The sequence below is a fragment of the Rhinopithecus roxellana genome, chromosome 21, assembly GCF_007565055.1.
Source record: "Rhinopithecus roxellana isolate Shanxi Qingling chromosome 21, ASM756505v1, whole genome shotgun sequence".
NCBI classification, from domain to species: domain Eukaryota; kingdom Metazoa; phylum Chordata; class Mammalia; order Primates; family Cercopithecidae; genus Rhinopithecus; species Rhinopithecus roxellana.
Genome location: NC_044569.1, coordinates 73006273 through 73294630, shown reverse-complemented (window position 1 = coordinate 73294630; position 288358 = coordinate 73006273). Strand labels below are relative to the sequence as shown.

General features: G+C 42.0%; 1 protein-coding gene, 2 long non-coding RNA genes and 1 other non-coding gene across 7 annotated transcripts in view; 2 read left to right on the top strand and 2 right to left on the bottom strand.

Moving 5' to 3' along the window:
- The first annotated feature begins 35902 nt into the window (after window positions 1–35902).
- LOC115895596 lies at window positions 35903–36115 on the top strand. Its single transcript, XR_004055777.1, has one exon. It is a non-coding gene; the product is annotated as a small nucleolar RNA U3 (small nucleolar RNA).
- A 32079-nt stretch (window positions 36116–68194) lies between these two features.
- On the top strand, window positions 68195–268100 carry KCTD1 (potassium channel tetramerization domain containing 1). Of its 4 annotated transcripts, none has more exons than XM_030926134.1 (5): window positions 68195–68302; window positions 222280–222458; window positions 247057–247201; window positions 263156–263461; window positions 267170–268100. In XM_030926134.1, exons 1-5 carry the CDS (start codon window positions 68294–68296, stop codon window positions 267326–267328), a joined length of 798 nt encoding a protein of 265 aa, XP_030781994.1. In that variant the 5' UTR covers window positions 68195–68293; the 3' UTR covers window positions 267329–268100. The 4 variants fall into 4 exon arrangements, with proteins under 4 accessions (XP_030781994.1, XP_030781993.1, XP_030781995.1 ...); XM_030926133.1 differs by lacking the exon at window positions 68195–68302 and adding an exon at window positions 172827–172942; XM_030926135.1 differs by lacking the exon at window positions 68195–68302 and adding an exon at window positions 174418–174975.
- On the bottom strand, window positions 267968–274125 carry LOC115895516. Its single transcript, XR_004055717.1, has 2 exons — window positions 273971–274125; window positions 267968–268737 (listed from the first exon to the last, which is right to left on the bottom strand). It is a non-coding gene; the product is annotated as an uncharacterized LOC115895516 (long non-coding RNA).
- Window positions 274126–284877: 10752 nt separating this feature from the next.
- LOC104676058 overlaps window positions 284878–288358 on the bottom strand; it is a 16932-nt gene continuing 13451 nt past the window's right edge. Inside the window, exon 4 of the long non-coding RNA XR_749866.2 lies at window positions 284878–285028. This is a non-coding gene — a long non-coding RNA (uncharacterized LOC104676058). The remainder of the gene's footprint in view (window positions 285029–288358) is intronic.

Here is a 288358-nt window from a genome sequence, read left to right as displayed (position 1 = left end):
CAAATGTTTATAGCATTCATCCCAGGAATGCAAGATTTAACATTCAAAACCTTCATGTGAACCAAAAACTAGAAACAATCTAAATGCTCATCAACTGTTGACTGGATAAACAAACCTCTGTATGTTCAAATAATGGACCACTACCTAGAAATACAAAGGAACACACCAATGATACACACAACGATATGGATGAATCTAAAAAATGTAAGCCAGACAAAAGAAACCAGTTACAAAGGACCACACGCTGTGTGATTCTGTGTAAATAAAACTCTAGAAAAGTCAAAACTCTACTGACAAAAGGCAAATCAGTGATGGTCATGCGTAAGAGGTAGGAGGAGAGGAATGCCTATGAAGCAGCACAAGAGAACTTTTTGGGGCGATAAAGTTTGCTGCTGTAGACATTTGTGTAGACATTTTTGCGTGAACATGTTTTTGTATTGGGTACACCCCCAGGGAAAGGAAATTACCAGGTTGCAGGATAACTCTGTTTAACTTTCTGAGGAACTATGTCTCTACCATGATTGCGGCAGTGGTTACACACTGTATACATTTGTCAGAATTGTACACTTACATTACAACTAAGTCACTTACTGAATTATCTGCTTAAAATTGGTCAATTTTCTCGCACATAAATTATACCTCACAAAAGCCAATTTCTTAAAGCAAAAAATATGAAATCCAAGAAAAAGAAACAATTGTAGTTAATCCTGAATTACACACTTTACTAAAGTACAGTGCTCAAATTAATAAGATGCAGCCAAATTTCTACTCACTTTGTGCTGTGTAGACCCTGCTAGTCTCCTGTGCTTATTCTACAAACTGTGGCGGAAATACGGCCATTAGAGAGGAAAGGCCTGGGTTTCCTTTCTGGAACCATCACCTACCACCAGATGGGCATGTGGCATGTTAGTTGCCTCCAAATCTCCCCTGCTTCGAGGGTCCTCCACCTCCACCTCCAACAAAGAGTACCTTCTCTGAGCATCTCTGATTGGAGCTTCTTCTTCAATCTGATTCTGTCTGTTTTTCCTTGCCAGGATTCCTCACAGTTTATGGTCCATGGGAAGATTCCTACTCTAGTCTCTGAATACACATGTGTGTATATGTATGTATGAACATGTTTGTGTGCATATACATGCACATGTATGTGTGTATTTCTATCATTTCTAATGACCTGGAACAGGGGGACACTGTGTGTGCTTAGTCCACCTTCTTGTACCTCTCAGAGCCTAGTTTCAAATAATGACATAAAGGAGCTGCACAAATGGAAAGCAAATGAAAGGCTTATAATTAAAGCCAGTGTGTTATTTCGACTGACTTGGAAGTCAAACATGAAATTTCTCATTAAGAATTTAACTATTTCACTAATAAATTTATCTAGTGTGCATATGTCCTATTTGAGGTCTCTCACTCTTCCCAGAAAAGTCCTGAAGTGTATTTACCCAGAACAACAAAGTACATTAGTGCTGGATTTTTAGAATGATGTATAGATGATAGAGGTAGCTAAATAGATGATTGATTGATAGAGAATAAATAGATATAAATAAAAGGTTTTCTTTATTTTCTGTTTTTTAAAGGAACATTAAATATACCCAGATGTGTTTTTATTTAAAAGCAATGAAACTGCCATCCTGTTCATAAGAAAACCCCTCCCCTGCAGTGACCTTCTAAAATTCTGCCTTAAAACACAAGTGGAAGTACATTCAATATCTCATTCTCTCAGTCACAAAACACAAATTCAAAATCTCAAAAGATTTTCTTAGCTCCTCTCAGCAAATAGAAATGGGTTTTCTGCTTCTAGTTGTACAAAATTGCACCACAAGCACTCACCGGATGGTGTCTGCCCAGTCAGGCCTGCAGCTGCCCTGCCAGAGGTTTTCTCAGGACTGGAGAAAGTGCCAGAGAAAGAATTGTCAGGGAGCCAAAGTCAAAACACCTGAGACAAGAGTGAGTTGCATGGGCAAAGCTGAGTTATACTTGCTCTGTGCTGGTGTCCAGGTACCAAAGTGACATGAACTATTTTGAAAGTTAACAAATGAAACTTGCCATGCACAAAGGCATGCAAATATCCAATCTAAATGCCAACTCTATTTCACTAACAAAGGAAAAACTGGACTTGGCCAGAATTATGAAACTCTAAAAACAATTTGCAATCATTTCACCATTCTAGCAAATGTTGGACAGCACCCACAATCAGGAGACACAGCCAGAAGGTGGATAACACACACCACTGCCCCACTGCGGTGGCTTACCCCATCCAGCTGAAAGAAGAGGACAGTTGTGATCAAGACATTTGCTCAGAGGATTTCCAATGCAATGGAGGCGAATGTGAATATGGAGTAATAGAGAGTGACATTCCTTATGTTGTGTCAGTTTCAAAATCCAGATCGACGGAGATATAGATGTCAGCTCGGAGGACAGGCAGGCTTCATTGCCCATGGACATCACACTGCCAGCACCTGTCCACTCAGCAGGTTGCGTGCCTTGAAGTGGAGGAGTACACATGATCTCCTCCTCAGCCTCCCCTCCCCGGGCTGCAGCGGCCATAAAGGGGACACCTCCTCTCAGTCTGTGTCAGCACATGGAGATCAGTCAGGGGAGACCACTAATAATTATTTGATGCAGATGGTCACTTCATTAGCATACACACCAAGCAGCCAATTACAGGGTGTTACCCTGTCTCCCCAGCCCTCTTCCTGAACCAGCCTTCAGGCTATCAGGCAATATATTTTAAGCAAAAAAATAGCCCGCTCATACCACTCTGGAGTCCTCTTTTGTGAGACATGCAGCCACTTCTTTTAGGAAATCCTAAAAGAATGACAAGTTTCTGGGTTCCTGGGACTTAACAGCCAGATGCAGAGACTCACCTATTCCTAAATGAGGTCATCAGAATGCCTGAAACTTGTAATGAGAGCTGGCAGGCTCCTCAGCTCCCCTTCCGTGGGTCGAGCCTCTGTGCACTTGTGGCAGGTCCTGAATCAGAGAAATGGGCTCTCACAGTGACACTGAGCTAAGGCTTGGTAGGTCCACAGCCTCATTTTGACAACTCATCTCCCCCAGCACAAAGAAAGGACCTGGGGAGCAGGGAACGGCTAGAGATGCAGGGCTCCAAATTTTAAAGTGAAAAAGAAATGTAAGAGACACACAAGTCCAGTGGGTTTTCAATATTTTTTAGTCGGATATCTCATTTTGCAAATAACACCATTGAATGAATGCTAAAGTATAGAACAGGAAAAGCAAAACTGCTTTAAAGGAGAGTTTGGGGCTCCAGAGCCCCATCTGCCCGCCTCTACCCCCATTCCCAGCTGCCACAGAATTATCTGACAAAACCTAGGTCTTCTCACAGGGCAATTTGGAAAGCAGTGATTAGTCAGATGCTCTTACTGGGGAGAAGAAACAGAGCCCCAGAAAAATGAAGTGACTTGTCCAAGGTCAAACAATGTGAGCTCTTCTAAAGTGGCAAAAAATAAAAATAAAAAAATAAAAACCCTCGTGAACCTATAATCTCATCTCCCTATTCCCCATGCCAGGCAGGTGTTCCATACTGACCCACTCAATTGGAAGTGTTATTTACAAAAGTGCAGTAACCTTCTTGGACAAAGAGTAATTTGTTTTACCTTCAGCCCCACATTTTCTCCCCATAAGAAATGATCACCATAGAGGGGTTACGCATATAAGATCATCCAACACAGCCCGCAAAACTCCCCAAAAAGACACCTCATTCTCACCATCAGCCCAGCATAGAGCTCCTTGTCACCAGAAGGGCACGCCCAACCCATGCTATGCTACGTATTTTGTGGTGAATTGATAAGTGAGTCCCTTCTTCCCAGAGAAAATGAAACAGGGACTCAAGCATTTGAACGTGATCAATAAGGACAGACCATCTGTAAGAAACCAGGATCCCCCATTCCTTCTCATCCTCCCCTCAACAGGATGCTTCTGCCTGAGTTACATAAATAAATGTACTTTGCCTGACCTCTGTATACACAGTAGACAAAATTATTCCTGTTCATAAATGGAAATTTGCCCTGGCGCTTATTGATACATCTTTTGTTCATTTTAAGGTCTTTTAACAAAAACTTGTGCATTCTTAAAAGTGCCAGCTATCTGGAGAGCATATCTGAATCTCAGAGTACGAGGTTGATTTATATTTCTGAGGGATCACTAAGATATGCTGTAGCCACATTGATTTAATGGTTCCTATAAGGCTGCTTGCTTGGTGCAGTCTCCATGCATCTTTTCACTAGTCAAGTCAACATTCGTGTCTTTTTAAAACCACAGTAAATCTCTTTGATTGGGACTTGAGGCTGGAATCATTCAATTTGTGTTAAACTAAACTGTCTTATCTCCTTGTGTGCCAGGCTGTCCCTGGCATGTCCAGAATGGCATCCCAGCATGGCCCGGGATGCCAGGGCATAAAAACCAGCAAACAGGATTATTCAGACAGGTCAGACAGGCTTTCTCTGGCCCTCCCACTACTCAGCTCCCAATGATGAGAGACAGGAAAATGTCACGTGATGACTACTCCATGAAATAGAAGAAGGCACTTCCTCCTCTATGGAGACAGACAGAAGCTTGAGCAAAGACCAATTAATTTCAAAGGGGAAGAGACAGCTGCACATATGTTCCCTATGAGTGATCTTAGGCAGAGTCTCCCAAATGCCAAGAAAAATATTTCTGTTGCGAGCTTCTTTAAGAATAGCATTTTTCCTGCAGTTTTAATGCTCTTTTTGATATATTCATCCCATTGCCTAACATTTATTGAACACCTACTACATGCAGGCATTTTCTTGCTCATGGATGCTTTCACGCATCTCCTCATCATGGATTCATCCATTGAACGACTATTGAACAAGCTCTTTAATGTCAGGACCCTTGCCAGGTGCTGAGCACACAGAGAGCAAGAACACCATCCCTTGCTTGGAGAAGGTCAAGGAGCATAGCACTGAGTCAATTCCCACTTAGCACTGGACCCCTGCTAAGAGCTCTATGACTGTTGTCTTGTTCACAGCTCACAGCGATCCTGGGCACATTTTACAGATGAGAAAACAAAGGACTCAGAAATTTTAAGGCACTGTTCCAGGCCTTTCCAATTTCATTGTGGAAATTCCTTCCAGCTCACTATTGACTATAACCTCAGAGAGCAAAGAATGTGCTATAAGAGAGATACATAAAAAATAACATGATAGCACCATCCTTTCCAGCCAAAGATGACAGCAATTTCCATTTTCCTTTGTGCCCCTGCAGTTAAAAAGAGATAAATGATGTAAAAAAGAGTTTGGCAGTTCTTTAAAAAGTTAAACGGGGCTGGGCGCGGTGGCTCACACCTGTAATCCCAGCACTTTGGAGGCTGAGGCGGGCAAATCACCTGAGGTCAGAAGTTCAAGACCAACGTGGCCAACATAGTGAAACCCCATCTCTACTAAACATACAAAAATTAGCCAGGCATGGTGGTGGGCGCCTGTAATCCCAGCTACTCGGGAAGCTGAAGCAGGAGAATCGCTTGAACCTGGAAGGCAGAAGTTGCAGTGAGCAGAGATCACGCCGCTGTACTCCAGCCTGGGCAACAGAGTGAGACTCTGTCTCAAAAAAAAAAAAAGAAAAAAAAAGTTAAATGTAATTACCACATGGCCCAGCAATCCCAATCCTAGGACTGTAGCCAGAGAAATAAAAACCTTTATTGAACAAGAATGTGCACACAAATGTCCACAGCAGCATTATTCATAATACTCCAAAGCAGAATCAACCCAGACGTCCATCAAATGATGAATAGACAAATCAAATGCGATATATCCATACAAAGGAATAGTAGTCAGCCATAAGAAGAAATAGAGTGCTGATACATCCTACAACATGGATGAACATGAGGGAAGCCAGACACAAAAAAGCACAGATTGTATGATTCCATTTATGTGAAAGTCCAGAACAGGCAAATCTGCGGACATAAAGTAAATTAGCAGATGCCGGGGCAGGAAGGAGGAATGACGGCTAGTGGGTACAAGATTTCTTTTTGGGATGATGAAAATGTTCTGGAATTAGATAGTGCTGATGATCGGACAGTCTCGGGAATAAACCAAAACTGCTGGATTGTATGTACACTTTAACGTGGTGACTTTCGCAATATGGAAATTATATCTCAATTTAAAAAGTGAGATGAATGGGCTGTGGCGAATCAAGATGCTGGTAAGGATCCTGCATCCTGCCACCTGAGAGTCACAGCCCAGGAAGAGCCTCAGAATGGAATATACGCAGCCATAAAAAAAGAATAATGTGTACACATGGACGTAGAGTATGGAATAATAGATATTGGAGACACAGAAGGGTGGGAGTGGGGTAAACCGTGAGAAATTACTTAATGGGTCCAAGGTACACTATTGGGGTGATGGTTAAGCTCAAAGCTCAGTCTTCACCACTACCCAATATATCCATGTAACAAAAGTACACTTGTGCCCGTTAATTGTTTTCTTTCTTTTTTTTTTTTTTTTTTTTTTTTTGAGACTAGGTCTCGCTCTGTCGCCCAGGCTAGAGTGCAGTGGTGCAATCTTGGCTCACTGCAACCTCCACCTCCTGGGTTCAAGCAATTCTCCTGCCTCAGGCTCCCTAGTAGCTGGGACTACAAGCATGCACCACCACCAAGCCTGGCTAAGTTTTTTATTATTAGTAGAGACAGGGTTTCACCATACTGGCCAGGCTGGTAACTCCTGGCTTCAAGCGATTCACCTGCCTCGGCCTCCCAAAGTGCTGGGATTATAGGTGTGAGCCACCACGCCTGGCCTACCCTTTAAATTTATACAAAAAAAAAAAAGAAGAAGAAGAAGAAACACAATCCTTAAAAAGAAAAAACAAAAGAGCCGGGCATGGTGGCTCATACCTACAATCCCAGAGCTTTGTGAGGCAGAGGCAGGAGGCTCACTCAAGGCCAGCAGTTTGAGACCAGCCTGGGCAACATAGTACAACCCCGTCTCTGTAAAAAAAAAAACTTTAAAAACTAGACAGGTATGATGGCACGTGCCTGTAGTCCCAGCTATTCAGGATGCTTAGGCAGAAGGATCACTTGAGCCCAGTCGTTTGAGTCTGCAGTGAGCTGAGCTATGATCATGCAATCTCACCACAGCACCCCAACCTAGAAGATACAGCGAGACCCTGTCCCTGTCTCAAAAAAAAAAAAAAAAAAAAAATGCCTCCTTGAAGAGCACCTTTGACAGCTCCTGCTGCTTCTGCTGCTCACAGCAAGGATGTCACTCTGGGGGGACCCAGCATTCCTAATGCACAGGTGCAGGGAGGGCAGCCCTCAGCAGAGCCCGGAAGCAGGTGACAGCCTCTCCAGCCCCAAGCTATCTGTCCTCATCCTGAGCTGGCCCTGGGCAAAGTGTCAGGGGCCCTTGGCACTCACTTGCTTTTTGACTTCAGACAAGTCTTAGTGCTCTTTCCAATGGGCTAACCCTTCAGATTCTTTGCCTCAAATTAATGAATGAGGAAAGTGTGTTCACCCACAGTAATTTTTTCTCCTCTCATAAAATAGCAGCTGCCTATTTAATCTTGGGCTTCAGCCCAGGAATTGGAGGCTGCAGTGAGCTATAATCGCACCACTACACTTCAGCCTGGGTAACAGAGTGAGACCCTTTTGCAAAATAATGAAAAATAAAATAATTTAAATTAAAGTAAATTAAAAATCGAGCAGCCACTGAATGCAGATGTAAAGCCCATTACTTTTATATAAAAGAACGTACTCTTACTTTTATATTCAGTCTACCTATTCTGAAGTGAGTCACTGCAAACTGGAAACCTCCTTCCAACGGGGCGCCCCACATTAGGGGCATCCTAGGAGGCTAAGAAACTTCCTACTCCCCTGGAAGGGCTGACTGGGTGCTTCAGTTCATTAAGTCATACATCTTCCAAGCTGGAAGGATCTTCCAAACCATTTCACTCAGGCCCTTCATTTTATAAATGAGAAAGCTGAGCCCTGGCCACTTAACTTCCTTATCCCCAAGTCACAAGCTAATAGAGGCACAACCCCATTCTCTCCCGCCTCCCGCCCAGGGCTCTTTTTAACCCAGCACACTGCTTCTGTAGAGTCAGCTCTTATTTGTAGAAATTCTACACTCAAGATGACCAATATACATTTCTCCTAACGCCTGCTTTGAGCCCAGTCCTCTCTGAACACACTGCAACGTAGATATGAAATTTCACTAATTAAGGTCTTTTTTTTGCAGGTTCACACAGAATGGGACCCTAGTGATACGACAGTCAAGAAAAAGCGAGGAGTATCATTAGAGGAAAATAAATGCTGGACCTCAAATGCTTATCTTAGCAGTCTTAACTCATGAAACCATTCCTCACCATTATAGCATCTGTTTGATGGGTGAAGGCTATTGTTATATGTTGTGACTATCAGAATTCTTGATTGGGAGTAAGAGAAAAACCAGCTCAAACTAGCTTATGAAAAAGGAACATAATTAGCACAAAGAAGTAGACTTTAGGGAAGCTTGATCAGGGCTTCAAAAATGTCACCAAAGATTCAGTGTCCCTTTCTCTATCTCTTGACTCTGCTCTCCTCCAGATTGGCTCCACACTCATAGGGACTCACCCCATTCCAGAACGTACTCTTACTTTTAACTGGTGGGGAAGAGTAAGTGTCCACTTTCCTGAGAGCTCCAACAAAAGAGAAGTGAGGCCACAGGTGCAGTGGCTCACACCTGTAATCCCAGCACTTTGAGAAGCTGAGGCGGGCGGATCACCTGAGATCAGGAGTTCGAGACCAGCCTGGTTAAAATGGTGAATATGAAATACAAAATTAGCCAGGTGTGGTGGTGCGTGCCTGTAATCCCAGCTACTTGGGAGGCTGAGGCAGGAGAATTGCTTGAACCTGGGAGGCAGAGGTTGCAGTGAGCCGATATCGCGCTACTGCACTCCAGCCTGGGCGACAGAACAAGATTCCATCTCAAAAAAAAAAAAAAAAAAAAAAAAGGCCAGGTGCAGTGGCTCAAGCCTGTAATCCCAGTACTTTGGGAGGCTGAGGTGGGCGGATCACAAGGTCAGGAGTTCGAAACCATCATGGACAACATGGTGAAAACCCCTCTCTACTAAGAATACAAAAAATTAGCTGGGCGTGGTGGTGGGCGCCTGTAATCCCAGCTACTCAGGAGGCTGAGGCAGGAGAATTGCTTGAACCCGGGAGGCAGAGGCTGCAGTGAGCCGAGATCACGCCACTACACTCCAGCCTGGGCGACAGAGCAAGACTCCGTCTCAAAAAAAAAAAAAAAAAAAATGAGTCTCAGTACTTCAGATTGTCCCAACAGATATTTTTTTGCTTCCTCCCATAGAACCATAGTCTACTTTTTATTCTCTCTATGATACTGAGGACTAATTAATAAAGGGCCATTAAACATAGAAGAGAATTCTGCAACCATTGGGCCTACACTTATTAATAAAGAGATCTCAACATCAGATTCTACTTTCTAAAGAGTGGCTTTCTCAGTCAGCTTGGACATCTACAGAACTCAGTAAAGGGATGAGGAAAAATAAAGCTTATGAGAATACTCTACTAGATCGACACAATATTTTCTTTAGAGTAAGAGATGATTCTCTGGAGGTTTGCATTGCTAATTATAATACACAGTTTGAGACCTCAAATTGATCTAGTATATAAGCAAACGAAAGCCTCCTGCTATCTGGGGTAATTTATCAAAACCAGAAAGTGTGCCATGTCACCCCATCCCCCCAAAAAGGAAATTGCTGGAAAGCATGTTATCTTTATAGAGTCATTTGGCTCAACAAATACTTTCCTGTCAGTCAGCATCAGCCACAGGCAAAAGTGTGAAATTAAAAAGGTTGGATCTTCACTATGAGCAACATCCCTCACCCAAGCCTCTTTTTGGTTGTTTTGGTTTGGGTTGGGTTGGTTTTTTGTAGAAACAGGTCTCACTAGGTTGCCCAGGCTGGTATCAAATTCCCGCCTCAGACTCCCAAAGTGATGGGATTACAGGTGCCTAGCTCCCAGCCTCCTTTTGGAGCAAAATTTTTCTCATTTTCGGTGCCCTTGACCTTTCCCACACCCCCAGCAGCACCCTCATGTGCCCCCAGATGCCCAGAATCCCCCTCTTTGGATCCCTAGTCTTGCTTTTCCTGCAAACACTTCATCATCATTATCAACACACATTAGTTAAGTACCTTTAAGGTGAAGGCATTTGTGGGGTGATTTCGACATTGTTACTTCGTTGGTTCCCTATATCAGTTTCTTTGTAAGATACAGCGAGACCCTGTCCCTGTCTCAAAAAAAAAAAAAAAAAAATGCCTCCTTGAAGAGCACCTTTGACAGCTCCTGCTGCTTCTGCTGCTCACAGCAAGGATGTCACTCTGGGGGGACCCAGCATTCCTAATGCACAGGTGCAGGGAGGGCAGCCCTCAGCAGAGCCCGGAAGCAGGTGACAGCCTCTCCAGCCCCAAGCTATCTGTCCTCATCCTGAGCTGGCCCTGGGCAAAGTGTCAGGGGCCCTTGGCACTCACTTGCTTTTTGACTTCAGACAAGTCTTAGTGCTCTTTCCAATGGGCTAACCCTTCAGATTCTTTGCCTCAAATTAATGAATGAGGGAAGTGTGTTCACCCACAGTAATTTTTTCTCCTCTCATAAAATAGCAGCTGCCTATTTAATCTTGCCTCTTCCCTCTTCCCTGCAGTTCTGGCAGGGTTGTCAATAAAAAGAAAACACTGTCCTCAGCAAATGGTAGACCTGCAAGTCAGGCTGGCCTATCTGCATAGACAACTATGTGACCCAAGTAAGACCAATGAGAGCCCTTTCTAGGGATTGCTATGAAGAGTGAGAGAGTGACAAAGAGTATTTTCCTTCTGCTACACAACCATGTGCTGTAAGAACCACATAAGCCAGACACTGATGGTGTTTATCTTTGGGCCTGAGAATAACATCAACCCAGAAGAGAGGAGAAGTGAAAATGGGAGAGACATGGTTCTAATGGCATTTGGAGTCTTGGATTAAGCTGCATCTAAAATTTTATCCTAGCTTTTTATTTACAAAGCCCTTAAATGTTCTCTTTAGTTAGGTTACCCAAGTCATTGTCTTGCATGCAACCAAACAATCTTGAGTGATCTAACAGAATATCAAGAAGTATAAGGTATCAACAGATTACTATATAATCAGCTGAAGAGGGCCATGGCCACATGACCCAGGTAAGAAATTTTAAAAACAATGCATCGACAACACAGGCTTCCTATCAAAGCTTATTGCACCCCAGAATTTTGTAACCAGCTGACTGATCTTCCTGTCTCCTGGTCCCTATTCTTCACTTTTTTTTTTTTTTTTTAACCAGGCCTTGGGTTGGTTGAGTCACTATACCTGCTAACCAGAAGTTGGATTATTTTCCAATGACATGATTCTGTCACAGCATTGACCTGCAAGCCAGAACCTGATACCTAGTGTCCTGCTAGAGCCAGAATACCCCTTTACATGACCAAGGAGCAAGAGGTATAGTGATTCCCAGAGTGGTACTCGTACCTGCATCCATTCATTGCACAGACCTGCCTACCAGAATGAAGGAACAGCCACCCTACTGGCAAAATGGCTCTGCAGTGATTCAGGCCTTGACAAGTAACAGTGTGTGTGGCCTCTGGATCAAGGGGTTAAGGACTACCTGAACATTAAAAACAAAACCAAAGCCAGAAAGTCACTAATCCAAAGAAAAGAGGTAAAGGGAAGAATCCAGGTAAAAGCATTATGACAGAACCCAGGATACTTCAGGAACAGGCAGCAGTCACTGCTCTCCACTCTCACCCAAGTTAGCCTCTCTCTTCCCTCAGATCACTAACTTGGTTCCTGAGCACTCTGGGAGCTGACTATAAAGTTGGTGAATAAGACGCATACAAATGAAAAAATGTCTACAACAAAGACAAGGTTTTTTTTTTTTTTTTTTTTTTCTTTTTTACTTTTTTCGTTTTTTAAATTTTTAAAAAAAATAGGGCCAAGAGTCTCACTATGTTGCCCTGGCTGGTCTCAAACTCCTGGGCTCAAGTGCTCCTCCAGCACCAGCCTCCAAAAGCACTGTGATTACAGGCATGAGCCACTGTACCTGTCTCTCTCTCTTTTTTTTTTTTTTTTTTTTTTTTTTTTTTTAGAGGCAGGGTCTCGCTATGTCAACCATGCTGGAGTGACACAATCAGCTCACAGCAACCCTGAACTCCTGTCTTCAAGAGATCCTCCCAGCTCTGCTTCCCAAAGTGCTGGGATTACAGGCATGAGCCATCACACCAGCCCAAAGACAAGATTTGACTAATGAATGATACAGGTAATGAACATGAGGAAATCAGATGGAGGAGAGCTTACTTCTTTCTAGGTAGCTCAAAAATACTGCAGAGAAAAGATAAGAATTGAAGTGGACAGTTGAGGCAGAGTTGAATGCCATTGAATTTCAATGGCAGCAAAGGTGTATTTAAAGCAATAGAAGATAAATTCACAAAGGCCCCATAGTCAAGACAGCAAAGGGCCTATTGAAAATACTTTACCCAGGCTCTTTTCCAATCAGACTAGGCCTTCTATCTCCTGTTCCTTGGGGTCTTATTTTCTTTCCTCTGATCTAATAAACTAATCCTTCCTGAAGTGCAAATGGATTGATGAGTAGCCCTTTCTGAGTAACATATTTGCATTTTAATAGATACCTTCTGGACAGAGAGCCTTAAACCAAAGAAATGGCTGTGAATACTGGTCATTTCTGCTACTATGATAAATTGGTAGGAGAGAAATTTAGGACAGGAAAGTTTTCCCTCAAATAACTATTTTTTTGCATGTAGAGTTGGTAGTCATCTCAGAGTTCAGAGTTTAATAAAACTCAATTTGCCTAGTAACCCGTATTTCTCATGGGAATGCTAGCATTCACATGCCAGCCATCCAAATCATAGCTACCTAAGAAAAGCTTACTTACCAATCACTGGTATGTTTCTAAATGTTCTGTAAGTCAATTGACAACTTCAAATGGACCACAGCTGTCATATAAGTGCCATGGACCTGTCATGCCTGCTAAACTGGATGGGAAAGTCCTTTAAATACAATAAATATTACAGGTTACTTTGGGTTTCTTGAGTCTAATGCTCTCAAGTTTGGGAAATCTTGTGAAGCAATGATTATGTAATAAAGATAAATCACAAAGGAAATTGTGTCAATTTTTTTTTTACAATAGCAACAAGTCTTTTTTTTACTTTAAGGTTGTTTTTATTAGTATTAGTAGTAGCATTGTTCTGGAAAGAATGTTCCATTCGGAAGCATAAAATGGGAAGTAACTGTGAATTTACAATTTTCTTACTCTAGCTCATATTTATTTCTTTTAAACACAAGTACTTGTCATCAAACCACAGTTACATATTATGATGTCACAGATGCTGAACGAATAAGTACCTTAAGATACACAAAATACATGGGTACTATCAGAGTCCATGACAGAAAAAAACTCATTAATTAATCTTTGAGACAAGAGAAAAACGTTGGTTGGAACCCTACCTCAGCTTCTTTTATGACATGAATATGTTCATTAATCTTTCTACACTTTAATATTCCCATTAGCAAAATGTAGGCCTTGTCAACCCCAAAGTATTGTCATCATAGCTTGTCAAATGGTTTCTTTTGAAGACTCAACTGAATGCAAAGTTTAAAATATTAATTATTTTGTATTATTTCACTCATTACAACTCAGCTTTAAAATATAAGGGAATATATTACACAAGGTTATTTTGGAAGTAATTCCATAAAAACTTCAAAACCAAAGGATACAATTAAGTATATAATTAACTTCTACCATATCCATATGATAGAAAAATTGGCCTTCTCTTGTGCTTTTACTGGAACATTGATTAAAGTCAAGTCCAAACTGACTGTTGTTGGCCACAATGGAGTACCTGATATTATATATCAAATACCCCTGGTTCTCAATACAGTCATACCTTCAAAGAATTTTTTTTTTTTTAATTCCCAGAAGAACCACTGTAGGAGGCGTCTTACTTTCTCCAGAGTTTAACATATGTACAATTTCAGACCAAACACATTTCTTTTAAAAGCCCACATATCAAAATTGTGCACTGCATCTTAATGCTGTCTGTGCCCCAGTATGTAATTTGTTTGGGGTTTTTCTGTTGCTTTTTTGTTGTTGTTGCCTTACTTTGAATAAGTAAATTAACCAATGAATGCCTGAGGACACGCAGCACATGTTCAGGGCTTGTGACACAGGAGGGCATAAAAGCAAGGATGGTAATATCTGCTAATAGAACTTCCCATCCCAGGAGGGGGTTTTCATTTCTTTTGTTTGCACAATTTAAATAGGCAAAGCTACCCCTTTAAATGACACGAACCTTTTGTCCCTATGAGATTTTGGTTATCAGGCCACAGTCTGTCAGTTTGAAACCATTTCCTTCCCAATTAGCTTGCAGTTGGGTGGTGTGTCGTGCTGTTTTGCGGTTTCTCCACCTTCATTTGACCTTCAGCATCATCTGCAGTGCTCTCTGTTTAGCACCAAAAATCACAATCAATGCAGAGAGGCACCTGGTGTGTTTGCTCAATAATTTTGTGCTTGAAACCTTATAGCTTGAGAGGATTTGGGGACTGTGGTTTGTCTGTAGTCGAAGGTTTCCTCTGTGACCGGGATACTTTCTCTTCCTGAGACTGTAGGGAATAACAACCCCAGAAAATCCCCTGCACATTTAATGCTCCTGCGCATTAGCGGCAGTGCAAGGGAACACACCTTTATCAGGAGATTCTATCTCTTCCACCCTTATCTTGTTTTAACTGAGATTTGGGCTATTTCCCCTTAAGCCAATTCTCTCTAGCTATTCCCATCCCCTTCCTTCCTGCTTCACAATGATTGCCTACAGACAGAGTACTGCAGCCCACCTGAACATCATTTCTCATACTTTTCTTTCTCATTACTGCAACTACCCAATTATAAAATACAACTGAATAGCATAGAATGACAATGTAACTGGTGGGGAAAAAGTCAATGAGTCTAGTGCAAATATCCAGTCTGTCTGAAAGAATCCCAGAACAAATGTAAAATAAATACCAGCTTACCCAGTACCTCTGCAGTTTGAGACTGAATCCTACCGGAGTGAAACTGCAGCATCTGAAAATAGTAAATGGCATAATTAAGGAAACCCTTAAATCAAAAAATAAAAGTGAGACCTGTTTCCATGAATATATCAGGTTATTATTAAGCCATTGGAGAAGGTGTAGGAAATATTAAAGAATTACTTACAATTTTTTAAAGCAATATCTTCACCTCCAAGCTTTAAGAAATTTCTTAACTTCTAACAACATAGAAAGTTAGTTTTGAAATTTCAGAAAGACAGAAAGTCCTAAATGTCATTTCTTCCAGCCTCCCTGTTCTACAAGTGAGGAAACTGAGGCCCCAGAAATTCAAGGCACTCAATCAACACGAATGAAGAGACCCAGAGGCATAGCTGCACACATAAGAGCAGAGGCCCGTCCTTCCAACCCCTACCTCATTTTTTCCATCCCATTCTCTGGGAATCAGAAGAAGCTTGAGAAGTAGTAATGGCAGAAAAGAAAGGTCTAAGTCCTCAAAATTGTTTGTTCAGCATTTTATTTGGAGTCTGCCTCTTTTGACGTTTAAATCATCAACGTTTTGCCAGGTGAAAACTCTGAAAAAGAAGAGAAATTGCAATCTGGCTTAAGAAGTTTGTCTGACAAAGAAGTAAAGCGAAGAACTGTCAAAGGGTTAAAGCTGAGCATCCAGACTGACAAAGAAGCCCTAAGTGAGCTGATTGTAGTAGGAGCATTAGCCTGAAAATCAGTACTGCCCGGGAGCACTTCCATCTGTCAATCAGAAAACATTAGAGTGGGTACTTAGAGAGTTAAGAGCAGACCCAATAGCCAAAATGATGAGCTTCCAAGTGAAATCTAAGGAATATCAACAGCAATTTGCTACAGAGAGGTATCTATCACTCTATCATAACTATTGCCATTGTCATCAACATCAATTTTCTACCTAGACACCTACCAGAATGGCTAAATTAAAAAGGACAGACAACTCTAAACACCGACAGGGGCATGGAGCAATACCATACATTGTTGGTGGGAATGGAAAGGCGGAGCCACTGTGACAAGTTTTGATAGTTACTTATACAAATAAACATATATCTACCCTTTGTCCCAACAATTCTACTTCTTGGCATTTACCCAGAGCAACAAAAACATATATTTACAAAAAGATTTATGCAATAATATTCAGAACAGCTTTATCTATGAAATCCAAAAACTAGAAAAAGTCCATCAACCAAAAAATGAATAAACAAACTATAGAATATTCATACAATGAAATATCAATCAGCAAGTAACAGGAACAAACAACATTACCCACAGCAATATGGATAAATGTCAAAACGTTATGCTAAGTGGAAGAAGCCTCACACAAAAGAGTCATTGGTAGAAAAGTCAGAACAGTGGTTGTCTCTGGAGGGGTGGGGCTGGAGAGAGGCAGAAATTGACTGGGAAAGGGTGTGAGGGAACCTTCTGGGGTGATAGTTACATTTTATATCTTGAGAGAAATTTGAGTTACACAGTACTTATCAAAACTCTGTAAATATGTACTCAAGACCGGTGCATTTCATTGCATGTACATCCCACATCAAAAGAAAAAAAAAAACTGTAAACATATATTAAACTTTAGTTATATACGTGCATTCTGAAGTACTTAGGGTTAAGTGTATTGATGTCTGCAGTTTACTTTGAAATGCATCAAAAACATAGACTCATAGATGGATAGATGAATAGACAAATTGGAGAGATAAACAGATGATTGATAATAGCTAGATAAAAATTGCTTTAGTATAATATTAATAGCAGACACTCCATTGTATATGTGTTCACTATATAATTCATTCAACTTTGTTGTCCATATGAAAAATGTTATAATAAACTGTGGAGGCCCAGGTGAGATGGTTCATGCCTGTAATTCTAACGCTTTGGGAGGCCAAGGCGGGAGAGTTGCTTGAGCCTAGGAGTTGAAGACCAGCCTAGGCAGTATGGTAAAACTTTGTCTCTACAATAAAAAATAAAAAAATTAGCTGGGCTTAATGGTGCCCATCTGTAGTCCTTGCTACTAAGGAGGATCTCCTGAGCCTGGGGTGGTCGAGGTTGCAATGAGCCATGATCACACCACTTCACTCCAGCCTGGGCGACAGAGTTAGACCTTGCCTCAAAAATAAAATAAAAAAAATAAAGTGTGGAGAATAAATCTATTAAGATTTATGACTATGTTTAATCTGTATTAGCAAATGTATGTCTCTCTTTCACACACACACACACACACACACACACACACTTTACCTGATTCTCTAGGAATTTCCAATCCCAGGTGTAAAGTTCATTAATTTGAATGTGAACCTATCTGTGGGAACTTCATCTAAAGGTCCCTTCAGCATGTGCAGGAGAAAACATGGTAGTCCCATGTCTAGTTTTTGCTGCCTGACCAGCTTGGGCTTGGATCCTGGTTCTACTACTTTAGAAAAAGTTGTCTACTCTCTCTGAGTCTCACTCTCCCCATCTGTAAAATGGCTAATGATCACCCACCTCCGTGAGTCAGTATAAGGTGGTGTGATCCATTTAATCACTAGCCAATCCCCAACCCCTACCGAGTGCTCAATACACGGACCCTCATCAGATGGGCACTCAATGAACAATGATCAATTTGGTTTGATAACAAGTTAGCTTCAACACACTGCATACTCCTTCATTTAGGGAAAGCCATGCTTGAGAAATGCCCTATTTGGAAACACACTGTTTTAACATCCTAACTTCCTTCAAAGTTTTTCAAATAAAACAATCTCGGATGAGACAGGGTATGTTCGTGCGCTTTGTACATAGTGCAGCACAATGTGAACCGAAGCAGGCAAACAATACCATGAACTAGGGACAGTCAGGGCACGAGGGCTTCTTGTACATTTCTGTAATTTTTCTAATCTTAAACACACAGCCATGCACACATACACCATCGCCTTTACACGGTTGGAAGGCTGTCTCGAAGGGCAGGCTAAATAAACCCATCTCATGAGGACCTCCCACTCCTCACCCCTCCACTGAGCATAAGTACTTCATCAGCATTTCCTTGACCTGCACAGAGCCCTGATATGTTGAACAATAAGTGCTCTGTTTCTCACACACGTGGTCACGCCAAAAAAAAAAAAAAAAAAAAAAAAAAAACAGCTCTTGTACCTCGCCAAGATGAAAACCTTCCCCTTGTTTTATTCAAACGCCTGTGTTTCAACATCATGAATTCTTAGAAGAAACCATACTAAGGTAGTCAGAATTGCACATCACCATCCTATACATCATACTTCTTAAGGAAATAAATTGTAAAACTCTTGTCCCTGGAGAGTCTGCTCCCCTCTTCTTTCTGCAAAGTCCCCAAAACAAGATGTTTGGTGTACCTCTAAAACAAGATGGGGGTAACAGCATGGGGTTGCCAAGAGGCAGTCACAAATGAAGCCACCAGTGTGCTCTCATTAACCTTCCTTGTCTACTGAGAACATTCCCTTGGTAGTTTCATAAATAGTACACATTGCTTTGGGAGCAATTCCTCTGATTGAAAGATTTTAATTATGGGTTCAAAGGACAACCCATAACGCAGAAGTCTGAGAACTGAGAACTAAGGTGATTCAGCAGTAGCCATCCAAATACGATAACCTGTGAACTGAATATAAATCTGCATGTTGCATGATGGTATAGCTGGCCCTGCCCACAGGACACCCTAGAGATTATTTTCCCAGTACAAGGGCAGGCCTCATTCATCTTCCCTGATAGGGAACTGAACCATAGAAGGCATCATGTCCATTAGACTTGGCACCACTAGTACCCAGCACACATCCAGGCACGTAGCAGGTCCTCGATAAATGTTCGTTGGAACTAAATTATAAGGCTGCAGGGTAGAGGCAGCACAGTGCAGTGTTCATATGCACAGGCTCTGGAGCCTCTTAGGTTCAAATCCTGGCTCTGCTGCTTAGACGAGCTGTTTAACCTCTGTGTTCCTATTTTTCCATCTGTAAAATGGAAACAAAAATAGAATACCAATCTCATGGGATTGGGACGATTGAATAAGTTAACAAATGCAAAACACACAGAACGGTGTTTAACATATGGTAAGTGCTATATAAATGTTAGCTACTATTTTTATTTTATCTGAGCAGTTCAGCAGGCATGGGATTCACATGAGAACTTCCTAGGTTTTCGGGGAGAAAATAAGAAAACTGTCAGGCTGAGTGCTGTGGCTCACACCTATAATCCTAGCACTTTGAAAGGCCATGGTGGGAGGATTGCTTGAGCTCAGTCCTCAAGTGTTCAAGACCACCCTGGGCAACATAGCAGGATCCCATCTCTACAAAAAATTGTTAAAAGTTAGCTGAGTGTGGTGGTGGCTTGCCTGTAGTCCCAAGTACTCAGGAGGCTGAGATGGGAGGATTGCTTGAGCTCAGGAATTCAAGACTGCAGTGAGCTATAATTGTGTCGCTGCAATCCAGGCTAGGTGACAGAGTGAGACTCTGTCTTTAAACCAAAAAAAGAAAAAGGAAGAAGAAACTGTCAGACTAATCACTGAACACTACCCCTAAAAAGATCAGGCACGCGTGAGGAAGAACAGAACGGCAATCTCAGGGACCCCTATTGCACTGGTGTCATTATTCATAGCACTTCCATTCATTCTCAGAATTATCTCAGCTCGGACCACAAATTATGTGATCACTGTACACATGATCCACCTTCAGACCCTGGTTCAGAGTGAGTGAAGAATTCAAGAATTCTTGCTCTTCCCTCAGCAAGTCGCTGTGCCATCAAAAATTGCCCTTTACAAACCCAGCTGCTCTGATTCTGGAGAACCCATTCTCCAAGTGTCTCGGCAGAAACCACTACCAAACACAATAAGCAAGACTCTTTGATCGCCCAAGAGTTGCAATTAGTTGGAATGAGGAGGGACACCCTCCAGCTTTGAGAATGCTGGACCATGACCTGACATTGTGGCTCACTCCTGTAATCCCAGCACTTTGGGAGGCTGAGGCAGGTGGATCACCTGAGATCAGGAGTTTAAGACCAGCCTGGCCAACATGGTGAAATCCCGTCTCTACTAAAAATACAAAAATTAGCTTGGCATGGTGGTGGACACCTGTAATTCCAGCTACTCAGGAGGCTGAGGCAGGAGAATTGCTTGAACCCAGGAGATGGAGGTTGCAGTGAGTCAAGATCATACCACTGCACTCCAGCCTGGGTGATAGAGCCAGACACCATCTCAATAAAAAATAAAAAAGAATGCTGGACCTAAAGTAGTGGTGCGTAAAAGAGGACTGGCCATGAGGAAAGGCAGCCACACAAGAAACAGAAGTACAGGAAGAACAGAGCAGAACATCCACATCAAAGAAGCTTAGGGTCAGCCACAGCTGCAACCAAAGCAATGGCAGCAGCCAAGTTACCATGGATGCTGAGGAAGATTACGAAGTGCCCTAACTCTGTCCCCCAGAAAGGGAGGGGTCTTGGGAAGTTGCAGTCTTAGCAACCCAGGTACAATATTGGATTAGTACCTGCATCTAGCATGTAGTAGGCACCTAACAAATTATCTTTGTGAAACACAACTCTGATCACTCTATCCTTGGCCCTGTTAGCAAATCTTACTCATCTGTGTACAAAACACCCCGCTGGCTCCCAGAGGTAGGCTGCGAGTGTGGAAGCCAGGGAGCAAGACAACTGTCTGGAACACCACCCCTTTCTAGTTCCTCACGTATGTAAGGAGCTCATGGCTCCAGGGCTGACCTTGATGCCCATCTCTCAGCCCTCTTGCCTGGTGTTTATCATGTGATCTCTGATATCAGCCTTGGACTTCTCTAGCCAGTGAACAGGCTGGTCCTTTGCCTCCTAGCTCCTCCAGTGCCCAGTTCAAGCTCCCTGCTCAAGACAGGTTCTTTCAGAAGCCGTAACTAGTTCAGTGCCACATATAGGCACTCAGTGGCCCTTGGACAAATGAAGGCATGTGCTTGGCAATACTTGTACCTAATTCCTGAGCCTCCTTCCAAGCAGAGGGGGCTGCATCAGCATTAACACGCTTTGCCTGTCTGCACATTCTCACTCCTTGCCAGCAAAGAAAGACTAAAGTATCTAATTGGGAAATTCAGGAAAAATAATTTGGTGATGTTGACTCAGCGCCTCCCTTTCTGCTAACTGGTGAAAGGGTCTACCCAGGGGTGGTGGCCAGCTTTTTCCAGAGACACCTGTGCTAGGTGGTTAAGTCAGCCAGATCCTGAGTTTGTGGATTTGCAAGCTCACCTGGCCCCAGAACAAACAAAGTCATGCTCTTTTCAGACCAGCTTTATCTGTGTGGCCGCACCTCCTCCTTCGCAGGCAAGGAGGGCAGGGAGTCCTCTAACTCCACCCTAAGAAGCACAGTGGCCAGGAACATGTATACCTCTGAAGAGCTCTTTTTCTTTGTAACTTCATGGCAACACGACCGACAGTTATTCATTTTTCAGGCCTGAGTTGATCGTTGATCCTCTTAATTATGTTCATTCTGAAGCCAACAGGAGAACCAAGACCAAAACTTTATTGTCTCTGCTTTCATTTCTTGATTAAACCTTTGGACTAAGCACACATCTTCCTTGTTAAACTCGCTCAAAGGAGTGTGGAGTGCTTCATCTGGACATCCACAGGAAGAAGGAAGACATGAGGTAGGTGGTGTCCTTGTGTTCGAGTCAATAAGGAAGAAAATGTTGTGATCAAGAAGTGCTGTGAAGTAAAGGAAGGAAACTCTCTGGCAGGCATGCAGCCGTACCTCTCTCAGGACACTTCCACTTGGGAGTAGACACAGACTGTTGGTTCAGAGAGGAAGAGTCGATCTTTTTACAGTTAACATGTCCCTAGAATGAATCCATCTTCTCTAAGGATCACCATTCCTGCCATGGTTTTGAATTTGTAAGCTCTTCCTTAGGTAGAGGTTTCAAACTCGAGTCTCAGGGCCCCTTTACACTCAGCGATTATTGGGAACCCCAAAGAGCTTTTATTTATGTAGATTATTAGTGACAATATTCAAAATTAAAATGGCTCACGCCTGTTAATTCCAGCACTTTGAGAAGCCAAGGCGGGCGGATCACTTGAGGTCAGGAGTTTGAGATCAGCCTGGCCAACATGGTGAAACCCTGTCTCTACAAAAAATACAAAAATTAGCCAAGCATGGTGACTGGGGTCTGTAATCCCAGTTTCTCAGGAGGCTGAGGCAGGAGAATTGCTTAAACCTGGAAGGAAGAAGCTGCAGTGAGCCGAGATTGTACCACTACACTCCAGTCTGGGCAACAGAGCAAGACTCTGTCAAGAAAGAAAAGAAAAGAAGGGAAAAGAAAGGAAAGAAAGAAAAGAGAGAGAGAGAGAGAGAGAGAAGAAGAAAGAAAGAAAGAAAGAAAGAAAGAAAGAAAGAAAAAGAGAGATAGAGAGAGAGAGAGATCGAGAGAGAAGAGAGAGAGAAGAGAAGAAAAGAAAGAAGAAAGAAAGAAGAACTAAAGAAAGAAAGAAAGAGAAGAAAGAAAGAAAGAAGAAAGAAAGGACGTAGGAGGAAGGAAGGAAGAAGGAAGGAAGGAAGGAATGAAGGAATGGAAGGAAGGACGAAAAGAGCGAGAGAACATAAAAGAAAATCAAAACGACAAAAGGCAGACATAGAGCAAGAAACAGGAAGTGAAGGCAACGAGGATTCAACTCTTATCACTTTCATTCTGTCATTTTTTTAACATAACCCATTCCTTCTGTACTAACACATAATAACATAATAGTCATTTTATTCTACTTTAAAAACTGTATTTTCCAAAGCAAAAAAATTATGAGAAGAGTAACATTATTTTGCATTTTTGCAAGTCTCTTTAACACCTATGTTAAGAAAAGGCAGCTAGATTCTCATATCCACTTCTGCATTCACTTTGTCGCAATATGTTGTCTTAGTGGTATATCTAAAGAAAATTCAGCTTCACATGACTACGCAGTTGGAAAAGGGATGGCCTCACACATTCCCTGAGAGGGTCCCTAACTGAACTGTGGCACTAGTGAACTCCGGAAGTCATAAGGGACCTCCAGAGGACCCCCCTCCGCCCCCTAGAGCACACTTGAGAACTGTGGCACTAGCGGACCCTGGAAGTCATAAAGGATAGTGACTGGGGCTGGGTTCTCTCTCCCACCATCTCTCCTCTGAGCACTGTGCTCTTAGATTTCCAACCTACTCTACTCTGCCCTCTTCTTTCTCAATGTAAGTAGTGAGGAAAAGTCACATCTGAAAGTGGCTTCTGCTGGAGAGGCCTCCCCTACACATGCACTGCTGGACTGCCAAGCAGAGCAAGGGTGAAACCAAACTAGTACTTTGCCTGGAATATTCTGTGCTATGAATATCCCCTGGGAACCCAGGGTAATAGCAGGCAGCTTATGGCACATTCAACCATCTAGACATTGGTTATGGCTTTTTTCCCATCAAGAATGTCCTAACCTCTTCTCCTCGCCTGCTTTTCCTTTCTTAGAATCACCCAACAGTCTTCCCAGCTGTGCCTATGGGACATGGGTGGTTTTACAATATTTAAGAACCTGTGGTTAAGCCTCATGTGCAGAGGGAAAAACGCTCCTTAAAAAGAGATCCAGAAACCATCCTGAGAGATTTTAAGCAGAAGCAAATGTCAAAGATCCAAGAGGAGAGATGAAGAGTGTGTGTGTGTGTGTGTGTGTGTGTGTGTGTGTGTGTGTGTGTGTGTTTCATATGTTCCATTATCACTTCAAAGGAATTATTTTACAAAAGGAAATATTTTGGACCCAGAGTGGAAATTAAAATTCCACTTAAGGATGGCGACACCCACATTAGGGACCACCCCACCTGATAGATAAGCAATTGACATTCTTTATAAGCAACCTTGCTAAAAGTTAGCCAATGGACCACCAAATCATTTGACTTTTTCATCAGCATCTCTAAGACTAGAGTCGATATCTATTTCTGTTGGAGAATATCACTGATTTCCATAACCTGAGAATCCTTGACTTTCCACTTTTACTGAATATTTAGATGAATAAATGATGTTGGTTCGAATATCTCAAGCAAGACAGTGAGCTCATGCCTCCAATTCCAGAACAATAAATGGCCTCTACTGTTTCCTATTTATAGTAAGATTGCTGAGCTATCATAAATGCATCTGTATCAACTCATGGCAGTGGTTTTCATGTTTGTATGTGTGGCCTCAGCCACTACCCGTCATCAGGTTCTGAAGTGTGTGTGCTCACACAGCCCTCCATCCACTCATCCTCAATCTCTGCAGAGAAGAGGAAGAAGCAGCTTTTCTCTTCCTGCACCCATTTATCCCAACCCTGTTAGTGTGCCTCTCATTCATTCCTTTCCCTTTCCTTACAGCCCCAAAGCTTTCGTCTTGTAAAGAATTGTACCCTGCCCAGTCTCTGCCCTGCATAGTGCTATGAAACTTTCAGTACATTATAAAGAGGCTAGGCACAGAGGCTTAGGCTAATTCTCAGTCACCTTTCGTGCTGCTAAGTGCAAACAAGCACTTTTTATCAGCTCTCCCCTCCCCAGCGTTAGAGAATATTATTAACCCCAAAGAGCCTCAGGGCGCACTCTCTCTCTCTCTTTCTCTCTCTCTCTCTCTCTCTCTCTCTCTCTCTCTCTCTCTCTCTCTCTCTCTCTCTCTCTCTCTCTTATTTTCTAGCTGCAGGATCAAACCTCTCTTCATTCCGGTTTGTGGGTAAAAGACGTGCATTACACATTCTTGTGTGTAGACATGAGTGTACAAGCATTTCACTTCCTTTCTTGTTTTATATCCTACCCTCATGCCTCTGTACCCCAGAGTCCCTGTTCCCTGGAATGTCCTTGGTAGCTGACCCCAAACTCTACAGGAAAGGGGAACAGTGCTCCTGCAGCCCTGCGCCACCCCCACCTGATATCTCATTAGAATTAAGGGCATTCAAAGAAGAACATTAGCTGACAAGGCTCTTTGAAGAATTTTTTCCATTCCTGTAAGAGGATCTTCCCAAAGGGAGATTCAGATCACTGCTTTGGTTTGTTTAGTGCTTTAACTTTAGTTTGCAGCTACCCCTTTGCAGGGAATCAATCAACAAATATTTAATCAGCACCTACTATGTATCTATCACTCCCAGCCTCTCCAAGTGAGAAACAAGGGAAACTAAAGCATAATCTTTGCCCTCAAGGAGAACGTGACCTACTTAGGAAGAGAAAGCTAACACAGAACAATTAAATGCTACACTGTGGATCTAAATAAGGGAGAGAGTTGTAGAAAACTATATCCTAGAAGAGATAGAATTTGTCTTACAACTTGAAAGATGGATAGGATTTAAACAGGGAAAGGAGAGAGGTCCCTAAATGCAAGAGTAGCTTGTTTAAGGAGGGGCGCTAAGGAGAATGCACCAATTCCGAAGAAGGTAACACCCAGGGAAGTCTTGGGAAAGGGGCTGATTAGACCGGGCGACAGAGCGAGACTCCGTCTCCAAAAAAAATAATAATAAAATAAAAAAATAAAAAGAGGCTGATTAGAGACCAGAGTGTGAAAAGTCAGAGACTTCAGTAGATTTGAACACAATCTTGATGCTTTCTGTACTTCATAATTTTAGAGTTTTCCTCAGTGTTTTTTTTTGGGGGGGGGGCACTTTGTTGTTTTTGTTGTTTTGAGACAGGATCTTGCTCTGTCACCCAGGCTGGAGTTCAGTAGTGTGATCATAGCTCACTGCAGCTATGATCACTGCAGCCTTGACCTCTCTGGCTCAAGCTATCCTCCCCCGCTCAGCCTCCCAAGTAGCTGAGACTACAGGCATGTGACACCATCCCCAGATACTTTAAATTTTTGTTTGTTTGTTTGTTTAGAGATGAGGTCTCACTATATTGCCCAGGCTGATCTCGAACTTGGGTTCAAGCAATCCTCCCACCTCGGCCTCCCAAAGTGCTGGGATTACAGGCATGGGCCACCATGCTCAGCCTTCCTCAGATTCTTTCCCTGAAAAACAGGGAGGTTGTGATGTCCAAGATGTCTGGAATTATGTGATGTATATGTTGCCTGAAATTCAGTCTCTAGCTATGAACATTGCCCTTTTGTCAAACAAGTTTTAAAGCATTATTAAAACAGTCAAGCTATAAAGACATTAATTGCAATATTTCTTTAGGGCATTTGTTTTCACCCAGACTCCTCTGAGCCCTAGAATTCCAGAGGGGGAGCCTCAGGGGCAGCCTTGGGAGATGACACAGAGATAACTCAAGTAAGGGCCTGGGTGCCTCGAGGCTATGCTGCTTTTATATACTTGTTATTGGTTTTCCATTTAGGATTTTCAAACACATCAATAAATTCCTGGTGAAAGTTTTTTGTTACTAGTCATTCCACCATTTATAGGTCATCAAAACCACTTATCCACTTATTTGGGTTGAATCCTCCTTTTATTTTATTTTATTTATTTATTCTTTTTGAGGCAGGATCTTGCTCTGTCACCCAGGCTGTAGTGCAGTGGCTTGAACTCCTGGGTGCGAGCAATCCTCTCACATCAGCCTCCTGAGTAGCTGGGACTACAGGTGCTCACCATCACGCTCAGCTAATGAATCCTCCTTTTAAAGACACACACACACACACACACACAGAGACACACCACTGCACCACTGTAATTACAATATGATTGATAGATTCATTCACTCATTCCCTTATTTCTCATAAACTTGTTGATGGCTATGTACCTAGCACCTACTAGTCAACATCATATGATTGATGGAGTTTGGCCTTGAACACCAGCATAAGAAAATAGATGTGAGGAGGCTGGTTAATGACAATGATGACAACAACGGTGACAATGATGTTGCCAATGCTGAGTGCTTACTGTATGCCAAGCACTGTGCACCAAATACACTTTTTAATTTAACTTTTGACACATTCTTATGAGTTATTATTAAACTGAGACTGACAGGTTTAACATATTTGCCCACAGTCACGCAGCTAGGAAGAGGTGGAAACTAGCATCAAAGGTCATGCTCTCAGCCAGAAGGATTAACTGACGTGGCTTTATAATGAAGACATGCTACCAGAAACATTCATTTGTTCTTTAAATATGATTTTACACAAGCGGATATTTTCTGAATATTTTCTTTATAAAATCTCTCACACTTACGGGTTAAATAACTAGCCCCTAGACCCCTAACCAGGGATGGACCCTCCCACCATACTTTTCCTTGCTTTGACAGCTGATCCCTCCCTCCTGCTCAGAATCCACAGTCAGCCAAATGCAAGGCAACAAATTAAAATGAGAAAATGGACACAAGACCTGAAGATCACTTTTAGAGAAAATAGGAGCTACCAAGCTCTAATGCGGTATATTTTTCAAAACATGCAACTGAGGTAGGACACCAGCGGGACTCACTTCCAGGTCCCAAGGGGATAAAGTGAAGAAAGCTGCAGGACCCAGCAGATGGTGAAGAAAGCTAGCTGCCCTCATCGCCTGTCAGAATGAGACTCTCCCACCAGTGCTATGATGGTTTACAAATGCCATGGCAACGACCTGAAAGTTACCACCCCTTTCCATGGCAATGACCTGGAAGTTACTGCCCCTTTCCTAGAAAGTTCTGAATAACCCATCCCCTCAAATTGCACTGACCGACCCCCTAATTTGCATATAATTGAAAGTGGGTAGAAATACAGTTGCCAACAGCCCAAACATTGCAGGTTGTAGGCCTGCTGCCTAGGAGTTAGCCCTGTTCCGCGAGGAGCACTACTGTTCAATAAATATTCCTGTTTAACATCGCCAGCTTGCGTTGAAATCTTTCCTGGACAAAGCCAAGAATTCTCCAGGATAAGCCTTAAAATTTTGGGGCTTGCCTGCCCTGCATCACAACCATTAAGCGGAGATACACACTATTAAATTGTTAGTCCGGAACTTAGAAATGTAAGAACATTATGTGCTAACAGGATTTTGGTACTTGCTGGTATCACACTGCAATTTTAAAAAGGGGAGGGGGTCAATTGCTCTGGGAAAAGGGAGTCTCCCCCAACATTATCCAGTTGCACAGTAAGTTACTATTACTCTTATGGTCAGTAGAAACAAACACAGGCATACTTTGCAGAAATCAGCAAAATTAACCAGGCCCTGAGCAACTTCTTATTTGTTGGGTTCAGCAATGCATCGTCAACAAAGGCAGGAAGAAAAGTGAAACTGGAGGGTGCCACCAAGATGTTTCCTGGCTAGAGTTATTTCAGAACACTATCATTTCCACCAGAGAGCTTTAAACGTTTGCGTTTCTCCTATGAATCAGGCTGTATGGCATCAAAACAGACAAACAGAAAAAGTATATTATTAGCATAAAACAATATTAGCATAAATAGAAAGGGAATCAGGATATTCGGAGGGGTGGAAGAAAACAGCGTGTATAATATGTGGCCTACTCATTTCAGTCGACTTCAGTGTAGCTGATAAACTGTGAAATTTCCATAATAATATAGAGTACAGAAAGCAAACAACAATTTTATTTGATAGGGAAATTGCATCCTGATACTGGATATAAAATTCTACAGCATGTTCAATGATATTTTCAAAGCATTGAAAATATAGACGTATGTTTTCATTTTACAATGCAGTTGTAATGTAAATAATAAATCCACCACGATTTGGCTGGTCCAGAGACTGCTGGCATCATTAACTCAGAAACTCAGAGATGCAAACGCTCTACTTACCTTGCCGGGCCCTCAGCCAGAAGTCTCCTATAACTCTGCGGATGTTTATACATGCCCTCTGCTTCATCTACATTTCTGTCTTGCTTAAGGGTCTTCTGGGGTTCCCTATTGCTATTTGTATCACATTTGAACCAGCCATTGCTCTTTGATGGCCTTCTTTCTCCCTGCCTGTATCCTCTTTTTATTTCTTCCTACTTCTCCACATGTTTTTTCAACAACAAATCAAGACCATCTTCCCTCAGCTTCCCAATAGTGTTCATGACAGTAGATTGATCGAAAAATGGCCACGCTGCTCCCTTTTTTGTATCTCTGCCCTTTGAAATGTAACTGCAGCTCCTCTCATCAAAAAAGCTGGTCTTAACGTTTTTTGGAAACTCTAGTAGCATGCAGTGGAAGGAACAGAAGATGAGATCAAAACCAATCCTTAGAATACCTTCCTTGTATGTGTCCTCTTTTTCTTTCTTTCTCTCTTTTCTTTTTCTTTCTTTCTCTCTTTTCTTTTTCTTTCTCTCTTTCTTTCTTTCTTTCTTCTTTTCTTTCCTTTCTTCCTTCCTTCCTCTCTTTCTTTTCCTTCCTTCCTTGCTTCCTCCCTCCCTCCCTCCCTCCCTCTCTCTCTCTCTCTCTATCTCTCTTTCTTTCTTCTTTCTTCTTTCTTTCTTTCTTTCTTTCTTTCTTTCTTTCTTTCTTTCTTTCTTTCTTTCTTTCCTCTCCTTTCTTTCCTTCTTTCCTTTTTTGAGACAGGGTCTTGCTGTATTGCCCAGGCTGGAGTGCAGTCACATGATCTTGGCTTACTGCAAACTCTGCCTCCCAGGCTCAAGCCTCCTGCCTCAGCCTCCGACTAACTGGGACTATAGGCCCGTGACACCATGACCAGTTAATTTTTGTAATTTTTGTAGAGACGAGATTTTGCCATGTTTCCCAGGCTGGTTTCAAACTCCTGGGCTCAAGCAATCTGTCTGCCTCAGCTTCCCAAAGTGCTGGGATTACAGGTGTGAGCCACCACATGCAGCCCCACTTTCTCTTAAAATTCTGCTACTACTATTTGAATAAGTGCATGTTAGCCTTCTAGAGGATGAGGGACCATGTGGAGGAAAGTCCAGGTATTTCAACCAACAGCTGTCAACTCCCAGAAGACCCACATACTCACCCAAGCGTTGCAAAAGACACATGAAAAAGAGGAGATCAAAACTGCCCAGCTGAACTCAGCCCAAATTGTCAACCTCCAGAATCACATGCTATTGTTTTAAACCACTAAGCTTTAAGATAATTTATTACACAGCAAGAGAAAACTGATACATCTATGTTGTCTTGTTTTCCTCTTCCTTCCCTGCATTCATCACACCTGACAAAACATTTATTTCTTCTAGGAATTTCAACATATCTTGGAAAATGACATCCACCAACCAAACAAATCAGACCTATCAACAACTCCCATATATGAACGTGTGGGTAGATGGATAGTCTCCATGCTAAAGGATATGAATGTTATTACCAGTTTCTACCAACACCACTCCTATGATCATTTTTAGTTTTTATTTTTTGCCTCCATATCTTTTAACATGGGAATGAACATTTGAATTTACCTACTATTGAGAAATTACTAATAATTACTTCAAAATTTTTCATAGATTGCCTAACATCCACTAATTTTTCTAATTTTAAAACTGAAAAATACTTGCTTTCCTTCAAAGTCACCTAGTAATGTGAAGTACCTCTGTGAAACAAATAGAATTGAATCCAGTGATTCCTATGTAGTTTATTAATTTCAGCCCTGACTAATTATTTTCAGCCCTATAGCATCTGAACCATAGCTATTGTGAAGCAAAGGCTTTCAGTGTCTATACCTCTATGAACAACATTTATCCAAACTACAATATGCATAGCACCTTGCTTCTCATTTCTCTCCTAAAACGCCTCAAAGTCTTATCTTTGAATGTGTCATTTAATTGATTTTTAACAAAAAATTAAATTTGTGTATAAAACTCATACTTTCATCAAGAACATAACAGGAAGGAGGCATCAAACTTCCTGATTTCAAAATATATAACAAGCCAGGTGTGGTGGCTGACACTTGTAATCCCAGCACACTGGGAGACTGAGGCAGGAGGATTGCTTGAGACCAGGAGTTTGAGACCATCCTGGCCAATATTGAGACTTTGTCTCTACAAAAATCAAAATAAAATAAAAATATGTTATTAAGTTATAGTAATCAAAACAGTATGGTACTGGATTAAAAACAGACATATAGACTAACAGATGGTCAAATAATCTTTGACAAGGGTGCCAAGAATACACAATGGGGAAAAGATAGTCTCTTCAATAAACAGTACTGGAAAAACTGGATATCTCCATGCAAATTGGACAATTGCACCTTTATCTTAAACTATACCAAAAACTCAACTCAAAATGGATTGAAGATTTAGATATAAGACCTGAAACTGTAAAACTCCTAGAAGACTACATAGGAAAATAATTTCTTGACATTGGCCTTGGTCGTAATTTTTTTTAATATAAAACCAAAATGCAGGCAACAAAAGCAAAAGTAGGCAGATAAGATTACATCAAAATAAAAAGATTATGCACAGCAAAGAGAACAATCAACAAAATGCAAAGGCAGCATAAGGAAAGAGAGAAAGTATTTGCAAATGATATATCTGATCAAGGGTTGATATATCCAATATATATAAATAATTTCTACAACTCAATAGCAAAAAGCAAGTAACTCGATTAAAAAATGGGCAAAGGACCTGAACAGTTTTCAAAGAAGACATACACATGACCAACAGGTATACGAAAAGGTGCTCAACATCGCTAATCACCAGGGAAATGGAAATCAAGACCACAGTGAGATATCACCTCACATCTGTTAGTATGACTATTATAAAACAAACAAATAAATAAACAAATCAAAACCACAATGAGATATCACCACACGTCTGTTAGTATGACTATTATAAAACAAACAAACAAACAAACAAGTAAAAGATAACAAGTTGTTATTGAGCATGTGGGGGACAGGGAACCATTGTACATTGTTGGTGAGAATATAAATTCGTAAGTCACTATGGAAAACAGCATAGAGGTTCCTCAAAACATTAAAAATGATGGCCAGGAGCAGTGGCTCACACCTGGAACCCCAGCACTTTGGGAGGCCAAAGTGGGCGGATCACCTGAGATCATGAGCTCGAGACCAGCCTGGCCAACATAGTGAAACCCTGTCCCTACTAAAAATACAAAAATTAGCCAGGCGTGGTAATGCATGCCTGGATTCCCAGCTACTTAGGAGGCTGATGCAGGAAAATCACTTGAACCCGGGAGGCCGAGGTTGCAGTGAGCCGAGATTGTGCCACTGCACTCCAGCCTGGGTGACAGAGCGAAACTCCACCTCAAAAATAAACAAATAAATAAATAAATAAAACAACCATATGACCCACCAATCCCGCTTCTAGGTAGATATCAAAAAAAAAAAAAAAAGGAAATCAGGATCTGAAAGAGATACCTTCACTCCCCTGTTCATTGCAGCATTATTCACAACAGCCAAGATATGGAAATAAGCTATATATCCATCATCAGATGAATGAATAAAGAAAATGTGGTACATACCTACACTGGAATACTATTCAGACTCACAGAAAAAAAAGAAAACCTTGCCAGTTGCAACAACACGGATGAACCTGGAGGATATTATGCTAAATGAAATAAACCAGACACAGAAGGACAAATACTACATGATACCACTTACATGAGGAATGTAAAATAATCAAATTCATAAAAGCAGAGAGTAGAATAGTGGTTGCCAGGCACCAGGGGAAGAAAGAAATGGAGTTATTAGTAGAAGGGTACAAAATTTTATAAAAGAAATATTTTGTTAAGGAAAGAAAAAATAAATTTGTACCTTTGTCATTGACAAATCCCATTGGCCTAGCACAGCACCCAGCAGATAGGAAGAACTGGGTCACTTTGGTTTGCACTGAATCTAACTTGGACATTGCTGCAATTGCTTATATAATATATATTGAAATAATATATCAACATCATATGGACTTTACATACATTAGCTGTACTCATTTTCAGTTTCATGGATAGTTAAAGAAAGATTGAGAAAATAATTTCTTGTAAAACATATTCTTGGAACTGCCATCAGGAAGTCTTAATTAGGATGAAGCTTGATGCTAACAAAAACTCAAAATAACAGTGACTTAAATAAGACAGAGGTTTATTTCTTTCTCAAGTAAGAATTCAAATGTTGGCAAACCAGGGCTGTAAGATGGCTTGCTCCCTGAAGTTCCTATGGATCCAGAATCCTTTTAGCTCATGGCTCTGCCATTTCTGAAGTAGAAATCTGGCCTCATGATACTAGACGATAGTTAGAATTCCAGCCATCATACCCACATTTTGGGCACCACGATGAAGGAAAGGACAAAGAAAAAAGGACAAAGGGCACATGCTTGCTGTCATTTAAGGAAATTACTTGGAGAAGCTGCTTAAATCCCATTGGCCAGAGATTAGTCAGATGGCCATGCTGAGTCACAAAAGAGTCTGATGAAGTCTTTTTAAAAAATCTACTATATGCTTAACTATAATCAGGATATTAAGAAAGAAAGAACAACTATCACAGTATGTAACCAGCAATCCCTGCAGAAATGTGCTCTACATTGGGGAGATTGTCTTTACATTATCTCAGCACATAAAATTGCCCATGACTTGCCAGTTTTCCATTTTGTCCTTGGTTTGCAAAACAGCCACCTAACAGACAAGCTCTATCTATACTTCACTATGGCATTGAGTGGGGAGAAAGAGATCTTTTTCCAGTTAGGACTCTTGTATTAGTCTGTTCTCACACTGCTATGAAGAAATAACCAAAACTGGGTAATTTATAAAGGAAAGAGGTTTCATTGACTCACAGCTCCACAGGGCTGGGGAGGTCTCAGGAAACTTACAATCTTGGTGGACAGCACCTCTTCACACAGTGGCAGGAGAGAGAAGGAGTGCAAGCAGGGGAAATGCCAGACGCTTATAAAACCACAAGATCTCATGAGAACTCACTATCACAAGAACAGAATGGGGGAAACCGCCCTCATGATTCAATTACCTCCCACCAGGGCCCTCCCATGACATGTGGGGATTATGGGAACTAGAATTCAAGATGAGACTTGGGTGGGAACACAACCAAACCAAATCAACTCTCTTCTGTTGAAAATGAAAAACAGACAAACAAACAAACAAACAAACACTCCGCCAAAACTAGCGCAAGGCAGAAGAAAATGTATTGGCTCACATAGGTAAAAAGTCCAGGATGGGATTTTCTCCAGGAACAGGTTCATTTAGGCTCCAAAAATGTCATCAAGACTCATTTTCTGTCCACCTCTCTGTGGGCTCTGTGTTCGTCCACTCATTGGCCTTATTCTTGACTTACCTGTGGTGGCAAGGTGGCAACAGGAGCACCAGCTCACCTGCTTCCAGGTTCGAGTCCCTTGGGAAAGAACAACAGTCTCCTTGTGCCTCATTCTGACCGGGTCACATGGCAGATGAATGAACCAAATCCTCTAACAGAAGAGAATGTTAAGAATGGATGTGATGCTTTTTAAACTATGTGGCTTGCGAGTGGGAGAGAGTGGTTCCCCAGATGGAATTTGAAGTGTCATTTTACCTTAAAAACAGTGAATGGATACTGGGAAGACAAATAGTAAATCTCTCCAATGGAGACATACTTCACACGATGTGGGATTCGATTGGTATTCTCCATTACTCAAGATGTAACCACTTCTCAAAATATTCCCAGGACCATGAGGCTAAAAATAAAACCAATTTCATAGGCTTGATGTGAGAGCTGAAAGACAAAACATACTTGCAAGTGGATAGTGTAACATCTCCAAGCAGGAAGAAAACTTGTTAAGACCCTATTCTGGGAGGGTTACTATTACCCTCTGCCAGATTAGGTCACTAGAAAATTGTCATCTTCAGTATTGTTTCCGGCATTCAGTGGTGCCCAATTGTGGAACCGGATAATCCCTAAGCCAGGTCTTTCCTGCCTTTCCCTGTACACTATTCTCATTTCACCATCCAAAGTATGTGTGTCTTTTCTGTATCCTACTCTGTGACATACCTTTTATGAAAACTTTTATTAATACTACAGAATCATGGTCAGGCGCAGTGGCTTATGCCTGTAATCCCAGCACTTCGGGAGGCCGAGGTGGATCATTTGAGGCCAGGAGTTCGAAACCAGCCTGGCCATCATGGTGAAACCCCATCTCTACTAAAAATACAAAAGACTAGCCAGGCGTGGTGGCAGGCACCTGTAATCCCAGCTACTCAGGAGGCTGAAACAGGAGAATCACTTGAACTCAGGAGGCAGAGGTTGCAGTGAGGCAAAAATCATGCCACTGCCCTCCAGCCTGGGTGATAGAGCCAGACTTTGTCTAAAACAAAACAAAACTTCCAAAAAACCACTACAGAGTCATTAGTCCATCTGTTGTCAGTATCGCAAAGTTCCCATTTCATGTATAAAGCCTTCATCACATTAATTTCTAGGTAAATTTACCATCTCCCAACACATAGTCTCTGTAAAAATACCAGCTGTAGAAGTTATCTGAAAGCAGCTTCCCTCTATGATTTCTGCCTTTACTTTCTTTCTCTGTCTCCTCCCTCAGGGAACGCTGGAAGAGGAGACAGGCCCCAGGTTTGGGCAGGAAGTTCGAGACCAGCCTGGCCAACATGGTGAAAACCCGTCTCTATTAAAAGTACAAAAAAATTAGCTGGGTGTGGTGGCAGGCAGTTTTCAGGCTGAGGCCGATCTAACTATGCACACCAGGAACATTCCAATATTTCTTCAGCAACGTTGTCCCAGCACTTCACTGGTTAACTTTTTATGTCCACCATTTGTGGATTCCACAGCTACTTGTCAATGGTAAATATTGATCATCATGATTATCTACTGAGCAGCTACCATATCCCAACTACTCCTTGCATGTTGTTCATTATTTTCTTAACACTCAACATATTTACAATGTGTTATTTCATATCACAGACAAGGAAACTGAACGCAGAGATGTTTTATTTCTTGCCAAACATCACATGAGGATGAACAATGAAACTGATCTGAAACCAGAATTGTCCAATTCCAACATCTGTTTTTTTTTTTTTCACTCTGATATACTGCAATTAAAATGTTATTTCTAAGACTGTACTTTCCGACATCGTTTCTATAGTTGGTTGTGAGAGAAGTTTCTCTGAACTTGTGGAGCACGGGAAACCAGGAGGAGGAGGCACAGGGTGCTCTCCACATGTGTGAAACCGGCTGTGGGTGTTGCTTTCCTGCAACTGCCATATGCCACTGATGATCTTCTCTTCCTCTGGAAGAGTAAGAGGGGAAGGACACAGTTTCAGTGCTTCCCATTTATAATTAATTAATTAAGGGCAGGTGCAGGGGCTCACACTTGTAACCCTAGCACTTTAGGAGATTGAGCAAGGAGGATTCCCTGAGTCTGGGAGTTTGAGATCAGCCTGGGCAGCAGAGTGAGACCCTGCCTTAAAAAAATTTTTTTTTCTTTCGTTTTAATTTTCATTTTTTTGAGACAGGGTCTCACTCTGTTGCCCAGGCTGGAGTGCAGTAGTGTGATCTCGGCTCACTGCAACCTCTGCCTCCGGGTTCAAATGATTCTCATGGCTCAGCCTCCCAAGTAGCTGGGGTTACAGGTGCCTGCCACCACACCCAGCTAATTTTTCTGTACTTTTAGTAGAGATGGGTTTTCACCATGTTGGCCAGGCTGGTCTCAAACTCCTGACCTCAAGTAATCTGCCCACCTCAGCCTCCCAAAGTGCTGGGATTACAGGCATGAGCCACCGCACCCAGCCAAAAAAAGAAAAAAAAATTTTTTTAATTAGCCAGACATTGTGGCATGTGCCTGTGGTTGCAGTAACCATGGGGGCTGAGGTGGGAGGATAGGTTGAGCCCAGGAGTTTGAAACCAGCCTGGGCAGCAAAGTGAGACCCTGCCTCAAAAAAAGAAAAAAAAAAAAAAAACTAAAAAGTTATTTCTTACAGATATTCATTGGGTGGAAAGCAATTTAATTTTACATATAATAAGTTATTTCAAAAAGAACTGTAGTTATGTGTGGCAATTTTTCATAAAAGCCTGATACAAATCAAGATCTACCACGGAGTCAGTAGGTGTGCTCCAGAGATACCCTTCTTGACCAAAACAAAGCAGGGCAGAGGTTGGGAGGCCTTTTGGGCTGGGCTCCAGGACACAATGACTAGGAGATGATGCAAAGCGCGTGACAGAGTAGAGAGAACTACACAGTTTGCTTCCATATTAGACTCTGCAAAAGTAGTTCTTAAATGTTAGCTCACATGCAATCCAGTCACGTTACTGAGCAGATTCCTGGACTCCAGTCCTGGGTGATTCTTGCAGGTGGTGCATTGACCAGGTTAGGAGAATCATTGTCCAAGGTCTCAAAGCCAAATTTAGGACGCTGAGAGAAAGAATCCTAAGTGGTCGAATGGGAAACTGATTCTCCTTTTGAGCACACCTTAGATTCAGATAATTGATTGGAGAAGACCATTCTATACAAAAATCTTCTGACCTGCAGAGTTTCTACAAAAAGTCTTGAGAAAGAAAAAAAACCATATATTTTTGGAAAAGATTGAATTTAATTATAATTTTGCAAATTATACTGTGGGAAAGGTCAACAGAAAGAAGTGTATTGCGGATGATCTTATAAAAAGAACCTTTTGTAAAGCAAACAATTACCTTCTGATTTGTCTACTCTGAACGCTTGATGTTTATTTAAATTGGATGTTCTCATAGCCCGACACACCTGATACCTGGCTTGTCTAAACACTTAGAAAGTCAAATTGTCTAGTTATCAAAGCCCATCTTTTTTCCTGAACACGTATGGATGGTCTTTCAGGAGTCATTTCACAGTGATGTGCAGAGAGAAAAACAAAACAAACAAACAAACAAAAACCAAATCATTGTTCCTAAGTTCATTTTCCAGCCTATGTCTAACTTTCTAGCGGATAAAGGCAATAAAAATGTTTGGGTCCAACACTGCAATATAATTTGAAATTCCTTGCTTACTGAAATCCTAGCCAAAAGGCTTTCTTTAGTTTTGTATTAAATTATCCCATTTGGTTGGCTGCCTTAATCAACTTAACCGATTATTTGCCAGATCACCATTTGCCTCTGTGCAGACACCCCGTCAGAGCTCAGGTGAACAATTTCTTGGGCCAGAGCACCTTTCTTTTTCCTCAATACCAAGACTGCCTCCTGCCACACCTTTAACAGTGCTCTCCATCTGTAACCTCAGGTTCATAATGCAGCTTTGTTACTTGGTTTGTCTAAAAGCAATTAGTAGTTTCAGATTTTTATTTCCTATTGGGGGAGAGATGATTTGGGGGAGAGTTGGGGAGGTGACTGAACAAAGCCAGTTGAACAGTTAATACTTTAACCTTGCGTATAATTTATACAATAAACAAAGTCACATGCTTCCCTAATAATTTAGATGTAAGCAAATGTTGATTTATTCAGGAAGGCTACTGCCAGAAGCAAAGCCTGCAGCACTAAAATTTGAATTAAACTAGGACAGAAGCAGGCTAGTCTATAATAACATTTGTATAATTTTATTTTTGCCCTTGGCTCAGTTCATTTCCTCATACAGTAGATGCATGAAATTGGTTCTTCAGCCACCTTTAGCTGATGCTCATTGATATCCGGGCAGGCAGAGAAGCAAGAGAATGTACCTTTCTAAGCTTTGTGTTTTCAATCATAAGGCCTTGACTTCCTAGGTCATTTCTGACAATGATTATCTTTCTCTGAATTGTGTTTTTGGCAAATATCTCAGAAAAGCTTCATTTAACCTAGAGATACAGTTTCCCCCCTCTTACTGTGAGGGGACTCTTAGAACTGAGACAGTTAAATAGATGCAAATGTTGTGCTGTTTTTATTCCTTTATTCAAGCCCTGGGGCATGAAATCTGAGTTCTCTTACTCTGCTTTCAGCAGTGAAATAAGGGCCTGAAAAATTCTTTAAATGACGGTGAAAAATAAACATTAACTTGAAACAGTGAGGAATCAACCCCCCCTTTTCCTATTAACCTTTGACTTAAGTAAAAACTAGGACCTACATTTTACAACTTACCACTTATGTTAGGATCTGAGGCTCCTTTTGAGGGGGCAGGCTCAAGCTGGTAAATAATTTTGGAGAGCTTCTGAAAAGTAGATGAAGTTTTACATCCAAACATAGGGAAACCTGGTTTTTTCATAGCAGTTCCTGAAATAATGACATTGCCAACACACACAGCACACACATGGAAGCGTTCTCAACCCCCATAATCACCTGGAAATGTCTTACAATTTTTATTCTTCCTCCTCCATATTTCCATTTTAGGCAAAGTAACAGCATTTTAGAGCGTCAAAACTTCTGAAATGAAGAATTTATTCCCTTAGTTCAGGAAATCAATTATGCTAAAAATTCTCCCTGACCTTTTATTTAAGGGGAGTTAAGAAAAAATAAAATCCTAAAAATTTAGAAATTAAAGAATTGGTATTGACACTTTATGTGCAATAATGCATTTATGCCTCACTTCTTCCAGCTGAGAAGGTAAATAGCAGCCCTAGTGTTTTGGAGGCAAACATTGTTCTGTCCTATTCTTGGTAACAAAATCTGCTCCCAGGCCTTCTCCATCCCTGTCTGATTGTGCCCTGGGGCTGTTGCAGGCGGCCAGAGGAGCCTTTCAGAAAATCCAGGCCATGTTTTGACTTCATTAGAGATTCCAAATAGAACAAGTTTTAGCCTGGCTCAGGCTTTGGTTATGAAAGTTTCCCACAGCTCTCAAAAATATACAGAATAATAAATGGCTGGGCAGAGAAATAGAAGGCAATAGTCATTCCATCAAAGGTTTCTAGTCACATCATAAACTACAATCGCAGAGCCTGAGGAGCTTATGTCACTAGGACCCAGAGATAAAATGTTTTGCCTTTGGCCCCCGAGGTCACGCGCTGAGGCAAGAGCTTTGAGGTTGGGTCCTTTGTTTGCAGACTGGCAGGGGAAGGGCACTTGATCCCTGCCTAGGAACAGAAATAATGCCTCTCTCCCCCACCCTGTGGCCCCTTGGCCTTCCCTGGGGACAGGCTGTGTGGCTCAGCGGGCATTGTGAAACCTTCCACCCCAAGGGGTGGCTGTAAAGCTTCAAATGTTTTCTGGCATTTCCAGCATAAAGGCAAAAATTGATGAGTTTCAGTGGGATAAGCTCTGAGGCTCCGAGGAAAAACCCCTAAGGCGGTGGGTGTGAGGAGGAAACTTTTTATTGTCTCACTGCAGATTTTTTTCTTTCATTTTTCTTTTCTTTTGCTTTTATTAAGTCAAGATGTTATATGAATGCACCAGTTAAATATTACATGCAAACTTCTTAAGGGAACCATTTCCTCCCCAGTCTACAGATCAGTCTCCAGTTTGTCCATATTCCTGTTTCCCATCCTTCTTCCTCCTCTCTCCCCTGTTCCAGGTTCTCCCTTTTCTTTACCCCCACCCTTTTTGGGAGGAATCATAAAACCACACTTTAATGACAAACTCCAGAAGGCTAGGACCTTATGAGGATCCTAGATACTCATGCTACCAACTTCCATGGAATGGCCTTCATTTTCCACACACTTTTATTTCAGAAAACATATGAACTACTAGAAGTCACTCAAACAAGGAAGGATTTACATTCATTTCTTCCCCCAAATAGTCTTAATATACATGTTTCTTGCCAGAAGCAGATTTTGTTGATGCTTTATTTTTATTTTTTAAAGCCAATAACTAACTATAGCCTGACAATTCCTATCCCATCACATTGATATTAGATTGGTGGGCTGTGACTTTAGGACATCAAAGAAATTGATTACAACTTTTTTATATGTGGCTCACATGCAGCCATTACCACGATCCAAACATTATATGCTAACCTCGGAATCACGGAAGTGACGGGAGAAACACACTGTGGTTAGTGATTAAAGACTGGGCTCAAAATTGTCTCCAAACCCATTTTTTAAAAGTCTTTAAACATGACCAAAATTGTATTAATGAGCTTTGGCTGGAAAGAACACTACAGTGTGTCTCTATCTCCATTTCTCACATTTTAGTTAAACTTATAAACCCTTCCCCCAGATGGGCTTCCCCTGGTAACCATATTAAACAGAAACATTTGGTAGAATCCATAAGAAAATATTCATGCTTGTAATCCCAGCACTTTGGGAGGCCAAGGGGGGCGCATCACCTGAGGTTGGGAGTTCTCGACCAGCCTGACCAACATGGAGAAACCCCGTCTCTACTAAAAAAAAAATAATAATAATAATACAAAATTAGCCAGTCATGGTGGTACATGCCTGTAATCGCAGAGGTTATGGTGAGCCGAGATTGCACCATTGCACTCCAGCCTGGGCAACAAGAGCAAAACTCCATCTCAAAAAAAAAAGAAAAGAAAAAAGAAAATATTCATTCCTTTTTTTAAATGCATAAACCATCCAGAAAATATACACCTTAAAAATAAAAAGGGGTTTAGTAAATATTTTATATTTCATTCATCTGGAATTATAACAGAAACGAAAACTGTTTTATTAGAAAATTTACCATTTGCAGGGAGGTGTATGTGCCTATGCCCCTGAGTCTTTATTAAAGCAATGGAGGAAAAACAGCCAGGAACAAGGTGAAAAGAAGTTCATTCACTGTCTCAGAAAATAAAGACCTCAGACTTTCTAAATGAAAATATACCATTAGCATCAGATACTAATCACAAGGTAATTATTTTTAAAGAGGTTTCTAAGTAAGACACACACACCCATGACACCCTGAGGCTAATCTACGCACCGAGAGACTTATTCTGCCCTTCGTTGTATGTGAGTTAGTTGTCCTTGGAGTGAATAAAAGCTGCTTTCCATGTTATTCTACCCTCCTGTAAAAAGAAGAAAAAAATGTCACTTCAGAAGATACGGATAAAAACGCATCTGATTAAAAAACATTCCTCAAGGGCAATTTGGATAAAAGTTAAACTGGGCAACATCAAACTAGGCCCGTTCCTATAAAATATATCAAATTCAAAGAAGTTTCTTGTTTTTGTTTTCTTTCAAGTTACTAATCTTTTTAATGAATCTCAGACTCCATCAGCCAAACTGCTTTTTTGGTAAGAACAGTTTTTACCTATGTAAAGGCAAGGATTGGTTTGACAGAAAGCACCCAAAATATTAATGACACGGCAAAATATCTTTCTATTCTTTGGTTAAGAAAAAAACTCTGTTCAAGGAATTTCAAGTGAACAGAATTGTCCACACTGGAAAGGACAGTCCTCGTCAATCCAGGTGACTTACTATGGGCTTCCGATCCCTAAAAGTGGCCCCCGGTACCCCCCCATATCCCTGCTGGCATGAATTACAACACCAGGTCACCTCTTCAAGAAATCCCCATTAATAAGCCTCCAACAGTGTAAAATATCAGCTGCTGTGGAAATTTTTTTCAAGTATAGAGTTTCTGCCCTCATTAGGCTACATTTTATTAGACTGCATGTATATCCATATCTTATACCAAGCCTATGAGCTATCCAATGTCCTATAACTCCCTTTGGAGCTATATGCTAGTCAGCACTCTTCATTCATTCATTCATTCATTTATGTAACCTCCCTTATTGAAAACCCCACAATGTGCCAGCACTGCTTCTAAGAGCTGGGACATCAGACATGAAGGAGACAGGTAACATCCTGCTCTAGAGGAGTTTATTTTCCCCCAGGCAGAGGCATTCAATAAACCAGCAAACAAATGAAGAAAACCATTTTGGACAGTGATCAGTGAAATAAAAATAAAGGAACGTGGTCAGATAGGGTGGGCTAACATGGACGGAAAGTCTTTGTTGGGTAGGTGGAGATGTTGAGCTAGAATCTGAATGTCAAGGAAGAGCCAGTTGTTGAGAAGCTAGGAAAATGAATTCTGCTTGTTTTTTAGTAAAGATTGATTTACTCACATTATTGTATGGATTGTACAACCTCACAAGCAGTATCACAGACAACTCACAGGATTCCAAGCAGAAATTCAAAACCCAGGCATAGCAAGAACGCTTAGCTTTTATTTGCCAGCAGGACAACCCCGGGCATTATTGCTCAGCTGAGGGCATATTTAATTACCAAATGCTCTGCAAATGTCTTCCAAATTGTATAGATAAAGCCATCTAAATTGCTGACTTTCAAGAGGATATATTCCTTCCTTTATCATAGAAATGCCCCATTCCCTGATGAATTTGCATTTCCAATGATTCACCATTCATTTTAAATTCATTTTAATTTACAATTATTTTCTTAAATTCTTCTACACAGCTGGGAATCTGTAAAGTGCATTTGCTTTATTTCATTAGATAACTAACTTCATTGCTACCTGAGCAGTTCTTTGCTTCAGAAAAACATGCAGCACCTCTGCTATTTCACTGTACAGGCAGCATACTCACTATGCCAGCCAGATTTAGAAATGATTGCTTTTGCTTGTGGCTTACAAGAAAAGACTTCATATCATATATTAATTTTTAAAATGTTTTCTTAAGCCTCATTTTAGCCTCTATGGCAAACCCAGAGGCCAGGTAAAAATGAATGGTTATAATATGGTTTTGTTTAAAGGCACGAAAGTTAGCCATAGCCTCTTCCCATGACACATCTGGACACTTCCATTATGGTCACTTAGGTGTCTGATGGTTTGTCAGAAAGCTAGCCATAACTTAGGCGGAAAACTGGACTCCATTAAAAAAACATTAAAAGCTGAGAGGGAGGCAAGTTGATGTGGCACGGCTCCCAGCACTAAGAAAGCAAGAGTGCATGGTGAAGCTTAGAAATAGAAAGTGATGTCCTCATAAAAACATGGCTCCAGGCTGGTGTGCCACTAGAAATTCTTCTGTCAGTTTAGAATATTTAGCTCTAAGGGATTTCGACTTTCAAATGTATCTTTGAATGCAAAATAGACTGCACAGGAGGAGATAGCATAGAAGGGAAAGAAGCGTTTGCTCCCAATTATGATCAGCTTACGTTAAACTGAAAATTTCTTTTCTTCCAGATAGAATATTTGATTAGAAAGGGGGCAAGTAGATTAGATGAGCTACCTTGCTGACATCAAGTGATCCTCTGGCCTCCGTAACTAGAAAACGTTGCTGATAACTGATAGAGCTAAACAATATTAAAAGCTTCAGCACTACTGGTTATCAGGGGAACCTTTCAGCCTAATTGGAAAGCTCAAAGCTTCAGGCGTCTGAAATTTTTTGGTTTAGGGCTCTTCTACAGCATTCCAATGCAGTATATCCAATCAATAATGTGATGCTATGCACAATACCATCACGAGGCTTATTAACTCCCCTGAGTTTTGTATTTGACTTGTTAAACTGTAAAAAGAGTTGGAGAAAACAAACAGAAAAGAAATATCTTGGTCCCTAGCTGCCAAAATATAAAATAAATAAACAAACTCCAGTGCTCAAAGAAAACTGAAAAGGGCAAAGTGGAAAAGATATACAGATGTACTTTCATGCACAAAACATGAGCATCTTGGATGATTTCTCTTGGTGTGATCCGTCCTGTGTTTTAGGCAAAGGGGGCATCCATCCAAGCAGATTGAATTATGTGCTAAAATTCAGTTATGATGATGCAGATTCCACTCTAAAACCTATGGACATGAGGCTTTTTTCCACAGCAGACTGTGGTGCTTTTCAGCCCACCCTGGCTACTAGCAGTGGTTACAGCTGCAGCAATTAGAGGTGAGCATCCCAAGGAAGTTCAATATAGTCGGTTCCTCAGAGCGACAGCTGTCTGCATCTGGGATACTTCACAATTTTCTTACCAATCTCCTTGCACAGAACTAAACAGCAGAATCTTCACACTCTGGTGACTCTGACAAAGCACGCTTGATTCAGATGTTTGTGAAATTGTCTGCTCCAGAGAACTTCCGCTGAAATCATCAGGGAGGTTTCGACAGCAACAACCAGAAAAAGTTCTTCATTTGGTTCTGAATTTTCCTTTTCCCCCGAAGGTTCACCAAGTTGCGGCTATAAGAGGTTTGAAAAGGAACACAGGTGGTATTAACAACTGCGTGAAAGGTAAGGAGCAGAAGTTGGAGTTCAGATCAAATCCAGCACCTGCTCCTGCCCTGTGATGAGAAACAACAACCTCTAGAAACACACGACACAAGCCTCTTTTCTATGCCTGAGTTAAGAGATACACGGACCTAAATCTGAACGTAAAGACATATATTTACTCACATTTTAATATATCTGAAGCGATACTACAGCCCACAATCACGGTCAGCCAGCAGCAGTCAGCCGTAGCTGTCATTGCCTTATACACGGGCATGAAACTGTGCAATGGCTGGGAAGAGAATCCTGAAGATGAGTGGGGACATCTCTTAGGAAATGCTACATCACCAACACTCTCGATAGCAAAGCAGATGATCCTGTGCAGCCAAACATGAACTTGATGACTCCAAGTTGGAAAATAATTCAGAAGAGTCAGACTCAGAATGGGGAGTTTCTTAAATACCTTAACTAATTTATTTCATGTATACTTTCCTTATTACATACGCACAAGAGATATATATGAGAGAAATCCATTCCAAAACAAGTTTAAAACCTTTTTCAGGGTCTCACTCTGTTACCCAGGCTGGAGTGCAGTGGCTCAGTCTTGGCTCACTGCAACCTCCACCTCCTGGGCTCAAGCAATCCTCCCACCTCAGCCTCCTGAGTACTGGGACTACAGGTGCGCACCGCCATGCCTGGCTAAATTATTTTGTATTTTTGTAGAGACGGGATTTCACCACGTTGCCCTGGCTGGTCTCAAACTCCTGGGCTCAAGTGATCCACCCACCTCTGCCTCCCAAAGTGCTAGGATTACAGGCGTGAGCCACTGAGCCTAGCCAAGAAACTCTTCCAATAGGTATACAATGAAAATTCTAAGGAATAAAACAATTACTGTGGTACAGTTGTGGTGGTATATCTTTCTTTCTTCATGGTACATAAAATCAATACAACCTAGACATCTAAAATTCAATGAAATATACAATTTTTGTAACCTAGAAGAGTTTACCTAGCTTCTCTGAGCTTCAGATTTCTCTCCTAGAAAAGGAGAATAATAACCCTGACTCCCAGAGAGATGGGGGCTGACAGAGCCAGCTCAGATAGAGTTCACAGAAGTCTATGTCCAACATTGTCTATTCCCAGTCAACAGTAGTAGCTACTCACCTCTTGTCATTTATCTCTTTCAGCCTGGATACAATGCAAGTAACACAAACATACTCATTTACTTATCCGGGTGTACTTTGTTTGTTAAACTCACCAGCCATGCACCAAGTGGACAAAAAAACAAGCACCAAGAAGGCCTTGATGCAGCATATTTTTTTGGTGATCATCTATGAAGCAGATAAAGTGAAATGAAATGATTGTTTGAATCCAGTGTTCTAATGGTAGGATAATTGTGACATCAAAACAGATTTTTTTAAATGCTACTCCAGTGGAATAGAAATGAATACATCAGTCTCAAAGTGGGTAGAGAAAATTGTTTTTTTTTTTTAAGGAAAACTTTTGACAATGAAAGAATGAGCCAACTAAAATGCCAAATTGTGCTTAAGTCGAAAGGTTAGATGACAGTTATTTTTCTCTGATTCCAACAAACAGGAAAAGGGGAATATGCAAATGAGCAAACACAACCTGAAGTTAGCTTTTATTTTTACTTATTTTTTTTCCTTTTAGAAAATCCAGCTTTAAGTGGTTGTTTCCTTTTAAAATAGTAGAGAAACAGAGCCAATGGGCTTCCAGTTTCCATTTTCATTCTTTCTTAGTATTTTTGCTATAATACTGTAGATATCTCCTTTCTGCTTTGTAAGGTCACAGTTGGTAGAGTCATATACAGAAAAGAACAAGTTAGCCCCCTTATGCCTTAACAAATGTGCAACTGTGCTCTTTTAAAAGACTAGATGGCTGTCTAGAGAGATAGAAGGACATCAAAGTAGAGAATATGAAGACAAGCTAACAATCACTAATGTATTCTTAGAGGCAAGGCCTCTATTAAAATGATGGAATTACAATTTACGACCAAATTGTAATCCCATAATTTTAGGTCAATGTACACCACAAACAAACAAAAACACAACCTGTTTTTAATGCATAGGGTAGGAAAGATAAAATAGAATATAATACCAAAAGAAAATAATTCTGCCTGACAGAGTCCCTGGAAGAGTGAACTGAGTAAGTAAGCAAGTGGACATCAGCCTTCACCTGAAGTACCCTTCTTCCTTCAGTCCACTAAGCTAGGCATTTGGAGTTGCTGTTGCAGCTGTACGATATTTACGAGGCCCATTATTTCATGCTGTCTGCTGTTGTGCACTTTTGCAAATAAATATTTTGCATGTCCCAAAATAAGCTCACAGGTGGAGATGGCATCACACCCAGAGCCAAGAACAGGACCGTAAACTGACATGACATGGCTTTGAGGGCCTGTGACAGCACAGCTGCTGCTGGAGTTAAGACAGAGTGTTCCCTGCGCCTCTGCCCCTCTCTGCTAACCCAGCCCCACATTTTTAGATAAATATAGCTGAATAGAATCTATTCAGAGAACATAGGGCAAAATGGTACAGACTTTGGGCTCCCATAACCCCACCAAACCTGCTCTCTTCAAGGACACCAGTGACTTAGTAGCCAAATCTTTTAGACAGCTTTTAGCATCTTTCTTTTCCTGTCTTGACCACATTCTCCTTAAAATCCTCTCCTTTCCTGGGGGCTTCAGGACACCATCCTCTCTTGGGATTCTTCATGGAAGCTATGGTCTCTGCCTCTTGTGTTTCTTTTCTTCTTTTTCTTTCTCCTCCTCCTCCTCCTCCTCTTCCTCCTCCTCCTCCTTCTTCTTCTTCCTCCTCCTCCTCCTTCCTCCTCCTCCTCCTCTCCTCCTCCTCCTCCTCTTCTCCTCCTTCTTCTTCTTCCTCCTCCTCCTCCTTCCTCCTCCTCCTCCTCGTCTCCTCCTCCTCCTCTTCCTCCTCCTCCTCCTCCTTCTTCTTCTTCCTCCTCCTCCTCCTCTTCTTCCTCTTCCTTCTCCTCCTCCTCTTCTTTTTCTTCATCTTCTTCTTCTTGTTGTTTTTAGAGACAGGATCTCACTCTGTTGCCCAGGGTGGAGCACAGTGGTACAATCACGGCTCATTCCAGCCTAGAACTCTTGGGCGCAAGCGATTCTCCTGCCTCGGCCTCATGAGGCGCTGGGACTACAGGTATGCACCACTATGCCCAGATAACTTTTTTTTCTATTTTTTGTAGAGATGGGTTCTCATTATGTTGCCCAGGCGTGTCTTGAACTCTGGGCCACAACTGATCCTCCCACCTCAGTCTCCCAACATGCTAGGATTACAGGTGTGAGCCACTGCACCTGGCCTTGGGTTCCTTTTGACACCCCTTGAATGCTGGTGTTCCCCAGGACCTTCCCACTCAAGCTGTTGTTCAAGAGCCAGCAGCATGTACCACCTGAAGGCTTGTCAGAAATCCTAGTGCTCAGGATAATGCTTTGAGAACAATCTACCTCCCAACATCTGCAATCTGACTCTACCTGTCTCTCCCCACTGCGACTATCTTGGTCTATGACCTGATCATCCCTCATCTGGAGTATTAATCAGTCATTTAACTGGTCTTCCTTACTCCATTCTCTCGTCTTCCATCAATTTCTTAATGCAAATTTTATTATGTCTGGGGCAAGTTGAATAACGACCCCTCAAAAATATTCACATTCTATCCCTGGAACTTCTGAATGTTACCTTATATGGAAAAAAGCGACTTTGCAGGTGTGATTAAGTCAAGAATCTCGAGATGAGATTATCCTGGATTATCCAGGTGGACTTGGTGGACTCTGAAGGGGTCCTATAAAAGAAAGGCAGGAGGATCCAAGTGAACAGTTGGAGATGTGACAATAAAAGCAAGAAGCTGGAGTGATTTAGAAGCAAGAAGCTGGAGTGATTTGAGGAAGGGGTCATAAACCAAGGAACGCAGGTGGCCTGCAGAAACTGTAAAGGGAAGCAAGGAAATGGATTCTTCTCTAGAGCCTCTAGAAGGAACATAGCCCTTCTGACATTCTGATTTTTAGACTTCTGACTTCCAGAGTGGTAAACTAAAAAATGTTCACCAGGATCACCTGAGGCCAAGAATTTGAGACCAGCCTGAGTAACATAGTGAGACACCGTCTCTACCAAAAAAAAAAAAAAAAAAAAAAAAAAAAAATTAGCTGGGCCTAGTTGTGTACACCTGTAGTACCAGTTACCCAAGAGGGCTGAGGCAGGAAGATTGCTTGAGCCCAGGAGTTTGAGGCTGCAGTGGGCTATGATCATGCCACTGGATTCTACCCTGAGTGACAGAGTGAGGGCCTGTCTCAAAAAAAAAAAAAAAAAAAAAAAAAAAAAAGGAAGAGCTCCTTAAAAAGGAGTTTAAGGCTGGATGCGGTGGCTCATGACTGTAATTCCAGCACTTTGGGACGCCAAGGCAGGCAAATCATTTGGGGTCAGGAGTTTGAGACCAGTCTGGCTAAAGTGGCGAAACCCTGTCTCTACTAAAAATACAAAAATTAGCTGGGTATGGTGGAATGTGCATGTAATCCCAGCTACTCAGGAGGCTGAGACATGAGAATCACTTGAACCCAGGAGGCAGAGGTTGCAGTGAGCCAAGATCATGCCACAGCATTCCAACCTGGGTGACAGAGAGACTGTCTCCAAAAAAAAAAAAAAAAGAAAAAGAGAAAGAAAAAAAGGAGTTTAAGATGGAATAATCATAGCATCTTCCTCCTTGAGTTACTTGATAATCCATCCTAAGTGGTTGGCACCACACCAGAAACTTAGTAATTGCTCAATACTTTTAGCTGTTAACTATACTTTATTAGCATTCAACTAAAAATTGCTACCATTTATTAAGCCTTTATTATATTCTAAATACTGCTAAGTGTTTTACATGTAGGCATTTATTTAATACTCACAACTACCCTCTCAAGTAGATACGATTATTATCATCCCAACGATGAAGAAACTGAGGCACAGGGGTTACATGGCTTGCCCAAGTTCAAACATTAAATAACAGAGCTGAGATTCAAACCCAAGCAGCCTGACTCCAAGTCCTGTACATGTAATCACTGTGCTACATATTTCATTGATTCTAGGATACGTATTTTTTCAATCAGTGATTATGGTAGTTTAATTGGCTGGTTGCTTTTTCCTTGTGGAACATTGTATGAGTCCGTTCACATGATGCTAATAAAAGACATACCTGGGACTGGATAATGTATAAAGGAAAAGAAGTTTAATGGATTCATAGTTCCACATGGCTGCAGAGGCCTCACAATCATGATGGAAGGCAAAGGAGGAGCAAAGGCACATCTTATATGGCAGCAGGCAAGAGAACGTGTGCAGGGGAACTCCCCTTTATAAAACCATCAGATCTCATGAGACTTACTCACTATCATGAGACCAGCAGAGGAAAACCCACCCCCATGATTCAATTACCTCCCTCGGTCCCGCCCACAACATCTGGGGATTATAGGAACTACAATTCAAAATGAGATTTGGGGGGAGACATAGCCAAACCATATCAGACATAAAATAATGTTATGTCTTACAGTTGATGGCATCTTAAATTCCATGGTGTAGAATGTGTTGCTTAATGACACAGTCAAGGTGGAAAAGCTCTGACTCCTATGACGTTTTCACTCTCTTTTCCCTTCCAATCTCAATCCAGAAGAGTGATTCTGATGATAGGGAGCACAAGACTTTTCAGGAAACTGAAACTTCCTTTTGTTGTTAGGAGGAGGCCAAGGCTAGGAGTCTTACTCTTATGTTCACTTGGACAGGGATAGGTCAGATGCAGCCTAAACAGGAGCCACATGTCTCTCTTCTCACCCAGAAAGTGTGGATATGTGGGATTCTCAGAGTGTGTTCACAGATGGGGGTGAAAGGCTGGCCAAAGTTCATAGCAACAAGGCCCAGGAACAAATTAATAGAGTAAGATTCTGTGTATAACCCTTAAGGGAAAACTCTTCCTTAATTAGAGACCAATTCGTACAATAGGACCAGAGCTCACAGAAGTTTCCTTCTACTAGTATCTCTGACCAAGCTTGCACTTAAGCCAATACAGAATTAAGTTTAGCAAGAGATATGTAAACAGAACCATTCCTGTTTTATGATAGGAAAATTATATTCATTCAAAATCTCTGTTTGTTCCTTTCCCAGGGGTCCTCGGGTCCCTACCCTAAGAGACTTGGAATGGGCAACATCCTAAGACTGTAATTCAGGTCTTATATTTATACACTTCAAAGCCCCTTGTGGGCCTTTCTCCAGGTATCTGTGGACCAACTGTAAGAATGAATGAATGGACGTAATGAACAACAATATTCTCAGAGCCCCAGAAGTCTAGGATAGGAGATGATTTAGAGGAGGCTGTTTGGGGTCAGGAGGTCTGGAAACAAGATTAGGGACATCTGGTTGGTTTTTAGGGAATTAGGAGCAAGGTCATGTTCACAACTACATTACATATTGTACTGGACTCAAGTGTTAAGTGCAAAATCTCCAGAATGTTCTTAAGCCCTAAGAACTCCAAAGAAGTCCTACATATTTTAAATATATTTTGGGCTTTTTTTTTTTTTTTTTTTTTTTTTTGAGATAGAGTCTTGCTCTGTCATCCAGGCTAGAGTGCAGTGGCATGATTTCAGCTCACTGCAACCTCCACCTCCCAGGTTCAAGCAATTCTCCTGCCTCAGCCTCCTGAGTAGCTGAAATTACAGGTACGCACCACCACGTCTGGCTATTTTTTGTATTTTTGGTAAAGACAGGGTTTCACCATGTTGGCCAGGCTGGTCTCAAATTCCAGACCTCAAATGATCTGCCTGCCTTGGCCTCCCAAACTGCTGGGGTTACAGGTGTGAGCCACTGCGCCTGGCCTTTAAAATATTTTGAATAGACAGAAAGATGGAAAGAAACTTGCTGGTTGATACAGGGCTGAGCTATTCTGCTAGACTGAATGACATCTGTAAACACTCAGAGTCACAAGCAGAGGTTGGTTCTGAAGCTTACCTTGAGGACTTAAAGAGGAAGTGAAGCCCGGGTGCAGTGGATGGGGAGAGATGATTAGGAAAGTAAGGGGGAAGAGGGTCTGGCATGGTAGCTCATGCCTATAATCCCAGCACTTTGGGAGGCTGAGGCAGGTGGGTCGCTTGAGCCCAGGAGTTTGAGGCCAGCCTGGGCAAAATAGTGAAATCCCGTCTCTACAAAAAAAATTACAAAAATCAGCCAGGTGTTGGTGGTGCACACCCTGTAGTCTCAGCTACCCGCGATGCTGAGGTAGGAGGATGTCTCGAGCCCGGAAGGTTGAGGCTGCAGTGAGCTATGATGGCGTCACTGCATTCCAGCTCTGGGCAACCAACCAAGACCCGTCTCAAAAAAACAAATAAAATAAAAATAAAATAAATTTTTAAAAAATCAAAGAAAGGTAAGGGGAAAGAGAGCCTAAGAGTGATGAAGACACCTTCACTTGTAGTTGAAAGGAAAGCAGGAGCAACTGTCATGAAGAGGAAGAGGAATGAAAGGATATAAAGGAAGGGAGGGAGGGAAGGAGGAAGGGAGGACCCCCACATCACAGAATAAGACTCTCCAAGAAGCCCAAAAGTAGTAACCTACTGTGACTTTTTCTACCTGAGAAGAAGCACCCTGAAGCCCCTCTACTCCTTTCCCCAAACCTCAACAACCCAAGTTGTATGTGTCTCATTGGGGAAATAACTTACAGAAATGAAAAAGCCATTAGGTGTCAAATCCCAAGCATCCAAAAGATTTTAAAAAGAAGTACGCGTACCTCTAGTCACTGAGTAATAACTCGAGTTGCTAACACAATAACTGTAATTAGAACAACAGAGAGTCTCTCAGGTTTTGCCTATGAAACATACTAGGTGCAACTGGGGGAGGTGATATGTTGATGCTTTATAAGCAACCCAGACTTAAATGCAACTTTGGTGAGTGCCTACTAGTGAGGAGAAGAGAATTCATTTTGTCTTATGTAACAGGGAGAGATCTGAGTATGAGAGCTGCACTGGGCAGCTAGATCACCCCACAAACTGGGTTTGATATTATAATTGGGGGTGACTCCCAAGAGAAAGTCCGCAGCAGTGAACTTGAGGGAAACGAGCATACTCCAGGAATAAGAAGAAAATGGTTAATAGCAAGCTGAAGGGCAAAGAAAAGCTCAACCCTCAGAATCAGCTGGAGGCAGTTCAGACACCATGTGGAGGTGCACAAGGTCTGAATGCCTCTGAGCACAAAACCAAAGTCTGAAAAGAGGAGGTAAATTAAAGACTGTTCAACAGAAAGTGTGTGGATTTTTGAAAGCAGCCTTTAAAAACTGCACTTTATCAGAAACTAATGAAACAGAAGAGTCCTCTCCCTCTTCTCTCCTACTCCCTTTACCATCATTAATCAAAAGAACGGAAAAATAAAAGATCATGAAAATTTGAAGGGGGAAAAAAAAGAGACAGGCAGGGAGGGGTTGGTGAGGAAAAGAGAATTCTACATTTGAAGATAGAATCCTACAGGTGAGACTGGGGGCAAGAGTTTCCAATTACAGGGAAGGGTGAAAATGGCAGAGAAGATATGAAATATCTTATTTGTGTTTGTTCTGTACCGAAAATGAGGATCTTCCTACCCCAAGGACAATTTTTACAGAAAGCAAAATGTACTGTGAGAGATGATGGAATCTCTCTACATGTTCACAGAGCAGCCCAAACAGGACTGTTTCAACCACCACTGACAGCTGATCGCATGCTCTGACCCCTCACTGCAGCTATGAGGAGCCCAGCAATGACTCATGGGTCCTCCACCCACCCCCAACTAAAGCAACCACCATGACCCCAACCAAAGCATGAACACAAACACCCAGAGAGGCATCTCCCCTTTTTTTTTTTTTTTTTTTTAATGTAGAGACCAGGTCTTGCTAGGTTGCCTAAGCTAGCCTCGAACTTCTGGACCCAAGCAATCCTCCTGTTGGCCTCCCATAGTGCTAGCATTACAGGTGCGAGCCACTGCACCTGACTGCATCTCCATTTTTAATCAGAAACTACTATAGTTCTCCCGCCTCCAATTTTTCTTCCCCTTGCTGGGTCCATCCATGTTCTGCTCTCTGATAAGTCTGGAAAAACTTGACTTTCTCTGCCCTTTCTACCACCCCAGGGAGGCCTTGGACTGTCTCTGAGGTTATTGTTCAACCTTCAGTGACCCACCTCCGCACCTTGTCCCCATCTCATACTCTTCAGGGTGAATATTCTCTTCCATTCCCACAAATCCATGGTCACAGACTTGGGTTACATGGTCCATTTTCCCTCTGCTCTGCTCTGCTCTTCTCTTCTGTGAGCTAGAAAGGTTTGCATACCACCTGGTATTGCTCTCTGATTATTTCCTATGTAAAACATTATTTTCCTAACTAGGCAGTAAACATCTCATTGGCTAAAACTATTCTATTTCTGATTTGTACTTGGGAAGTAAAATGCTAATAAACACTTAATGGGTTGACAAAATTTTTGGAGAGTTTGAAATGTTTTGCTTTCTTTATTCTGAGAGGTGGAGGATAAGTTAAAGACACAGAATTTCCCTTTCAGCTTCTTGTCTGAGTGAAGTAAGAAGGTATAGATGTGACAATGCTTCCATTCAAATTCACATAACCCCTAAAAACAAAAACAGAGACCAGGCATGGTGGCTTACTCCTATAATCCCAGCACTTTAGGAGGCCGAGGCAGTCGGATCATGAGGTCAGGAGTTCAAGACCAGCCTGGCCAATATGGTGAAACCCCCTCTCTATTAAAAGTACAAAAATTAGCCAGGTGTGGTGGCACACGCCTGTGGTCCCAGCTACTCAGGAGGCCGAGGCAGAAGAATTGCTTGAACCCAGGAGGCAGTGGTTGCAGTGAACTGAGATCGCGCCATTGCACTCCAGCCTGGGCGACAGAGTGAGACTCTGTCTCAAAAAAACAAACAAAAAACAAAAACAAAAACAAAAACAGAAATCTGTGTTTCAGAGATTATTACCTGTTTTTTAAGCAAGGCTTTATAATATAAAAAATAGCAAATAATTTGGCTTTTTCCTTGAAACCCAAGATACACATAATCTACCACACACACACACACACACACACACACGTATGTATGTACACATGTGCTTTTTTTGCATTTGTATTACATGCCAAGGGCTTTACTTATGTTATGTCTGATCCTTCTGACACCACCACAAAGTAGTATTAATTGCCCCCATTTTATAAATAAGCAAACTGATGCCCAAAAGGTTCATTCAAGCAAGGCTGTGCAGCTAGTAAATGGCAGGAGCAACTCTGGCCTGATACTCTTTTCACTGTACCACACTACCTCTTTCAGATGTCCAAGATGGAGCCACGTAGCTTGGTTATGGGGTTCCATTAGTTTGCCCTCTTATCTTCTTTCAGCACCTACCCTGTGGCCATGAACCATTGATTCATAATCTTCCTGTACTCTCAATTGAATCAGGAACCACCAACCCTGACAAGGCTACCATCTATTGGCTCTAGGTTAGAACTAAAAGGTGGTTGTGGAGAATTGTGTCCCACAGAGGACTGAATTCATCCTGAGGGAAATCTCAAGGCCCTCTCCTTACCTGTTATAGATAGAACAATACAAAATATTCAGACAAAGAACATGGACTTAGCTGTGTTCTCTAAAGGTTCCTCCTCTAAGTAATGTGGACGAGTGTCTCTTTCTTTTTTAAAAAATAAACATGGGGTCTTGCTGTTTGTCCAGGCTGTTCTCAAACTTCTGGCCTCAAGTGATCCTCCTGCCTTGGCCTCCCAAAATGCTGGGATTACAGGTATGAGCCACCATGCCCAACCTAGACCAGCATTTCTAGTGTGTGATGAGGCTTACTTGCATCAGAATGTCCTTAGGTGATGGTTTTGAACACAGATTTTCACACTAAATTTACTGAGTGACCCTCTCTAGAGCTGAGGTCCTGGAAATCTACATGGGATTGTTACCTTCATTCCAGAAAATACAGTAAAAGTACAGTATTATAATTTTATGGGACCACCACCCGATATGTGGTCCCTCATTGATGGGAATGCACTATGTGGTTCATGACTACAGTTCCTCCTTATGGAAGCTAATGGTAACTAAATAATCCCATAAAGGAATACTTACAAATTGATTAATACAAAAAAAAGTCCAGTGAACTATGAGTGCTTATTACAGACAGCACTGATCTGGTCCCAAAGGGAAGAAAACCTTCCCTAATGAAGTGATATCTGAGCTGAAGGATGAACAGTCATTACTAGGCTAGAGGAAGGAAACCGCATTCTACTTACAGGAGATGCTTCCTGTGCAAAGGCTCTGGGGCAGTGAGCTGAGCCGGAAGAGCTAAAGGAGGCCAGACCAGCAAAGGGTACTCAGAGTGGGAAGAGAGGAGCTTCATGAGAGTGCAGAGGAAGACGGGCCAGATCAAGCAGGCCCTTGAGAGATTTTGGTCTTTACTCCAAGAGCAGAGAGAAACCATTGAATAGATGATTTTATTTTTAATCTTTTAATGTTATTTTCAATTTTTTTTTTTTTTTTTTTTTTTTTTTTTTTTTTTTGAGACGGAGTCTCGCTCTGTCACCCAGGCTGGAGTGCAGTGGCCGGATCTCAGCTCACTGCAAGCTCCGCCTCCTGGGTTTACGCCATTCTCCTGCCTCAGCCTCCGAAGTAGCTGGGACTACAGGCGCCCGCCACCTCGCCCGGCTAGTTTTTTGTATTTTTAGTAGAGACGGGGTTTCACCATGTTAGCCAGGATGGTCTCGATCTCCTGACCTCGTGATCCACCCATCTCGGCCTCCCAAAGTGCTGGGATTACAGGCTTGAGCCACCGCGCCCGGCCTATTTTCAATGTTTTTAATCTTATTTTTTGTTAGGCGCCTACTGAGGCCCAGGGCCCTTGTATCAGCAAGGTATGTCTATGCCCTAGGAAGTAGAGTCTCTGGCTGTCTTCACTGCAGTTCACATTTTTCCTGCTTGTGAAAGGGAGAAACAACTCCTCTGCATAACACAAATGTTGTGGGTGTAATGGGTGACTGACTTGATTTCGATATCACAAGTCAGTGGCTTAGGTTCATACTCTTTTCAAACATCTCTTCTTATTGTCCAGACAGCTACTACTACAGTGCTTAAGCATGGACAGGGAGTTTCGAATTCTGCATCAACCAAGTCTTTTGTTGACTATTAAGGACATTTGGAATTAAGCAAGCCAAGGGTAATCAATTCTGATGCTTTAGGCTATTAGACCACCCGTGGGGCTTGGGAGATATTTCCTGTTGTATATAAAATGGTACAATGGCTTCGTGTGTGACAAGCTCTCCTCCCTCGGGCCCTAATGTATTACATAGTGGCCTCTGCCAGAGGCAAGTACCTGACTACCCTTTGCAGGGTTCAATTCAGTTTGGGCAAACTTAGAGTCATTAAGAAATAATGGAATTTGTTTTCATTTGCAGGAGCAAAACTCCTTTTTCTTCGTCAAAAGGAAATATGCGTATCTACATCTATAATCAATATGAAACTACATATAGAGTCATAGAACAGGCAGAGAAAACTGGGAGAACCTTCTTACTTTAAAGTGTTCAACTTAGACCTCCTCAAGATATTTTTCTGTGATTTGGCACATGTGATGTACAACTGGGCAGAGGGTGCAAAGCCTTTCTCTTCTAAAAGGTTTAAGTTTCACCGATGTGAAGTTTGGGAAAGTAATTACTTAGAGAAAGAGTGGACAGTTTCCTTTGGATAGAAGCTGTCTTATACACTTAATTTCCTCGAGGAGGTAATATCAGCACCCCATCAGGTTCTCCTAGTCTAATTAGGAAACAGACATAGTCAGGATTCTTCAAAATTAAGAGCCAGCTAATTAGGCTGTGAAGACATTCTTCTAGAACTTTCTTTTGTTGGGAAACACCTTTCCCTTTATTTATCATCAAGAGAGGATGTGGAAAGGAAAAGAGGAGAAGAAAGATGTCATGCAAGTTTTAAAAATTGGGAATAGAATACGAATAGGGTGTCCAAAGAATGGAGACCCTGTATTCTGTTCTCTCCAGTCCTATCTGTGCCCATTCAGCTTCCAGGCATCCTGCATTGGACCCCGTGAACGAAGCCAAGTAACAGGGATTATGACCCAGCTTGGTGGTACGGGCATATTAATCAACATGGGAGCATTGGAAAGGTATTTTCTGCCACTTGTGTACTCATCTGCCTCCCTGTTTCCCTCCTTCCTTGTATTAAAAAAAATAGGTGTGGGCATGGGCAATAGAAACCTCAACCTCATCGTGAATAGTTACCCTTCCCTTGGGGCAAAGCCACCCCTTTCCTGCTAACTCACAGGACAAAGGTCTTACTGAGGTTCTAAAGAGCCGCACTGTAAATCACTATGGCACACATTTACCTATGTAACAAACCTGCATGTCCGGCACATGTATCCTGGAACTTTAAATTCAATTAAATTATAAGAAAGAGCTGCACCTTGTTTGATGTATCTGAGTTATGCATTTGACGAGCATACCAATGAATGAGCATGCTGACTCCTCCCGGGAACCAAGCTCTGTCTACAGAGAGATCATCACAGAATCTCAGGAGCCCTTCCCACGGGTACGACATCAGAACAACTACAAGAGTCAGAGCCTTCATAGAAAAGGGAAACAGAACGAAGGAGGAGGAGAGGAAGGAGGAAGTCATTAGTTTCTTCCTTCATACGAGGAGCTTGATATCCCATACATAAAGAAATTGGCTGATTTGATGTCTCCTGTTTTATTTACTGACTTTTGCGATATAGAACAAATTATTTGAAAAGTTTATTCACTGTTTTAGCTTATATATGCTTCCTACAAGAGCCTGTTTTTTGTCTAGGAAGCCTAGGAAGCCAGAGATGGATATAGAGAAGAGGGACTTGAAAGCAAGACAACTGGTTAGGAATAACACAAATGCAAGGTTTCATCTGGTACAAAAAGTGCTGGTCCTAGAGTCAGACGAAGGCTCTTTCTCCTCTGCTCCATGACTTTCAGGAAGTCATTCTTTCTCTTTCCTCATCTTCAATACAATTAGATTAACAACCTGGGTTAAAAGAACAAAATGAAGCAGTTGAGGTGAGTGTTTGGTAAATTGTGCAAATACAACTTCTCATTGTCTCTGTCTGAATAAGGAGTGTTAGAAAACAGGAATGTTATCACAGGAAAATAGCAGGACTAGGTAAAATAATGTCAGTGCTAGCTAAGGCTAAATATATCAGAGATTAAAATATAGACTCAAAACTGTGTCATGATGCTTTGAAACTTAACATGTTGTCTAAAAGTGGAGATTAACATTATCATCTTAATTTACTTTCTGGTTCTTCCAGGAATGACAATGAGAACCTGTGACATCCATGAACTCAAAGAAGAAAAGAGAGAAGTGGTTTTACACCTTCTCCACCACCTAACCCCAATCCTACTATCTATAAACCTGCGAAGAAGCAGACTGCTTGGGCTTGTGTTTGTCCCTTAATTTATTCATTATCATTTTTACCTTTTTTCTTAAGTTTCTACCATAGGCTTAGTTCTTTCTAGATCAAGCACAAGGGAAAACCTTCTCAGTCCTTTTGCCCTGATGCATTTCTAAGAGAACCAAGACACAGTTTGGGGAGGATGAGTTGAATATACCAGTATTTAGAAAAGGCATGCCTCTAAATATGATTATGACAGGCCACTTTGCCATCAGCACCAATATTCCTTACAAATAATCCACAAAATATAGTAAAACGTGAACTGCAGATGGAGGTCAGTTTTCAGGTTGAATAGATTTTAAAATCAGAGAGTGGCACCCTTATAGGAAATGAAGGAAGCAGAGAAAAGATGTGTTTTTACTCTTCAAAATCTAAAATGTTCTCTTGCCATTATTTCCAGAACAATAAAAAACAACAACAACAAAAAACAAACAAACAAACAAACCAAAAAAACCCTCTATTTTCAGAAAATAAAAGAGCACCAATAAAACTGTAGCAAGTACAATGAGACCAGAGGTAGCTACTTAGGTTGAATGGACAGATCAGGCATCTCTAGATGATCACAGAAATTATGAAAGAAAATCAAGCCTGTTGCTATCTCTAACCCAATCCAAACCTCAAAAAAAAAAAAGTAAAGTAAAAATAGGTTTTTGTTTTATGATTCTAAATAACCAGTTTAGTTCATTATTTTATGAATCTGCAAGCTGTTGTAGATTTTGTATTTTCAGGTACAAGTTCACATCCACACAATGATAAACACATTAGGGCATGTCTAAAATATTGTCAAACACCAGGCTGTTTTGCCTACATAATTTCAAGTATCCAGACACACCATTCGGTAATTTCCAGTGATTTGATCTGGCTCAGAATATCCAAGTTTTTGTAACACCCTGAAGGAATTTGCAACGAATGGGGCATTTTAGCTGTGCCAGACAAAGAATGGAGATCAGTCCCAGCTTCCACTCACGCCGGGTCTTCAATGTGATGACATGGTCAACACAAGGTCCTGGGGTTTCTGCCCCACTTCTTTATGGGCTACTGTGACCAGGTGTAACTCAGATGTAACACTAATTAAGGAGAGAATCAGAGAACTAGATGCCTTGCTTTGTTTTTTACCATATTGTACTTTTCTCCTTTCACCTATTTCTTAGAGTTTAATATTTGTATAATTTATTGATTTTTAATTGTGGCAAACTATATATAAAAATGTCCATTTTAATAATTTTTAAGTGTACAGTTCACAGGCATTAAGTACAACATTCATATTGTTGTCCAGTCATCACCACCATCCACGTCTAGATCTTTCTCATCCTCCCAAATTGAAACTCTATACCCCTTAAACAACAACTCCCCATTCCTTCCTCTCCCCATCCCCCGGTAACTACTATTCTACCTTCTATCTTTATGAATTTGACTATTCTAAGTACCCTACATAAATGGAATCATACAATATTTGTCCTTCTAGCTCCACTGTATTTTGATATTACCAGAAAATCCAAAAGTTAGAAAGAGTTAAGCCCTGGCTATGATCAATTAAACTAAAATAACAAATATATATGAATACTGGCCATTTTCTGGGTTCTGAGTTAGATACTTTCTCTTTGATACCTGTCTTTACTACATAAAGATAAGTTTTAAACTTTGTATTTGTTGTAGAAGACCAAAGGTTTAGCTTCTTCTCCCCCCAAAAGACATCTTTAAGTAGGCTTTACTATAGGAAGAAAACCTGCAGGAATGCTTGCCCTTGCCTTGGGGAAATAAGGAATAATAGGAGTATAATAATGCTTTATCTATCAAAATCTTCAGATGCCAAGAAACAAAATAGAAGGCTGATGAGTTACTACCATTATCTGCAAGCTCTTTCACAAAGGGTTTGTTTTGTTTAGGGACATCTACAATTAGAAAAGAAATAGACACACCAACTTTGTTTTCTCAGCAGGAGCTGCTGTGCGTTTGGTACAATCGATTTCTTTTTCTCTTTTAAAAAATTAAGATATTCATTATCTACAAAGCAACCTTAGAGGGACAGATTGAGGATTTAATTTCAGATTTTCATGTCTGACTCTCATAACCAGATGGTCTTTACACAATGGAAGTTTTGTACCATCAGTCATAATTGTTTCTTATCACTACTATTGTTAATGCCATTAGTAAAAATAATGTTGAAATCATTTAAATGTCCGTATTGAATAGTTCTGTTGATTTGCTCTCCATCTCCCAGTGCACATTTTAACTGATCAGGCTAATACTCATTAAGACCCTAGAAACTGCTTTCTCTCCTGATAACTTTGAAGAAAGTGCACAGATTCTTGCTATCAGTAGCAATTTGTTTATAGCAGCTCTTGCCACAGTTGGAAGAGTGAATACTTTATTTCTCTTTCTTTTTCTTTGTGTTTGTTTTTTGTTTGTTTGTTTTTTGAGCAAGACTCTTGCTCTATCCTGGCTGGAATGCAGTGGGGTGATCTTGGCTCACTGCAATCTCTACCTCCCAGGTTCAAGTGATTTTCCTGCCTCAGTCTCCCAAGTAGCTAGGATTACAGGTGTCTGCCACCATGCCCAGCTATTTTTCATACTTTTAGTAGAGATGGGTTCATCACGTTGGACAGGCTGGTCTTGAACTCCTGACTTCAGGTGATCCACCTGCCTTGGCTCCCAAATTGCTAGGATTACAGGTGTGGACCACTGTACCTGGCCTTGTTTCTTATTTAATTATTACTTATTGACAAGATTTTTTTTTTGTTGTTCTTGGCCTTTGGGTTGTGTGTGTGTGTGTGTGTGTGTGTGTGTGTGTGTGTGTGTGTGTGTTGTTTTTTGTGATTTTTTTGGGAGAGGGGAGGGTTGGCTATAGCATATTCACAATTCTTTTTCTTTTAAATACATTTTATGTGTTAAACCATAGCATGATTCCACTGGATAAGTTTTATTGGATTTTTTCAGGGGTACAGCAGGGAAAGGTTTTTTAAAAATTGAAATATGACATCCATATCATTAGAGTTTTAAAGTTAGTAATATGCTTAAGGCGGATTTTTTATGGTTAGCAAAGCTGAGAGGTTCTGACACCCAAAGGATGCAAGAAGAGATAACTTACATAAATGTATATGGTGCCCCGGAGGTGCCACAATTGTATTATGGGGTTTCTCATGAATGGCCTTGGTTCAGACAGTAGAACAGTGAAGCAAAGCTAAGTGGTTCTGTACGGGATGGGCTGTGCATGTGACACATTACACTGCAAACAGAAGTACCTTTCAGTGCCAGATAGTTTACTAGGAGGCACTGGAATATGAACTAGTACAAAATATCTAAGGAAACGTATATCTTATTAAAAATGTTTCTTTAAAACAGCCACGGCATTTCTTTAAAAAGCCACCAGCTTTAAAATGGATAGCCTAACAGATTGCATGGAAAATGATAAGGTCTGAAGCTTAGCAAAGAATATATTTAATACATAAACTGGAGAACGTAGAAAATAGGATGGTATGATATGATTGATTGATTGAACTATTTCTTAGAGATTTCAATCAGCCCTGAAGTTTATTTCTTCCTATTTTGAAAACTGCATTTTCTTTTTTTAAAATTTTGTTTGTGAAGTGCTTGCTTATACTGATTTTGTAACTCCTGAAAGGCAAAAAGCAAATAATTATGAAGAAAGAAGTTCGTGGCAGAATTCTAGTCAAGTACCACTTCTTACACGAGCAATTATACATAATGCTTAATTAATTGTTTTATATGTGTGAGGCAGTCTTGTCAAAATCAAGGATCCTCAATGGAACTAAAAGAAAGTGTGCTCGCTAGTAAGCAGCATCACAAACATACAATTTTTCATAGCTAGGATTTACCTTGGAGAAAATCTCATTTCACCCCATTATTTTACATGTGACAAAGTGAGATGTCCATGTAATTTCTAGGTGAAATAATAAAACAAGATTTACTTATTAGCTTTTAAAAAGATTAGCCACAGAGATGTTGATAAATTAGTACTCCCATTGCAAAGATATCCTTCTTCTATGCTGTTAACTTAAACACTAGAGACCATGTGACTTATTCAACTACTATAAACCAAAATGATAACGGTTGCTATCATTTATTGAGAACTGACGTGTGCTAGACTCAGTTCTAGACACTTTCCATATATTATCCCATTTAACCTCAAAATAACCCTTCAAAATAGACATTTTCATTCATATTTTATGGCTAAAGAAACTAAGAATCAGGTAATACCACAAGTTAAGGTGGCAGAATTACTATTGTAACTCAACTAGAGTCATAAAACCTACTTACAATTATTTATTTAAAACATAGAAGGTAAGTATCCAGCAAAGAATTTCAAATGCCAGTAATGAATACAGATGCTTCACAACTTTCTCCACACATCTACCTTCTTGTGGACAAACAGATTTCTCAATTGAATAAGACCATCAAAAATGGCGGTCAGGATATCCAATCACAGTCGGGTTTTATTTCTTCATACATCTGTATTGTTTTATGATGTGCGATTATAACTGGCGTTCACATTAGACGACCAGAGACGAAACTTTGATAAAACACTACATTGGGTCAGGCGCAGTGGCTCACGCCTGTATTCCCAGCACTTTGGGAGACCGAGGCGGGTGGATCGTCTGAGGCCAGGAGTTCAAGACCAGCCTGGCCAACATGGTGAAACCCCATCTCTACTTAAAAAAATACAAAAATTAGCTGGGCATGGTGGCATATGCCTGTAATCCCAGCTACTGGGGAGGCTGAGGCAGGAGAATCGCTTGAACCTGGGAGGCGGAGGTTGCAGTGAGCCAAGATCATGCCACTGCACTCCAGCCTGGGCAACAGAGCGAGACTCCATCTCAAAAACAAAACAAAACAAAACAAAAACATTGATTTAAGGGTCTCAATACAAGGACTTGGTACGTATTTGTGTTTCAGAAATATGCCCATTGGCATATCTGCAACCGTTGGAAGATTTACCTTCTCAGAAGATGAGATATTACAAACTCAATATTGACAGTGATACAGGAAACTAATAGGTTTTCCAGAGGCTAATTATAAACAGGTGGTGGCTGAGGCCAAACTCCAGGAATCACAAACCCATTTTGTTAGAGCTCATTAATGCTTCTATTCAACTCCAGGAAAATGTGCACATTCCGCAGCATTATAGGGGGTTTCAGGTTGGCTGATAAAAAACAGGTGATTTTTCTCACAAACAAACTGACCCAGGGATAAAATAAAACAATATAATTAGCCTTCCCACGTGGCAGGGCCTCTCGTGGTAGTTACAGGTGGATTCTGCTGGAGCGATAATGGAAATGCTGTTGTTTAGTGACCAGGTAGGGCACACTGTGGCAGCCTCACCACAGCTGGTGGTATCTATGCACACCCAGGTTGAGCCCAAGCACTGAGGCTTCTCTCTTCTCCCTAATGGAAAGTGCAATGGGATTTTAAAATTTGATCTGAGAGTCTGACTGCTTCAGTGGAGGGCTCTGCAATTTCACATTTCATCTCAGCAGCTAAGGTCCAGATCTTGTCAAATCACCACCAAGAATGTAGCGCAGGGCTACCCTGGACAAAACTGTGCTATTCTGTGGCACCTTCTGAGGGTTCAGTGACTGTGATGCAATCAAATGTGCTGTCTCATGCTAACATTAGAAGGGGGGCTGCTGCTCCCCTGAAAGAACATCTTGTTTTCTCTTCCACAACGGTCGTAGTGCTAACCTTTTTCAGCTGAGCTGCTAGTTTCAATTCAAAATATCCTATCTTGTTTTTTTCTGCCTTTTAAAAGTGGTAAAACTTATTTTGACAGTGAGCCCCTGGAAGATGAAAACAGAAAGAAAACAGTTTTCTTCCTGATTGTTTTCTTGCTGACAATTTTATTGCCATTGTCTTCCGTGTGGCTAATGGTTGTTAGGCTGCTGGTCTCATACCAATTATTTACAAAAAAAAGTGGGGGGTTAGATGGATTTTTAATATACTCCTTTTCCCAGTTTCTTAAAGATGGGCAAAAAACATTGCTACAGACACCACAAAATGCAGATTATTAATTAGATAAAAAGTACAAAAGTACTTTCAGGTCATTTTATGATTACAGAGGCTGATTGAAGTCTGTTAAGATTGTATGTCATTCTTGGCAAGATATGAACGTGACTTTTCACATGCTATTTCACTGACAGCCTATTTTAAAATTTAAAATAAATTGTTATTACTCTGATTTAAAGGTCACGAAGTTTACTGATTTCTTTGTATTGCATGGAACAAAGTAAATTTTCAAAATATTTTATACAGCCTCAACTTTGAGATCCTTTTGAAATGCAAGAAAATAAAGATCCCCACCACAACAGAATGAAAATTTACCTTCAGTCTATTTGCCACTGGAATTACTACAAGTTCAAGATCAACCAAACAGGTTGAATCACTTTAAAATGTCAATGGCTTAATGGTTAAAAAGATCATCTTTTTGTAAGTGACGTCATTCTGGAATATTAAAATGTCTTATAAATGTACATTTCAGAACTTAATTCACTCAAATGAATATTACCCCCTTCAGACCAGTTATCTGAAAAAGGAAAGCCCTCTTTCCAGTAATAATTTCATCGCTTAAAATATTTTGAGAACTGTCTTTATTCCTCTTAGGAACTAATAAGAAAACGGTCCTGTCTTTAGTCCTATTTTCTTTTTTTGACTCTAAGTAGCATAAACTATCCTTCTCATCTACTTAATGTCTAGACCTGGCAATAATTTTTTTGTGTTGTTCTTGTTTCCAAACTTAAATGATCAAAGATCACAAATTTTTTGCCATCAAAGATATTTAGAAGATTGTGCTACAGGATTTGAGGACAATCTCAAAAAGGGAATTTCAAAAGCACGGTTCAAGCCATGTCAACAAAATTTAGAATGCTATGCTTAACTTCACAAGGTCAGGACTCACAGAGGAAAGTCACTCACCTTTCTTCTTGTCTTGCCTCTTGTGGCAGATCCCCTTTCAATGGCTGGCTCCTGACACTGGACAAGCTGCCTGTTTTCCTCGTCTATAAAATGATGCCAAAGGACTGGATGTCTGCAAAGGATCTTTCCAGTTCTAAAATTCTAGGACAATGATGTGTGGTTCTCTATGTGACACTTGGTTGTTTTTGTTTGTTTGTTTTTAATTAAAAGTCACTTTAGGCCACACCTTTAATATATTCAGTCATCATATCAGTGATTGGGGATATTTCTTCCATAGTCTCTTTTCTTCTCACATTCTCCTGTATTAACATTTAGTGCCACTTAGGGGCAAGAACAAAGTTTTTATTCCATTGAATTTAGGGCTTGTGGACATTTAAAATTTTTTATTGCAGATCAGAGAATGTATCAACCTTGTGCGTGGGGAGAGAGAGAAAAAGAATGTGCAAAGATACTCATTTAATATAAACTTGTTACATTAAAAAAAATCTGCCAACACCCCTGGTTCTCACTCTGATGTTAATCTTTCATGTATTATAGCACTAATCTGATTGACTCTATTTACTTGTTAAAAGCTTGGTCCTTCCCTTTTCTGTTGGCATTGCAGCAGTTGCTTACCTTACAGGAAAAATGATGGTTAAAAAATACTTCCTGTGAACTGCTGCCAGTTGCAGGTATTTGCAGGACATGTCTAGTTCTATTTAGGGTTTTTTCTTTCTTTCTTTAGTATCCTTGGCCACATAACCTGATCTTTTTCATAAGAAATGTCAGCAAAGTCTTTGAATTAATGAGCTGTGAAGTGCTCAAAAACATACCATTTCAAGAAGTATCTTGCAAGGATATAACACTAATGGGAGGTGATCCTTGAGTTTATAACCAAATATCCCACCCTAACTAAAAAGAACCAAGATAACGACTGGCCCAGGCACAATCTCCTTGAACAAAGACATACAGTAGAAGTGATGAGGAGTGGGGGAGGTCAGAACCAGAGTAGCAATCTGGGGAAATGTGTTTTTTTGTTAGCCTTTCTAGCTCTGTTGAGCACTTCCATCAAATAATGGAATTATACAAACCCCCCCTTAAAAGATAACCAGGTGGAGTATAGTAAAGGCAAGGGAGGAGGTGAGGTGTGTTCAGGTTGATCAAATAAAACTGAATGGTAGGTCCTCGGCTACACCTAATGTGGGTTTTGTTTTCTTTTAATTTTGCCATTAAAAAAAATGCGGTGTCACTCCTTCAATCTTTTTACAATTCTGCATGGTTGAACATTTGAAATGAGTTTGTGTATCACCCTCAGGCGCTGATTCAGACTTGATTGGGGCAATGCAGACTGCATGTGCTTATTTTTATCCACGTCATTTGGGACGTTATGTCGCCAAAGGAACCAAAAATGTGCTGTTCTATTGCCAAATTATCACCTATCCTTTGATGAGACAGGGCGATGATCCTCAACAAGTTGTGCGACCTTAGTGTAATAGCAATGTCAGGTCAACTTGAGAAAGTGAAGAGAGAGCCCTAGACACAAATAAAAAGAAACAACCAACAATCCTTATAATTATCATCATCTGCTGCTTTTCCCTCTTTTGGCAAAGAAACACTCCATCCATTTGCAGAAATCGCCCGCGGAAACGTTACATCAAAACTAATCACAACGATTAAAATCAGCTTTTCTGTGCAAGAGGAGGGTAAAAAGCAAGTTGGAGGCTGGAATGAGACTGTTTTTCCACCAAAAAAAAAATCTGGAAAAAAATTTCTTATGTGTATATTTCTCTATACATATATGTAGAGCTTTATTTTTGAAGGAGATCAATTGTCTGCCCCGTGACCAGTTAATTTGATTTAAGTTTTATTTTGGAGATTGATTTAGACTAGAGGTAGAGGCATGAGCTAATTGTATCCTGATCCTTGCCTTGAGGGGTTTCAAAGCCCTGGAGCAACTCTTCTCTGTATTTTGTTCTGTCTACCTTAGCCAAGCTATTGCATTTCTCTCTGGTGTGGCGAGCCGAGCAGATCGCTGGGAGAGAAATCGGAAAAGGGGGGAGAGGAAAAGGAAAAGGGGACTTGGAGAGAGACTTTGTGCTTCAATGTTTCAGGTAAGATCTGACGGTTTGGGTTTGTTATTATTTGCTAAGGAGGGTATGGCTGGGACTTTGGGCGCAACTCGCTTTTACGCATGTGCCAGGCATGGGGCGAGAGCGCGGCACACTCGCACACACGCCGCCCGCCACGGCGGGCGACTCGGGCTCCGCTCGGACCCGCGGCGGGGCAGGGGCCGCCGCCTCCTCCGGGGCTGCCGCTCCCGGTTCTCGGCTTTCTTCCTCCGGTGGGAGCGGGCGGGAGCAGGAGCGAGCAGGGCGGAGCAGAGCGGGCAGGAGGAGCGGGTGCGGCCGGCCGGGGCCGCGGCTGGGGGCCGGGAGCCGGCGCGCCGGGGCCGGGTTTCCGGATCTCGGGGCCGGGTTCCGGATCTCGGAGAGGAGCCGCCTCGGCTCTGGGAGCCAGTGCCAGAGCCGACCGACCGCCCGCCGCTCCGCGCGCCAGCCTCCCCGGCGGCCGCTCCGCGGCGGCTCTCCCCCGCCCTCCCCGAGCCCCTCCCTCCTCCCCCAAGCCCCGCGCGTCCCTTTCTTCCCCGGCGCAGAGCTCTGCGCCCGCGAACCGGCCCCGCCGAGAGCGCCCAGCGCCGCAGGTTCCCGGCCGCCGCCGCGGGGGCGCCCCAAGCCAAGCGCACATCCCTGCGGGGCGCCCAGAGGGTGGCGGCGCCCGGGGCCGCGCTTCTGCCGGGGGTAGGGGGCCCTCCGCCCCCTTCTCGCAGGCAGCCTCGGCGGCGCCCCTGGACGCCCCGTGAAAGACGCCATTGTGGCGGCGGAGCGGACTGGGGCCCGGGGCGGTTTTTTCTGCCCCCTTTTGCCCGGGCCGGACCGCGCCGCTCCTCTTTGTGAGCCGCGGCCCGTGCCCGGCGCTCTTCGTCTCCGGCCGGGCTGATCCAGATTCGCCGCCTCCGCCCACCCGGGCGCCTTTAAAGCCCCCTCCCACTCCCTCCCATCTCCAGCCCCCCTCCCACTTTTGGATGCAAACGTTTCATTTATTTTTAAAAATCTCTCATTCCTCTTCCTCCCCACCGCCTCCCCGGATAAAGGGCACGGCACATGCTCCGGATTAGAAGTCTCCCTGGGAGGCGGGGAGGGGGTGGGGGCGGCGCTGGGGCGGGTGGAGGATGCGAGCGCTGCAGGTAATGGCTGTGGCTTTGCTGCGCTCGCCTCTTGTCCGCGCTGCCGGCAGCTCCAAGTCCGGAGCCCGCATCCTTCCCTCCCCTCCTGGCGGCCTAGGTTCCCTTAAAGGGACAGAGTTTCCCGGCCGCCTGTGGCCTCCGCCGTCTGAACCAGCGCTCTGGACGCAGTGGTGGGCGGGAGGGATGCAGTTTGCCTCCTTTCTGACCTCTTTCCTCCTCCGCTCCCCTCAACTCCCGCCGCCCCCCCCCCCACTCCCGCCGCCCCCCCCACCCACTCCCGCCGCCCCCCCCCACTACCGCCGCCCCCCCACCCACTCCCGCCGCCCCCCCCACCCACTCCCGCCACCCCTCTTTACTGAAATGTGAAGTGTGCTTCCTCTCCTGCCCCCAAGAGGGACCTGGCTGGAAAACAGAGTCCGCGTCTCCTGGAGAAAGAACGGGGTGGGGGGCGCGTAATGGTGAATTCGCGTTAAAAGTGAGGTCGAGCCCCAAAACATCCAGGAAGAGGAAAGCAGACCTGTGGTGCAGGAATCCCTTACCTGCACGCGCGCTCCGCACAGCCGCCCCGCCACCGCAACTTGCGAACTGTCGCGGGTAGACAGTGTCTGCCTTTGTGCTTTCGAACACTTGCACTGTCGTGGAAATGATTTTCTGGTATCAGAACGTTTTCAGTGACTGCTTCGGGGTTCGGCTGGGCGGAAGCCAACTAAGTTAGCGAAGTTGCAAATGGGGCCCTTGGCTTTGTACGTGGAGAATGGCACGCGAGAACTGTCCAGGATCCCAGTGGCAGTGACTTCGTCGCTTAAAGGTGCACCGCAGTAGGCAGGAGTAATTTGGTACAAATGTATTACCTTTTAGATAATAGAACTGGCTGCTTTCAAGCAAATCCTTGACTACGCGTTGTGTGTGCGTGTGTCTGTGTGTGTATCCTGGGTGGTACTGGGAGACATAACAGTTTAACATATTCTTTAAGAAACGTTTGCCTTCTGTTTTCAATCAACTAAGCTGGCAGCTAGAGATACAAGTTTATTTGAGAATACCCTCTGGGTACCGAGCATGCTTGGATTGTTTTAGCAAATTAAAAATGAGCAAAATGCTTTTACCTTCTCAGCAGTAGACTCCTTAAGAGACCTCCTGTTTTGTGTGTATGTGTGCGTTTTTTAGAGAAACATTTTCTGTGTATATCTCAAATGTGTTTTTAATGTGGAAAAGGAGAAAATAAAGGATTTTAAAAGGCTGAGGCTGATTCTGTAGAATGATTCATTAAACCTGATTCTACATCAAGGAATTCACCTACATATATGGGAATCTGTGGCAACTAATAGCCTACTTGGTGATTTTAAAATAGCAGTGGATCCATTTGTCTCCTGGATAATGGGCAGTGTGCCGATTTATTCCTCGTGTTTGTATTTGTGTGGCATTTGGCTTACTACGAGGGGCTGATTTTCAGAAAACTAACACACTGCAACAGTTTGACTCAGGAGTTCTGCTGCTGCCTGAATGGAAAGAATTGTAAGCAGTTGTTATGATGACAGTAGGTTAAATGTTTACTAATTAGGTTGCAAAGGTGACCATGAAACTTTAAAACTTTGCATCACAGAGAAAACTTCATTGGGTTAGGCTTATGTTTGTAAGAGGGTAACTAATTAGGCAAAAATGCCACATATTAGCTGGGAAGAAATTTTGAAATGAATTGAGTGTGAAAGATATTTGGCAAAAATCTCCCACCACAGTATGCAAAACGACTGCAGTGATTTTGCTGTATTAATTATGCCTGAAGCACAATGTATAAAGTTCTCCAACACACACTAGAGGTCTCTCTTCTAGCTGTAAGATTTTTGTGTTTGTAATTCTTTGCCAGTGCTTGCATAGTAGGGGTGTACAGTAACAGCTTGGTTCATATTTACTTAAGTAATAGTGATTTACTGACCATTCAGCTCACTCTGATGTGAGATATTTATTTTGGGGGGAGCCTTCAGTAATCATTGTACAAATTATACCACTTAAGGACTAGGAAAGTAACTTCACTAAGACTTCAACTAGACGATGATGAAAGCATATTATTCGATTTGCGTTGAATAATGCGTTATGGACCTTTTGGCATCAAATTATTTATCCAAAGCAATTTGTTTTTAAATGTAAGAGTAATTAGTGACAGATGTATTTTATCAGAGAACTTTCTTAAATTAAACCTCCATTTAGCTCTACGTTTAGCAATAACAATTGCTTGCACAAATGCTTTCTTGTCTTAATGTTTCTGAATCAGAATGATAGTTTTCTACTTCTGATGTGATGTTTTTAGCTAAGATCTTTTCCCATTTGCATTGCATTTGAGTCATTCAAATGATGTTTGTGAACCATCAGTTCACCAACGTTTTTATTTAGTTGTTTATTAAACTGCATTTCTGAACCTTCTTTTGGACTGCAGTTTATGATTTCCCAAGCAAACAGAGCATTTATTTGCTCCATCTTTAGGATGAACTATCTTGAGAATAAAAATGAAATTTTTGGATGCAAGTGTGTATGCTTATTTTAATAGCTTACTCATGCAGAAGTGAGACACAACTCGCTCTGGCTTTTCATTCATAAAAACGTGCTAGATATAAATAATGTTTTGCTTGTTAATGAGTTTGGTTTGAGATAACTGAAGAAACAAAACAGAGAGATTATCCTTTAAGAATAATAAGCCTGTGTTCATTAGGTCCATTCATTCATTCATTGAACAAATATTTGTGCCTGCTGTATAAGAACTACTGTGTTAAATGCTGGAGACACAATAGTGAGAAAAAGCGTTCAGAGCCTCCAATCTCCTGGAGCTTATAGTCCAGACAGAGAGGCAGACATTCATCGAATAATTGAACAACTGACAGAGATGAGTGCTTTGAAGGAAAAGGAATATGGATTCTGGTAGCATTAACTTAAAGAGGGCCAAAACGGCCTGGACCAGGGTCAGAAGTGCCACACGCTGAGATCTAAAGGATGAAGGGGCCTAGGCAAGAGAGAAAGAACAGAGACTAAGTTCAAGGGAGAGAGAAGAAGGAACAGCATTTTACCAAGCCAGGAGAGGCTTAGCAAAGGGGGAGGAACTCAAGGTTTAACTGGCTGGAGTAAGAGACGGAGGAAGCACTGATGCAGACTGCAGGGACGGGCACCTGGTCTTCACCCTACAAGTAAGCAATGGGGAGGATTGGGAGAGGGGCAGCAGTGACATAATCAGATTGGTGTTTGGAAAGAATAACTCTGCTGGCACTCTGGGAAGTGGTTAGAGGGACCCAGGTGGATGAAGCATAGCTCTTGGAAGGTTATTACAGTCATCCAGGCAAGAGAAGACATACCTGGGTTTAGGGTAGAGGAACCACTGATGGAAGAGTTTGAGATCTATGTAGAGGGGAAAGTTTACAGAACCTAATAAAGGTTTGGCCATAGGTGAACAAGAAGAGAGAAGTGTCAAGTGGACACCTAGGTTTCGGGCATGTTAATTGAATAGACAGGGGAATTCTGAAGCCTGGGTGGATTTTGTATCTTTCACTTCATTTCTAATAGCCAGATTAAGTAGCAGTGAGAAGCCTCATTCATATCCAGTGTAACGGCATTCACAAAGGAAACCAAAGCATCTAGTCATTTTTTAATCCCTCCATTTGTTCAGCAATTGGGTCTGGAGTGCCTACAGTGTATCAGGCACGCAATGGCCTGCTCTTTTTATCCTGTTAACCAAAATCCTTTTTCCTTTATGAAGTGTACCATGTGGTTCCATTTATCCAAGTCTGACTAAGTTGGAATTCATCATTAAAGTAGGCCTATGTTGAGTCTTCTGAAACAAACCTGTGCCTTATAGTGCAAATTAATTGTGTTAAAATATTATAAACATGTCAAATGATGATAAAATGAATGGTTGGATGCTTTTTAAAAGTCCGTTTACATACAAATAACTGATACAATTATGCAAATCACTCAACTGAAAACACTTTGAATATCACTCTCTCCATAGGGGTTTGATGTACAAATGCAATTCCATAAGCTACTTTTCTTGGTGGTTCTCATGTGGATGGCCCTGAGGGCAAACTCCAGTTGGAAAAACAACCGTATTTTGACCTATTCCTTATTTCTCTATAAAAATTGGAACGATGCCATCTCTCTAACCTGCCTTTTGGGATTGTTAAGAGGAAAAATAAGAGTATGTCCAACTGAAGTGTGTATACGTAGTATCAATCCACCCCAAAGGGCACTTTCTGTGGAGGAGCCACCGCAAATCTGGCCCCTGCTGTCTCAGTCCCTCGGTCCACAATCAGTCCCACCTTATCCCGGCTGCCTCTGAAACCCCAGGCACTGGTAACATCCGTGGCTAAGATTTAGGGAAGAAGTAGCAGAGGCCATCTGGAATACCTACCTCCCTGAGCCCTCCAAACAAGACTGTGAGGCAAGTAGTATTCTGCACCCATCTTATTCTGCACCCACCCTAGGTAATATGCTGGAATCCTCAGTGTCCACTTGACACTTCTCTCTTCTTGTTCGCCTACGGCCAACCCTTTACTAGGTTCTGTATACTTTACCTTCTTCTTCTTCTTTTTTTTCTATCTTTCTTTTTCTTTTCTTTCTTTCTTTCTTTCTTTTTTTTTTTTTTTTTTTTTGAGACTGAGTTTTGCTCTGTCACCCAGGCTGGAGTGCAGTGGCTCGATCTCGGCTCACTGCAACCTCTGCGGTGATTCTTCTGTCTCAGACTCCCAAGTAACTGGGACTACAGGTGTCTGCCACCATGCCTGGCTAATTTTTATATTCTTAGTAGAGGTGGGGTTTCACCATGTTGGCCAAGGCGGTCTCAAACTCCTGACCTCAAGTGATCCACCCACCTTGGCCTCCCAAAATGCTGGGATTACAGGTGTGAGCCACCGCACCCAGCCAACTTTCCCTTCTAAATGGATCTGACTCTTCCATCAGTGTTCCCCCTACCCTAACCCCAGTTGTATCTCCTCTTGCCTGGAGGATTAGAAAGGTTATGTGCCTTGCCTGAAGTCAAAGACTAGGCTAGTGGCAGAGCAGGGATTCTAACTCAGCTGGCTGACTACAAAACCCCGTCATTAGCCCCCGTTAGCCATTCTGCTTTCTCATCTACACCCTTAGTCCTTTCTGTCCGGGACATACTATTTAAGCCTTTTTCAAGGGCACTTGGCAGAGGGCTTGCTTGTTCTGCCACCAGCTTCCATTCCTCCTGTTCTCTCTTCGTCCTCACCTCTGTATCTCTCTACCACACCAGGCACCCTACTGTTATGCCAAGAGAGAAAGAAAAAAACAAAACAAAACAAAACAGCGTGAGATTGTTGCGAGAGATTGTTGTGATCAGAATGTGTGAATTGGTCTCTATCTCTTGCTGAGCAATGTACTCTGTCATGCTGACCAAAATAGGGATTTGTTTACTATCCAACGGGAACTGACAATTCAGCCCTTGCTGCCGACACCAATGCTGCTATTAAGAAGAAGAGTTATGAACTGAAGAGAATGTTAACGAGATAGATTTCAAAGGCTGGCTAGAGGAAGGGATATTCCTCCTGATAAATCTTTCCAAAGCATCTACTGCTATCATCACTTACTTGTTTTTGTAGCACTTTCACTTTGCTGGAAATTTGTAGCTAATGGAACAGAAAATGTGTATAAAACAAAAGACTCAGACTTTCTATGTGAGGGGGAGAAAAAGCTACCACACTGGTCCAGTGGTACTGATCCTTCTCTATCCTACCCATCCACTCCCACCACCCCATATGCAAATCCCACTCCATCTCTGGAGTCTGTGCTGTATTTTCTTGGTAATTACTGAATCTCTCTAAGCTTCAGTTTTCTGAACTACAAATGAGACAATAATATGAGATCATTGCAAAGGAGATAATAATAGTCCTAGAGTTGTTCAGAGAATAAAATGAGATGTAACGGGATGGATATGCCTACCACAAAATAAGCACTCAGAAAATATCCATATATTATTAAGAGTAGGGACTGTGTTTATTCACCTTTGCTTTCTCAGTTCCTTAATACAGTGCCTGGCACACGGGATAAGTTCTCAATAAATAACTGTTGAATACATAAACACATAATTTCAGAGAACACAAGAATAAAGCCAAACGTTGATTTCACTTCCCTGTAAGTACTTTTTGCCATTGACAAGAGGACCCAAGTTCTGCCAGATGCCCTCACCTGCTGGTTATGGGCTTTTTCTTTTTTCTTTTTTCTTTCTTTCTTTCTTTCTTTTTTTTTTTTTTTTTTTTTTTTTTTTTTTTTTTTTTTTTTTTTGAGACGGAGTCTCGCTCTGTCGCCCAGGTTGGAGTGCAGTGGCGCAATCTCAGCTCACTGCAAACTCCACTTCGGTTATGGGCTTTTCCTAACCAATTAGATCAATCATTTGGGAACAGATCAAATTTGATCTGGGGAAGCATTGATGCTAAGTAGGATGTTGCCTCAAAGATGGTCCTGTTTTGCCTTTTGATTACTCACGTGGAGGTCCTCCTGTGCACATTTGTCATGGGATTTCCGAAATCCGCAGACACTTATGCTATGAAATGATGCAAATACACCGCTAGGTTCTGAACCCCCACAATTGGAATCACTGAATTTGCGTTTTAACACTGCAAAGAAACACGGGACCCGGTCTGATACCCATTCCATCCAGCAGATGGCAGTGACACACATTGGCAAATAAACTTGGAATCGCCTCTGGTCTTGCTGTTAGTTTCTCACCATTGCCTGTCTCTCCTGGAAAAGCGAAGCCCAGCCAGCTTTAAAAAGCTGCCTTTTCCCAGCACTTTGGGAGGTCGAGGTGGGCGGATCATGAGGTCTGGAGATCGACACCATCCTGGCCAACATGGTGAAACCCTGTCCCTACTAAAATACAAAAAAATTAGCCGGGCGTGGTGGCGTGTGCCTGTAGTCCCAGCTACCCGGGAGGCTGGGGCAGGAGAATCGCTTGAACCCGGGAGGCGGAGGTTGCAGTGAGCTGAGCGCGTGCCACTGCACTTCAGCCTGGGCGACAGAACAAGCCTCTGTCTCAGAAACAAAACAAAACAAAACACAAAACCAAAAAAAAAAAAAAAAAAAAAAAAACGGCCTTTGTTCCTTCACCGAAACAACCGAGGCTCAACGGGGACAGCTGGAAGGATCAACACCTCCGAGCCGCCTGTTTCTTCCTGGGCTGTGGGCAGGAGGAGAAAGAAAACAGACCTTGTTATCTGGTGCAATCCACTTACTGCCAGTTTCCCAGAGATATGAACCATAAAAGGCCTGCTTTCCTGTTTACTTAATCAAATCAACAGAAGAAAGTGCTGTCCACCTCCAGCGTCTACCAGGCTCTGGATTGAGAGCACTTGATGCCAGAAGTGATCAGGAATACTAGTAAAGATAATAACTCAGTCTTAGGCAGTCACGTGCTGCCAGGGAATGGAACAGTGTCCTGTGCTGCTGAAGACTCATGTGAAACCCTCTCATGTGTGGTCGTGAAATGACTTGGTCTTCTGGTTGCTTAGAAATAGAGACCCACTGTTAATTGTGTGACCCCAAAGCTTTGGTTTCATTATTTATACAATGTAGGTGAGGAAAACCACCTTAGAGGGTTGTCGTAAGAACTGAATATGTAATACCAATACAATGCTTTAAGTGCCGGACTGTTTTTCAAGGGCTTTGCAAGATAATACTTGTGGAATCCTCATCCATCACCTAAGAGGGTGATATTATTGGCACCCCCATGTTTTAGATGAGGAGATGGAAGTGCAGAGAGATAAAGTAACTTCCCCAGGGTCACATATGATGAGTGGTCGAGCCAGGAGTGGAACTGTGCATTCGAGCTTCCAGTCTTTGCTCTTAGTTTCTAGGTGCGGCTGCCTCTTACTAATACTGATTAGTAATTACTAAGACTAATAATTATTAAGCACGTTCCGTATGCTAGGAATGTTACATATTTTAACTCCTCTTGCATTTTCACGTTCACTATAAAGGTAGGAATGATTACCTTCCTCATCTTAACAAATGAGGAAAAAATATTTACTCTGTGCCCACTCAGTAGGAAACACAATAAAGTAATTCCAAAGAGGTGTAAATACTTCTGCTCCAATTTACACTTGGATACAGGTAAACTAATGACAAGACTGTCATTTATTTAAGTGCTATAGGATGGGTCCCTCTGTAACTCCCCCTGTAACTGACTTAGCAGTAAGAGAAATCCTCAGTGAGAATATATGGGGCTTATGCTCCCATTGCACATGACAAGGTATGTAAACATTTTTAAAATTGTCTTGCTCTTTAAAATTTTCATCAGGGGCCCTTGGGTATTTACAGCCTCACAGCCATTTCCGGAAATGGTAAATGGCCTGCTGAGATTCGGTTTGGCCCCACTCCCCTTTATAGCACTGCTTTCTCCTGCTAAGAGTCACCATCATTATTTGATGAAGAGGTAAGATCTAGGTGACTTAGAGCCTGGCCCAGTGGCTCATGCCTGGAATCTCATCACTTTGGGAGGCCGAGGTGGGTGAATCACTTGAGGTTAGGAGTTTGAGACCAGCCTGGCCAACATGGTGAAACCCTGTCTCTACTAAAAATACAAAAAAATTATTCAGGTATGGTGGTGCACGACTTGAACCTGGGAGGCAGAGGTTGCAGTGAGCCGAGATTATGCCACTGCACTCCAGCCTGTGCGACAGAGCAATAAGACTCTGTCTCAAAAAAAAAAAAAAAAAAAAAAAAAAAGATCTAGGTGATTTGTTAAATGGCCATCACCTATGAGGGCCAGCTCCTTTGCCCGTGAGTTCCAGGAACTCACAATGGTCAAAGAAATTCACCTGCAGTATGAACTACCTTGGTTTCTCCCTTATCAGAAATGCCATTCCAAGTCTGGGATGGAAGGCAGGTTTTAGGATCTGGAGTCTAATGACTTTGGACCCTACTTTGTGCAGTCTGCACAAATGAGGTTTGGGTAGAAGAGACAACTCTCAAAGTGAGGCCAAAATTTCAGAATTCAGCCTTTTTTTTTTTGAGGTGGGTCTCACTCTGTCTCCCAGGCTGGTGTGTAGCGGCATGATCTCGGCTCACTGCAACCTCCACTGCCCAGGTTCAAGTGATTCTCCTGCCTCAGCCTCCTGAGTAGCTGGGATTACAGGCACCTGCTAATTTTTGTATTTTTAGTAGACAGTGGGGGAGGGTTTCACTATCTTGGCCAGGCTGGTCTTGAACTCCTGACCTCATGATCCACCCGCTGCGGCCTCCCAAAGCGCTGGGATTACAGGCATGAGCCACCACACCTAGCTGAATTCAACCTTTCTTAGTGGCTGAGAATATTGTATTTCAAAGATCCAAAATATCTGAAAAGTGAGTCATTCAAAGGTTGCGTCACACTAGTCCTATAAGAAGTGCAGGTGGTTTTCTATAGGAAAGACAGATCTTGATCTAGACCTGCTCCAGTCTAGCTCATCCCCACTTAGTAGAAATAGCCACAGGAGTTCAAGACCAGTGGAGTCACAGACACCTGACCGATCATGTATATTGCTGCAAGGTGAGCCAGGGTTGAGTGAGTGAAAGACAATGGAAATTCTGCACACTTCCACCTTAAGAAATCAGGGGCATTTCTTATATTTTTTTCTTCCCATTAAACCTTTGTGTTCATGCAAATCTTTGCATATGCTATTCTTTCACTTCTGATGTCTTTATGTCTAAATGCATTAGAAACAGAATGTTTCTAGCTGAAGTTCAAATCATTTAAAAAGCTCAAAATTTTAGCTATGCATAATTGTTCAAGGGGTCTTCTTTCTTTTTCCCTCTTAAAAAAATTCTGAGTCAAAATGCATTTTAGATTTTAGGCTGAGATTCAAATTTTACTTTTGAAAACATGCACCCAGATTCCTTTTAGAGTCACACTTTTTTTTTTTTTCATTGTACAGTTGAAGTGTTCATATAGCTGAGTTATTTTTGACAGCTATTCTGCAAACTATAAATGTCTGGTAAGAACGTCTCCAAATTATTCTGCTAAGGAGCATGACAGATACATTTTTAACACCTGAAAATTATATCTTCTGATACGTTTGGTTATTCAAGAACTGATGATATAGCTTACATATGATCTGTCTTCTCTCTTTGCTTTTTACTGTTGTCTATTTTTGGCCTCATAATTACTTTTTTGGTGCCTCTGTCAAAGGATGGAGAAAAAGAAAAGAAGGGAAATACATTTCAAATCCGTTTCTCTTTCTTTCTCCCTCCTGCTCCTCCTAACAACTTGACAAAGTATATTGGAAAGGAGTCAGCTCTTGATCCATGCTAACAGAGGGATGTAACAGCATGAAAAATCCAAAGGAATAGTCAATCCAATATCATTTTGTTAATATATTGATGTGATGTATTAATTAGGCTAGTATTAAATATTGCAATCTTAATTTGCATATTACTATTGGACTCACATTTTTCTTCTTCATTTCAACTTCTGAAGTCTTACTATATGACTTCAGCATTAATATGAAAGATTTATCCAACCCCTTACCAAATAGTCATTTCCAAATATGAATATGAACCAGCCTTCCCAAAGTATTTTCTAGCTCAGTCATTCTTAAAGTTTAGTATACAACAGAATTGTCTGCAGAGCTTGTTAAAACAGATTCCTGGCTCCACTCCCAGAGTTTTCAATTAGATAGGTCTAGGGTGAGGCCTGAGAACTTGCATTTCTAGCAGGTTCCCAATGGATGCTGATGCCACTGTCCAAGGGACCGCACTTTGAGAACCTCTGTTTTAGGGGTATAGTAGACCCTAGAGATGCTCCTGGAGGGAAATAAAAAAGGATTCACACAGCTGGGCATGGCAGCTCATTCCTGTAAACCCAGCACTTTGGGAGGCCAAGGTGGGAGGATTGCTTACAGTCAGGAGTTTGAGACCAGCCTGGGCACCATATGAAGACCTCATGTCTACAGTAATAATAATGACAAGGCATGGTGGTGCATGCTTGTAAGCTGCTCTGGAGGCTGAGGGAGGAGGATTGCTTGAGCCCAAGAGGTTGAGGCTGTAGTGAGTTATGATTGTAGCTCTGCACTCCAGCCTAGGTGACAGAGCGAGACCCTGCCTCAAAGAGAAACAAAAAAGGATTTATGTGCCTGTAATCCTAGCTACTCAGGAGGCTGAGCCAGGATGATCACTTGAGACTGGAAATTTGAGGCTGCTGTGAGCTATGATCACACCACTGCACTTTATATTTTTTAAGATGGGGTCTCACTCCAGGCATCAGTGAGACCCTATCTCTAAAAAATAAAAAAAGGATTCATCAGTTAAATAAGTCTGGGAAACATAATACACTCTTTTGAAGCCTTTTTAAGTATTTTGAAGATTTATGGAAGTTGGCAATATGGGGAATCCATTTTCTAACTTGCATTTTCTAAAGTTATTTGACCACAGAGCCCTTTATTCTGTCAGTACAATTTAAGTCTCAGAATTACTATTCTTGGAACACACACGTTAGGGAAGGCTGTCCTATTTTGCAGTGCCTTGATGGGCTAAACTTCAGTACCTCTCACTTCTGCTTCATGTGGGCAACCCACTGTCATGGACACAGGTTGGCCGTTTGTATCACTTGGCATCTCTGCAGCTCAGCAATCTCCCACTCTCTGCATTCTGTTGACCAGGGTGTATTATTCTCCAAGTGTTCCCACTAAGCCTGCTTTTCGACCTCAGAGCAGTCTGCAGTCCCTTCCCTGCTTCCTCTCTCTCTCTCTCTTTTTTTTTAGACAGAGTCTCACTTTGTTGCCAGGCTGGAGTACAATGGTGTAATGTCAGCTCACTGCAACCTCCACCTCCCAGGTTCAAGCGATTCTCCTGCCTCAGCCTCCGCAGTAGCTGGGATTACAAATGTCCACCACCACACCCAGCTAGTTTTTGTATTTTTAGTAGAGACAGGGTTTCACCATTTGACCAGGCTGGTCTCAAACTTCAGACCTCAGGTGATCTGCCTGGCTTGGCCTCCTGAAATGCCACGATTAAGGTGTGAGCCACTACGCCTGTGACCCCTGTTTCCTCTTTACTCACCCCCACTGCCTGTCTTCCTTGTCACCTCTCCCTCCTTACTCAGCCTGGGTTCAGTGGACACTTCTTTCCACAGTGTCCTCACTGCCACCCTTAATTCTTTTAATTCTTTCATCACCTTGACCTCTCTGTCTTTTCTGTCTTGCCAACAGTCGGTCTTGGATAACCTTCCTTTTTCCTCACTTTTGATCCTGGGGCCCTGAGTGGCACTGGTGGATTGTCACATAATTCTTCCTGCTGCCATTACAACATCCATCAATCCATCCAGTATTTACGTGACTTTTTCTATGTTAGGCACTACTTTAAGCCTTAGAAATACAAGGCAAAAAATCCAAGGTCTCACAGAGTGTAAGTTCTCGGGAGAATGGCGATGAGAACCAAATCAGATAGGATTAAGTGCTATGCAAAAAAATTAAAGCAGGTGAGACCTCCATAAAGAGGTTATGTGTAAGCTGATCTCTGGGTGGCAGTCGTGTGAGCTTACCTTAGCAGGCCCCTTGATATCGCCTGGCAGTACCCAGCTAACTTCTTATTTCATTCCCCACGAAGGCTGTTCTTGATCTCTTTACTCTTCCCCAATTCCAAGCTCATTCCCACTTATCAGATAATTTTGCCTCCTGATTTATTGAGATGTCCACTCCTCTCTCCTGACACCAGGTCTCCACTATGGCTCTACTAATCCTCTTTCTTTGTTGTCCCTCCTAACATCTTGTCTTTCCGCTCTCCATTGGCCCCTTCCTGTAGCCTACAACCATCTGTTGAACAACCCATCTGTTTGTGTACCCCAGAATTTCATATGTTGAAACCCCACCCCCATGGTGGCTGTATTTAGAGATAGGGTCTTTGGGGACATAACTAAGAGTAATTACCAGTTCGTAAGGGTAGGGCCCTGATCCAATAATAGTAGTGTTCCTATAGAAGAGACACCAGACAGCTCAGTCTCTCTCTGCTTTCACACAAAGAAGAAGCTGTGTGAGTGCACAGCAAGAAGGTGACTGTCTGCAAGCCAGAAAGAGAGCCCTGCCAGAATCTGCATCTCCGGCTCCTTGATCTTGGACATCCCAGCCTCTAGAACCATGGGAAATAAATTTCTGTTGTTTAAGCCACCCAGTTTGTGCTATTTTGTTATGGCAGCCTGAACTCACTAACACATCATCCTTCAACACAAAACAGAACCTCCCTGCCTCCTGCTTCCACTTCTCTTGCCTCCCCTCACGCCAGCGCACGCCCCCCCACCCACCGCCATCTGGCTTCTCACACCTTCCGCCCTCCTCCCCTCCCCGCAGGTTGTACTTTTGAAATTACATTTCCTTCTAGTGTGTTCATTTAATGCATTCTTACGCCTTTTCAAAATGGGACAGCATTACAAAACATAGGATAGAACATGCTCTAAAAGGTTTTATTTTTAACTTCTCTTGGGATCGCAACTTCTGCAGTCTTTCAGTGTTTCACGCTACTTAACTGACCTCAAACGCCAAATGTAATCTCTGCCTCTCACTGAATCCAACATATTTCTCAGTGAAGTTCCCTTTTTTACCTCCTTAACAGTTTTTTTGAATGACTTAGGGAAATAGAGATTAGTTAGTGCTCTAGTTTGTATTTTTCAACATCAACACTGTTGGTTTCCTACCACTTTCCAACTGAATGGTAATAGCCCTAAGCAGGACTAAAAATCAAAATTGGGAAGCTGGTTTATTCTTTCTCAGGAAATTTTCTCTGCTAAACTTTTGTATTCTCTTTTTAATTAGAACCCCATCAATCATTGCTTATTTAGTGGAATATTTTCACAGGACATGCCCGAGAGACACCGATTTCTGGGAGAGGACAAATGTCATTGCTTCCGCAAGTTGATATATTGCATCCAAGGCCGTGGTCACTCTCTCTGAGGAGAGACGATAAGACATAGAGACGAAGCAGGATTAGGACATTCACTTCCACTGCTGTGGATTTCCTCCAAAGCTCCTGCACTGATTACAAAGAGTTCCTGGGTCTACTCTGTCACATCCCCACAAAGAAAGCCAAAAAAAACCCAACCTGCATTGCAGTGATTTAAGATCAAGCCCGATTCCATAGGGCATGGAAAAGTGTCAGGCAGGGAAGAGGGGATTAAATAGAGCGGACATCTAGGGAGCACTTTGCATAGTGCCCGGCATATAGTAAGTACTCAGAACATGGTAGTAATTGTCATCAATGCCATTGTCAGTATTTATTACTGGTCCTCATCATATAAATATACTTATGCATATGTATGTACACATATGCATGCGTATATGAGTGAGGATTCCTTCTGGCGCTAAATGGAACCTGAGTCTTGAAGGAACTCAAGGTGAAATGGTGAAGCTCATCTCGAGATCTGATACCTGCCATTAGAGTTGTCTAGAAGGCTGGTTGAAATGTTACTTTAGGCACTGATTTTGTGCCTAGAGAAGGGGCATGGAACAGGCTCTGCCCACCCAACCCCATCAGATCAATGAATACCTACAAAGAGTTAAACAGCTTGGCAAATACGGCACGCCAGAAGGACTGTGCCAGGGGTTCTAGGATGGGGGGTTGTCACAACTTGGGGATAAGAGGGGTGGGAGGCTTACTGCGATGGAGACCAGTGGGGAAATGAAAAAAGGAAACTGAACAGAAGGTGAAACTTCACTCTTGGGCTGCCTGTGAAGAGTAGCAAAATGCTAGCCCAACAGGAAAGAATATGCCATGGGAAGCAGTCACAAAGCTGTGTCTGAGCTAAAAAGGGCAGAGGAGCTTCTGGTGTCTCGAGAAAGAATATTTTTAAAAATCCAAACTATACAAGTAAAATATTACACTCTATGCTGTGGGTTACAAGCAACCAATTAATCAGCACCTGGTTCTCAGGCACCGTGGGGTTACAAGGAAGGCAAAGGCTCTGCCCCCAGATACTTGGAATCTTGGGGGAAATGTGGTAAATGACAGTGGGGTAGGGAACTTGAACAAAGTACAAGGCCCAGCGGCCAGTGGGTTGGGAAGGCTTCCTGGAGGAGGTGAGGGTATAAACAGGCCTTACATACATACACAGCAAGCCAGGCTGAGACAGTGAGATGAACTGCAGGTAAAAACGATTTTAAAAGGCAAGTAAGAAATCAGTCTGGCAGAAACAGGAGTCTGGGGAGGAGAACCGCAAATTCAGCCCCCTTTCCTGTTCCTATCCACCCTGCTTCTGGGATCTTGGCTGCTCTTTCAGATCTAGATTCCACAATACCATCCAACTCTGCCATCCTTTTCCTCTCTGTGTCCCCAAGCTTCCTCCGCAGATGCCTCCTCTTTCTATTTTGACCACTCTTCCCAGGGAACCTCATGTTCCTTGACTTTAGAACAAACCAGTGCAGCTGCCTCCATTCTGTTTTTCTACCTGCGTGTGTCTACCTGCCCAGTGCACACCCCCTCCTGACAGACAGCACACACACTCATAAGGTAAGGTCCCAAAGTAAACTCATCACCTTCCTCCTGTCCTGAACATTTCTGCCTCCTATAAGTGCTCTGGTGCTCAGTACAGAATCCCCATGATTTTCCTGATTCCTTCCTTTCCCTCAATCCTTCCTGTACTCACATAGACACGTGTGTGTGCAGATGCATCATGGTGCATATGCATTTGCTCACACACAGACTCATCAAGGTCATTCCTACTTCCACGCCCCATCCCCTCTCACTCTCATTCCTTTTTGTATGTTTGTTTTTCAGAGACAGGGTCTCACTCTGTCACCCAGGCTGGAATGCAGTGGCACCATCACAGCTCACTGCAGCCTGAATCTCCTAGGTTCAGCTCCCGGGAACCTCAGGTCCCCCACCACCTGCCCCACCAGTACCTGGGACTACAGGTGGGCAGCATCATGCATAGATCATTTTTAAATATTTTGTAAGGATGAGGTCTCACTATGTTTTCCAGACTGGTCTCGAACTCCTGGGCTCAAGCAATCCTCACACCTCAGCCTCCCTAAGTGCGGATTATAGGCATGTGCCACTGCACTCAGTCACACTCTCATTCTCTACACTTACTCATCTACCCTCTCTCCTCTGGACCACTGGAATTTCTCCTTTAGACCTCTCTTCTCTGCACCATTGCTGTGGCTACCACGCTTGTCCCTCCTACCTCCTCCCTGTAAACCACTCCCCACCAACACAAGCTCCTTCCTGCTCTTACCAAAATTCTCTTTTGACAACCCAGTTCAGAATATTAGGATGCCAAACTCTATCTTAAACAAAACTGGCCATTTACTGATGCACGTGTATATTGATTCTATGCTGTGTGACCCCAAGCAGCAGTGTGGCCCAGGGATTCAGAATACAGGTGTTGGAGCCTGATTGTCTGGGCCTAGATCCCTACGCTGCTGCTTCCAAATATGTGACCCAGGCTTTGAACATTTCCTCATCTGAAAATGGGAATCAGCATTTGACTTACAGCACAGTGGTGTTGTGAGGATTAAACAAAGCAAGCCCTTGTAACAGACCCTGGCACATAATCAGCGCCCATCACACGGTAGCTACGATGTGGGGGGGAGAGAGATAATAAGAATACAACAATGTTATCGATCATGTTTATCATTATCGTATTGTTGTACAATAACGTTTAACTGTGGGCCCTAGGATTTTTATTTTCTCATTGTTTTCTATATTTTTTCCAATTCTCTGTGATAACCATGAAATCCTTTTACAACCATTAAACTGATCATTTCTTTGGAAATTACATGATATTACATTCTTGCTTAAAAAGGTTCAATAACCTCCCACTGCCTACAAGATAGTAACCAAAGCCCTGGGCCTGGCCTGGGGAGCCCTGCATCTGTTGGCCTCAGCTGGATGGACTGGCAACTCCTCCCACTGCCTCACTTGCATTCCAGGCTCCAGCTTCTCCAGACTTCTTTGCTCCCAGATGCTGTGTCCTGCATTGTCTTCTCTGTTTATTCTGTCCTTCCTTCCCAGGGATTCTCAGCGATTCTGACTTCACTACTGCCCAACGAGACCCCCGTTCGCACTAGGAACTCCTGGGCGCAGGCAATCTCCATGGTTCAGATCCCAGCTTTTCTGGGGGGAAATGTTTCTCCCCCGGGGGATTCTGGGGCCACATGCGTTGCTCACCAAGACTGAGAGCTCCCTAGGTCTCCAGGCTGGGTCACAGTCCCGTGGCCATCTCCAGACATTTGCAGAAGGTTTGAAGAGAGGTAGAGGGATGGAGAGGCAAAGAAGGAAGGGAGGCTGTCGCATGCAGGACTCTAAAAACAAGACACAGCAAGAGGGAATTTTGCATGCTTTTTTTGAGGACAACATGATAAAAGCAACATTTTTAGGAACAGATATGGGCAATAATATTATGCAAAATGAATAACGTGCAGAGGTCAGAAAGTCAGGAAAGAGGCAGTTGGCTGTAGTTGAATCAAAAGGGGCGAGGTCTTGTTCTCAGGTGGACTGGCTGCTGAAGACAGCACCGAGAGCTCCCACAGCTCCTGTTCCTGGCCACTTGCCCTTTGTTGCCCTGCCGAGCACTTGCCCAAACACATCCAATGACTACCACCAGCCTCTGTGCCCAATACTAATGTCATTGCCACCTAACGTGAGACATAGTCACACAGCTAACTGTTAAGCAGTAGAGACGTGATTCAAACCTGATAAAACTGACCCCAAAATGGGGGCTGCTATCTAAGCCTTCTCCACTGTGGCTGCTGCTACAGCAGATCTCTTGGCCTTCAGAAATGCTGAGGTTAAAAAATGAATTGTATGCTGTGCTCAGGCCTGGAATAGTCTTGAAGCTCTATTTTAAGACTTTTGTTTTTAACTACTGGAAAAACTTTGGTGAGAGATAAATAACATATTAAAGGAGAAAAAGAAGATATTCAAGTGTCTTCTAGGAAGTTATGAAGGTTATGAATAGAATGAACTTGGACTGATTTGACATTGAACTGTGGAGCGTGGGAGTTTCTGGATAAATGAAAGATGCTCTATTACATAACAAGCTGCAGTGCTTTTGAACTTTATTACCTGCAGGTATGATACAGGCTGAAAATGTAGTGAGTGCAAAAGACCTGGATATACTGATAGATAATAAATTTGCAACTGATTTTTAAAAAACTATGTATATATGAGAGAGATTTCCTTAGGTCTTTGATGTGACACCCAGAGACCCGGCCTACAAATTCAGACTGTCCTTGCTAAGACGGTCTAACATTACAAAAATGATAACAATAGCCACAAAGTGCCAGTCACTGACACCCTCTTACTCAATTCTCACAACCACCCTTTGAGAAAAACATTATCATCTCCACTCTTCAGATGAGGAAACTGAGGCACGGAGGGCTTACGTAGCTTTCTCAAGGCTGCACAGCTAATAAACTGACACAGCTGAGATTCCAGCCCAGGTCAGTGGACCCCAAAGCCCAGGCTCCTCCCATTATAGACACTGCCTCTAGGGTGAGCTGACCGCTGGACTCACAGAGACATGCCTTCTTTCGTGTTCTGGAACCTTCTCCAGCAGCAAGAAACAGGCCTCATCTCACTGAAGCGACAGGGCTACCTTTCTCCATTGAAAGGACGCCAGGCTTCTTAGTCATGGCTTAACTTCCCTCTGTTTCCAGCTCTTGAAATCGGCAGAGGGGAGGGTGACCACACTAGGTGGGCTGACCCCATAATAGAAGCCTTAACACATTTCACATTTCTGCCCACACACCCAGCGCCTCCTCCTCGCAGCTCACATCAGCACCACCCCCAGCAATCTGGATAGTCCTCCTGCCATTTGAGAGAACATTCTTCGTTGTTCACAGTCTCTGGGGTTCACATAAAGCCAAAGTTTACACTTTGAAGTGTTCCTTTGTCCTGTGACAGATCTGGCTCTGGGTTCAGAAGGAGCATGGGAGGCACCTAATCAGAAGCAATCCAGAGAAGACAGAGTCAGGAAGAGGAAGGAGGGGAAGAGCAAAACATGGGAGACGCATGGAGAGTTCCAAGTACTACACAGGAACAACAACAAAAAAATTTAAACAGTTTGAAAACTAGGCACAGTGTTGGAAGCGTCAGCAGTAGATGGAGCACAAACGCGAGGGGTCTGAAGCCCTCCGAGGTGCTCTGGAGTGAGCGAGGCGTGGCAGGGACCGCAGCGGGTAAGAGCAGTGGGAATCCCTGCTTCACCACTTCTCTGCTGTTGAATGCCAGGGGAGTTGCTTCACCTCTGGGGACCTCAGTTTCCTCTTCTATATAATGAGGATGATAATATTCAAGAAAATTGTTCCAGCAACTGCCAGCTAGGTTGGAATGGGGTCCAGCTGTTGGATGTCCAGGCCCCAGGCAAATAACTTTCGTGTGGGCCCATCTGTATGAACAGTTCGGGTTTCTCTGAAGCATGGCAGGACCATTCTGGCAGCTCAAGCCACTCACCAGGCTGCCCTCCTGGATGAGGTGTCCAGACACAGGGCCATGGGGGATCACATGGGTGTGAAGTCCTCAGGGCATCCGGTGACCCCAATGCTCAGGTATTCGTTGGTACAAAAGGAATTGTGGCTTTTGCCATTGAAAGTAATAACAAGAACCGTGATTACTTTTTCAACAACCTAATAGAAATTCAGAGAGCACTCTGAATGGGAGAAATGGGAGTTTCAGTCGGGACTCAGGGCACCCCGGAGTGATGGCACTCTCAGCTCTGGCCAGTCTCAGGCAGCGAGGAGGGATCTAGAAAATTCCAGGAAGTTGCTCCAATGTGAGGAGCCCTGAGAGGCACAGGGTCCCAGCTTGCTCAGGTCAAAAGACAGTACTAGCTGTGATGTTCCTAGGGGAACATAACCATCACTCACATAATAAAAACAATAATCTCCACGACCTTGTGAGAACAAACCAGCAACCCAGAGCGCCATGAAACAGAGAGATGGGCACTCTGCAATCACAAACATAAACTCCCCCCTCTTCTGACTAGCTTGACTATTGCTTCTCTCTTCACGGCAATCTTAGCTCACTTTAATCTTCCACCCTCCTGGACAAATGACCAAGATAACCCCGGTCGTCAAATCGCCCTTGCTCTTGAATTGCACTCAGTCTAAAACTGTCCACTCATTCCTTGATCCCTCCTTAGACTCTCCCAGCACGAGCCCCAACCCCGTAACAACCCCTCCCATGCCCTCCTGCAGTTCCCTGGCGTGTGTCCTCACTTGCTGCAGCAAGATGAATTAATCTACCCTGGCGTGACTAGAAGTGTGTTCTTGGTGGTCTTTGGTTGGGGGGCTTCATCATAAAAGAACCCATCTCCCAGGACTCTTTTAAGGATTGTGCGCAACTGTGCCTGGCGAGTAGAGGGCTGTCATTATTTGGGGACATTTCACAGTCCTTCTGAGCTCACCAAATGTCTAGCCTGGCTCCTCAGTCCTCAAAGCACTGTGGTTTGTGGACCAGTAACCTCAACGTCACCTGGGGCTTGTTAGAAATGCAGACCCTTGCACCCCACACTGGACTGACTGATGTGGTTTTTAACAAGATCCCTGGAGGAATCTGTGTCGCAATTAAGTTAGAGAAGCACTGCTCTAGCTTAAGAGATCCATTCTCTCACCACATGCTCAGAACGGCTGAGAGGGGTGCATGATGGGTGAAGGCTCCTGTGGCTGCCATTCAAACAAACGTTAGGTTCCAGGCGATTTTCCAGCTATGGGTGTGGGCACGCCAAGCGCGCAGGAGCACGACCAGGTCTGGGGATTCAACTTGCTTATCCATTCATGAGCAACTCCAGTAGCAAGAATATGCCTGTTGCACTCGAATTTTGTATTCATATCTTCTTAGTTTCTCACCCTAGTCCTGTGGGCACGGTGGGCAGGGAAACTCTTATCATTCCCACTTTAGAAGAAACAGCCTTTGAGATGCACAGGTTTTGTTTAGTGTCACTTGGTGGCCAAATGGTAGAGACAGGCAGGTCCGGCACATTTAAGGGACACTAAAAAATTCAGAAATGGAGATAAATAATATTTTAATGCAGTATTTTTTGAAATAAAAATTAATGCCAAAAAAAAAAGCCATAATGAGAAACAGATCAAAAGTTAGTAAAGACAAGGTTCCAAGGCAGCTGGAATTACATTAACGATTTTGATGATTTTGTTCAATGTGGATGTTTTTAACATTAATTTTATTACTTTTAAAATGCTGTTTCTTTTGCTTTCTGAGTCTCTTGGCACCCCCTTACATTTTGCCTCACTCATTTCTGCTAGAGCCTCAGAGGGCATTGTAGCAAATGGCCAGGGTTGTGTGTGGTTTGTGGAGTTAGACTACCCGGATTCAGATCCATGGTGGGCCAATTCCTAGCTGTGTTCATTTGGGGAAGTCAATTAAGCTTTACTGCTTTAGTTTCTTCTCCGTAAAATAGAGAGGGCTGAAGTTCAATTCAGTAAAAATAAAGAAGGACCAAGATGATGTAGTCCAATTACAGAGCTCTGAAGTTCTAGTTTAATCCAAATTTAAAATATCTACAAGATTGACAGCATTTACTTGAGTAATCCTCTATAAATATAAATTTTAATTATATAAATGTGCACATGTAATCATATCAGACATACTGTTGTTTTTAGCTCGGTCTTTTAGCTCAATGCCCCTTTCCTCCTCTTTTCCTTCCCTCCCCTGCCTGTGTAACTCATGCTAACATGCCTGATGTGTATTTTCCGTATTTTCAGACCACAAAACACACATGCATATACATTTGTACACATTTTGATATGGAGGTTGGGATCGTTGTTTCACAAAATGGATTATATCATAAATGTTTTTCTGTACTCACTTATAAATCATACCGTATAGAAATCCCTCCAAGCCAACCAGTGTAGCTCTATTCTTTGCTTTTTCCTTGGCAGTATGCTAGTCTAGAGGTGCACTACCATGATGCATTTTCCCATTTTGTACTAATGAGGATTCACTTTTCCCCACTTTTTTGCCACCCTGAATAATGCTATATTTAAACATACTGATACATATATTGTAATACTGTAGATAGTATTCCTTCCAGAATTTGATATAAATGGAATCATACAGTCTGGAATCTTTTGTATCTGGATTATTTTGTCAGTATGTTTTTGAGAGTGAACCATGCTGTTGAGTGTAGCACAGTTCTTTCCTTTTGATTGCTGAGTGGTCTGTTGTGTGCGTATACCACAGTTTGCTTATTCTTCGGAGTATGTATATTTCAAATTTTAATAGATACTGCCATGTTACTTCCCCAAAACGCTGTACAATTTACATTTCAACTTTGTAATATATGTTGTAGTTGTCTTTAATTTTGGCAGGCCTGATAGGCATGATCTGATGTCTCATTAGTACTTTAATTTGCATTTCCCTAACGATGGTAAATTCAAGCATCTTTTTGTACATTTGTTGACTCTGCTTTTGTGCTTCTATAAATTGCTTTTCTTATTCCTTCATCATTTTTCTATTGAGTTGACAAATTATAAGGTCTCTTTCTATATGATATAAGTACATTCTTTGCAGTTTCGGTTACAAGTAGTTTTTCCAAATCTATCATTACGTTTTGAATTTGCTTAGAATATTTAATACTCTACATGTTTGGGGGGTAGTTATTTTATTTTAATTGACAGATAATAACTGTGTATATTATGGGATCATGCCACATTTACCATATGGTCAACTGTATCTTTCTTTTATGGCCTCTTGTGTTTTCCAGTCTTGTTAAGGCTTCCTTGTCCTTGGATTATACATGAAGCCTCCACAATAATTTGTCTTGTTTTGTTGTCTATAGTTAAGACTTTACTCTCTGGGGAATGTATTTTTGTTTATGGTGTAAAACAGGGATTTAATTTTACTTTATTTCAGGTGAATAGCCAGTATTGCTTTTGAAATAATTTACTATTTTCCCACTACCTTGAACTCCCACATTTGATATATGATGTATATTACATTCTCATATCCAAGACTTCCAGATCCTCTTTTCTCTTTCAGTGATCTATTTCTCATTCTCATACCAATATAATATTTACTTCATAACAGCTTTATAATATCCTCTGATGTCTGGTAAGGCAATTCCTCTTGCACTGTTCTTTTTTATTATGTTCCTGCTATTCCTGAGCATTTATTCTCAAGTGAATAAATGTATTCCTTATGAAATTTTAAATCATTTTATCCAGTCTCTTCCCCTCCTCGCCCCCTCTCAAGACTGTTGCAATTCTAATTGTAATTACATAAAATTTCTATATTTCTTTGGAATAATTGATAATTTTATGCCATATTCCGTTTGCATATCCAAGAACTTGGTATATCTTTTCATTTGTTCAGACGTTGTTTTGAGACCTTTACTAAGATTGAATTTTATTCATGTAGATGTAGCTATATTATTAATTATATCCCTAGCTATTTTTGTTCAGTATTTTTTGAAGAGGATACTTTTCTCTTCTGCATTTCTATATGCTTATTAGAATAGATAAAAGCTAATATATGTGTCATTATCCTGTATCCTCATACTCTTGTATTCTCTTACTAATTCTAATTTTTTTAGAAACTCAGTATCTCTTACATTTTCATATCAGCAAAAATATTTATTTCTTCTTTCCAATTGTTTCAGTTATTTACTGCCCTTTTATTGCATTCACTAAGTCTTCCATGACAAAGTCAAATTGTAATGGTTAGAGCAAACTTTCCTGTCTATATGTTGATTTATTTTATTTTTTAATTTTAATTTTTTTTTTTTTTAAGATGGAGTCTCACTCTGTCACCCAGGCTGGAGTGCAGTGGTGTAACCTTGGCTCGCTGCAACCTCTGCCTCCTAGGTTCAAGCAATTCTCCTGCCTCATCCTCCCGAGTAGCTGGGATTACAGGCACCTGCCACCATGCCCAGCTAATTTTTTGTATTTTTAGTAGAGAGGGGGTTTCACCATGTTGGCCAGGCTGGTCTCGAACTCCTGACCTCATGTGATCTGCCCACCTCGGCCTCCCAAAGTGCAGGGATTACAGGTGTGAGCCATTGCTCCCAGCCTATATGTTGATTTTAAATGAAATGGTTTTAAAGTTGTAGTGCATTTAATGGAGGGTTTTTTGGAAATATTTTTATTCTATTTAAGTGATTTCCTTATAGTCATATTTTCATTAGAATTTTATTAGGAATAGCTGCTATGTTGACTTCTAATTCCTCATAAGCTTTTATTGATAAGCTTATATTAATTTTCTTTCATTGTTGAAGTACAGTCAATCATGCATTGTATAATGATGCTTCAGTCAATGACAGACCACGTATACAGTAGTGGTCCCATTAGATTATAATACCTTATTTTTACTGTACCTTTTCTGTGTTTAGATACATACTTACTATTGTGTTACTACTGCCTATAGTATTCAGTGCAGTAATATGCTGTACAGCTTTGTGGCCTAGGGGCAATAGGCTATACCATATAGCCTAGGTGTGTAGCTGGCTATAAAAGCGAGGTCTGTCTAAATATATCCAGTGATGTTTGAACAAGGACAAAATTGCCTAATAACGCACTTCTCAGAACATATCTCCATGGTTAAGTGATACATGAATGTAATGATATGTTCATTTCCTGCTATGAAAATACTTTTGCATTCCTGGAATAAGTCCTACCTGGTTTATTGATAAGGTGCTTGATTTGGTTCTATTTAGAATTCCAGTAACTTTATTTATAAATGAAATACAGTTTTTCACAAAGGAGATTTTGGTAAGTTTCAGTGGCAAAATTAGAGATTATATTGTCTGACAGGTAACTAGAATAGTATCACCACCAATCTTATCGAAAAGCATAAGTGTTGGGAGGATATCAAGGTCGCAGTTGCAGAAAGAAGTTTTCCAAAATTCTAAAACTTTCACTTAAGAGCTTCAAGTGAAGGTCTCAAAGCAGTAAAGACTACCAGTTGTTTTCCTTGAGGTGATAAGTATCCTTCATTCGAGGAAACATCTGCCAATTACCCAAGTCTCAATAATTATAGTTCGTCTGCCACTTGCTCTTTCAGATAAAAATGGCATTCCATGACAAAGTGGCTAGTGCAGCTCACAACTCAACCACACGAGTACTTTTCCTTGAGATCATCTTCATAGCACAGTATGCAGCAAAAATGCTTTATGCATACTTTCCAGTCAGCAACACCGAACACTAAGCAGACATGTGGGCTGGGCACAGTGGCTCATGTCTATAATCCCAACATTTTGGGAGACGATGGTGGGAGGATCGCCTTGGCCTCTCAAATTCCTAAGAGTCCAGGAATTTGAGACCAGCCTGGGCAACATAGCAAGACCTTGTTTCTACAAAATATTTTAAAAAATTATCTGGGCATAGTGGCATGCCCATAGGTCCTATCTATTCAGAAGCCTGTGGTAGGAGGATCTTTTGAGCCCAGGAGTTTGAGGCTGCAGTAAGCCATGATTGTGCCAATGTACTCCAGCCTGGATGACAGTGAGACCTTATCTCTTAAAAAACAAAAAACAACATATACTCAAGGGACAAGACTTAATAAAATTAACAATTTTTACTGCTTTATCAAGAGCACTTTTAAGTGAAACTGGATTTTTTAAAAAAAACTGGGGGTGTGCAACAGTGAAAAATACAGTGATCACTCATGTAGTGTGGTTGCTGTTGCCTGTATTATCAGGAAGGCACCGCAGTTTTACCCGTCATTGCTTTTGCTCCATTCAGATAAATGTCATCACAGTGAAAAAGCAAATAACACATTAGTGTTATTATGAACACAGTTTTGACCTTGCTGATCTCTCATGTGGGTCTCAAGGGACCCCAGGGTTCTGTGGGCTACACCTTAGGAACCACTGCTCTGGACAGATGAGCCTCCTTTTTTGTTCCTTGAAAGGGCCAAGCTCCAGGAGTTAGTAACCATCCTGGCCAACATGGTGAAACCCCATCTCTACTAAAAATACAAAAAGTAGCTGGGCATGGTGGCAGATGCCTGTAATCCCAGCTACTCGGGAGACTGAGGTGGGAGAATCGCTTGAACCCAGGAGGTGGAGGTTGCAGTGAGCTGAGAGCACACCACTGCACTCCAGCCTGGGCAACAGAACAAGATTCTGTCTCAAAAAACAAAAAAAACAAAAAAAGGGTCAATCTAGGCTCAGCTGCTGTGCTCTGTGCTCTCGGTAAACTTTGACATTTCTATCACAGCTCTTATTACAATTATAATTAACATTTACCTGCATGTTTATCCATGAATGTCTGCTCCCTCAAGGGTGTAAACTTTTGGCTCTGCCTCCCTCTTCTGCCTTGGTATCTCCTGCACCTGGCACCTTACTTACTTATTGCATTCAATCAATATTATTGAACAAATTAAGGAGTGAATGATCTGTTTCGCTTATGGCTGGTTAGCTCAGTTGGTTAACTTGCAGGGCAGAGGCCAAGGTCATGGGCTGGCCCAATTTTACCCTTTTCTCCTTTTACAGCTCCCATCACCAGCTTTTCCTCCTCAAGCCTGCACTGCACACCAACTGGGATGGAGGGTACAGATGAATAAAGGCAAATCCATCGCCATAAGTAAGAAAACCCTTCCACACTTCCTCCCTCATAATTTGTTGTAGATTTGTTGCCATCTGCAAAGCCAGAAAGACAACTCCAGCACTTCCTGACCATCTTGAGACCCACTTAAACTTCCTGAGACTGTGAAAATCTCTCCTATTTATTCATTTACTAAAAGTCCCCTGGTCCCCCAGCAAATACACATGCCTTGCAGAACCTAGAAGAGTAATCGGAAACTCTCCAGCAGTTATGAACCATAGTTTAAAAACCTCTGAACTAACAAAATTATCATTCTGTCCCAGATTTAAACCGAATTGTGGTGATTATAGCGTAGACTCTGCAGTTCTGGTTGAGAGGTCAATTTAATTAGAAGCCTCTATCTTCAGGCTCTTATAACTCCACCCCATACCCCTTTCCCAAAAATAATTCTTTAGGATGAAATTTCTAATGCTGTCTCTCAGCCTAAAGGTATATTTTCTTGTAGAAGGTTGAGTAAGGTTTCATTTAGGCTATTTTTAAAACATAAGAAAAAGGGCAAAAAAGGGGGATTTCACCACTTAAGAAATCACTCAGACACTTTTTTTTACTGTTTTTTTTTTTTTTTTTTTTCCCCAAATGCAAACGGCTTCCTTTAGAACTTTCAAGTTGTCCTTCCTAGTGCCTTTGGCATGTTTGAAGAAATTTGGTTAAGCTGTAATGAAGTTGTTCACGAAATGTGAATTGCCCATAAGTAGATTTATTTCCACTCTTTAAAAGAAACTTGCATGGAAATGTTACATGGAAATTATGATAAAAATCAGTTCTGTGAAAAAAGGCCTCTCTCTCTCTCTCTCTCTCTCTCTCTCTCTTTCTGTGTGTGTGTGTGTGTGTGTGTGTTATAGATGCATTAATATCTTACCAATGAAAATGTCATTGGTCAACCACATGGCCTGTTACCAAAAATGACCTTAGAAGTATTTAGTCCAGGTCCTGTTTACAAGTGAGAAGACTGAGGTCCAAAGGCTTATATAAATGTTTTAGTCTGGATGAAAAATAAATGATTGACTCTGAAACATGTATCTTACATAGAGAACACTCTCATAAAACAAATGTAAATTATATGACCATGTTACCATTTTGGAGGGAAAGGAGGGCCTCTAGCCCAGGGAAGGTTATAATTTTCACCACTCCTGGCAGATCAAGTGATGGGAAGTGGGGTGGGGACCAAGGCAACCTCCCGGCAGCCTGCAGATCCCTGGAGGCACTGGCTTGTCTTCTTCCAGTCAGGCATGGAAAAGCAATTCCAACACCAAGTTCCTACAGCAAGAACCAGGTGGATTCTTCCTTTATGGATAACCAGGTACAGTCATGGCTTCTATTAAGAGTGGCCAGGAATTTCTTGACTGAGGTCACACATGTACTAACATCCCATTGCTTTCCTCAAATTATATCACTAAAAACTAATCACATCATAAAATTCAAATGCAGCATCTAAGCCTAAATGAAAACAAATGCTAAATTGCATAGTCTTGTTTATTCTTGCTGTTTTGATTATTTGCTGCCCACAACTAATTTAAGGGACAGTCTGGTGGCCAAAGATACATAGCTTCATTACAACCGAGCATTTCCTTAGAGGACCCAGGTTCCAAAAAGAGAATTTTTCTGGAACCATGACCAATGCATTGGGACAATTAACTGCACAGTTGAACTATAGTGTCATATAAAATGATGTTTTAGTGTGTGTTGAGCCACATGACAATGCTGATGTTTGATATTTTTGACCCCACAATGCATGACAATATTCAAATGCACGCTGGTAGTGAGACAGTAAATCGAGAAGCTTGGTGTGTTTTCACAACAGTTAGGCTTACTGGCATTAAGCTTTTGTGATAGGTGCACCAAAAACAAAACAAAACAAAACAAAAACCCAGAAAATTGTCTCAAATACTAGAATCAAATTGAGGAGAGTCAATAAAATCATAAGAAAAAAATCAAAAGCTGTAGAAGACAGTACATGGGAGCTACTTTCCAATTTCCAGTTTCCAGGTGCAAAGGACGGGAGAGCCCAGAAACTCTTTAGCACAAAAGAGAAATGATCCTTAGCTCAGTCAGGGAGAGTTCAAGAAGGAGGTGGGGCATAAGTTAGGCCTTGAAGTCTTCAAAAGATGTTTAGAAAGAGGGGAATGTAATTAAGAAAGAGGAACAAGCATCATTATTCCATACCTTTTATTTCATACTATTATTTGCTATTTCATACCCTTTGTTCAGCCATAGTGGCTCCTTTCTGTTCTTGTAATCCACCAGGCAATTTCCCACTGCATGGCCTTTGCACTGGCTATTCCCTTTGCCTGAAATCTTCTTCCCTCTCATCTGCCCGTGGATAGGTCTTGTTTCTTATTAAATATTACTTCCTGCTGGGCACAGTGGCTCATGTCTATATTCCCAGCACTTTGGAAGTCCAAAGAGGGAGGATCATTTGAGGCCAGGAATTCAAAACCAGCCTAGGCAACATACAGAATCCCTATCTTAAAAAAAAAAAAAAAAGTTAGCCAGGCATGGTGGCCATGCCTGTGGTCCCAGCCCCTCAGAAGCTGAGGTAGGAGGATTAATTGAGCCAGGAAGTGGAGGCTATGGTGAGCCTTAATTGCACCACTGCACTCCACCCTGGGTGATGGAGCAAGGCCTTGCCTCAAAAACAAAAAAAGAAAACAAAGAAAAAAAAAAAAGAAAAAATCACCTCCTCAGGGAAGCCTTCTCTCAATCCCAAATCTAAAGTAGCCATCACTCTGCCCAAGCTGTCTCTATCATTTTGTTTTGTTTACTTCATTGAGCTTACCAATAGATAAAGTTATCTTATTTATTTATTTCTTGATTTTTGGTCTGCTTCCTTCAAGCCCTGTGTTAGGAGGTTAGCTTCATGAGAATAAGGACTTTTCTGGAACAGTGCCTGGCATAGGCTTAAGCTGTTTGGATGCTCTTGATTGCAAGCAACAGAAAGTCCTAATCGAGTTGACTCCAACAATAAAAGGGTTTTTTTGGCTCGTGAAACTGTAAAGTTCAGTGTCCCATTAAGGAAGGATCCAGTTTCTTTCCATGTCTTCACTCTGCTTTCACAGCGTTAGCTACAGCCTAAACCTCATGGTGGCAAAATGACCAGAGCAGTTCCAGGCTTCACATCCATATGTACATCATCCAGGACACAGCATCTTTGTTCCAGGATTCAGAAGTCCCAAATGCACTCTGATTGATCTGATTTGGGCCACTCTGCATGCTCTCTCCAAGGCAACAATTGTAGCCAAGGAAGGGGAATATATGGTCTGGCCAGGGTGGACTATGTGGAAGAGATATGAAAACCAGAAGGAAATGCTGGATTCTGTTAGGAAGGGGGACTAGAGAGGCAAAAGGCACTACATCGCTAAAACTTGAGTGCATGAAGATGCCTGGGATCTTATTTATGAATGGGGCTTCTTATTGTAGTATAAAGGAACAATGTTATAGGACATTACAACAGATTAGCCAATGTATTAGTCAATTCTTACACTGCTATAAAGAACTGCCAAAGACTGAGTAATTTATAAAGGAAAGAAGTTTAATTGACTCACAGTTCTGCAGGGCTAGGGAAGACTCAGAAAACTTACAATCATGGTGGAAGGGGAAGCAAACACATCCTTCTCCACATGGTGGCAGGAAGGAGAAGTGCTGAGTAAAAGGGGAAAAGCACCTTATAAAACCATCAGATCTCATGAGAACAAACTACCATGAGAACAGCATGGAGGTAACCACTCCCATGATTCATTTATCTCCCACTGGGTCCCTCCCATGACACATGGGTATTATGGAAACTACAATTCGAGATGAGATTTGCATGAGGACACAGCCAAACCATAACATTCCTCCCCTGCCCCTGCCAAATCTCATGTCCTTACATTTCAAAACACAATCATGCCTTTCCAACAGTCCTCCAAAGTCTTAATTCATTCCAGCATTAACCCAAAGTCTAAGTCCAAGGTCTCATCTGAGACAAGGCAAGTCCCTTCCACCTATGAACCTGCAAAATCAAAAGTAAGTTAGTTTCTTCCCAGATACAATGGGGATACAGGCATTGGGTAAAACCTGTTCCAAATGGGAGAAATTGGCCAAAACAAAGAACTACAGGTCCCACACAAGTCCAAAATCCAACAGGGCAGTCACCAAACCTTAAATTTCCAAAATGATCTGCTTTGATTCCATGTCCCATATCTAGGTCATGCTGATGCAAGAGGTGGACTCCCATTGCCTTGGGCAGCTCTCTCCCTGTGACTTTGCAAGATACATCCCCTCTTCCAGCTGCTTTCACAGTCTAGCACTGAATGTCTGTGGCTTTTCCAGGTGCACGGTGCAAGCTGTCAGTAGATCTACCATTCTGGGGTCTGAAGGATGGTGGCCCTCTTCTCACTGTTCCACTAGCCAGTGCCCTAGTGGGCACTCCTTGTGAGGGCTCATCCCCACATCTCCCTTCCACACTGCCCTAGCGGAAATTCTCCGTGAGGGCTCCGCCCTGGCAGCAAACTTCTGCCTGGACATCCAGGCATTTCCATATGTCCTCTGAAATCTAGGTGGAGGTTCCCAGACCTCAGTTCTTGACTTCTGTGTACCCACAGGCTCAATGCCACATGGAAGCTGCCAAGGCTTGGGACTTGCACCCTCTGAAGCCTGAGCTGTGCCTTGGCCCCTTTTAGCCATGGCTGGAGCTGAAGCAACTGGGATGCAGGTCACCATGTCCTAAGGCTGCACAGAGCAGGGGGTCCCTGGATCTTGCCCACAAAACCACTTTTCCCTCTTAGACCTCTGGGCCTGTGATGGGAATGGCTGCTGTGAAGGTCTCTGACATGCCCTGGGGACATTTTCTCCATTGTCTTGGTGATTAACATATGGCTCCTCATTACTTATGCAAATTTCTGCAGCTGGCTTGAATTTCTCCCCAGAAAATGGGGTTTTCTTTTCTATTGCATCATTAGGCTGCAAATTTTCCAAACTTTTATGCTCTGCTTCCTCTCGAATGCTTTGACTCTTAGAAATTTCTTCCACCAGATACCCTAAATCATCTCTCTCAAGTTCAAAGTTCCACAAATCTCTAGGGCAGAGGCAAAATACTGCCAGTCTCTTTGCTAAAGCATAGCAAGCATCATCTTTATTTCAGTTCCCAACAAATTCCTCATCTCCATTTGAGAATACCTCACCTTGGACTTCATCGTCCATATCACTATCAGCATTTTGATCAAAGCCATTCAGCAAGTCTCTAGGAAGTTCCAAACTTTCCCCACATCCTCCTGTCTTTGGAGCCCACCAAGTCTCTAAGAAGCTCCAAAATTTCCCACATTTTCCTGTCGTCTTCTTCTGAGCCCTCCAAACTGTCCCAATCTCTGCCTGTTACCCAGTTCCAAAGTCACTTCCATATTTTCAGGTATCCTTATAGCAGCACCCAACTCTACTGGTACCAATTTACTCATCTGTTATGCTGCTATAAAGAATTGTCTAGGACTGGGTAATTTATAAATGAAAGAGGTTTAATTGACTCACAGTTCTGCAGGGCTGGGGAGGCCTCAGGAAACTTACAACTATGGTAGAAAGGGGAACAAACATGTCCTTCTTCACATGATGGCAGAAAGGAGAAGTGTCAAGCAAGGGGTGAAAACTCCCTTATATAACCATCAGATGTCATGAGAAGTCACTCTCATGAGAACAGCCTGGGGGTAACTGCCCCCATGATTCAATTACCTCCTACTGAGTTCCTCCCATGACACATGTGGATCGTGGGTACTACAATTCAAGATGAGATTAGCGTGGGGACACGGCCAAACCATATCAGCCAAAATGGGGCTACCTTTTAAGGAAAGAGGAATTTAATCATTATCTGATAGACAATAGGAAGCCATGGAAGATTCTGAGTGATGGCATAATAGAATGAAAGAAGCGTTGAGGAACATCAGTTGACAACAGTTTGCAGACTTAGTAAGAAGAAATGTTAAGGGTGGGGAGCGGGGAGGAGGGATAGTCAGGGAGAGGGAAGAGATCTGGAGCCAGGAGAGGCAATGAAGAAATTCTCTACGCATGAGGTGAAGGCCCAGACCAGACATTAAAAATGAAAAAATGTAAGAGACAGAAAAGATGTTCAACACATAATAACCAGATTTGATGGCTGATTGCATATTATAGATGATGAATAGGAGGACTAAATAAAAGATGACTGGCCATTTTCCTAGAATAAAACCATTCCCTGGTTGGCCTGAAGAATGCTGTATGCCTCTTCACCTGTGTCTTGCCCCTTTATGGCTTGTTCACTACCCCCACGTCACGCTGGTCTTCTCAATACTTGGTCTCCTCTGACGCACCCTCTGCAGCCCCAGAGCCTCTGTAGGCACTTCCGCCACCCCCTCTCCACCCCTACCCATCTGGTAGGCTCCTGCTTCAGATCTCAACTTAAATGTCATCTTCCCAGAGACCTCTGCCACCCAAACTAGGCTCTTTTTTTTATCTCACATGTGTATGCACATTATTTTTTATTAAGAATCCTTCCTGTCTTTATGGAATTCATCAGTGTTTATGTTGGCATATGTATTTGTTAACCCTTTCACTGTCTCCCTCACCAGAGTTTAGCTCTATGGTAGGAAACAGAGACAATGGCTGGCAAGGACTCCAGGGTTGGGTGTAGGTGATATTCTATGTGCTACCCACCAGCAGGCATGGACGCTGGGAAAGAGATGGTTTATGGGGAGAAGAAATGACTTTGATGTGGAGCAAGTTGAGTCTATGGGAGATATCCAAATGGAGATACAAAGTAAGAAGTAGCAGAACCTCAGATTGTAGAGCTTGAAGAAAACTTAGTCCAGTGTTTTCTCAAAATAAGGTAACTCTTTACCAACCCAAGCCTTCGCACCTCCTCTTCTGCTCCTCTCCTGAGTTCTTACAACTTGGTTCTTCTTAGCCCTCCTCACCCTCTTTTTTTTTTTTTTTTTTTTTTTTCTCTTACTTCTGTGATCTTTGGTAGAGAACTTAGACAGCTTGCAAGCCATAGTTGTATTGGATTGAGAAATGCCCTTAATAAGTCCCTCTGTTTTGCAAATAAGAAAAATATGTCCCAGAGATGTTAAATCACTTAAAGCCACACAGCTAGTTAGAGAGAAAACCTGGACTAGAATCCATCGTTTTAAAATTCCATTTCAGTGCCCTTTCATTAGCCCATACTCAGTGCAGAAGTGGAGGTCAAGCCTTGGGGGTGAATTGTCAGAAATCCATGAACTTCTTGGCTCTTTTCTGGAACCAATTTAACTCTCCTGCAAAGAGGCCACAGAAAGCACGTGAGGACCATCAAATGCATATTTTGTTCCTATTTAACAAAACAAAAAATGTGTTTTCTGGAATGCATGATGACACTGTGAAAGAAGGGTTTGGGTCTTCCAGTGCCTTTTAATAAGAGAAATTGTATTTTCAAACCAACTCCGTATTAACCCATATTATTTAAAAAATACCATTAGCAAAGACCAAGAGAGCCAACAGGTTGGCGTTCACCGCGGCTCTGCTCTGCCCCCTTGTGCAAGTTTCCTATTAGTGCATTTCCTTAGGACGGCTCCGAGTGGGGCGAAGATGGGCTGCTTCTTTCCTCTGCCTTCCCCTCCCTCCTCTAACCCGATGTCGCCCCTGCTTGTCTCTTTTTTCCACGTATAGTTCAGATTGCAGACTCAACTCTTGGACAACTAAGATTTTTGTGCAAACATGAATTCCGCCGCCCCAATTTTTAATCATTCATTCAACAGGTATTTATGGCACAACTAGGAAGTGCTGAGCTCAGGGATAATGGCTTCCCGTCTAGCAGGAAACACGCACGATCAGGTAGTCTATGGACAGCGTATGTGGACGCTGGAGTGAGTATTTTGTGACAGGGAAGCCCAGGAGGTTAGGGGAGCAATAATCAGGGTACCCAACAACATTCATCCAAATGAGTAAGTAGCACCCCTATATTTAAAAAGGAAAAAAGATAAAGAAACATATACCCCAAATCCCCCCAAAGAAATAAATTCTTCAGCATAGCTTTGTAAATAATTCTTTTCAAGTGTTTGAGGATGACTGCTATGCATGAATAAAGCTACACCACCACCTTATCTTTTATTTTAAAATTGCTATCAAATTTGCAATTTTAGGCCAGGCTCAGTGCCTCACACCTGTAATCCCAGCACTTTGGGAGGCCGGGGAGGGCAGATCGCTTGAGCCCAGGAGTTTGAGACCAGCCTGGACAACATGGTGAAACCCTGTCTCTACAAAAAATACAAAAATTAGGTGGGCGTGGTGCTGCATGCCTTAGTCCCAGCTACTCAGGAAGCTGAGGTGGGAGGATAGCTTGAGCCTGGGAGGTGGAGGATGCAGTGAGCCGTGATCGCACCACTACACTCCAGCCTGGGCAACAGGACAAGACCCTGTCTCAAAAAAAAAAAAAAAAAAAAAGTTGCAATTTTGATCACTGTCATAAAAGTGTCAGACTAACTTGTTATAGCTTTTTTTTTTTTTTTTTTTTTTTTTTTTTTTTTTAAGATTTACCTTCAGCAAATGCAAACTCACACGTGAATTTCATAAGGACAGCTCCCTGGAGAACAGTGAGGACAATCAGTCATGCTCAATAAATACTTGTCACCTTCTACCAGGGCCTTTTAGCCACAATAAGCAATTCAGTCATCAGTCCCCACATTCCACAGAATCTTAGTGTCTACATTGTGCCAGACATTGTGTTAAGGTCTGATTATGAGACAGAAGAAATACCACAGAACAAACAAAAATCCTTCATCTCTGCCCTTGAGGAGTTCAGAGACCCATGAGGAGAGACACAAGCAAGTAACAACTACCATTGTGCAGGGTTTCCTTGTGAAGAATATTGTATGACTAGGTAAGTGCATACAATATACTATTGAGGAAAGAATGCAAGATAAGTTAGGATGATTTTGGCTGAAAGTCACAGGAAACACAGTTGAAAGTGATTTAAATGAGAAGGCCAAAGTTTGTAAGCAACAAAGGCATCTATACACAACATATATCTAAGTTAAACTTTTTTTTCTAGTACTCAAAATTAGACACTTAGGATAGTACCAATCATTGCTAATTCTGCCAAACAGACAATAGTTATCCAAGACTCCAGAGAAGGCAGAAGACTCCAGGGAAGGCAGAGCCTCCCTCTATAGACAGAGAAATGGACACTGGCTTTCCCTGGAGGACTGTAAAATGCCAACTACTTATTCTTAGAGAAACACTGGGACAGACGATTTCTGCAATTTGTGAAAGGAAACATCCAACCATAAATGCAGTTCATCTATGCATAGTTTTCCAAGTGTCGGTAGAAACGCAGCTACTTTGATTCTAGGTAATAACAACCCTGATTTGGAAAATAGTTGAAAATAGTTGGAAAATAGTTGAATTTTCCAAGTATCTGTAGAAATGCAGCTACTTTAATTCTAAATAATAACAACCCTGATTTGGAAAATGGTTGAAACTAATTGGATTTGCAGCACATCAAGTCGTGTACAGAACTGTAAATTAAATTGGCCCACAGAGTCAATCTTGAAACAGTCTTGCCTTAAGGTCCTTCCTCGTTCACCTTTATCCTTATCACAGGATCTGGGTGTCTGAGAAAGATGAAGAGAGAGGCATCGTTTATTCTGAGAATGTGTTTTCTTGAGTCTTTGATTTGTGGTTCTCTGAAGACGGAGTAGGTAGGTGGTAGGTGGAATGCACCTAGTTCCTGAAGCAAAGGCTCTAGTTCACTTGGCAGGGTTCTCTGAAACCATAATTTATCCTACAGGAGTACCGACAAAACTAAATATGCTGATTCATCTCCTAATCCATTCAATTAACTTCTTGGAGGTAAATTGTCTTTTGAACCCTCACACGTGAACAACACTTGACAATTTCTAGGGACATTCCCACTGAGTCTGCATAACCACTTGTAAGATAATTGTCTTGCCTATTTTGCAGATGAGAAAAATAAGATTTAGAAAGATAAAAAGACTTGCTTAAGGTCACATGGCTTTGAGTGCCACAGTCTTTCTTTTCTTTTTTTTTTTTAATCTAGGTCTTCTTATTTACCCAAGTTCAGCATTTTTTCCTCATTAACACTGCCTTCATAACTGGGCATAGGCAGAACCAGTCAACAAAGAAAAACTGATTATTTGTACTGTGATGAGAAGGTTATAGCTTCAAAGTTCACATGGACTTTCTGTCTTCCTTTTTTTTTTTTCCTTCTTTTTGTTTCCCTCTCCCTCCCTTACCTTGCCTGCCCTTCCTTCCTTCCTTCCTTCCTTCCTTCCTTCCTTCCTTCCTTCCTTCCTTCCTTCCTTCCTTCCTTCCTTCCTTCCTTCCTCCTCTTATTGCTTAATGCCAAGCTCACAGCTGTGGTTTTGAGGATAAAAACAAATACATTTAACTAAGTTCTCTCTTCTACCCACACTCTTTTATTTCTCTATCCAACTTTTGGTTCAATTATAACCAACATATGGGAGATCTGGACACCGCATTGTACATGCCCAAACCATTCTCTACCACATAGGAGGCTGTGGCATAATTTGAAAAATTACTTGCATTAAAACAATATTGTTGGCTACTTAAAATACCTCTCATCATTTATGAAACATTATTCCCTCTAGCTTCTCACATTTTCAGCTCAATAATAGTACCCAACAGACTGAAAGACTCTTGTTTATCCTGCTTTTCCCGTATCGTATTTCAAAAACTAAATTGTTAGGTATCCTGTCTATTAAGAGCCTTTCCTCCTGAAACACAGCATGAAAGAGAGAGATATGTTGAGAAGCGTCAGCTGTGATACACATCTTTGTACAGCAGTTGACGGCATACATTCCTCTTGGCTGACATAACTAGCTCTGTGGATTACTGTAATGCCTGTTCCTTGACCCTGAATGTAACAGTACTCAAGACATACTCTGTTTTTTGAGCAGTGTTTTTGAATGGACTTAGCCTGGAGAAATGACCTGGAAAGGTTATCTTGGAATGGCCAACTTGTTTAAAATGCATGAGTCCACTACTCATAGGTTCATAGGTGTTAAGTGAGCAGAGCAAGACATACCGAGCAATTCCTACCCCTTTCTTTTCCTTACTCCACCAAATCAAGGTCAGGCAGTGTACACTTAACAGTCTGGGCAAAGTTCTGTGTTTATTTGGTCAATAATAACAATAATGGCAAGGTTTGCTTGTTTTCCACATTACTGAAATACAAAAAAATTGAATTTATATGTAAAACTATTGATCTAGATTCAGCATCCTGTTCTCTTTGAAATAGCCTCCCAAAAAGCAAGGTCTCTGTCCATCACTGGGAGAGTGGATTAGCAAAACAAGTGTAGATTGCATTACAAGTAATGGATTAGGCTGGATGCCATGGCTCATGCTTGTAATCCCAGCACTCTGGAGGCCAAGGCAGGAGGATCGCTTGAGCCCAGGAGTTTGAGACCAGCCTGGGTAACCAGACCTGGTCTCTACAAAATTTTTTTTTTTAATTAGCCAACCATAGTGGCACATGTCTGTAGTCCCAGCCACTCAAGAGGCTGAAGGGCAAGGATCACTTGAGCCCAGGAGTTGGAGGTTACAGTAACCTATGATTGTGCCACTGCACTCCAGTCTGGGTGACAGAGTGAGATTCGGTCTCTCTCTCTCTCTCTCTCTCTCTCTATATATATATATATATATATGTGTGTGTGTGTGTGTGTGTGTGTGTGTGTGTGTATGTATGTATACATATTTGTGTTTATATATAAAAGTAACGAATTAGCTGTAAACGTATATCATAGATGGGCCCTGAGGGAGTTGTACAGAGTAAAAAAGAAATAGGCATATAAAACAACAATCCGCATCTGGTAAGAACATATAAAACAAGGGAATAAACCTTAAAAACCATGAGGAAGGCCACCTGTGGTTGGGAAATTTAGGGGAGAGGATGGAGATTAAAGCACTTGATCAATCTATCAATCAGTCAATCACAGATCCATGATGATGAGCCACGTACTGTGGAGGATGGTTAATTCCAACTCAGCACCTGAGTTCCAACAATAAAAAGAGAAGAAAAAAAGAGAAACACTTTAAAAAATTATTGTCTCCCATGACAATTAAAAGCACTAGTGGGCTGGGCACAGTGGCTCATGCCTGTAATCCCAGCACTTTGGGAGGGTGAGCAGGCGGATCACCTGAGATGAGGAGTTCAAGACCAGCCTGACCAACATGGTGAAACCCTGTCTCTACTAAAAATACAAAAATAGCTGGGTGTGGTGGCGGATGCCTGTAATCCCAGCTACTCAGGAGGCTGAGACAAGAGAATCGCTTGAACCCAGGAGGCAGAGGTTGCAGTGAGCTGAGATCGCGCCACTGCACTCCAGCCTGGGCAACAAGAGCAAAACTCTGTCTCAAAAAAAAAACCCAAAAAAACAAAAACAACAACAACAAAAAACACTAGTGATCCCAATTCCTATAGCTAGTGCTGTAATGTTTCTTTACAGTCCACGTCCTTTCCTTGGAATTCCCTTTTGTCTCCAACCAACAAAAACATGCCCATTTGAAAATAGGTAGATAAGTGCTCACGTTCTAATCAGAACGGGGTAGAATGTTGTATCTCAAATTTCTCAGGGGACCAGTACTGTAAGGGGACAGGATACTGTGGCTGGAGGGGACCACCCAAAACAGATATTTCTTTGATATCTCCTGTTCCAGCTTTAAGACCCAAGTTGATTTTGCACTATTCCCATAAGAGATCTTCATTTGAACATCACAATTCTCAGTACTACTTGTTTCTTACATTATTTAAGTCTCCCATCCCCTTCTCTATCCACGGACTCCTCCCCTAAAACCCTGAGTAAATCCGACAGATTTATCCGCATTGATGCTGTTTTTTTTTTCCAGTAGCCTTGACATAACCCACCCTTGCCCCATAAATGAGAGGAGTAGAAAAAGTTCTCACCTGACTCACAGGTTTGGTTCAGCCACTGGGTTCAGCAGCTGGGAGCCACAGAACCAGTCATTCAGTCTGCTGAGCCTCAGGACTGGGATGAGCTGGATGGGGTGGGAAGGGTTGGGGGGCAGTTATTTACAAAGCTTTGTAGTCTGTCAGGTTTCCATAAGCCCATAACGTTTCCCTGCCCAGCTGGGGAGGATGTTATGATTTGTTTGACTTCACGTTCTGTCCTTCTACTGATTGCATGGAATTCATTTGGTCCATGTAATCAGATCAAGAGCCTTCCTCAAGAAAGTGCTGGGTTCATTTTTATATAGAAACAAAAATGAAGGCAAGTTTTTATTTGAAAAATTTAAAAAGCAAATGAATCAATGAGCAAATTGTTAGTGAAAGCTACTAAGTATTCTTACAGTTGTGCCACAGTTTCATGGTACATAATTGCTTAGAGAAAAGGTATCTCTGCACATATGTTTAAGGGAACAAGATGAGTGTAGGTCACCACATTAACCTATGTGTTCACATTCATTGAGATGCTGATAAACAACTATGTTTCCTGGATAGAAGATTGATTAGCTAGAGGTGGTTTAAAACTACTACCCACTTAACTCCTTTAAGATAGATTCCAAATTCCAAGCATTCCAAAGCCTTCCAAGATCAGGCCCCATGTCTCCTTTCTTGCATGCTACATCTTCACAAACCCACATAGGTTTCCATCTGGGTCCAAAGCATTCTGTCAACTCCTGGGGTTCCAAATATCTGCTCACTCTGTGTTGTGAGGCTGAGTGGTTCATCCCTCTCCTCTGCCCATCCCACATCTGCACGAGGCTCATCTCAAAAACTCCCCTGCCTCCCCCCACCCCTTTTTTAGTTGTGCTTTCAAAATACATTATTCAACCCATTCTTCTGCTTTGGAGCAGAGTCATGGATTTTTTCTATTTGTCTTTCTATTAGAAGGTGAACTTCTTGGAATTCAGGGTTGAGGTGATTCACATCATAGCTCCTCCCTCCAGTGCCTTTGCACAGAGAGGAAATCAGCAAACATGTGTTCATTTATTCAACAAATGTTAACTGAAGGCATACTGTGTGCCGGGCACTGATCTAGGTGCTAGAATATAGCAAGAACAGTTTCTGTTTCCATGGAGTAGACACTAGAGTAGGAGAAGAGGATAGATGATAAATAAACACATGTGTGTTAGATCAATGTATATGTGTAGATATACATAGATATTTTTCTAACTGACTGTCAAGTAGGTAAGTGATAAGTGATATGAAGAAAATAAAGGAGGGCAAGTGAAAAGAATGTCACATAAGGAAGGGGTGTTGGGGCTGCAATGCTCTGTTAAATAGGATGGGCGGGGAAGGCCTTGCTCAGAAAATGACCCTTGAGTGTAGGCCTGAATGAGATGAGGGTGTGAGCCATGTAAATATCTGGGAGAAGAGCAATCCAAGTAGAGGGAACAACATGTGCAAAGACCCCGAGGTAGGGGCATGCTTGATGATTGATGAATAAATGTATGAAATTATGTTTTCAGCACATTCTGTTGGCAGTTTGGTCAAATGAAAGAGCCTCTTCCCTCTGTTCAGAGTAGGACAAAAATGCTTGCTTTGTCAATGATATACTAAAGCCATGAGTCTACAGCTTTACAATTTAAAAAGCTTATACTTGGGAAATTTTGGACCAGAGTTTCTTCTGTATGTTTTAGCTCTCTGTGGACACTTTAGCAGTACAATAAAAAAATGGGGTTAATTTGAATCTCCAGAATGAAACCAAAAAATGTGATTCTCTCCTTTTGCTTTCACACCCATGTCAAGGAAAGCCTGGGTACCAAATTGTGTTACCTCCTTCCTTGAAAAGAACTGAGAAATAGACAAAAATGACAGATAGAAAATCCAGATGAGCAGTGACAAACTGTTCATTTTACTTCACAGGCTGGGTGGTTTGGGTCCAAGAATTTTTCCCACAGCTCTGTGCTACAGGTACATGACTGTTCATTTAAAAAGGAAATCGTCAGAGTGTCACTTCTTTGAAAACAAGGTAGGAACTAAAATATTTTAGTTTCAGGCTATTTTTCACACACTAAAAATATCAAGTGGAATAAGAAATTTCACAACCATTGATTTTTCATCACAAGTCAATCCTCAGTGTGCTGAGTCCGAAAAACCAAAAATACACTGTTTAGCTCAGATACACTCCAGTCGTGCACAGGAGACTAGTTCAGGCATTGTGGTTGGTGCAAAGGTCTCTGGTCTCAAAGTTTATAATCCCATTGGCAAACCGAAGCATAGTCCCCAGAATATGAAACAGTGACACTGGACACTGTACAATTAAAAATCAAATGCGCAAGGACTTCTGCTTCCAGCCAAGCAGCAATAATAACAGGGACCACATTTACCCTTCCACCTGAAACAACAGAAACCAAACCGACACTGGTTTTTAAGATGGTGGATATCAAGAAATGAAAAAATGAGAAGTGGACAACACATGTGCTGAGCCCTATGCTTGCTCCTGCTCACTGCCCGAAGAGTTTCCAGGCCACAGCGCAAGGAAGATGTGTTAAGTTTGCCAGAGCTGCTGTAAGAAAGTACCACACATTGAAATGACAGAAATTTATCGACCACAGTTCTGCAGGCCAGAAGTCTGAAATCAAAATGTCAGCAGCATTGGTTCCTTCCAAAGGCTGTGAGGGAGAGTCTGTTTCAGGCCTCTTTCCTAGCTTCTGGGTGCCTTGGCATTCCATGGCTTGTAGATGACCATCTTCTCCCTGTGTTCTCCCATGGTCTTCCAGCTGTACATGTCTCTGTCCAAGTTTCCTCTTCTTACAAAGACACCGGTCCTACTGGATTAGGACGCATTCTAAAAAGTTCATTGTAGCTCGATTACCTCAGTAAAGACCCTATTTCCAAATCAGTTACATTCTGAGGCACTGGGGGTTAGGATTTCAACATATTTTTGGGAACGGGATCAATTCAAACTAAAATAGATAGGGACCCCAGAGAGAATCTGGTGGACTCTCTGAGTTGAAGAGATAAAGCAAGATTCCAGGGACACCAAGGCTGCCAGAGTTTGCGAGTCAGAGTATCAGAGAGGAAACAGCTGCACAGAGAGAAGCCCTGGGGTCTGCATTGGGTCCCCTGCATTATTTAACAGAATTTGATCAGCACATGCATGTGAGGAAACTATCCAAGACTGGGGAAAGATTATTCAACAGAATTAGAGGAAACCGTGCCCAGTACCACACAGGGCCGGGATAGTGCCTGTTCCTACCAGCCAGATTGGAAAAACTCATAATTGACAGGGCATTGGGTAGATGACTAAGGAAAGTCTTGCTTCAGTAGTGGTGGGTAATTAGCTAAGCTCTACTCCAGAGCCACCTAACAAATCTTAAAAGCAAAACCGCAAGAGATCGAACTGTTTCCAAGTAACTTAACTCATCTCAGAACAAAGCTCAAAAATATTTATAGCAACACGTAAGTCTTCATCACCCAGCAAAGTAAAATTCACAATGTCTGGCATCCAATTAAAGATTACCAGGCATGCAAAAGAGCAGAAAAATATGACTTATAATGAGAATAGTCAATCAATGAAAACCAATCCAGAACTAACACAGATGTTAAATTAGCACATAGGGCACTAAAACAGTTATTATGGCTGGGGGTGGTGGCTCACCCTTGTAATCCCAACACTTTGGGAGGCCAAGGCAGGCAGATCACCTTAGGTCAGCAGTTTGAGACCAGCCTGGCCAACATGGTGAAACCCTGTCTCTACTAAAAATATAAAAATTAGCTGAGTGTGGTTGTGGACACCTGTAATTCCAGCTACTCAGGAGGTTGAGACAGGAGAATTGCTTGAACCCAGGAGGTGGAGGTTGTGGTGAGCCAAGATCATGCCAGTGCACTCCAGCCTGGGAGACAGAGACTCCATCTCAAACAAACAAAATCCAGTTATTATAACTGTATTCCATAGGTCCGAAAATTTAAGTCAGGCAGATCAAGCTCCTAGAGATGAAAATTCAGTGTTTGAGGTGAAAAAAATAGATAAAGATTAGACATTACAGGTGAAAAGATTAATGATGTTGAAGACATAGCAACAGACACTATCCAAAATGAAAGAGAAAAATTAGTTTTTTAAAAATGAAAAAAGCACCAGTGAGATGTGGGACAACTTCAAGCAGCTGAATATACCTGTAATTAGAGCTCCCAAAGAAGGAGAGAGAGAGAGATCCGGAGAGAAATACAATATTTGAAGAAATAGTGACCAAAACCTTTCCAAACTTGACAAAAACCATAAACCCACAGATCCAAGATTAACAAACCCCAAAGACAAGAAGCATGAACAAGGAACACCAAGACATGTCCTAATCAAATTGCTCATACTCAGTTATACAAAGAAAATCTTAGAAGAGCCAGAGAAAAAAGACATATTAAGTACAGAAGAATAAAAATAAGGATAACAGTGATATCTTGTCAGAATCCAGAAGCAGACCCACAGGTGCATGCAGCTGCTTGTTGACAAAGGCCATTGAGTAGTGAAAAGACAGGACTTAATTTCTTTCTTTCTTTCTTCTTTCTTTCTTTCTTTCTTTCTTTCTTTCTTTCTTTCTTTCTTTCTTTCTTTCTTTTCTTTCTTTCTTTCTCTTCCTTCCTTCCTTCCTTCCTTCTTCTTCCTTCCTTCCTTCCGTCTCCTCCTCCTCCTCCTCCTCCTCCTCCTCCTCCTCCTTCTTCTTCTTCTTCTTCTTCTTCTTCTTCTTCTTTCTTTCTTTCTTTCTTCCTTTCCTTTCTTCCTTCCCTCCCTCTCTCCCTCCCTCCCTCCCTCCCTCCCTCCCTCCCTCCTTCCTTCCTTCCTTCCTTCCTTCCTTCCTTCCTTCTCTCTCTCTCTCTCTCTCTCTCTCTCTCTCTCTCTCTCTCTCAGAGCCTCACTCTGTTTCCCAGGCTAGAGTGCATTGGCGCTGTCATAGCTCACTGTAACCTTAAATTTCTGGGCTCAAGCAATCCTCCTGCATCACCCTCCCAAGTAGCTAGGACTACAGGCATGTGCCATCCCACCCAGCTAATTTTTTTATTTTTATTCCTGTAGAGATGGGGTCTCACATGGTTACCCAGGCTGGTCTTGAACTCCTGGGCTCAAGCAATCTACCTGCCTTGGCCTCCCAAAGTGTTGGGATTACAGGCATGAGCCACCATGCCTGGCCAAAGATAGTCTTTTCAACAAATGGGACTTAAAATTGTTTCATAAGGAAAAATTTAAACTTTGAGCTATACCTCACACTGTATACAGAAAGTAACTCAACTGGAATCTGCTGATGAGGAAAAAAAGAAAAAAAAAATAACTCAAAGTGGACTTATAAGATATATAGGGACAGACACCACAGATGTACCCACATCTTAGATTTATTCTCATAACATCATGAGATAATGCCTTATTCTCTTGGCTTCTCTAAATAAATTTTTGAACGAAGCATTTTTTAATGACTTGCTAAATGTTCAGTATTTCAGTTAAGATATTCATGAAATGGGTATGTATAGTGCAAATACCCCCATTTTGCAGATCACAAACCAAAATCAGTAAGTTGACACACTTTATGTGTTTTACGGCAGAAATTTAGATCACTTTTGGCACAAGCATTCTAGAATTTTGTCACTGGAGCCTGTGGAATTTAAATCAACTATCCCAGATGAAATACAATTGACTTTATCCTTGTAAAAGTTATATTTTAGGCTCTTTCTGGAATTTGAAAGCTGTAGTTTCAGTCACTGAGAAAACAGAAAATCCTGTTGGTGGTTACATGGGCAGACATGTTAACAATCTTAGCATTGGAGTCAATCCGAACTACCCCTTTTAGAGTTCAGAGGCAGGGTTTCCACACCATTCTGAGAAACAGTCTTAATGAGGGGAAAATCGGTTATTTAAAAAGTAAATTGTATCCAGGATTTTAAAGAGCAAAGAACTTTACAGCAAGTCTTCTCTGTCCTTTGAGCTGTTATTGAGACACCACTTTTAAATGTGGTGGTCCATCACCCGGTAATATGGCCCCATTAACCTCCTGAGGGCTGAACTTGGTGCTTAAGCAAGAAATCTTTTGCTTCATCCGAGTTGGCCTAATTTGCCCAGCATGGCAGTGAGGCAGGAGCTGAATTCATTTTAAAATCACAGCCCATTAGGGAGAATTACGCCATGATGCGTTAATGCCAGGGACTTGAGATGTTTACTCTTTTCATTAAAAATTTTTCTTCTTAAATATTTAATGCTAAGGGATTTTCATTTAAATGTATCATATAAAGTGCAATGGCTGACATGGCAGGACTTGTTCATTGCATTATATTAGGTGTTGGTACTACTTTAACATTTTATCCTGTAAATCCAGAGAGGTCTAGTGGACAGGACACAAGAGTTATAACCCCAATTTTGACATCGTCCTCTGCAGCCTTGGGCAAGTGCCACTAATCTCGTCTTTGTTTCAATATCTATAAAACAAGCATCACAATTTACTGAGCCCCACCAGAATACAGTGAACTATAACTAATTAGTGTTTACACTCTGGTCTGATGAAAGGCATTAAATGTTATTGTTGTTCTATTATTTTGCAAATGATTGCTAAGTTTGACATCAGAAGCAATTGGCTTGTTCTAGAAGAGCTTTCTGGTGAAATCAGAACTTGCAAAAAAGACACAGCTCACTTCTTGTCAATGGATTTCCTTCTTCAAAATAATCAAATATAGTGTGTTCAATATAAAGTGGATGAAGCATCACTGTGCACAATAAGACTTAGGAAGTGATTAATTATACATGCAGACATTTGGAGAATGACACATAAAATACAACAAAGAATAATGAGGGGTCAGCGGGCTGGGGGGGTGACAGTGCAGAGGGTGGGAGCAGCCCACCGACCCTGCCCCATATGAACTGCTGTGCTCTCCCAGGCTCTTTCTGGGAATGCTAAAGTGAGCAGAAGGATAGCTTTGGTGCCTTTCTTCAGCTCCTTTCTGTCACAAACTTTTCATTTTGCACTAAGAACTGATGCTTGAGCCATGTCCAACTGGCACATAACAAATGAAGCTCTAGGTGAATCGGGTGAACTAAAGAACTGAAAAACGACAGGTCACAAGATCCTACCTCGTTGCCAATTAGCCTGTGGTTAGAACAATTTTCTCAGCCATCTCCAATCTCACTTGGAAATAGAAAATTGGTGAAGCAGGCAAGACAAGAGATCAAACAGAGCGTCTTTTAATCACTTTTAAGGAAGCGGGCAATAGTAACATTAAAAGTAAGCAATGCATTCAAAGGATTATTTTTAAAATTTAAAATTTAAAAAGCAAATAGGTAAACTTTTAAAATTTATTTACAAGAGTAGTGGTGAATGTAACTGAAAACTAAATCAAACAATTGAGAAATTAAGAATTTGAGACCAGGTGCAGTGGCTCACATCTGTAATCCCAGCACTTTGGGAGGCTGAGGTGGAAATATTGCTTGAGGTCAGGAGTTTGAAATCAGCCTGGGGAACATAGTGAGACCCCAACTCTACAAACAAATTTTTAAAAATTAGTCAGGTATGGTGGTGCACACCTGCAGTCCCAGCTTCTTGGGAGGCTAAGGCGGGAGGATCACTTGAGTCTGGGAGTTCGAGGCTGTGGTGAACCAAGATCACACCACTGCACTCCAGCCTGGATGACAGAGTAAGACCCTGTCTCAAAAAGTAAATGAATTAACCCCATCAAAAAGTGGGCAAAGGATATGAACAGACACTTCTCAAAAGAAGACATTCATACAGCCAACAGACACATGAAAAAATGCTCATCATCACTCACCATCAGAGAAATGCAAATCAAAACCACAATGAGATACCATTTCTCACACCAGTTAGAATGGCAATCATTAAAAAATCAGGAAACAACAGGTGCTGGAGAGGATGTGGAGAAATAGGAATACTTTTACACAGTTGGTGGGACTGTGAACTAGTTCAGCCATTGTGGAAAACAGTGTGGTGATTCCTCAAGATCTAGAACTAGAAATACCATTTGACCCAGCCATCCCATTACTGGGGATATACCCAAAGGATTATAAGTCATGCTGCTATAAGGACACATGCACACGTATGTTTATCGCGGCACTATTCACAATAGCAATGACTTGGAACCAACCCAAATGTCCATCAGTGACAGACTGGATTAAGAAAATGTGGCACATATATACCATGGAATACTATGCAGCCATAAAAAAGGATGAATTCGTGTCCTTTGTAGGGACATGGATGCAGCTGGAAACCATCATTCTCAGCAAACTATCACAAGAACAGAAAACCAAATACCGCATGTTCTCACTCATAGGTGGGAACTGAACAATGAGATCACTTGGACACAGGAAAGGGAACATCACACACCGGGTCCTATTTTAAGGAGGGAGGGATAGCATTAGGAGATATACCTAATGTGAATGACAAGTTAATGGGTGCAGCACACCAACATGGCACATGTATATATATGTAACAAACCTGCACGTCTTGCACATGTACCCTAGAACTTAAACTATAATAAAAAAAAAAGTAAATGAATTTTTAAAAATAAAAGAATTTGAAAACTTCAAGGAGTAACATGACTGTTCAATATGGGAAATTACCAATCAATGAAAATATGACACTGCATAGGCTTAAAAGCCACACATGAGAAGGAAAAAGAGGTGTAAACACATCCTCCAATATGTGATCAGTGACTGAAATTCGGGTGAATGGGGACATATTATAGAAGGAAGGACCTAAGCATTATAAGACACTATATTTATTGTTTGGAAGAAAGAGAATAAAAGAGAAAGAATTACATATGCTTAACATCCTAGAATTTATTTTTTCATTTGTGCAACAGATATTTTTGTTGCACATCATAGGATAGGTTGTCCTTGCCTTCAGCTAGCTCAGCCAAAAGGAGAAATGGCTGTGTGAACAAGTATCTATACGTTACATGCTATAATAGAGGTGTGAGGTTTGTCAAAGAAAGTGTCTAGCTAGGCACTTGGCTCATGCCTGTAATCCCAATTACTCAGGAGGCTGAGGCAGGAGTATCACTTGAGACCAAAGTCACCAGCCTTGGCAACATAGCAAGATCCCATCTCTAAAAAAATTATTTTAAATTAGCCTGACTTGGTGGCTTGCACCTATGGTATCAGCTGCTGAGGAGGCTGAAGCCAGAGGATTGCTTGAGCCCTGGAGTCAGAGGTGAGAGTGAGCTATGATTGTGCCACTGCACTCCAGCCTAGGCAACAGAGCAAGACCCTATCTCTTAAAAAAATAAAAAAGAAAGAAAGGGGCTAGATCTGCCCAGATAGGGACAAGAAACTTCTCCAGTTAAGATTATATTTGATCTGGGTCTTGAGAAATAGATGAGTTTAGGAGTTTACTAAGCTGACAAAAAAAAAAATAGGCATTTTAAGGTGAAGGAATAGCACATGCAAAAGCACTGTGTCCTTGATCTAATTCCATAGTGAACACTGTCTCCCATAGCTTAGTGGCTTAAAGCAGCAACCACTCTTTATGTTACACGAGTCTATGTGTCAGCTAAGCCATTGTACTGATCTGAGTCTGACTCGGCTGATCTTGAATGGGGTGGCTCACAGAGCTGAGGTCGGCCAGCAGGTCAGCCAACAGCTGGATGGTTAGAACTGGACTTGACTGGGATGATGTGCAGCACTGCACTTGGCCTCTCATCATCTAGCAGGATAGCCCAGGCTTATTCTAATGACAGAGACAGGTTCAAGAGATCGCTGAAGCACGCAAGGCCTCTTTAGGCTCTCACTCAGAACTGGCATGTAGTTATTTTCACACATATTCCATTGCCCCAGCAAGTCACGAGGCCAGCCCAGATTCAAAGACTCGGGTAGTGGACCCATCTCTTGATGGAAGGAGCTACAAAGTGTAAACCAAAAATAAAATTCTAAGGCCCCCCAACTGTCTGAATGAACCCCTCCTCTTAGCCAAGGGCATTCCAAAGTTAACCTAATCATACCCTCCTCCCTTTTGAAATTCGGGAAAAGCTAACTGGCATTAACATCAACACAGACCTTAAGAAACATTTACAAACTAATCTCTCTGAAGCCTGCTACCTGAAGGCTTCATCTACATGATAAAACCTTGGTCTCCCCAACCCCTTACCTTAATCCAGATATTTCCTCTATTGATAATAACTATTTCAACCAATTGCCAATCAGAACATTTTTAAATCTACCTATGACCTGAAATCCCCTGCTTTGAGCTGTCCCACCGTTCCAGATTGAACCAAAGTAAGTCTTACATGTACTGACTGATGTCTCCCTAAAATGTACAAAGCAAGCCATGCCCCAACCACCTTGGGCACATGTTGTCAGGACCTCTTAAGGATGTGTCACAGGCATGTCCTTAACCTTGGCAAAATAAACTTTCTAAATTGATTGAGACCTGTCTCAGATACTTTTGGGTTCACAAAAGTCACATTGCAAAAAGAAGGGTAAACAATTTTTGTAATCGATCTATCACAGTTACTAAGATGTTAAAAAAAGTTTGTGTATATATATATGTGTGTGTGTATGTGTGTGTGTGTGTATAGTGTATTTAGGGGGAGTGGAGAGGACAGGATTTAGGTGTGGCTTGAGCAAAAAGTTCAAGTAGAGAGAGAGAGAGAAACAGACAGAAGCTACAGCTATAACAGTGGTCTAGGGCCAGGTCAAGAATGAAAGTTGGAAACCACATGTAGGTGTTGGAAATTTTTTCTGGAGGCAATTGGAAAGCCATTGAAGCTTTGATGGGATTACATACTTATTTCAGAAAAGATATAATGAAAATTTTTCTGAAGGGAAGTGATTGGAATTAAAAAAAACACACACACACACAGTTAAGAAGCTACAGTACCGTAGTAATTCAGGTGAGAAGCTATAAGGACTTGTATAAGGGAGGAATGGCAAAGGAAAAATGGTGATACATTTGGGGAAATGTTGGGGCAAAATTGACAGATCGAATGTGTGTTTGTAACTAATTTGTTGTCTCTCTTCTTTTTTTCATAATAAGACCCTCAATTTTAGTGAGCCCATGTTGACTCAAAATAAAGATCACATCTCCCAGCTTCCCTTGCAGCTAAGTGAGACCATATGAGTACATCCTGATCAATGGAACAGAAACAGATGTGTCATGTGGTGATTTCCTGAACCTTCACTAAAAGACAGCTGAGGCATGCCCTTTGTCTGTTTCTTTTTCCTTCTTCTACCCTATTACCTGGAACACAATAATCCGTTTTTGGGACAGGAGAATAAAGGCTGTACTCTGAGGATGGCAGAGTAGTGAGCTAGAAGGAACCTGAGTTCCTAAAGAGGTAATAAAGTCATCAAGTCAGCCCTAGACTGCAGGCCTACTTCCTGAATTTCTTTAATTATTTTTAACTTTTATCTTAGGTTCAGGGATATATGTGAAGGTTTGGTATACAGGTAAACTCATTTCACAGGGATTTATTGTACAGATTATTTCATCACCCAGGTATTAAACCCAGTATCCAAGAGTTATCTTTCCTGCTCCTCTCCCTCCTCCCACCCTTCACCCTTAAGTAGACTCCAGTGTCTGTTGTTCCTTTCTTTGTATTCACGAGTTCTCATCATTTAGCTCCCACTTGTAAGTGAGAACATGCAGTATTTGGTTTTCTGTTCCTGTGTTAGTTTGCTAAGAATAATAGACTCCAGCTCCATTCATGTTCCTGCAAGACATTACCTCATTTTTTATGGCTGCATAGTATTCCATGGTGTACATGTACCACATTTTCTTTATCCTATCTGTCACTGATAGGCTTTTAGGTTGATTCTATGTCCTTGCTATTGTGAATAGTCCTGCAGTAAACATTTGTGTGCATGTGTCTTTATGGTAAAATGATTTATATTCCTCTGGGTATATACCCAGTAATGGGATTGCTGGGTCAAATGGTAGTTCTGCTTTTAGCTCTATGAGAAGTTGCCGTACTGCTTTCCACAATGGTTGAACTAATTTAAACTCTCACCAACAGTGTATAAGTGTTTCCTTTTCTCCACAACCTTGCCAGCATGTTTTTTTTTTTTTTTTTGACTTTTTAATAATGGCCATTCTGATTGTGTGAGATGGTATTTCATTGTGGTTTTGATTTGCATTTCTCTAATGATCAGTGATATGGAGCTTTTTTTCAAATGCTTGTTGGCCACATGTATGTCTTCTTTTGAAAAGTGTCTGTTCATGTCCTTTGCCCACTTTCTAATGGGGTTGTTTGTTTGTTTCTTGTAAATTTGTTTAAGTTCCTTATAGATGCTGGATATTAGACCTTTATCAGATGCATAGTTTGCAAATATTTTCTCCCTATCTGTAGGTTGTCTGTTTACTCTATTGATAGCTTTTTTTTTTTTTTTTTTTTTTTCTTTGGTGTGTGCAGAAGCTCCTAAGTTTAATTAGATCCCATTTGTCAATTTTTGCTTTTATTGTGATTACTTTTGATATCTTTGTCATGAAATCTTTACCTGTTCCAATGTACTGGATGGTATTGCCCAGGTTTTCTCCTAGGGTTTTTATAGTTTTTATAGTTTTATATATGTATATTTATTTATTTATTTATTTTCTTTTTTTGAGACGCAGTCTCACTCTGTCATTCAGGCTGGAGTGCAGTGGCGCAATCTCGGCTCACTGCACCCTCTGCCTCCCGGGTTCAAGCGATCCTCCTGCCTCAGCCTGCCAAATAGCTGGGATTAGAGGCACATGCCACCACACCTGGCTAATTTTTGTATTTTTAGTTGAGACAGGGTTTCATCATGTTGGCCAGACTGGTCTTAAACTCCTGGCCTCCGGTGATCCACCCACCTCGGCCTCCCAAAGTGCTGGAATTACAGGCGCAAGCCACAGTGCCTGGCCTACATTTAAGTCCCTCTCTCTCTTTTTTTTTTTTTTAAAAAACAGGGTCTCACTCCAGTTGCTCAGGCTGGAGTTGCAGTGTGGCGATCTTGGTTCACTGCAGCCTTGACCTCTTGGGCTCAGGTGATTCTCCCACCTCAGCCTCCCAAGTAACTGGGACTAGAGGCATGCACCACCACGACTGGCTAGTTTTTTGTATTTCTAGTAGAGACAAGGTTTCACCATGTGGCCCAGGCTGATCTCAAACTCCTGGACTCAAGCAATCCACCTGCCTCAGCCTCCCAAAATGCTGGGATTACAGGTGTGAGCCACTGGGCTTAGCCTGCATTTAAGTCTTTAATCTATCTTGAGTTGGTTTTTGTATATGCTATACGGAAGGGGGTCAGCTTCAATCTTCTGCACATGACTAGCCAGTTATCCCAGCACCATTTATGGAATAGGAGTCTTTTCCCCATTGCATGTTTTTGTCAGCCTTGTCGAAGATCAGATGATTGTAGATGTGTGGCCTTATTTCTGGGCTCTCCATTCTGTTCCATTGGTCTATGTGCCTGTTTTTGTACCACTACCATGCTGTTTTGGTTACTGTTGCTTTGTAGTATCAAATGAAAGAGAAATAAACTATTATTCTCATATTTAGGCCCTTTGTTCTTTAGGATCTTTGTTATTCACAGGTGAGCCTATGCTGAACTGATACAGCTGTGTAAGGAGAACTTAAGTTTATGTGGATCATGATGTTATTAACCCAGGAGGAGGAACAGGTCTCTAAGGGGAATTTATGAGATCTATCATGTAGCTGATAAGTTCCTGATGCCTGTGGAAGAAACAGATAAAGACCTTTACCTCTGGAGAGAGGAATTGTGTGATGAGACTCTGGAAGAGGGACCTGGATGACTTAATCTGATACTAAAAACACTTTTGAATCTTTGGTATTTTATACCATTTGCTTGTTGTGCCTAAGCATAAATAATTAAATATTTTCAAAAAAATGAAAGAGGAGAGAACAATTCCAAGCTTATTCTATGAAGTCAGTATTACCCTGATAAAAAAATCAGATAAATCCATCACAAGACAGGAAAACTATACCCACATTTCTTATAAATATAGATGTAAAAATTTTCAACAGAATACAAATGGAACCCAGAAAAATATGAAACCATGATCAAATGAGATGTATCCCAAGAAGGCAAGGTTGGTTTAAGTTGAAAATCAATCATGTCATATATCATACTAATAGAATAAAGAGCAAAAATCACAAACATTTCAATTGACACAGAAAAATCAGTTGGCAAAATTCAACACCCTTTCATGATGAAAACACAAAATAACTTCCTCAACCCAATAAAAAGACATTTATGAAAACCCCACAACTAACATCATACTTAATTGTGAAAGACTAGACACTTTCTCCTAAAGTCAGTAACAAAAGAAGAATGTCTGTTCTCATCACTTCCATTCATCATAGAAGTGTAGTTGGAGGTTCTGGTAAAGGCAATTAGGCAAGAAATTGAAACAAAGGCATAAATATGAGAAAGGAAGAAGTAAAACTATCCTCAGGTGACATAAATTTTTATTATATAAAATACTAAGAAATCCACCAAAAATGATCTAAACAAATGAGTTCTGCAAGGTTGCATGATACAAGATCAATACTAAAATCAATTGTATACACTAATAATGAACAATACAATAATAAAATTAAGTAAACATTTCCATTTATAATTGCAGCAAAAAATCTAGGAATAAAGTTAACAAAGGAAATGCAACATTTGTAAACTGACAACTACAAATTATGTTGAAGAAAATTGAAGACCTAAAGAACTGGAAGGGCATACTATGTTCATGGATTGGAAGACATAGTATTGTTAAGATGGCAGTGCTCCCCAAGTTGATCTGCAGATTCAATACAGAATCATGGCTGTGTTTGTTGCATACAATCTTGAAAAGGAAGAACAAAGTTGGAATACTCACACTTCCCTCAATTTCAGAACTTAATAAAGGCTCCAGTAATCATAAAGATAGATATATAGATATGATGCTGACATAAGGATAGTCATATAGATTAATAGAATAGAACTGAGAGTCCAGAAGTATGCCTTTACATTTATGGTCAATTGAATTTCTAAAAGAGCACCAAACAATTTAATGGAGAAGGAATAGTCTTCAACAACTTTTGCTGGAACAACTGGATATCTACATGCAAAAGAATGTGACAAAAATGAAATAAAAGCCATCATACATTATACCATTTATAAAATTATCACATACAAAAAAACTCATAACTAATTATAAGAGCTAATATAGTAAAACTCTTAGAAGAAAATATTGAACTAAATCTTTGTGATCTTGTTTTTGTCAATAGTATCTTAGATATGATACCAAAACACAAGTAACAAAAGAAAAAATAGACAATTTGGACTTTATCAAAATTAAAAACGTTCTTCCTACAAAAGATATCATGAAGAAAGTGAAAAGACAACCCACAGAATAGGAAAAAATATTTATAAGTCATAATCTGATAAGAGATTTGCATCCAGAATATATAAAGAACCCTCACAACTCAACAATAAAAACAAATAAACCTATTTAAACTGGGCAAAGAATTTAAAGAGAGATTTCTCCAAAGAATATATATGAATGGGCAATAAGCACATAAAAAGATGCTCAATCTTATTAGTCATTTGGGAAATGCAAATCAAAACTACAATGAGATACACCCACTTAGGATAGCTATATAATTTAAAACACAGACAATAACAAGTGTTGGTGAGGATGTGGAGAAATAGGAATTCTCAAACACTGCTGATGGGAATGTAAACTTGTGAAGCTGCTTTGGAAACAATTTTGAAGTTCCTCAAAAAAGTTAAACATAGTGCTACCATAAGACCCCGCATTTGTAGTCCTAGAAAATCAAAAACAGATGCGTGCGTGTGTGTGTGTGTGTGTGTGTGTGTGTGTGTGTGTGTAAAAAGAAAGAGAGAATTGAAAAATATATATCCATACAAAAGCTTATACATGAATGTTCATTCCAGCATCATTTATAATAGTCTTAACAGTGAAAATAGTGTAAGTGTCCATCAGCTAATGACTGGATAACAGAAGGGAGTACATCCCTACATGGAATATTATTCAGCCATGAAAACAAATGAAGTTCTGATACATGCAACAATATGGATGAATCTTGTAAACATGCTAACTTCAAGAAGCCAAACACAAAGGTCATATATTCTATGATTCCATCTACATGAAATGTCCAGAATAGGGACAGGATTCATAGAGACAGCAAGCTGATTGATTAGTGGTTGCTAGGAGTTGAGGGGAAGGCAGAACGGAGAGTGACTGTCAATGAATACAGTGTCTTAGAATCAGCCTTGGAACCCATCATTTCTCCAAGAAGTCCTGGTTTCTTGCACTGAGCAATAGTATCCAGAAGCCAAGGGCCAGGTGCGGTGGCTCACGCCTGTAATCCCAGCACTTTGGGAGGCCGAGGTAGGCAGATCTCTCGAGGTCAGGAGTTCAAGACCAGCCTGGCTAATGTGATGAAACCCTGTCTCTACTAAAAATACAAAAATTAGTTGGATGTGGCAGCAGACCCCTGTAATCCCGGCTACTTGGGAGGCTGAGGCAGGAGAATTGCTTGAATCAGGGAGGTGGAGGTTGCAGTGAGCCAAGACGGTGCCATTGCACTCCAGCCTGGGTGACAGAGCAACACTCCAAAACAACAACAACAACAACAACAACAACCAAGACCTCAGTACTAGGTATGTTCATTTGCTACTGGTGTGTTGTTGCTCCCAGATTCTCTCAGTGGAAAGAGTTAGGAAGCATATATGTACATACACATAGTCATTAGCACCTTTTGTTTCCAAAAAATACCCACTTGTTTTTATATCTGCTTATCTTGCAAAACTTCAGGTCATACCAATACCTCCAATTCCAGTCCCTCATCACAGGGTAGTTGTCTCCCACCCTATATGATACAGGATATTATCTGATCAGTCCTCTGTATGTAATCAATATTGCCACTGCTGCCCCTCCCTGCCCAATGCCCTCCTCTCAGTCTCCACACCTCAAGTTGGTTCCTTCCTCCCATGTGCACATCATCATTACCTTGCTCAGGCCCCAGCAGCCCACACCAGGCCACTCCTTTATGGGGTGCCCTTGTGCTTTCACCCCAGGCTCTAACTTTCATCTCAGTATCCCCTCTCTGGGGGTACTCTCCTCAACTTGCCTGGGCTCCAGTGACCTGAGCCAGTCTTCCCCTCCCACATGGAGGTCCTCCTCACCCATGGGATTCCTGTTCCTACAAAAGGCAGCCCTCCTACAGATATATTCTCTTTACCCACTGAGACTCCAGTGCCTTCTCAGGGTCACTGCAGCTTCCCCAAAGCAGGCCCAGATGACAACTTGGCTCCGCTCTAGTGGTGTTACAACCAAATTTTTCAAGAAGGAAAGTGGATGAGAAAGAGGAAATCAAAGAGTCATTTGTGATTTTAAGAACTCTTTCATCAGCAATTCCAACTAACATCTCTTAGATTAACAGAGATGGAACTCAAGCCTTGAAGAGAGAAGAATGTTTAAAACAAACATTATAGAGAGTAGTAACATTCTTAACAACAGTAGCAATGGCTACCTGTCATTTAGTAAACTATCACTATGTGCTCGGCACATTGATTTAATCCTCACACAAACCTTTGAAATTGAATATTACCTCCATTTTTCAGAAGAAGAACCTGATACGTAAGGTGGTAAACCAGCTTAGTCAAGATTACCCAACTCTTGTTGGTAATGTAGAGTCCAAATGCAAATCTATTGGAATTCAAAGCATCAGTTGTTTAACCACTAAACTCCCTCACCAGAAATCCCTTGCCAGGTACACATGAGTCAGAATTAGTGTTTAATTAGAGTGAAGTTCCCTCGGGCTGCCATAACAAAATACCACAGACTGGGTGACTTAAACAACGGAAGTCTATTTTCTCACAGTTCTAGAGGCTGGAAAGTCCAAGAGCAAGGTCCTACAGGGTTCACTTTCTGGTGAGAGCTCTCTTTCTGTCTTGTAGATGGTCACCTTTTTTTTACTGTGTGTTCAAATGACCTCTTCTTTGTGCACACAAAAAGAAGAAAGAAGAGAGAGAGAGAGCTTTCTGGTATATCTTCCTATAAGGGCACTAATCCCATCTTGAAGGTCTCACCCTCATGACCTTACCTAACCCTAGTTACCTTCCAAAGACCCCATCTCCAAATATTATTACATGCAACTTAGGGCTTCAACACATGAATCTGTGGCAGATACAAACATTCAGTCCATTACAATTAGGATTACATTACTTTCTTTTTAGTTATTTTCAATTTTTCTTTTGAGACAAAGTCTCACACTGTCACCCAGCTGGAGTGCAGTAGTGTGATCATGGTTCACTAAAGCCTTCAACTCTTGGGCTCAAGTGATCCTCCCACCTCCTCAGCCTCCTGAGTAGTTGAGACTACAGGTGCACACTACCACACCTGGCTAACTTTTTAAAATTATTTTTTGTAGAGATAGGGTCTTGCTATGTTGCCCAGACTGGTCTTGAACTCATGGTCTCAAGCAGTCCTCCTACCTTGGACTTCCAAAGTGCTGGGATTACAGGTGTGAGCCAATGTACTCAGCCAAACATTTCTAATGTTAAAGCTTTACCTTCTTCAACACAAAACTTAGAACTTTAAGAGGGTCTACTTAAAAGTAAATGGAAGCCCAAGAAGTCCAGCAGTGATAAATCTCAGGTAGGTGGTGGTGGCACAGTGCGGGGCACCTAGGCACTTCTCTGTGATTGCTCCTCTGTGTGTGGCTTCTTATCCCAAAGTCACTTTGTGGCAGTCCAGCCCCTCCATTCTGCCAGCAAGGAGGAAGGACAACATTGCCCACGAGCTATGCAGGCCCCTCCCTCTAACATCCATTGACCAGAACATAGTCACATGCCAAAACCTAACTGCAAGGGAAACTAGAAAATGTGATCTTTATTTAGAGGGCCAAATGTTCACCTAAAAATTGGGATTCTGTTTCTACTGAAGAATGGAGACAGGTTATTAGAGATACACTTGTGGCTTCTGCCATATCAGAGAAGAATGAAGGAATCCTAAGGAAACTGCTGAGGTAAAGTTGGAAATAAGAAATGTATAGTGATGCTCAGGACCTATCACAAGAGTGGGGTAGGGGGTAATGAGGAAGCCTCTTGTGCCAGGCCTGACATCATTCATCAAGGCCCTAAATTTAGACTTTCAACTTAATGTCTAAATAGAGTTATACATTGAGGATAAGGGTGTGTATGAGTCAGGGTTCTCCAGAGATACAGAACCAATTAGATGAAGAGAGGAGAGAGATAAAGAGCAGAAGAGCGGGGAGAGGAAAAGTGGAAGAGGGAGAGAGGAGGAGATGGGGGAGAGGACAATGGAGAGAGAGAGATTTATTCTAAGGGATTGGCTCACATGATTATGAGGGCTGGTAAGTCCCAAATCTGCAGGTCTGGCGGGTGGGCTGGAAGTTCCAGCAAGAGTTGATGTTGCAACCCAGAGTCCAAAAACAGCCTGGAGATAGAACTCCTGCTTCCTGGGGGCCTCAATCTTTTCTCTAAGGGCTTCCACTGACTGGATGAGGTCCACTCACATGATGGAGGGTCATCTGCTTCACTGATGTAAATGTTAATCTCATTCCAAAATACCTTCTCAGCAGCGTCTAGACTGTTGGTTGACCAGACATTTGGGCACCGCAGCCTAGCTGAGTTGACATAAAGTTAGCCATCATGGGGGCCTGCAGATCCAGTAACAGGCTTGAAAGGAGCAGATACTCTCTGATTGCAATGCATTTGTGCTGCAGTTACCTGGATCCCCTAACCTAGGGTCTACTGTGATTTTTGTCTTAACTTCTCTGTCATAGGAACAGCACAATTCTAGGTGCACTATATTCTTAACTTTAAAAGACTTAATTTGTCTTATTTAAAGTTTAAATATAAACTTTAGGATTTTAAGGAGACCCAATAAAAATCCTTCTCTCCTCCACCTGACTTCTAGACATCAATTAAGAAATAAGTCTGTGCACAAATGCCAAAAGTTTACCTTTATTACTAAATAAGCTTATATTACAGAATGCAGCATACATTTACAGACAAGTGATCTTCCTAATACTCTACTGATTTAGGCTAACTTCCACTCCAGTCACTGGCAGCTCTTGACCTAGGCCTTCCCTAGCAGGAGGAGGAAGGAGCAACCCTTCTAGACTATGGAGCAGAAGAGCACAGAGAAATGCCTGGAGGGCAGAAGAGGAGCTGTCCAAGCCCAGCTCCTTCAAGCTCACCAAGATGGTAAATGATGCCACTTGTTATGCTAATGTGATTTCTTCTTCCACATAAGTGAAGGCATCAAGGATGGGGTTGAGGTATTTCCTCTAAACAAAATATTCCACTATTTTTTATAATCCTGTTCTGAGTGCTTCTCCCTCCCTTCTCTTCTTCCTCGTCCTCCTCCTCCTCCTCATCTTCCTCCTCCTCCTCCTTGTCTTCCTCCTCCTCCTTCCTTATGAGAAACTTCAGAAACAGAAATGTACAGGGCCTCCCTGGCCAAGCTAAATGCTCTGGGCAGTCCAAGAGCAAGAGTGAAGCATGGAAGTGGTGCATTGTTCCAGGCTTGGTGTTAACCTGAGCCATGTGGTGTAACATCAGAGAAATGAAATGACTGACCTTGAAGCCCAGAGGGGGACGAGAGACTGGAGAGACCAGCATTCTCTTTGAAATTGAACAATAAAGTTAATAGGTGTGAGGAAGCGGGAGGGAAGGGGAGAAATTAGCTTCATTGAGCATCAACTGTGTTGCCAGGTGCTTTCAGTCATATGCAGCTCACCTTACCATCCTGCAAAATCCTCTGTCACAGACAAAGAATATAAGGCTCAGAAATATAATTTACCTGAGGTCACATAGCCAGCAAGTGGCAGAGCCAATATTTAAACCCAGATCTCTGCTTCTAAAACTTGCCCCCATTTCCCCATTAGATTAGCTGCTTCCAAGGACATAAGAAAGGTAGAAAATGGGAGGTTATTGAGCAAAGGGGATTATAATGCTTAAGCTTTCAGAGCTGGAGCACTTCCCACTGAAGACAAAAAAAGGATGTGATCATGGGGTTGGGTTGCTGAACTGGAGAGAAGTCAAGATCTTTGGAGTAGAGAAGGGCAAGAACATATGGGGCTCATATTGGATGGGCCATCAGCATCGACAGTGATGGTTTACTAGGCTGGGCTGAATAGAGAGGTGAGTATGCATGCAAGACAGAAACCCCTGAGCAGATGCTGGGGGGAGAACTAGAGACTGGCGGACATGGAGTGATGGGCACAGAGCCCACAGCTTGGTGATCGGAGTCGTGGAACTGTTATAAATGAACAATCCCAAGGCGACTGCAGAATTTTGAGTTTTTCCTCTTTTTCCTGATTTTCTCAGCAAAGCATATGTTGCCATTTCACTGTCATCTTCTTATACTTCACTGCAGAAGAACTAAATAATTTGAAAGATTACTTAAACTATTTTTCTGGTAAAGAAAAAACTCTTTCTAACTTTTTGTATTATAAGGATTTTTTTCAAGGATGGGTTTTAAGAATTAGACAACTCTACTCTTAAGAGATGGGGACTGAGACCTTAATTCTCATCATCAGTAGTGATGAAGCTCTGTATGAGCCATTATTACTCATGGTAAAGACTTTCATGAATATGCCCAGGTGTCAGAAGTTGTTACAAGACTAACAAAGTAACTAGTAGTTATAGTTACTTACACAGTAGCTACAGTGCATGATTTATGCTCTAAAGTTAAAAATAGTATTGTATCATGTGTTCAATAGATTCTGGCTAGGCCCCACATTGTATCTCTTACAGGGACTAATTTTACACAAAAACTGATTTGTAAAAAATGTTTCCATGTCTAACAGTCCGGATGGTAAACTCCAAATCATGGCTGGTTTGTTTGACACACCAGGAGTGCTAATTTATTTATTATACATGCTAAGAGGAATATAAAGTTTGGTGGTTTGAATTAGATAATTTAGTGTCCCAAGATTTGTATTTGATTGCCTTAGGCAGGACTTAAGGGTAACTAGAGAATTTGCACAGCTTACTCTATGTATGTAGAGTATGGAGGTCTGTTGCTTCTACCCTCTCCTTTTGCACACCTTTTGAGCAGTTTACTACATGTTGCAATTTCTGCAGGAAGGTGGCCATGGTGAAGGCCTTGGGGAAATCCCCGCATCTTGAACAGAATTTGGGATGTGGCTCTGTAGTAAGATGGACTTGCAGTTCAATCCCAGCTCAGGGTCTTTTATTATTATTATTATTATTATTATTATTATTATTGTTGTTGTTGTTGTTGTTGTTGTTATTGTTATTATTAGTTGGGAGACCTTGAGCAGAGCAACATGCTTTATCTTGTATCTTCAGCAACCCTTCCTGAAAGAATGAAAGTATCCTTAAAAGATGGGTAAAGAAGATTGAAAATACTTTCGTTATTTAAAGTATTTTCAGGCCCTGCATGGTGGCATATGCCTATAATCCCAATACTTTGGTAGGCCAAGGCAGGAGGACTGCTTGGAGCCAGGAGTTTGAGACCAGCCTGGACAACAAGGTGAGACCCTGTCTCTAGGGAAAAAATCATAGTAATTAGCTGGTGTAGTGGTATGCACTTGTAGTTTCAGCTGCATGGGAGGCTGAGGCAGGAGAGGCTTGAGGGCAGGAGCTCAAGCTATAATTGCACCACTGCACTGCAGCCTGAGCACCAGAGCAAGACCCTGACTCAACTGAAAAAAAAAAAATCAGTAATTTTCATATACATTATCTAATCGGAACCACTGATCTTCATATTCCCCTTAGTGTATATTAGTAATAAGCATTCCTTGGGTGTCAAACAAAGCAGCCATGATTTGGGGTTTACCATCAGGACTATTAGGCATGGAAACCTTTAGAAAAAAATTTAGTTTTTACTTAAAATTAGTCCCTGTAAGAGCTACAATGTAGGACCTAGCCGGAATCTCATGAACACAAGATAAAATGTTATACTTCATGTGTATAATACATCCAGATTTCTGGGGTTAGAAAAACCAAAAATGCGTATAGGCAGTTTTCACCCATAATGGAACGTAAACAATAGCCTAAATAATTGAATATTTGCAGGTGCATCATGTAACCTTTTAACATTGTTCTGCAAATAGCTATTCATTTTTCAGCAGGTTAAACTGTACCAGACAAGGGGGAAAGGCCTGGCTAAGTTTATATTTTTTAAGAGAAGCCTTGCTAAAAGAAAACAACCATAGGTTTTAAAGTATTGCTTGATCAGCTACCTTTCTAAATAGATAGAGCAATATAAGTCACAATTAGCTTAGGATGCTTTGGGCCACTAATAATAAGAGACTCAGAAATGGTCTAATACATTTCCAATAAATAAGAAAAATGCATTCACAGCCGGGCACAGTGGCTCATGCCTGTAATCCCAGCACTTTGGGTAGCCAAGGCAGGCAGATCATTTGAGATTAGGAGTTCGAGACCAGCTTGGCCAACATGGTGAAACCCCATCTCTACTAAAAATGAAAAAAAAAAAAAAAAAAATGAGCCTGGTGTGTTGCCACATGCCTGTAACCCCAGCTACTCAGGAAGCTGAGGCAGAACTGCTTGAACCCAGGAGGCAGGGGTTGCAGTGAGCTGAGATCATGCCACTGCACTCCAGCCTGGGTGACAAGTGAGACTCTGTCTCAAAAATAAAATAAAATAAAATAAAATAAAATAAAATAATGCATTCACTTATGAAGTACAGAGATAGGGCTGTTCCAGGATTCACTAATTTGGCAACCTAACAACAGAAGCATTGCCTCCTTTCAGTTCTGCCTTCTCAGATCGACTCCCCTCGTGCTCACAAGGTGGCTGCCAATAATCCGGGTATCACATGTAGTTATGACTTCATGAAGTCAGAGAAGATGCTGTTTCTTCCCATGCATCCGTTTACCAGCAGTCACATATAATAATAGTCTCCCAGTAAACTTCCCTTTCTCTCTCACTGACCAGAATTGCCTTGTGTGCTCATTTCTGGTAGGGGATGGAATCACCATGCTGTGCTTATACCAGTCAAGGTTGACCCACTGGGGGTAGGGAGGGATCTAACCTTCCTTAGTACACACAGCCACCAGATATCTGAATATAAATGGGGTTCTGTTAGCAAGAAAGAAAGGGGAATGGCCAGCGGCTAGGCCATTGATAGTACTACCGCAGTAGCCAAGATACTTTGAAAGCATTCTTGTGATGTCTTTGATAACCCTTTTCAAGCTTATTTAAAGTCAGAAAGACTTTATATAACTAGCTTTACATTGAGAATTTCAGAAAGCCTGGCTCCACCACTGAGACCTATGCCCCTTTGCTCCAGTTACTTAATTTCTTGAAATTTGTTTCCATAAAATGTGGAAAGTCATAAAATCCTGTAGAGGTTTCATGAGGATGAAACAAGACCATTTGTGGAAAGTGCTTTACTGAATGGCTTGCATATGATAAATGCTCAGTTAATGTTGTTATTCATTGTTCATGCTTTTTAAATGTCCTCCTGTGGCCAATGGCCAATTCAAGGTCCAAGACTGAAAATCTGAGCCACAGGCCTGAGTCTTGTCTCTCTGTTGCCCTCACATTCATGTTACCATCCTGTCCTCCCCCAGGTCTTATCCCACAGCCACAGGTCTAGACAGAGTCTTTAATTATGAAGTCGCCTTATGCAGGTATCTCCCTTCATATCCTCCATTCCCCGACACATAGGCCTAGGAGAAGGATCCTTAGAGAGTATTTATCGCTGCTCTGCTGATTGTTTGCAGTTAGATTAGTGGTTTTCCTCCACTCTTCCTGGGAGCCTAGGGATCTGAGTTCATGCTTCAGTAAGCCAGGCCACATGGACCTCTTCCCTACTTCATCCAAAGCAACACACTGCTCTGTACTGTATATATTAGGGCTTTGTGTTGGATTCTTGTGAAAAAGGGGTTCTGCTCCTTGTAGAAAGTGTGAAAAGCAATGGATTGGATAATGTCTCCAGTGGGGTATCAGGAACCTTCCAGAACCTCTCTCAACTCTGCAAACTGTCTCCTATCTCATGCAAACTCCAAATGGCCTGAAGTCCCTCCCAAATCGGCACCTCCTTCTCTGTACTGTGCTTCTTTGACAGCCCAGCCTCCAAGAAAATGCTTTCTGGGCCCCTGATAACAGGTGTCACACACATCAGCTACCTTGTTTCTAATGTCAACTGCTCGCTAGGCAATTGTCACCCTTCAAAGCTGTGCCCAACTCTTTATTACTCTGCAGAATTGTCACTATTTCATACTTACTGATAAACTCCTGCATTCAAACTCTGTTTTCCACAGAGTACAAATTATTTTCAGCTGATCTGTATTCCAGAAGTTCTCACAGTGTGGTACAGGGACCCCTGGGGTTCCTAAAAAAAAACTACCCAGGGAGTCTGTGAGTCAAAACTGTTTTCACAATGATACTAAGGCATTATTTGTCTCTTTGACTCTCATTCTCCCATAGTTGTAGAGTGGAGTTTTCCAGAGGTCACATGACACGTGATGTGACAACAGGTTGAACGCAGAAGTGGATATGAGAATCTAGCTGTCGCCCCTTAAGACAGACATTAAAGAGATTTGCAGAAATGTAAAACAATGTCACACTTTTCACTAAATCTTTTGTTTTAAAAAATATAGGCATTTTCATTACAGTATATTGTGTATCATGACATGTAACTGTTTATTTTTAAATGAATTTTAAAATATTATGTTTTCTCAGTTTTAATTTCTTAGATGATAAATATTGACAGATACAACCCATGACAGCTTTTAGGGGGTCTTCAATAACTTATACCAAGGTAAAGGCATCCTGAGACCAAAAAGTTTGAGAACTGCTGCTTTCTACTGCTGTTTTAGTATTTCCCAGTACAGTGCTCTATATTCCACAGTAAAATCTAGAACGTTCCACACAAATGCTCTGTGATGACTTCTAGAAAATGCTCCAAAGCTACTGGAAAATTTATTGTGTCAGAACTGTGCTCGTTTTGTTAGCTTATTTCATATTTTTATAACACTTTTATTGCTATATAGCCCAGAGATACCCTCAAAGATATTGAGGGCTCAGTTCCAGACCATTACAATAAAGCGAGTCACATGAATGCTTTGGTTTCCCAGTGAATTAAAAGTTATGCTTACAATATACGGTAGTTTATTAAAGTGTGCAATAGCATGATGTCTAAAAAAAGTACGTTCCTTAATTAAAAATATTTCATTGCTAAAAAATGCTAATGTTCATCTGAACCTTTAGCGAGTCTTAATATTTTGCTGTGGAGGGTCTTGCCTCAATGTTGATGGTTGCTGACTGATCAGGGTGGTGGTTGCTGAAGGTTGGAGTGACTGTGGCAATTTATCTTTCTCTTTTCTTCTCTTTTCTTTTCTCCTTCCTTCCTTCCTTCCTTCCTTCCTTCCTTCCTTCCTTCCTTCCTTCCTTCCTCCCTCCCTTCTGCCCTTTCTTCCTTCTTTCTTTCTCTTTCTCTCCCTCTTTCTCTTTCTATCTCTCGTTCTCCCTCTCTCTCCCTTTCCTTCTCCCCTCCCCTCCCTTCTCCTCCCCTTCACTCCCCTCTTCTCCCCTCCCCTTCTCTCTCTCTCTCTGTCTCTGTCTCTCTCCCTCTTTCTTTCCTTTCTACAGCGTCTTACACTGTTGCCCAGGCTGGCACCATCATAGCCCACTGTAACCTAGAGCTCATGGGTTCAAGCCGGCCTTGGCTTCCCAAAGTACTGGGATTACAGGTGCACACCACCACACCCGGCCACAATTTCTTAAATTAAGACAGATATGAATTTTGCCACATTGATTGACTCTTCCTTTTGTGAAAGGTTTCTCTGTAGTATGCAAGGCTGTTTGATGGCATTTTACCCACAGCAGAACTTCTTTCAAAATTGGTGTCAGTTCTCTCATACCCTGCTGCTGCTTTATCACTAAGTTTATGTCATATTCTAAAACTTTTGTTATTGTTTCAGCAAGGATCACAGCATCTTCCCTAGGAGTAGATTTCATCTCAAGAAACCACTTTATTTGCTCATTTATAAGAAACAACCCCACATCTGTTAAAATTTTCTCATGAGCTTGCAGCAATTCAGTCACATCTTCAGGCTCCACTTCTAATTCTAGTTCTCTTGCTATTTCCACTACATCTGCAATTGCTTCCTCCACTGATGTCTTGATGTCTTGAGCCCCTGAAAGTCATTTATGAGGGTCAGAATCACCTTCCTCCAAACTCCTATTAATGTTGATAATTTTTACCTCCTCTCATGAATCATAAGTGTTCTTAATGACATCTAAATAGTGAATCTTTTCCAGAATATTTTCAGTTTGCTTTGCCCAGACCCATCAGAGGAATCACATAATCTACAGCTGCTATCGCATTATGAAATGGATTTCTTGAATCATAAGACTCCAAAGTCAAAATTACTACTTGATCCATGGGCTACAGAGTGGATGTTATGTTAGCAGACATGAAAATGACATTAATCTCTCCTTTGTATATCTCCATCAGTGCTCCTCGGTGACTAGGTGCATTGTCAACGAGCAGTAATATTTTGAAAGGAATCTTTTTTTCTGAGTAGTATATCTCAACAGGGAGCTTAAAATATTCAGTAAACCATGCTGTAAGTAGATGTGCTTTTATTCAGGCTTCGTTTTTCATTGACAAAGCACAGGCAGAGTAGATTCAACATAATTCCTAAGGGTCCTACAATTTTCAGAGTTATAAATGAGCACTGACTTCCACTTAAAATCACCAGCTGCCTTAGTCCCTAACAAGAGAGTCAGCCTGTCCCTTGAAGCCAGGAAGTGACTTCTCTCTAGCTATCAAAGTCCTGGATGGTATCTGCTTCTAATAGAAAGCTGTTTTATCTACATTGAAAATCTGTTTAGTGTAACCACTTTTATTGAAGAAATAGATCTTAGCTAGATCTTCTGGATAACTTGCTGCAGCTTCTCCATCAGCACTTGCTCCTTTACCTTGCACTTTTATGTTATGGAGATGGTTTCTTTCCTCAAACCTCATGAACCAACAACCTCTGCTAGCTTCAAACTTTTCTTCTACAGCTACCTCACCCCTCTCAGCCTTCATAGAATTGAAGAGAGTTAGGGCCCTGCTTTGGATTAGGCTTTGGCTTAAGGAAATGTTGTGGCTGGTTTGATCTTCCATCCAGACCACTCAAACTTTTTCCATATCAGCAATAAGACTGTTTTGCTTTCTTGTTATTTGTGTGTTCACTGGAGTAGCACTTTTAATTTTCTTCAAAATCTTTTCCTTTGCATTCACAACTTAGATAACTTGTGCAAAAGGCTTAGCTTTCTACCTAGTTCGGCCATCAACATGCCTTCCTCACTAAGCTTCATCATTTCTAGTTTTTTATTTAGACATGTGACTCTTCCTTTTACTTGAATACTTAGAGACCATTGTAGGGTTATTAGTTGGCCTAATTTCAATATTGTTGTGTTTCAGGGAATAGGAGGCCTGAGGAGAGGGAGGGAGACTGAGGAACAGCTGGTTGGTGGAGCAGGCAGAACATATGCAACAGTTACTGATTAAGTTCACTGTCTTATATGGGTGCAGTTCATGGCACCTCAAAACAATTGCAGTAGTAATATCAAGTCATTGATCACAGATCACCATTACAGATCTAATAATAATAAAAAGTTTGAAGAATTATGAGAATTACCAAAACACGACACGAAGATACAAATTCAGCACATGCTGTTGGGAAAATGGTGCTGATTGATTTGCTAGATGCAGTGTTGCCACAAACCTTTAATTTGTAAAAAATGCAGTATCTTTGAATTGCTATAAAGTGAAATACAATAAAACAATTGAATTGAAGAGACTGCTTGTTTTGTTTTGTTTTTTAAGGAAAAGGGTCTTCCTCTGTGGCCCAGGCTGGAGTGCAGAGGCCCAATCCTAGCTCACTGCAGCCTTGAACTCCTGGGTTCAAGCCTGCCAAGTGGCTAGAACTATAGGAATGCACCTCCATACCCAGATAATCTGCTTTGTTTTGTTTTGTTTTGTTTTAATAGAGACAAGGTCTCACTATGTTGCTCAAGCATACCTGTACTTTTTAAGTTTCGACTATAGTTAATCATATTTGGGAGATTTAAAAATTACTACCATGGAAAATCTGTCCAAAGGGTGCTTATTGTTTTCATTTTGCCAATTTTGTTTTTTTAATTAGATGCGTCATACAGCGTAATTCAATAAAATATGATACTTTGAATAATAATTGCAAAATATATAATTGGTTCTCTGACTTGGACCATTAAACTGAATGAAATCCCATTTTGCCTTCTTGGTATTGTGTCTGGCCTTTTCCTAGTTAGATAATTATTTATTAGTGTGCACACCATTTACCAGACTCTGTGAAAGTTAAAACTGAAAGAAAACTAGAGATCACTGAGTTGAAAACTCTTATTAAAAAATGAACAGAGGCTCCTGCATGTTAATTACCTTGTTTAAAGTCACTCATTAAATAGTTGAACAAAAACTTCTGACTCTAGAATTTATTGCAATGCCTTAGTCAACCACAGAATTCTTTGTACAGGTAGAAAATTCCATTTGGATGGTAACTTTAGGTCTTAAGTATATTACCAATATGGATAGATAATGATCTTACCATAATTGAAAATGTGTTTGTTAAAAGGCATTAGTTGCCAAAAGTATGCTGGTGGCCAAAATGTTCAAGAAATGTACCTTCCCAACAGATGGAGGTCCTGGCTACACAGGTGAGGCAGTTAGGGGTCCATCTAAATTCACTTTTCTCTTTGGCTCCCCAAAGCAACCTCTAGCCTGGTATCGGGGGGCAGCATCAGACCAGGGCAAGAGTGGCCTGGAATGCTCATGAGGCATCACCCAAAGTCAGAAGCAGGAAGCACCTAGAAGAGGGGCTCCTTGCAATCTAGACCTGCCTGCCACCTCCACAGTCCTTCAGTTCACCCCCACACTCCAGCAGGACTACATGCTCCTCCTACAGGGAGCTGCACTCTCTGCCTCCCAGTCTTATACATACCGTTCTCCACGCCTGCAACACCTTTCTCTCGTATCCCTTTTTCTCCTGATCTGGTTAATTCCTGCCAATTTTCAGCACTTAGTTTATACTTCACCTACTCTGGGAACCCTTTCTTGCCTCAGCCTCCATCATCACACCCTACACAGCCAGTGCAGTCGGGAGCCCTCTCCTAGGTACTCACAAAACACCCTGTGAATACCTGTCTCAGTACTTCTCATCTTCCTCTTGCACTAAAATGAAAGCTCCTTAAAGGCTGGGACTGTGTCTCATTTGTCATGATGCCTCCTGGACCCAGCTCAATGCCTGACACATAGTAATCTCCTCATAAATAGTTGTCAAGTGAATGACTGAAAGAGCTAATGAATAGGAAACCCCCTAACTTAGCACTAACAAACATGTAATGCAAATTACATATGTAGTTTTAAATTTTCTAGTGATCACATAAAAAAGGTCAAAAGAAACAGATAAAATTAATTTTATTAATATATTATGTTTAACCCAATACATCACAAAATTATTTTCAATGTGTAGTCAATATAAAACATTGTTAGTGAGATATTTTACCTTTTATTCCCCCAATCTTCAAAATCCAGTCTGTATTTTATACTTGCAGCACATCTCAATTTGTCTTGCCACATTTCATGGCCAGTGGCTACTGTATTGGATAACATAGGTGGGTTCACGCCAAGAAATATCTGTTCCGGGTATTGCCAGCACACTTGCTGAGCCCTCAAAGCCCTCACTCCAATCCCAATATTGCCTCAGAACCCTGGTCTTTCCTATGAGAAATGACTTCGAATACACAAAACCTTCTGGGCTGGCACCAAACCCAGCTGGATTCTAGAAAATACAAAGACAGGCCACTATATAGGATTTATGTCTTGATCTGTGGACTGATGTTAACATGAGGATGCAAACCAACAGACCCAACTCAAAATCAAGAAATGCCTGGCACTCATTTACAGGGAAGCTGGGTGGCTGTCCTGTGCTTAAGAAAACAGCTACCATTACTGAGAATGTCAGGGTCTTCCTCCAGCGTCCTGAGGAGCCACTTTTGTATTTTGATAGATGGAGAAGGAAGTTGGACAACTTTTCTTAAACAGAAAGGATATTTTTAAGTTTCCTAAAACACCTGTTAATATATGTAATCAAAATGATAGCTGAAATAACTCATTAGGACCTCATTGTATTTTTGTTGTGCTAAAGATTTAGATGATAGCAGCATCAGATGAAATAAACTTTTATCCTCTTTAATGGAACTTATGTATGGCTAAGTGCTTTTGAATTCCTATAAGGTGAAACACAGTACATCAGAGAGTACCATTTGCATAGAATAATGTCACACATGAAGCCAGATTACATTTGTTAGATGATTTGGTAGTTGTAGTAGCTGTCATAGTAAGTCCTATTACCCATATCTCTGACTGAAAGCTCATGCAAACTATTGCTCCTTTTTTTTTTTTTTTTTTTTTTAGACGGAGTCTTGCACTGTCACCCAGGTTGGAGTGCAATTGTGTGATCTCAGCTCATTGCAACCTTCGCCTCCTGGGTTCAAGTGATTCTCCTGCCTCAGCCTCCTGAGTAGCTGGGATTACAGGCGCCTGCCACCACATCCAGCTAATTTGTATATTTTTAATAGAGACAGGGTTTCACCATGTTGCTGGTCTTGAACTCCTGACCTCAGGTGATCCACCTGCATCGGCCTCCCAAAGTGCTGGGGTTACAGGTGTGAGCCACTGCACCCAACCTACTTTTGCTCTCTTTTATCTCCATCATGTTTTTTAAAAATTACCATCTATCTACTATTAAACATTACAGAAATATATAACTTAAAATTGAAAATTCCCTGTAATGTTGTTTGTTTATATTCATTTGGATTTTTCTATGTATACTCATTTTTTCTCTAAATTGAATTCATAAGTTCATATTTCAATATTAATTATATTTATAAAAGTTACACTTCTCAAAGGCAACTACTACTACCAATTTCTTCTGTATTTTTTCTAAAGATAGTCTATGCAAAGAACTCCATATAAATCTTTTTTTAAAAAAAAACAAATGGTATTCTATACATGCTCATTCTACTTTTTCATACTTCACATATGTTGGAGAGCCTTCCATATCTATACATGAAAAGTCGCCTCTTTCTTTTCTAGAGGTGCATGGTATCTTGCAGGCTGCACATTAATTTATTTCACCTGTTAATGGACATTTAAATTGTTTTCCATATCTTGGGATCATAAGCAATGTCTCAATAAATAACCATGCAATTGTGTCATTTCGTATGTGAATATTTTTATAGGATAACTTTCTGAAATTAGAATCATTAGAGAAAAGGGTATATGCACTTTAAATTTTGGTTACATATTGCCAAACTGTACTCCCTAGAAAGTTCTGCCAGTTTACAATTCCACTAGTACAATGTGTTCTCGTTAGCTAAGAGGTAGAAAAACAGTAACTCATGTAGTTTAATTTGCTTTTTTCTTATGAGTGAACTTGGCCATGTTTAAATAGGTTTAAGGAGCCATTTGCAGCTACTTTCTATAAATTGCCTGTTATTATTTGCTGACTTGTTTTTTTTTTTTTTTTTTTTTTTTTTAGACGGGGTCTCACTCTGTCACCCAGGTTGGAGTGCAATGGCACAGTCTTGGCTCACCTGTAACCTCCACCTCCCGGGCTCAAGTGATCCTCCCACCTCAGCCTCCCAAGAAGCTGAGACCACAGGCACGCACCAACATGCCCTGTTAATATATATATATATTTTTTTTTGGTAGAGACAGCATTTCACCATGTTAGCCAGGCTGGTCTTGAACTCTTGAGCTCACGCAATCTAACCACCTCAGCCTTCCAAAGTGCTGGGATTACAGGCATGAGGCAGCATGCTCAGCCCTATTTGCATACTTTTCTATTGGGTTGTTGATCTTAATGATTTGTAGGAGTTCATTAAGGAATAGGCCCTTGGTGATTTCTTGAAGTTTATCATTAGTTGGCTAAGTTTATTTATGATGGTTTTGGCCATGTGAAAAAAATGTATTTTTATCTTTTAAATTTTTATGAAACCAAATTTCATATATATTTTATATAGCTATATTTTATATAGCTCCCTAGGTGCTGTGTTATAGTCATTCATTCATTCAACAAATATGTATGTATTTATTTATCTAGAGATGAGGTCTTGCTGGCCTTGAACTCCTGCACCCAAGAAATCATCCTGCCTCAGCTTCCCCAGTAGCTGGGACTACAGGTATGTACCACTGTGCCCAGCTCAGCAAATATTTATTGAGAGTATACCAGGGGACATAAGGTTCTAGGTACTGGGGCTTTAACAGTGAACAAAGGCCAGGCATGGTGGCTCATGCCTATAATCCTAGCATTTTGGGAGGCTGAGGCGGGAGGATCTCTTGAGTCCAGAAGTTTGAGATCAGCCTGGGCAACATAGTGCCATCTCATCTATCCAAAATGTTTGAAAATTAGCCAGGCATAATGTTGTGTGTCTATAGTCCCAACTTCCCAGTAATACTATGGAGAGTGAGGTGGGAGGATCGCTGGAGCCTGGAAGGTTGAGGCTACAGTGAGCCATGATTAACCACTGCACTATAGCCTGGGAAACAGAGTGAGACCTCATCTCTAAAAACAAAAACATGTATGAAACAGACACAGGGCTGCACTTATGGAACTGATATACTAGTGGAATATTTAGAGAAGTCAAATGTATTACACTCAAATTGTTTTTGTTTTACTCAACATATCATAGACATCACCCATATGGAAATCTAATTCTTTTTCATATCTGTATAGTATTATTTTTCCAGCACATACCAAAATGTTATACCCAGTTCCTTGCTGAATACAAGCCATACTATTAGCCAGGGCCAACAGACTGTCTTATGGAACCAAATCATAAATAGTTTAGGCTGTGTGGACCATACAATCTTATCACCACTATTAATTCTGCTATTTCAGCGCAAACGCAGCCAAGACAACATGTTCAAAATGAGCATTGCTGTGTTCCAGTAAAACCTTATGTATGAACACTAAAATTTGAATTTTATAAAATTTTCATGTCACAAAGTATTCTATTGATTGATCTGTTTATATATGTAGTTTTGGCTGCCCATTAAAAAATGTAAAATACAATACATCCTTAGCCCATGGGCCCTATAAAAATAGATAGCGGGCTGGCTTAGTTGCAGGCCATGGTACACTGACCCAGGCTCTAAGCCATTTTGCCACATTGCCTCCCCAGTGTCCTCTGGTATGTGAGTTTCTGTGGCTTCTTTTAGAATCAGATTTAGAAACAATGCGAACTTCATGGCCAAGGCCGACAGAGGTGATAACATAGTAATAATCAATCAAATCCTTGGGCTCCACACTAAGGCAGGCTGAGAGTGTGCTCTCAGCTGCTGCTTGCCCAGCTATGTTGGTAAACAGTGTGCCCTGTCCTTATCAGAATTTAGATCTGACTGAATGATAAAGGTGCTAGGTTCACCAGGGAACCACACTGAGCTCCTGTATCACACTGGGTAGCCTAAGATCCCTTGCTAGATGCAAACCGCACCCACTGCACAGCACCTTCCGCCTATTACTCAGTATCCCCTGACCCTACTGTCCTTGTTGTCACTGCATTCAGGACACCTGACATCATATTATGCATTAGCGTGATTCTTGTTTGTCTCCCCGGCCAGAAGCAAGCAGGAACTTTGCCTTACTACTGCCTAGACCAAGAGCCTGGAATGGGGCTTGGCATAGGGTGGGTGCTCAATAGATGTCTGTTGACTCAATGAATCACCTCTCTAAGTCACCCACTTGGCTTTGGGCAGGCTGAGCCTGAACTCTCAGAAACATGGAAAGCCTTACTAAAACTGGAACTTACCTGCTTCTGAGAGAATCCACAAGGACTAGGCTACTGTTGGCCAACTTCTCCACACAGCTAAGTAGATAGAGATGAGGCAAAAATGGGGGTAGCTCATGGTTTCATCATCCTGTACTTCCTTTGTGACTCAAAGGATAAACAGAGCTCCTTCCAACGTGTGGGAGACCTAAGCACCAAGAGAGGGTGCCCAGCTGAAGAAATGGCTTCAGTTTTCCCCTTCCAGCTGGAGTCAAAAACAAGCCTTTTTAAGTTCCACTTATTGTTCTCAGGCTGTAGCTTGGCCATTTATGGGCTATTTCATCATTATTAAATATTTCTGCATGCTAACAAGAAATAAAAATATGAGAATTTGATGATGGGAAATAACTTCTGGGTTTTGCATGTAATTTATGGAAAATCTGACTATTTCCCCAAACTATTTCTATGTTACACTTTAAGAGACCACAGCTAAATTATAAGAAGGAAATTAAACCTCTTAGGGGAAGCAGTACGGAAAACCCTAACTTTATCTAAATCAGGTGGAACTCAACAGATGACAATTATTGAAAAAATCTACAACTTTTGTTTTCTCTGTAGTCATCTGCAAAACTGTTATTTAGTTTAATTAGTTTCTAAGGTCAGGCATAAAATAAAGCAATTAACCAATCACCAAATATGTTTTGATTGCCAAGCGTGTCCAACACTAATTGGACACTAACTGAACATTCAAAACTTTGGATGCTTTGTATGTGTGTGAGAGGGTGAGAAAAAGTTCACACTGTATAAAATTAGCTTATTTTCTACTGGAGGTATTAAAAAGATCCAATAAATATGTTTAGAGCACTGACTGCATGCCCAGCTAGGTGCTGGAAGTATAGTGGAGTGAGACGAATAAGGAGTTTGCAGTCTACACATTTCCTACTTATTAAGTCTTCATCTTGTATATGCATCCAGTATTTGGTGGACTGAAAAAAAAAAAAAAAAAAAAAAAAAAAACCAAAACAGGTAAAAACACATTCTGTAGGAACTATATGGGATGCATAAAATAAGCCTGGCTTTGTTGAGAAGCCTTCCTATTTCCTATGCAATTGGCATGTGGTAATTATGTTTGCTTTCTAATTCCTGATGAGCACTTCTTAAGTAATTGGTATCCTGTTCATGCTCCCCAGTACTAAGAATTACACTGGATAACCTCCACAGAAGTGTGGATGTGTAATTTGATCAACTGGAAGGGGTAAGGCATCCACTGTAGTGGAAATCAGTTTCCCTGGTGCATTTAATATTGGCATACAGGCCGGGAAGAGAAGTCATATATAATTACGATTAAAAGGGAGTTTCTCAGGCATGTCAAGGGCTTCTTCATACAGTCACCTAGGGAAGAAATGTGTAAAACCATACTATTCCCATGGCTTAGAGCCTGGAGTCTGCAATGGAGAATCCACAGGTATGGCCAAGGTTGGTTCAGCTGAGTTCAGCAAAACTAATAGAACACCAACTACATGGCATGTACTTTGCTAGAAACAATTTTATTAAAAAAAAAAAACAAATGAGTAAGATGCAACCTTGGAAGTTCTTTATAATTCTTCAAGCAGCTTACTATCCACTTAGGAATATAAATAGGAGCAAATACTAACAATAGTTTGTGATACAAGCAATTTCGAATCCTTGATAGAGTTTTAATTTTAGTATAAATGTTTTCATTAAAGGCAGTTCAGTTCTTTTATAAACAACAATATACTACCAAAGTTTGTAAAAGTGATTTATAGAAGAGCAAAAATATTTATGGAAGAATACCGATATTACTGCTTACTAAGAATAAAGGTGGAATTAGCTGGGTGTGGTGGCGCACACCTGTGGTCCCAGCTACTTAGGAGGCTGAGGCAGGAGGATCGCTTGAACCCAGGAAGCTGAAGTTGCAGTGAGCCAAGATCAGAATTGGACCACTGCACTCCATCCAGGGCAACAGAGCAAGACTCTGTCTAAAAAAAAAAAAAAAAAAAGAAAAGAAAAAGAAAAAGAAAAGAAAAGCAAGGTGGACATGGGGCAAATAGAAAAATACTACAGTGAGTTATAGTGATAGCCCAGAAATAATCATCTTCATTGACTTCTTACCAAATCCCTAAACTCTTTCCAACACAATTCAGATCACAGACACCATTGTATTTATGGGTGATCAGAATTAAGAAATGCTCAGCCAGGCATGCTGATTCACACTTGTAATTCCAGCATTTTGGGAGGCTCAGGCAGAAGAATCACTTGAGGTTTGGTGTTCAAGACCAGTTTGGACGACATAGTGAAACATCATTTCTACAAAAAAGAAAAAAAAAAAAAAAAACTAAAAAATAATTAGCCAGGCATGGTGTTGCACTCCCATAGTCCTAGTTATTCAGCAGGCTGAGGAGGGAGGATCCTTGAGCTCAGGAGCTCAAGGCTACAGTGAGCTATGATTGAGCCACTGCATTTCAGCCTGGATGACAGAACAAAACCTTGTCTCAAAAAAAAAAAAAAAAAAGAAATGCTCATGAATTTATCTAAAAGAAATAGTCACATTGAAAAGAAAAGGAGAGCCCTGTTCAAGATGTCACAATAAGCACCTGTGTTTGTCTCTACTACCTCCATAAGCCTCATCAAGGTGATAACAAAGATACCCTGAAAAGAATTGATTGATAACAACATTAACAAGGGAGGTGTCATTAGCAGATAAGAAATTTCTAGAAGCCAAAAGCAGAGACACTGGACAGAATAAATGGAAACTACTAAAGCCCAGATGTAAATATCATAAACCTTGACAGTGACGGATGGTGAAGTTGAGAGAAGTTTGAAGAAGTGGAAGGAGAGTGTAGGTATTCTAACATCTGCAAAGCGCACAGCAGGGTACCAGTATTTTCTGGGTAAGGTTGATGGGGCAAGATGGAATTTTAGCATTTTATATAAGGTTATTAATGTAACCACTAAAATAACTAAAGATAAACCGCTAAATTGTTCAACTTATCAAGGAGTTCATAGATACTTTCTAATGTTGAGAAATCAAGAAACGATTCATAGTTGCTGGGATAACCACCAAAAGTACTAAAACTCGGCACAGTTACAAAGTGTTTACCCTCTGTGATATGGAATAAGCAAAGGGTAGTAAGGGACAAAGGCAGTTTCACTCTTCATTTTATGCCCTCGGCACTGTTGAACCTGTTAAAACAAGTGCATTGAACATTTTAATAATAAATAAATATGTAGATGAATACCTGATGAATAAATATTCTGAGCCTATATATAGAAAATAATAAGATATGTTATATATTAAGTAGAAATGGCAAGACAGAACAAATCCTAAAATATAACCCTATTTTTTAAAAAAAAAATTTTGTTGGTATATTTAAATATGCATTTATAAATGTGAGGAAAGGCTTTAACAGTGCTTTCCTCTGGAGGAAGGGGGTGGGACTGATGAGGAACGATGAAAACAGATTCATTTTTTCCCCTCTGTATGTACTTCTGAATCGTTTGAAATGGCTACCAGGAGCACGTATAACTCTTGAAAGCTTAAAAGCAACTTGCAAAGATTAATAAATTAAGGGAAGTCAAGAGACTGGCAAAAATACATTAAAATGCATTTTATACATTTCATTCGATAGGAATTCAGCATATGTGTGTTAAATGGATGAATGGAAACAAGTGTGAGCACCCAAATCTCAGCAAGGGAGTAGAATATGGATGATGGATCCATTCATCCATTTAACAAATATATACTGAATTCCTACCATTTGCTATGCGTTGTACTAATCACAGGAGAAACAGCAATAAACAATACAATTTTTGTCTTCAAAGAATTCGTAGTCAAATGATACAACAAACAATAACACACAATTACGCGACACGGTGAAAAGTGCTGTGACAGATGTATGCATAAGAACCTGGAGAGGGCTATAAAGGGACATTTACCCCTACTGAAGCGGATGGAGCAGTGTTAGCAAAGCTTCCTGGAAGCGATGCTATCCATAAGGAGTATAGACACAGGAGTGCCAAGGCATGTATGAGGTGTATCCTTCTGTGAATATATGTATTTACTTACACGTCCATGTGTCTGGAATGTGTAAGCATTTGTATGAAGTAAAAAAGCAAGCAAGCAAGCCATGCTAATAGCAAAGTACCACCGGATGTCGTTGTGGCTGACACTTAAAGCCTCATCCTTGGCTCTGTTTAAGAAGCTCCAATAATCAAAAGATCAGTGCCTTCAATGAGGCTTTAGGGAGGGCAGGAGGAGGAAGGGACGATAGCATGCTAAAGTTTCTGAGTGATCCAAATTCCCTGAGAAGTTTGGGGGAGCATAATGAAGTATGAAGAGCGCAGCCTAAATGATGTACAAATATTTGAATAATAGTTCGGAGTCTTCCTTTGAAGATCCCAAAGCACTTGAGCAAATAAAGACTTTCCCTTTCTAGCTGGCAAGCTAGAGACTAAGCCATTTCCCCAGATCACAAAGACCATGACTTGCAGAAACAGATCACACCATATTAGACCTGGCTGTCTTTGTTCTGGTGTCTGGATCGTGCCCCTCCCTCCACCCCTGGAGAGACAGAGAGAGGAAAGTTAGAAATGGCCCTGTCCAGGGGGTCGCCGTCTCTGGCGTGAACTAGCTTTGTTTCCCGAGCCCTGCCCGCACGCACACCACGTTCTTGGGAGACGCTGCATGTGGTTTCCCAGGAACGCAGGCTTTGGCGCGGCGCTCTGCATTTTCAAGTCTGCACGCGTATCCGAGTTGCCACGACTCGGCGATGCTTTGCTGGCAGGTTAGTTTATGCCCTGCAGTATTTTCGGTTGGTTTTTATGGTCTTTTAAAGCCACCGTGAAAGTCAATGGGTCTGGAATTCAAACTTCTGAAATATTCTACTCCATTACTGAGATTCGGGTATTCAAACCTGTTTCTTTCTGCAACAGGAGGCTCAGCATTTAAGACAAGATGGATATGATAAGACAATGGCAGAGGAAATTGTGGGTTTATGTCTCCAGGTGGGCTAATTTCCAAATTACACTGGAGAAAATTGCTCAGGATAATTTCACAGATTTCCTCCATGGTTCGTAGGTAGCAGGATTGTTGCACCTGCAAAATTTAATTACACGTTTTATTTTTTTTTTTCCACAGCAAAGATATCACTATAATTGAGGGTTGCTTGTCCTAGCCAAACTTGTTTCTTGTAGGGCCCAGGAGAAACAGTTTTATCCTGGGAATGAATAAATGATGATGTGAAGCTATCTAACATAATTACTCTGCAGATTCCAGGTTCTTCATTTTATCTATCATAAAATCACTGGAAGAAGAACCTGTGCAAAAAGTTTTGATCTTCACCGCAACTCACATTTCTCTTTATCAATTGTGAGATGATGACATACTTGAAAGTGAAATATAGTACATTAAAATGCTGTCTATCTAGAGGGATTGAAGCTAGTGTGTTTTGATTAATTAATATTGGTAGTTACTATAAATAGCTTACGTAGACAAATTCAATTCAACAGATATGTATTGAATGCCTTCCGTGCTTACAGCTACCTGGGAGGCACTCAAAGGCTCACCCTCAAAGCCCTTGTGCTCTTGAGAGTTACTTTTTGTGTGTTTGAAAGACCACAGTAGAAGTCCGTGTTAACTGGGAACCGTTTTGAGTATAAGTTAATCCTTCTCAAATGGCTGGAAGATACTGTGCTATCTAAGGGCATCACGAGTCCCATGGCAACGAGCACGGAGGGCTAATATTTAGAACAAATATCTGACATCAGCTCATTTATTTGTCAGCTTTTATAAAAGGAGCCGTGTGTTTATAAAAGAGGAGAGTGTGTTTATTTAAGATCCTCTGTTAGTTGGTTGTCAGCCAATTAGGCAGCACTGTTAAAAAGCTGTTTTATTTTTTATTAATTATAATCAATAAGACATAATCAAACTATGAGCTCCAAGACGAAGGAAATCACAGTGGAAAGAGGGATCTCACCAGCACTAGTGAAAGGGTGCCTGACCCTGTGGCACAAAGTATGGCCAGCACGTGTCAGTGGCTCTCAAGAAGGGGTTTGATGAAAACTTGGGAGGTCTTTTGGTTGTCACAATGACTTTGGGGCAATACTGGTATTTGGTGAGCAGGTACCAGGGATAGGAGATGTCCAGCAAATGCAAGGACTAGTCTTGAAACACAAAAACTCCTGTGTCTTCAGGACTTTCACATCCAACCCATTCTGTAGGTAAAAAATTGCTTAGAATGATCTATGAATTCAATTTGTTTTTACATATTGAATTGCAAAACATGATGTCTATTTTGCAAGATTTTAAAGACACTGAATTTTCCAAAAATGCAACTACCATATACATGTAGACAAAACTGTGCCTTGCTTTGGGCAGAACTTTCTGAGAGTTGGCCACCATTTGGCAAATCCCGTGCACAGCAGCATTGCTCTGGAAAGGCACTTATAGCTGACTGCATTTGTAGCACACACATTAATGGTGATTCCAGAGATAACCAGCTTCTCACCACCTTATCATGTCTTCCGACATAGTTGTGCCCAAACATTAACATTTTATTGTTCGTATTAATTCAAAATAAACGACTTGCCCTTTTTGTCTCTTTTATAAGTAGGGAAGCATCACAATTTTTAAAATTGTGGTAAAATACATGCAAAATTTACCATCTTAACAATTTTTAAGTGTATAGTTCAGTGGCATTAAGTACATTCACATTATTGTACAGCCATCATCATCATCCATCCACAGAATTTCCATCTTGCACAACAGAAACTCTGTATCCATTAAACAATAACTCCTCATTCTCCCCTCCCCCCAGCCTCTGGCATCCACCATTCTAATTTTGTTTCTATGAATTTGCCTTCTCCAGGTACCTCACTATGTAGTGATTTTTGAGGTTATAGGTGAAATTATCTATGAATATAGGTTATATTATCTATGAATTACATTGAAGGATGGTAAGGTGTTACAAAATATTTGTTATAAAAAGGGGTTATTGCCACTGCACTCCAGCCTGGTTGACAGAGCAAGACTCCGTCTCAAAAAAAAAAAAAAAAAAAAAAAAAGACAGGGGTGGTTATTGGGTCTGGAGGGTTACAATATAAATCAGACTATAAATACATGGTCTGCATCTTAGAAACTCAACTATTAACTTAGTTGTATACTTAATATAAAGTCATTTCTTTCAAACCTAAGCCATTTTGAGGAAGGCCTTTGTTTACTTGAGTTTTTCCAGCATTATTTCAACTCCTACACTAGTTCGACCTGCAACTATCTTGAGATTTTATATCCTCCCATTGCAAACATGGGAGCTCCTCACCTAGCTCATGGTCTAATTTATTTAGTATCTCAGGGTTTACCACCATGGGGGGCAGTTCCTGAATAAATAATTGTTGGAATGTTTGGCAGCACAAGTGGCTCATTGGTGTAACCCCATAGTCTACTTCGCAGTTATTGCATCAAAAGCAACCGAGTGCCTCATCCCATTGCCGTAACCCCACACACTGATTCATTTAAATAGGATCATTATATTGTAGCCATTCTGATGTTCACATCCCTTAGCTCTTCTGATTACTCTGGCCCTAATAAAATACCATCCAAAACCAATACAAAGAACTTGGTATAATCGGACTCATGTACCATGCCTGTGACTTTTCACTTTCCTTGAATTACCTAATTTTCTTGCACAGAAAGAAATCTCATGTGTTATTCTGTAATGGTGCCAGCCAAGAACTGTAAAAACCAGCAGTGGCTCATGCCTGAATCCCAGCCCTTTAGGAGGCCAAGGTGGGCGGATCACGAGGTCAGGAGTTCAAGACCAGCCTGGCCAATATGGTGAGAGCCTGTCTCTACAAAAAATACAAAAATTAGCCAGGCGTGGTGGCACTGTAGTCCCAGCTACTCGGGAGGCTGAGGCAGGAGAATCATTTGAACCTGGGAGACGGAGGTTGCAGTGAACCAAGATTGCGCCACTGCACTCCAGCCTGGGCAACAGAGTGAGACTACGTCTTTAAAAATTAAATAAATAAATAAAAATAAAAAATAAAACCTTACCACTAGCATGAGGTTTAATTTTTTTTAATGAATACAGAATTAAGTATCATGTACTATCTCACATTCGAACAGAATAAATTCACTCAATGGGTTAATTTGTTCTTCTTGACCTCTACACCAAACACTTCATACCATTGTCTAAAGAGGCAACATGGAACATTATATACGTAGACACCTTTTAGCAAAGCTTGCATTTGCTACCCTGTGACTTTTTAAAATAAGGAATGGCTATTTGAAATGGGTTACACTATGAACGCCAGTTACTATGCACATTCATAATCTAAGAATATCTATATATAGTTGGCTCTACGTATCTGTAAGTTCCGCATTCTCAGATTCAACCAACCTCACATTGCAAATATTCTAAAAAATAAATAAAAAATAATAATACAACAATTAAAATAACACAAAAACAATACAGTGCAACAACTATTTTCATAGGCATTTATATTGTATTAGGTATTATAAGTAATCTAGAGACTATTTAAAGTAAACGGGAGGATGCATGTAGGTGATATGCAAACACAACACCATTTTATATCAGTAACTTGAGCATCCTCAGATTTTGATATCCTGTTGGGGAGGGTATCTTGAAACCAGTGCCCCTCAGATACCGAGGGACAACTGTATAACCAGATATGGGTATTTTTTAAAATTGCAATATGGAGTGTTCTTGATTATTTCTTCTCTGTTTGTTAAGGCTATGGCAGTTTTTCCAAAGCTTGGAGAATTGGAACTCAGTTGTTCATTTACTTACCCATTCATTCATTCAATAACTTATATTTACTGGCCTGCTATGTGCAAGGGACATTCTGTTAACGCAAAAATGAATGGATACTCGGTCTCCACCCTCTAATTAGTGAGAGAAAGACTTTTTTTTCATATTCAGTGGTTACTTAGAAATCTACTATTAAGCCTTTACCTTCTGTAAAAGAAAAAGCTGAGGAATTTTAGATGTAATGGCTATTTACCAATAAAAATATTTTATAATTAGCAATAAAAATATAAATGGAGTATTTGGAAATGTTATCTGGCCAAAAATATTCTTAGAACCATGGAAGTGCCTGAAACAAACTCAGAGATTAATTGTGTTATACTCGGCATATGATTTAGACAACCTCACAGAAGAATAGAGCTATACATGACTGAGGCATTCTTAGAGAATAGTGGAATTACACTCAGAGTACATATATATATATATGATTTAATTTATATAACCGCTCCCCCCATTTTTGTTGTTGTTGTTGTTGTTGTTTGAGACGGAGTCTCGCTTTGTCACCCGGGCTGAAGTGCAGTGGCAATAACCCCTTTTTGTAACAAATATTTCATAACACCTTACCATCCTGCAATGTAATTCATACATAATATAACCTAGTTTCACCTATAACCTCAAAAATCACTATATAGTGAGGTACCTGAAATGAATGAGATTTCAAACATATATATATATATATATATATATATATTTTGAGATGGAGTCTTGCTCTGTTGCCCAGGTTGCAGTGCAATGGCACGATTTCATCTCACTGCAACCCCTCCCCTTCCTGGGTTCAAGAGATTCTCTTGCCTCAGCCTCCCTAATAGCTGGGATTACAGGCATGCACCACCGCACACAGCTAATTTTGTCTTTTTAGTAGAGACAGAGTTTCACCATGTTGGTCAGGCTGGTTTCAAACTCCTGACCTCAGGTGATCCACCCACCTTGGCCTCCCAAAGTGCTTGAATTACAGGCATGAGCCACTGCACCCGGCCTATGTGACCTTTTAGTTAATTGACTGCTAATATCTAATTAATTCAGCTTCTCAGACAATATATTATTCCTAATTATTTGGGAGTGAATAGCTTTATAAGCTATGTGTCTTTCTGTCTTAAACTGAATTCCAATAGATGATTTCAGATCCGAGCTAGGAGAGGGTTAAGATCAAGTTAGAGCAGGTATTTCATAACCTGAGGTGAGCTGGGAATTATCTTTTCTTTGTGAATAATCTGTACCCCTTCTTCCCCCTCAACAATTAATGTAACAGTTTAGTTGTCATTGTCATGAGAATCAAGGCAATGTGCTCCCCGCACCCCCCCACCCCCCACCTCCCTGATTTGTGTCCCAAATGCTTTGCAAGAGGAATCTGACAGCCTGAATAGAAGAGTGTTGTCGGGGGCGGGAGAAAGGCGAGAGAGGTAGGAAGTGTTTCTTTTCCATGACATTTGAGCTGTGAGTTGTCAGGAAGGAAGGGATCTGAGTGGGTTTTATCAGTTACTGAGAGAAGCTCTGCCCAAAGCACTAAGATTATTTCTCAGAGCCCCATGTAGTACTTCTGCAGTTTTTAGGTGGCAGCTGTAGTGTAGTGAAGGAATACAGGATTTGGGATATAAACACAGGGTTCAATTCCTGGCCCTGCATCTTAATACCTGGATTATTTGGGGGCAAGTTGTTTAAATGCTCTCAGCCTGTTTTCTTATCTGTCAAGTGTAGAATAATAAGACTACTTACTCATTTTTTTGTTGTGAAGTTTAGATGAGATAATACATGTAAAAGTTCTTTGTAACCTCTAACACACCATACAAAGGTCATATGATTAAGTTACATATGATTATTACAAGCGCTTTAGCTCAGTCCTTTTGTTAAAATGCTACTTATGCAATAGAGGTGGGATCAGTTAACGGACTAATTGTCCTTTTGAAAAGATTAAACAGTAATTCCTGTCCCTTCCTCTTAAATCAAATTGTTATGCCCAAACCAAATAATAATAATAATAATAATAATAACAAAATAGTCTTTATTTTCCCAAAGAAAATATATTTGGAATCCAGCTTTGTATTTTCAACAGTATCGACAAGGGTCAATTTAGCACAAAAAATATCAGAACAATTTGTTGAGCTTCCAGTGTTTTGCTTGCGATCTACAAAGCTGTGTATCAAAAGTATACCAGTAGCAGCAAATTAGTTACAAATTAACAGGAAGGAAACAGAGTGTTGGCCTTGATTAAGCTCTCCATGGATCATGTTAATTACTTTATTTTTTATTTGGACTATTCTACAGTGTGACGGTTTTAAATGCAATTATTATATAAATGACTGTGTACACAACCTATCTCATTTTTTTTAATGTTGTAGGAAAAGAAATCATTAAAAAAAGTATGAGCTGAGGCTGCGTGTGGTGGCTCACACTCACAACCCCAGCACTTTGGGAGGCCGAGGTGGGTGGATTGCTGGAGCCCAGGAGTTCGAGACCAGCCTGGGCAACATGGCGAAACCCCGTCTCTACTAAAAATACAAACATTAGGTGGGTTTGGTGGTGCGTGCCTGTAGTCTCAGGTACTCAAGAGGCTGAGACAGGGAGATCACCTGAGCCCAGGGAGGTCGAGACTGCAGTGAGCTAGGAGTGCCACTTCACTCCAACCTGGGTGACAGAGTGAGACCCTGTCTTGGAAAAAAAACCAAACAATAATTGTATGAGCTGATCCACTTATATTTGTTAACTACTCCACTCTTTCCCTCTTGATAATTCCACTTATATTACTCTTGCTGTGCATGGAGTTTCATTTAACATCACCTTATGGAATCTGTTAATCATGCATCATTAAGTAGAAGGAAATGGGTAGGAAATGCATTTTCCAATGGCCAGAGAAGAAAAAGATATAAAATGTTGTGCTAACTTAAAATCCTACAAATGTTTACAAAAAATGAGGCCTTGATCATCTTGATTTTGATTTCATAAACAATATTTTTCTGAAAAATATAATTTCATTGTTGTTTTTCTCCTTCTGATGGAGTAAGAGAGGAGGCAGGTGGAGAGGGAGAGCTGCTTTTTCATACAGATTAAGAGAAATCTCAATCTTCTTCAAAGTGTGCATTCAGTTTCTATTTGCTATAACAGTAGGTTTTCAAAGAAGCACTTGGCCAGGCACGGTGGCTCACACCTGTAATCCCAGCATTTTGGGAGGCCGAGGCAGGTGGATCATGAAGTTAGGAGTTGGAGACCAGCCTGGCCAACATGGTGAAACCCTGGTCTCTACTAAAAATACAAAAATTAGCCAGGTGTGGTGGTGCATGCCTGTAATTCCACCTACTCGAGAGGCTGAGGCAGGAGAATTGCTTGAACCCAGGAGGCGGAGGTTGCAGTGAGCCGAGATCATGCCACTGCACTCCAGCCTGGGCAACAGAGTAAGACTGCGTCTCAAAAAAAAAAAAAAAAAAAAAAAAAAAAAAGCATCAGACCTCTGTTTCTAGAACAACAGCATTTCCCTCTCATCCCCACACCATCCCTAAGATGGAGACACAATTAACTTACTCTCAAGAAAGCATGTTGGAATTGCAAATAGATTCCAGAGTGGTTGTTACACAATTTGTATGTAAATAACCTTCCGATTTCAGCACCTTTGAATTAGTAACACATTTCTTGAAACACTGAGCAATGCCTAGGGATCTCTTATCTGAAGGTAAGGATTAGCAGAAATCCTAAAAGATAGAGACCTTGGTGGTGTTTGGCTATAGCTCTTTAAAATGTAATTGGTGGAAGAGTAGGCAACTAGTGTCAAGGGAAGACTGGGCAGTATCTGAACTCTACTGGCAAAGAGAGGCTTTGCAGGAGCCTCTCAGAGTCATTCCCTTTTCTTTCTTCCCTAGCTCCCAGAGAGCCACTTGCAGCCAAGAAAATGAACCCTCCCCTGCTCGTTTGTCTCAGGGAACAGCCTTTTGTGGCACTATCCTCAAGGCTGATGCCTCCACCACCCCGGGGATTTTGGGGCACAATCCCTGACTGGAAATGAACAGTTACATAGATCATAATCCCTTCCCTGTCTGCCCCCACCCCCACCTTTTTTTTTTTTTTTTTTTTTTTTAAGATCTTGCTTCCAAAGTAGAGCTTAGGGATTGTTGTCTAATCCAAGCCACCAGGGGAAATGCCAGTTGTGTGGGCTGTGACTTTGGGATGAGACCACAGAGCCTGTAGAATCAAGTTGAACCTCAAAGTGCCAGCCTTGTGGATTTCGGCCCACAGGCTGCTCCAGCAGAATGTTCATGCAGATGCTCCTTGAACAAACTCCCTCCTCAAACTGCAAATTCAGCCTTCCCAAATGGATTTGTCAAGTTGGAAATCTCTTATATATACCCATCCTCACCCTTCGTAGGCAGAAGCAATTCCAGAGCTGTCTTCTCAGCGAATTGTTAACCAACTCAGAGCCTGGTGGTGTACCGGGAGTGGCAAGTTCTGTCGGTTTCTTTCAGGACAGCCAGAAGGTGTTCGGTGGAACTGGTCCCGTGCCTCTGCAGTGCAGGTGTGGGCCTGGTGGGGTGGGAAGTGCAGCCAGGGAAAACACAGGGCAGAAGCCTGGGCAGAAACTGTCCTTATGGAATCTGGCTTCCTACTCCCTACCCAGTCACAGATACAGTGCTAGGATCCTCGGACAGACCATGAAACCTGGAGAATTGGAATTCAAGAAGAAAATGGTTTAAAATGCCATAATCTTGCATTGAATTCCTTGAAGAGGAAACAATATTTGATTACAGCTATTTGATACCACTTCAAAATGGCAAGCCATTAGATTCAACTCAGTTCAACACGTTGGTCCCTACTGTATGCTGGGGTCTGTGTTAGGCACTGAACATAGTGCCTGGACACAATGAATCCCATAGGGTTCAGCTTCTACCAAGACAAGAAAGTTATCTTGGGAAAAAAAAAAAAAAAAAGTAAAAAGAACTTGTCAAAGAAACACATTTTTCCTAAACAAAACTTAACATCATAAATCTAGAGAGAAAATTATCCAGTAATAATATACTCTCTGAATGGAAAATTCCCACAATAATAACAAAAATAACAATGATATGCATACTTAGTACAGCTCTATTTTTGCTTTTCATCTAATGATTTCAAAGAGTTTTAGCAACCACTGCTGAGCTAATCCTTAGTACTAAACTTGACTCTTCCATCCTTCTTTGGAAAAAAAAAAAAAAAAAATTGGCACTAACACATCAACATCCCACAGGGAAGAAGTTCTGGAAACAAAGCTTGGCTCACTCCCACACAAGCATCAAGCAGCAAATTAAAGACAGTCTAATTCATCCAGAAAAGTAAGTTGGGACCCAGAAGAATCAAATGAATGCCCGCAAAATGAAAGTCATTTAAAAAAGAAATACAAGTTTTTTTTCTCATAGGTGAAAAGGAAAACCTTTTCAATGTACCATTGGGCATTCTTGATGGGTTTATATCTCTTAGAGATGTAAGTTCCAGAGTATACTTTGGGAAGGCTTTCATTTTCAAAGACAGAATTTAAATCCTGTTTTAAAAACAGAAAGGGAGATAAAGATTTCATTTCCATAACATGGTATGTAAAGACAACCTGATTCAGCTGATGATCTCCAAGCTCTTTGATGAATCCCCTCAGAACCACATCCATATAAAGGGAAAGGTTACGAATGAAAGAATTCAATTGTTTGCAAAAATAAAGCGAGACTCTGCCAGAGATAGAGATGATCTGGAACAGAACTGGTCCCTAATTACACAGTAATCTGACACCTTAGCACTCTCACCCTGCAGTCTTCACCTTCAAAGGATCTTCCCAATATTAATGAATTCTTCACCTCCTTTTCTCTCATCTTATCCATAATAGCTACTCTTTAAAGAAAAGTTGATCTAACTTTTTAGAAGACTAAACATTATGTTAGAAGACTAACATTATCATTTTAGCCTAAGATTTAGTCACAAGTATCTCTTTCCTTTTGATGCTTTGTGGTGTTTCCTTTTGCCTGGTTTTGAATACATATTGCAGGCTGCATTTATGACCCTTTGAAACTGTTCTTTTTTTTTTTTTTTTCTTGAGATGGAGTTTCACTCTTGTTGCCCAGGCTGGAGTGCAATGGCACGATCTCAGCTCACTGCAACCTCCACCTCCCAGGTTCAAGCGATTCTCCTGCCTCAGCCTCCCGAATAGCTGGAATTATAGGCATGCACCACCATGCCTGAATAATTTTGTGAGACGGGGTTTCACTATGTTGACTGGGCTGGTCTTGAACTCCTGACCTCAGGTGATCCACTTGCCTCAGCCTCCCAAAGTGCTGGGATTACAGGCATGAGCCACTGTGCCCGGCCTGAAACTATTGTTACACACACACACACACACACACACGCAGAGAGAGAGAGAGAGAGAGAGAGAGAGAGAGAGAGAGAGAGAGAGTGAGTAGCCTTGCTGGGAAGATATTATTATAATAAAATCATACAGAAGTATTACCATAGGACAAAGATCAGAGATGGCTTTCTAAAAGCCTCAAAGACATGTGTGAGTTGGGTCCTAACAGATAACTAGGAATGTATCAAGTGTGTAAGAGGGAAAGCCATCCTAGGCAGAGGGGAGCTGTTTGGAGAAAGACCTGTGACATGGTGGGAATAGATGGTTCAGATATAAGGCACACTGCAGTGCAGCTAGAGCCCAGGCTGGGGGTGTGTATTGAGTTAATCAGAATGAGACTGGAAAAGTGACTTGCTCAAGGTTACACAGCCAGAAAGTAGCACTGCCTGATCTCAGTGAGGCTGTCTGGCTCCAAGTCCATGCTCAGTCTGAGTTAGCACCCCAGTCCTTCTCCTTGTGCAAAAAATGAATGGATACAAGGAGCTCACAGTCAAATGGGTGATACAGGCATATAAATTCACAATTACAATACATGCAAGAAACATCTGTCGAATATGTGCCAGTAACTATGTTAGGCAATGTGAATACAAAAAAAAAAAGCCCCTCTCTTTGAATGAAGCCTAAGGAGTCTGGTTAAGAAGACAAATAGCAATTACAATACATGCAACTGCTAAAACATGAGTCTGTCCAAAGTGCTGGGGAACCAAAGGAGAAATCTGCCATACAGAGTGAGAGAAGGTGCCTCAGAGGACTTGAGCTAAGACTGGAAGACTCACAGTTCAGTGGTTGGCACTACCAAGGCAAGATCATGATCATTGCTAACATGGATGAGCACTTAACAGTATGCCAGGTACTCTTCTAAGCTCTTTATCCATATTAACTCATTTAGTCGTCAAAACAATCCCCTATTCTACAAACAAAACGGTGAAGGATTTTGCCCAAGATCACGCAACACATAAGTGGCAGTGCCAGAATCTGAATCCAAGTTGTTTGGTGCCAGAGCCCATACGCTTACCACTATACTACACTCTCTTGCTATAGAGAGAGGAAAGCCAGGCCTGCTGAAGTCAGGGAATGCTTCCAAGAGGAGGTAACATGTGAAACCATTCCAAAAAGATCTCTGGGAGTTGAGTTGTTGAGCCAGGAGATGAAGAGTATGGCCAAGGGCATAAGAGCCAAGGTAGGATGAGAGACAAGTGTTTTCAAGGAAGAGCAATTAATTCCTGGTAGCTGGAGGGTGAGGCTGGTTTTGGAGAATGGTGGACCCCCGTCAGGGAGTAGGCAGGGAGTACATTATAGTTTGGTTTGTTGGTTTTCAGGGAAGACAAACTTACACCAATAGTCTAAGTTAAAGGATACAAAGGACCAGGGATCAGAGACTAAACTCAGCCTGGACACGTTTGCAGTCTGCCCACTCTCCTGTGGGAGGTGCGGCCTCCAGTTTCACCTTCTACTTTGTTTGCTGCATCACTGAAGAGCAGAAGTGGCCTGAATTAGTGTAATGCCATTGGAACTGGAGAGCACAAGCTGAATGGGATGGATTTGACATAAAGGAGAGGAAGCAGGGAAGGGGACTGCAGAGTTCCTAGCTTGGGTGTATTGCAGAGATGGGAAATAAAGCAGGAGGAGCAGATTTGGATGATGTTGCAGACTGAACTGTGTTCCTCCCAAATTCATATGCTGAAGCTCTAACCCTGCAGTGTGACTCTGTTTGGAGATAGGGTTGTTAAAGAGGTAATTAAGGTTAAACAAGGGCATAAGGGTGGGTGGGCCCTAATCTGGTAGAACTGATGTGTTCATAAGAAGAGAGAGATACCAGAGATCCCTCTCTCTCCAGGCTCTCACACAGAGAAGCGGTCATCTACAACCAGGAAAAGAGGTCTCACCAGAAACCAACCCTGCTGACAACTTAATCTTGGACTTCCAGCCTCCAGAACTGTGAGAAAACTAATTTTTGTTGTTTAAGCCACCCAGTCTATGGTATTTTGTTAATGGTACCCCAAGCCGATTAATAGAAAGGAAAAGACTATTAATCAACCTTTCGATGAAGACATAATAGATGGATTTAAAAACAGTTCTTGAGGCCAGGTGCGGTGGTGCATGCCTGTAATCCCAACACCTTGAGAGGCTGAGGTGGGAGTATCACTTAAGCCCAGGAATTCAAGACCAGCCCAGGCAACATAAGGGGACCACCCTGCCCCCCAACCCCACCAGTCTTCACACACAAAAAAACAAAAATTCACTGAGCGTGGTGTTGTGTGCCTGTAGTTCCAGCTGCTTAGGAGACTGAGGTGGGAAAGTCGCTTGAGCCTGGGAGGTCAAGGCTGCAGTGAGCTGAGATGGCACCACTGGAGTCCAGCCTGCATAGCCCTATCTCAAAAACAAACCAACAAATCTCGAGATACAATTGGCAGGGCTTGGTGCTTCAGTGGAAGTGGAGTCTGAGAAAGTGAGAAGGAGGATGGGATACTGTCCAGTTTTCAGTTATGGATACAGGGTGAATTGTGGTGACTTTCCCTGAGTCTGAGATTTGGGAGTTGCACCTGGGCAGAAGGCGAAGGCATAGTTAGGATTTCTTGGTTGTAAGCAAGAGAAATTTAAGACAGGGCTGATTAACTGTAGGGATATAGTGAGACTAAAAGGGAAGTGGAACCTCATTCAAACCCAACATCAGAGCACTCTAGGAGAGTGAGACTCCTTGGAGGCTGACTAGACTGTGGGTCTGGATACAGAGCAGCCCAGGCCCTCAGCAGGTGCTCATGCCAGCATGGGACTGGGCTGATTCCATGGCCCTGCCCCCTTTCTTCTAACTACTGACTACTCTGACCCTGATTCCTAGAGAAAGAGAGACTGCTTGGCTCAGGAGTTTCAATCCAGCCTTCTAGTTAGCCCAGGGATTGGCTGCCCAGGGACCCATCCTTGGGCACATTCATTATAATTGCTGGTCATGTGATAGACCACTTGGCTTGACAAATCTGTCCCTTGATCAGTGGTTGTGAGCAAGGCAGCGTCCTTAGAAAGGTCTGAGGTGTGGCAGGCACTATAATAGAAACATCTAGAACAGAGGGTTGGGGTGGTAAGAAGATCATTGTGTTGGTTTTAGACTTATTGGGTTTGGAGGACCTGCTTGACATGCAAGCAGAGAGACCCAGGACATATATCTACAATAGGCACCTGGAGACATGGGCCACTCAACAGAGCAACAATGGCCATGGAGACAGAGTTCAGAAATGACACCACATGGACCCAATTCCTATTAAGTAAGCAATAAAGGGACACATACTCACGTTGCAAAATTCAAACAATACCAAAGTATGGAGTATAAGAAGTTAAAGTCCCTCAATGCCACTCTCTTCTCCCAAAGTCACCACCGTAAATGATTTTATGTGTTTTCTTTTTACTCTACTGCAGTTACATTTGTAAAATATGTATGGATCATTTTAGGTCAGAGGGTTTTTTTTCAGCAAATGGGCTTACACTTTTCACTAATGTTTTTATCTTGCTTAATAAAATGTCTTGGAGATCATTGCACTCAGCACTTACAAACCAACATTATTCTTTATATCTGTAGTGTTCTGTTGAATAGATGACACATAATTTATTTATTCATCATCTGCCTCTGAAGTTAGATTGTATCCAATGATTCTTTACTACAAACAATGCTTCAAGAGCACCTTTGTACATATATCTTTGTGTGCAGCCCATTTCTAGAAATGAATTACAGCGTTGAAAGGGATGTGCATTTTTCTGCTGTCCTCTAAAAAGACTGTACCATTTACCCTTCTAGCAACGACAGAGGATGCATATGCTTATTGCTCTACACCCACGTGGATGTTTCTTGAACTATTTTGCATCACAGACTCCTTTAAGATGTGGAAAGCTATAGATTTTAATTCTAGAAAAATATACAGATGTACATATACAGAACATTTTGCATACAATTTCTGCAGGTTCACAGACCACCTAAACATACCCCAGAACACACCCTTCCCCACCCTCTGCCAGACCTGATATTGAGGACCCCTGAATAGACATGTGTGAATGGTGCTAGTCTAAGGGCAGCGGGTCCCAATCTTAGTTGCACATTAGAATCACCTGCAGGACTGTGAAAAGTCCTCATGCCCAGGCCACTTCCCAGACCTATTCTATCTGGTTCTTTGGAAAAGGATCTGGGTATCAGTATTTTTTGCAAGTTCTCCAGGTGATATTAACATGCAGCCAATCACAAGAATCACTGCAGTCTAGGAGAGGCCTGAAGAAGGATTAAAAAGAATTTAGTAACAGAAAACCAGAGTGTACAAGGGGCTCTTGGGGGGCTCACACGTAGCTGGAGGAGCTTTTATTTGAACAAATCTGGGGTGGGATCTGGCACTGATACATATTTTTTGTTGTGAGAATGTTTGTCATAGACAAAAGTAGAGAGAATGAACACCCATGTATCCTATGTTCAATACTTAAACAAAATTTGGCACGGTTTCCTTATGGTTTTTTTTTTTTTTTCTGGTTGGGGGAGGGTGGCAAGGGCTAATATTTGTCTTACATTATTCTGCAGTGTTTAAATTTGCAAAAGCTCCCCTGGTGATTCTAAAGTATAGCCAATGTTGAGAATCACATGTAATGTGAAGCCTCCTAAAGAGAAGGAACCCCAAGGAGCAAGGGTAGAAGGAAGAAAAGCCAAATGCAAATCTGAGACCTTGCAACTTACAACCAAAGGGAGAGTGCTCCACTGAAGGGCACTGGCAAAAGGGTCTGGCCATTGCGTCCTGCAGCAGAAGGTCACTGCTTTCGACCCTCCTAAAGACATGGGATTCAGAGCTGGGCCTTAAAGAATCAAGACAATTTAGATCAGTGGAAGGGAGAGGGGGAATTTCCCCATTGGAAAGGAAGTTGATATTTTAGGGTTGAGTCCATTCTGCTTCAGGCCTTTTAACAGCCCCTCCTACCATGGGAGCCATAAAAAAGATTCTGAACCCCCTAGTCCTCCTGAATTGACCCAGAGTGGCTCACCAGGCTCCACACCCTTGATCCTTAGCCCCACCATTCCTCCTTTGCTATGCTGACTCTTCCTTCTGGGGATGTGTATCTGCCTGTTCTAGGCCAGTGGTTCTCACAGTGGGGTCCAGGAACCAGCAGCAGCATCATCACCTGAGGGTGTGCACGTGCTCAGCTCCACCCCAGACTGGCTGAATCAGACACTCTGAGGGTGAACCCAGCACTCTATTTCTTCTCTTTTCTCTTCTTTTCTTATTTTCTTTTTTGTGCGTACATAGTAGGTGTGTGTATTTTGGGGGCACATGAGCTATTTTGGTAAGGCATGCAATGCATAATAATCACATCATGGAGAATGGGGTATCCATCCCCTCAAGCATTTGTCCTTTGTGTTACAAACAATCCAATTATACTCTTTTAGTTATTTTAAAATTTACAGTTAAATTATTATTGACTATAGTCCCCCTGTTGTGCTATCAAATAGCAGGTCTTATTCATTCTTTCTAATTTTGTTGTACCCATTAATCCTCCTACCACTCCCCCAACCACCCCACTACCCTTCCCAGTCTCTGGTAACCATCCTTCTCCTCTCTATCTCCAGTAAGAACATGGGATATTTATCTTTCTGTGCTTGGTTTCTTTCAGTTAACATAATGACCCCCAGTTCCATCCAGGTTGGTGCAGATGACAGGATCTTATTCTTTTCTTTTCTTTTTCTTTTTTTGCTTTTTTTTTTTTTTGAGACGGAGTCTTGCTCTGTCACCCAGGCTTGAGTGCAGTGGTGCCATCTCAGCTCACTGCAACCTCCGCCTCCCAGATTCAAGCGATCCTCCTGCCTCAGCCTCCTGAGTAGTGGGACTACAGGTGCGTGCCACCACGCCCAGCTAATTTTTTGTATTTTTAGTAGAGACGGGGTTTCACCATGTTGGCCAGGATGGTCTCAATCTCTTGACCTCGTGATCTGCCAGCTTTAGCCTCTCAAAGTGCTGGGCTTACAGGCTTGAGCCACTGTGCCTGGCCGATCTCATTCTTTTCTATGGCTGAATAGTACTCCATTGTGTATACAAGCCACATTTTCTTTATCTATTCATTTGTTGATGGACACTTAGGTTGCTTCCAAATCTTAGCTATTGTCAACAGTGCTGCAATAAACATGGGAGTGCAGATATCTCATCTATATACTGATTTCCTATCTTTTTGGTATATATCCAGCAGTGGGATTGCTGGATTGTATGGAAGCTCTATTTTTAGCTTTTTGAGGAACCTCCAAACTATTCTCCATAGTGGTTGTACTAATTTACATTCCCACCAACAGCGTACAAGCGTTCCCTCTTCTCCATATCCTCGCCAGCATTTGTTATTGCCTGTCTTTTGGATGTAAGCCATTTTAACTGGGGTGAGATGATATCTCATTGTAGTTTTGATTTGCATTTCTCTGATGATCAATGATGTTGAGCACATTTTCATGTGCCTGTTTGCCATTTGTATGTCTTCTTTTGAGAAATGTAGGCACCCTGCTTCAACAAACCTTCCGGGTGATTTGGAAACACACGCAAGTTCCATGATCACTGCCCTGGGGACTCCCAGCCAATTGTCCTCCCGGTGTCTGAGCTCTCCAGAACTCTCTGGAGTCTTCCCCAGCAGAGAGCTGGACTCATATCAGGGAGATGAAACAGAGAATGTCAGGAAATTAGACTGTGGCAAGACTGTGGGGAGTTTGGACTTGAAACTAAAGTAAGAAAGGAGCCACGATGATGTTTTGACCAGGGGAGGATATATATTAAAGTGGTATTGGAGACCAGGTAGCTGCAGAGCTTCAAGAAAGCAGGCTTGACTCCAATCCCTGCTGAAATGGTAGGCAAAATTGGTGTGTGTATGTGTGTGTGTGCATCTTCTGAAGAGGTTTCACAACTTGCATTCAATTTTCAAGTGAATTCACCGCCCCAGAATGATTGCTAGAGAGGAAACTATTTTATTGCTTAATATATGAGCTTTGAGGCAGTGTTTCTCAAAGTGTGGTCACATTAGTATTAGAATTGTTTGAGCTGTGTGTTAAAAATATACATTCCTGGGACACACTCAAGAGCTACTAAATCAGAATCTCTGAAGTTGGCACCCATGAATCTGCATATTTTAAGCAAGTTCTCCAGGTAATTCAGCTAATTCTGATGTACTCTAAAGTTAATATATCTCAGGCTGTAAATCTAAAAACTAGCAATTCTAGGAAAGCAAAGTTAAAAGTGAATTTAGAAAGCATGTTGACCACTAAAGCATGGTACTGAGGTCTAAAAAGCACTTACCATATCCAAAGTGTCACTGAACTGGGAACAGTAGCCACAGCAAACACTTTCCTGAACATTTCAGTGGCCATCCACTTAAAAGCTGTATTCTGTAAGTAACACCATATAAATAGCAAGAAAAGCTTGAGGAATTCATCCTCAAACTCTGACAGTTCAACTAACTTCTCAGAGGTGGATAGAGAATAAGTTTGTGTGTTTTCTATGGCAGACTGCACTAAGATAACCATGAGAAAGACAGGAGAAATGCTATTGACAGAAGAAACACTATTGACCATTTTGGGCTTATTGAAAATTTGCCCCTCCCTGGAGTCAGGGAGCTCCTGGAGAGAGCCTTCTTTCCTTCCTGTCTCTTAGCAGGTGCTTGGCAGAGTTTGCCAAAAATCCACTGATTACGTAATTTGAATTACAGAGTTTCAAATACTGTATGTAGTACTTAAACGGTAAATGGCATGTGATTGAAATCACGGAAATAACACCCAAATGTATTTGGGTGGTTGTCTCTGGCAGTGGAAATAGAACTCAAAGGTCATGGTCTGGTGAGTTGTTCAGAAAGTGTGTGTGCCCTACAGTCTGGCCTCACTAACTCTGTGAGGTTGGGCAAGTTATTGAAGCTCTCTGTGTTTCTACACATGTGAATCAGGAATAGAAACAACCCTCACATATACTCATAAGAAGAAATCGAGAGTGTTAATGTAAAAACCCAGGCTCACAGCAAGCATTCACTACACGTTAGCAAGAAAGAAATATGACACATATATGTTTCCAGATTTCTGTACTTCCCAAATCTTTGCCAATGAACACTTACTGCTTTTATAATCAGAAAAGAATGATAAACCACATTTTTGTTTTGTGCTTTTTAGTTTAAGGCAATGAGCTATAACGAGAAAAGACTGTAATACAACAGATGCAATCCATGTCAGGGAGTTTGTTTTTATTGGGAGTAATGACACCATGTGACCCCCAGGGTGTCCTAATCCAGGGACAGGTTGTAGGAAGACTAAACATGAAGAATGGTGAGGCTTCCCCTGGGAGGAATCATGCCCTGGCTCTGCAAACTTAGGTCACAGAAGAGAGGGACCAGGTCACAATGTTTGCTGCTTCTCTGCCCCTCTCCAAGGCAGTCTCCTTCCATCAGGTGCAAAGCCTGGATCTCTAGCATCAAATTAAAGAAATAGAACAAACCCATCCCAGGGCTTCTTTAAATATTCAGATAAACCCATGTGCCCCTATCAGTTAAATTAAGCTTTCCTAAGAAAAAGTAAGTCAATTAGTTCAAAATGTGGGTTAGTGCTTCTGGGTATTTAAAAGGGGATTTTTTTTTTCCTTTTCTTTTTTAGTTCATTTAGAAACACAGCCACGGGGCAGGTACATACCCACTCCTCCGCACATCCTGTGAATTGCCCCAATACACCCAGATACCAGTTTCTGATATCTAGAGCTCAAAAATCTGGTCCTTAAACTTTCTCAGTGTCATGAAGATATTGAAATACGAGCTTTAAAATTTATCTCATTTTGCCCTTTGAGTACAGAACGTTTAAACGTTTATTTTCACTATTATTATCGTTACTCATTAAATGGTAACTGACATTGCTATATAGAACATTGATAAGACATGATTTTACCCTAATTGAACTTCTTTCTTCTCCATTCCACAAATACTTATTCTCTAAACTTCTGTGAACAAAGATAGGTCTCTAAGACATTATAAAATGTAGTTCTACAGCATAGTTTGTGACATATGCCAAAAAATTCATTTGTCCAAGTGGCCTGGATGCAATAAACCAAACTTTACCAAAATACAAGTAAAACAGGATATTTCCTAAGAAAATGAACTTCTAGAAGCAATTTGTGGGTCAAAGAATATGAACATTTTGGCCGGGCGCGGTGGCTCAAGCCTGTAATCCCAGCACTTTGGGAGGCCGAGACGGGCGGATCACGAGGTCAGGAGATCGAGACCATCCTGGCAGACACGGTGAAACCCCGTCTCTACTAAAAAATACAAAAAACTAGCCGGGTGAGGTGGCGGGTGCCTGTAGTCCCAGCTACTCGGGAGGCTGAGGCAGGAGAATGGCTTAAACCCGGGAGGCGGAGCTTGCAGTGAGCTGAGATCCGGCCACTGCACTCCAGCCCGGGAGACAGAGCGAGACTCCTTCTCCAAAAAAAAAAAAAAAAAAAAAAAAAAAAAAAAAAAAAAAAGAATATGGACATTTTCATGGCTTTTGAAGAGGTTGCCTAATAATTGCATTCTTAAAAGGCTATTTTATTTTTATTTTTGAGACAGAGTTTCACTCTAGTTGCCCAGGCTGGAGTGCAGTGGTGCAATCGCTCACTGCAAACTTCGCCTCCCAGGTTCAAGCGATTCTCCTGTAAAAGGATATTTTAATTTATATTGACAGTTAAAAGAAGATAAGGATAACATTTTCATACCAACATTTGGGTAGAAAGTGTTTAAGTTTTTATTTGTTTTGCTTTTACTAAGTTAACAGACCACTTTATTTGAAATCACAGCAAATCGTTTCAGGAATATTTTAGATTGTGAGACCATTGTAAGTAGTTCTTCCATTATTTAAATAATACATATTTGTTACATGACATATTATCACATACCTTTATCTCCTTTTCCACCATAATTAGTATTCCAATGACATTGAAATAAAATTTTATTTAATAACAGGACTAATGTCCAATTTAATCCCACATACCTTTTACAGACATACAACTAGAAGATAAAGAAATGACAATCATTCTGAATTTTAGGTTTCTTTTAACTTTGACAACCTTTACATTTGACTTCTTTATTAACCAAGTGAAGTTTCATGATCAGAATATTATAATGATGAAAGATGGTACACTTTTATGCTCGACAAAAACCCAATTTACTTACGGAAAACTACATTTCTCTTGTACATTATTTGTTTCACAAATAGCCCAGGAAACAAGTAGGTGATTATTAGGTGGAAAGACCTAGAATTGTAGTTACCAGGTAGCAATTAGGAACTAAATATTCTATTTCTGTCAATTACTGCATTAAGTTTACTCTGACCTGTTTTTTGACAAAGCATTGAAGAAAAAAGTAGGAATACCCTCTTTGCCCCAGGAGATTCACAATAGCCCAGGATTTCAACAGAAAGCGCCTGTTTCTAGTCTGGTTGAATCTCTGGGCATTCCTTTTGTCTCTGAATTCTTCACTGCCATTTCTTCTCAGACACAGATGGATCCCTACTTCCAATAGCCAAGAAAAATTGTACCAGTGTTTAGGTGGCCAAGTGACAAAGGTGACACTGTTTCTCAGTCCATTTATACGTTGTGTCACAGTCCAAGACATTGGCAAAGTACTATTCTGCCTTTCCAAGTTTCCCAAATCCAATTATACACAGGGGTATTTTAATGGTAGGGAATTTTTCCCTTGAAGATTCTTTCTTTTTTCTCTTCTCTTCTCTTCTTTCTTCCTTTCTCTCTTTCTTCTCTTTCTTTCTTTTCTTCTTTCTTTTATTTCTTTCTGAATTGTTCCCTTGAAGATGTTTTCTTTTTCTTTCTTTTTCCTTCCTTCTTTCTTGCTTTTTCTTTCTGAATTGTTCCCTGGAATTTTCTTTATTTTCTTTCTTTCCTTCCTTCCTTCCTTCCTTCCTTATTTTCCTTTCTTTCTGAATTATTGAAGACTTTTTCTTTCCTTCCTCTTTCTTTCTTTCATTCTTTCCTTCCTTTCTTTTCTTTTTTTTTCTTTTTCCTCTGTCTCTCTGTCTCTCTTCCTCTCTTCACTCTTTGGTTCCTAGAGGCTGAGTATGGTCAAGTGGTTCAAGCACGGCCTATGGAACCAGACTTGCCTGCCCTGGTCAGGTCTGGGAGACCTTGGGAAAATGTCTTCACTTTTTTTTTTTTTTCCTCCTCTCTGGCCTTAGTTTTCTTGTTTGCTATCAAGCTTGGGAAACAATAGGGCCTTAATAAATAAGAAGTAATGGTTACATGTATATGAATGTTCCAGACAATGTGTTAAGTGTTTTGTGCATATCAACTTATTTCATTCTCAAAACAATCCTGAGGGGTAGAGACTGTTATCATTATCACCCAGGTAATATAATGAGAGAACTGAGCCACAGAAAAGGGTGGTTAATAAGGCAAACTAGGATTCACACCCAGGTAGGCTGGCTTCAGAGAGAGTTTTTCACCACTCTGCTATACAACGTTTTGTTGAAGTTAGCTTTCTCCCCACACATAAATGTGTGTATATTTATTGAGTATCTACTATGTGCCAGTCACTCTGCTAAAATATACCAAGAAACTGAATTGGAAATGAACTGGAAATACAGAAATAAATAAGACATAGTTTCTACTCCTGTGGAGTTATTTTTCTTTTCTTGCACTTTGTCAACTTAGATTACATGGGTTCAATCTTCATCTGAGTTCAAAAAACATAACTCAAGATGATCTTCAGTTGAATTCAACAGAATTAATAGCTAAACTCTGAGACAGGAGTGGTGGCTCACTTGAGCCCAGGAGCTCAGGATCAGCATGGGCAACATGGGGAAACTTATCTCTACAAAAAATACAAAAATTAGGAAGGCTTGGTAGAGCAGGCCTGTAGTCCCAGCTACTTGGGAAGATGAGATGGCAGGATCACTTGAGCCCAGGAGGTTGAGGCTGCAGTGAGCCATAATCATGCCACTGCATTCCAGCCTGGGTGAAAAGAATAAGACCCTGTCTCAAAAGAAACAAAACAAAACAAAACAAAACAAAACAAAAAACCTCCAAAACCAAGATATACCAAAATAGTTTCAATTTGAATTCATATGTAGCCTTGAAAGCCCTTTATGAATCTTTTAGTAATTACATCAAGAGAGTATGGCGTTCTCTTTTAATTTGTGTCTTTAAAATTGTGAACTGAATGCTTTTTCTGGCCTCTGCTCTCAAGAGCCCACAAAATTCCTCAAATTTAACAATTTAAATCCTCCCCAGCCCACCTCTCTTAATAGAGACACTTCCATTCCCCAGATCTGCCTTCAGAACAGGCAACATTAACTCTGCTGAGAGAAAAGGGTCCCTCACTCTACTTCTGCAATAACTTTCTAAAGCATGTTCCACTAGAGAGAGAATTAATGATAAGGGAATATTCATCCAAAGCAGCCATTAAATTCATTTTAACTTGCAAACAATAATGTTGCCTTGTAGTTACTATTTGTCCTGGTTTTTAATATAGAACTTCAGATTCGTGTTATTTTTAATTTTTCACAAAAACTTCCCTGCAAAATGTAAGATTTAACCAAACACAGATTCTCTTCATTCAATATAAATGACAAATGCTCACCATGTCCCCAGGCACCAGACTGAAACTACAAGGGTGTGTGTTGCTTTAGTAGAGAGGAAACAGGCAGATAAAAAGCAACTATATCCAGTGTATTAACAGGGATGATACTCAGAAGACTGGAAGCAAAAAGGAGGAAGAGCTGAATATGATTCTGTACAGTATAACCTTTCATAAAATGTTAGCCTGAAATGGAAGTAGTTGGGTTATGAATCAAGGGGGAAACATTTGGAGTTTTTCATCCTGAAATAACCGTTTAACTATTTTCAAGTATTCTGAGAAGTGGAGAAGCACAAATATACAAAGAGACCTCCCCACCCCACCACCAAAAGATGGAGAATCTTGTTAAAAGTTGTAAACATCATACCATAAAGAGTTCTGACAGTTAAATAATTGCAATAAATGTTCCCTATAGTGCTGGGATTATAAAGAAGTCATGTATCCTGCACAAGAAATAAAGCATCCTTTCAAAGGGGTGACTGGCAGCTTCGATTGTCAAGGTGGTAGTCAATGGACTTCATGATATGGAGAGGTCAAGTAGAGGAATCGAATGCTGGCTGATAGGCAGAACGACAACCAATATTGCCTCTACAGAAATAATAAGAAGAAAGCTTTTTTGATTCTTTCATTTTGGAATTGAGTTGTATGGAACCACAGGATGTTTTTAAGGGATCATTTATTAAACTTGGAATTGAACTACTTTATGAACTCCACTGTAATTTTGTGTTATTGGGTTTTAAAAATTAAGCAACTTTTTTTTTCTTTCTTTCTTTCTTTTTTTTTTTTTTTTTTGGTCAAGGGAAAGCAGGGTTCATATCTGTTTTTCTGGGTGTTCTTCCCATCACTCCTACAGATAGTAGCCCAAAGACGTCTTCTTTTCCAGTATTTAATGAAGTATCCTACGGGCAGATCATTTTGGTAGCCTTTCCGGAGCTGGTGCAACGAAGCAGATCCACAGTTGCCCGATAATCAGGCCAAGGCATACTTTCCAAGGTGCGTTTTTCATATCGAATTTAAGCGCGGGTCCTGCCCGTTGTTTGCAAACTGTCCAAGCAGCACCCAAAACTGCTGCTTTTCCAAGTCCGTTAAAAAGTTATTTGCGCTTAGGGTTTTCTTTCCTCTGACTTTTGCCAGTAGAGACCTGCCCTGGGGGGTATTTTGTCCTGGGAGCACAAAACTATTTTCTTTTCTGGAAATAAGTTGACGTCAACTGGGAGCTGTTTTGGGTTGCTTTGTTTCCCGGAGCGTCCAACCCAGCACACCGCCTCCGGCAAACTGCAAGCAATTCAAAGCAGCTCGCCCAGTAGGGAGGGGAGCTGGTGGGAGCGGGGGTGGACCCCGCCGCCCGCAGAGGTGGGGAGACCTGGAGGGGAGCTCCGCTCCCAGGCTGGAGCGTGGGCCTGGGTCCCCGGCCAAGCCAGGAGCACAGCCCGGAGCCAGCGCGGCCCCCGGGTCCCTGCGCTTATGGCAAGGGCCGCGGGGGATCAGCCCCTGGTAGGTAACTTGCCGGGCACCCACCTGAGTTCTCCGCACTGCGGCCCGAAAACCTGGGAGCATCCCAGGACAAAGGGCCAGCCCTCTGGAAGTAGCCGTGTGTGACTAGTGTGTACCAGCTCACTACGTGCGGGTCCGAGTGTGCAACTAACTTAGCTTCTCACCGCAGCCTCGGAGAAACGAACACGCCTTTCTGCACGTGTCCAGGGCGGGTGGGGAGGGCAGTGCATTGTGAACAAAGCCGGCCACCTCTCGGACCGCACCTCGGGGACGATTCCCGGACGGTTCTCCGCGGAGAGCAGGACGGATGAGAGCGTGGTGTGTGTGTGTGTGTGTGTGTGTGTGTGTGTGTGTGTGTTTCCCCAAGGAGCCGGAGGCGGCCCGCGAGGCAGGGACTTGCTCTAACTTGTTTCACACCTGGCGCGGTTTCCCCAAAGCTCGGGTGGCGTCCAGGGCCGGGGAGGCACGCGAAGGACCAGCAGCGTTCGCTGCAGAAAAAGACATCGTCAACTCCCACTCAGAAGCCCACGCGGCCCTGAGACCTGGTCTTTCATTCTTTCTTAAAAAAAAAAAACAAAAAACAAAAAACAAAACAAATTGATGGATGGGTTTTAATTGATGCGTAAAATGTATCCCTTGAGAGAAAGACAGGAGGGCCAGGGAAGGGGGGAACAGGCAGTTGACAAGATTCTCACAGCCTAACTGCCGAGAATGTGGACTTGGAGGCAAATTCGAGGGCACCCGAGGAGCAGGCGAGGCTGTCTCCCACGAGGACGGCCTGGCACCGGGCCGCGCTGCTGGGGACCTTACTCCCTCGAGTCCCCTCACCCCAGGGACTCGCAGCTGGCCCGCGCACCAGGGGACACACGGGCTGCGGGAGGAGGTGAAAGTTAGGATGCAGCGCGAGCTCCGAAGGTGGCCTGGACTGTGCCTCCTAAGAGAACAGCCGAGGTCCCGGGCGACTCTGGGACGCTGCCCCTGGGCCGGGAGAGCGGGAGGCGGCGACGCAAGGACGCGCCCGGAGCCTGGGCGCGCCGGGGGCGGGCGTTTGGCTGGAAGTGGGGCAGTGTCTCCTATGGGAAAGCGGGACCCGGCGAGCTCTTTGGCTGCTTTTCCAGTTTCCGAGGTGCCCGCCCCCGCGCGCCTGAGGCAACGCAGCCCGGAGGGCGAACGAATGGCGGTTGGCAAACTTTGAGTGAGAGTGCGCTCCGGCTCCGAATTGCCGAATTGTGGCGGTGGCAGGGTCGGCCGAGACCCAAGTTCGCTTTTTCCGCCTGCCCGACGGGCCTTAGGGAGACTTTAGCTCCAGCCTGGTGGAGCGCCTCGCCCGAGGGAGTTGTGTCACTTTGCCCGGCGGCAGGGAGGGCGGCGCCCTGGGCGGGTGCGGGAGGGTCCCTGGGGCCCCTGGGGTCCCGAGCGCCTCTTCCCTCGTCTCCCCACCCACCGGCCCCTCCCAGTCTTCTCTCGCTCGCTCCTTCCCGGGGCTGGCTGGACCGGCGCGGACTTGCCCCAGACCTACGGGGAGCGCCCCAGGTCTTTAATGACAGCTTAAATGTGGCTGTTGGAAAAGTCGAAAGGGATGAGGCTGACGTGGGGCGTGTTTCGCTCCTTTCCAAGAGTCGGAAAGGGAGTTGGGAGCCGCGCGGCTGGCCCCAGGCCCCCGCGCCTCGCCGCCAGCAAGTAGGTGGGGGAGCCGCCGCCGCCGCCAGCCCCATCCCGCTCCCAAGCCTCGCCCGCTGCGCCCTGGCCGCGGGCGCCGAGAGGGTGCGGGGCCTCGCCGTGCCTCCTCCACCCTGCTCATTAACCTGCCTGCTCCGCTCCGCTCCGGGCGGCCCCAGACACGGATTTCCCGCGGCAGCACCCGTGGCCCGCCCGGCGCAGCCGCCGCCCCGACCCCCCGGCTCCGGGGGGCAATGAGGGGGCAGTGGAAGGGGCACTGCTCCTCGGGCATTACTTAGAGAAACGAGACCATCCCGCCCTCCCGCCGGCCCTCCCTCTCTCCTGCCCGGGCCCGCGCAATTCTCCGCCAGAGGGTAAGTTGGGAGTGTTTCGCCCCCACCGACAGCTCTCCCTCCCTTTCCTTTTTTTTTCCTTCAAAGTTTTCTTAGAAGTGGGAGCCGGGTGGGGGAGGAAGAAGGTCTGGTCAGCCTCCGTCCTTTACCCTATCTCTCCCGTCTAACTTGTCCCCCCCTCCCTCCTCCCCTCCATCCCCTGCGCGCCGCTGCCCCTCCGGAGCTGCGCTCGGGAATGACAATTGGAGCGCGGCTCCTTTAAGAGCCCGGCTTTGCCTCCCGGTAGCTGAAGGTCATTAAACACAAAAGCTCTCAGCGCTGCGGTCCAATATAGCGCATGCGCCCTGCCCGAGGACTGGCAGAGAGACGGCAATATGGCGAGAATGCCTGGCAGCGGGGACTGTAACACCAGCGCGGGCGGCAGCGCCAGCGCCGCCGCCGCCGCCGCCGAGAACAATGGGGAGCGGGGCGAGGGCGAGCGTGGCGCTGGGGGCCGCGGCCGCCGCCACGGCCGTCCGCACTACTGCAGCGCGGGCGAGGAGGAGGAGGAAGAGGAGGAGGAGGACGAGATCCAGGAGGTGCAGATAACGGGGGACGAGGAGGAGGAGGAGGACGGAGGTGGGGGGCTGGAGGAGGACGAGGAGGAGGAGGAAGAGGAGGAGATGGGGCTGGACTGGGACGAGCCCCTGGAGCCCGAGGACTCGGCCGGGGAGGAGCTGGAGCCCGAGCCGGTCCATATGATCAATATGGACCAGAGCGCAGCGCTGGAGCCCGAGGCGCCGCCGCGACTGCTGGCGCCCCGGGCCCGCGGCGGGCCGCCCGGGGACGGCGCCGAGCTGGACCCCGACGTGCTGCAGCGCCCCGAGCGGGCCCGGCTGAGCGAGAACACCCGGCTGGCCACCCGCTACGCCGTGCGCATCTTCCGGGAGTACCTGAGCGAGAAGGCGCAGAGCCCGGACTTCGAGACTATGGACAAGGGGGCGCTGTGCCGCGTGCTGCGCTCCTTCTATGCCGAGGCCCGCTCCAAGAGCGGCCAGCTCTACAGCAAGTCGTCGCTCATCAGCATCCGCAGCTCCCTCAACCGCTACCTCAATGAGCCCCCGTACTGCCGCACGCTCGACCTCACCAAGGATCCCGAGCTGCGCAGCGCCAACCTGACGCTGGCCGCGGTCATCCGCAAGCTCGAGGAGCAGGGCGCCGGGCCGGTGGTGCAGAAGCAAGCCATCACGCGCGCCGACCTGCGCAAGCTGTACACCTCCAGCGTCTTCAGCACCAACACGCCCTTCGGGCTGCTCAACAAGGTCTGGTTCGAGACGTGCATGTACTTCTGTACCCGCGGCCGCGAGAACCAGCGTGAGTTGGAGGAGGACTCTTTTGGGCTGGCCATGGACGAGGACGGTCGCAAGTTCGTCTACTTCAAGTCCCTCGGGCCCTACCACAAGTCGCGCTCGTCGTCGTGGAGCAAGAAGCGCGCCGAGAGCAGCGACGAGGAGAACTTGCCCCGCATGTATGAGACGGGCACCGAGTTCTGCCCCTACGCCAGCTTCGTCAAGTACCTGTCGAAACGCAACCCTCTCTGTAAGGCGTTCTTCCAGCGGCCCCGGGACCACTGCAGCGAGGGCGATGTTACCTGGTATGAGAACAAAGCCATCGGCAAGAACTTGCTAGGCACTAGGATGCAGATGCTGTCCAAGGCGGCTAAGCTCTCCAAGACCTACACCAACCACTGTATCGGCGCCGTCTCCATCGCCACGCTCAACAGCATCGCGGGCATTGGCACCAAGCTGGGCTCGCCCGCCCCGCAGGGCTGCTACGCCGAGGCTCTGAACGGGGCGGCACGGCACCACTCCCACCACCCCCCCACCCATCCCTCCCACCACCACCGCCCCCAGCCGCCCTCGCTGGGGAACACTTACATCCTCCCCAAAGACAGCCAGGTCGGGCCCGACGTGAAATCCGAGGCTGCGCCCAAGCGCGCCCTGTACGAGTCCGTGTTCGGGTCGGGGGAAATCTGCGGCCCCTCTTCCCCCAAAAGACTTTGTATCCGCCCCTCGGAGCCTGTGGATGCGGTGGTGGTGGTTTCCGTGAAACACGACCCCCTGCCTCTTCTTCCAGAAGCCAATGGGCACAGAAGCACCAATTCTCCCACAGTAGTTTCACCTGCTATTGTTTCCCCCACCCAGGTAACCAAACCAAACTCTATGCATGAAATGTTTCTTTGGTACCACTTCGGGACTAACTTTTGTGCTAATGCAGCTCTGGGCAGGGGGGAAGTTTTAAAAACTAGGCAATGTACTGAATCGGATTTGGTTTCACCCTTAGAAGTTAACTCTCTTGGTGCTTTTTGGGAAACTTTACACCTAACCTTAAAAAATGTGAGAGAGGGCATGCTACCTAACAAATCACTTCTGTGCAGTAAGGCGAAAAACTTCAAAGTTCGCCGAACAAAAGGATTAGCTCACTCTTGCAGCCCCTCTTCATTGAATGTGTGAGTTTTATAAGGCAAAGAGTGCGAGAACGCTGTAAATGTAAAGGAAGCAGTTGCTTAAGACATATTTAAATCAAGTATCCCTTAAAAGACTCTATTACATTTTCGCCATGACTTTGGAAGGTAGAAAAACAGTTATAAATTATTGAAAAGAAAACGTGCCAATCCCACTTCCTGTAGCTTTTTTTCTTTCTTTCTTTCTTTCTTTTTTTTTTTTTTTAAGAAAAGGGGTGGAGAGTGGCGAGCCAGGCAGTTGAGTGCCAGTTTATACTGTAACATGTAGTCGAATGTGAAGTGGCCGTGTGGGGTGCAATTTTCATAAACTAAAGTCTCTTGTTAAAGTTATTATTCAGGTGGGAACGTGGTATCTGCAATTCCAGTCAGGCTACAAATTAGTGTATGGGCCTGTGGTGCCCAGCACTGGGCACTGAAACCCTAGCCCCATGCAGCTCACCATCTAGAGGGCAGATAATACCTATGAAGTAGGTAATGAGAGTAAGAGTGCTAACCCAGCAGCTGAGTCAGCATGAACAAATCACTTCATTTCTCTTGGCTTCACTGTCCTCATCAAAGACAAAGAAATTATTTCAACCCTAACATTATTTAAGTCTAAGCAGTGCCAAATTCTGGGTCGAGATTGGAGCCTCTAATGTTAGATGCTTCTTCCCTTATTTTCCCCAGGGTAGTATTTTCGTGAGTATTATTAAAGTTATATTCATTTTTTGGACACTCTCTAGGAGTCAGGAACCAGGGATCTTCAGACACTGTGCTCTATTCTGCAGGCAGGCATAGCCACTGAAGGTTTTACAACTTTGACCTGCCTGCCATCAAGCAGAAAGTAGGAATTTTGCAAGTCTGAAGGTATAGTGCAGGCCCTCCAGGAACATATGTCAGGTACCTCTGTGCTTTTTCCAAAGTGGAAATTCCAGTTCTGGACAAACTGACCCTTTCAAACGTTTACCAGCTAATGGGCAAGCCTCAAGGCCAACTGAGAAAGGGGCTGTGAGTGGTAATATAAACACCAAAGTTCTCTAAAATACACAAGACCTGTAGGCTATGTGCCTTCTGTACTTCGGGTGTGTAGTCCGTTTCTGACAGGTTGTGTTAGAGAGTTTTAAGAATGGGGAGGAGAATTTAGGGTTTGCTTCTTCTTTGAAAGAAAAAATAAATGTTCACATTCTTCTGATACAATAAACACCCTTGAAATGCCCTAGTTTAGAATAGCACCTGATTAATTAACACTTAAAAGCCTAAGAAAGTTTATTAAGGCATGCATGGCCTTGGGATAACAATGAAACAGTTTGTCTACTGGCATCTGTCTGCTGGTTTCTTGACACCAGTGTAATATAGAATTGTGACGTAAAGAACCACAAAAGATAAGAGGGTTTGTTTCATTGGTTTTGTTTTGTTCTAAGGAATGCAATCTTTCAGTCATTATCTTTTATTTACCTGAGTAAAATAAATCAGCTCCAAAAAGACTGTATACTGATGCTTTTATTATTCTTGCATTATTGTCAGGTAACTCCTAGGTTAAATATAGATTTGAGTGTCCATATGTGGCTTATATGATTATTATGGCTCTCAAACAAGATCTTAGCTCCAAGTCCCTGTTAGTTAAAACACTACAAAAAGTTGTTCCGTTTGCACATATTTAATAGTCAGCTTTTCACTTATGAAGTCTAAGCAATCGAAGTATCGCTCAGTAGAAAGTTGATAACAAACTTTTTCCTTCTTTATGTATTAAAATCACTGTAAGGGTTGAGGTTCAGTGCATTTCCTAGGGCTTAATGGCTGGCAGAGGTCGCCGGCCTGTGGCATTGCTTTGGGTTATCAACTGTTCTGGCTGGTCATTAACCCCCAGGAAATGCCCGGTGCAGCTCCAGCTTCAGTCGTTATTACTTAATCATAAACATAGGCTCTCTAGACTAATACTGACTAGACTTCATCGAGTAGTGTCATACGGAATTCCACTGTTGACCATCTTAGAGACTTCTTGATAACAGAGAGGTCACACACTGATGTTTTGATTTTCTACTAATGTTGCAAGTTTCTCAAAAGATGAAGAGCCCGTTTCTTTAAATGCATTTACTCTTTTTACTTTTTGAGGGTATTATTAAGTATATTATCGATGGGACTGGTTGAAAAATGAATGCATTCAAGGATTAACAAAGATTATGGAATGTGTGATTGCTCATGTGAAGTATCTGGCTTTTGGGGTGAGTGAGGAATTATGGCGATGGTTGTGATGGTCGCTTTAACTGGTCCACTCTTTAATTCTCTTGAATGGCTGTGTTAAAAGTAAAGGGTAGTTTTAGTTCCCTTGTCCCCCAAATAGCTATTGTGATCTAAAATGATACAGTTATTGGTATGGTTTGCAAGCTCCTAGGTGGAGGTCATGTAGTCCATTTTAAACTGCTTACCACTGTATCTTCCATCCTTATAACTATCCTCTTTGCATAAAAATAGAGCATTTTTCCTACCTCAGAGAACAGTACTTCAGGTTAGAGGGATGATAGAAATTAAAAATTTTGTTCTTTATCATTCTCAGAGGAAAAAATACTAATAAGGTTTAGATCCTGAATGTCACAGTTTTGTCACTACAGTTTCTGTAGACATGTCTCTCTCCTGTGCCAAACAAAAGTGTGAAGCATTTGCAAACTGTGACAAAGGTGTCTTTAGTTGCACTTGCTTGACCCTAACCTAGATTATTTCCAGAAATACTTTTAAGGAATTCTGTAGAGAGGACATCTATTAGTGGAAAGATTGTGGGGGCTGGTGCACATCCCCTGCTTGTGTTTTATTGTCTTCACTGTGGGCCGTTGGTCCTTATAGTTTGCGAGGTGGAAACGGCAGCAGGCTGACACAGTTAGTTGTTCATTAACTTACCTTTGAGGAGAAGCCAGAGGCTGACAGCTCAGGGAATCGACTCAGGTGCTATAGGGGCAAGGAAGAAGGAATATTTAATGTATCTACTTAATAGAAAAAGGCATGCGTTTTATGTATTATTGAAATAACTGCTAAAGTCCTAGTTTGAATTTGAAGACTAAGAGGGAGGGATGTTCTTTATTTCTTATAGATGGAATCAAATTTTTATAAACATGAAAGGGGTATAGCAATTGTAACAAGACTTCTTGCTATGGTTATTTGGAGCTATTAAGATTAACTGCCTTTTAAAGAGTGGGTGTTTTTCTGATTTTTAATCCTAGTTTGTGGCTACGTTCCTTTTTCTGCTGCAAGAATGTTTGCTCTCCTTTATGAAAAGTTCAAGTTGGTGGAGAAACTAAATGTCTTGTACATAAGTATGTAACTTTCTTCATTCAGGAAGTAGTTACTGAGCACCTACTATTTTGGCTTTTGTAACAGGAATCTATAAATTAATCGCTTCTACCTGGCAAGTAGTCTCATTGGCAAAATTTTGGCTTCTTTACCTGTTTAAACTAGATCAAAATAAAGACAGTTAAAAGGTGATGCACTTAGTGTTTTGCAGCAGTCATTTTGGGAAAGAAATCTGAACCTTTATATTCTCTTTCATGCACTCATATATTAATGTTGCAACCAGTATTCAGGAGTATTATTTTAAATTGATATAAACTCATATCTGATGTCAGTTCACTCTGTACTCAAGCTGACCCATGAAATAGAAAAAGAAATACTTCCTGCCAAGGGAGAAAGTAGACCCCATTCATCTAAAACTTAAATCTTTGTGTCATCCTGATTTTAAAATTTGGCTCCCTGGGCAAATGTCACCGAAAGACCACCCTCTTGTCATTACTAAGTAGTTTTCAAGCAGGAAGAAGCCATTCTTTTCCAGGAACCACTAGTTATATGTGAGATCACTTGGATGAAATTTTCACCCAAGTGGGTCCAGGCCAGTCAAAGCCCTACTTCAGTTATCCAATAAAACTTGAGTTTCAAGACACCTTTTGGTGTTTTACCTGCCATTTCGAAAGCAGAATTGATACAGGAGTTCCGGTGTAGTATGTATCTTTAAAATCTTAGGAACGTAAATGTAAACTAGTCATCTGTAGGTCTGTCATATGTTAGAACTCTCATTTGTAGAACCAATTTTACTTCTCTTAACTTGCATTGTACCAATTACTTAATTGGTACAATGTACTTAACTCTTAAATTGCATTGTACCAATAGTCAAGTTGCCTTTTTAAAGATTTCTTTGGAGAATTTATATAAGGGATAAGGTAGTATGAATTAATTTGTTCAAAAAAGGGGGATATGGATTGACCTTGATAAACTAACATGAAAGAAAACGTAGCTTTAGGATTTGAAACATTGCACAGGCACACTTCTTTAATTAACATTTTTAGTGCTCTAAGATGCTGAATTCAGTTCATCCACTGTTAACTGAGCATCTTTCTGCTTGCTAAGTGCTGCAAAGAGGAGCAGGATTCAGCCCTTGCCCTCAACAGGGATTCACAGAGGCTGGGCAATTAGTGGACTTGTACCCTTAAAGCTGAAATAATTCTCTGCTTGCTACGTGATCACCAGAGGGGAAACAGGTGAACTCTTAAAGTTTTGGGCCCTATAAAGTTCTTTTGGATTTTCAGATTTATAAAAACTTTTCCTTTGTCTACTCTTCTCTTTCAAGAGAACATGGGTGCTGAATGGTTTTGAGTCTTTATAACAGCATGAGCTTCTAGATGGCCCAGAAATAAATGATCTTTTCAGTCCTTTGAGATACACTACAGCAAAGGGTATGGGTGGAGATTGAATCTGAATATGAGGTTGTGTTATCTAATGCCCATGATCATAAACTGGACAACAGACCCTGCTGTGCCCACACTAGCACTACAGGAAGCTGAACCTAATGAGGCGTGTTCTGGGTTTTCAGTGATTCTCCAAATTCCTTTCAACACTTTCTTTTTTTGTTTGTTTGTTTTTGAGACGGAGTCTCGCTCTGTCGCCCAGGCTGGAGTGCAGTGGCTGGATCTCAGCTCACTGCAAGCTCCGTCTCCCGGGTTTACGCCATTCTCCTGCCTCAGCCTCCCGAGTAGCTGGGACTACAGGCGCCCGCCACCTCGCCCAGCTAGTTTTTTGTATTTTTTAGTAGAGACGGGGTTTCACCGTGTTAGCCAGGATGGTCTCGATCTCCTGACCTCGTGATCCGCCCGTCTCGGCCTCCCAAAGTGCTGGGATTACAGGCTTGAGCCACCGCGCCCGCCCTCAACACTTTCTTTACAGTCAGACTTCTTACCTTTTAGCTTATAGTTTATAACAACCTGACAGAGCCTTTTCTTTCTTCCTAAAAAAGATCCACTTACATATGACAGCAAACTTTCATTCATGACAGACAGGGCTTTTTTTTTTTTTTGGTCGGGGGTGGATATGATAAATTTTGCCCAAGTCTTGGGTAACAGAATTTTCAAAAATAACGGAGGTAGGAGCTATCTTACGATATCGTAAGTCAAAAGTGTCTGCGTTTTCTTTGGAGTTTTTAAGCACATGTGCTTTTAGGCAACTCCTGCATGTACATAGTTTGCTTTGGGCTAGCTTTTCACATTTTCAACCCCAATGAGAATTTCCTTTCTCTGAAGACCCTCTCGATCCTAAGGTGTGTGATTCAGCTCCTCTTTCTCCAGGCAGGGACCTTGGTTGTTTTTTAATCCTGTGGGCTGCAGGGCAGAGGGAAGATGGTGCAGGCCTCTAGTGATGAGTTCATTTATGTAACCCCGGAGAGCTGAGGGAATTGGAGAGACCTGGAGGGAGAGGGCTGAGGATGGACTCAGGCTTCTTAGTGATCCCCACTCCACCAGCCCATTGGGCACCTCCAACCCTGCAGCACCATCTCCACCGGAAAGAGGCAATGCCACTTGAAAATCCTCTTCGTAATCCAAATCTTTCCTGGGAGTATCTGGACTCATTCACACCCTGAATTACAGTTGACCATTGAACAACTCAGGGCTTAGGGACGCCAACCCCCTGCAGTCAAAACGCTGCTTATAACACATTTTTGACTTCCCCAAAACTTAAGTTGACCAGAAGCCTTGCCAATACCATAAACAGTTGATTAACATATATTTTGTATGTTTTATGTATCATCTGTATTCTTACAATAAAGCAAGCTAGAGAAAAGAAAATGTTATCAAGAAAATCATAAGATAGAGAAAATATATTTACTATTCATTGAGTGGAAGTGGATCATCATAAAGGTCTCCTTGTCTTCAGGTTGAGTAGGAAGTGGGGAAAGAGAAGGGGTTGATCTTGCTGTCTGAGGGGTGGCAGAGGCAGAGGAGGCAGAGGAGGTAGAAAGGGAAGCAGGACAGGCAGGCACACTTGGTGTGACTTTCACTGAAAAACATCCGCATATAAGTGAACCCGCACAGTTCAAACCCCTGTCATTCAAGGGTCAAGTGTACTGCTTTCCCCCAACTGGCAGTGAACCTGGAAGGTTTTGGTCCAGTCTGGGAGGAGTGCAGGTAAAACGTGCTGCCGGAAGAGGCTGGCAGATTTAAGACAGCATTAGGTGGTAGGCCTCTAGGCGAGAAGAGGAGGAGTTCAGAAAGGAATGCTAAGGAATGACAGAGACAGATGTTGCTTCCTTTGTGAGTAATTCAGTTGCAAATTAAAATGTCAGGACTAGTTTGGGAGCTCGTGATCATGAATTTCTAGTTTTACTTCATGTCCCTAGTCCAGTTTAACCCAGTTCAGCCTAGTATCTCCCCATTCAATCCCCATCCTTTCTGTCTTCACACAAGAAAAAGGAAGCAATTATTTATACACCGGTTCCCATTTGGGCCCTTTCACTGTGTGCCAGGGACCCAACTAGTTAAGTACACTATCTATAGCTTTAAAATCGAATTTCCTATTTGTATATTTCTCTGCTTCACCCTCTATTTAGACAAAATGTTCATAGATAATATCTTCACATATATATTCACGTATATGTAAATTTGATATTTGAAAAAATCCTTCATTTTCATCGTAATCTGAGAAATAAGTGTTGAGGATAAGTTTCTTGTGCTTGTGGATTAATTCTGGTATTTCAAGTTGCTATAGTTTTTGACATACAGTTTTAAGGAACTTAACTTAGAAACGTGAATTATTTCCACATTCCTGGCTGTTACAGGTCAGCGAGTGGACTCTTAGACCAGATCCAGGCAGGAGTGAATATGGGGAGCACTGTAGGGGCATAAGGCACGAGGCTCCCATCTCGTTGTACTACAGTCTGCTGAGACAAACTTGATTCATTCGTTGGAGAGTTCTAATGTAAACTGTCACAATCTCTAACTGGTTCTGTAGCTGTGGAGTAGAATATAACCATTAACATTAGTAAGAATGAAGACATACTGAAAACTTTAAAGTAGTCCACCAACCAGCAGCATCTGCGTCACTTGGGAGCTTGTGGGAAATGCAAAAATCCTGCCACTCTGTGCCCCTGAATCAGCCCCTGCACTTGAAAAGACTCCTAGGCAGTGCATGTGCTCTGAACATCTTGAGCACTGGCTGATGTGGTCTCTCATTTAATCCTCATGTAGCCCTTCCAGGAATTATGGTTATTATTTTCATTTTGTAAAGGAGGAAGCAAGCTAAGGGTCATAGATGCTGATTCAGTTGTTTAAGCCCTAACAACTGGTAAGTAACTATGCTGGGATTTGAACCCAGCCTGTCAGATTCCACAGTCTGTGCTTTCAAACCCATGGCCCTTCAATTCCAGAATTCTTATCAACTGTTCAAATAAAAGAATCCAATAAAGAGAAGATGATAGAACATGAAATCACATTATTACCTGTGATGCTTTCGGGAACAACTGAAGAAGAGAGAACGTGTTAAAAGACAGCATTACAAAGCAATGACATAAGTCGGCAGAGACACTCCCCATTCAATCCCCATCCTTTCTGTCCAGTGTGTGGCATGCTTCTGTTTTGCTGTGTGGGGCCCCCAGCCTTTGCTGAGTCTGGGATTTGGAGCAACCTTATTTGAGAAACCATATCACATAGTGGTTAAGAACAGACTCCAGAGCCACATCCCCTGGAGCAAATCTCAGCTCTGCCCAGACCTCTGGGTGCCTCAGTTTCCTCCTCAGTCAAATGGGGATGATGATAACATTGATCTCACAGGAATGTGGGTGTTAAATGAGATACTGCTTGAAAAGTGCTTCAAACATGAGCACTATATGAATATTTGCTATCAGTTTGTTATCTTAGTGCAGAATGCTTTACATTTGAACAAATGCAGATCTTTATCATAAAGTCCTGGCCCCAGCCTTCAGTTTTACTCTTGGAAGTAGCTTGTCCAGGTGCTGCACAGGGGGCCTCTCTGCCGTTTCTTCTTTTGCGGTGTCCATAGACTGTGGCCAGTAGCACTTTTGCAGGTCTTCTGGGACATACGAAATCTCAGTGCAGGCTCTGGCACTCTGGCCTACCTGGGCCCTCTTCCCTTTCACAATTAACCTAAAAAAGCCCATCCGTGTGGATGCTTTACCTGAAAGCCTGTTTTCTCTCCTCTACTTTTCCTTAAGATTTGTATGTTCTGTGGCCCACGTGGGATTTAACTCCACACCTTCTTCTAACTTAGTTCTGCAGACCCTTCCTGTTTCTCTTTACAGAGGCTTGGAAATTTTCTTTTCTTTTTTGAGACGGAGCTTTCCTCTTGTTTCCCAGGCTGGAGTGCAGTGGTGCGATCTCAGCTCACTGCAGCCTCCACCTCCTGGGTTCAAGTGATTTTCCTGCCTCAGCCACCTGAGTAGCTGGGATTACAGACGTGTGCCACCATGCCCGGCTAATTTTTGTATTTTTAGTAGAGACGGGGTTTCACCATGTTGGCCAGGCCGAGCTCAAACTCCTGATCTCAGGTGATCCATCTGCCTCAGCCTCCCACAGTGCTGGGATTACAGGCATGAGCCACCATGCCCGGCCGGAAATTTTCTAGTGCTAAAAAATTAGCACTAGGACTTGGGGAGCCCACTGATGGACATAATTGCTGCCCAGGCTACAGCACATTGACAAATGAAATGAGACAACAATGAACAGAGTGAAATCAACAGTTTTACAAAAGAGATTAAATTTTATTTGGAATGGCTTGAGATGAAGGGAATGGTCATTATACTGGGATTCCTAAAATATTATGAAGGTCATTATAGCTATAATCTACATAAATTTCTTAATTTCAGTATTCTAGAAGTAGGGTCTATATTTGGCTAGAGCTTATGCTATGATGTTTACGTTTCCCTAATGCAAAAATGCACTACAATGTTCTAATACTTGACTTCTGTCTTGGATACTATGTAAATCAATAGAAATGTCACTTAAAGTTGAGGTGTACTAATATACGGTTGAAATAGACTATAGAATTAAGATAATTGGTTGGTATTTTGGTACATTATTGCTGACCAGTTAATGATCTTTTGTAACTTGTTTTTAGTGTGACAGTGCAGGGATTTATTACCTCTGATTTAGTTTGCCCTTCAAGTACTCATAGTATTCAGCCAGCATAGTCCTTATGGAATAGGTTTTTGGGTTTTATAGAATAGCATGTTGTATTAAGCCAGTTTATATGGAATACTGGCTTCTATTTTGTGATATTCTTTCTGACAAAACTATATCTAAATAGATTTTAGATCTTTTCTTACATCTTGAACAAATATTGTTGTTGATGCTTTGTACTCCAGAAAAAAAGAGACTTGCTGAATGTTTATTTTTCAGTGGATTGAGGTAGCAATTTAGAAACATGTTGCTGTAGAAACACACAGATCTAAATAAAAGTATAACAAGAACATTAGAAAGCTGATTATGCTAGCTTCTTTTCCGCTCACCCCAGAGTTCTTTCACATGATCGTCTTTTGTAATTAATGGTAGGGTGTTCACAATGCTGGATTTTACTGTTTTTTCAGGATCACTTTATGGAGGTGGTGGGGGTGGTAATGTTCCAGGAATATGTCTCGTGGGTTTTTTTTTTAACTTATGAAAAGGATCATGGAGTCATAGAATCCCATGTCATCCTCCCTTGAGGGGTTTTTAGAACCACCTCTTGGGATGTGAGCCAAGATCTAAGGAGAGAAAGGCAAGGTGAAAGAGAATGCTATTCAGAAAAACTCTGGAAAGCAAATTCATTTATGAAAGCATTTATTGAGCACTTACTGTGTGCAAGGTAGGAATTTGGAGGTAAAATATAACTTAGAAATATTTAAGAGAAGACACTGGAGAAACTACAGTGGAATATCTAGGGCAAGTCCAAAGGACTGGCTGGAGATCCAGTCTTATCTCATTGGTGAGTGTTCCTAGGTCAGCCCTGGAGAGCAAGGGGTGTGTATTAGTATCTCAGAAATGGGACCAAAACTGGCCTAAGCGAACTGAAAGACTAAACAGTTAAACCTGAAGTGCATGTACGGGGAATGTGGAAACCCAGGAAAAAATAAAATATTACCTTGTCAAAAAATTTAAGCCTTTTCTTTGCTGTAACATTGCAGGCTTCTCTGGTAAGCCTTAGTACACTTGTATTTTAGGTGTCCCCATTCCAAGTGAGCTGCCACATTCCGCCACATATGAGCCATTCTGAATGTTCACCCTGTTGTGAAGCCACATATTTTAAGATTGAGCGTATATACAATAATCCCACAAAATCCAGAACTGGTACCCCGTCAGTTCACATGTTAATTACAACTCCCACTCACTAAATGTATGGCTTTGGAGCCCAGCGTGGTTTCCTTCACCTCTCAGGTCTGTGGGGCCACACTGTGAGTAACCACTAAGGTGCTTGTAGATAGTGCTTCACAGTTGGCAAAGGGCTTTCCTGTATGTGATTTCATTCCAGGGACTTTGTAGGGCAATTCCTAGTGTCAGGTACTGGGCTAGACAGACTGAGAGGACACAGAAAAAAATCTTTTTTTTTTTGGAGGAATCACTTAGTCTCATGGGGGAGGCAAATAAGTAACCAAATGAATAAGCCCTGACTCTGTGATAAGTCCTTTGAATCTATGCACAGAATATTAGCAAGCTGAAGAGAAAAGATAGGCACTTTCAGCATACCCATTCTACAGATGAGGAAAACTGACCTTCGCATTCACCTACCTACCAAGAAACAAAGTTCAAGTTCTGGTTCCAACTCCAGGCCACTTCTACAGTGGTACTTTTAAAGCTGTACCTTATAGATAGAGTTATAAATACGGTCCAGTTAGGTATTAAAGAGAAGAGAAAAAGGACACCAAATCACAAGTGTATTGATGGATGTGTCTTTTGAAAATGGAATGAATCCTAGTGTGATTTTGTGTTTTTGGAGCCTCAGGAAAAGAAAGGGGAACATAATGGGTTCAGGTGAAATGAACAGCCCAGTCTTCCAAATGTCAGTATACACCCGAGACATCAGTGGCGGAAAGCTACAGTCTTAGGTTGACTTGGGGACTTTTTTTAAAATACAAAGTCGAGCCCCCTGGAGCCATTTCTGCAGTGGGTCAATGTAGACTGGCTCCTTGCTGGGGGTCTGACGCTCACTGGGACCAGTCCTGTGTTTCTTTATCTGTTCACTGACTGTTTCGCAGTTGAAGACTTGCTCCCCAAGGCCCTCAGCCTTTGCCACTTCATTCAGAGCACTGAATTAAACGTGAAAAGGAATGCAGTTCTGATGCAGTTATAGCTAGTAAAAAGAACCAATAAAAATGACTATAAAGTACCTGACAAATAGAAAATGTTTGGTAATACCAAGGTACTTTATGGGGGAAGGGTTTACCTCTTGGCACAGGATGACAGCCCCCTGCAATCCCAGGCTTTTCCCTCCATGATGCCCTTGGCAGGGAGCTCTTGCCCAGCCAGAACAGGTGAGTGAAAAGATTCTGCTGTCTTGGAGTCACCTGACTTCTTACCACAAGAACATCCTTCAGAAGTGGAAATCACAGACACATAGGTCTTTTGCTGGTGACAACAGATAACACAAGAGATAAAGAACACTTTGGTGATACGAGGGTAAAAAGGAAAATGAGGAAAAGACAGTAGAAAAAAGTATAGGAGAAGTAAGTGGTTAAAGAACCTCTGGTCATAAAGGAAGAAGTACATCAGTTTGGAGCAAAACTCATATTCTCTATGGGTTCTGGTAGAATTACCAAGGGATGGACCAACTTGAACCAAGGGATTCAAGTTACATGAATCATTGACCTGAATGATCTTAGGCAGATTACTACATTTCTTAATAGGAATAATACAAATACACATGTATTAAAAGCCCATAGTAAGTCCTGAATAAATGATAGCTTTAAAATACATATGTATAAAATATATATCTATATTCTATTGGGTAGAGATTATTGACAGGTTAGAGGAAAATGAGAGAGATTATATACAATTTACAGATGATCTTCAGCAGTCTGTTTGAAAGATAAGACAAAGGGTCCAAAAAAATTACAAAATATTTATAAACACAGGCAGAAGTGTGGAGATGTACAAAGAAACCAGTTGGAGAACTCACATCTTTGGCAAGGAAAAAATAATGATAATCAAGAGACGAATAAGAAAAACTAAAGCTTAGAGAAAGATGGATATTAAATTATAGGTGTAGGTATTATGTGACTCACTAAAATATAAAAATAAAATGAAAAACAAACTTTTATTCTCTCCTTTATGCCACAGAGAGAAAAGTTTCAATATACTTTATGTAAAATATTTAAAGGATTAATTTTGAACAAACGCCAAGTAGATTTTATTTTCTATGTATATTTTTAAGTAGATTATAAATAAAAAACTAAAATGAATTACAAGTGTGGGCAATAGAAATCTTCAGGTTTCAATAAGATTATCCATCTCGTAAAAAAAAATACAATTTGATTTTTCCTAATTATAAGCAGTGTACTTACAGAGATCAGTCACTTTTTATTTATAATTTTCATTAGAATGTTATGATACCAGTAAACCATATTCCAAATGTGTTTCAGTAAAGAAATATCTTCATCATCTAGAATATGGAGCTAGGCTACTCTTACACTTTTATTATTAAAATTTAACACGTACAACCAGATGATAAATTGCCAATTCCATGGCTTGCTTTTTTTTTTTTTTTTTAATTATAGCTTTAAAATATTCTCACAGGCCAGGAGTGGTGGCTCACACCTGTAATCCCAGCACTTTGGGAGGCTGAGGCAGGCAGATCACTTGATCTCAAAGAGTTCAAAACCAGCCTGGGCAATATGGTGAAACCCCATCTCTACAAAAAATATGAACGTCAGCCCAGCATAGTGGCACATGCCTGTAGTCCCAGCTACTTGGAGGCTGCGGTGGAAGGATTGCTTGAGCCTGGGAGGTGGAGTTTGCAGAGAGTCAAGATTGTGCCACTGCACTACAGCCTGCGCTACAGAGGAAACAAAGAAAAAAAATTCTTATGGCCACTTAGCTAGAAAAGATCTCATCGAAATACAATAAAGAATATGAAACTTTCTGGCAACATATTACAGAGAACAGTAGCACTCTTTGTAATAAAGTGCTCATTTGAGACAAATTAAGTCATTCTCTTAGCCCCCTTTTCCTACTTGACTGAAATAAAATACTGGCTCAGTTGACAAAAACCATCAAATAATTCATTTTTGTCGTAATTTAGTTTATACTAGCTTGTTTAGAAATAAAGTCAGCAAACATTATCTGCACCATAAAGTGTGAATCGCGGTTAGATTATTAGCCTTCAATGCTTTGCTTGGAAAGAGGACTACCACATATCTCATTCCTGAAGAATCTGTTCCCACAATCAACCCAATAACTAACATCTGTGTATCACATGTTATGTAAATACTCAAGGTTCTCTATTCCGTATGATCCTCATAGCAACTCAGGCTACAGAGCTTAAGTGACCTGCTCCAGGAAGGAGGTGGTCAGTGGCAAACTTAGGACTGGATCCCAAGTCTTTCACTTGTTCTATTTACTCAACAAACATTTATTGAGCACCAACTTCGCTGATCACTGAGTACACAATAAAGAACAAGGCACGGAAGGTCTTGTTTCCCATGGACTTGACAGTCAAGTGGGAAAGACAGGAAAACTCATAAAACCATGATTAATATAGATGGAAGTAACTGAGCAGCTACTCTAGTCCCCAGGATTCCTCCTCTTAATATGTCATCTTTTTCCCCATTGGTTGGGTCACACCCCCATAGAAGCCGGCCTCACTGACCACTCATGCCAACATAATCACAATAAGGCACTGCATAAACCCAGAGCCAACCTTCTCTGACCACCTCAACCCGTTGTTAGGTAGGGTAGACATCACAGGTGAGGAGATGGAGGCCCAGAGAAGGGTGAGTAGCAGATTCCGGCCTAGAGGCAGGAAGTGATCAGCAGGGAGCCATGACTCAGGCCTGTAACCCCAGCACTTTGGGAAGCTGAGGCTAGAGGATTGCTTGAGGCCATGAGTTTGAGACCAGCCTGGGCAACATAATGACACCCCATCTCTACAAAAAATTTAAAAATTAGCCGGTTGTGGGAGTGCATGTCTGTAGTCCCAGCTGCTCTGGAGGCAGGAGGATCTCTTCAGCCCAGGAGTTTAAGGCTGCAGTGAGCTATGATCATGCCACTGCATTCCAGCTTGGGCAACAGAGCAAGGCCCTGTCTCAAAAAAAAAAAAAAAAAAAAAAAAAAAGAATAAAAAAGGAATTGATCCTGACTCGAAGACTCAGAATCTCTTTCCTTCTTGACAAAGCCGCCTCTCCTCACTTGTTAGGTTATGTGTAGCCTTTATGGTGTGATTATATTATTCAGCCCGTCCTCATCCCGGCATACCACTCAAAATCTGAATGAATCGCTCAAGGGCTAAGATCTTTGTTCTCTGGGATATACACTTTCCTTCTAACTGCCACTCTCCAGATAGGTCTGTCAAGAAATCAGGCCTTTCTCCCTCATTCTTATAAAACAAAGCAGCTAAGGTATTATTGATGGAATCAAAAGAAACTGTTAAGAAAGGTAAGCACTTGTTTGTGAAATGCTTCATCCATATTTGTGATACTGAAGAATCGTGGGATTAGCTTTGGAGAATGAGATCAGCTCAGGAGGCTGCTGTTCACAGCTAAACTGTATCCTGATCCTCCTACTTGCTGTCAATGAGGTGACCTCACCAAACAAATTTAGGAAGAGCCCTTCTGAATAGGGCAGCTAGGATCCAGGAATACCTGGTCAGGTGATATTTAGAATCTCTTTCCACCCTAAGAACCTATGATTCTATCCTGGCAAAAAAATGTCTGCAAATCAAATGCTTCTAACTTAGATCAAAGTTTAAGTACACTGAGGGAAATTCTGTTTTTATAGCTCCCATTTGTCCTTGATACGAATTTTGATACTGGGTCAGGCTTTTTAAAGTTGAACATACTTTGGTATACCTTACGATGCTGTCATTTTTGGTTAGGATTTATATGTTTTAAGGATATATACACATATACTTCTTTTTTACAATATTTGACTTAATGTAATGTGTATGTATTTGACTTAAAGTATTTCAACCTGTGGTTGAAATTTTCTAATTGCTTTTGGGTTATTTTATTTTAATAGAGACACGGTCTCCCTATGTTGCCCAGGCTGGTCTCAAACTACTGGGCTCAAGGGATCCTCCTGCTTCAGCCTCCTAAGTGCCAGGATTACAGGTGTGAACCACCACGCCTGGCCTCCCTACTTTATTTTTTATTTGCCATAATCAGAGTAGTCTTCCAAAAAAATAATGGTTATATGTTTTTAAGAGTGAGAAATAATATTTTCATGATTTTTATTCCTTCTACTCTTTAAATAAATAAAGTCTGTTCCTCAAGGGCAGGGACATGGTCTGTGTTGCTCACTGCCCTATTCTCTATGCCTGTCACAGTAGTTGGTACATACTCAGTACTGAAAGTACTTGTAGAAATGAATAAAAATATGTTATAGTAACATTTTAAGGTTACTTGATAATCTTTGCCCTCTTTGCCTTGAACAGAAAGAATCTAAGTATTCTACCCTTATTTGAAAAGATGAAAACAAATTCCTTAGCTGTGAAGGTTAGAAATAAAAAGCTCTTCTAATAGCACATGAAGAAAAAAACCCCACATCATCCCTTAAATAGTTTTACACACCTACTGTGTGCCTGGCACTGTGCTGTTCTCTGCAGGGTCAGACGATTAAGACAGTGCCCTGAAGGTTAAGTCAAGTGCTCTACCACGTATGTTCCCATTTTAATTTGTTCTCTGTTGATTTCTTAGCACATAGTAGGTATCACATACACCCAAAATAAATCACCAGCCAACTTAGCTGTGGTTGTGGTGGTAATACTGTTGTCCTAGTGAGGCGTGGGTCCGGTTTGGTAGGTTGTGCCCTCTGTGCATGAGGGAGGGGTAGGACCAAGATGGACTTGCCCCAAAGTCACCAAATCTGGACTTTCAGCCTCTTCTGTGTTTTGGATCTATATGGATGTCCTTTTCCTTTCTACCTCAAGCCTACTCTTCCTTTCTTTCTTTTTCTCCTTTCCCCTTAACCCTCATATCTCTTCTGTCTTCCCCTGGCTCAACCTCTAAATCCTTGGAAATACAACAAAGATAAACTGTTTTATAGAGGTTCAGAATCACCTAATATATATTTACTCAAAGTGTAGGGTTGACAGGGCAAAATTGAGAAGTTCTTAGGGAAAGAACTCGAACTTGAGGAGGTCCATGTTAAAATTTGGGTGTAGGGGAAAGAGTAAAAAGAACTCTAGACATACTGCTTTGAAATCCTAAGGGAATAAATATCAACCCAGGGCATGAATCTGTTTAGTCTTCCATTTCCATTCCCTTGGGAGACTCTGATTTGTAAGTAAGCACCCTTTCTACAGAAGAGAAGGGCCAGAGACAGGCCTGGATCCTTGTCTGTAGGTCTAGCCATCCACCTTGGGGTTTTGTTAACGTTGTTTATGTTTAGCACCTCTTCTCGCTTTCCTAGTTTAATTCTGTTACTATTAGGACATAGCACATGCTCTGTTGGGAAATATCAGTGACTATTGTCACTAATCCTGTTTTACTTTTTACTTTTATGGGATTTGGTCATGGATTCCATTTGTCTTTTTGATCATTCACAACTGCAGAAATTAAAATCAGTGTTCTCAAAGTTATTTAATATCATTTGGAAATTTGTATTCTGTTAGGAACAACCTCCTTGGATTGCATTTTATTTTTAATTTAAAGAATGTGGTCTGAGAGGACAAAGTACAGTTAATAAACGGAGATGAACTTACCTGTTTTTCTGTCTTGGTACTTTTCGTCAACTGGTTAGTTTCTCTTGGTTCTCCTTTTCCTTTGGGATTTACTCTAACTTCTAGGGGTGCAGAGAGAGCAACAAAGAGAAGGATTTTGGACTAAGAGACATGGTAGACAGAAATGTACATGAGCAAAGGCCCTGATACAGGAAAGAACATGGAACATTCCAGAATATTCTAGAAAAGAAAGTTCATGGGCTTGTAGCCGAGAGAAGATAGGGAAGTGGTGAGAGAGAAAACTGAAGAGTTCAGCAAGGGCCCTAAAGTGCAAGTGCCAAGGCCATTTAAAGGTTTCAAGCTTCATCTTATAGGTAGGGCAGTCACGGAAGGGTTTTGAGTGGAGGAGGAGATGCGGACCATGGATTGCAGAGGGATCAGAGCAAGGGGAGAGGTCATTGTGTCTGAGGACTAGGATGGCGGTAGTGGGTGAACAGAAGTAGATATTGATGTGCTGGTGCTGCGTGTGGAAACAGAGGCCACTGCAGGGGAGTACAAGGGGCTGTGATGGGTCTGCTTTAGAAGCATTGGGCTTGAGGGGCTTATGGTGTGACTAGGTAGATGTTGGATAAGCAGGTAGATACACACGTTTGGCAAAGGTGTGGGCTGGAGGACTAAATTTGGAATTTCATCTGTTTACAGATGATAATTGAAGCTATTGGGGCAGATTGTTTTGCTTAGAAAGAAATTACAGTGACAAAAAAGAAGAAGGCCTCAAGAAACTGGAATCTTTGGAGGCAAAGCAGAGAAGGTGTTGCCGGCATAGAACCACAACAAGTGGCTGGAGGGGAGGAGGGGAACTGTGGGCCTTAGTTTCAAGGGCAAAGGGAGTGGTCCATTTTGTTCAATGCAGCTAAGATTTCAAGTGAGATGAGGCCTGGGTGTGTGTCCTGCAGCTGCTCTATAGGGAGGCCATTAGTCATCTCTGCAAGAACAGTTTTGTGGGGCAAGGGGCAAAAGCCATATTGGCGAGAACTGAGGGAACCTGAGAGGTGAGGAAGGAGGAACAGAAACATGGCTCCGGTTTGACTGTCAGGGAGTCAGGCAGCAGAGCAACAGCTGGAGGAAGGCAGAGCTCCAGAGGAGATGATAGGTGGATCCCGTATGTTTTTCAGAAGAGAGAGGACCTGAACCTGTTTAGAAAGAGCAAGAGAGATGGCAGGGTGTAGGCATGGCGGGATCCTGAGGACAGGTGGAGTGATTGGCTTTAGATTATTTTATTAACTTTTTATAGACTTTAAACTCAGGAGGAAAAGATTGACCCACGTTCGGCTGTCACTGTGGTCTCACCTTCCTCCCACCATCCTGGGACCCTCCTCCTCACATGGGGCCCACTGTACTCCCTTGGGAGTCCTGGCCAGGAAAGGATCCTGGCTCCCCATTAAAGACTGTTCCTCGTTCAACCAGATGAACTCCAGCATCCTTTTTACTTTGAGTAGGAGACAAAAGCTGAGGATCAAGTTCAAGGTAGGGGCCCATAGTATTGAAAGAAAAGCTAATGAAATAGGAGCACTGTCTAGAAATATTTCTCAGACCACAGAGAGAACCAATGAGTTCCATTCTATGCAACATGCGGGGTCTGGTGTTTTTTGAATTCAAATAGGCTCTTGTTAGCATTACTTTAGCTGATTTTAAGTGCAGTGCCTGTATGCAGAGAGAGTTTCTAGATTTCAGGCTGAGTTGGACCTGAGTAGACTGGATGCTCATCAGGGAAGAGCTAGGCTGCTATTTGCTGGCTTTCTCTGGAAAAAAATTACTGGATTTGCAATTATAATTTTTTCTCTTATTTATTTTTCCTTAACATTTGTCAGAGCAGTTTTAGGTTCACAGCAAAATTGAGCAAAAATTATGTAGAGTTCCCATAAACCTCCTGCCCCCAAAAAAGCACAGCTTACCACAAGATTGACATGTAGAACCAGTGTGGTGCATTTGTTGCAATTGCTGAAACACTGACACACCATTATCACTCAAGGTCCACACTTCACAGAAGGGTTCATCTTAGTGTTGTACATTTTATGGATTTGGACAAACGTATAGTGACATGTCTGTGCCATTATGGTATCACATAGAATAGTTTTGCTGCTCTAAAAGTCCTTTATGTTCCACCTCGTCATCCCTCCCACTCCCCCCACTTTTTTTTTTTTTTTGCAGTAGGCCTCTTTCACGTAAACATAAAAATGTGTTTTTCAGCCTCACCTGTTTGAAGATCTTGACACAACCTTAATAATAGCTTTGTTTTGGTTTGAGTACATAAAAGAAAAATTCAGTCGCTGACATGGAATGACATTAAAGCAGTAAGTCACTCAGTTGTCTTCCACATCTAATGCTAGCTTTATTCTCCTCTCAGTTAGTTTCTCTTCCTCCCCTTTTAAAGCTCTCTGTAGTTCCCATTTCAGCACAAGCTTTTTTCCCTCTTCTGGGCAGGCAGACCTGTCCTTGATCCTGACCTCCCACCTTGCAGAGGGCCAGTCAGTGAGGATGTGTATGGCCCTTCCTGGCATTACAGAGTAAATTTCTGTCCCTACAGGGCCAAGGAAGAGAAACTTTGGTTTTTTAAGTTGCTTATGATAATGTCTCAGGCAGAGGGCAGGGAAGTTAAAAAACAGGTAGTTTGGGAATTAAGGGGTTAAAGCATTAATGCTCACAGCTCCACTGTTTACACATCACTACATTTTACAGAAAATAGGCTGCTTTAAATCCTAGGGAAACTGGTCATTGTATATTCTGTGGTTTGAAAGTTATCAGAGACAAAAAAAAGAAAAATGTAAGATAAATGGGACTGAAAATACCAATTCTTCAGGTGAAAGGCTCCCTCAGAGAGAAGCTGCTTTTAATCCACACATTGTTTTCCATTTCCTAGTCTTTCTTTTCTTTTCTTTATTTTTCTCAAGTGGGATTGGCTCAGCATTTTCAAGTGTTGACTGAGCCCCTCCTGGGTCTCCAGCATCCCTCTGGATGCGCTGAAGGAGGCAGAGGAACAGAGGAACCCCTTTCCGTGTGCCTTGGGCTTGACTTTTGCTCTTTCTGACTTTGTCTGTTTCCCTAGCATCTTTCTCTTGGCTATGCTAGCCTCATCTCAAGTGACAGTTGCCACGAAATCCCAGGTTTGATGTGCTAGTTACATTTTCTAATACCTGTTCAAACACATGTAGGACTATTTAGAAGCCGTAAAATGGTCATCGCGTGTCACCTCAAATAATCCTGCAGCTCTGCAGTGGTGCGAGGTCCTCTATCTGGGAACCCGGATCTAGATCACAGCCTCCAAGAGCTGGAAGGAATCCCGCAGATTTCTTGAATTTCATGAATTCCTTGAGGCCCAGGGAAGTTCACTGTGCATGGGCAGCATGGTCTCCCTCCTCCTGCTGCTCCCCAAATCTCCAGAAATGTGTAACCAACAAACGGGCTTTCCTCGGAGAGGGCTGCTTCTTCACTGGTCTCTTTCCTCACATTTAACTGTCACAATTTTGTGCCGCCTTGGATTTTGTTTTCAACCTAGAGGAAAATGCTATTAAAGACTGGCCACCTGCCTCCAGAAACATAGGATCTGTGTAAACTGTCTAAATAATTTGTATGTCTCTCTCTGAACTACTCTTCACTAAACACCTACTACAGGTGTAGGCTCTGGAAAGGACAGCAGGCCACAAAATGACAAGCGTCCTGCCCTCTCAAGAGCTTATATTGTAGGGGAATGAGATGGACAGAAAGGGGAAATAGGTAACATTTAGAGAATATGCTGAGCACAGTGGCTCATGTCTGTGATCCTATCACTTTGAGAGGCTGAAGCGGGAGGATCGTGTGAGCCCACAAATTCAAGGTTACAGTGAGCTGTGATCATGCCACTGCACCCCAGCCAGCCTGGGTGACAGAGCAACACCCTGTCTCAAGGAAGGAAGGAAGCCAGGCAGGGAGGGAGGAAATATTATATAGTAGTAAATATAAATGTATCTACAGAAAATGAAAACAAGGGGACATGACAGTTGGTTATCAGGGGAGTGAGGCTGCTTGGATGTGGGCTTTGGGAAAGAAATTGCAGAGGCAGGAAGAGGCTGACCATAGGAGAGCATCCCAGGCAGAGGGATCAGCTCGTGCAAAGGTTTTGGAAAATCTTTGGGAAATACCAAGTTAGTTCAGTTTGACTTGGCTGCAGAGAAGGGAATGAGGTGGAGCAGTTAGCTGGACCTCACTGGAGGCTGTGGGGAATGATTGAATATTGGCTCACAAAAGGTAATCACAACCCTGAATTCGGCCCTGGAAATGAAGCAGATTTGTTCCGCCAGCAGATCAGAGCACATGCATTGTTGCAGTTTGTCATGTGGTTACTTTAGTATCTCTAATCTAGATTTGATCTGTGGGGATACTAGTGGCCCTACCCCACCAGAGTGTGTCTGCACCCTGCTTAGCACAATGGAGCTTCCTCCTAACCCCTAAGGCCTTCTGGAAAGTCCATACTGATAGAAAAACAGACTTGCGTGTGCAAAAGAAACCAAGATTTTTAAAGTTGGTGTTTGGATCATTCTGCCCTGTACCACTCATCAAAGGAAGGTGTTGGGGATTGGCAGTTAGTATTGGCTGGGTTTTCTATGAGAGAGTTTTTTTTAGGGAAATGAACTTTTTTGATATTCAGCATTCTTTCCAGAGGTCCTTTCTGGGTGGAGTTCATCCAGGCAGTACATATAAACAGTGAGATCAAGGCATTTTGTTAAAGGAGAACTAAAAGTTGTGCCTCTAACAAATGACTCCAGAAGAGCATATGCGGTTTGTGCCTTTAGATTTTTTTTTAAATTAAAAAATGTCTTAAAATTTAACACATGTACATGTTAAAATTTAAAAATATACCATGAAAAATGACTCTGCCTCCTATTTCTGACTGCCAATCCCCCATTTTCCTCTTTAGAGACAACCACTGTTAACATTTTCTATGGATTCTTCCAGAGATATCATATGCACATTCAAACATACATGTACATACCACATATGGGTTTTGAAAGGTAGAACTTTCTTAAATGTTTGGGTGTATGGCAGCTGCTTAAAGGTTAAGGAAAAATTGAACAATATTGAAAAAAGAACAATACAGGATGAATAATATCACTGGGATGCTGATTGCTGAGCCTGAGTGACTTTGGGGGCTCATGTAAATAATGCAGATCATTCCTACAGGAAAAAATATAAATAATACATACAGTTAAAGTGAACTAATTCTATCTGTAAAGACAATGTTTTGAAATAAAACAGGACCTTGAATTTTCTCATTTTGTCTGTAATAGGGGAATCTTTGGGAGTCTTGTCTCTCTCTGTGTCTCACTAAAGCTGGATAGTGATGGAACCTGTGAGCACTGTCTCGCATGCTCCTTGGCGCCTTCACCTTGGCCCATAAGTAAGGGTGGATGTGGTCCTGGGAGCTGTTCCTAGCAACAGGCATCCCCCTCCCCCTGCTGGAAAGCAGGCAGCGTGTGCCTGGTGAGGACTAGATCCTAATCCAGTTGTTATGGGTAGGATGCACCTTTTCAAAGATGGGCTCAAAGTATTTGCACTAGAAGTTACCAAGATAATAATTGAGAAGTTTATGAATTCATTCCCTCTTGTCCCCTACATTGTCTCCAGTGGGACTGCTGCAGTCTCCAAATCCTGCTCAGGCTGAGCTGTTCTGAGACTGCAGATTCGAGTCTGTTCTCTGCTTGAAGCCCGTTGGCCAGCAGTGAGTGTGCTCAGACTCCAGAATCCAAGTCATCTTTCTGGCATCAGCCAGAGTTTGATCTCCTAAACATTAATTCTTGTTTCACAAATTGCATTCCCCAAGCTGCTTGAAGCTTTTCTTAATTTAGGAAAGAGGAATCAACAATAGATTATGGGAGGCTCCCCACCACTATTTTTCTAGACTCAAAAAACTCTATTGGATAGTAAGATTCTCAGAAAACCACACAAGGCTTACCTTAGGCGTATGATGGTTTGATTTTATTTTTTTGTTTTCAATTTTTTAATTTTATTATTTGTTTGAGAGAGGATCTCACTGTGTTGTCCCAGCTGGCCTTGAACACCTGGGCTCAAGTGATCCTTCTGCCTCAGCCTCCTGAGTAGCTGGGATTACAGGCTTGAGCCACCACACTGAGCTTTTTTCAGATTTTAATGTGCTTCTCACATATATCTAATTTGATCCTACAGTAACTCTTTGGGGTGGCCGGGGGAGGACTATTATCTACATTTTATAAATGCAGAAATTGAGTCTCAAAATAGCCAAATCCCGCGACAGTTTCAGACAGAAAGTAAGTCACTATCTGCAACAGAGTTTCCGCCAAAGTAGAGGGAACACTGACCCTTCAATAGGTATCTAAAGAAATAGAGTTCCAGGGTCAGGGGAGCTTGGCAAACAGTGCCATCCTCTTGGAAGTCCTATATAAAGAAGCCTGTTTAACTCCCCAAATTTACTTGATCGTTAATCCTCCCCTGCCTCCACTTGGTAATATCTTGCACCACGGTTTCTCATAACACTTTGGGAGACGCAAATCTACCACATCACCATGGAAAACAAAAGTGTAATTTTTGAGTAACTTTAAAAAAAAGTATCTCTATTTAAAATAACTTTAACTCTAATTCAGAAACTCCAAAAGTTATCCCCATGGCTGTCAGCTAAGAGTAATACTTCAAGATTCATGCAGCGGTATACAAGGCACTGTGGGAGATGTTTAAAATCTAGTCTAGGTCTCAGCTAGTTACTAGCTTTGTGACTTGACCAAATTACTGAACCCTCTGTAAGCCTCAGTTTCTATATCAGAAAATGGTATTTATTCCTGTTTCATGGTCATTGAAGAGGGTAAATAAGCCGACTCGCACACAGCACTCGACACAGAGCCTGGCACATAGTCAGTGCTCGGAAAATACTAACTTTTTATTTTTAGTTCATGAGCTCCAAGCAGATTTGCTGTTCAGAAGAGCCCAGCGGCCTCTGTCTTGGGGATGGTAATGGGCATGGTCCAGAAAGAGGTGCCATTGAGATTTGATTAAACCTGAGAAAGTTACAGTTGGTTGAAGTGTCTAATCCTATGTAGCTGGAGTAAAGCATGTGTACCAGATTGTATTATTTTCCTAGGACCACCATAACAAAGTACTACAAACTGAATGGTTTACACAACAGAAATGGATTGTCTCACAGTTCAGAAGGCCAGAAGTCTGAGATCAAGGTTGTCGGCGTGGTTGGTTCCTTCTGAGGGCTGTGCGGAGGAACCTGTTTCATGATTCTTCCTAGCTGCTCGTGGGTTGCTGGCAATCTTTGGTGTTCCTTGGCTTGTAGACACATCAACCGATCGATCTCTGCCTTGATGCTCACGTGGCGTGTTCCCCGTGTGTTTGTCTCTATCCAAGTTTCCCCTTTCTATAAGGAGGCCAATCACTGGACTGGGGCCCACCCTATTCTCAGATGACCTCCTCATAACTGATTACTTCTGCAGCAACCCTATTTCCAAGTCAGGTCACATTTTGAGGTACTGGGTTAGAACTTCAACATATGAGTGTTTGGAGGACACAGTTCAGCTCACAACATGAGTGTAGTCTGTCAGTCCCTGGAAGAACCTGCAAGAGGAATTTGGCTAAGCATCCAGTTGTTGCATCTTTTTCTTTAGAACTACTTCTTTTTTTTTTTTTTTTCCAGTCACCTTTATTAAGGTATGGTTTATATACAACAAAGTGCATCTGTTTTTAAGTGTACAGTTTAGTGAGTTTTGACAAATACACTGCCCCAATTAAGGTATAGACCGTTTTCGTCAGGTTAGAAAGTTTCCTCCTGCTCCTTCCCCGGCAGCCCCCCTCCCATGTCCTAGCCCCCAGGCAGCCACTGCTCTGCTTCCTGCCACTGGAGATTAGTTGTAGCTGTACCTTTTCTAGAGTTTCATGTAAATGAAATTATACAGCATATATTTTTTATGCTGACCTTTTGGCTTTTATGTTCTTCTAATGTGAACTGTGAGTCCACAGGAATCGAGTATTGAAGTTTTTAATAACCATAAATCCAGCCTTTAGAATTCTGTAGCTATTGGGGCACAATCTTGATAGATCTTTAAGGAAAAATTTATTATTTTCTTACTGTGCCCGTAGCCCTGTAGGAGACACCTCATGCCCTCATTAAATCCCCAGACAGCCCTGTGAAGTAAATGTTCTTTTCTCCATTTATAAAAGAGGCAGTTTCTTAGGGAATCTTTTTTTAAGTCTTTGATGACTGCTACCTGGAAAATGGGTTGAACTGAGAGATGTTTGAGCTTTTGCAAAAAAGCATTTAAGAATATTGGCATATGCCCATAGTGGTGTTTTTAGGGAAGTGTTACAAGGCCACTGTAAGGATTAAATGAGATAGTGATGTCAAGGGTTGAGAATGGTGCCTAACACACAGCGGGCACCCCCAAATGCCAGCTGGCATTACTGTGATTAGCAGACCCGCAGGCTGTCACAACCAAAGCCCCTCAGTGATGATCCAGGCCAGCGCTCCACCCTTCAGGGCCCTGAGGTTCCCCCCATCTCCAGGGAGGACTTGGCCTGTCCCTGTCCTTCACTCCCGTTCCCCTAGCAGCTTTGCCTTCTGGGTTTTTATCTGCAGCTAAAATGTAAGCTTTCCTCTGTAAAGAAGAGGTTCCACAATGAACAGGTATGGGCACCCCACCGGTGGGGTTCTGCTGCCTCCTTTTTATAGCATGAGAAGGCTTAGCGACTTTGGGCAGCAGGTGTGTGCAGGAGCCTGGAGCCCAGCTCTCTGAACTTCCAGCCTTTAGGAAATTAAAACAGGGAGATGCCAGCCCAACGCTGAGATATTTTAATGCCATGCCAGTTCAAAGTGAGGACTCTTCTTACTATCTCAGTATCTCGGTATCTCCAGGCAAGCTGGAGGAGGAGTTTGTAGGCATGAATTGAAAGCTAATAATTTTCCAGCCTCTTGTTCGGGACATAGCAAACATTTTAGAGCTAAAATATGGAATCAGCCGACACCGTCTTTTTAGCAGTTATTTTTAATTTTGGGGGTTTGGGGGAGTTCTAATTTGTCAAATTTCCTCATCCCTTATCTTTCACATCACTTCAGAAATATGTGTGAATTAAGGTCAATTAGCATGTGTCGACATCCACCTCAAACTAAATCTCTAAATTATCTTCGTATAAATCTTGAAGAGGTAGTAATTTCAGCTTAAGTGGCAATTAAAAAGCAAGGATTATACTTAATAACCTCTGTGGGGGTACCTGAGGTCTTCTGTTGTAAAGTCTTGACAAATACTGTTAGTCATCAATAATTTAGGGGGATATCATCTGACTTCCATTTAGTTTTAACATGGTTATGAGGCTCCAGTTCTCTCTGGGGAGATGGCAGAAAGAAAATCGCGGGCACATGTGTGTGTGGACGCTGGTGGCTGTGCTTACCAGGTGCTTCTCAGCTGTGGCACTGAGGAAACCACTCAGTCGCCCTGAGCCTCAGTTTCCCTTTTCTCAGAAATGATCATGAACCAGATCTTTTCCAGTCCTGAATTCATTTGCTATTCATTATAAAAATGCTAATATGCAAAATCTATTTTAGAGCTACTAACTCAAATATAGTCCTGTGTTACGGGATTAACATTAATTTAGTTAACTGTATTGTCAGATTTGACATTGAGGACATATTCATGCTAATTAGAACAGGTACAGTGAATAGGCTCTCGCTTGAGCTGTCTCATTAAGACTGAACTGAATTGATTTTGATGCTTTCTTATAGATTTTTAAATTAAGAGTAACAAATGGCAGCAACTGGCTCTGAATATATAGACTTTTACCCAGAGCAGCCACAGTCCCTCTCTACAATTATTTTTTACATTTCAAATATGCTAATTTCTTACCTCCTCCCATCTTTCTCTTTATTCTTGTCCAACTGAATTATATTAGTACAACTGAATATATCTTTAGAGAGAGACGTGGTAATCACTGCTTAATTTGTTTAACATTTTAATACCCGTAGACCGAGTACATGAAACAGGATATCGAGTATGTTATTAGCAGATAAAATAATTCCAGTGATGGAATTTATTTTGAGTCTTAGTTTATATAAATGGTTGAGTGACTGTTAATATCAGGTCATCTCCTCTAAATGTTGATAAACAGGGCCAGAACGTTAAGTGTCGTTATTATTAACTTCATTTCATTACTTCTACTTTAGGATTTTCATTAGATGACCAGAGCATTTTCAAATAACTTAGACTTAGAATATTTTTTAATTTGTCTCAACCAAACATGTTTCCATAAAATACTGGACTGACTTAGGAGCAAGAGGTTAATATTTTAGTATCGCACATATACCAGAGTCTCATCTTTTGCATATTTGCCATAGATAAGACAAACAGGAAGGAGGTATGTTCTGTACTTCTGAGGGCACTTTTTCATTTACATGAGGATTCTTTAAGCAGTGACTGACTAAGACCATCATTAAAGTTAGGCATTTCTGAATACAGGTGAAAATCATCACTTGTGAGATTTAAGCATAAATGTAAAAGTCGGGCAAATTTTCATTTACCATGTCTTAATTGAGAATGTATATTTTAAAAGCTTTGAAAATATAATAAAAGCAGGAAAAATAATGAATTTACCATGTATTATTCTTGTAATTAATAATATCAGAAGTTCATTAGTACACATTATCAGCAGAAAAGATAATACTTGTAAAGTTTACATTTATAATAAAGTTTACTTTGTATAGCACAGTGTCCTGTGCAGTATAAAGTGTGTTGGGATTTCACAGTAAGTTCAGAATCACTGGGAAACAGAGGGAATAAGGAAATAAGGATGATTGGTGCAGTGGCTCATGCCTGTAATCCTAACACTTTGGGAGGCCGAAGTGGGAGGATCACTTGAGGCCAGGAGTTTGAGACCAGCCTGGACAACATAGCAAGAACTCATCTCTAAAAAATTTTGTTTTAATTTTTAAAAAAGGAATAAGGATGGTATGTGAGCAACATGTGTAGACTGGCATTTTGTAAGTATCCCTTAAAAAAATCATTAAATCTTTAATAATCGTTTGCAAAATTTTGAAAATCTTCATGAAAAATTATAGCTTTGGCTAGGCGCGGTGGCTCACATCTGTAATCCCAGCACTTCGGGAGGCCGAGGTGGGCAGATCACAAGGTCAGGAGTTCAAGACCAGCCTGACCAATGTGGTGAAACCCCATCTCTACTAAAAATACAAAAATTAGCCGGCATGGTAGTGTGCACCTGTAGTCCAGCTACTCAAGAGGCTGAGGCAGGAGAATCACTTGAACCCAAGAGGCGGACCCCGCCTGGGAGACAGAGAGACAGAGTGAGACTCCGTCTCAAAAAAAAAAAAAAATTATAGCTTTGCATTTTACAAATTAGTTTGTTTCCCTTTCTGCTTTTATTCTCCATACTAAAGTGTTTTCTAATATTTCATATGGTTATTAGAGAGAAGAAAAAGTTTATGTGAAGGAAGGTGAAAGATGCAGCCTCCCAAAGTGCTGGGATTACAGGCGTGAGCGACCACGCCCAGCCTCGAAACTCCCCTTTTTTTAAACCGTCAGATTTCGTGAGACTTATTCAATATCACGAGAATAGCATGAGAAAGACCCGCCCCCATGATTCAGTTATCCCCCACCGGGTCCCTCCCACAACACGTGGGGCTTATGGGAGCTATAAGATGAGATTTGGGTGGGGGCACAGAGCCAAACCATATCAGCTGCCTTCTTGTCATTTTTAAAAACTGCAGTATTACCAGCACTCCTAATGTCCCGCTTCTCAGAGTGTGGGCTGATAACCCAGAGATTCCTCAGTGAGCACAGGCTGCCTAGTTCCTCCTGGTTACTGGAGTTTTTACTGTGCAGGGTGACTGCATCAGTGTTTCTGTCCTGGGAAGTATTATGTGTTTACTTTATTTCCACAAAGTCTCTATCATCTTGTGAGTGTTTGATTTTCCTTTACTTGACATGTGTGCCTATTAACAGCATGAAATTGTGGGGTTTGTTTTTTCTTTTAATTGACATTTGGGCTGGGTAGGTAACAAATCAAAAAGCATTTGATGCCTGCTGTCCCAAGGGACAAATCACTACTGAGGTCACTTACTGGAAAGAGATCAGAGCACTCCATCATAGAGCCTTATCGGCTTGCTTTGTCATCTTCAGTACTGTGTATTCATTTTCTACCAAGTCCCAAAAATAAAAAAGGATTTCATGAAGTACTGTGGGGAGTTGATAGGAAAAGTAATTGGATGGTACTCACCACCTGATTTTATTCTGATTGCATCTGCAGGCTTTCAGCTGATGCCTGTGATCTTCTGTTCTACTTGCTATAACCGTTTATCTGTGAGCTCATTTCGTGGTGAACTTTCCATCAGGGCCAAGGATCTACCTGATTCTCTAAAAATCAGGCTTCAGCCCCAGGATCTTCAGGAGGAAGCCATACAGAGAGGGATCTTTCAGATTGGTTGGCGGGAGGACTGAAGCAAAATGCAGGACCTGGAGGACCCTTTAAACTCTTCTTACAAACGTCTCTCATGCAAAAGGGCCCACTTGCAGAGGGATCAAGTAAGTTCCTCCTGTGGGATAAACAAGATCTATAGGGAAGCACACAGGCATTAGCCTGACCTCCTGAATATGTAAGTAGACAGGAGGTTGAGAAAATGAGGAGGTGAAACTAGTCTGATCCCTTCTCCCTGACACACACCCCTGTCTTCCTGTCTCTCTCATCTCCTATATTTTCCTTTCCATCAGTTTCTTTCTCACTCCCTCTCATACCACTGTCCTTTCCTCACTTCCTGCTCCCCTTCCCTTTCTTCTAACTTCTTGGCCTCTTTAGAGCTGCTGTGTGTCCCTTTTCTGCTTCTTTGACCCTGACCCCTTTTCTTCTTAGACAAAATTGCATTTATCCGCTGTGTTCTCCCAGCCCTGTCATTGTCTTGGCATTATATACTATGTCTTTTGCTTTAAAAACCATCTAATGAAATTCAGCTGGCTCTTAACAATACCAAAGAAATTCTGTCGCCCATTTCACTTCCTTGGGCAGGAATGCTCTAGTGCAGTGCCGTCTGCTGCCATGGGCAAATGAAAGGCCTGTTTTCCGCTGGCCGTTGTGGCTCACGTCTGTAATCCTAGCACTTTGGGAGGCCAAGGCGGGTGGATCACTTGAGGCCAGGAATTCAAGACCAGCCTGGCCAACACAGTGAAATCCCATCTCTACTAAAAATACAAAAATTAGCCGGACTTGATGGCGCACACCTGTAATCCTAGCTACTCACTCGGGAGGCTGAGGCAGGAAAATCGTTTGAATTCAGGAAGTGGAGGTTGCAGTGAGCTGAGCAAGATCGTACCGTTGCACTCCAGCCTGGGTGACAGAGTGAGACTCCATCTCAAAAAAAAAAAAAAAAAAGGAAAAAGAGGCCTGTTTTCAGAGTCTAAGCCCTAGTGGGTCAGACGCCACCAGATTGCCCCAGACATCTAAGATAGGAGGATGCAAGTTTAGATCCTGGAATATATTGTTTCTAACTTTTAAATCAACTACCTTGTTTGAACTTGAGCAACTAATCTAAATATTGCTGCCTCCGTGTGTTCCTTCTTTGCAAAAGATGGTATTGGCTTTCTCTGCTGCTTCCTCTGGACCTTACAAGGGTCATGGTTGTTCGTAAAGTCTTTGGAGTTCTGGGATCTCATAACTGACAGCTTCATGTGCATAAGGCACTATCTGGATACAAGGTACAATGGTTTTCTAATGCATTTCCATTTTTATAGGAAACTTTTCTTCCCAGTCAGGTTGATCTTTTAAAAGTTGGTTTGTTTTGTACTCTTGTTGGTTTTTATTTTAAGATATATCTCCAAGAACACAGATGTCTCCTTTACAGTGTGAAAATTGTAAAGAATAGCTCAATGCAATAAAATACTGAGGAGGATGATTGTTCACTGCTGTCTTTAGGGCTCATTCGAATGCCTGCTTCTTAATCTGTGCTTTCAGTGATATCTTCTCACCCATCTGCTCCTAAGCAGGAAGTTTCATCAACCACTGTCCTCTCCAAAATATTCCAAGAAACAAATCTCCTGTGCTAATACCAGGTCTGGCAGTTTAGCTGCAGGCACTATTGGTCCAAATAGGACAAATGTAACTAAGAACTGGACAGCCCAACAGCAAGAAGAGAATTGGTCTATATTTTCTGAGGACAAATGAATGCCAGTGAATGCCAGATGTCACCTAGGTCCAGGAGGAGTGTTTCTGGCAAATCGCTAGGCCTGGAGCCTATCAACAGGACACATGACCCATTAGGTCTGAGTGTAAACGTGACACTACTTCTCTCAATATCTCTCTGCCTTTTCTTTCTTTCTTTCTTTCTTTCTTTCTTTCTTTCTTTCTTTCTTTCTTTCTTTCTTTCTTTCTTTCTTTCCTTTCCTTCCTTCCTTCCTTCCTTCCTTCCTTCCTTCCTTCCTTCCTTCCTTCCTTCCTTCTTTCTTTCTTTTTCTTTCTTTCTTTCTTTCTTTCTTTCTTTCTTTCTTTCTTTCTTTCTTTCTTTTCTTTTTTTTTTTTTTTTTGACAAGGTCTCACTGTGTTGCCTGGGCTGGGATGCAGTGGCATGATCATAGCTCACTGCAGCCTCGAACTCCTGGACTCAAGTAGTCCTCCTGTTTCATCCTCCTGAGTCACAGACTGTAGGCTGAGACCACCACGCCCAGCTAGTTTTTCAATCTTTTTAGAGACACTGTCTCACTATGTTGCCCAGGCTGGTCTCGAACTCCTGGCCTCAAGCATCCCTCCTACTTCAGCCTCCAAGTCACTGGGATTGCAGGCATAAGCCACTGTGCTTGGCTCTCTCCTCCCCAATACCTTTAAAAATTTGTATTACCAAATATGTCTTTTGGAAAACTTGGCACTGATTCTGCTTACAAGAGATCGTTACTTTATTTTGAAAAAGCATCACTTTATATCATTGAGACAATTTTTTTTTCTGTTCTACAGGGGAATCTCAAGCTGCTTTCAGACTGATATTCTAGAACAATGAAAGATATAAATAAGTAAATGATACTCCAATAAAATGACACTAAGTAAAGAATCTTTCCCAAGTAGGCATTTTGCTTATTAAGCACCATATTTTATTTGCTGCTTTCTCCTGCCAGTGGAGGCAAATAGAAAGCAGTAGTGATTAAAATGTAATCTTCCTGATCAGCTAGAGAAAATGGTGTGATTGTTAAGGAATCTCCCTGAGTTGGCTTTTTTTGCACTCATGCTTTTGGAATGCCTTTCATTTCATGACCAGTTCTCCTTTCTTTCAGAGGCATTTTGAATTCCAATTCTGACCTTCTAAAATGTTAGCTTTCTTAAGATATTTGAATCTCTATGGCTTATATTTTTTAAAAATGATAGACTAGTAAAAATTCAGAACTGGAAAGAGCATTATAGAGCATCTGGTCCGACTGCATAGATTATAAATGGGAAAGCTGAAGTGAGGGAGAAAAGAATTTGCCAAGGCCACATAGCTCATTGGTGACATGGCTTAGGCTAAAACTTGGTCTCTAGGTTGTTGCATCCTCGGGAAAACGTTCTGAGTTTAGGTCCCTTACTCCTTGTCAACACTGTTAGAAGTGCCACAAATAGTTTGCTCTTTAAAAGGTAATTGGGGCAAAAGTTAGAAGTGTGATCTTTGTAATGTGGAATTACTAAATATAGGTATGTCTTATTTAAAAATAATACACCCTGGATTTATAAAACCCAGAGAAGTGCATTCTTTGGGGTATTTAAGTATTATTTAGTTCTCAAAGTATTTCAGACATAATTTGATTGAAAAAAAATTTTCGGCCCACTACAGCCCCCACCTCCCTGGTTCAAGTGATTCTCTTGACTCAGCCTCCCGAGTAGCTAGGACTACAGGCATACACCACCACACGTGGCTAATTTTTGTATTTTTAGTAGAGATGGGATTTCACCATGTTGTCAAGGCTGGTCTTGAACTCCTGGCCTTAAGTGATCCACCTGCCTTGGCCTCCCAAAGTGCTGAGATTCCAGACATGAGCCACCACATCTGGCCAAAACATTTTTATTTACGTGGGGTCTCTTGTCATCAGGGATTCCCTGTGCATATGACTAATTCTCACATTAAACTTACAGACGCCCTGAGGAGTTCATTTCCACAGTGTCCTAGCCTGGCACCAAACAGAGCAACCAGCCAACATTTTCTAAATGAATGAACACATGAGCAAATGAACTTTTTATGAACACATTTATTATATAGAGTAAGTCATGTACATATAAACCTGTGTATTTTAACTTTTCTTTTTTTAATACAAAAATGTCAAGCAAATGGGCACTTAAGAATCTCAGAGGAGGCCAGGCACGGTGGCCCATGCCTGTAATCTTAGCACTTTAAGAGGCCGAGGCAGGCGGATTGCCTGAGCTCAGGAGTTCGAAACCAGCCTGGGCAACACGGTAAAACCCTGTCTCTACTAAAATACAAAAAATTAGCTGGGCGTGGTGGCAGGCACCTGTAATCCCAGCTACTTGGGAGGCTGAGGCAAAAGAATTGCTTGAACCCAGGAGGCAGAGGTTGCAGTGAGCCGAGATCACGCCACTGCACTCCAGCCTGGGCAACAGAGTGAGACTGCATCTCCACAAAAAAGAATCTTGGAGGAGATTCCCAGAGACTCAATTCAAATTAAAAGGAGCACATTTAGCTTAGGATACTCTGCTGAATGAGGACTTTCTATGACCACATCCAAGAAGTTAGTAAGTTTATGATTTATGTAGAGGCCAATATGTCCTGCTAAATGCACATGGAACTGAGAGTTAGGGGAGTAAATAAAGTGCCAATTTTCCGTGGTAGGGGAGGTGTCCACTTCCTGGGCCAGCTGGTCCCCGCCTTCTCTGTGATCACTGACCCTCCTTCTAAGCCTCCAGCCAGTATGTTCACCCCCAAACACAGACAGGGTGAAAGGAACAAGGCAAATCTCTCCCTCCTCCAGGGAATGCCAGAGCATGTATAGCCTAGTAATAAGAGAGTGGCAACCTTATCTGGGTACACAATGGCTAGCATGTAAAATATCACAGTAAATTTATTACTAGATAATTATAGGCTAAGCCACTTGACCTCAGAGTCAACTTCCTTCTCTGAAATGGTGATAATACCTAACATTGTGCAGAGGTTTCTGATTTCAGACTTGAAGGCCCTCTCTACGTGTTAGATGTTGTTTCATTGCCAACATTTGCTGTCGTTCGCATCTTCCCCCCACAAGAGCGTGTGCAGGGCAGGGCGACTTCAGGAAACACAGGCAGTGCACTTGGATAGCTTTGATCATTTTGCTCTTGCCGTGTTTTAGAGCTGGGAATGGAGGGATCTGGGAGAGGGAGTAGACGACCAGATAGACCCTGAGAGTGTGGGAACCATAGGCGACTGACCCTGTCTTTCAGGATCAAATGAAATCGTCTTGTGTGTCAGCTGAATACAAGCTTCCTTGACCTGAAGCCTATTTAATACTCAGTTCCAGGCATTTCCTCCCTGGCAAGAAAATTAAGGAAAGGGAAGTATTATCCCAAAGTTTAGTTCCATTCCTGTATTTCTTCATTCTGGCCTCTTAAAAATGTCAAAAATCCCTATTATGAAGGTAAAATATAGCAGTGTGTCAAGAGTATGTACTAAATGATTTGATGGGGCCATTGAGCGCTATTTTTTTTCCATTTTTAAAATTCAATACTAGTAAATATTCAACTCTGTATAGCATAAATAAAAGCAACTAAAAATTTTTGCCTGTAGCATCATCACCCGGTCCTAATGCCTACTAATATTTTGGTGCATTTAATGCTAGAATTTTTTATTGTATCTACACACATTTGCAAAAATGGCCTTTCCCTATAGAACTATTATTACTGAGGCTGCTCTGTCACTTTTAATGCTATGTTTTAGCTTTTTAAAAGTGAATAGTATCTATAGTTGAGCTGTCGAATGTATTTAAATTATTCTCTAGTGTTTTAAGTGTATTTAAAAATATGTAAGAAATCTATTTTTTTTTTTTTGAGACGGAGTCTTGCTCTGTCGCCCAGGCTGGAGTGCAGTGGCTGGATCTCAGCTCACTGCAAGCTCCGCCTCCCGGGTTCACGCTATTCTCCTGCCTCAGCCTCCGGAGTAGCTGGGACTACAGGCTCCCGCCACCTCGCCCGGCTAGTTTTTTTGTATTTTTTAGTAGAGACAGGGTTTCACCGTGTTAGCCAGGATGGTCTCGATCTCCTGACCTCGTGATCCGCCTGTCTCGGCCTCCCAAAGTGCTGGGATTACAGGCTTGAGAAGAAATCTATTTTAAAAATTAATTCGGCTATAAGAAACTTGCAAAATTCTATTCAGATATTATTTTTCTCAAGTTCATTTTCTTTTTGAACTAAAAGCAGAGAAATGTTGGCCAATAGTCATTCTTTTCATGGCCTCAGCTTGGTAATCTAATAAGGGAGCTTCTCAGATACATATTTCACTATGAAAAAGAAAAAAAAAAGGCATGATGAGGACACTCACTCTGTATCTGGCAGACAGACTGTGCAGTGAAATAGATAAACAGCAGTAACGCCTTGTCCTGCCCCACAGCAAGAAGGGTAACATTTTACCACTTCAGATTAGGAAAGAACTGCAGATTAATTTAACACAGTCCCTGGTCATTTTGAAACGACTTTGAAGCACCCTAGTTTTAATTTGTTTTTAATTCTGTGAAATTACAATTTTAATCTGAAAAGAAAAAGCAGTACAGCTCAAGTAACATTTCATGAGCCTGTTGTAATGACTTCATTCTCTACTTGCTTTCATACACTGTGTCCGAGGCACATAATTAGCATCTTGTCCCATTTCCTTTTTAGTTGTGTGCACCCCACAATGCTATACTGTGTTACACCAATGCAAAGCACTGCCTTTGTGTTGGGCCTTGCAGCTCAGTGACCTTAAAGAAGTTCCCTGTACTTCTCACTAGGTCCATAGAAGGCTTGTCTGTCTGTCCATCTGGCTTGTCACATTTCACTTTATTTGTGCTCAGAGGAAAGAAATAAGCTTCATTTTTTCCTTCTAAATGCCAGACACTCTGTTAGATGTCTTCCCAAACACGGTCTCATCTGCCATCTTTGCCCCTCTGTCGGGTAGGGCGATTTATTCTCGTCTTAGAGATGAGGATACTGGAGTTAGATCAGTTTGGTAACTTCTCAGAGATTGCACAGGGCGGGCAGCTGAGTTCAAACCAGGTCTTCAGATTCCGAAGGAACAGGGCTCTTTCTCCTGTACCCTTACTTAGGGTGCCCTGTATATGTGACTTTTCCAGCTATATGGAGTTTTGAAAATTGTCTTAACTTGGAAAAATGTTTTCCTTTACTGTTTTGGGATGGAAATTTTTATTCAATATATTATATACTTTCCAATCTAATTTCATCTGAGGTTTGATCTTTGGATGACTTAATTTTAGATGATTTTAGCAAGTAGCTACTGTCCTGTGAGCTAGAAAACCAATAATCCCACTTCTTATAATGATTAAGAATAAGTAACACAAAGAAATGATAAATGGTTGAAGTGATGGATAGCCTAATTACTCTGATTTGAGCATTGTATACATATATGGGATTAACACTCTGTACCTCATAAATATGTACAATTAAGTGTCAATTAAAAATAAAATTTTAAAAAATTTTATTACATTCTTAAAAAAGAGTAAGTAGTCTCTATGAATTTGAAGGGGGCTCTTACGAATAAAGTGACTAGAAAGCTTGACATCAAATTTGGATACTCAGAAGACTCTTTTGGGCTAATTCTTTGCTGTTTCCCAAATGGTCAAGATTGACAGAAACTGTTCTCTAAATAAATTATGCATACAGTACTCATCAATTTTGAATCACTGCTGCGTTTTGTTTTGTTTTGTTTTACTTAAGTGAAATTACCAGAAAGATTATTTTCTTTCTCTTCAGGCTCATTCTGCTATTTAGTTAAAGTCAATAGAGAACATAGAGTTTGGCAGGTGATAGGTGCCCAATAAATAGCACTTGAATGAATGAAGAGACCAGTGAGGCCTCTTTCAAAATACATTGATGTTGTGGTTGAGAGTCTTGCTATACAATTAAGTAGCTATGGTCAGTAAAGTGATGTTTTCTTATAAGAACCTGTATTGAGAGTCCAATGATTATGTCATTCTTGAAACAACACTCCCAAGGCAACTACAGATTTCCGTCCCAGGAAGCAAGATCCTTGCCTAAGACACTTTTGATTACCCTTGTCAGACTATCAGAGTTAATCAGAACATTCCCATATCCAAGTATGCCATATAATACAGATGGTGTGTGTGTGTGTGTGTGTGTGTGTGTGTGTGTGTGTGTGTGTGAAAGAGAGAGAGGGAGAGAGAGAGAAATATATTTAAATCGAGGTTGAAATTTGTGGAAAAGTTATGATCTGTATTAAATTCTTTCACTGCTCTAACTGAATGTTATGAATTAAAATGTCAGAGAATATGGGTATTTTACCACTGACATGCTTTTCTGGAGCTATCACTAAGAAGCCTGTTTCTTTCTCCAGTGAAGGAGGTAATATGGTCAAACTCAATAGTGAAACGTGACATAAGACAGGGACATACATTCTTAACAAATAAAGTCATTAAAACTTTCAGTTTAAACTTCAGCTCATTTGTTCAAGGCAGTACCCCTAGGGCTCCTGTTTGAACAGCACACAGCTAGGTTGGAAGGCAGATTTGTCATTTGCTTCTTTTGAAAGATGCCTGAAGTCAAATCCCTTGAAGGATTCTACTACCAAAAGAATCATTGCTCCTCTGTTGGGTAGGTGAGATGGATGATGAAGCTATGGGAAGGAGGTAGGAAATGGAAATGTTAAAGATGCACTGATCAGCACGCCTGGAAAATCTGTACAGGACAGATATGGGAAAGGAGGAATTAGAAATAGAATTCCTAAGGGCTGGTTGATGTCAGAGTATATTTTAGTCAGATTTGGTGAATTCTGTCAAAGGAAATAATAAGCACTTTTTTTGGCTTTTAAAAAAGTGTTATTTCACAGAAATTTAAGTATTTCCACAGTAAAGTATTCTAATTGGAGGATTTTTTCCCAAGATTATTTTCAGTTTATCTTATTTTTATTTAATAGAACTTAAAGTGAACGAATCCTCCGCGTGCATATGTATACAACTGTGTCACCACTCAGATCAAGATGTGCAGCTTTGCTGGTCACTCCCTCTTCCAGCCACAAAGGTGGCCGTTGTTCTGATCTTTGTCATCGTCCTGCCTGCCTGTCACTTCATGTGAATACAATCATACAGTATGTGCCCTTGTGTTCCTGACACCTTTTCTTCAGTGCTCTACCAAATCTATAGGGCATCATTCTTTTTTTAAAAAAAGTATAATGTCAGTAAAGAAGGGAGAAATACTGTTAGAAAGGGAGAGGGAAATGAATGTGTGTGTGAGGGGTCATAAGGCATTTGATCGCTTGAGGCCAGGAGTTCAAGACCAGCCCAGATAAACATAGTGAGTTCCCATCTCTACAAAAAAAGAAAAAAAAAATTTTTTTTTAATTAGCCAAGTGTAGTGGCACATACCTGTAGTCCCACCTACTTGGGAAAATGAGGCAGGAGAATCGCTTGACCCCAGGAGCTCAAGGCTTCAGTGAGCCCTGATAGCACCACTCCATTCCAGCCTTGGCAACAGAGTGAGACCCTGTCTCTAAGAAATAAGAATAAATTGTATTCAGTTCTAAAATACCGCTGCTTCTCCATCACAGGAGTGGGAAATTCAAGTTGGTCATGATTTGGGCTTCCAAATATTAAGAAAAATTCTAGCAAAGTTTACTTCTACCCAAAGTTACTACACTGTCCAAAATGATAGCAACTAGCCACAGGTAGCTATCTAAATTAAAATTTATTTATTATTATTTTTTTTTTGAGACAGAGTTTTGCTCTGTTGCCTAGCCTGGAGTACGGTGGTGCAATCTTGGCTCAATGAAACCTCCATCTCCCACGTTCAAGCAATTCTCCTGCCTCAGCCTCCTGAGTAGCTGGGATTACAGGCACCTGCCACCACACCCGGCTAATTTTTGTATTTTTAATAGAGATGAGGTTTTGCCATGTTGGCCAGGCTGAGCTCAAACTCCTGACCTCAGGTGGTCTGCCCGCCTTGGCCTCCCAAAGTGCTGCAATTACAGGCGTGAGCCACCACGGCTGGCCTAAATTAAAATTTAAATTAACTAAAATAAAATTAAAGATTCAGTCTCACTATGACACCCACTTGTGGCTAGTGGTGACCGTATTGAACTGTGTAGGTCCAGAGCATCTCCTCCACTACGGAAAGTTCTATGGACAGCTCTGTTTAGAATGTGGGGTCTTCGCTCCCTACCTTTCTACCTCTTCTTCTCCAGACACAAGGGTGTTATTATGGTGGGCTTCATTTATTTTTTCATTGTAAATTATCATTTAATTCTGTGGTTCTCAGACCACAGATCACCATACAAACTTCTGCCTCCCGCATTATCCCTCAACCTGGGAGAAAAAAATAAGTGGTTGCGACACTATGCTGAGCTTTTAATTTCTGGAAGGTACCATGCACTCTCCCACTTTGGAGCCTTGGGAATACCACGTGGGACTCTCCTTCCAACCTTCCGGTGTTTGTTAACTTCTCAGTTCTCAGTCTCTAGGGATCCTTCCCCATCCTTCCAGCCCCCAACTCTGGGTTAAATGTCCCCTCCATCAGCTGCCATAGTAGCCCGGCCTTCCTCTGTCCTGATTGTAGTCGCATGTTTCATGGGCTCTCTTCTACTGAACAGCAGGACTGGTGAGGCCAGAGACCAGCCTGTTTTGTTTACTCTTGTTCACTTATCATTTGGAACAATGCCTGGCACTCAAGAGATGTTAATAAATGTCATGGGCTGGGCTCAGTGGCTCACACCTATAATCTCAGCACTTTGGGAGGCCAAAGCGGGCTGATCGCCTGAGCTCAAGAGTTGGAGACCAGCCTGGGCAACATGGCGAAACCCCATTTATACTAAAAACATGAAAAAAATAAATTAGCCAAGTGTGGTGGTGCACTCCTGTAGTCCCAGCTACTTAGGAAGCTGAGGCGTGAAAATTGCTTGAACCTGGGAGGCGGAAGCTGCACCAAACTGAGATCATGCCACTGCACTCCAGCCTGAGTGACAGAGGTGAGACCCTGTCTCAAAATAATAATAATAATAAAATGTCATGGTCCAGGCCTGGTGGCTCATTCCTGTAATTCCAGCACTTTGGGAGGCCTAGGTGGGAAGATCAGTTGAGGCCAGGAGTTTAAGACCAGCCTGAGCAACATAGCAAGACCCTGTGTCTACAAAAAAATGTTTTTAGTTGGCCAGGTGTGGTGGTGCACACCTGTAGACCTAGCTACTGGGCAGACTGAGACGAGAAGATCACTTGAACCCAGGAGCTCAAGGCTGTAGTGAGCTATGATTGTGTCACTGCACTCCAGCCTGGGCAAGAGAGTGAAACCCTGTCTCTAAAAAATAAAAATAAGTAAAAATGTTTTGAAGGAGAGAACAATGGGCTGCACAGGGGAGGAGCAGTAATCAAGTAGCTTCGTGTTAGGACAGGGTTCAGTCTCCCGGATTCTTCCTCTGTATTCCGGAGGGAGTTTTGGCACAGAGCGCTCTGCCTGAGCAATGCGCAGAAATCGAAATAGTCTTCAGCACTCTGAGTTGCTTCTTCAGCAGTGTGACGGCGCATCCAAGTCACTTGCACTCTTTCTGGTTAAAGGTTATGGTTTTCCTTTCTCTAGAAGAAATCCTGAAAGACATACACAAACTAAGATGATGATGGGAAGGTAGAGCTAAGTACGATGATGGAACAACAGAAGGCCCTGCTGCATCTCAGCGGGTAGCCATGCTTGGCATCCCTGGCCAAGGCCCCCCAAGCCAAACAACCTCGCAGGGAAGCAGCTGTGTAACAGGAAGCGTTCCTTATCAAGACAGGTGGCAGAAATCCCACTTCAAACTCGCTTTACAAATACAGAAATTTATTTTCCCAAGTCACAGGAAATCTAGAGGTGGGAGGCTGAGAGATGGCTGATGCAGTGTGTCAACAATGTCAGCGAGGACCTGGCTTCCTTCCAGCTCTCAGCTCTGCCATCCTGGGCATTGGCTTCATCCTTAAACTGGCAGGGAGATGGCAGCTGCAGGTAGCAGCGTCCCATCCTGGACTTCAGTGTCCATCTGGGCAAAGTTGAGAAAGTGTCAGCTCCAGCTACTGGCCAAGGAAAGAGGTTGCCACAACTGTGTTAGATGAAGCATCTGGAGTCAATGGGATAGATATTGAGCATCAACTCCAGCGTCTATTACAAGTGCCCAGACTCTCAGCCCCAAATATCCTCCCCCAATACCAGTCTGAGGATTTTAAAAGTTCTTATATATCAGGTACAGTGGCTCACACCTGTAATCCCAGTGACTTGGGAGGCTGAAGCAGAAGGATTGCTTGAGGGCAGGAGTTCGAGGCCAGCCTGGGCTACACAGTGAGACCCCTGTCTCTAAAAACGTCAAAAATAAAAAATTAGGCCTGATGTGGTGGCTCATGCCTGTAATCCTAACACTTTGGAGGCCGAGGCAGAAGGATCACTTTGAGCTCACAAGTTCAAGACCAGTCTGGGCAACATGGCAAAAACCTGTCTCTACTAAAAATATAAAAATTAGCTGGGCATTAGTGGCCTGTGCCTGTAGTGTCAGCTACTCAGGAGGCTGAGGCTGGAGAATCACTTGAGCCTGGGAAGTGGAGGTTGCAATGAACTGAAATGGCGCCAGCCTGGATGACAGAGTGAGATACTATCTCAGTAATAATAATAATAGCCAGGTGTGGTGGCACGTACCTGTAGTACCAGTTACTTAGGAAGCTGAGGTAGGGGGATCGCTTGATCCCAGAAGTTTGAGGCTGCAGTGAGCAGCTTTGATCACACCACTGCACTCCAGCGTGGGCAACAGAGAGAGACTGTCTCTTAAAAAAAAGTTCTTACAATCTGCCCCATATGGAAAATACCAAGTGAAATGAAAAGCCCTCACTGTGTTAACTAATATCAGTTAATGCCTTAGAAATGAGCATAGCCAGAGCAACCCTGCAGAAAGAGGAGAACATCCAGGATGGGGAGAGCGCCTAGGAGAACCAAGAGGGCTCACCAAAGGAGGGCAGTTCTAATCCTTGCCCTTAAGGGTCAGTCCCCACCCCACCCCACCCCCACCCTGAGCTGAAGAAACACTGGTTTAATTTTAAATTTAGCAAATATCCATTGCATTTATGACTTACAATGTAAATGGTATATATTCTGAGAAATCCGGAATGCTTCAACTGATCAGTTACGCTTTCATTTTTTTCTCTTTCTATATAGACCTGGCAGTGTTAGAGCCGTGCTGAATGAGGTCACAGTCTAACGACAATATTAACCCTGCAAATCTGTTCATTTTCGCCTGAGCACCCTCAGGCACGATAGAGAATGTGTCCAATTGAAAAACTATTACAGACTGTGCCGCACTGTGATGGGCTAAAATGTAACAGGGAGGGAGGTGTGCGTGTGCCTGTGTGTGTGCGCGCATGTGTGTGTGTGTGTCTGTCCCAGGGAATCATTTTCTAAAAGGAAGTCAGTATGTATCTGTTAAAAGTGGAGGTTGTATGATAGCATTTTTAAAGGAAAAATGTGTTTTCTGTCATCTAGATTTTAAAATGCTACTTTTAGTATTTCTGAACCTTACCTGTTTTATATTTACTACCAACTGTCTTGGTTTTTTAATTTTTTTCCAATACCCAGTACCCCTTTAACTCTCCTTCTGTGTGTGTTACAAACATCCTGTTGTGTTTTTCAATATCTATTTTGCGTTGTTAAAAATATCTAGAAACATATAAAGAATAATGTAGTAAACACCCTTGAGCCGACCAGCCGATTTAAGAACTAAAACATTAACTCTTTTTCTATAACTGCTTCTAGGCTGTGTTAATTCAGCATGTAGAAACACATAACACAGATGGTAAACATTTTGCGTAAAGGCCCAGTCACCACCCCATTCACAGTAGATGTTGAGTTTCAGAAAGCATGTGCATTCACAGTCTTGCTTGGACATGTGGTTAATGCTAAGTGGTCTAACAGTTGTGCCCTAGGTAACTCCTGAAGCTGTTCCAGATCATAAAATCTATGATGTTTTGCAAATTTATATTTTATCATGCTGCGTTTTATGCAGAAAAACTAGATGACTTCCCCTTTGTGGTCTCCATCAAAGGCATTTTTCAAAATCCCTGGCTTTGCCATACATTGTGCCTTATCCCTGGCTTTGCCATACATTGTGCCTTTATCCCTGGCTTTGCCATACATTGTTTGCATGTTTGAAAACAATCTTTGGCTAAATTATAAATCGGAGAGTATACGTGTGTCATTGGTATTACAGAATTCGTGCATAAATGCTATTTTAGCTTATTATTCAGTTAGATACTCTAAATGTTTGACCCCTTCATTGAATACCAGAGACCTATCTTTACTTGTCTGTGGTTTGGGCTCTAATTTAAAAGCAAACAACCATGTTTTGATAGCATTTGAAATATTTATATTGTATCCATGGAAAGGATGTAATAATTTATTTTCTCAAGAGTATAGTTTCTGCCCGGGTGAGGTGGTTCACGCCTGTAATCCTAGCACTTTGGGAGGCTGAGATGAGCAGGTCGCCTGAGCCCAGGAGGTCAAGATCAGCATGGGCGACATGGAGAAACCCTGTTTCTACAACAAACATAAAAATTAGCTGGGCGTAGTGGTGGGTGCCTGTAGTCCCAGCTACTAGGGAGGCTGAGGCGGGAGGATTGCTTGAGCCTAGGAGGTTGAGGCTGCAATGAACCATGATCACACCACTGCACTCCAGCCTGGGGACCCTGTCTCAAAAAAAAAAAAAAAAAAGGTACATTTTCTTAAACATGTTCTTGCTGCCAGCAGGTGATATCCTCATTCTGGTCTGTTTGCTCACATTGCACCTTCGCTTGTGCGACCGTGCATCAACATCTGCCTCAGTTACACTTTGGGAACTTGATTTCTTCAAGAAGCAGGCATACAGAAGAGCAGTTCGCTTGTGGTCCATGAGCAGGCACATATTTATCATTTGAGGGTATATTCTGTTAACTGATAAATTTGTGGTACGTCTTTGCGAGGTTGCTTTGAGTATGTGAGCTGATGGCTAGACCAGTATGCTCTCTTTTTCCTGATTTGAAAAAGAAAAGTTTAAGAAAACATTTTGTAGAACACAGGTGTCAGAGGTCTGTATTTATTCCAAGCGCATAGCAATGAGGAAGTTTTCAAAGAGAGGGCTAACCCATATGCATTTTATTTAGATATGTATTGTTTGAAGTGTTTGATTGTTGTTTTATTTGGAATGAATAGACTTTTCATATCATACTAGTTGCGATTTGTCCATTGATAAATGCAAGAATTTGTTAGTATAATAAGCCTTCATAGTCCTCAGAGTTACTTGAAGTGAACATTAGTTCAGCTCCTTATTTCTGAGCATGTGAAGATTTCCTTTTCTTTAATACAGAATTTGTTTCTCTGATACTCATTATAACAAAAGCAAGAGCTTGCCGGATTTTCAGGTTTTATTACTGAATGAGTATCGTTAATCACTTGTTCATTCCTTATGCTATATGTATTTCCTATCTTTCTGCTGTAAAGAGAAAAAGTGTCTAAACTTGCTTATCTCTCTGTAGGACAGTCGGCCCAATATGTCAAGACCTCTGATCACTAGATCCCCTGCATCTCCACTGAACAACCAAGGCATCCCTACTCCAGCACAGCTCACAAAATCCAATGCGCCTGTCCACATTGATGTGGGCGGCCACATGTACACCAGCAGCCTGGCCACCCTCACCAAATACCCTGAATCCAGGTAATCTGAAAAACTGAAAAATCAGACTCTGACGTGCATGTATTTGATAACCTAACTGTTTTTCCTTTGACCAGCATAGCAGCATAGCCTCGTGGAGGCAGGGGGCAGGACGTGAAAGTGCTGCGTGAGCCACCCTGCTGCCTAGGCTGGACGTCTTGGACAATGGCTGGACGTCTTCAAATAAGGATTGGACCCGCAGCTTAGTCGAGTCCATGTAAAAATGTCACAGGAGAATGGAATACTGTGATATTTTGCTCTACAATGATATTCATAATTCTCAATGTAGTACAAAAAAGATGGTGATTTCTCCCCAACACCTTTGTTCCTTCCTTCTTTAAAAACATGCTTTCTTATAGGTTCTGATAATTTTATAGGAGATGAGTTGGTTCATCAACTTGTGAACTAGAAAAAAAAAAAGAGATTCTCAGCAGTGAGGCATTATATTTAGATCTGTATGCAAAAATCCAAGAAGCCAAAATAGTATAGTTTTAAAAAAATGAAGGGCCATGGAACTTAGGAACTTAAGGTAGATAAATAAATATACAAATTGTTTAAAGACAGAGGTGATTTACAAATAGGCAGTATACATTTATGTTTATGACTTATCTCCTCCCATGCCCCTGCCCACCCATTTCTTTATTATTATTATTATTATTATGATTTTGGAGCCAGGGTCTTGTTCTGTCGCCCAGGCTGGAGTGCAGTGGTGCAAACATGGCTCATTGCAACCTTGACCTTCTGGGCTTAAGTGACCCTTCCACCTCAGCCTTCCCAGGAGCTGAGACCATAGGTGCATGCCCCCATGCCTACCTAAGTTTTTTTTGTTATTTTTTGTAGAGACAGGGACAGACTATGTTGCCTAGGCTGGTCTTGAACTCCTGGCCTCAGCAATTCTTCCATCTCAGCCTCCGAAAGTGCTGGGACTATAGGTGTGAGCCACTGCACCTAGCTAATTTTTTAAATTTTTTGTAGAGATGGGGTTGCACTATGTTGCCTAGACTGGTCTGGAACTCCTGGCCTCAGGCAATTCTTCTACCTTGGCCGTGGCCAAAGTGCTGGGATTATAGGTGTGAGCCACTACACCTGGCCCCAACCACCCATTTCTGAAGGAGTTTCAAAGAAATAATTTCCTTTCTACCCTGGGACAGCCTTCCTGGCTCTGCCCTAGATTTGGGGGCTATGCCCAGATCCTGTAAGGGAAGTTTTTTTGCTGGTGGATAGGGGAGGAGGCATGCACTCGTGTAGGGTAATATCAGGAAACAGGGTGGTTCTCTGTTTCTGATGACAGGAACTGGAAACATACTCCTTGAGCTTCAGAAGGGCACATTTTTAAGTATCTTATGAAGTGACAGATAACAGCTTACAGTCTAAGTAGACAGCACTGACATCAAAGTCACTGTCACCTTGCATACTACATGAGGGCCGACTTTTTTGTTTTTTGTTTTAAAATCTCACTCCATTACTTGATAATTTATGAAAGAATGTGAAGGTTGGAAAGAAGATGAAATGTTTTCTCTCTTAATTTCCAGATTTAATTTCTACAATAGAAATGCTTTAAATAAAATAGATTTCCATTGTTCAGTTATCCAAAAGACTATATACTTTAAAATGAAATGATCATATTAGTCATCTATTACTGTTGTTTAGTCCCTATCTTCCCTAAGGATATTGGAATAGGGACTACAAAAACTCATTTTATAATAATGGCTTTATTTTTCAAGTATTTTGTTATATAAGTGGTGTTCTTTTTGAAAATGCCTATTTCCGTTCCTTCCAACCCTCTGTTAACACCACCATCAACTACAGAAAATCACAGCTGCCTCTTTAAATGAACACTTAATTCTAGGGTTTAAGTCACAAAATGCATATTAAGAGACAAAAAGCAAACCTTAAACTGTAGCAAGATTTACTGGTCTGATCTGATGGCCTTTTGCTTCAGTTTTTTTAAATTAAACCTTGAGACAGGAGGGAAGTTAATAAAAACTACATTTTCTGTGACTTAATCAATTGGTTTTCTTCTATGTTCGTTGTAACTGGGTGGGTCTCCTTCCACCGACTCATTCCCCCCAGGGTTTAGCCCCTAGGAAGCTCCCTGGTATCACTTGGTCGGCTGGCCAAAGTAGAAGATAGAGGGAGAGAGGCTCTATTCATTCGGTTCCTATCTCTCAAATAATTTGTTACTTTCATCATTCTGTCGCTATATATTATGAGGTAAAGACTTCATATAGTGTCCCATTTGGAGATTCTTTCTCAGTCCATCTTTCCATGGATATTTCTAAGAGTCTACTTTTGTTCCTTCTTATCCACACCCTGAAACATGCATCAAATAGCATGGATCTCATCACTGTCTTTACCTGCGCTGTGTCATACAGTAGTCAGTAGCCACGTACAGCTATTGAGCGCTTTAAATATGGCCAATCCAAATTGAAATATCGTCTAAGTGTGAAATATACACTGATTTTTAAAGACTTAGTACCAAAAAAAGTAAACTCATAATTTTTATATTGATTTCATGTTGGAATGATAATATGTTGAGTTAAATAAAACATATTATTAAAATTAATTTCACTCATTTCTTTTGATTTTTTAATGTGGCTACTAGAAAATGTAAAATTACATGTATCTTGCTTTTTATTTCTGTTGGACAGCGCTGAACCATGAAACAGATGTTTTTATAAAAGCATCTCACTAAACCTACCCCTCCCCCAACCTGATACTGAAATACATCAAAAAGTGAATGTCTCTTTCACCAATGTAATTAGAAAAGATAGAATTGTTGATCTTCCTTTCCTAGACTTTCCCTCTGCTTTCTGTCACCAGTGAGTCCTAGTATCATGGGAGCAACAGCAAAAATAATTTGTGATTCATTAGTTCTAGGATTGGATGCTGGCAAATGGCTAACAGTTCTTTGGCTATGGAAAGGTCTAATTTCTGAACACCTGTCGTCTCTCATGTAAAATAGGCACAAATAGGTCTTCTTGCAAGGTTATTGGGAGGATTAACTGTGATTATGAAAAGCACACCATGGCCCTGTGCCCAACACATAATATTGTCTTCATACTTAATCTTCTGCCAAACCCAGGAATTGTTTCTTTTCAAACTGCCTTTCAAATTCCAAATATTTTCCATTTCTTGCTTTCCTAGCCATGGAAACAGCTTTACATCTGGATTCTTGCCTGGATGACTCCCATCTTGGGGGACTCCTGGCCTGCACCTTCTCCTTCTTTATCTTAAATACCCAAGCCGGTCACAAGTTCCGAGACATCCTTATCATTAGGAGATATCTTTAAGAATTTGTCAAGACTCTTTGAAACAAGCCTTACAAAGTAACCTCTGTTTCAGCTGCTAATACCTAAAGCAAATGACACTGCTCAGGTAACACTGGTTTTGCTGTTGAATTGACCCCCGGGTATTGCTTTGTTTCCTCTTGGGTTTTGGGGGGCATATTTCTGTAGGCAATTAAATGTTCATTTCAAAGCAACATCCAATTTAATGGGACCCATACGCAAATTTTAGTAATCAAAGATACAGAGAACTAGTTCTTCATGCTTTTCCCATAGGCATCAGGTGCTCCTTCCAATTACTGGGAAAATCTCTTGCATATTATTAACCTCTCTTGGATAAATCCAAGGACATTAGGTTGCCCATGGCCATGGAATCACAAATAACTCGAACTAGTTTTGTAGATTCTGGGGTGCTTCAAACCCTTCCTACCCTATGGGACCATTCTCTGCTCCACCCTCTTGGATTCCCTGGTTCCACTCTCACCTACCTCTTCCTTAGTGTCACCCAGAGGATAGGAGGGCTTTTTCTAAGATTTCAAGGGAAAGACTTGTAGTTTAAAAATACTAATTTGTATGTAACAAGTGACCATAAAAGATGTAATATTATCTTTCTACAATTTCAGAGGTCCTGAAAAGAACCTTTACTCCATTTTGAAATGTTGTAGGTGTTTTTAAAATTCTGTCTCTACTTAACCTACCCTCTTGGCTAAAGAGCACCCTTAGAACTTTGTCCCCCAAAAGTAGTATGGTGGACTATATAGCTAAACATTAGAAGCACCTGGGAAGCATTAAAAAGCTATGCAAGGCCCTGCTCCAGACCAATAAATAGGAACCTCTGCAATTTTCCAAAGAGGTCTTGATTCTCACCATCTGGCTCTGAATGGCACCAAGATGTATGATCCCTTCTAGAGAATGTGGGCCTCTTCCTCAATGAATATTTCATGTATCTCATAATGGCTATTTCACCAAAAGAAAATAGCTTTCAATCTTCATTTCTCTAATTACCAAGGTTACCAGTGGTTCCAGTGTGTGTGTGTGTGTGTGTGTGTGTGTGTGTGCATGTGCGTGCGTGCTTTTTTTTTAGCTTGTAAACCCTGAGTAATGATTCAGTGAGTAAATTGACTTTTACACCTCAAGGTTAACCACTTATGTTGTTATTCATTTTCATCAGCAGGTGTTTTTTTAGCTAAAGGGACTAAAGTTTTCAAATTAACTGAAGTATTACATATATCAGTAATGTACTTTGTCTTAACCAATGTGTATGTAAGATGCAAAACAGCTCTTTAGGAAGTGTTTCTGAGACAGAGGTTAATCTCCACCATCTCAGTGGTAAACACTCATTCCTTTCAGAGGATCATAAGAGTCTCCAATTCTCACTGCCATTTTGAATTGTAATTCCCAAGAAAAACACCCAATTCAGATCTGCAATAATTTCACTTTAAATAAGTATTTTTTAAGTCAAGAAAAATAGATCACCTTCAAAAAAGGATTATAAATGGACAAAGAAGATAGAACATATTTTATTTAATAGTTTGTTAGCTTGATTTGTAGCTTGTAAATATCTAGAAGGATGCAAAGTAGACCCTTCACTCGCACTGTTGCCCTGGACCCTGAAAATTTTGAGGACAGACCTGATTATATCTTAGTCAAAAATCCAAGGTACCCTTTATTAACATCATTGGCAATAAAATATCTAGGTAACTAAGTAATTTTTCATAAGTAATTAATATTGGCACCATATTATATGGCCTCTTTAAGATCTGCTGTTGACACTGAAATACCCTCTTAGCCACATGCATAATATTGAAAATACATTCTATTTCTGCTTTAAGAGAAGACACAAGTCTGATTTCAAAGTTAGGTCTATTCATTCTCTACTATCACCTCCAACAAAAACAATCTTAATAGCAGCTGTATTGATGGTTATTCAGATGTGGATAACCATTTTTAAAACCAAGAAGTAGACTGATACTACTAATTCATTGAACCTATCAAGTAGTAATAAGACAGGGGTCTTAGCTAAAAGCACTGATTGTCAACCAGTGACCTGGAGGTAAAAGGTGAGATCTCATGTTTCAGTCCCCTGAGCCATCCAACCTGACTGCTTGACAAAGCTTTTGTATATTTTAAACCCAGTACATGAGTTAACTCCCACATAAGTAGATTATGTTAAATTGGTCTCTTCTAAATAGCAGTAGAGTTACTAAGCACGCTGGCATATGTAGGTAATTGCAAAACACAAGAGATTCTACTTTCAGCCTTGCAGCCGACACCCATGGCCACCCAGGGGTGTGTGTATTTGGAGCTTTAGGATGGAGATGCCAAACATGTGTGCCCTGCCAGCAGCAATCCAGCTTTTGGCGTGCGTCACTCTCGGATGTGTTAGCCATTACCGGATTGCTTATGTGGAGCTACACCAAAAGGAAAATCAGACAACTGCAACACTAAGGGACTGGTGCATACGTTCAGAGGATAATTGCATTCAAATATTTGGCTTTCTGTGTAATTGTTGTATGCCAGCCTAGGGAGTTTGCTGTAATCCTGTATTAGGTTGGGGATTCTGTGCCGTCACTTTTTATGACTTTACAGTTCCAGTTTTAACACTACAGTTCCTAGACCTGGGTCCAGCAGCCTCATCGTGCAGGCCGTTGTTTTAGGATCTCAACAGAAATGCCAAAAAAAAAAAAAAAAGCATTCAATACATTCACTGCACTTGCTTTCGGAATCACTGCATGGCATTGAATAGAGATCTTTTTATTATAACCTGCTCTCTACATCCACATGCTTTATAATTCAGTGTCAATAGCAAATGTAAAAGTCACAGAATAGGTATTAGGGATTTTTAGATGAGTTGAAATCAACCTTCACTATATAGTCTCGGCACAGATGGAAAGAGAGCATATCCCTGCTGCTATGAAAAGTCTTAAGGAAACGCATAAAATGATGAACAGTTTTGATTGGTAAGATGGCTTAATCTTTAAAAAAAGAAAAAAGAAAGTTAGTTTATGGAGGAACTTAAAAGGGGGGAAAGCACCTGGCAAATGAAAAATGGAAAGTTTCTCCAGGGTAATAGAAGAAATTTTCCTCTTCTCTCTCTCTTCTTTTCATCTTACAATATTGCTTTTCCAAAATTGCTCCTCAGTTATATAGGTAAAGAGTAAATGAGATGGTTGGCTTCAAATGACTTTAAAAAAAAAAGAAACTGGATTTTATGTTTCGTACTGAAAAGCCAGTCCTTCAGTAACTTACCCTGCACAACTGCTAGATTCAGCAAACTTCCTTTGCCACTACGGAACAAAAAAGGCCTTATGTTTAAAGTAATCTAGCTCAGAAAGTCTTGGAGCATAATTTAAAGCAAAGATGCCATACAGTGCCTGAGTTTCCTCTGTTGTGTTTGTTTTTGTTTTGTCCTGTTTGTTTGGTTTTTTGAGAAAGGGTCTTGCTCTGTCACCCAGGCTGGAGGGCAGTAGCAGGATCATAGCTCACTGTAGCCTCGAATTCCTGGGCTTAAGTGATCCTCCCACCTCAGCTTTGTGAGTAGCTGGGACTGTAGGCATGTACCACCATACCCAGCTAATTTGTATATTTTTTGTAAAGATGGGGGTCTCACTGTGTTGCCAGGGCTTGTCTCAAACACCTGGCCTCAAATGAGCCTCCCACCTCAGCCTCCCAAAGTGTTGGGATTACAGGTGTGAACCACTGAGCCTGGCCTGTTCTTTCATGCTTTCGACAGACTTATTGTATTCGCCTCATCTACCAGTGCATAGTTACAACAAAAGTCCTTGCTCTTATAGTTTACCTGGGTGAGGGCGAAAGACAGCCAGGAAACAAGTAAACCACCAGTAAGCAAGGTTTCAGTGAGTAGTGATATTAAGAAAAATATTTAGGTTGGTGCAAAAGTAATTGAGCTTTTTGCTAATGGCAACTAGGGTAGTGGGCTGGGAGTGGAGGGGAAGAGAGGATGGTTAATGGGTACAGAAAGTATCCAGAAAGAACAAATAAGACCTAGTATTTGGTAGCACAACACAATGACTATAGTCAATAATAATTTAATTGTACATTTTAAAATAACTAAAAGTTATATTTGGATTGTTTGTAACACAAAGGATAAATGCTTGAGGGGATGGACACCCTATTCTCCATGATGTGGTTATTATGCATTGCATGCCTGTTTCAAAGTATCTCATGTACCCCATGAATATATATACCTACTATGTACCCACAAAAATTGTTCAAAAAAGCAAAAGAACATCTAGATGGAAGTGTGACATCTAGGTGTTCTTTTTCTAGAACAAGAAACAAAAAGAACACACATGATATACAGGCCCACTTTGACATATAGTTTTCTCCCTATATTAAAACTAATTTTATTCCTACATGTTTTCCCCCCAAAAATACATCTTTATTTGTTCATCTGTATTTTCAAGACAAAATCTAGTTTTCATGTTAGTTTAGATTTAGAAGCAGACTTTGTCACTATCACAAATCACACTGGATCTATGAAGGTGAAGGCCACTCTGCTAGCCACAGACATCTCACATTTGCATCCCTGCCAGAGCCTTTGATGGTCAGATGAGTCTTACTGGGTATCCTAATGTGAAATAACTTAGGGCGGGACTCCGGATCATATGCTCAACTTCCAGTAACTTCTCACTTACCCAAAACTTAGTCTCATCATAGACAGAAACCCTCTCCCTGGAAAGCCCTTTCTCACTTATTTTTCATCCTGTATCTTTGGGACCTGGTAGCATCCTAGCCACAGGTGAACATTCAAAAGTTTGTTCAATATATAAATTAATGATTGGGTAAAATATTGTATTCAGAGGCCAGATCCTCCAAAGAGTGAAGGGAAAATAATTGAGTAACGTTATTCAAATTATAAAGTTAAATGTAAAGGCTGGGCTGGTTTCATTGCATATATTTTCATGTATAACCTTATAGGTAGGGACTGTATTTATCCCTCTATCCCTACAGAGAAGAGCCCTGAAACTCTGAGAGGTTAAGTGGCTTCACCTTAACAGTCAGTCTTCTTTGGGAAATGGGGTAAGAGCCAGGCCTCCAGCTCCCACTCTGACGCCACGATGCTTATTGTTTCCTCCTCTTTGATAACAATGGTTTTATTTATTTATTTATATTTATTTTTTGAGACAGTGTCTTGTTCTGTCACTCAGCCTGCAGTGCAGTGGCATGATCCTACCTCCCAGGCCTCAGCCTTCCTCCCACCGAGTAGCTGGGACTACAGGCACACACCACCATGTCTGGTTAATTTTTAATTTTTTATAGGGATGGGGTTTCACCATGTTGCCCAGGCTGGTCTTAAACCCCTGGGCTCAAGCAATCCACCATCCTTAGCCTCCCAAAGTTCTGGGATTATAGGCATGAGCCAGGGCTCCCAGCCTGATAACGATGGTTCTCAAACTTAGGGGAAGGTTAGAATCAACTGGGACTCAACAACAAGAAGAGAAACTTGCCTGCCTCTACCCCTCAAAGATTCCAATTTTTTTTTTTTTTTTTCACTCTATTGCCCCGGCTGGAGTACAGTGGTGCAATCACAGTTCACTGCAGCATAAACCTCCCGCATTCAAGCAATCCTCCTATCTTAGCCTCTCGAGTAACTGGGACTACAGGTGCACGTCACCACGCCTGGCTAATTTTTTATGTTTTTGTAGAGACAAGGTCTCACTTTGTTGCCTAGGCTGGTCTCAAACTCCTGGCTCAAGTGATCCTCCTTCCTTGGCTTCCCAAAGTGCCAGGGTTATAGGCATCAGCTACCGTGCCCAGCCCAAGTGGGCTCTTTGGATCCCAATTGTATTGGTCTGGGGCAGGTACTGGGCACAGGATTTTTTAATGTTTCCCATGTTCAACTGTGTAATCCAACACACCCCTTTTGGAACTGTGTTCTCAGAGTGGTTTTTAGACAAAAGGTCAAGTTGTCTACGATATTTCAAGCCACTTTCTTTTCAAGGCAGCCTTTACCTTATTCCCTAGCCAAGGGCATCTCCGTTGGTGCTGGGACATGGGTTACCCTTGTGGAGCCCTTCAGCCCCCAAGGAAGCCAGAGCTCCAAGCCAGTCACTTCCTGCCGTGAACAAAATTCTTGCTACCCTAGTGTCATACAAATACGGCACCATCATTTTCTGTGTGTGTCATGACTTGGAACAGTTTGGAAAGGACTGCCTTGGACTGGGCAATGGGATAAGTGGGTCTTGTTCTTATTTGCCTGTGGGTTTCTGAAGTCCTTTTCTTTCAGGCCCACATGTCCAGTATACGGGTCTGCCTGCAGCCAGGGACAAAGTTGACTTTGAACCAGTGACCTTGCCACTTGTCTGATGGCTTGTTGTTTGTACCTATGAAGAGAAAGTTGTTAGCAACAGTCAGTGACCAGCTTCAATCCTTGCACGGTGGGCCTACCAGAAAGAATGGTGCACTTGACAACCCTGGGATATTGAGGGCCACTCCCCAGGCTGGGAGGATTGAGACCCGTGGCTGTGTTAGTCACCACCCTCCTGCTGTGCCCTCCTTTCTTGTTGCTGATGGAACAGTAGAACACCCCACCAATGCATCAACCAGTGCAACACTCAAGGTTCACACTCCTACACGGAACACGCATATGCATGCATGCACACACTCACACACCAATCCAGGAAACTTTGTTTAAATTTTTATTGTAAAAATATGCCCTCTGGGCCAGGTGCGGTGACTCACGCCTGTAATCCCAGCACTTTGGGAGGCTGAGGTGGGCAGATCACTTGAGCTCAGGAGTTTGAGACCATCATGGGCAACCTGGTGAAATCCTGTCTCTACTAAAAATACAAAAATTAGCTGGGCGTGGTGGCATGCACCTGTTGTCCCAGCTACTCGGGAGGCTCAGGCATAAGAATCACTTGAGCCTGGGACGCGGAGATTGCAGTCAGCTGAGATCACGCCACTGTACTCCAGATCTTGACACAGCAAGACTCTACCTGGGGAAAAAAAAAAAAAAAAGACCTCCAAACCTATGCCCTAGGTTTTAAAACAGATAATAGATCCACCAGTAGTCTTTGGTGCCTGGCATAGAGCAAATGCTTGATAAATATTTGTTGAATGTGAATGAATTTTGCTTAGTATCTCCCTTTATGTCCTGGAGCAACTCAGCCACCCCAGGGCAGCTGCAGCGTGAAAGTCAAACATTTTGAGTCTTAGGTGCTAGAGTAGCCTTAGGACCTGCCTGGCCTAGTTTAATGTGGGTAGCAAAGATTTACATCGTTTTTAATTCAAGGCACAAACCAGAAAGGATTTTTCTGGTCTCACTATCCTGGAGGGGAAGAGCAGTGGACCAGATTAACAAAAGAGTGACCTCTGCCTTCAGAATGCTTTCCTCCAACTGATAGCTTTTCCCTAATCCGCCTGTATCAGGGTCATCTCAGGGTACTTCAGATGATGCAGATTCCTGAGTTTCCACCTGCTGTTTACTTAATCTATGTCTCCCAGGTTGTGAGGGAAATCTTTAGTTTTAATAAGTTTTCCCGCAATCCACATGCCTCTCCAAGTTGGAGCACTTGAGCTTCAGAGAAAGGTGATGACATGTAAACGCATCACCGTGCAGTACCGTGGGCACCATGGTGATGTGGCAGGAGACTCACTGGCAGAGTGAGGCCTTTCCTATTGACTCTGGCACGATCCACGTCGCTTGGGACAATAATACTGACTGTACTCGTTTTTGATCAGTCATGAATAATATCATTGAGCAACACCCCAGGCATTTTTGCTGTGTTTTTTTCATCGTGTTTCGAGTTTACCCTCATCATACCAGAAAGAACTTTTATAATAATAAACCATGTGATCGAATTACTCATTTGAAAAATTCATAGGCATTTCATAGAAGATTCAGATAATCTCTTACAACATTAACATGTGACAAATATGCTCCACTTTACTGTGTCTTGAGAACAGTTCCATTCAAAGGGGTTTAATATTTTAGATGTTATTTCATACAGCCCAGCCCACGAATCTCACACATCTCCTTTCAAGGATATCTACGCTATATGTATGCTAGGCTGGAAGAAAATCCCGTACAAGTTATTCTCAAGCTGGGGAAATGTTTTTTATTAGGCCAATGCGGAAAATAACCTTTACCCCAAACTCCCAAAAAGAAGCATTTATTCACACCCCAAAACCATGATGTTATAATTTTCATTTAAATATTCAGGATTAAAAAAAATAAAAAATAAAAACAGGCCAGGCACAGTGGCCTGTAATCCCTACACTTTGGGAAGCCAGGCAGGATTGCTTGAAGCCGGAAGTTCAAGACCAGTCTGGGAAACACTGGAAAACACTATTTCTGAAATAAATAAATAACCCACACTTCCTATGAGTAGTATCAGAAAGTCCCTCTGAAAGATACCTCATGGGTCCACAAAACTGCCACATAAATGCCCTCCACTGAAACATGAGCTATGTTAGGAGAAGAGTCTGGGCCACAACGTCTACCAGACAGTTCAGTCTATTATTATTATAGAAATCGCCTATAAAAATACCATTTCTTTTTACTAAAAACGCAGGATTTATAGCCTCAGTTCAATGAATTACCAACATTTGGCTTCTGAAAGATTACTCTCAAGCTGCCTGGAGATAGGAAGTGGTGACAGCTTGTCCCCAAAGCAGCCAGCTGTGTGGGTGCAGAATGTTTTCCGTGCTGGCCTTTCAAAGGTACCCAGGATGGTCCTGGTCCGGGCAGGGGATGAGAGTCCGGTGTAATCTTACAAGATGTGTGTTTTTCATGCATTCATCTTTCAAAAGTAGGCACCTGGGAGCTCCAATCTGATGGCAGTGACATTTGCAAATGAAAATGTTTTTTAAAAATCATGTTTCAGTGCCACAATCGTATCAGCTATTTGCCCGACTGTCTGAATCTATTCAAGACGTGGTATCAGTGGAAAAGACAGTGTCGCTGGATAATGGCTTCCTGCTGCTACCGAATATCAAATGCTGAGTGTCAGTTTGCTTACTAATAACATTGCTGTTTATCTTTTCTGGTGGTAATGATTATTTTTATTCTTATGCAACTTTTCTTATTGTGTTCTCCATATTCAGAAGATAAATTACAGCCGTACATAACAGCTAACCACCACTTTCAAACAGCGGCAAACCTTGCCAGGCTGCGAGGGCTTCGTAGCTGAAGGGTGAATTTGAGCTCGCCCGAACTTGTTGCTGTGATCGGAGCTGGGTGTGTTCCAGAACTCCCACCCAGCCTCATTAAACTTGGTGAGGCCCCTCCGACCCCGCCAAAAAATGATTTTCAAAAAAAGCTAAAAAGTCCTGAGGGCTTTAGAACTTAGCTAAAAACGGAAAACTCTTCTAGTCTGAAAGCAACACAAACAGTCAATATAAAAGAAAAAAAAAATAAGAATGCTCTTTTAAGTATATCCCACAGATCTGTAATCTTAGGGGCCTAAAGAAGGTACTTTATTAAAACATCATCATTTTGATGATACATTGCAGAAGGAACAAAATGGCATTAAGGGTGGAATTCAGAGAAAATGGACAGGAATAAAGGTTGTTGTAACAACTAAGAAAAAACCTAGGAAACCAGGTTAAAAAAAATGAAGTTCCATTCTTCACCCTAGCTCGATGTCTCTAACGATTAGAAAAGCTGAACAGGCAAGAGATGGTTTGTATTTCCAAGTACACCAGGTGTCAGGCTCTGGAGGAACCCACTGATAATTCTTTCTGCAGATTTTTAAATGAGAAAAGTATTTTCTTCTCACCCAGGCCTTCTGAATGAAAAGCTAGTGGAAACAACAAGTTATGGGAAGTGAAGACATCAAACTACTACTAAAACTTGTCAGTGTCTATATGTGATCATCTTAAAAGGAAGAGGAAAAAAATGAGGAATCCTTGTTAGCTGGGAAACTTTTATTTCTTTAAATGATTTTCAGGTTAGGGCTTGGTTCTGTTCTTTGTTAGAGGGGTAGGGAGAAATATTGATAGATATTCCTATCACCTAGCATGGCTATGGACTGGCTTGGGGCCTCTGGGTAAATTTTTGAACTATGATAAACCACGACTAAGCCCAGAAGGGCGTAGACGGTTGCACAAGACACACACCTACAGACCGCGCATTGTTGGCCACAGCGCACCCAAAGGGCAGAATGCTGTCAGCGCCTTCTTGGGTATTTCCCAACTGCACACACCCACAAGTGTTGTCTTTGAATCATGAGCTGATATAAAGTTAATATTTTTCACATGTCATTTTGATTTGGTGACTGTTTAAATAAGCTTGCGACATAAATTAGAAACCTTAAAAGCTTCTCAGAGCATAAAGCCAACCAGGCACATCGTCCACTGTGGTTTGAAGAAGCAATTAGACCTTCTTAAAATGTGGGGTATAGATTCCTTAAAATGTCTATATACTTTTGAAGTTGTATGTTAGGATTCTTGTCCAATTGTCCGCTTTCTGTCCTCCTTTTCAAGAGATACAGCTCACCGTCCTGAGGCTGTCTCCGGCCTTTGACTTGGTCATTGTAAGGCTTAGCTTCTAAATGTGTTTTTAAGCTTCCTAGTCACTCTAACATCGTAAGCGGCAGAATAATTCATTCCTTTTCATTCATCCAACCACCTTTCAATACTGGAAATATTTGAAGAGATATTCTGTTGACTGATACCATCAATGAAGTTGTGTGTGTGTGTGTGTGTGTGTGTGTGTGTGTGTGTGTGTGTGTGTCTGAGTATGGAGGGATAAAGTGGGGGTGTGAAGGAATCAGGGTAGATTCAGTTATTTGCTTCCAAATATCTTCTGTTAGGTGTCCAAAAAGTATTTACCTAGTCTGTAAGTAAATTACATCTATTTTCTAGTTCTCTTTTTCTGAATTAAGCACTGTGTTAAGCCTCTGGTTTTTCACGTATAGGTGAAAAGCAAAAGGTTTAAATACTTTCATTGTAGGCTGTTCTTTTGCTGGCATGATTGCAAGTGGGAAAAATTGTAAAATTGAAAATACACATAGCTGGCTTGGCCATACTCCTCTCATAGTGTCATATAATTAATCTGACGTTTTTATATGAAGTGACCGCAGTGACATGTAAGTTAATTCCAACAGTCTGGAACAGTAAAACACCAAGGGAAATAATCAAAAAATAGGGAGAGATGGGGCCACCTGGAGAGCAGCAGTCACACAGGGCTGGGCCCAGAGTCTGTTCCATTTGTTAGAGCTATTGACACCATAGATGAAGAATCAAGAATGTTTCTTCACACAGGAAGACCCCAGTCCAGTAGTTAGGGTTGCTAATACTGAGAAATCCAGGAATAGGAACAGTCCTTCCAACACAGGTTAAGTTCATTGGGAACACATACAAAAGAGTTTGTTCTATAACAAAGAGCACAACTGCAAGATGAAGAAGGATTGGCAGGAGGTACCAGAGCAGGAAAGGAGATGGGACTTCTGGGACAGATGGACACTGTGAGTCGGGGACAGCTTCGAGCATGGGCTGGCCCTCACTCTTCAGGGACAATAGACTATGTAGCTCAGAAACCCTTGGCAAGTTACTCGATGGCTCTGTAACTCAGTTTCTCCATCAGGAAAATCAAAATACTTTATAGAGCTGCAATAAGATTAAATCAGGGCCGGGTGCGGTGGCTCACACCTGTAATCCCAACACTTTGGGAGGCCAAGTGGGGCAGATCGCTTGAGGTCAGGAGTTCAAGACATGGGGGCCAACATGGTGAAACCCCGTCTCTACTAAAATACAAAAATTAGCTGGCCATGGTGGTGCACACCTATAATCTCAGGTACTCAGGAGGCTGAAGCAGGAGAATCACTTGAATCCAGGAGGTGGAGGTTGCAGTGAGCCGAGATCATGCCACTGCACTCCAGCCTGGGCAAAAAAAAAAAGGTTAAATTAGATAATCCATAAAGTTTTTAGTGGAGTACTTGATACGCTTAATACGTGTTGGCTATTTTAACATTTTTTCCTCTGAATAGTAATTATTATTGTGAAATGGAAAACAAATTATGAAGTTTTAAATTAAGAGAAGAGCCTAAAGAGTGTATCAGAAATACCTCCAAATATAGAACAGTGTTGGGAGGAGGGTGGGCGTGGGCTGTGGGGCCAGGCTCTGTGCATATGTTCGTGCTCGCCTGCCCAAATAAAAAGCAAGGGAAAACCTAAACAGAAACTGTTCTAGCTGAAAAAATACTAAATTGGGCTTCCCAGGGAGGTTATGATGATCTGATCCTGGACTGATCTTAGACAAATAGCCGTTTGCCCTAGAAATCATGTTTAATCACTCAAGACAGAGAACAGGCCCAGGTGATCTTAAAAGTTTTCTTTCAATTCAAGATGCATGCAGGATTTTCTGTTCAGTCTGAACTCTGTTTTGGCATAGCACATCATCTCCCTAGGATGCAAATCTGTCAGCATTTACCAAGGCCATGCACAGTGCTTTACTGAGCAGCAGAGTGGCCACAGTGAGGATGTGGCTCCCAGCTGGACCCTGTGGTCCAGCCTCCTGGTTGTGAATTCTGGCCTCACCGTTGATTAGTTGATTAGTTATCCCCTTGCCTGTAAAACGAGGATAACAGTACCTACCTTATGGAGGTGTCAAGACTCTATGGTGTGCCCTGCACAGATGAACACTCAGTTCGATGTAGGGCTTATTAGATATCCACTTATTCCTCATGAGAATTATTTGAGGTAGGTATTATCCCATTGCTCAGGTGAAGAAATCAAAACTCAAGGCAAGTTTCAAACCCAGGTCCATGGGTCTTGGAGCTGAACATGCCAGGAAGTTCCTAAGACATGACTGAAGGACTGTGCCAAAACTCTTGTGAATAATGGTGCCCTTACCTACCCCGCTCTGGTCAATACTGAGAGAAATGCTCTTCACTGGCTGTGTCTGTACTTCGCCCATCACACATCGTGTTCTTTCCTGCCTCCGTGGCCTCTCTCCAGCTGAGCCCTCAGGCTAAAATCTCTTCTCCAAGCCCCTGTGCACTTCCCCTTACTCCAAACCCTGCAGAGTCATTGCCTCCAGCAGGAGGCCTGCCCTGCCTGCCTAGGCCAGCTGGTTCCCTCTCCTCTGTCCTTCCATGACACCCAATGGGACCATATCATGCCCAGTTTAAGGCCCCAAAGAGCACAAGGAACATGGTGGGCATTCAGTAAATGAAGAAACAAAAAGTCTACTTATGTCAGTTCTTAAAAAGTTCAGTTTCATTGTAATAGTTCTTTTCATAGTAAAAAGTCAATGTAACCCTCTAATTTTTAAAAATGTTCTAACCATAGTCAGGGGAGGATTAATAAGCTTACTGGAGAATCAGCTACCCCTGAGTGGCCCTGTGATGGATTCTCCAAAACGCCGAGTTCCTGACTTGTTATTGCGCTCATACTTTTTCTTGTATTTCAAACTTGCCTTTCCTTTCTCCCCTACTTTCTTCAGTTCTATGTATCATTTAAGAAAATGATGCCACCTCAGGGAACAGGTACTAGAAACATTATATCCTCATAAGTAGATATAATTTGTTTTGTTTGTTTTTACTTAGAAGGTATTTCCCCCTTCTCTTAAATTACTTCTATCCATTTCTGTAACAAGCTCTGACTTAATTTTTATCTGTGTTCATGAAATATAGATGAAATTTCTTGAGTCTGGAAATCTTAAAGAGCTATTCCTGGAATTTTTAACAGTTATAATACTTTCAACGAATGAAATGCTGTTTATGATAATGCAGACTTCCGAAACAACTAATTGACTAATGATATTTTTTACACTATATTTATCTCCAGCATCGCATTCCCTTTTCTAACAGAAAAACGTTTTATTATGGACATTTAAAAATATTTGCAAACACAGGGAGAATACAATATTGAACCCCTATTTTTCCAAAGGTTTCATGTATTAACCTAGCATTTCCTTCCGTTCCACCCACTTTGTTTCGTTCCTCTCTCATCTCAGCAGAAAGGAGGCAAAGGAACCCTTTGTTTGCAACACCATCTCCTCTTTCCAGGACTCCTGCCCTTCCTGCTGTCCTGAGTTTAGGTTGCACCTGTGGTGTCAGCTCTGCACATGCCTCTTATGTGCACACACACACATACACACACACAGTCTCCATTGTGCATGCACACAACTTCCACACCTTCACCCAGCCTCCACCCTGGATTTATCTATCTTAGGTTTCAGACATTAGGAAAAAAAGTTGGTTGGGAATGCAAATTAGTAGCCATAAAAATGTATGAAGCTACAAGTGCTTCCAAAAACAAAATGGTTCAATAGAAATATACTCATTAGGCCAGGCGTGGTGGCTCATGCCTGTAATCCCAGTACTTTGGGAGGCTGTGGTGGGTGGATCACCTGAGGTCAGGAGTTCAAGACCAGCCTGGCCAACATGGTGAAACCCCAACTCTACTAAAAATACAAAAATTAGCTGGGCGTGGTGGCAGGTGCCTGTAATCTCAGCTACTCAGGAGGCTGAGGCAGGAGAATCACTTTGACCCGGGAGGCAGAGGTTGCAGTGAGCCGAGATCATGCCACTGCACTCCAGCCTGGGTAACAGAGCGAGACTCACTCTCAAACAAAAATGAAAAAGAAAAGAAAGAAAAATACTCTTTAAATCAGATTTTTAAAAGTAATTCCCTGCTGAGTGGTGGGCTCGCAGCAGATTGTTCTTCTGTTTTGCTGCTTCTTCACCCTCTATACCTTTCCCGTTGACAACATGAGCAGGTATCACTTTTGTAATTAAATATCTACAAATGCGAAAGATGTCATTTGTAAGTAGCCTCTGAATCTTTTGGCCAGCAAAATAAATCTGGACCAGAATCTAAATGAAATCTTTTCCTAAAATCCAAACCATATTTCCCATGGCTTGGAAGCCTAGACGTAGAGAAAAAAAGGCATTTCTTGGCAAAGGAGAGCCAAATGGATAAAAGGGCCCAACCACCGATGCCCTTCCCTTTGCACTTCTTTCCCCAGCCTCACCCCTGAGCAGGATGCCGCCACCTGCTCTGGGTTGCTCCATCCTGCAGCAATGCAGATGAGCCCTCCCTCTGTAATTACCATGCATGGACCGCAGGGGAGAGTTGGAAGGATTAACCTGCTGGCCTCTCGGTAAAGCCGGGCCTGGTGTTGAGTTACCTGCCTTGGTGCATGAGGTGGCATGGGGTGCCCTAGACAGCGCAGTATGGAAAGGGTGGGGTATATAGAGCCTGGAGCCAGAAGGCAGCTTCGGCAGAGCTGGCAGCCTCTTCAAGCTAAACTTCCTTAGCTGTAAAGCGACAAATCCCGTAAGAGTTTTCAGGATTAAGTGTAGGGACACAGCACATAATGGAACAAGAGCTGCAAGGTAAATGGAGATGGAGCCTCACGTATACTACTCTTCTCAGAGGTTTCCATTTCCCTGGGAATCCTCTTTCCCATCCCTCGTTAGGCCTCTTTACGGTTGTAACAGCAGTTTGAAAGGAACCTAAGAAGTCTTGGGGTGCTTCAGTTTGGTTTGGTTCAGTTCAGTGTAGGGTATCTTCTCAGTCTACCAATGATTTCCTTGACCTCATTGTAAAGATTAAATGAGATACAAACCCTTAAAGCAGCCAGTTCACTCTTTGGCACATAATGCTATTCAATGAGTAGTAACTGGCTTAAAGCCATTGTCCCCCGTAGGCTTGAACTTGACTATTGTGCCGATCACCACAGGGGCAGCATGCTGGGGTCTGGAGCCAGCTCTGTGTCTATCTAGCCATGCATCCTTGAGTGTTATATATTTGGGACTCGGCGTCTCCATTTGTAAATGAGAGGCTGAACTTGGTTGTCCTGGAGATCCTTCACAGTTTAAGAAAGTATGCTGTGACACTTCAGAATGACAGGGTCTCAATTGAGATTTACTTGCCTCCTCTTTCGTCTCTCTGCTCAACCTCCTTTACACTGGTTCTCAACTCATTTGAGACTTACAGAGTTTTTTTTAAAGAAATACAGATGCCTGGGCTTCATTCCCGACCAATTACATCAGAATAGCTGGGGGTGGGGAGCCAGCATCATTATTTTTTCAGAGTTGCCCAGGTGATGCCACTGTGTAGCCAGGGTTAAGAACCACTGCATTATGCAAATGATGTAGTCAAAGCAAGGCAAAACAGACAGGATTTGGGTAAGCCAGAAGCTGTGTCTGTGAGAAAGTGTGATTTCAGATGTGGCATCTTGACTCTGTCTCACTCCTAAATGTGCTCTTTTACTTACTGTCCCTGACAACATAGCCTGACACCAGTCCCCATTGCCCTTGAGACCAAATCTAAACTCCTTGACCCGGCTCACATGGCTTTTTACGATCTGGCTTCTGCTGCTCCAGCCTCCTTTCTAAGCCAGCCTGACTACACCCCAATAGAGAGTAATCACGTGGCAGGGTTTGGCTACAAGCCTTTGTATCTTCCCCACCCTTCTCCCTGCTTACCTAACCTTACCGCCCGCCCCGTACCTGGCCAACTTCTTCTCCTTCAGGTCTCCGATGAGCTTTCTGTTTCTTCCCTACCAACCCCAGATTGAGTTAGGTGATCCAGGTGCACCTCCTGAGCCCACTGTACACACCCAGTGACACACTTGATCACACTGCACCTGACCTGCACTCCCAGCCCCGACGACTTAAATTCCACAAAAGCAAGGACTGTGGCTGATTTACTACTGCATCCCCTGTATCTGGCATAGTGAGCCCCCACTAATACTGGTGGAAAGAGTGAATGAGTAACTGAATGATTACGAGAGAAAAGAAAGGAAGGAAGGGAGGGAGGGAAAGGAAATTCTTAAAGAAAGAAAGAAAGAAAGAAAGAAAGAAAGAAAGAAAGAAAGAAAGAAAGAGAAATTCTTAAGAACCTGAGTCACAGGAAATTAGAGAAATCAGGTTGATAAAATGAACGAATACACAAGAAAAAAATTCTTAATGAATGATTCACACTAAGCCAAATGTAGGATCCTAGCCCCATACTCTCTTTGACTTAAGACCATTCTTTAATGCACAGTATGGACAGCACACAATGCCAGGGAGAGTGGAGAAAACCAGACTCACTTCCCACCAAATAAGCTTGGTTTCCTCAGAGATTAGGTCTTGCATTACTTGCTCTATAAACAAGAGTAATCAACAGAGCACTATTTTTTTTTTTTTTTTTTTTTTTAAGACGAAGTCTCGCTGTGTTGCTCAGGCTGTAGCGCAGTGATGCGATCTTGGCTCACTGCAACCTCCATCTCCCGGGTTCAAGCAATTATCTGCCTCAGCCTCCAGAGTAGCTGGGATTACAGTTGCGCGCCACCACACCCGGCTAATTTTTGTATTTTTAGGAGAGACGGGGTTTCACCATGTTGGTCAGGCTCGTCTTGAACTCCTGACCTTGGAATCTGCCTGCCTCGGCCTCCCAAAGTGCTGGGATTACAGGCATGAGCCACCACACCCGGCCTCAGAATGCTAATATTAAAAAGCTAATATTAACAGTGGAATTCAGTATCTGTTGTTTTTAATGAACTTTTTTTAGTGAACATATTTTTAGTGAACTTTCTAATCTTACTAGTTTATGAAATATGTACAGTAAAATAATACAGTGTTTGAGATGTACCTCAGAATTACCAGTTGAAAGGAGAGTGAGGCACAGAGGTAGAGTTGAAACAAAATTAACCAGGAATTGACAGCTTTTGAAGCTGGTTGATGGTCATATGGGGGTTCATTCTATTATTTTCTCTGCTTTGGCATAAGTTTGAAATTGTTCAAAATAAAATGTTTTAAAAAGTAAAAAAAAGTTAGTTAAAATACTAATGATCATTCTTAAAAAACAAAAAGAAATTGGTGGAAGAAAGTCATTCTCAGCATTGCCACTTGATTCAATGAGTGAAAAAAAAAAAAAATCCAAAACCAGCCATACCGATGTATGGCTGGAGCCAGCTTGGTCTTGGTTAGTTGGAAAACAGGAATGTTCTCCAAGGTTAGTAAACTGTAATGAGTTCCACATAGTTTTCAGGCACCAGAGTTTACAAATCAGTGCAGTTTGATTTGTAACTCCATTCACATGTCCACAAGAAATACAGCCTGTGCCGATTTTCCCCATTATTTGCTTAGCCAAACAATACTTTTCCACAACACAGCCCTGCAATCTCAAAAACCACCCAGGGACGCCATTTTACGACCCTTGGCACCACATGCCCCCTCCACCGTGTTTTCACAACTCCAACGTTCCTCCTTTTAAAGTTGGCAGAAATCAGCAGCCCTGCGTTTCTTGTTATTACTCCTAACGTTTGTTGCTTCCAATGTGGAACGTTTTCTTCTCCTCCGCCAGGCCTGTGCCTCTGCGTCCCAAGCGCTCTTCTCTTCCAGCCCTTTCCCCTTTCTCTCCACAACCGTTGCCTGCTCGGTTCCCACGGAGCCCACGCAGCCTTTCCTGCCCTGGCAGCGCGCGTTTTTCAGCCCCTTCCATCAGGTCTGGCCGAGCTGGCCGCCAGCGTTCCTTCCCACGGCCTGGCGGGGGCCTGCGGTTTCACCAGGCAAGGGGGCCCGAGACAGGGCCTGGGCCTTGCTTGCTGCCCTTTGACTGGACCCCCTCATGAGAAAAACTCCCTGGCTAGGGTTCCTCTTGTGCTGGGTGGAATCCAGGCCTTCCTCCGCTTTTCGTCTCCTTGGTGGAGGCCGCCTGAAGAGTCCAGTTCTCCCCACTGTCTCTCCCGCCCGGACGGCCAGGCGGCTTCTAGGTTACTCGCGGGCCAGCTCTGCTAGTGCCCGCTTCACATCTCCTTCCTGCTCTGCTCTTTGCAGCTTTTTTCTATTTTAACTACGTTGGAAGTGAAGATGCTTCATTGTATCCACACCCGAGGTTGTTTTTTATTCTTGGTTTTTGCATCCTAAAAACCATTTAAATGACACTTCTCTCCTATTTTTAGAAAGGTCTATAAACAATGCACTTCCAGGATTGTTCCTTTTTCTCCTTAAATCCTGTGCCTTAGCACTTGCAGTCTTCTAAGAGCGCTTTTATAGAAATTTTTGTTGGCTGGGTTGGAATATTTTCTATTGCTGTGCATTTTTTGAGCTCACCATGAGCACACTGAATTTCCTCATCAACCCTGAGAAAAAGTTAAAGTTATTTTATAAAACAAAGTGAGACTTAATTTTTAAAAAGAAATGGAGACAAAGAAGTCGATTCACCTAGATTACAGCTAGTAACTAGCCAAACCCCATTCTCATTCCACACTCCTCAGTCCTGATTCCTTTACACGCTCACTCCGTATAGGTTTATTAATCACTCATTCTGTGCAAGCGTACATCCAACTCTAGACCTGAAAATGAGAGTTTATCTAAAAATTAAAAAACAGGATTTTAAAAAGAACAAAATACCTACTTTTCCTCTCTTACTAAAGTGACAAGATCACTGATACTGACTTATTTCGGCATAGGTGCTTGGACTTCATTGTAAAATTCTCACTCCCCAAATATATGGCAGAAATAAAACTCTAGACCATAAGCTTTCATTCAATATTGGTAATTCTTTTCATTCCGATTGTTGTAAGGGAGGCCCCTTTAGGACCAGACTGTGCACAAATCCCCCAATGCTGCTTAACTAGTTGGGCAAGTTAATCATCTTTTCAAGCCTATTTCTTCATCTTTAAAATGAAGATAATGGGGTTGTTACATATATAAAGTATAAGGATGGTACAACGCATCTGGAAAGCACTTAATATAGCTCCCTTTTCTTCCCCTGTCAACTGGAAATTTATCATGTTATTAAGAGTGAAGAGTAAAATGTTTTAATAATAGGCAAACAAATCTCATTCTTTTTCATCCTGTATCAAATTGTCCTGGAAACACTAGAAGTCAGTGACTAAGCATAGTTTAGTTTCAAGCCTACTGTTTGATTGATGTGTCAGTGAGAAATGAATGACTAGGTGGCATGCAGTGAAAGAATCCCAGAAAGGTTGTAATCCACACCCTAGATAATCACGGGCAATTCATGGAAAGTTGGATAAAACGCTAGCTCAAAAATATTTGTTGAACTTTAGAAAATAACCCTACCATATGTACTTGCTTTCCTCTTTGCACTTACTGCCTTCAGAGTAAGGTAACATGAGTTTTTAAAAATGATTTTAAAACATGAGTTTTAAAACTATCTTTAAAAGATTTTTGTTGAAACAAAAATTCACATGCCTTTCTTTTGGGGGAGAGAGAAAAGTAGCTTTCCCACTTGTTTGTTTGTTGTATTTTAAGAGGGGTGAAATTATTGATTTATCATTACACCTGCCCCACTTCAACCTAAGATTAGAAAATGTATAATTTCAAAATCATCTTCAGAGCAACAGAATGATGTTATTCCAAATCAGAGAGAGATTTGTTAGGAGATCAGCAAAAGCTTTTCGTTAAAAAATGGAGCCATTTGCCTGCCCACACTGTTAATGAAAGTAAAATGTACCTTTTGGTACAGGAACTGATTTCTAGTGTGTAAATTCTATTCTCTGATATGGAATGTTTGCATGTCATTAGCCAGCCCTCTGTGTTTTCACAGTATAGATATGACCACCTTCTATTAACTGAACATATACTAATGTGTATAGGTTCAGCCTTTATTAATGGGATAAATGATGATGGATGCAAAACACTTTAACTGCAGCACACCATACAAATGTTCATTCCAAAATTGGGAAAAGCATATTATGGATTCTTGTTTTTAAGCATGGTTACTCATGTTCCTGAACAGGTCATATTTTGGGGGTGGCCAAATATTTTTTTGTAATGATGCCTGGCTGTTAAAAATGCTTTTTGCTGAGACCTAAGAAACTGTAGTGTATATTGTTATTGGAAAACATATTCACCTAGATGAGTGGTATTTTAAATTATTCTTTTTTTATCATTAAATGTAGGTGTCAACATACAGGCTTTGCCTTATTTTTAGAAAGTTTGGGATTCATGGGTGGGAAAAACTCAGAAAACGATTTCTTAAAAACAAAATTGCTTTTTTAGTAGAATCTGTTTCAAAGACACTTTGGAGCAATAACATTTTTTAAGTAGCAGAGAAGCTTGTTTTAAGTAACACGGGGAAAGATGTGACCTTCCATTACAGTGACAGCACTTAGCCATCATCACCACGTCAGGAACATTTTCTTTTCAGGTGAAAGACAGTGAATAAAAGAATTTATTTGACAAAGCCTAGGACTATTTTGAATGGTCTCATCCTGAGATATTTATCAAGCGGGGACCAACACTTTGCAGACAATCGTGATTTTTCCCTACTGCTGTCTTCAAAAGTGCTACCTTTGACAGTGATAAAAGACACCTCTTAGTCTCAGTGGCCGAACAATTGATCTAATTGTCTTCACTGTTCCCTCTTTTCTATCACAGAATCGGAAGACTTTTTGATGGTACAGAGCCCATTGTTTTGGACAGTCTCAAACAGCACTATTTCATTGACAGAGATGGACAGATGTTCAGATATATCTTGAATTTTCTACGAACATCCAAACTCCTCATTCCTGATGATTTCAAGGTGAGGGATCCATGTTAAATCACCAATAGCATAAATATGTGATTTTTTTATGTGCTCCAAAAAAATATTTCTAGTTCTACATTATTAACATACACCAACTCGAAAGGTGCCAGAGTTCTCTTTCACATGGTTATGCTGTATTCATGAAATAGTGGATATGGTCATTAAACTTCTACATGACTAAAATAGGATCGCTTTTCATTTAAAGAATTGAATTATAATTCACTTGAACAAACTGAAAAGAAGTTGATTAAATTCAAAGCTCATTTATGATATGTCTTAGAGAGCTAGAGAATAAAAGAAAACCTCCTTAGCTTAATGAAGACTTCCCCTTCCCGCTCCCAGAAATCGAAAGCATACATGAACAGTAAAATTTTAGAATTGTTCCCTTTACAGTTAGTAACAAGTGTTAAGGTTAGTCACGCTGAGATAGCCCACATTGTGCTGGTAACTCTAGGCAATGGAGTCAGACAAGGAGAACAAATAGAAAGTGTTAATATTAGAAGGGAATTCACGAAAATGTAATTTTTGCAGCTGATAATGTTTCTTTAAATGAATGCTTCTAAAGAACCAACTTAATGCTATTAGAACTTATAAAGAACTCATTAAAGCAGCTCAATTCAGAATCAATATACAGCTTTTTTTTTTTTTTTTTTTTTTTTTGAGACGGAGTTTCGCTCTTGTCTCCCAGGTTGGAGTGCAGAGGCGTGATCTTGGCTCACCGCAACCTCTGCCTCCTGGGTTCAAGCAATTCTCCTGCCTCAGCCTCCTGAGTAGCTGGGATTACAGGTGCCCACAACAATGCCAGGCTAATTTTTCATATTTTTAGTAGAGATGGGGTTTCACCATGCAGGGCAGGCTGGTCACAAACTCCATACCTCAGGTGATCCACCTGCTTCAGCCTCCCAACATGCTGGGATTACAGGCATGAGCCACCATGCCCGGCCAGTCAATAGCCTTTTTAGAGAATAGCACGAGCCAATTATAAACTATAATAGAAAAATATACAACAAAAATTGTAACACTTAGGAATAAACCTAACAAGAGACAAGCAAAGGCTGATTAAGAAAACCACAAACCTCTACATACAACTGCAAAACAGTTGAATAAATGAAGGAACATTCTAGGTTCCTGGATGGGAAACCTCAATATTGTTAAGATGTCAGTTATCCTCAAATTATTCTATATAGTCAGGACAAACCCACTTAAGTAATAGATTTTTCAAAATGAAATTTGAACCATTTATAAAGTTTGTGTAGAAGAAAAGAAAGTGTAAGGATAGCTTAAAAAAAAGTTTTTCTGGTCATAGTAATGGTGATAAAGGTGGGTAATGTGGATGTGTCCTGCCAATGTCAAAACAGACTTTCGAGCTATATTAATTTAAAGGTGTGGTTCTGACAGCGCTGAAATATACCAATCAATGGAGAAGAGTAGGGTCCAGAGATAGATGTACAGGTACACAGGAATTGGATGTACTGTAAAGGTGGCATTTCACATCAGTGGGAAAAGAAAGCAATAGTCAGTAGTAGGCGCTGAGACGATCAGCACTGAGACATTTGAGGGAATTGTAAAGCTAGAGCCCTGTCCTACATCATAAATTCACAGAATTTCAGAAATAAAGACAAAAACAAGAGCAATAAAAGTTTTAGGAAAAAATACAAAGAAATTTCTAGAAGTATAATTTTGAGGCAGAAAGGGCCTGTCTAAATGAGACTTCATACCCAGAAGCTATCCTTTAAAAAAAAAATAGTTGAGTTAAAGACATCATATACAAATAAAAGATAAGTGTCAGACCATAAGAAATATTTGCAACAAAAGATGAATACCCATCCTAAAAGATCTATCTTAAAAATCTATAAGAAACATACAAACAACCCAGTGGAACAAATTTTTTAGCTATCAACAAAATTTTCCCAAAGGAAAAGACAGAAATTGGCAATAAACATTTGAAAAGGCATTCAGTCTCTTTTGTATCGAAGAAACAAAAATAAAATGAGATACTCCCTTTTATCCATTAGATTGACAACAATTTAAAAGATGTATAATATACAGTGTTAGGGAAGCATTTTTGGAGGACAATTCAGCAGTAAATATTAAAGTTTCAAATATACATACTCTTTGATCTGCTAGAAATATTCACATAAATATGTAAAGATATTTATATGTAGGATGTTTATTATAGTCATGTTTATAATAGCAAAAACTGGACTTTCTAAAAAAGAAAGTTCAGCAGTGGCAGATGGTTACAAATATTACAGACTATCCATACTATGGACTAGTTTAAAAGATGTGTTAGATCTATATCTGTTGATATGTGCGGGGGAAATCCCATAATTCCATGATTCAGTGAAAATATTAAGTTGCAGAACCATATGTATAGTATGTTTCTATTTATGTAAAAGATCAAGTATGTATGCATATATAAATGCGTAGAAAAAGATTCAGAAGGGTAGATCCCAAGTAAATAAGAAGCTCAGGGGCCCCTTATTTATCTTCTCCTTCAGGATTTTGAACAGTGGGGCACATGCCAAGGATTATTAGCCAAATGGAAAAGAGAGCACAGAGGAGTTGCATCATGTGCACGTTTATTTTACATGGAAACAACTATATGCAATTGGCAAGAAAATAGAGTGTAATAACTGCAGCCAGTGAATGAGCTTCCCGCAGCCCTGGAATGAGCCTGAGGAAGGCGCAGGAGCCCACTGCTCCCAGCCAAGGGCAGTTCCCAAGGCCCCCTCAATGGCGTGCATCTCACTGCATTGAGCTTGATTCCAGGGTTTGAAGACATGCGGGCTTGGTTTGTGCAACATGGCTCCTAAGCAAAATCCGCTTCATCAGTAGTGATCTCTTCCAGCTCAGGAAAGGAAGCATATTGAGGAGCGGTTTCTTTTTTATTATTATTGTTGTTATTATTATTATTTTATTTCAAGTTCTGGGATGCATGTGCAGGACGTGCAGGTTTGTTACATAGGTAAACATATGTTATGGTGGTTTGCTGCACCTATCAACCCATCACCTAGGTATTAATTATGTATCCGCATGCATTAGTTATGTATCCTGAGGCTTTCCCTCTTCCTACCCCTACAGGCCCCATTGTGTGTTGTTCCCCTCCCTGTGTCCTTGTGTTCTCATTGTTCAGCTCCCACTTATAAGTGAGAACATGCAGTGTCTGGTTTTCTGTTCCTGTGTTAGTTTGCTGAGGATAATGGCTTCTAGCCTCATCCATATCCCTGCAAAGGACATGATCTTATTCCTTTTTATGGCTGCATGGTATTCCAAGGAGCAGTTTCTAATATGGTATCTTCCTAGAGGCTGTTCAAGGATAATTTTCAACGTAGTGTATACAGTTTTTTCTTGGCATGACAACTTTTGAACCTCTTTCCTGCCTTTTTCTCCAGGCTACTTTATTAATTTGAGAAAAAATTTTATCCAGGGCTCTCAGATAATAGCTGAATTAGACAACACTCTGCAGGCCCAAGGCCAAAGTGCGGTCTCTACCTCCAGCCCTCAGTCTGCACCTGGGGTCACACACTCTCAGACATGATCAAGGGAACTGACTGGGTTTAGACAGCAGCCCCACGTCTTCGAGGCCACAGCTGATGAATAGCATAGTTGAAGAGAGCAGGCCAGCATCCCACAGCAGCTGCAGGTGAAACAGAGACCTAGGGAGAGAACCAGGCCTGTTCTCGAAAGCAGGTGCTTGCCGCACATGGAGACAGGAAGAGGAGTCAGGAAGCTGGCTCCCTGCTCAGGGCACAGATTGCAGCAGTGACCGGCCACTAGTCCAACCTGGCCCCACCAATGTCAGGCGCTCCCCAGTCAGCTCTGGACCCTTTCCCACTTTGGGGAGCAAGTAAGCTCTTGTAGAGAGAAGAGCCAAAGCATGATGTGGAGAGCTGGGGGAATGATTTCTTACTCCCTCATGTTTCCCTAGAGGAAAGGCAGTGGAATTGGAAAGGGGTAAGGGAGAATTTTTCACTTTTAGTTCCATATGCTTTGGTATGAATTTTATCATTAGTTTTTACAATGAGCAGGCATTCACATTTGACTTAGGTCATTAAAATAAAACAATAAAATAACAATTTTAAAATAAAGTTGTCAAAAAAGAAGTCAAATCATCACAGCTACAGACATGTATACTAGTAAGGAAAAACTGCCATAGGATTGCATATTTTTTGCTAAGTTATATATAGCCTGGACTTCATCAGGAGAAGGTTTGGTTAGTACAAATATGAAAATCACCTCATGTTTAGCTGATCGCATTTCCAAATACTGACCCAGAATCCCTGCCTGGATAGTTCATTCGCTCTTTAAACTTTACATGCCCAAAAATGAGCTCCCTCTGCCTGCCTCCCCCTCTGCCACCACCACCACCAGGAACAAAATCTGCTCCTCTTCCTTTGTATCCTATCTCAGTAAAAGATGCCAGATCCACCTACTTGCTCAAGGAAGGAACCTGCAGTCCTTCTGGACTTTTTCCTCTTCTTCGCCTCCCACACGTGATCTGTCAGTGCGTCCGTCATCTTAACCTCCTGGACGCATCGCGAATCAATCCACTGCCCTCATCCTACCTCCCTAGCCCAAGGCCCAGCAGCTCTCTGGACTCCTTGGAATGGCTCATAATTGGAGTCCACTCTCCCACTCTTAACCCCTTTTTGACTCATTCTCTGCGTAGAAACTGAGACGCTTTTTAAAAATTCAACTTTTAATTTTGACATCATTATGGATTTGCATACAGTCGTAAGAAATAATAGAGATGCTGTGTTACCCAGCTCCCCCCGGTAATAACATCTTGCAAAATACTATCACGACCAGGATATTGACACTGATACAGTCAAGGTTCGGAACAGTTCCATCACCACAAGGATCCTTCCTCTAGTGCTTTGACAGTTACACCCACCTCTCTCTCTCCCTGCCACTATCTCCTACCCCATCCCTGACCATGTGACACTTTTTAAAAAGGATACTGTATCAGGAGTTGCTCCTGCTTGAAACTCTGCAGGGACTTTCTCTTGTTCCTGAAACTGTGGAATGAAGAAGATAAACCAAGCTTTTCAAGAATTAAAGTTAGTTTTACTCAGAAGTCTTACTGAGGTCCTACACAGGATTTCAGCCCACAGCTTGTATACAGGCGGTGGAGGTTCAGTACACAGAAAATCACATGATGCTTGCTCAGACACCACAAGCAGAATACATCGAGCTTTGGGTGTAAGAGTACAGCGTGTTATAGATTACAGAAGCGTCGTCACCAACCTGTCAGACGTTATCTCATATGGAAGAAAAGGCAAGGACTAGGGTCATGTATCTCTTAAGGAATGTAGTGACTCAGGCAGGAGACCTGGGGGGGGGGGCCGTATGCTCGCCTCTGTTGTGTCTTCAAGGCATTCTCCTGGAGAGCTGCACGTCCTCCCAGAGTCAGAGGGTCAAGCAGAAATGAGCAGCCACGGTTTCTTCCATTCATTCCTCTGTCTCACAGAGCAAAGCACCACATCCCTCTCAGAGCCCACAAGGCCCAGAAGGCTCTAGCCTCTGCCCACCTCACCCACTCTCACCCTCCACATGTCCCTACAGGACTTCTCTCTGTCCCTCAGACACACCCTCCTGTTGCCCCCTGACAAATGCCCCTCTGTGCACCTACACAGCCATTCCCCTGGCCTTTACTGGAATTCAGGACTCATCTTTTTCACCACATCCCCCAGCAAACCTACCTGGGCCCAGTGTAGCTTAGGCTGACCTGTACCCCTGATTCTCCATGCACACGCAGTGCGTCTATCACTCACTGTGCAGCACCATCTGGCCAGCTGTGAGGTAGGGATGCTTCCAGCTACAAGAGTGGGAACAGCCAATGAACAGCGGCTTACACTATTGGAGATTCGTTTTTCTCACGTGAGAAGTCAGAGGCCTGTGGTTGTTGGCAGAGGTATCTGCCCAGCAGTGTTATGGAGGACCAGGAGACTTTCTGTCTTTTCATTTTGCCATCCTCAGTGTTGACATTCTGGCCTCATGCCTGTCACCTCAAGATCATATGGTGACTGCATCATAGCACCAGGCATTGCCATTCCAGGCGTCACATCCTCAGTCAAGGCGGGAAAAAGGGGCAGACAGCTTTTCAACTCACAAGACTCTGTCCTTGTCAGACAATCCCACAGAAGACTTTCCCTTTGTGGCTCATTGGCCAGAACGGAGCCTCCCCTTGGTGGCTGAGAAAGGAACTTTTTTTTTTTCCGCTTATTTTTAGCCTCTGTAGTAAGAGAAATAGGCAAGGGAGAGAGGTTGAAATGGCTGTTGGGGAAGCTAGCCAGCAGCATCTGTCCCACACGCTCAGCACCTGCCACATATTAAGCATGTAAATATTTGTGGTGTGAGTAAATGAACGCATGGATGGGTAAATAGATGAGTGGAGTGAGATTCACATTCAAACTAGACTCTGGCTCCCACCAGTTCATCTGAAACCTGCTGATCTATTTCCTGATGTTTGGACTCTGGATATTTTGTGTATGTATCTTCACTTCCTTGCTGCATTTTTTTTTTTTTTTTTTTTGAGACGGAGTCTTGCTCTGTCGCCCGGGCTGGAGTGCAGTGGCCGGATCTCAGCTCACTGCAAGCTCCGCCTCCCAGGTTTACGCCATTCTCCTGCCTCAGCCTCCCGAGTAGCTGGGACTACAGGCGCCCGCCACCTCGCCCAGCTAGTTTTTTGTATTTTTTAGTAGAGACGGGGTTTCACCGTGTTAGCCAGGATGGTCTCGATCTCCTGACCTCGTGATCCGCCCGTCTCGGCCTCCCAAAGTGCTGGGATTACAGGCTTGAGCCACCGCGCGCGGCCCTTGCTGCATTTTTTAAAGTTCTTGCAGGCAAGGACTTTTTTTTTTTTCTTTTCTTTTCTTTTTTTTTTTGAGGTGGTCAGTGTTGCAATCTTGGCTCACTGCATCCTCTGCCTCCCAGGTTCAAGCAATTCTCCAGGCAGGGACATTTTTGTTTTTCCAGAGGACATTGTGTTGGGCACATAATCAATGCTTAGTATTAATTCACTAAAATACAGCAAAAAAGGGTTAAAAGAGATGCAGGAAGCTGCGATCTAAATATGAGTAGGCAATGCACTTCTTTTCAAAGTTATATAGGACTAGGAAAATACAAAACATGTATATAATATCACCATTGTGTGCTGTTTATCAGAATAATATTAATTTATAATTCCCATTATTAAAAAGGATGCAGGCTGCAGGGAATCACAAACTGAATATATGGGGAATTACAGTTAGAAATGATAATAGCCATTCATTTTTAGTTGCAGTATGTTCCAGAAACTGAGCCAGGTATTTTAGGCATGTACTTTGGCTTAACCCTCAGCACATAAACCTACATAGCAGGCATTATTTTTCCTCCAAGAGCATTCAGGTTAGATGCTGGGGAGGGAAAAACTTCCAGACGCAGTTCAACTGTGGCCGGTTTCCTTAAGGACTCACCCACCCACCTGCCGAGGACTGGCACAGCTGCTTCTCTGCACCTTTCGCGTGCTTCCTGAGGATTCCAGAGCCTTTAAAGACCTGCTATTTATCAATCCTAAGTACCAAACACACCCTTTAATTGGCTAAGGATTTAGCTGTAACCCACGCTTGAGGAAAAACAAACAAAAGCATGTCAAATGAAACTCACGTATCCCAGGGCCTTAAAACATTTCCCACAGAACCTCTGGGTGACAGGCTGTAAATTACAGTACAGGGTGTTCTGGAACCTGGGAGGGGCAGCGGAAGCTGAAGGGGTCCTTCCGCTCTGGTGGCTGGGGATGGAATTGCATCAGCAGGAGCAGTGCAGTTTACAGGAGTCACAAATACAGGTACACAGAGGAACTTTGAGTCTGCGCGTCCCGAACAGTACTATTGGTGCTGTCTTCCTCGTCAGAGTTTTCTCTTTTACCTGGGAGGGACGTGGTTTTTGGGGTCTTTTGGTTTCTTTGAGGTCTTGCTCTGTCGCCCAGGCTGGAGTGCAGTGGCACGATCCCGGCTCACTGCAACCTCTGCCTCCTGGGTTCAAGCAGTTCTCTTTCCTCAGCCTCCCAAGTAGCTGGAACTACAGGCATGTGCCACCACGCCCGGCTAATTTTTACATTTTTAATACAGATGGGGTTTCGCCATTTGGCCAGGCTGGCCTCAAACTCCTGACCTCAAGAGTCTCACTCTGTCACCCAGGCTAGATTGTAATAGCACGATCTCGGCTCACTGCAACCTCCACCTCCTGGGTTCAAGTGATTCTCCTGTCTCAGCCTCCCAAGTAGCTGGGATTACAGGCACCCACCACCATGCCCAGCTAACTTTTGTATTTTTAGTAGAGATGGGGTTTCACCATGTCGATAGGCTGATCTTGAACTTCTGACCTCAGGTGATCCACCCACCTCAGCCTCCCAAAGTGCTGGGATAACAGGCATGAGCCATTGTGCCCAGCCTTGAAAAAAAATTTTTGAGACAGGGTCTTGCACTGTCACCCAGGCTGGAATGCAGTGGTGCAATCATAGCTCATAGCTCACTGCAGTCTCAGCCTCCCAGGCTCAAGCAGTCCTCCCCACTCAGTGCCCCCGAAATAGCTGGGGCTGCAGGCTTGCACCACCACACTCAGCTAAGTTTTCATTTTTTGTAGAGACAGAGTCTCACTATGCTGCTGTCGTTTGATCTCAAACTCCTGGGCTCAAGCAATCCTCCTGCCTCAGCCTCCCAAAGTGCTGGGATTACAGGTGTGAGCCACCACCACATCCAACCTCTATTGTTTATTTTTAATAACGTTTTAATATTATAGAAGAAGTACATGTACATTGTAGAAAATTTAAAAATATAAACAAACCAAAAGAAAAAAAAAAAAACTATACCATATGTTCCCACCACTCAGCTTGCCAATGGTAAAACATTAGTGAGTAGCCTTCTGGATCTTTTCCTGTGCTTATTTTGGACAATAACCTTTACCTTTCCATTTTCAAAAAAAAAAAAAAAAGAAAAAAAAAAACAAGTATTTCCTCTAATTCCACAACTATATTCAAGTTTCCCTGCTTGACCCCACAATGCCTTTTACAACTTGCTGGAGACTGGGCCTTGTCATGTGTAATTTAGCTCATGAATCTATCCCCTAATTTCCTGTAAACTGGAAGTCATCTCTAAAGACATGATGGGTTTAAGTTAGATATGTTGGGGAGAATACATCACAGTGATGCTGTTTGCTTCATATTACATCACAGTAGCAACGGCATGTGGTTGAGCCACCATTAATGATGCTAGGAATGAACTGATCATTGGATCAAGGTGAGTTGCATGCTCCTTAGGCTGCAATAAAAACGATCTCTGTCAAGCTCAGAGTAACATTTGGGGCCAAACAATTCTTTGTGATGGGGGCTGTCCTGTGTAATGTAGGGTTTTCAGCAGCATCCCTCCCTACCCATCAAATTCCACTAGCACCCGCTTCCTGGTTGCAACAACCAAGAGTGTCTCCAGACCTTGCTAAATGCCCTCTAGTGTCAAAATTACTCCTGCTCGAGAACCAGTCGCCAGCTTAAGGAAAAGTTAAAGGGAGTATTGACAGGAAGCGCTTACTAGTTTATCTCATAGAATTAGTGGAAGCTTTCTCTCAGGGGTGGAAACACCAGGACCGCCCTGAGGACTTCAATTGCAGGAGCTGCCATTAACACGTGCCAGTCTCAGCAAGCCCAGGGCCTCTATTCCCTCCCTTGGTCCTACAGAGACACCATCTGATTGGCTCAGCTTGGCTCCGATGCCTGCCCTTTAGCCAATGTGGCAACACACACATTGCTTCTAGGTCCTCATTCCTGTGGGTAGAACTTTCTCGGAGAAGGCAGAGTGGCAACCTGGGTAGGCCCCCACTCACTGGAGTTTCTTCACCGGTACTTGCGGGAGTGCCCACTCAGGACATGCCCCAGACCATGGCCTCAGCTGCCGCCACCAAGGCTGTATCTGTGGTCTCTTGACTGGCGCTGTCTAGTACTGCCCATGCCCTCTTTTCTCCTCCCAAGGATATTTTCCCGGAGGCAGGACTGGGAGGATGGAAGAGCAGCCAGCCCCAGCCCCAGCACCATCTCTGATGGTGTCTCTGGTCCCCACCCTCAGCACGCTCTAGACATCAGGCCTAGCTCCTGTAGTGTGGCGTCCTCGTGACTTACCAAGCCAGGGTGTTGTTTCAGAATGCTGATGGGACTGCCTCCCGTCCCGCCATCAGCATCCTGGCACGGTCACCTGTGTGTGCTTCTGTCTGTAAGATGGGGAGTGGAGACAGTGGCAGGGCATAGACGGGACACTGCTGCTGCTTCCATTTCTTTCAGTAGCCATCAAGACTAATCCTAGTCTGGGTATCCTTGACCCAGGAAACAAGAGTAGTCAGGAGAAGCTGGGAGTCAGTGCCCCTGGATGGGGAGGGGACCGAGCGCCTGGTGAGAAGTATCCAGGAGTGGCAGGAGAAAAGGGGCACGTGGGCCAGTCCCTCCAGGCTTTGAAGAAAAGAAAGAATGGGCCAGGCACGGTGGCTCACGCCTGTAATCCCAGCATTATGGGAGGCTGAGGTGAGCAGATCACCTGAGGTCAGGAGTTCAAGACCAGCCTGGCCAACATGGCAAAACCCCGTCTCTACTAAAAATACAAAAATTAGCCGGGCCTCGTGGCAGGTGCCTGCAATCCCAGCTACTCTGGAGGCTGAGGCAGGAGAATGTCTTGAACCTGGGAGGCAGAGGTTGCAGTGAGCCGAGATCATGCCATTGCACTCCAGCCTGGGCAACGAGAGAGAAACTCCATTAAAAAAAGAAAGAAAGAAAGAAAGAAAGAAAGAAATTATTCCAGCCCAAAGGAGTATTTCAAGCCAGGGCAATTAAAAGCTTTAGTACCCCAAACACTGAAAAAACTGCAGTAGCCACTCCCCCAACCTCCCGTCCCGGACAAGAAAAACAAAATCTTTACAACCAAAGGAAAGTAAGTGCTGCAGAGATCTGTCTTTTCTTGTGATGACCACTACTTGGATGCTGTTTTGGAAATGGAAAAGGTAAAATCCTCTCATTTTCTTGGCATCCCTGCTTTGTTGGTGGTACCCCTGATACATAGGTGCCCTGCCTGCTAGGGAACCACCCACTGCTGAGGGTCCCAAGAGCAGGATCCCACTGCCCTGAGCCTGGGGATGAGGAGAGCTAGAGCTCCTGGGAGGTATTAGAGACATTCCCCAGAGAAAAATCCTTTTTGTGCTCACGGTGCCTTCCATGGCATCTGGCACCCACACAGTTTTAAAATGAAATAGGCATAACAGTTGAGTTGCCTTTTGAGTGTAAGGACCTGTCAGCTACTGACTAAAACCTCAGGTACATTCAGAAAATAAGCCTTTGAACTGTTTCGCGGAACCATGGACTGTGAGGGGAAGTTTGCCCCAGTCCTCAGAACCTGTGAATACGATGCTTGACATGGCAAAGAGGACTTTGCAGATGTGATTAAGTTAAGGGTCCTGAGATGCGGGGATTAGCCTGGATAATCCAGGTGGGCTCTGTATAATCACAGGGGTCCTTATTTGAGGGAGGCAGGAGGGCCGGGGTTAGAGAAGATGGGATGAGGGAAGTGATGTGCTTGCTGGCCATGGGCCAAGGAATTCTCGCAGCCTCTGGATGCTGGAAAAAATGAGGAAGTGGATTTGTCCCCACAGCCTCCAGAAGGAAGGCATCCCCGCTGGCACCATGACTTCAGCCCAGTGAGATCCATTTCCGACTTCTGACCTGGAGAACTGTAAGGGAATCAATTTGTGTTGTTTTAAGCCACCAAAGTTGTGGTAATTTCTCACAGCAGCAGTAGGAACGTGTTACACTGAATATATCGTTTTCTTCCCTCTAGGGAGGATGTTTTCTGAATTCCAATTATTTAATCAAGACAGAAGTTTCAAAACCTGGCCTGTTTGCATTTGGAAGTCCACCACCCATGTCTGTTTTCTGGTCCCATGTACCTGTCCTCAGGATCTTAGGGAAGCTCATATGTAAAATTATTGTAAATCTTAAATTATTTAAAAATATGTATTCAGGCCGGGCGTGGTGGCTCATGTCTGTAATCCCAGCATTTCGGGAGGCCAAGGCAGGCGGATCACCTGAGGTCAGAAGTTTGAGACCAGACTGGCCAACATGGCGAAACCCCGTCTCTACCAAAAATACAAAAACTTAGCCAGGCATAGTGGCAGGCGCCTGTAATCCCACCTATTCGGAAGGCTGAGGATGGAGAATCGCTTGAACCCAGGAGGCAGAGGTTGCAGAGAGCCGAGATCATGCCACTGTACTCCAGCCTGGACGACAAGAGTGAAACACCATCTCAAAAAAAAAAAAAAAAAAAAAGAAAAAAAAAAAGAAAAAAAGAAAATGGTATTCTAAGATTTTGAAATGATTTAAACATGATAATAGGTCTGTGAGTAACTGGTTTCCCTTTAACTGTATATGGGGCTAAGCAAGAAATATGGATGGTGCTTTTTTTTTTTTTGATGGGTCTTTCTTGGTCTCCTAGGCTGGAGTGCAGTGATGCAAACATAGCTTACTGCAGCCTCAACTTCGCTGGGACCACAGGCCCAGGCCACCACACCCAGCTGACATTTTCACTTTTTGTAGAAATGGGGTCTCTCTTTGTTGCCCAGGCTGGTCTGGAACTCCTGGCCTCAAGTAATCCTCCTGCCTCCGCCTTCCAAAGTGCTGGAATTACAGTTGTGAGCACTGTGCCTGGCCAGATGGTGCTTTCTTAATCAGAGAAGATAAAATGGATATAAGACCAGGGCAGAAGAGTGACAGCATCTAGCACACTCTTGAGTTGCTTTGCTGAAAGCTCGTTGCTCAGAAGGGAGGAAAAGTGGATGTTGTGAATTCATTTCCTTCAGAGAAACAGGTGCTGAACCTGCTGCTGCCACATAAACCCCTGCCTATTTCCACCAAGAACCTTGGAAACAGGAGACCAGTCATCTCAAGTTTATAAAAGCCCCAGAAAGGACATTGCCAGATTAGAACAAAGGCTTAAGGAAAGATTTTGGAAGATTCAGAGGCCTGAAGGAAATAAGCACAAGGCCAGAGAACCTAACAAAAACACACTAAACTTTAAAAAGCATGGTACTTAGAGAGTAAAGTTAAATGATCCCGTTTAAGGAAGGAAAGGAGGTTTCTAAAGACAGCAGCCAGCGGGACTGACTGTTTTGCAGGTTCATTTCTGATGAGCTGAAACTGTACGCAGGTGTTAGGCAGGATAGTAAGACAGATACCAAGGAGCCTGCCAAGAAAATGAATGGCCAGCGTGCACTGCACCGTGTGCAGAAAATGGTAACGCAGCAAGAAGGACCATTTCAATTCTCCAGCCGGCCAGTGCTTAGAGGCAAGGCAGCATGGTGAGCGGCCGCCAGAGAGAAGCATGAGCACTTGGCAGTTCTCTGTCATCTGCTCCCCATGGCGCAGCAGTGACTCTACTCTGGAGACCAGATAGAACAACATAGTAAAGGAAAAAATGGAGCCAGGATGGTCAAGAGAGAATAAAAGAACACCTGGTGGCTTAAAGCAGTTCAAGGCTAGGCCCATGAGACTATAGCCCAGGGGCAACACGATTTTCATAGGAGCGCTTCTGAACTCTCGCTTTAATAAACCCTAGCAGGATCCCAGAGTGGTCACTGAGCAGGGCCAAAATCTGAAAAGGGCCAGTGTTTCTTGACTTTTCCAAGAGTAGGTAACAAGGAATTGGAGCGACATTATGTTGCGAGCCTCACTGCCCATCCAGGGCCAGACCTCAGAGTGGATTATTAAACAAGTGGCTTGTGAACCTAGAGGGAAGAAAAGATGGTGAGGACTCAGGGTCAGCGTGGGGAGGACTTCTAACCCCAAGTCCTGTTAGCTTCATTCACTTCATTCACTTTGGACACATTGGGAGATCAGGGCTTTGTCCGCCACCACGCCCAGCTAATTTTTGTATTTTTAGTAGAGATGGGGTTTCGTCATGTTGGCCAGGCTGGTCTCAGACTCCTGACCTCAGGTAATCCACCCGCCTTGGCCTCCCAAAGTGCTGGGATTACAGGCGTGAACCACCGCGCCCAGCCGATAAGTGATATTTTCACTGGAGTCTAGATCCTTCCTCGTGCTAAATTTTGTAATTAAATCTCACAAGAAAATAAAAAGCAATAGCATAAGTTCTCACTTCTCTTTCTTGTGTAACTCTCATTGCTGTTTTAAAATCTTGAGAGCTGTCATCTTGGTAACTAAGTATTTAGGTCAGTATCTTAGAGTTGGTGTGATGCCAAGATGACAAAGCCCTGGAGTGGGGATCCCAGGTGGAACCAGGAGGAACCTGCAGTGGCTTCCCCACTCCTACCCCTCAGGCTGGGCTAGGGGCCCTGGTTCTGCCCTGTCTTAAGAGTGGCCACACCTCAGCCTAGTTTTCAACTCCTTAAAGCAAAACAGTATCTCCTCTGGGTCAGGAGGCTAAGCAGGTAGAAACATGTGCAAGGAAGATTTTCAGAGCAATGGGCTCCTTTCCTGCAAGGAACCAAGACTCCTGTGGTAAGGGGGTTGCCAGGAAAAGGACAGAATAAAGCAGCAGCCCACTCCACTGAGATGAGTGTCATCATCAGCATCTTCTACTGGGTCCGAGTTTCTTTATATGGAAAGTGGATTACCCACCTCAAGGCCGCCAAGTACTCTCATCTCTCCATGCTGTTTTCTCTGAAAGTGTTGAATAATGCCCCTACTGCTGCTACTGCTATTGCTTGATTTGCAAGAGAAGAAGCAAAGTGCAAAATAAAAATAATTATCCCATGGTCATCTTCTGCTTCTCATGCTCTAACCCATCTGGACATCTGGACCACATGTTTACAACACTGGCTGTAGTGCAAGCACCGGGCATCCCCTGCCAGTTCTTGCCCATGGACGGAAGGCACAAATGCCTGTGTCAGCTGATTAAAATGTTCTCAGTCAACGTGTCTAGACAAGTATCCACTTATCTTACACCCAGAAATGATTGTGGCCATAGCTACGTTTAGCCATAACATTGACCTGCTTGTTAACATTGTTCCTGAGTTGCTGCCTCCCCCTCATTCTCTTTTGTCTTCCCATTCAGTGGCTTCTGTGTGTGTTTTAATACCTGTTTTGTTAGATTTCTGTTTCAATTCAATAGATTATTTTAAGGCTGGAGGAAAGGAAACCATGCCAAAAGACCAGGTGTTCATGCTTTCAGAAATGCAGAAATGGACAGGTTTTCTTTATTGCACATCTTGCAGGAGTCGAGGCCTAATGTTGTTTATGTCTCTGACTCTATGATGGCAGCTCCAACAGGTGGCACAGGGCAGTACACTAGCCTTCCAGATCTCCACCAGCCTCCCCCGAACCATCACAGATCAACACCCAAGTTCAAGTAAAAGCCACGTGCCTGCCCTCCAGGTGCCCATCCCCGCCTGTCTCTAGCCTCATATCTCTGTCCCACACACTCCTGTAGCCACCAAAGGTGACCCGGAGCTTCTGATGAAGGGTACCTATTGGCAAGGTTGTGCCTCCCCTTGGTCAATGTATGCGTTCCATCCAAGAGGATAGAAATTGGGTTCTCACCGACACAATCAAACTTGAAATACCCAGAGACACTTTTTCTACTAAAAGAAACAAGGCTTGGGTGAATCTTTTCACATCTCATTTTTCTCATCTGCAAATGGGAATAATAATGGTTCCTAATTCACTGAGCAATGATGAGGGTTACCGGATTTAAATCATGTAAAAAGGCCTGACCAGCCCTAATCTGCTTAGCTCCTTTTATCCTTACTGAATGAATGAATGCAAATTGAGCCTCTACAAACCTGTCGCAAGTGAAAAACGCACATGCAGATTTGATTATTGACATAACAAGAGGTGGAAAAAATCACCTCTTAGATGTGGACATGTTCAGTACTTTGTTTGCAGTTTGCACTGTGAAATACCTTTTTTTTTTTTTTTTCCAGGACTACACTTTGTTATATGAAGAGGCAAAATATTTTCAGCTTCAGCCCATGTTGTTGGAGATGGAAAGATGGAAACAGGACAGAGAAACTGGTCGCTTTTCAAGGCCCTGTGAGTGCCTCGTCGTGCGTGTGGCCCCAGACCTCGGAGAAAGGATCACACTAAGCGGTGACAAATCCTTGATAGAAGAAGTATTTCCAGAAATCGGCGACGTGATGTGTAACTCTGTCAATGCAGGCTGGAATCACGACTCGACCCACGTCATCAGGTTTCCACTAAATGGCTATTGTCACCTCAACTCAGTCCAGGTATAGCATTGTTACACACTGTGTGGCATCAAATGTCACTCTTACCTTTGTCACTTAACCTTGCCCTCACATAGTGCCTTTCCTCCAAAGAGCTGCGAAACTCTCACTCAGTGACACTTCTGTTGGGTAGGTGAATTATCACCCTCTACAGCAGTCATTCCGTAAGTCTTGTGATTATGCCAGGTGCTGGGATGAGCACTGGAGATAAAAAGGAGGGACAGATATAGAACACAACAGCTGGGCACGGTGGCACACGGATGTAGTCCCAGCCACTCCAGAGGCTAAGGCAGGAGGATCACTTGAGCCCAGCAGTTCAGGTTCAGCCTGGGCAACATAGCGAGACAAACAGAGAGTAAGATGGACAGCTCTGTGTTCATAGAACTGCATTATGGGAGTGGAGTGGGAGGCAAACAGTCAAATATATTGCCCAGGAGGTGGTAAGTGGATTTCTGGGGTAGAGTATGCTGGGCATATTGAGGACTATCCGGAAAGCCAGTTTGGCTTGAAGAAAGTGAATCAGGGAGAGAGAGTGCTCAGACAGGAGGGAAGATCAGGGACAGATCATAGAGAGCCTCGTTAGGGGGTGGCAAGTGCCCTAGGATTGTTTATTTTGGCACCTTTTGGTTTGGTTCATTTGTGTATGTGAGCCCAATGGAAATCCATTGGAGGGTTTTGAGCAGAAGGGAGAACTGACAGAACTCGTATTTTAAAGTGAACACTGTGACAGCAGCTAGAGAATAGGAGAAGCGAGGAGACCAGGCAGCAAGCTGTGGTACAAGCAGTTGAGAAGTGTCCAGTTCTGAGTGTCTGGAGGGTAGAGCTAATAAGGTTTTCCGACGGTGGCTGTGGGTTGTGAGACAGAAGCCCAGGATGACTAAGATTTTTGACAGAGGAACTGGGTGAGTGGAACTGCCATTTCCTGAGATGGAGAAGTCTAGGGGAGCAGGAGATATGGGGGTGGAATTCAGAACTCAGAGGCTAACATGTGCTGAGCACCGACTCTCTGCCCTACCCTGGGCCAGGGTCTGAACATGCCTTGTCTTCTTACAACCCTAACAGGTAAGCACTGTTAATCCTCTCTGTCTTTCTGATGAGAAGGCAGAGGCGCACCTGGGTCTCGATTCCAGCTCCGTGTGACACAAAACCGTTTGAAGTCAATGGAGTGAGGGTTCTAGTTTTTTCCCTCTTTTTAACTGGAATGGGCCCATGACTTTGTTCAGTATTTAGTCAGCAGAACCCTTCCCAAAGCACAGAGACTCGAAGCACCCACTCTTCCGTGCTGCCTCTTGAGGATTGTTCCACGACTATTTATAACTCTTTAAATGTATGAACAGATGTCTGAGAACAGAAGAGCAGAAAATTCTGGCAGAAAATGTTCCCTAAGCATGCTAGCGGAAGGCACATGCTCCCAGGCGGCGGGCGGCCGCTGGGTCGCAGGGTTCCGGAGGACGGCATTCGCATTCTCACCTGTGTGGAGAGCGCCCCCTGGAGGTGTGTGGCGCTCCCGCATGGCCCTGCACAGCGTTCCTGAGACGGCCTCAGCAGTTTAAGCCTCTTTAAAGCCCAGAAAGCCGGTCCCCTTCCACACAACAGCCTGCCCTGGCTGCCACTGGAGCAGACAGAGGGGCAGAACCATTCAGAGCCAGGACAGGAAGGCCTCGGCCACACCCTGGGGCCAGTGAATAACGATCGTCAATTCATATGCTTGACAGTTTCCCACGTCAGATGTGGAAATTTTCATCTGGATTAACGTGATCGTATGACACAGCCATGACCTACCCTTGCTTCCTGCTCCACTGACCAAGAAATAGTCACCAGCCTGTGGGCACGCAGAGACTCTGGGATAAGGCTTATGACACCCTATACCTCACTAAGTTGTTATATGATCACTCCGTTTAAGGAACTTTGCTGTGAAAGTGTTGTTGTTTCCAAAGTAATGGCTCCATCAGCTGTTTGCATTACATTGAAATAAGCTTTTGACCACATCCAAGGTAACATTGGATCACATTGACTAATTATCACATGATGCCTATCGAACTCCGAAGAAGAGCTTAGAGATTTCCTCCTGTTAGCATTTAGTGACCTGAAGACTCAAAGCAAAATGGACATCAGGGCTAGGTTCTCTGCTGTTCACAGCTTCCTCCCCTTTGGATTTCCTCTCCTAATCATGGCAAGGAATCTTTGCCAGGGTCTGGTTTGGCCAAGCAAGCTGGGGTGCCTCTTGCTGATAGCTGCATTCCTGCCTCTGCTGGGGAATACGTGGAGGGAGCTGTTCTTCGTCTTTCTATTTACCTGCCACGAAAGCACGTCTTGATTTTGAAATTAGGGATTGTTTTCTTCCTGTCCTTATGCTGACGGGTATCATATACATCGTAAATTTACCTACAGAAATAGAGCACTGCTGGGTAGAATGTTAATTTTGTTCTCATAAGGACTTGTGTGTGTTTTCTTAATTTGCCAGCACTTGAGGTTTTAATTTTTAGAAAACATACTCTCTTGCTTTCCAGTCTCATCTACTAAGCTGTTTTGCAACATAGCAGACTATATTCTATATTGAAGTAGGCAACTAAAAAATAATAATTTTTTTAAAAGTAAGGGTTCACTTTACATTGACTACATTTCACTTCCTTCCAATAAAAGTTTTTTTGAGGTGGGCTTTTTTTTTTGTTTTTTATTTATTTATTTATTTTTTAAGTTATGATTGAATCACTTTGCTTTTAAGGTGGTGTGGAAGTAATTTAATTATATTCAGAACTCCGGCAGGAAACATTTGCAAGTCTAATATTTGTTGGATTCCTAAAGAAACAGAATGCTCCAGATCAGTTTCCTGTATTTGTGTCTAAGAGTCACAGGTACTGTTTCCTGCATTTAAGAGTGTCAGACATGTAGTGCCAAACCCGGGGATCTTGCTGGCCTTAGGTATTTGATTTCAAAATTAAGAAACAGATTCTATGGTTTATACTTGTATAAGAAGTTTAGAATATCTTTATTTTTCATACATTTTCTTATATGTAATCATTGTGCTGATTCTTGTCTCCTTGAATGCATGCAGGGCAATACATCTGTTTCAAATGATACAAACTTGAAAATCTGTAGATAATCCTCTAGTGTCTTCAGTAGTCCCTTTGTTCTGCTATTGAAATTACATCAGTCTTCCAGGTTGAAACATATATATTAACTTGGTATTAGGAAACTCGAACAAAGGCGGAGTTGAGAATACAAATGAATCACTGGCTAAGTAAACTCTGCCATCACTGTCCTTTCCAGATTTATTATCTCATAGGATGTATTTTAGTGATAAATGAGCTTTGAAATGTGAACCCTCATTTTTGACAGAGAGGGCAGCATTGTATATACAAAAAAAAACCAGGAGGTTTGAGGCCAAACAGACCTGAGTTGGAAACCCAGTTCCATCACTGACTAGCCATGGACCTCAGTTTTCTCATCTATAAAATGGGCCTAACACCACCGAGTGTTGTAGCTGGTGTGTGTAAAGCAAGCATGTAAAGGCACATTTTAGGCACTGGAGATGCTTGCTTCCTCTCTCCTGCCTGTTAATCCAGAATCTTCCTTTGAGAGGAGCAGCTCACAGGGACATGGGTGCTGGATGAGATGAACCAGAGCTGCACATAATCTCAAACTTTGGGGTGTTTATGTAGCCATAGGATTTACCTCACCCCTAACTGGATGCTTGTCTTGTCCTCGCAGGTCCTTGAGAGGTTGCAGCAAAGAGGATTTGAAATCGTGGGCTCCTGTGGGGGAGGAGTGGACTCGTCCCAGTTCAGCGAATACGTCCTTCGGCGGGAACTAAGGCGGACGCCCCGCGTACCCTCCGTCATCCGGATAAAGCAAGAGCCTCTGGACTAAATGGACATATTTCTTATGCAAAAAGGAAAACACAAAACCAATAACTCAAACAAACAAAAAAGGGACATTTATGTGCAGTTGGGACAGCAAACCAAGTCCTGGACCTAAAATCGAATAAAAGACACATTTATATCCAATAGAGACCACACCTGTATTCATATGGGAACAATTGGAATAGTGATATCCTCAAGGTGTAAAAAATATATAAATATATATATATATATATATATATATGTCAAAAGGTAGGAAATGCAAAAAAGAAAAAAAAAAGGTGATAGCCGCAGTTGGTGCTGTGATGGCCGTGAAGTGTCCTGGGCCTCCCGAGGTCTCTGACTAATAAACAAGCCATGAGCGGTGAGGACACAGTCTCCTTACAGTTTCCATTGCCAACAGCCATCCATTCTTTTTTTCCTTTGTCTTTCTTTTTCCTTTTTTTTAAAAAACAAAACAAAACAAAACACCTTGAATCAAGTTTCTTTGTATATGGAGGTTCCACATCCCTCTTTAGGCAGGGACCAGGCAGGACTTCAGAAAAACCCTCATGAGCACATTGCCAAGATGTTAGACATGAAATTTTACATGTAGTTTGTACAGAAGTCACACTTTTTTGTCCACCTCACAGATGTGAACTTTACTTTGTTTTAAAACTGATCAGTTTTGCCAAGGGGCCAGAATTATTCCTTGTTAGAATTGCTCCAGTTCAAGTCTGCTGCTTTCCTACAATTTTTCAAATTTTATAATGGATTAAATACAATAAACTCTGTTTAAAAAAGACGGTCTGTGTGAAACACACATGTGGGGGTGAGGCTGGATTAAAGTGAAATTTTTTCTTTTTGAAATTGTCCGTGTTGAGCATCAAAAAGAGGCTTGAAAGCTGGGGTCAGTTTTGAAGTCAAAACCTACTAAAGGCTAAGGATGTAATCACCTGTTCTAGACAGTGGTCTTCTGACTCAGCAAATGTTATTTCATGTGCTTTGTTATTCTGCATTGGTTAGCAAGGTAAATCTTCCTTCTTACAGACTCTTTGGTTACACCTATTTCAGTTATCTCTGGCTGCAGAGCAAGCCACACCAAAATTTAATGGCTTAAAACATTTTGTTCGGGCCTGTGATACTGGCCTTCGCTGGGCTGCGTCTGCTCCACGTCTGCTCCACTGCTCCAATTCAGGGGGTCTTATTGGTGTGGGATGTCCTACATGGCTCACCCAGATGGCTGCAAATACTTGGCTGTTGGCCTCTATGTGGCTTGGGCCCCTCTCAACATGGTAACCGGATTCCAAGAAGAAGGCAGAGAAAGCCACAGTTCTCTAAAAGCCTGGGCCCCGGACGGCACAGTACACTTCTTCTGCTTTCTGTTGTTGAACAGCCACATGGCCAGCCCAGACTCAAGGAGGGGGAAATAAGATCCTCCTGTTGGGGAAAGTAACAAAGCATTTGTGACCACCTTCAATCTACCATAATACCTTGTCCAAAGCATCTTATAAGTAGGGCATTATGGTTTTGCAAAAAGTAGGGAACATCTCAGAGCCAGAACTATCATTTTATTACTAGCCAGAGAAGTAAAAACCCTGAGATTTCAACAGCACTTTAGAATGAAGTCCTCAGCTTTTCCAAGGTATTAGTGACCCTGATTCTTCTATCAGGCCTACACCCACCTTTCTTCCCTCCTCTTCCTCATTCCAGACACTCAAAATAGATCTGGCATGCTGGTAAGATTGACAGGTAAACGAGAATGTGTTTCTGGTGCAGAGATATTCCTGTGGTGATGGGTTATTTCCATCCTGAACTTACTTTCTTTTTTTAAATTAAAAAGTGTATGCCTGAGGACACTAGTAATGAAAATATCTCTGGCTTCTGAAACTAAAAGTGAGCTGTTAATGGCTCCTATCACTGCCTGAAACACAGGCGGCCCAAACGCTGAATTACTTTAATGATGGCTAGCCAGGCTTCCACATTGCTGCATAATTTCGCTATTTGAGACTAATACACCACTCTCTCAGATGGGGACAGACAGGGCTGCTCCCACCAGCTGCTCAGTCATCCACGTCCTACTGAAAGGAGAATAAAATTGCTGTATGATTTACTAGCAATCCATTCTCGTTAGGCAGAATTTCCTCAAATCAATAATGCAAGGGCCTCACTTTGGGACTCTGCTGGTTATTGTCATCAGTTAATGTTTACCCAGCACTGCTTATGTGCAGTTAGCATTGTCCCAACCAAATACTGCACAGAATGGTGTACACTGGCTACTGGCATCCACTTTGTTCTTTTCTAAGTTCTTCGGTCCATTTATATGACTGCATCCCAGTTGCACATTGTTTCTACAAAAACTCTGATCCAGTTCAATGGAGCAAACATTTCACTTGTAATGTTCACCTTTTTAGGTCTTGAAACATGTAGATTCCCAGATACCAAAACTTTAGGAAAGAGCAGGTCAATCAAAATGTCAAAATATAATTGAATCATCTTTTTTCTTTTCTTTTCTTTTTTCATTTTTCTTTTTTTTTTCTTTTGAGATAGGGTCTCACTCTGTCACCTAGGCTGGAGTGCAGTCACAATCTTGGCTCGCTGCAACCTCCACCTCTGGGTTCAAGTGATTCTCCCACCTCAGCCTCCCAAGTAGCTGGGACTACAGGCATGTGTCACCACACCCAGCTAATTTTTTTTTTTTTTTTTTTTTTTTTTTTTGATAGAGATGGGTTTTGCCATGTTGGCTGGGCTGGTCTTGAACTTCTGAACTCAAGTGATTCACCCCCGTCAGCCTCCCAAAGTGCTGGGATTACAGGTGTGAATGAATCACAATCTTATTTTTCACTACTGTTTATTGTTCAATATAAAGTTCATGTTCAAACTTCACCAGTGTCCCCAAAAGGATCTTAATAGCTGTGCTTTGCACCTAGAGGATCTGATCAAGGATTACACATTGCATTTATTAATAATACCCCCCACCCCTTGCTTTTCTTTGGGGGGATCTTTCCATGACATCGACTTATTGGAAGAGTCTAGGTCAACTGTTTTGTAGATTGTTGCACGATTTGGATTTGTCTGATTTGTCCCTCATTGGTAGAGTCAGGTTTGTTTGGTTTCGAGACTACTACATAGGTGATAACATGTCCTCAGTGCATCATATCACAAGACTCAGTTTGGCCCATATTATTAATGGCAGTTTTGGCCTCTTGGCTGAAGTAACATTCACCAAATTACCCAGTGTAAAGGTAGCTTTTTCTTTTTGAAATTAATGATTACCTATGGGATGATGCTATGAGACTATAAATATCCTGTATCTCAACACACTCTCACCAAATGGTTTTAACATCCATTGGCAATCCTTTCCTGAATCCATCATTACCTTGGTAGCGCTAAAAGTTTGCTTTTTAAAAAGCCACTGTTGGCGGTGCCTGGTGGCTAACGCCTGTAATCCCAGCACTTTGGGAGGCCAAGGTGGGTGGATCATGAGGTCAAGAGATTGAGACCATCCTGGCCAACGTGGTGAAACCCCATCTCTACTAAAAATACACAAATTAGCTGGACGTGGTGGCGCATGCCTGTAGTCCCAGCTACTCCAGAGGCTGAGGCAGGAGAATCACTTGAACCCAGGAGGCGGAGGTTGCAGTGAGCTGAGATCGTGCCACTATACTCCAGCCCAGGCGACAGAGCAAGACTGTCTCAAAAAAAGCCAGTGTTGCCTGAATCTTTGATAGTTGGAATAATTTTTTTTTTTTTTTTTTTTTTTTTTTTTGCAAAACAAAAAATCTTTAGGGCAGACAAGCTACACTATTTGACCTGCTCTTTTCTAAGAAGTATTTTAGAAAACTAGAATAAGGCAAGCCACTTATAAACTGGTTCCAAATATTAGATGAGTTTCTCCATAATAGTAATAGTCATCCGTTTAGTGTTTGCTGTGTGCCAGACCTGTACTGAGCACTTTACCTGTTAACTCATTCAATCCGTTGACCACACTGGAGGTTGTATTATCCATCCCTATTTCTTGGGTAAAGTAACTAAGACCCTAAGACATCAAATAAAGGATATGATTAAGGCTAATGTTCGATTAAGTTTTATAAGGAGGACCCAAAACAACTATTTAAGAAAAAGTAAGTTTTTATGTGCAATAGGAGGAAGCAGTAGATTATTAATTAATAGCATTTTCTCCTTATAACGGAAATGTACTCCGGTAGTTAAGTATTTTGACCATCTTCTTCAGTATGTTGGGTATTTGGCTTTGCTGATACTAGGGTGACCATGACATGGTTTCTGCTGTGGGTTTCTGGGGAGTGAGAGGAGCAGGGCTCTCTGCACATCTAGTGGTGAATTAAGGTATGTGCATATCTAACTACAGTCCAAGGCACAATGGGATATGTGTCATTTCATATTTACAAACCAAGGATTCTAGAAATGCCCGATCATATGGGATCATATCTAGTCGGGGATATTAGAAAAACCATCCTTGGGGAGGTGGCGCTTGAAAGATGGGTAGGCTTTGCAAGGAAGGAGTATTTGGGGGTGGGGCAGAGGCTCTGAGCTGGAGGAGCACAAGGCAGGGTGAGCACAAGGCAGGGTCAGCACATGGTATGAGACGAGGGAAGCATGGGCTAGAAAAGGAAGGTGGAATTGGATTTTGGGAGTGTGAGAGGGGAGCTGATCTTGACTGCCAGACAAGGATTTGGACTTTATTTAGAAACCATTGGAGAATCACAGAAGGTGGGCAGATACTCATTTAGGGAGTCTGTAGGCTTGACTGTCCGGGAACAGTCTGTTGATGGGAGGGGCAGTTAAGTGACTGTTTTCCCCATTCATCCATTCATGATCTACAAAGTAGGCTAAGAGCTGATGACATAAAGATGTATGAGAAAATAAGACATCACCTTTAGAGTTGGGGCGGCAAACTCAGATGTCTCCAAGGGCAGGGCAAGTTACGTGAATCAGTAAGAGATAGCCGAACTGGAGTATTCAAAGGAGCAGCCCCTACTCAACCCCAGCAGGTTGCAGCTATAGGAGAACAGCGTCCTTGTACTTAAACATCTCATTTTTCTAGAAAACCTGGGAATCCAGACTTTTGTGTGAAATCTCTAGATGTGTAAATATTGGAGCTAACTCATTTTTTTTTTCAAATGTACAGCCCAAACAAGACATCTGCAAACTAGGAGTTTGTAACTCTGAGAGTTATGAAATAAAACAATTTTAGACACTCTAGAAAAATTCCATTTGGGTGGGATTGCATGTGAGATCACAAAAACTAAGTTGATCAAGGACATACTTTATAAAAAATCAAAATTTGATGCAAATTTTTAGTTTGATTTGATAATATAATCTGATTACAAAAACAACACTTATTCACATACACATACACCAGGTCTGAATCATACTTTGAGCTCAACTCTTTCTCCCTTTCCAACCCATGCAAAAAATGAGCTTGCTGGCGTTGGCAGCTGCAGTGTTCTCCATTGCAAGACACTAGACAAATGTCATTGCAGTAGCTATTAGTAAGAATCTACTGGTAGGAATTACTAATAACATTTGTGACTGACTAATATTCATATATAGGACTAAAACCCTGAGAATATGCATTGTGTCTGATTTTGTCACTGTCGGGCAGCTTTTTTCCATCAGAGTTGATCACGGGTTCTATCAGTGATTTCCAAACTTCCCTGTTCTTAAGACACACAAAAGGCATTTTTTTAAGTTATAATTCCAGCCCACCACCACCCCTCTACCCAATCTCCCCACAGATTTCTGAATTTCACTTTTTTTTTTTTTTGAGATGGAATCTCGCTCTGTCACCCAGGCTGGAGTGCAATAGCGTGATCTCAGCTCACTGCAACCTCCGCCGCCTGGGTTCAAGTGATTCTCTTGCATCAGCCTCCTGAGTAGCTGGGATTACAAGCACATGCCACAATGCCCAGCTAGTTTTTTTTATTTTTAGTAGGGTTTTTGCCATGTTGGCCAGGCTGCTCTCGAACTCCTGACCTCAAATGATCTGCCCACCACAGCCTCCCAAAGTGCTGGGATTATAGGCGTGAGCCAGCATGCCTGGCCTGAATTCCACTTTCTAAGTGAAAAGCCTGGGACTCCATATTTTAATAATGCCCAATCCAGTGATTCTTCAGACAAGTATTAAAAGCACTGGGTAACATCATTGTGCCCCCCAGCATAGCCTCGGAACAGTAAATAAGGATCTTCTGAGTGTGCTTTTGTGATGTGCCTTTTTATGATTTCACTGATGGAAACAATAGTTGGCATCTCCTATTCTTTTGAAGCTCAGATTGAATACTTCCAAAGGAGTTAATGGAGGAGGTAGGGGATGTGTGTTGGGGGCATTGCAGGGAAATCCTTAAGTGGCATTTAATCCAAGGGCCTTCATCCTTTCCTAATTAGGCAGAAAACTGCCCAATCCAGTGGAAATAGCCCACCAACTACAGAATTCTTACACCTCCTCTTAAAAAGCTGTCAGAGGCTTGAGTGAACAGAAACCAGCACAGGAAGTAATTACCATAGCATCTACCACCTGTAACAATAGCCTACTGTAGGTGTATAGGTCCGTCTTTTCCCTGTATTTTAATCTAGGTGAGTTTCTCTGAAACTTAGTGATTTCAAAACTTCCGAATTTGAAGGGGAATGTAAATCGATAACCCTAACCACTTACCACGAAGCTCCCTTGCATGTGCTGAAACGTTCGCGTCAGACAGCTCAATCTGACTGCATTTCGTGTGACTCCGGGTTCGTTCTCTCTCCACCTCTCCTTTTCCCCTCATTCGCAGCGTGAGTCACACAGTGCTGCACTGCTCCTCCCAATCTGTTTATCAGATTGTGCTTGTCAGAAAAGGGAACAGACAGTACAAGTATTAAATTATGCTGTTGATCAGCGGGACTGAAAAAGCCACAGAAACATGTATTGCGCGTTCCATTCAAACTTTGGAACTTGACTCGGAAAGCCTGTTCCAAAAGCTGAAGGTCAAATCTTTGTCACAGAGGATCACACTCGTTGGAAAAGAAGGAAGATCAGTTGGTTAAATCCAGTTTGAGGCGACCTTCCAGGCTCATCTAAAGGTCTGCAACTTGAGCAATCAGACGCAGCTGAGTTTTTAAGTTAATCAGGAGTAATGGGAAACTGGCTTGACAAGGGGCAATGGTGTGGGGTAGATGGCTTATGTGCCCCTAAAATTTAAATTTCCATCCATTATTGCTCTTTATTTGAAATTTTAAAAAATTATTTAAGATGTTGTTCTTCTATAAGTCATATTCTTAAATGTTTGGTCTCTTAAATACATAAATAACAGAAAATTTGAAATTCTAAGTAGAATGCATATTCATGAAAATAATTCAGTTATAGCTCTTAGTTTAAGCATGGTGGATGTGTTTATAAAACAGAATATTGGCTTGTATAATCTTTTTCCTACTGCCATTATAATATCAAAATCAGAGTTATTTTCCTCTAGGTAGGGAAGGAGTGGGAGAAAAACTATACGCACACCCCAAATTCTTTCTTCCAATAACTTCCTGCCTCTGTCCAGTCTGCAATAACACCCCTCCTCCACCATCCACTCCCCACTTTTCTTCCAAGCAAAGTTAGTCAAGTGATGGATGGAGATGACTTCTGCACAATCACTAGAAGCCTTCGTGTTAATATTAAAAGCGTACAAAGAGAATGACTTGCCTGGACACTGACAGGGCTGCAGGCCCGCCCTGAGGTGGCCTTTCACAGGGCCCACGGAAGAGCCACAGACAATACAAGGCCACCAGGTCACTTACTTCTCAAATTCTCACCCCAAGTGTGAATGCCTTTTTCTTGCATGTCACTGCTTTTCTCAGTCTCCTCTCCTCTCCCTGGGAGATCTCAACCATCGATGACTTTCCTGTCACCTGTGCTGCAGGCAGAACTCTCCCAGAGCTTGGGTGGGGTAGCCAGCCCTAAAGATACAGGACAAATAAGACATGACCTTGCCATTTGACTTTTAGTCAGGCAGGAGGGTAAGCCATGTAAACCCATCGTTTCAATATATTGTGTCATAAGCAATGATAGATGTAGGATCTGCCAATCATTTCCATTGGACTATCAAGAACAGAGCTTATTTTGGCCACTGGGCCTTTTGTTTCTCCTTTTAGATTTCCTATTTCAGTTCAGGATGCTCCTTTCTGTTCACATCAGGGAGCCATTTCTGCAATCCCCATACTTACATGGTCACCAAGTTCTACAGAAAGTATCATCTACATATTTCTTCCATCGGTCTTTTCCTTTCCACCCCTACCTCCACTTACCAATGTCATATGATCAATTCCTCCTATATGGACCATTTCCATAGGATCTTAATTGGTTTTCCTGTTGAGAATTGAGATTGTCACCCCTTAAAATCCATCCTCCACATTGCAGCCTGGTTACTCCCCTGTTAAAATCCTGACAGTGTTTCCTTGTTATTTTTAGAATCATCTTGTCTCCTTAGTGTGGCATCCAAGCCTCCTTGATCCAACTCTACCTACCCCTCAGCCTCACCTGGGGCCACCCCTAGCCTCCTACAAAATACTTTTAGTGTCATATTTGTTTCTTTTTATTTGCTGTTTTTTGTTTTGTTTTGTTTGTTTTGGAGACAGGGTCTCACTCTGCTGCCCAAGCTGGAGTGCAGCAATAGCACAAACATGGTTCCCTGCAGCCTTGACCTCCCAGGTTCAAGTGATCTTCCCACCACAGCTTCCGAGTAGCTAGGACTTTAGGCACCCGCCACCACGCTTGGCTAATTTTTTTTTTTAATTTTGTGTAGAAATGGGGTCTCACTGCTGGGCGCGGTGGCTCATGCCTGTAATTCCAGCACTTTGGGAGGCCAAGGTGGGTGGATCACAAGGTCAAGAGATTGAGACCATCCTGGCCAATATGGTGAAACCTCGTCTCTACTAAAAATACAAAAATTAGCCGGGCGTGGTGGCATATGCCTGTAATCTCAGCTACTCAGGAGGCTGAGGCAGGAGAATCACTTGAACCCAGGAGGCAGAGGTTGCAGTGAGCCGGGATTACGCCACTGCACTCCAGCCTGGCAACAAAGCAAGACTCCGTCTCAAGAAAAAAAAAAAAGAAATGGGGTCTCACTATGTTGTCCAGGCTGGTCTCAAACTCCTGGATTTAAGCAATCTTCCTGCTTCAGTCTCCCAAAATGCTGGAATTACAGGCATGAGCCACCATGTCCTATTTGTCATATTGTTCTGAGTCTCCCTGCTTTGTAACACATTTATCCTGTTATTTGTTTAATCACTTGCCACTCATCCTTCAAGACCCTCTTTACCCATCACCACCTTTTCATGTGCTCCTCAGATGGGTGACCCTCTCTATGGTCCTAAAGCACCCGATTTGTACTTTTATTATCATACTTACCACTTAATATTGAAATATCTACATGTATATGTTTACTAATCTAATGGCCATCCTTAAGATCTTCAGTGGAAGAAATCTGACTTATTTATGTCCTAGCACCTAGTAAGTGCTAACTAAATGATTGTCGATGACAGATGAAATGCACAACTGAAGTCTATTATTTGCAGAACTAGGCAGAGTATGGGTTTCATGTTCCTCGCTCCAGCACTTAGAGAACTTATTTCTACTCATAAGCACTAAATTAAATAAGAATTAATGTAAAGTATAATAACTGACATACAATAGAGAATCAATTACTAGTAATATTAAATCCCTTAAGCACTTTGGTTCTTTTGATGTTTACTTTGGATTTTGCCTAATCTAAAGTCATTCAGGAGTTGCACATTTGGCCAATATGAAGTAGCAGATTATTCTCCCTCCCGAAACAACTCACAAACTGAGCAGAATATATGAAACAATGATTTTCAAGACATTGAATATGAGGCAGCAGAGGACAGTGATCCCTGTGAGGTGGAGAGCAAACAAGGTGAGCCCTATGGTTGCCCTGGCTAACTGCCTTGAGGAAGTTTCCAGGCCAAGTTGCAGGGAGGGGTAACCCATACAGAGACTAATGCTTTCCCTGAGTTGAAGAGATGGAGATGGTAGCATAGGAAAGCCAAGGCAACTAGAATTCACAGGGCAGAGCAATGGAGAGGGGAGAGATACATGCAGAAAGAGAAGACTGAAGAACAGAAGAGACTCTTCAGCTGAATACTGATCAGTGCATGTGTTGGAAGAAATCACCCAAGCCAAGGGGAAAAGCTGCGTAGAAGAATGAGAGAAAGCAATCCCCATAGCCCACCCAGGACCAGAAATAGTTCCTGCTCTCAGCAGACAGAGTGGAAAGCCTCATAATGAATGGGGCATTGGTTAGAGTACTCAGAATGCCAGAGTGCTGGAGGGAAATGAGCCCTAGACTAAACACAGCTCGGATCTTACCTAACAAAGCTTAAAAGCAAATCCCAAAAAGGATCAAAGTGTTTCCAAGTAACTCTACTTCATTCTAAAACAAAGTCAAAAACTATTGATAGACATACACAAATATTCAGCACCCAATAAGGTAAAATTCACAACTGGCCTCTAATTTTCAAAATTACCAGGCATTCAAAGAAGCAGGAAAATATAACTCAGAGTAAAAAATAAAAGAAAATAAATCAATCTAAACCAACCCAGAGGCCGACACAGGTGGCTCATGCCTGTAATTCCAGCCCTTTGGGAGGCCAAGGTGGGTGAATCACGTGAGGCCAGGAGTTCAAGACCAGCCTGGCCAACATGGTAAAACTCCATCTCTACTAAAAATACAAAAATTAGCTGGACATGATGGCGTATGTCTGTAATCCCAGCTACTCAGGAGGCTGAGGCAGAAGAATTGCTTGAACCCAGGAGGAAGAGGTTTCAGTGAGCCGAGATCGTGCCACTGCACTCCAGCCTTGGCAACAGAGCAAGACTCTGTCTCAAAAAAATAATAAAAATAAAAATAAATAAACCAACCTAGAAATGATGAGACATTACACAATCAGTAGACAAAAACACTAAAACAGTTAATAAACTTTATTCTATATGTTCAAGGAGCTAAAGACTTAACATGTTAAATGGTGACATGGAAAACATAAAGAAGAACAAAATCAAATTTCTAGAAATAAAAATTATGATGTCTGAAACACTCACCTGATGAAATTAGCAGCAGATTACAAAAAATTAGTGAACTTGAAGATATATTAAATAGCAATAGAAATTGCCTAAGATGAAACACAGAGTCTTGTCTTTAAAACTCTGAAACAAAATGAACAGAGCATATTGAACTGTGGAGTAACTTCAAGCAGCCTAATACACATGTAATTGCAGTCTCCCTCAAGGGGTCAAGGGGGGAAACAGAAAAATACTTGAAGAAATAATGGCTATTTTCCAAATTTGATGACATCTACAGTATAAACTCACAGATCCAAGAACCTTAATGAACTCTGCAAAAGTAGCGTAAAGAAAAATACACCAAGACACATCATAAACAAATTGCTTAAAACCAATGATAAGGAAAAAAATCTTAAAAGCAGCTAGTGGGGGAGGAAGAAGATACTTTATGGACAAAGGTGGAAAGATAAGGATGATGGCAGATTTCTTATCAGAAACATGCAAGCCAGAGACATTGGAACAACAAAGTAAAATTATCTTTCAAAAACAATGGTAAAATAAAAACCTTTTCAGGAAGACTAAATCTAACAGAATATATCACCAGCAGCTTCCTCTATAAAAAATGCTAAAGGAAGTCCTTCAGGCAGAAAATGATGACAAATGGAAATCAGCTTCTATACAAAGAATGGAGGGCACCAAAAATGATAACTATGTGGGTAAACATAAAGGGCTTTATTTTTTATTGTTAATATTTTTATAAAGATAACTGTTTAAAGAAAAAATAATATCATGAGTTTATAGCTTATGGAGAAGTAACATTCATAACAACAATATTGAAAGGGAGAAATGAAATTAGAAGACTCTTATATGTTAAGTGATATCAAATCATTTGACAAATGACTGTAATAAGTTAAAGATAATACTATAAACCTTGCAACTACTAAATAATGCAACAGACGCCAATAAAGTGAAATTATTTTTTAAAGTACTCATTTTATCCAAAAGAAGGCAGAAAAAGAAGAAAAACGAAACAAAGTACAGACGGGAAAAGTAAAAATTAGCAAGAGCAGATAGTTAAACAAAACCATATCAATAACCACATTAAATGTAAATGGTCTAACACCGCAATTGAGACAAGATCGTCAGACTGGCTAAAAATATGACACCCAACTATATACTGCCTAAAAGAAATCAATTTCCAATATTTTAAAAAATAGGTTAAAAGTAAGAGCACAGAAAAACATATCCCAAACTAACACTAATCTAAAGAAAGCTGGAGTTGCTATATTAATATCAGGCAAAGTGGTCATCAGAGCAAAGAGTATTACCAGAAATAAAGAGATCATTTCATACGATAAAGGGGTCAACAAGACATACTTTTAGCCTTTTCATTTCACATAATAACAGGACTTTAGAATATAGAAAGTAATCACTGATGTAAAGTACAGGTAAATATAGGCAAATCACATGTATAATCAGAGATCTGAACACCACTCTGTCAAGAAGTGACAGGAAAAATAGACAGAAATTCAGTAAAAATACGGACTTGAACAACTCTAAAAACATAAAACAAATCTCAAGGGATTTAAAAGAAGTTATACAAAAGAAATTCTCTAACCACAATGGAATTAAAGAACTCTGGAAAATCCACAAGTATTTGAAAATTAAATAATATGTTTTTAAGTAGACCATCGAAGAAGAAATCAAAGGGCAATTAGAAAGTATTCAAACTGAATGAAAATGCAAATATAAGATACCAAAATGTGTGGAATTCTGCTCAAGCAGTACTTAGGGGGAAATTTATAGTACTAAACATCTACATGAGGAAAGAAGAAAACTTTCAAATCGACAACCTTAAGAAACTAGAGAAAGAAGAACAAAGAAAATCCAAAGTAAGCAAAAGAACAAAAATAATAAAGATCAGAATAGAAATCAATAGAATAGAAAAAGAAAAAATAATAGAGAAAACCAATAAAATGAAAAGCTGGGTTATTGAGAAAATTAATAATATTGATAAACCTCTAATCCAACTGGGGAGAAAAGCAAGAGAACACAGATAGTCAATATCAGGAATAAGTAAATTACAGGAGTCCACATTCTAACCCAAATCTGGCCAGCTATCAAGTCCACACCAAGTTGACTCCTGGGAGTTGAATGAGGCATACCAGATGGACAATCGGGTTGGGCTTATATAAGGTTTTCCTTGATCCATAAATGGGTCTCTAACAAGCTGAATAACCTTCCAAATTGCACGTTGACCACCCAAACACTTTCCAGCAGCACTTACTTGTAAAGAATTTCATATTTTGTTGCTCTTAGATGAACTGTAGTAAATTTGTAATGAATTAGAAAGGGAAACATTACTTTTTTATTTGGTAAATTATCTGACTTTTCAACATTAAAATATTTTTGTAAATAGATTCTTAAATTATGTACTTCCTTCAAACAAAAAGCATTTGCCAGAAAAACAAAAGTCATTATGGCTCATGTTTCAAAGATGTTTTATGCCTGGCTGCATGCTTGAATCCTGACTATATCCAAGTTTTGGATAGGGCTGCCTTCTGAATAAATACTGGGAAGTCACGACAGGGTTAATCAGAGTGATGGGATGGGATGCAGAAAAGAACCTTCAACAGGCTGATCTCTGCCTCTGCCTTTCTAGTCTGAATGCAGCTGATAAATGAGTTCATCTACCACACAAAATAGCCCTTGTTTCATTCTGTAGCTTTCTGGCTTTCCACTGCTAGGAAAAGAAAAGAGGCAGTATGGTTTGCCTCAACTTGCCTACTTACCACTGGAGCTTTTCATTTTTAGACTTACTATACAGTAAAACTATTTCCTGAAATTTGCCTCTATTTCAGTGTTAACCATTTCCCCCCAGCTTTCATTTTAAAATATTCAAACCTGCAGAAAAGTTGAAACAACAGTACAAATAACGCCATGCACTCTTCACTTAGATTCATCAGTTGTTAATGTTTCACCACGTCTGCTGTCTCCTGGTCCCTGCCTATCGTTTTTGCTGAGCTATTTGAAAGTAAATTGCAAGCAGTGCGGCAATCATCCCTAAGTACTTCAGCACAAAATCGCCTACGAACAAGAACATGCTTCTACTTAACTCTCAATGTGATCACACACACACACACACACACACACACACACACACACACACACACAGTCAATATTCAAATTTCCCCAATTGTCCCAATAATTTTTTTTTTTTTTTTGAGACGGAGTCTCGCTCTGTCACCCAGGTTGGAGTGCAGCCGCGGGATCTTGGCTCACTGCAACCTCCGTCTCCCAGGTTCAAACGATTCTCACCCCCTCAGCCTCCCGAGTAGCTGGGACTACAGGCACCCACCATCACACCCAGCTAATTTTTGTATTTTTTTAGAGACAGGATTTCGTCATGTTGGCCAGGCTGGTCTCAAACTCCTGACCTCCAGGGATCCGCCCGCCTCAGCCTCCCAGTGTTGGGATTACAGGCATGAGCACAATATTTTTTTAAAAAGCTGTTTTGTTTTGTTTGCTGACTCGACCCAGTCCAGGATCACACGTTGCATTTAGTTGTTATATTGCCGAGCGCTTTTTAGCCCACGTTAAACGTGTGTCTGATTTCCCACTCCCGCTCATTAAGAAATCTCAGATAAATGAAAGCTTGATTCTGCAATTAATCCGGAAGTTACAACTCTTGAAGTACAGCCCTGAGTATCAGAACATACTGTTCCACACGGCAGAAGTGGCTACTTCATTAAATTATCCTGTTGCATAAATGACATAACTCATTCAGAAATGGTGCAGGGCATACAGGCAGGAAAAATGTTAACTGCTCACCACCTCTCATCGTCTGTAGTCAGGGACACACAGAGTTTGCAGCAGAGACTGACATTCTGACCTCGTCAAAGTCACAGACACTAGGAGCTAGGCATCTTTCAAGGTAGCCCTTCTCCCTCCCACGGAAGGAATCACCTCTATGGCATTCCACGGGAGTCCCCGCCACGGTCTTCCAGCTTCTCCTTCAATGCTTTTCATGCGTAGCCTGGAACTCAGAATGCCTGGGTTCCAGCTTAGCTCTGCTCCTTGAGCTATGTGACATTGAGCGGGTCACTTAAACACTCTTTAGCAGCCCAGCTTCTTTAGCTAATGAGAGCACACTGCCATCCACCTCAGATGCACCTGAAGACTGTTGTGGGGAACAAACAAGAAGAATGTGGGAAGGCACCAACCTTCACCAGGTCAGCCATTACTGCCTCGACAAGGAGCTTGCTCCTGTCACGCTGCGTGCCTTTGTTGCCCGAACAGCTCTTCCTCTGGGTCCACTGTCCTCCACTAAGGAAGAAAGGCATTTATTTAATCAGTCCTTACTGCTTTCTTCACCAGATTAAGCAGCCCCATTTTCTTCAACTAAAATGCCCTTGATCTGGACACTGTACTCAACTTAGTTCAGCCTAAGAAGCAGACACCACCCCGACCTTGGGTTTGATCAAGCCAGATATCCCCCATGCCTTGAGCAACTGATCATTTATAACCAAAGAAAGAACTGGCCCTTATTCCCCATGAAATTTCACAGAATTGGTGTTTTGGATGCTTCGGGGTTCTTCCATCTATCGTCCAGGAAGCTATTCACTCCTTCAAGTCTTGAGTCGTCTGAGAATTCTCTGAGCATGGCCTGTCCAACTTCACCCAAGTCACAGATATCATTGTTGACCTGAAGTACACCATCAAAGTTCTCCCTCCAGGGTGATGCCAGTCTCTTCACCAGCATTACTTGGGTACGGGTGTTCCCAACAGCTGTGAACCCACAGGAATAGGCTATCACTCATTCATTCATTCGTTCATTCATTCATTCATTCATGCATTCAGAGCTGCTGAGCACCTACTGTGAGCCAGCCCTGCACTTGGCACTAGCCCCCACCAAGACAAAGAGGAGGAAGCTGGCACACTTCACGGCTTTTCCACCCAGATCCCTGCATTACAAATCCCTGCATCCTCCCTTTCTATCCCTTTAGTATGTCCATCAAGAAGGAAATGACTTCTTTGGAAGGACCTGGGCATCTGCTTTCTTTGATACGCTATTCATAAACTTTCAGCGCACCATTTATCAAGAAACTTGGGTGTCAGCTTAGATACCACCACATCTAAAAACACTTTCCTATCCCCTGCCCAAGTTTCTGAACAGAACACACACACACACACATACACACACACACACACACACACACCCTTGCCTCCACTGCACCATAGTTTGAGAAGTTACAATTACCCAGGACACCGCCACCTTCACTGATCGGCCCAGAGGGAATACCTGTGTCAACCAGGTCTCTTACCTGCAAATACATAATTGAGTCCAGGAGGCTCATCTCTGTCTGGCTGCGCTGTCGAAAAGAGGAACTATCAGCCTTGGTTCTGGGGGCTGCCAAGTTCACGGGCAAGAGAAAATTCAGAGGCAGGTGTACAACAGAAGCAGCAACAACAGCAGTTGATTTCCTGGTTCTGGTTGACTCCTGAGGCCTGGTGGGTCCCTGCTGTCCCTTCTGTGAGACCGCTCTGTACTGTCAGAGTAAGCTCCACTTCCTTTAAGCTGCATAAATTGGTATATGTTATTTGCAATTTAAAAATTCCACCCAGCAGGGCACCGTGGTTCATGCCTGCAATCTCAGCACTTTGGGAGGCCCAGGTGGATGGATCGCTTAAGTCCAGGAGTTCGAGAGCAACCTGGCCAACATGTCAAAACTCGTCTCTAGAAAAAATACAAAAATTAGCCAGGTATGCTGGCGCTTGCCTGTAATCCCAGCTACTTGGGAGGCTGAGGCACAAGAATCACTCGAATCAGGAGGTGGAGGTTGCAGTGAGCCAAGATCGCACCACTGTACTCCAGCCTGGGTGACGGAGCAAGATTCTGTTTAAAAATAAAAATAAAAATTCCACCTAATACATAATGCATAAAAGGTGCCATTAATAGTTGATTTTAGATGTTTTTGTACCCTTTTAGATAACTAGGAACATTATTGATTTTGTTCCTAGTTATTGATTTTTTATTGTTACTGATATTCCATTGTTACCCTTCCCCAATTTCTCCAGGAAATCTCACTAGTTAACACATCTACAGGTCTGTCCTTATCTGGAAATGTGTTTCTTCTAAACCGAGAAGCTCCAATTCAGGTATGCTGCCAGGGGCCTGCGCACACTCCGCACCTGTCCTGAGGTCCGGTTCCTTCCACGCTTCGCTCCACTCTTTCCAATTTGAAGTCCATTCTCTGAGATGGGGAAGGCAGCAGTGACATGTGTCTGCCTTGTCTTGGCCACCAGTCACATTACACTGACTGCTCTAAGATGTGGCGCCATGGCTACCAGTGTTGGTTCAGATCCCTGTCCCCTGCTTACTGGCTGTGTGACCTTGGGAAAGTTAGGAAACCTCTCTGTCCATCAGTCCTCATTTAAAAACTAGGAATCACATCAGTGCCTACTTTATAGAGCTCTTGTGAGGATTTGACTAAATGAATTAACACAAGTAGAAGACAGGGCCTGGCTCAATAAATGTTTACTTTTATTTTGTTCTTTTCCTATCCTGACTAAAGCTAAAAGAACTCTCTTCTGTGTGTGCAAAGTTCCTAGAAACTTCTGTTTTAGTCTTCTTGTCATTTTTCATGCTTCTTCTTTTTCCTTGGGCTCTTCCTGCTTCCTTGTAAGCGGGAAAATAAAACCAAGGCCATCTACAAATTTATTAATTTAATGTAATGTAATTTAATTTAATTTATTTTTTGAGGCAGAGTATCACACTATCGCCCAAGCTGGAGTGCAGTGGCACGATCTCAGCTCACTGCAACCTCTGCCCCCCAAGCTCAAGCGATACTCCTGCCTCAGCCTCCTGAGTAGCTGGGATTACAGGCACACACCCCCATGTCCAGCTAATTTTTGTATTTTTAGTAGAGACAGAGTTTCTCCATGTTGGCCAGGCTGGTCTCAAACTACTGAGCTCAAATGATTCACCTGCCTCAGCCTCCCAAAGTGCTAGGATTACAGGTGTAAGCCACTGTGCCCAGCTCCAACTGCTAATTGAAAAGGCATAGCCCCTGATAAGAAATGTTCACTCCTATAAGGAGTAAGGAAAGCATCCAGTTTCAGCTTTCTATTTATGGCTAGCCAATTTTGCCAGCACCATGTATTAAATAGGGAATCCTTTCCCCATTTCTTGTTTCTGTCAGGTTTGTCAAAGATCAGATGGCTGTAGATGTGTGGTATTATTTCTGAGGCCTCTGTTCTGTTCCATTGGTCTATATCTCTGTTTTGGAACCAGTATCATGCTGTTTTGGTTATTGCAGTCTTGTAGTATAGTTTGAAGTCAGGTAGCGTGATGCCTCCAGCTTTGCTCTTTTGGCTTAGGGTTGTCTTGGCAATGCGGGCTCTTTTTTGGTTCCATGTGAACTTTAAAGCAGTTTTTTCCAATTCTGTGAAGAAAGTCATTGGTAGCTTAATGGGGATGGCATTGAATCTATAAATTACCTTGGGCAGTATGGCCATTTTCACAATATTGATTCTTCCTATCCATGAGCATGGTATGTTCTTCCATTTGTTTGTGTCCTCTTTTATTTCACTGAGCAGTGGTTTGTAGTTCTCCTTGAAGAGGTCCTTTACATCCCTTGTAAGTTGGATTCCTAGGTATTTTATTCTCTTTGAAGCTATTGTGAATGGGAGTTCATTCATGATTTGGCTCTCTGTTTGTCGGTTACTGGTGTATAAGAATGCTTGTGATTTTTGCATATTGATTTTGTATCCTGAGACTTTGCTGAAGTTGCTTATCAGATTAAGGAGATTTTGGGCTGAGATAATGGGGTTTTCTAAATATACAATCATAACCATAAAAACCCTAGAAGAAAACCTAGGTAATACCATTCAGGACATAGGCATGGGCAAGGACTTCATGTCTAAAACACCAAAAACAATGGCAACAAAAGCCAAAATTGACAAATAGGATCTAATTAAACTAAAGAGCTTCTGCACAGCAAAAGAAACTACCATCAGAGTGAACAGGCAACCTACAGAATGGGAGAAAATTTTTGTGATCTACTTATCTGACAAAGGGCTAATATCCAGAACCTACAAAGAACTGAAATTTACAAGAAAAAAACAAACAACCCCATCAAAAAGGGGGCAAAGGATATGAACAGACACTTCTCAAAAGAAGACATTCATACAGCCAACAGACACATGAAAAAATGCTCATCATCACTCGCCATCAGAGAAATGCAAATCCAAACCACAGTGAGATACCATATCACACCAGTTAGAATGGCAATCATTAAAAAGTCAGGAAACAACAGGTGCTGGAGAGGATGTGGAGAAATAGGAACACTTTTACACTGTTGGTGGGACTGTAAACTAGTTCAACCATTGTGGAAGACAGTGTGGTGATCCCTCAAGGATCTAGAACTAGAAATACCATTTGACCCAGCCATCCCATTACTGGGTATATACCCAAAGGATTATAAATCATGCTGCTCTAAAGACCCATGCACACGTATGTTTATTGTGGCACTATTCACAATAGCAAAGACTTGGAATCAACCCAAATGTCCATCAGTGACAGACTGGATTAAGAAAATGTGGCACATATACACCATGGAATACTATGCAGCCATAAAAAAAGGATGAGTTCGTGTCGTTTGTAGGGACATGGATGCAGCTGGAAACCATCATTCTCAGCAAACTATCACAAGAACAGAAAACCAAACACTGCATGTTCTCACTCATAGGTGGGAACTGAACAATGAGATCACTTGGACACAGGAAGGGGAACATCACACACTGGGGCCTATTGTGGGGAGGGGGGAGGGATAGCATTAGGAGATATACCTAATGTAAACGACGAGTTAATGGGTGCAGCACACCAACATGGCACATGTATACATATGTAACAAACCTGCACGTTGTGCTCATGTACCCTAGAACTTAAAGTATTAAAAAAAAAAAAAAGAAAGAAATGTTCACTCCTGGCTTGTCCCACCACACTCTACAAAGGGGCACTTGACCCTGCCATTGTCTTTCCAGACAGCTCTTCTCTTCCAGACGTCACCTTTCCCAGGCAGTGAGGCCTCCCCGGGCTACAAAGATCAGGCAGGCTGCAGTGCCCGGCTAGTTGAAGAAATGAATGTTATCTCCCAGCTACCAGGAGGACTACCTCAGTGAGGCTTTTCAACTTGGAAGTTCCTTACAGTAAAATAGGGAAGCTTCTCATTATGCCCAGCTAATACAGCACTGATGGGCACAGGGTTGAGAAGGCGCCCAAGGGAGGCTCTGAATTCTCCTTCCTGTTGCCCCTCTCAACCCCTCCTTTATTTTCTTCTACTGAAATAAAAAAGAAAAAAAAGTGAAAGAAAATGTTCAAAACTGACTCAGAGAAGCAATAGGTCCTAACTAAAGCAACATTTGCAAAACAACAAACTTACTATTAGCTCTGCCCATCGCACTACCTGACAAGCAGTGCTTAAAATAAGACAGAAGGAAGCAGGGAGGCTCATTCATGCACTGCCCACAGCCAGGAGACAGTGCCTGCCTTGGAGGGGCGCTCCCAGCACGGGGAGGCCGGTGGGAAACAACCACAGCAGAGTTGATAGAGGCCCTGACACGGCTGCTCAGCCTGCTCTGGGAACATGAGGTAGGAACAAACTACTAGTTCATCCTGGGGAGGCCAGGGAAGGTCTCACAGAGCTAGGGCAGGAGCGGAATCTTACAGGATGAGCCCACCAGGAAGACAAGAGGAGGAAAGTGGGAAGCAAAGGGTGTTTCAGACAGGGACAGTAGCCTGTGCAAAGACAGACACCTGAACAGAATGATGCTGAGTATAGGAAGAATAGCCGAGTTCCCTGTGGGGCAGGGGCAGGCAAGGAAAAGAGCAGGGAGACCCAGCACCAGGAGAACTTAGGACGGGGGCCCTCCTGAACGCTGCTTTTCAAGCCCCACAGACTGATTCAGAGTCCTTAGGGTGGGACCCAAGAGTCTACATCCAGG

What these genes read in the sequence shown, in the direction of transcription:
- KCTD1 (XM_030926132.1), top strand. Translation starts at nt 175,329, where the DNA reads ATGGCGAGAATGCCTGGCAGCGGGGACTGTAACACCAGCGCGGGCGGC. An exon ending in CTATTGTTTCCCCCACCCAG is followed by an intron (nt 177,138 to 222,279) that starts GTAACCAAACCA and finishes ATCTCTCTGTAG; the next exon opens with GACAGTCGGCCCAATATGTC. An exon ending in TCATTCCTGATGATTTCAAG is followed by an intron (nt 247,202 to 263,155) that starts GTGAGGGATCCA and finishes TTTTTTTTCCAG; the next exon opens with GACTACACTTTGTTATATGA.